At 51.4% G+C, this 248,458-nt stretch overlaps 6 protein-coding genes and 4 long non-coding RNA genes across 17 annotated transcripts; 5 read left to right on the top strand and 5 right to left on the bottom strand.

Moving 5' to 3' along the window:
- The first annotated feature begins 4,957 nt into the window (after positions 1-4,957).
- On the top strand, positions 4,958-21,331 carry CCR9 (C-C motif chemokine receptor 9). Of its 2 annotated transcripts, XM_027038523.2 has the most exons (4): positions 4,958-5,122; positions 10,001-10,261; positions 13,030-13,074; positions 18,811-21,331. In XM_027038523.2, exons 3-4 carry the CDS (start codon positions 13,054-13,056, stop codon positions 19,891-19,893), a joined length of 1,104 nt encoding a protein of 367 aa, XP_026894324.1. In that variant the 5' UTR covers positions 4,958-5,122; positions 10,001-10,261; positions 13,030-13,053; the 3' UTR covers positions 19,894-21,331. The 2 variants fall into 2 exon arrangements, with proteins under 2 accessions (XP_026894324.1, XP_014921017.1); XM_015065531.3 differs by lacking the exon at positions 10,001-10,261.
- An 8,059-nt stretch (positions 21,332-29,390) lies between these two features.
- On the bottom strand, positions 29,391-35,262 carry LOC128314911 (uncharacterized). The gene is made up of 2 exons (XR_008297167.1): positions 31,979-35,262; positions 29,391-31,508 (listed from the first exon to the last, which is right to left on the bottom strand). It is a non-coding gene; the product is annotated as an uncharacterized LOC128314911 (long non-coding RNA).
- A 739-nt stretch (positions 35,263-36,001) lies between these two features.
- On the bottom strand, positions 36,002-106,870 carry FYCO1 (FYVE and coiled-coil domain autophagy adaptor 1). 3 transcript variants are annotated; one of them, XM_027038524.2, is made up of 18 exons: positions 106,715-106,870; positions 95,611-95,748; positions 91,721-91,827; positions 89,854-89,979; positions 86,030-86,136; positions 83,954-84,097; positions 80,637-80,727; positions 77,245-79,467; positions 76,100-76,192; positions 75,357-75,475; positions 72,931-73,098; positions 69,914-70,063; positions 69,011-69,227; positions 64,868-65,010; positions 46,717-46,812; positions 43,730-43,940; positions 38,164-38,273; positions 36,002-36,251 (listed from the first exon to the last, which is right to left on the bottom strand). In XM_027038524.2, the coding sequence occupies exons 2-18, from the start codon at positions 95,663-95,665 to the stop codon at positions 36,176-36,178; spliced, it is 4,236 nt and encodes a 1,411-aa protein (XP_026894325.1). In that variant the 5' UTR covers positions 95,666-95,748; positions 106,715-106,870; the 3' UTR covers positions 36,002-36,175. The 3 variants fall into 3 exon arrangements, with proteins under 3 accessions (XP_026894325.1, XP_026894327.1, XP_053075511.1); XM_027038526.2 differs by lacking the exon at positions 106,715-106,870 and adding an exon at positions 96,311-96,465; XM_053219536.1 differs by lacking the exon at positions 83,954-84,097.
- CXCR6 (C-X-C motif chemokine receptor 6) lies at positions 54,326-60,546 on the top strand. The gene is made up of 2 exons (XM_027038527.2): positions 54,326-54,600; positions 57,649-60,546. The coding sequence occupies exon 2, from the start codon at positions 57,670-57,672 to the stop codon at positions 58,693-58,695; it is 1,026 nt and encodes a 341-aa protein (XP_026894328.1). The 5' UTR covers positions 54,326-54,600; positions 57,649-57,669; the 3' UTR covers positions 58,696-60,546.
- Positions 106,871-110,698: 3,828 nt separating the features above from the next.
- Positions 110,699-121,780, bottom strand: XCR1 (X-C motif chemokine receptor 1). The gene is made up of 2 exons (XM_015065683.3): positions 121,611-121,780; positions 110,699-115,256 (listed from the first exon to the last, which is right to left on the bottom strand). Exon 2 carries the CDS (start codon positions 115,237-115,239, stop codon positions 114,244-114,246), a length of 996 nt encoding a protein of 331 aa, XP_014921169.1. The 5' UTR covers positions 115,240-115,256; positions 121,611-121,780; the 3' UTR covers positions 110,699-114,243.
- Positions 121,781-144,935: 23,155 nt separating this feature from the next.
- LOC128314910 (uncharacterized) lies at positions 144,936-149,920 on the bottom strand. Its single transcript, XR_008297166.1, has 3 exons — positions 148,883-149,920; positions 148,492-148,608; positions 144,936-145,815 (listed from the first exon to the last, which is right to left on the bottom strand). It is a non-coding gene; the product is annotated as an uncharacterized LOC128314910 (long non-coding RNA).
- Positions 147,400-201,622, top strand: LOC106969046 (uncharacterized). Of its 3 annotated transcripts, XR_001429272.3 has the most exons (5): positions 196,970-197,262; positions 197,462-197,661; positions 198,456-198,577; positions 198,999-199,105; positions 199,807-201,622. It is a non-coding gene; the product is annotated as an uncharacterized LOC106969046 (long non-coding RNA). The 3 variants fall into 3 exon arrangements; XR_008297165.1 differs by lacking the exon at positions 196,970-197,262 and adding an exon at positions 147,400-149,543 and having other exon boundaries at positions 198,456-199,105; XR_001429271.3 differs by having other exon boundaries at positions 196,962-197,262; positions 198,456-199,105.
- Positions 192,596-197,340, bottom strand: LOC106969045 (C-C chemokine receptor type 1-like). 3 transcript variants are annotated; one of them, XM_053219534.1, is made up of 2 exons: positions 196,834-197,340; positions 192,596-193,762 (listed from the first exon to the last, which is right to left on the bottom strand). In XM_053219534.1, the coding sequence occupies exon 2, from the start codon at positions 193,714-193,716 to the stop codon at positions 192,634-192,636; it is 1,083 nt and encodes a 360-aa protein (XP_053075509.1). In that variant the 5' UTR covers positions 193,717-193,762; positions 196,834-197,340; the 3' UTR covers positions 192,596-192,633. The 3 variants fall into 3 exon arrangements, with proteins under 3 accessions (XP_053075509.1, XP_014921015.1, XP_026894330.1); XM_015065529.3 differs by having other exon boundaries at positions 196,952-197,337; XM_027038529.2 differs by lacking the exon at positions 196,834-197,340 and adding an exon at positions 196,404-196,806.
- An 11,669-nt stretch (positions 201,623-213,291) lies between the features above and the next one.
- On the top strand, positions 213,292-221,869 carry LOC128314909 (uncharacterized). The gene is made up of 3 exons (XR_008297164.1): positions 213,292-213,623; positions 214,820-217,479; positions 217,795-221,869. It is a non-coding gene; the product is annotated as an uncharacterized LOC128314909 (long non-coding RNA).
- Positions 221,870-221,943: 74 nt separating this feature from the next.
- Positions 221,944-232,566, top strand: LOC106969178 (C-C chemokine receptor type 3). The gene is made up of 2 exons (XM_015065680.3): positions 221,944-222,265; positions 231,096-232,566. The coding sequence occupies exons 1-2, from the start codon at positions 222,226-222,228 to the stop codon at positions 232,184-232,186; spliced, it is 1,131 nt and encodes a 376-aa protein (XP_014921166.1). The 5' UTR covers positions 221,944-222,225; the 3' UTR covers positions 232,187-232,566.
- The last annotated feature ends 15,892 nt before the right edge of the window (positions 232,567-248,458 follow it).

The raw sequence follows: 248,458 nt of genomic DNA, 5'->3' as shown, positions 1-248,458 counted from the left end.
AAAGCCCCCAAGTTTATAAAGCCTTTCAGTAATCCAGACCGTGTGGTATTGGTGGGAAGAATAAACGAATAGATCAACGGAACACAGTAGAGAGCCCGGTGATGAGACCCCTATAAATACAGTCAAATAGCAAATAATCATGGGTCGTCGGCAAAGTGTCAATAAAAACGACGCGGCATTACCACACGGCGACAGGAACGCTTGCTCGTGGCTGACGGGAATGCAAGATGGGTACAGCCGCTTTGGAAGACAGTTTGGGGGTTTCTTAAAAAGCCAAACGTGTTCTTAACGTCTCCTCCAGCCATTGAGCTTTTTGCTATTTACCCAGAGGAGCTGAAGATTGTGTCCACCCAGAACCCAGTGCATGGACGCTTACGACCGCTTTGCTCGTAACTGCCCAAACGTGGAAGGAACCACGATGTCCTTTGGTGTAGGTGAACGGGCAAACGAGCTGCGGTCCATCCAGATGGTGGAGTATTTTTCAGTGCTAAAGAGAAAGGAGCCGGGAAGCCTTGAAAAGACGGGTGGGGAACTTAAATATATTTTACTCAGCGAAAGAAGCCAATCTGCAAAGGCGACACGAGGGAGGCTTCCAACTGTAGGACACTGTGGAAAAGGCACATTAGGGAGACCACGAAAGGATCAGTGTTTGCTAGGGCTCGTGGGGAGGGAGGGATGAACAGGGGGAGCACAGAGGATTTTTAGGGCAGTGAGACTGTTCTGGACGATACCGTAAAGGCGCTTACGTATCATCACAGGGTTCATTTGTCCAAACCCATAGAGTGTGCAACACCAGGGGGACGCTAAAGTAAACTACAGATGTAGAATGATCATGATATGTCCATGTGGGTTCATTGACTGCAGTAAATGTACCCTCTGGGGCTCCTCTGTGGAAGAGGGGATACGTGGGGACTCTCTGTCCCTTCCGTTTGATTTTGCCGTGAACTTAAAAGTGCTGTAAAAAATAGTCTTTTTATAAAAAAGAAAAAGCGCCTCCAGCACATCTGGCCGTAGAAGTTGTCATCATTTATTGCACAGATCGGCCCTCCATGCATCTGGGGTGTGGGGAGGGAGGGAGGCGGTGAGGACTCTGAATTCACCCAGATGCCTCCCCGGAGGCGGAAGTCGGTGGAGGGACAGTGGTGGCAGGGCCGGGGGGGTTCTGGCTCCTGCAGTGGCCCAGCTAAGGGGAAGCTGTGATGCCTCTGGCCGGGGGTGCTCAGCCGACGGCCCACACACAAACCTGGTCTCGCCGTTTCTCCTGAGGTTTCCCACACAACAGCCTGTGATCTGTTAGAAGTGGAACTTGGGTCGCGACGTTGCCTACATGAATCCCTTCGGGGACTTTCCATCACCCCGGGCATCAGATCAAAACTACGGCCTCCTGGCCTCCAGTCCCCACAAGATCGGGCCCTTCCTGTTTCTCTGGCTGCAGACACTTCCTGCCACCTGTTCCCCCCGCTGGGAATGGCCAACCCAATCCCCACCTTCATGGGAATGCCCTGGGATTCGGGTCTTAAATGTCGCCTCCTTAGTGAGCCCTACCTCATCACCCCTCACCACTCCCGCATTTCTGCCATTTTACACCCCACGCCATGTGCGTCGCTGTCTGCTCAAACCCACGTTTCCGCTCACGTGCCCTCTCCATCAGAGGCATCTGCGTGTTTCCAGGGCCTCCCCATGACCTTGCTCCCCCACCCCTGCAACATCCCATCGTTCGCCAGCTCCTGTGGGTCACACGTCTCTCCCTCCCTCTCATTCCTTCTGCTGCTGCGTGGTGTGGACCCCACACCTTCTCCCCCCCACTCCCTCTCCCCCTTCCTTCATCTCTCTCTCTGTGTCTCTGTCTCCAAACATGAGCAATTTAAAGAATCTACAGGTGTCCTGCAAAACCAATGGTGTGAAAGCCTGTGCTGGATTTAAGGCTGCCGGGGCAGAAGGGACTCCCCTTCAAGCCCCTCTGTGCTCTAGGAGAGGAGAGTGGTCTGCCCTGGGCCGGCTGCCCCCGGCTTGTATCAGACTGAGCCATCCCAAGGTACAGATATTAGCTGCAGCGTCGACCTGTCTTGTCCTGGCCACTATGGTGGCCACTAGCCCCGTGGAGTTATTTGAATTTAAATTTAAACCCACGGCAATAAAGTAAATACAGTGCAATGCAACATATCAGTTTCTTAGGGACGCTGACTGCCGTTTAGACCCGCATCAGCCACCTGTGGCTGGCGGCTGCCTGCTGAAACGATAGAGATCTAGAACGTTCCCGCCACCGTGGAAAAGCTCGATCATTGGATGCCACTGTTCGACACCCCCAGCACTTCCGTGAGGTTTGTCTTTTCCATTAATGCAGTCAAAAGATGATTAGTAAGCCCCTAGATGCACCACGGGCAAGATGCCACGGGCCCCCGTCCTCACGGAGTTAGCAGACAAAGAGAGAAATGCCCTCCGTGAAAGGGAGTCGGCAACCTCAGAAGCACCCAGCTCTGAATTCTAGCTGCACGTGGCGAAACAGGGAGAGGGAACAGAAAAGTCAGGGATGCTCCCTGCAAGGAATACACCCACGCTGGGTGGCGGCCAAAAGAATCACGTTGGTCTTGGCTCCTTTGAGAAGTCGGCTCTCTCTTCTCCTTCTTCACGCCTCCCTGCCTTCCCAGCCTCCGGCCTCCTCTCGGCCGCACCTTGGTGCTGCCCGAGCCTCCCCGCCTCACCTGGACCACGAGGGTCCACACAGAGGAGGACGTCTCCCCACGACAGCACGTTTAGCCCTCTCTTCTTCCCTGAACCCCCTCCCCGACTTCCCTTCCTCTCGCCAGCCTCACCCCACCCATCTGCCTGGTGGCCGGCCGTGTCTACCTGGGATGCCCTTACCTGGCGAAGAGACAGCTTGAGTCGGGAGGACGTGGAAACACGGCATCTTCTTCGCCCCGGGGGGCTCTTGCGTCTATAGCAGTGTCTCAGCCTCCTGGGACTCCCCCAGGCCCCCGTCCCACCCTGGGGACAAGCAAGTGCCCTGCTCCGCCGGCCTGAAAGACAGCCAAAGATCAGCTCAGGGAGCATTTTCCCCTCTCCATTGCCCCTTCCTTTTCCATCAACAATTGCCAATGTAGAAGTGAGAGCGCCAGAGCCCTTGGCTGGTGTACCCTTTTAGACAGGACGTTCAACGAATATGGGCCAAGAGCAGGGAACTCACGGCTCCCTTGAGGCTGCTGAATCAACCATTGCTTTCGTTCTTACAGCTCATGGTCTGTAACTTTCGGATGTGCTGTTCATTGGCCTTTCCCATTTAGATAATCAGTCCAGATGCATCAAATGTGTCACTTTATTCTGCATGAATGGACGGTGATTGAGGGGCCACGCGTCCGGGGAGACCCACTCTGCCAGAGGGCACCGGTGGGTTCGCAGGACGACAAAAGTACCGCAAAGAGGGAATCGGTCTTCACTCGTGATTGTACCCCGCAACAAGAATGAGAGAGAGGCCTCTGTTGCAATAATGACAAGGAACGGACTGGGGTCTTTGCTCTGTTAAAGACAGTAGAAGTTACGGGCTGTGGCTTCTAGGCCATGATCATCCCCTAAACACCCTTCAACTACCAGGCACAGCACCTGACCCTGGGGCCCAGAAGGGGGTGTGATCGTGTTGTGACGGAGGGCCCTACCATAGCGGTGGGCCGGAAAACTTCACCTGTGAGCTTCATTAAGAATATAACTTCACAGGGGCGCCTGGGTGGAGCAGTCGGTTGAGCGTCCGACTTCAGCCAGGTCACGATCTCGAGGTCCGTGAGTTCGAGCCCCGCGTCAGGCTCTGGGCTGATGGCTCAGAGCCTGGAGCCCGTTTCCGATTCTGTGTCTCCCTCTGTCTCCGCCCCTCCCCCGTTCATGCTCTGTCTCTCTCTCTGTCCCAAAAATAAATAAAAAACGTTGAAAAAAAATTTAAAAAAAAGAATATAACTTCATGTATGCTTAGGCTTTTTTTTAATGCTTTTTTTAATGTTTTTATTTTATTTTTGAGCGAGAGAGACAAGGTGCAAGTGGGGGAGGGGCAGAGCGAGAGGGAGACACGGAATCCGAAGCAGGCTCCGGGCTCTGAGCCATCCGCACAGAGCCTGACGCGGGGCTCGAACTCACGGACCGTGAGATCATGACTTAAGCTGCAGTCGGACGCTCAACCGACCGAGCCACCCGGCTGCCCCTGTGTATGCTTAGCTTTTTAAAAAAAATGTCATCGAAACACCCAACCTTAATCAGATGAAACGTGTTGTCAGGGTCTACGTACCTGATGTATGGTAGTTACGTGAAAATAAAATCTTACCGTATCTGACCCCAGTTTTAAGGTGTTTGTGACCCTCCAGCATTCCCCGTGTTCCTGGGTGTGTATCACATCCATGATTTTCTAAAGGAGTGCCACCGTTCAATAGGATTTTTAGACATCTGTGATGCCTGCCATGGAAGCCACCAGCTACGGATGGCTATCCAGATCTTATAATGTGGTTGGTGCGACTACAGGACTAGTTTCATTTTAATTAGTTTGAACTGAAAAAGGCAGACGTGGCCAGTAGCTACCGCATCGGCTGGCCCAGCTCTGTGGGTTGAGGTCCACCTGTCAAGGCCAAAAGGGGGTTACGTGGTAGTAGATGGAGCTGGGGGTGACTGTCCCACATTGGCCTGTCCAGGCAACACCGCCCGAGGAAACCTTGCACACCCACACCGGTAGCCTGGCAAGGCTTGTTTTTCCACAGCCCCTCCTTTCCCCTTTTCCCTGGAGTGGCTGTGCTGTCTAGGAAAAGACCTTTTTGTAGACCATCAGTCTGCGTGTGCGTCTTCAGAGAAGATGGTTTCCCTTAGCCCAGCACGTCTTGGCTTTTCGCTTCTGGTTGCAAATCATCGATTCTGCTGATTGCTGAGGTTGCAGCTGGTGACTCCCTGCTCCCCACCCTCCCAGGCCACCCCACCAGTGACAACGCAGGTAGGGGTGGCCTGACTTCCTCTCTGGTGTTTTTACCGATATTGCCTGCACAACACTCGTAGAAGCCTTGCCCCTCATCCCAGGCAGAGAGCAGGCCAGCCCTTGCCCCCCGACGGAGCTGGTGGGACCCACCTTCTCCCGGAGCATCTCCCGCTGCCCTCCACAGTGAGTATCACCCTTCTCGGTGTCTCCTGTGCCCCCCACTCTTGTGTTTCTTCGATGGCTTCTAAAACCCAGGCTCTCACTCATTTGTTCAGTGGTCGTGAGCCCCAGGCACTTTGCTAGAGGCTTCCAGGAAGGCAAAGGCGAGTCCGGTAGTGGCCTGCCCAGGTTTCCAGGGATGAGTCAGAAGACTCCCTCCCGCCCACACGTGTGAAGTAAAGGTTCAAGGCAGTGAGTTCTGTGATTTGTGACTTACAGGAGGGAGAAGCAGGTGCTCGGGACAGGTGACAAGAAGGAGGTCAGGACTGGGAAAGCGAAGCCCCCAGGAGGTCCTCGGGTCTGAGAGGCAGCCCCGCGGGACGGATGTTTGGGGCAGCCTTCTCCGTAGCAGGGAAAAATCGGAAACAAGCAAACTCCGCTCTAAGCGGTGACGGGTTAAGTGAAGGGTGGCATCGCCAGACAACAGAACACCCCGCAGCCATCCAGTCCGATGACAGCCCTGCGGTCACTGGCGTGAAACGTGGACCAGAAAGAGGGGTAATGAGAACGCAAGATAGAAAATGGGTTGTGTGGTCCGATTCCCTTCCCACTAAGGGTGCATGTGTGGGAAAAAGTGCAAAGAAAGTGAACAGAGGCTGACCCAAGCAAGGGGTGTTTGAGCGGTGTTTGTTTTCTTCCCCGTATACATTTGCTTTGGGGTTTTTTTGGTTTTTCTGGTTTTTCTGGTACATTACGAAACGTGCAAAATCTCCTTTATAATCGGAAGAAATGCAGAGTTGCTTCGTTTTCAGTGACCCATCCGTGACTACGGCTGTGTCCTTCCAAACACCCCAATCCTCTCCAGTTCTCTGTTCGCTATTGCTCTGCGCCCGCCGTAGCTGCCGGGCCGGAAGGGCCACTGAGGAGCCCAGAGCTGGAAACGCGGGGCAACCACCAGCCCCCCAGGGCCCGTCTCCTCCTCCCCTGCTGAACAGGCCCAAGTCCATCTGCCGTTTCAGCCCCTGGAGCTCGATGCCTCTTTTCTCCATATCCGTCTATCTGCTCTGAAGGCTTCCTCCACACACCCCCCGCCCCCTCCCACCCCTCCCGGCCAAGTTCAAGGACTCCCCACTCACAGGCTGCTTGGTGCAGCGTCTACTGGGGGGGAGGGAGACGGGTGCCCGACCCAGGCTTGGCGAGCAGCCGGCCCAAGAGACAGCTCAGAGACCCCACTTTCGTACTGGGGTGGGGGGCGGGGTGGGGTGGCGGGCAGAGCTACCAACAAATAGATGATTCAATCTCAGTGTAGCGAGTCGGACAAACGTGGAAGTGAGACCTGAATTCCTGACTCCCGTCAGTATCTGTATCCAATTCACTGGCTACAGGGAGCAGGGACGGGAAAATGCTGCAGCCGCAGACGCTCCGCGATGGTTTGGTTTTATTTATTTATTCACTTACGGAGAGCGAGCCAGCAGGGGAGGGGCAGAGAGAGAGAGAGAGAGAGACAGAGGATCCAAAGCGGGCTCTGCGCTGACAGGCTGACAGCAGTGAGCCCGATGCGGGGCTCAAACTCACGAACTGTGAGATCATGACCCGAACCAGAGTCGGAGGCTCAACCCACGGAGCCAGCGAGGTGCCCCTCCGTGATGATCTTCGTGGTGATTATCTAAGGACGTCAGGGAGCAAAAACGCATGGCCGGGGGCAGTAATGGATGTCAGCCTAACTTTTCTCATAGGTCCTTTTTTTTTTTTTAAATGAATTAGCAGCCCTCCCTCCCCCCCCCCCACCCCCACCAAGGTTCCTGTACACGCTTCCTGTTTTCTGGCCTTCATGCCTTTGTTGATATGTTTCCCTGTCCTCGAGCAGGGTTCCCTCCCCTCATTGCATGTCTCCATGCTCTCCAGCCTTCAAGGGGTCAGCAAAAATGTCACCTCCTCAGGGAAGCCCTCCCGAGTTGCACTGGAGTCATGACTTCTGCCTCCTAATTCCCAAAGCGACTCGTAGCATTTAGCCTTGCTGGTATTTTGCAGCGATGAGGAGCTCATTACCCTTGAACGTGAGCTTCTAGACGACTTGGATCATGTCTCATACAGAGTTCAAGCCAAGCAGGTGTTTCAGGTGTCAAGACACATTGCAGGGGTGAGCCGGGCGGGGGGGATGAAGCATGTTCCCTCTCCTTCCCACAGAGCTCTCTGCATTCCGCAAAGAGCATTGCACTTGACCTTTGCCACGGGGCCCTGCAGGAGGCTGGGCTCTCACCTCCATTTTACAGCTGAGGAAACTAGGCATGTCACTTCTTGCCAAGGTCTCCCAGGCAGAAAGGGCTGGACCAAGGGACAGACGGGGGCTTTCAAACGGGGGTCCATCGTGCTCCCCCCACCTCAGCCCATTATGCTACAGCACAGGGGCAGGCTTCGCAGATCCCAGCAGTTGCAGAACCGTAATGGGGCCACCGGGAGCACCACCGGGGAGAGACTGGGGCCGCACTGAGCCAAACGCCAGAGAGCACTCCCAGCAGACCGGAGAGGGGCCTGCTTTCAGTATGCTTTGTTGTGTGTGGGTGTTTGCCTCCTTCTCAGGGCCGAAGAGAAAATGAAAGCGAGCTTGGAGACTTTGCAACTGGTGCAATGAAATCTTTGGAAAGTATTCTGATGGAGGAGAGAGGGGATCCGTGGAGAGCCATCAGCAGCGTCTTTCTTTTAAAAAAAATATTTTTTTAACATCCATTTATTCTTGAGAGAGAGAGAGAGAGAGTACAAGCCGGGGAGGGGCAGAGAGAGAGGGAGACACAGAATCTGAGGCAGGCTCCAGGCTCCGAGCTGTCAGCGCAGAGCCCGACGCGGGGTTTGAACCCACGAACTACGAGATCATGACCTGAGCTGAAGTCGGACGCTTGACCGACTGAGCCACCCAGGCGCCCCTATTAGCAGTGTCTCCGTGAGCCAGAAACACATTTATCATAGCAGAAAAAGAAACCTTCACGGAAAGCTGATGCAGGCTCTCAAAGTTGCAAACCGAAGCTGCCGAGAATTTGATTACTAGTCCTGACTGCCTTCCAGTCCCTTCACTGGGGCAGCTGTGGGTACCTCCTGGGGATGAGATTTGCAAACAGGTGTACGGAAGGGAAGGGAACTGGGGCTTCTTAAAAAAAAAAAAAAAAAAAAAGGTTGACAAGTTATTTTTATGATAGTTCTTAAAATAAAATTTCATGCACAAAGGAACATATTTAAATAGTTTACATAACCTAAAGGAAAAAAAACGAAAGTCTCACTTTCCACGGGTCATAATTGTTCAAGCTCCTTGCAGAAAATGTTTCGGTACTGATGAGCAGTGAAGTGTGTAACTTTTACATTTTTTTTTTCCTTAAAGACCGTGCAACACAGTCTTCTACCTTGCCTTTCTACCTAACACTCTTGGTGACCTCCTTATTATCAGCGTGAGGTCTATTTTATTCCATTTATGGGTGACTTCTGTAGGGTTTTTTTTTTTTAATGTTCACTTATTTAGTTTGAGAGAGAGTGAGTGAGTAGGGGAGAAGCAGAGAGAGAGGGAGAGAGAGAAAATCCCAAGGAGGCTCCGCACCGTCAGCACAGAGCTCGAGGTGGGGCTCGAACTCACGAGCCGAGAGATCATGACCTGAGCTGAGATCGAGAGTCCGACGTTTAACTGACCGAGCCCCCCAGGCGCCCCCGGGCTCCTTGTGTTTTATTGAAAGCTGTATCAGAATATTGCCAATTGTTGGGTATTTAGGTTGTTTCCGGTTTTTTTTGGTTCTGCAAAAAAATTGCCACATACATCTCCATATACGTATCTTTATTTAGGCTCTTTTGTGAAAACAGCACTAGAACATGTTCCCAGCAGATGAAGTGCTGAGTCAGGGCTGTTGTGCTTTGTAAATTTGACAGATGGAGCTTAATACTCCGAGAAGGTTGCACAGGGCAAGAGGGCAGGAGAGGTGCAAATGTCAACCATCCTGTCTCCAGCATTGGGGAAACCCAGGAGGGCTTCATTAAGGAGGTGACTTTTTTTTTTTTTTTTTTTTTGCTGGCCCTTGAAGGCTGGAGAGCACGGGGACACACAATGTATACTCCCCACAGCAATGTGGAGGTCTCTTCCCCAAACCCTTACCAATATCATCATCATCAGTCTTTATTTTCAACCTAAAACTAACTAGCTATAACGAACCATAACCAAAGCCACTCTTCCTTCTTTATGTGGCGTCTTTCCTTGGGAGCTTGTTTTCGTTGATGTTATCCGGCGAGTATTCAAGTCTTTATTTAAATTTCTTTTTTAACGTTTATTCATTTTTGAGAGACCGAGAGACAGAGTATGAGCCGGGGAGGGGCGGAGAAAGAGGGAGACACAGAATCTGAAGCAGGCTCCAGGCTCTGAGCTGTCAGCACAGAGCCCGGACGCAGGGCTCAAACCCATGAACAGTGAGATCATGACCTGAGCCGAAGTTGGGTGCTCAACCGACTGAGCCCCCCAGGCTCCCGAATATTCAAGTCTTTTTATGCAGCTACTAGAAATATATGTGGCTTTTTCTGGCTAATTAATGTCTCGAAAACCAATCTCTCTGTTCCCCAAGCTGTAATAAAATTAAACGAGCTGAGTGAGGAAGATCCAAAGTTAACTGGGTATTTCAAAAAGTGATTTATTGGTTCAGAGCACGATTCAGGGAGGAAAAAAAAGAGGATGGTAAAGTCAATGGGATCGTATGTAATTTGGGGAGTCGCCCTCTGAGAGGAGGTAAACACCCTTTCCTCATCAAACATCCACCCGCTAATTTCAGCAGCCATTGGCGAGTTTCTAATCCCAGGATTCCTTTATATATGTATTAGTTGGCACTGCGAGAAGAGGTTTTTCACCTCTTTGTTCGTGTTTTCATTTATTTTCATTAGTACGGACTCCTGGATCCTCACGTAGTTGGACGTGCTACGAGGATGGCCATCGTGATTTAATTTGGTGCCCAAGTTGCCTCTCATTTGGCTGGCGGGAGCCCCATTGAGTTGGCAGCTATGTCCTTTTGACGGGTCCTCATGGTCCTTGGAACACCTGCTTGCTTCCTGATGCAAAAAATCAGTTCTGGGTGCATCTTGCAATTGCCCTAGCTGTGGAATCAGACATTTCTCCAGAGTCCTGCTTCCTTTTGGTGGAAGAAGGTATTTAGAGACCAAGATCAGGGCACTAGGTGCTTGTCTGCTGAGTCATTGTTTTGGGGCCCTCGGGGGACAGTGCCAGGAAATGTGTGTGAAACACAAATACATGTGCGTATACACATAAATTATCTGTATCTATCATCTATCAATCTGTCAGTGTATTTATTTATCTCTAATCTATTATCTATCTACCTATTATCCATCTATCTATCTATCAATCTATCATCTATCTGTCATCTATCAATCTATCAATCAATCTATGTATCTGTCTATAATATGTCTATTATCTATTATCTATCTGTATATCTATCTCATCTATCATCTATCATCTATCTATCCATCTATCATCTATCAATCTATCAGTCTATCTATTTATCTATCTCTAATCTGTCTGTCTATTATCTATCTCTCCACCTATTATCTATCTATTTATCTATCATCTATGTATCTGTCATCTATAAATCTATCAATCTATCTGTCTACAATCTATTATCTATCTATTATCTATCTATCTATCTATCTATCTATCTATCTATCTCTTCTATCATCTATCTATCATCTATCTGTCTATTATCTATCTATCTATCTATCAATCATCTATGTGTCTATCATCTATCAATTTATCAGTCTATTTATCTATCTCTAATCTATTATCTATCTATCCACCTATTATCTATCTATCTATCTATCTATCTATCATCTATCTATGTATCTGCCATCTATCAATCTATCAATCAACCAATCTATGTATCTGTCTATAATATGTCTATTATCTATCTATCTATCTATCTCATCTATCATCTATCAATCATTTATCTATTATCTATCTATCTATCATCTATGTGTCTATCATCTATCTATCTATCTGTCTATCTCTCTAATCTAAGCTTGAAAACCCGAGTTCATCTTGAGCCCTCAGTTCCGTGAGAATGGCACAAGGCACTCCAAGGCATTTTCAAGAAGCAGCTGGCAAGAAGGTTTCAAGGAAGAAGTTCTGGCTGCCTTCCTCCTCACCTGCTAAAGGCCAGATAGGACTCTGAGGAGGGAAGTAAGCCAGAAAATTTCCTTTAGCTCTCACTCACTTTCTTTTCTTTACTTGAATCATTTTACTGAGGTCCAACTACAAAAGACTACATTTATAGTGCAGACTACAAGCTCTGACATACGTATACCCGTGAAACTTTCACGTAATGAGTATCATGAGTATATGTGTCACTCCCGAAGGCTTCCTTGTGAGCCTTTGTGCCCTCGCTCACCTCACACCCTCCCCCGCCTCTTCTCCCTCTCTCACCAGGAAATCACTGGTCTGTGTTCTCTCACGCTAGATTAGTTTGCATTTTCTAGAATTTTATGTAAGTGGAATCACGCTGTATGCGTGCTTTGGTCTGGCTTCTTTATGTAGCATAATTATTTTGAGATCCATTCGTATGACTGTGAGTATCAGTTGTTCATTCTGATTCCATTGTGTGGCTATGCCCATGGTCCATGTATCCCTTCCTGATAATGGATAGGGTATCCAGTATTTGGGTTATTTCCAGTAATTGCTATTGCAATAGAGCAGCTATGAACATTCCTGCATCAGTCTTTGTGTGGACAATGCTTGCCTTTTTCTTAGGGAAGGACATCGCAGGGGGATGGTTAGGTCATGTGCTGGGTGTATGTATAACTTTTTTTTTTAATGTTTATTTACTTATTTTTGAGACAGAGAGAGAACACAAGCAAGGGAGGGGCAGAGAGAGAGGGAGACACAGAATCCCAAGCGGGCTCCAAGCTCTGAGCTGTCAGCACAGAGCCTGACATGGGGCTTGAACTCACGAACTCTGACCTCATGACATGAGCTGAAGTCGGACGCTTAACCGACTGAGCCACCCAGGCGCCCTTATGTTTAACTTTTTAAGAAACTGACAAACGGTTTTCCAAAGTGGTTGTACCACCGTTAGGTGCTCAAAACCACCACACTCTCAGAAAAGGAGGATGAGTCATGATATTGTGTTGTAGAAAGGAAACCAACAGGTGAGGGTTGAATCTATGAAGGAGAATTGTTTTATTCTGAAAACTTGGGGTGTGGTGCTAGATGTGTTTCTTGGGAACTTTTCCTTGCTAAAAATATAAAAAGAAATGCCCGGCTCAGGCGGAGACACGTCCTCGAGTGAAGTAAGCTATTGTTCCCTTAGTCATACAGGGGTGGGTTTACAGAGATTCAAAACACATACGCACAACAGCCGAGATTTATGGAAGTCAGCTTGGAGGCCCTTCGCATTAGGGAACTACCTTTTTTTTTTTTTTTTTTTTTGCTAAACCAAATCTGGGACTTCCAGGAAATAGGGCCCCTTTTCCCATCCTGGGCTTACAAATGAAGCATGTAGGTAGGTGCTGGGGCCCAGAGAGGTCTCAAGCCAACCTCTGTCCTGTGATCTTCAGGAGCCCCCTGGTTGGTAAAATAAGGAGGGGGCATTTAGCAAAACAGATCCTGAGAAGTGGAGTCGAGAGCAAATGAACTCAGGTAAAAAGAACGCTGGGAAAACATGAAGTCCCCAAAAGGGCTCTTAGGGGAGATGTTTCTCTCGTTTCTATGTTGACAACCAAGATCATTTTGGAATCTAGAATATTTGGCTTGGTGTCAATGTAATATGGACTGTAACTCTCGCCTGGGATTTTTATATTTTTTGCACAAGGACAAACAGATATAACCTCCAGTCTCCATCGTTAGGCGTTTATTACTGTTCATTTATAAGACAGACCTCTTTTTGATTTTTGCCTTCTCTTCCTAGAAACAAGCTTGCATCTGATCCATCATGGTGCCCACAGAACTCACAGTGAGTATCGCCATGTTCCTCAGGCTCTTCGAAATGCACTGTCAGAAAGTGGTCCAGGTTCATTCTTCTGCATGACTCCGTCCAGTTTTCCCAGCACCACTTGCTGAAGAGACTGTCTTGATTCCATTGGATTTTCTTTCCTGCTTTGTCAGAGATGAGTTGGCCATACTTTTGTGGGTCCATGTCTGGGTTCCCTATTCTGTTCCATGGATCTGAGTGTCTGTTTTTGTGCCAATACCATACTGTCTTGATGATTACAACTTTGTAGCATAGCCGGAAGTCCGGGATTGTGATGCCTCCTGCTTTGGTTTTCTTTTTCAAGATTGCTTTGGCTCTTCGGGGTCTTTTCTGGTTCCACACAAATTGTAGGCTTATTTGTTCCAGCTCTGTGAAGAATGTTGGTGCTATTTTGATAGGGATTGCACTGAATGTGTAGATTGCTTTGGGTAGTATCGACATTTTAACAATATTTGTTCTTGTAATCAATGAGCATGGAATAGTTTCCCCCCACCCTTTTTTTTTTTGTGGAAATGTACTGTCATCTTGCCTGTTTTTTTTTGGGGGGGGGGCGGTGTGGGAAGGAACCTGCTGTGGAGGAGAGATTTCTCTGTGTGGGTTCCCAGGGGTAAGGTCTCTGCCGAGCAATGCCCCATATGGGCGGCCAACGCCAGCACAGAGGGCTTTACAAACATGAAAAACCGGAAGAGCCTCAGGGTTTGTGGTGAAGTGAGAGGAACACACTATTTTAGATCTCATTAACAGGTAAGAGTTTTTATGATTGGATGTGTCTGTTCGGAAACTAAGACAAAGGAGGATATGGGACAACCCTGAATTTGTGGGTTTTTTAAAATGTTTATTTATTTATTTTTGAGAGAGAGCATGAGTAGGGAAGGGGCAGAGAGAGAGAGAGAGAGAGGGAGAGGGAGAGAGAGAATCCCAGGCAGGCTCCTTGCTGTCGACACGGGGCTTGAACTCACAAACTGTGAGATCATGACCTGAGCCAAGATCAAGAGTCAGACGCTTAACCGACTGAGCCACCCGGGTGCCCTCATCATTTGTTTTGAATAAACCTGTGGTGAGCACATCAGTTCTGTCTCTTACACAACAGGACATAGGCTTTTCAAAAACCACATAAGAGCCTATATTTCTCTAAACGAGACAAAGAGGCTAACGAAAATACTGGGTAAAGCCATCATCCAGAGAGTCATTTGGGATTTTGTAGCCAAATGTAATCAAGGACAGAATCACATCAGATTGCTCCGTTTTTTGCCGTCCTCATAAACGCCTCACAGAAATATCTAACTGGTTTAATTTTGCTTTTCTCAAAGAGAAAGTCTGGGTTTTACAAGTCGGTGGTTGAAATCAAGCCTTCTTAGTGGGGCTAACAGACTGCCCTTCAAGGTACACTGGTCTATGAGTTCCAAGGTCCACGGAGCTTGGTGGTCGCAATTGTTGACCTTAGACAAGTCGGCGATGCCACGCTAATAATGTTTAGTATTGCATGTGTATTGTTGCATATACCTAACAATAAAAGAGACGATTAACTTGGATCTGCTGAAGTAAACGAGGTAAGTCTACTTTTCTGACCAGAATCAGACCCTTCGTTTCTCCTGTAGTTAGAATTTGCCTTTCATCCCAGATGCGGTGGAAACAGCTAGGTTGGAGCAGCCGAGTCGGGGCTGTGTCTCAGCCCGATTCGGTTTTGTCGTCTGGGATCTCGGAAGCTATCTAGACCCTGCAAGGCAGGCCCAGAGAGGAAGAAAAATACACCCCGATGATGACCTCTTATGGTCAAGAGGTGCCCAGCAGCACCTAAATGGGGAAAAGATGGGGCTCTTAATGGCTATTGGCAAACAGCCTATGACATCCCAGTGGCCACTGTTCCGAGGAAGGGCTGTGTGCCAGTCAGTACCCAGGACGCTGCCTTCCTTCGACTTCACAGTGAAGGCAGAGCCATGTTTGCGGATGAGGAAACTGAGGCTGGAAGGGTGGGGGAGGGGTCAGGGTCATGGCGAATTGGAGGAGGAGACCCGCAGAATGCTCTCAGTGCCCATAGCATCCCCAGGGTGCTCCCTGTAGACAACTGTCAAAGGCGCTGAGATCCAGGTCTTACCGTTTGGAAGTCTTACTTCCTCAAGTGTGGGGACAGGGCGCCCTAGAGACGGAGGCTGGCCATTCCCGCTCCTCCTGACTAGCTCACATCCCTCCCTCCCTCCCTCCCTCCCTCCCTCCATCTTCCCTCCCGCACCCCTTCCCCCATGCAGGTGCCCACTTTAGTGCTGAGAAGAAATAAGGGATGTGGCCTCGCAGGACACGGGCTTTGCCCTTGGCCCTGTTCTCTGCCTAGAGGTGCAGGCGACGGGCCTGGGGCTGATAGAAGCCTTCCAGCCTTCCGGAGATAACCTGAGTCAATGCAGGAAGCTCCTGAAAATCTGGAGGCCTTCTTCCTGCCCCAGAAGATGCTTAGCCCTTGATGCTTGGCCCTGCTTCTTCTTCTTCTTTTTATTTTTTAATTTTTTTTAACACTTATTTATTGTTGAGAGACAAAGTGCAAGCAGGGGAGGGGCAAGCGAGAGGGAGACCCAGAATCAGAAGCAGGCTCCAGGCTCTGAGCTGTGAGCACAGCCCCGATGTGGGGCTTGAACTCATGAACCGTGAGATCATGACCTGAGCCGAAGTTGGACGCTTAACTGACCGAGCCACCCAGGTGCCCCTCTTTTTGCTTCTTTAACCAAGCTTAGCCTGGGGTTTCTGTACGTTTCTACTGTGCAGAGCTGGCCTAAGGGGTCTTGTCTGGTGACTGTAATTGGGCTACAAGCTTGGCCGAGCTTCCCAATTAAAAAGGGGCCCTGATATGGTTCATGAGGGAAAAAGAGACCCTTCCCTATTCTTCAAGAGATACGAAAGCCTTTCTTCACATCTCCTTTGTATTTAAAGGCCTAACGTCTTGGGTAGGTCTTAGTGAGTAGGACACAGATGTCTATGAAGAAGCCCCTGGAGGCCCTGCTCTCAGGGGAGAGAGTGGACCCCACGAGGGCTCCTTAGACACCACCTTGATGTAGACTTTAGGAAGGGTGCCCGGGAGAATGTGGGAAGTTGTTCTAGGCATTGCCCAAACTAGAAGGTTCTGGCATGGGCTCCTGGATGGGAAATAGACTGGAAACATGCAGATTAGCCTGTCATTCCACCGATTCTCTCCTGGGATCTCTTCCTGCTGTGCAAGGCTCTGAGAGCAGCCTGCCTAGGTAGCTTCTCCAGCAAGAACAGTGTCTCTAGGACGGCTCAGAGAGCAGGCGAGCTGGAAGGAAGGAATTCATTATCTCAGAGTCCTCATGGAAGCCTGAGCCCTCATCTGAGAGAGGTCTTCCTGTCCTGGAAATGTGAGGATTACGTCACACACGCATGTCACGGTGTCGGCACTGGGTCTGGCATGCACTAGGCACCCCAGCTATGGCGAATAAAATACGTTGGTAAATAGTGCCGTTTACGTCTGCTGGGAAGTTTTCAAAGGATACCGTGTCTAACATCCAAAGGATATATACCCATCGCGCACGTCCAGAGCTAGAAGCGCGAGTCCCAGCATGGTGGGGGGACACGTTTGCCCAGGACTCCCCTAGCCTGGGAGGTGGATTCTTCCTCATAAAGGCAGCCAAAACTTTCATCTTGTACGGATGATGTAGGCCTACCTTGGTCTTCACAACAAATGTGGCCTTGACGACACGTATACAAATCTAGGTTTTTTGTGTGTGTGAGTCAAACCACTTTTAAAATACGCCTGCGGGGGGTGGGGGGGAGTCCCTAACTAAATATAGTTCTATGCTGGACCACCGGGCCCTCGACCCTCAGCCAACCGGAGAACACACGCCTTGGGCTTCAAGCAGGACACATTCTGGGGGTCAGCGCTGGGGAGTGGTGGTCATGCCCGCTTACTGGGCAGTGGAGAAGGCTGGGTCTCCTGGGGCACTGGAAATGCTGAGGTCCCCCCCTTCCCCCCGCCACCCCCTGGGGCTGTATCTGTGGATGGGGACGCTGTTTCCCTCCCGGATTTATAGCTTGGGGCTCAGGTGCATGTGACAGTCTCTTAAAAGTATTTGATCACCCCCAAAAAACGTAAAAAAGAAATAAAAGAAGGAAGGAAGGAAGGAAGGAAGGAAAAAGAGGAAAGGGAAGGGAAGGGAAGAAAAGAAAAAAAAAGAGAAAAGAAAAAAAGAAAAGAACCTCTACAAAAGCAGTTTCACGCTTACTCATTGTGTGGATTCACAGTTAACACATGCTCATCTGCACGAGCAGATGACTTTTCCCCAAAATGTCACCGTGCCAACCCATTAAAGCTACACTGATCCCCATCTTGGGGTCTCTGTGTTCTTCATATTCTTCCTTCCCACCCTAAAAGTTCTTTTTGCTCCAAGTCTACGCAAGCCCCACCTCTCAGGGGACAACCTCCCTGGGGGGCCACGACGATGCCAGGCTGCCAGGTTTGGCTTTGGGAGAAGTCTCCTGGCATCCTCACCAAAATATGTGTCTCCCAGGGAATCTGTCCTCCCAAGACACTGGGTTTCTGGGTAATGGCTGAAGCTGGAGGGAAATCTTTATTTTTTTTATTAAAAAAATTTTTTTAATGTTTATTTATTTTTGAGAGGGAGAGAGACAGAGTGTGAGCAGGGGAGGGGCAGAGAGAGAGGGAGACACAGAATCTGAAATGGGCTCCAGGCTCTGAGCTGTCAGCACAGAGCCCGACACGGGGCTCAAACTCACAAACCATGAGATCATGACCTGAGCTGAAGTCGGATGCTTAACCGACTGAGCCACCCAGGCGCCCCTTAGAATTCTTAACAAAGTTTGAATAAGGGATCCTGAAAGCTATGTAACCTGTCCCAGTGCTTGTGCATGTATGTGAAAGGGTATGAATGAGTGTGTGCATGTGAGTGTGTGTGTGTGTGTGTGTGTGTGTGTGTGTGTGTGTGTTGCTGTTTCAGGAGCAGAGGATACATAGTTTGCAGAAGGCTCAGAAGAATCTGGACCCAGAAAAGTTTAGGAGCCTCTGAGGACCTTTATGGAAGAATGGAATAGAGAGGAGAGGGGTGCCTGGGTGGCTCAGTCAGTTAAGCGTTCGACTTCAGCTCAGGTCATGATCTCACGGCTTGTGAGTTCGAGCCCCGCGTCGGGCTCTGTGCGGACAGCTCGGAGCCTGGAACCTGCTTTGGATTCTGTGTCTCCCTTTCTCTCTCTGCCCCTCCCCAGCTCGCACTCTGTCTCTCCCTCTCTGAAAAATACATAAACATTAAAAAAAATGTTTTAAAAACTTTAAAAAAATGGAATAGAGGGGAGAAATCAGAATCATTCAGAGTTCAATACAGGTTTGTGCCCATCATTGGTCCCAAGGGGGTCCTACCACATCCGATCACTTGTCATGTGTCCTGTAACTGTTCATGTGTGCCCTCCACCAGCAGGTGGGTTCCGCGAGAGCTGGAACCACATCTGACTTACCCACTACTGTGTTTTTGGCATGCACGCGGTACCTGACACGAAATAGGCATGCGAGAGATAGTCATGGACTGTCTAAATCTGTTGTGATGTGGGCAGATGCCCTCAGAAATTCCTGCTTGCCCTGCATGCATTTCTCTGCCTCGTCGCAGATTTTGGGGGCTGGGAGGGTCATGGGGTCCGGGCCCCTGCCGTTCTGAGATCCTCCGAAGGATCGTCCTTGACCTGATGGTGTCTGGTGTCTCCTTGCAGGGTCTTGTCTCTAACATGTCTGACGATTACAGCTACCATCCCACGTCTCCTCTGGATGACTACCTAAACCTCCCTGAACTTTACTGTAAGAAAAACAACGTCCGGCAATTTGCGAGCTACTTCCTCCCGCCCTTGTACTGGCTCGTGTTCATCGCAGGCGCCTTGGGCAACAGTCTGGTCGTCCTTGTCTACTGGTACTGCACGAGAGTGAAGACCATGACCGACATGTTCCTCCTGAATCTGGCAATTGCTGACCTCCTCTTTCTCGCCACGCTTCCTTTCTGGGCCATTGCTACTGCGGACCAGTGGAGATTCCACACCTTCCTGTGCAAAGTGGTCAACAGCATGTACAAGATGAACTTCTACAGCTGCGTGCTGCTGATCATGTGCATCAGCGTGGACAGGTACATTGCCATCGCTCAGGCCATGAAAGCGCAGACCTGGAGGCAGAAAAGGCTCGTGTACAGCAAAATGGTCTGCTTTGCTGTCTGGGTGCTGGCGGCCATGCTCTGCATCCCCGAAATCCTGTATAGTCAACTCAAGAAGGAATCTGGCATTACCATTTGCACCATGGTTTACCCTAGTGACGAGAGCACCAAAGTGAAGTCAGTGGTCTTAACCTTGAAGGTCGTCCTGGGCTTTTTCCTTCCTTTCGTGGTCATGGCCTGCTGCTACACCATCATCATCCACACTCTGTTACAAGCCAAGAAGTCATCCAAGCACAAGGCCCTGAAGGTGACCGTCACCGTCCTTACTGTCTTCTTCCTATCTCAGTTCCCCTACAACTGCATTCTGTTGGTGCAGACCATCGATGCCTACGCCATGTTCATTTCCAACTGTGCCATTTCCACCAATATTGACATCTGCTTCCAGGTCACTCAAACCATCGCCTTCTTCCACAGTTGCCTGAACCCCGTGCTCTATGTTTTTGTGGGCGAGAGATTCCGCCGGGATCTTATGAAGACCCTGAAGAACTTGGGTTGCATCAGCCAGGCGCAGTGGGTCTCGTTCATGAGGAGAGAAGGAAGCGTGAAGCTGTCGTCCGTGCTGCTGGAGACGACCTCGGGAGCGCTCTCCTACTGAGGGTTCTTGGCTCCGACGTGGATGGCCCTCTAGGAAGTAATGAGAAATACAAGTACAGCTTCTCCACTGATGGGACCAGAGGGAAACCAATGAAGAAAAAGAAAAAGGAAGTGGGGGGAGGGGGAGAAAAAGCCCAGAAAGGGATGAATTTGGACAATTACTTTAGTTAGAATTTCCAAGTCAGAGTTTTCCACATGGACTGGCCATCCCGTGAGACCATGGACTGGCTCTTGGCTGCAATGTGTACAATTTTCAGAGAAGGACCAACAGACAGCTCTTTAGACCACCCTGGCTTCGTCCCTCGTCTGAGCATTAATGCAACTGGAAAAGGTGTTCGATTTTCCCAGTATACTGTGGATGGCTGTGGCTTCGGTTCTGAAGCCACCCCTTCCAAAAGGAGACACGGACCCACTGGCCGCTGCCACCAGGAGTCCACAAAAGCACAAGGTTTCCTGAAAACTTCCATCTTGGGGGGGAATTTCTGCCGTGACTTTGGGGCCTGGTGCCCATGCCAGGTCTTCTAGATTCTTGATCAGAATCTTTACAAACAACCTCAGATTGTCTCCTCTGGTCTCCTTGATCTGTTCTGGGCCAGGGAGGGACCCTGAGCCTCTTTTGAACTACCTGCTTGACTAGCCAGCGAGCCCCTGGACTAGTAGCCATATCCGAACATCATCCCTATTCTCTCGGTGCTCCCGGGTCCATTTCTGGGTCCTTCCAGGGGGTTCTGTGACTCCACAGAGTCTGCACAAGGACTCCGCGTGTCCACTTGTGTCACGGGGGCGGTCAGCCTGTGCGGGGACTCTGAGAACCTGAGCGCCCTGGCTCTGTTGTGGGCTCAGTCTGCCAGGTAGCTTTTGTGATGGTCCACTTTTCCACTTCCCATAAAACGGGTTGGTTTTACGGACCCTCTTGTTTCTCAGGCGGCTGGAAGGAGACCTGCGTCCACGCCGCTCCTTTTCTTAATGGATAGTGCTCACATGTTCAAAAGCTTTCGATTTAGAGATTAGGCTGGAAAAAAGTAATAGAATTCACTTTTGCTTTGTTTCTTTTAACTATTTGGCTAGCACATTAGAAAACATTTTATAGGGGCCCCTGGGTGGCTCAGTCGGTTGAGCATCCGACTTCGGCTCAGGTCACGATCTCACAGTTTGTGGGTTCGAGCCCTTCATAGGGCTCTGTGCTGACAGCTCGGAGCTTGGAGCCTGCTTTGGATTCTGTGTCTCCCTCTCCTTCCTGTTTGTGCTCTCTCTCTGTCAAAAATAAGTAAAAATTAAAAAAAAAATTGTATATTAGAAAAGTGTTTTTTAATGATCATTACAAAAATATCCATACTTGTCACTTTCTTCACTGTCTCTGTATTTTAAATGTGTCCAACTGAAGATCCAAAAGCCATGTTAGAGGGTGAGGAATAAGGGTGGGATAAGGAAATAAACTCTCCAAAATACTTTAAAGCCATCTTGGCTGCCTGGTCTTCCTCTCTCCTCTGGTCAAACTTATTTCCCAGGCTTGTCCCAGTTAGCCCAGTGGGATTTCCAAGGGGGGGCTATTCGAGCAGCCCACGAATCACCCTGGCTTTGCTACTTGCTCTAGAGGAAGCATCTGATTTTCTAGGTGTGTTATGAATTACTGTGGTTTCAGTCCCAAGACCATGGCTTCCAAAGGTGGCACCGAAGCCTGGACTCTGCCACCTCATCTTCCCCCTCCCTGTCCATGTCTCAAGTGTGCGTCAGTGAGAAATGAAGGGAGCAGAACATGGGCAGTGACACAAAGACCTTGCTAACCTACCCTGTGTGCAGGAGGCTGGAGGTAAACAAGCATTGGTCTGGGACCAGCCCAACGACGTGGGCCCCAGTGCAAGAAACACCACTTACGGTAGGGGGGAGGGTGATGTCTCCAAGGGCACTGTATGGACAGAGCCGTCGCTCGGCTACCATTACCAGGAGACCCAGGCGGCTTTGAAGGAACCCAGGAGAATAAGCAACAAGTATGGGCCAAACCTAAATAACATTGCGCAGTTAGGTGGAAAGAACACGACCTAGTTTGGCTTTGCCATTCAGCGCGCTTCTGATACTGTGCTTCTGATATGTGTCATGGGGGCCCTGGTGGAGCTGAGGAAGTGGGGAGAGATGGAGGGAGAAAGGGGTGAGCCATGATGTGCTTGCTGGGTCTACACTGGCTCAGATTTACCTAAGAGACACTGTAATGGAGATTTAGTGAGAGTTGAGACATAATGTACATTTGGCCAATGCCCATGAGTTGGAAAAAAATGCCGGGGACTATACTTTTCCCCTCTCTGATTTTTAAGGAGGGGGATGTGGGACACCATGAGAATGTCAAACCCTGGGTCGCACTCGGACGCATGGTGGTCGTGCTTAGTCCCAAGGGTTTCCTTTAGGACATGACTGTCACTACTGCATCATCCCAGACCTAACAGCTCCAAAGGAGGATTAAAGACAGGCTGCGATTGAATCATATGGCAAAGACTGAAAGTATGTTTTGTGGCAAACTGTTTTCATTTTTAAATGATTGCATAAATAGGACCATTTTAAATTCAAACTAATCTAGGTGTTGGTAGCAGATTTAAGCCACTCAACATTTCGAGAGAATACGCGGTGTGAGTACCTTTTGAAATAAAGATAAAAGAGGGTTATCATATATGATTACGTTTGACTAGATAGAACTTTATAAAGGAGAACAACCAAGAAACTGAACGAAATGTGATGTGTTTTCATTGCCAAAAGAGAGATTGTCTTTTTTACCAAAATTTTTTTTTAGAAAACTAATTTTAAGTCCATACATCCCAACATGTACATCCAAGTGGGGTTGTTGTTTTGATGTAGTCGACTTGGATGACTGGAGATTTGGTGTCTTGGGCTGCCTTTCAGGCCTGCAAAATGCTAAGTCACTCAGCAAACATTTGTGTCTACACTAGGAGCCAGACCCTCTCTACTCACCCAACAGGGTTACAATATGCTTTCCCTCAAGATGCTTACACTCTACAATGTGGAAAAGCCAAGCGCCATGTGGCCTCCAACACGGAAGATAGTATGGAAGGCTCTATCAGGTGATATCCCTTCGCTGACAAACATGAGGTGTCCTTGTATGGCTTAAAGACTGGTGTGTAGATAGTTCCCAGGACAAGTTGCATATGGCGACCTCGTTAGGTTGCCCAAGAGCAAGGATGTTATGTCCTTAGGGTAGTAATGCAGTCCTGTTGTCTACGGGCAGCCTGAGAGGAGCCAGTGGTCAAGGGTGGGCGGGCTGAGCAGGACTGGACACAGTGCTTTCCCACGGCCTGGTGAGTGGCCTGGGTTGCTGCCTGTTGGCTTTTGCAAGACAGGTGTGCAGTTATAATGTCTTCCATTTGCCCATAGCAGTTGTTACAAATAGTCCTGCTCAAGGAAGCAACCAGCTCCAGTGGGCTCCTTCCCTGGATCTGGTCCTCCTTCTCTGGAGGCCATCACCACTGCAGTGTGGTGGTGATGGGTAGTGGCTCCACGATGGGCTTAAATACCCAGCAAAGGCTGTCACGAAGCATGAAACCTTTGGACATCATCGACTTTTGGCTCCAAGAAATGAAAAGCTGTCACACGTGTCCACACGGCCCTTTTGTGTTTATAATCTTTGAATGCTGTGCTTGGTTCTCTAATTCTGATTTGGCCTCATAAGTTGGAGCTTCCCATGGGGTCCAGGGCAAAGGAAGGGCAAAAGTATCCCCACCTCCCCTGGCTCGGTGCCTGAGGATTTCTGTCGCGCACTGGACTTGACCTCTCTCCATTGGAGCGTCTCCTCCTTCTCCTACACTCTGGTCAAGGGGCTCCAGCACACTCACCTTATTTATTTATTTATTTATTTATTTATTTATTTATTTATTTAGAGAGGTCATGAGCAACAGAGGGGCAGAGGGAGAGGGAGAGAATCCCAAGCAGACTCCAAGCCCAGCACGGAGTCTGATGCAGGGCTTGATCCCATGAACCATGAGAGATCATGACATGAGCTGAAATCAAGAGTCAGATGCTCAAGTGGCTGAGCCACCCAGGTGCCCCAACCTTATGCATGTTAGATGCTCAAGAGAAATCTCTCTTTATTCAAGTTGTTTATTGTGCACGATCAGTAAGCACCGTGGCTGTAGAGTGCGGTTGCCATCACAACCAAGAGGCAACGGTGCTTCTGCCATACCATCCTTTCTCCCCCATCCCGTCGGCCCCTCCCGTTGCAGTTGAGTGTGGTCTGAGCCTGCATCCTCCCGGACCGGGACTGTTTCTCTAATCAGGTCTATTTTATGGGTACAGGTGCCCCAAGAGCCAATGTCCCATTCCATGTCTTTCTTTGCTTTTATATCATTAAAACCTACAAAAGATATGCAAATGTATCTCTCCAACATTAGACTCTCGATGAGCTCTCTTCCACCCTTAACGTGCTTACTTGTTACACTCGATTGTGGTACCAGGGGCGAAGTAAGAAGTCCCTCTGGTTGGGTGGAGGTTCCCCATCAACTGAATTTCCCCTCAAGGGCTTGCAGCGAATGTGGTCCGCACATAATCGCCAGCTGGCAGCTCCTCCATGGTCCGCCTGTGCTCACTTGTGCTGCAGAGAGCAGCTCTGGCCAGAGCCGTGTCACCCCAGGCCACTGCAGCCAGTGCCTGAGAGGCGGGGGATAGAGGGCGTCAGGCTGCTGGGCGCTCTGATAGGCGCAGCTGCTCCAGAGCTCCCTGCCTGCCTGGCCTGCTGGCGGAGGATCGTCAGCCTCGCATCGCCGTTGAGCCTCCTTCTGCTCAATCCCGTCTCTTCCCACCTCCTTCCATGGGTGTTGATCCCTGATCAATATCTTGCACCTTGAACTCCAGCTCAGTGTCTGCTTCTAGAGAAGTCAGCCTGTAACAATCTTTCACCGGGGGCTACCCATCCTGAGAGCCCATCTAAGACCTGATGGGTGCAGAGCACGGGGTGTCCAAGAGCTACGGGCGGTGAGCACCTGTCACAGAACCCATCTCAGAAGGCTGGGGGCTCAGGCTGTGTCTGATCTTAATTGAGTTGTCAGAGATCTTGTGCACCGACGGTAGGTCAGGGTCTTGGTGTGCAGGACAGACACGGTCTTCCCCCAGCCCAGGACCTTTCAGCCACTGTCCCCTGCTCACTCTCTCCAGGCCTGGTAGGTACTGTGATTAACCTCATTTTACAGACGAAGGGACTGAGTCTCAGATGTGTTAGTACCTCGCCCAAGGTCACGCAGTTCACAACAGGGTATGCCAGGCTCTCAAGCCTTGGCTTCTGCCCCGTGTTGCCATCCCGCCTTGCCTGCCATGGTCAGACAAACCAGCCATTGCTTTGGAGCGTTGACCAACACTTGGCCAAATACCAGGCCGAGTTCCAGGGAGCACAAGGACAGATGGACAGATACCATCGCACGCAATCTCTAACTGATGCCGTGTGACCGCCGAGGCCCAGCTGACACCTCCCTCAAAACATGGTCCGGGGGCGAACCAGCAACAGACGATGTCATCAGCCTCACAGAATCGAAAAAGGTTCCCACCTGCTCCCTCTCTTCAGGCTCCACCCCAAACACATACAGCTGAGGGGTGTGTGTGTGTGTGTGTGTGTGTGTGAGCGTGCGCGTGCGTGTGTGTGCACATAGGTGCAAGAGCACTGTACCCAAGCCCGGGCAGACACCTGGAACACAGAGCACCTGGTGGTGGCTTGTCCTCCCTCCCCTGACCCCAGCTTTCCTGACTACTTCCTCCCAAATAGACCTGCCCATCTGCCCCCTGAATACCACTGAGCGGCCTCCATCAAGACCACATAGAACGGAGGAATCACCCAGCTGAGCCCTGCTCACACTCCTGATCCACAGAATCCTGGGATGTAATAAAATCGTTACCATTTTCTTAAGCCGTTGAGTTTTGGGGTAATTGATTTTGTAATATTTAAAAATTTTGTAAGTTTATTTATTTATTTTGAGAGAGACAGAGACAACATGAGTGAGGGAAGGGGGCAGAGAGGGAGGGAGAGAGAGAATCCCAAGCAGGCTCCTCGTGCGGGGCTCGAACTCACCAACCGTGAGATCATGACCTGAGCCGAAGCCAAGAGTTGGACGCTTAACCGACTGGGCCACCCAGGTGCCCCATGATTTCCTAATATTTCTTTGGCATAAAATTCTCTTTGGCTCACTCACAAGTCTGTGAAGAGAAGTGATTTTACAAATGGAGCTGAATGTGCTCCATTCAGCTGTGGTCTTGTTATGGCTGCCACAAAACTTAGTGATCTAAAGCAGCAATCACTTAATTGCGTTCCCCATTTTGTGGCTCACCAATTTAGAAACGACTGGGCATCTGGGGCGTGGCATCTGTCATGTGGTTGCAGTCAGACATTGGCTGGGGTTGCGGTCACCAGAAAGCTTGACCAAGAGCTCTCCATCTTTCCATCTGTATGTGGGCTGCACGTGGGGCGCCCACAGATGGCCTCTTCAGCATGGGGGTCATGGTACTTGGTTTCCACGGCCCTTGGTTTTCCCTGGGCAAGTGTCCAAGAGCACCAGGGGGAAGTTGCCTGTCTTTTTCTGACCTGGCTCTGGCTGTTCCCCACTGGTCAGAATGGTGCCAGGCCGGCCCAGAGTCCTGGGGAGCAGCCACAGGCCCCCACCTCTTATGGGAAGAGTGCCATATAACTTTGGGGTCATGTGTTAAAACCACCACAAACTACTCTGTAAGTTGTCTTTCAACGACCCCAGTCACTCAATCCCCCAACTGCCTAGCTGACCAGTGCCCAGGGACAAAAGAGCCTAGGAGAGGAAGAGGTATATGTAGGCAACTTTCTCAAGAACTGCTGTCATATTTTTGAGTGATTCTTTTGGGAACCACTACGCAAGGACCTTTGTTTTGCAAGTGATCTCTACACCCATTGTGGGGCTCGAACCCACAACCCCAAGATCAAGAGGTGCACACTCCACTGACTGAGCCAGCCAGGTACCCCAGCAAGGCCCTTTTCCGATCTTATGTGGTCTCCACAGCATCCTTCTGAAGCAGCTCCTGTCAGGTCTCCCATTCAACAGGTGGAGAAACTGAGGCACAGAGTGACTCAGTCACTTGCCTCAAGCCATAGCCAGTAGGTAGTGGCACCAGGAATCCAGGCATGTTTTTCTGATACTAGAATCTGACCTCTGAGATGCTCTGTTGCACTTTCTCCTCCATTGGAGTTCAAGTACATTTAAATTTTTGTTAACATTTATTTATTCTTGAGAGAGAGAGAGAGAGAGAGAGAGAGAGAGAGAGAGGGAGGGAGAGAGAGAGCGATCAGCAGAGGAGCAGAGAGAGAGGGAGACACAGAATCCGAAGCAGGCTCCAGGCTCCGAGCTGTCAGCACAGAGCCCGGTGCGGGTCTCAAACTCGTGAACTGTGAGATCATGACCTGAGCCAAAGTCAGATGCTTAACCGACGGAGCCATCCAGGTGCCCTGGAGTTCAAGCACATTTAGTTCCGGTGGTCCATTCACACCGTGGAATCCAGGCATGGCTCTGTTCCCGCACAGGCCCTGAGTCAGGAGGGTGGGGTGGCCTTAGACGGGCTGGTCCCTGGGCAGGGGAGCAGGAATCCTGCCCAGGCTTCGGCTTCCTCCCAGGCTCTCCTTTCCTGGCTTCATGTGGTCACGCTTGCTGTTGAGTAGGTGACCCTTTGGGTGAACGTAGAGATGTTAACTTCATTATGACTCGAGCTTGTAGGAACTGGGCATTTGGTTGTTAACTGGGAAATTGAGTGTCGTCATGAGCTGATGTGAATTTGTCCTTTTTGGAAATTAGTTTTCAGGGGCGCCTGGGTGGCCCAGTCGGTTAAGTGTCTGACTCTCGACGTCGGCCCAGGTCATGACTTCAGGTTTGCGAGCATGAGCCCCGAATTGGGCTCTGCATGGACAGAGTGGAGCCTGCTTGGGATTCCCTCTCTCCTTTTCTCTCTGTCCCTCCCCTGCTCTCTCTCTCTCAAAATAAATAAACTCAAAAAAAAAAAAAGAAATTTGTTTAAAAAATTTTAAAGTTAGACTGGTGTGTAACAAAAATAAGTCTGTGGTATAGAAGGGTATAACGAGAAAAGCAAAATTGTGCCTCCCTCCAGCACTACCTCCAAAGCCTGGACAGACCCTTCCCGCCCCCCCCCCCCCCCAGCCCCATTTCCAGGGGAAGCCGCTGTGGAGCGTCTAGCGCCCTCATCCAGAAACACGTGTCTTCTGCGGTGTGGGTGTGCGCTCCTTCCAGCCACCCCCTCTGACGCGGTCTTCCTTGCTTTGCTGTCACAGACGATGAGTCCTTGGAGAGTCTCGTGTGTGCCCTCATGTACCTGGACGGGCGTGTCTGGAAAAGATGGCAAGCGTTTTCCCGAAGGAGGAGAGACTAGGGTGAAAGGGAAAGTGCGAGAACGGGAGATGGTGACTCGGGTGGTCTCCACCCCTGTTGGCCCTGTGCCCTTTACAGAGCCACCTGGCAGTGCTCCCGTCCAGAACGGTCTCTCTTCCCACACCTCAAACCCGGGCTGACCTTGACACTGGCTCTGGGTCAACAGAATACGGCCAGAGTGATGTTGTGCCAAGTTCTGGGAGAGCATACGAGGCTGTGCTTGCCTTCGCTGTCCTGGAAACCTCCCCAGCACTCCGCTGAACGAGCCTGGCTGTCCTGCTGGGGGTGGGGGACGCCGAGGAGCAGGGCTGTCACCTGGCCAAGGCCATCGTAGACAGGCCAGCCCCGCCTTTGACCAAGCAGCTGACCGCAGGCGTGGGGGTGAGCCCAGCCGCCACCAGCTGACAGCCAGCCTACCGGCAGACGCGAGATCGCTCAGGTGACATGTGGCCGGCCAGGGCGGGCGCCTTAGTGACCAGCATGCGTCAATTCATGAGAACGCCCACGTCCACCTGCGGGTCTGGGGGCTAAATACATGCTTAGGGTTTAAGCCGCTGGTTTTGAGGTTGCTTGTTTTGCAATGTTATCGTGACCATAAATAACCGATACGGCCCTTCCCGTGGAGGACGATACACAGTTTGAAGGTCAAGGGCTGCCATAGCAAATCCTGGTTAATGAAGGAGTTTGTTTGTTTTGTTTTGTTTTGTTTTAAATCACTGGAATGTCTACATTCCGGTAAAATGAAAACAGTTTAGAGAAAACCATCCCACAGCCACGGCGGCATGGTGCAGTAGTACAAACAAGCCCATAAATGGTTCAGACTTAACAGCTCCCCTGGGTCTTGGGCCGACTTATGGCAAGAGCCTGTTAGATTGATTATATTTGCTACTACTGTATTAGTGAACCTGCGAAGCAGGGAGCTGATCTGATCTTCTGCATAAAGACCTGCCGGAAGCCAAAGTTCCTTAACCTTTTTTTTTTTTTTTTTTTTTTTTTGTCTCATGCTCTCCTCTGGCAATCCTATAAAGCCTTCTGCCCTCTTCTTAGAATGTTTTAAAATGAATAAAATAAAATACATAGGATTCCAAAAAAAAAAACCTCTGTTGAAATACAATCCTCTAAAAATCAGAACAAATCTACGAACCAGTAACATCTGTGCCTTTTTTTTTTTTCATTATTAATGCATTAAGTAAAATCGACCAGCGGGTGTGATGACAACCTTTGTTGTAGAGCGGAGATGAGATTTTGAGAGTCTGTTAAATATGAAAACATCTGTCATTTCCATTGGCGACGAAATCACAGCCCTTGCTGACATGTGCTAGTGTGACACGTTGTTTACATTCACGGTGGGGGGAAGATCTACATTTTAGTGCAGAGTCAGGGGAAAGAGGCCATTTTCCCCCTATCCAAGTTCCCGGACCGTCTGAGTTCTGTGTATGGACCGGGTGAGGAGCCCATGTTTGACCCGACCTCCCCCGTCACGTATCCATCGGCACTGAACTCCCGTTTCTTCCTGGAACTCTGAAATTTTGGACATGGATGGAGCCACTTTGGATTTGGGGCAGGGGATGTTTCCCCATTGAGGAACGATCTGTCAGTGAGCAACATGTCCTTGAAGGCAAACACGAGCCGTGGAAGAAATGGCGGCTGTGAAAACTTTTGCCCGTAGAATAGTTTCCTCCCCGGTGGTTTGTTTGGAAGTAGCTTCCTCTCCAAGAAGGAAGTCGCTGCCCCTGTGTCCCGGCGCTTGGGCCAACGGGCTGAGGTTGGAGAAGTCCCCATTCCAAGGTTCAGGGGTCACTGGCGAAGTGAAATTCGAGGACAGATCCATGAGTTCGTTTCACCCCTTTCCTCAAGCTCTGACCGCAGTGGTGACACGGCAGTGACCCTCAAGGACCTCGGGGTGGCCCAGCGGGTCACCTGCGCTGATCCACTAGCAGGCTTCTGGGTGGCTCAGCCTGATGAACCAGAGTTGGCATGGCCGTGAGCGTGTGGTCCTCGTTCTGAGAAGACTCGACGGTTCCACGGGGGTCCTTGCTGGTGGAGAAGGGCGGTGCCTGCCAAGACCTCTGGTCCCACACACGGACCCCGTCCCTTGTGCAAAGGCCTGGCGGCGGGGGGAGGACTCTGGCTGCCGTCCCTCCTCAGGGCCTTTCTGTGAGAGCATAGGAAGCCCTGAAGCCAAGCCCAGAGACACAGGAACAAACCCGACTACCTTTCCCGTGTCTCCAGCCACTGCCTTCCGTGTCTTTTTGGCAAACCGTCCAGGTCTTCCTTCTATTTAAATGTTGCCTCTGCTGGATGTGGTGGTTGGCCTTGGCCACACGGACACTGCCATTTCCTCCGATGAGAAAGGTGAGTTCTGCTAACCCAGACTCCGGCCCGGCCCTCCCCGAGGCCTCTGGGAGGCCCCTCCCATGTACCTCTCTTTCCTCACCACCTCCCCCCGTCTCCCCTCCCCTCACCCCTTCCTTCCTCCTGGGAAGAAGACAGTACCCGTTCCACCGACCTGACCGACGGGTATCCAGGCCCTTGCGGGAAACTTCCTTCTCTCCTCGTGGCTCAGCCGGAGGCTTCCTCCGCGGCAGAAAGCGAGGGAGGCCCTCCTGACTTGAAATTGCCTTCCCTTTGGTGATTCTAGGGAGCCACAGGCCCGCAAGCCCCACCTGGTCTGGGTCCGAGGCCTTCCTTTTGGTAAGGACGCTCACGTGCGCCGGGTTTGCTGATGCCTGACTTTGTTCTTTTTTTTTTTTTCTTTTTTAGCAAAGAAGACAGTTCATTCCAGGCTTCAGATGGGGCTGCCGCGTCTGAGACAACCGCAGTCCATACATGCCCGAAGGTGTGAGGAAACCACACCAGGGCCCCGTCCTCCCGCAGAGCGCCGGGGGGGAGGGGGGGAGGGCAGGGGGGCTGGGGAGGGACGGGGGTACAGGTATCAAACCCCAGAGGCCGGCGATCACACTTGCGCTCCGGTTCACCCTCCTCCAGAAACCACCTTGTGGGGAACACAGAAGGCTGACCTTTCTGTCAACCCTAACCCACTTTGAACGGCTTTCATGATAGCTGTGCTCTCCGCCTGGCTTCTGATGGCTTCGGCTCAACTTCTCTCTCTCAAACAAACAAAAAAAAAGTCCATTTTCTCATCTGGGGTGACAGGTTTCGCCGATCTGTGTGGGTGGCAAACTCCTCTCGCCAGATTTTTCCCACGCATCTTCAAACCGAAAGGGCAGACCTGCCGAGAGTTTCCTTTTGAGTCCCCCGGGGAACCTGGGCGCCACAGGGCAACAGGACCAGAAGGGACAAGGCAGCAGCAGGTGCCACGGAGCCTGTGGGACCTGAGCTAGGCCGAGGTCCCTGGAATGGAATGTGGGCCTTGGAGAATCTGGGGCAGACTCCGGTCATCTTGGGCTGCTCCGTGGTTTAGGCGCAATGGGGATTTTGATATGGAGGCTCCCGGATCCCAGCCTCAGGGGCAGGGACACAGCTACGTGTGTCTCAGCTGGTTGTCAGCCCCCAGGCCCATGTGGTCACCAAGTCTCTGGAGGGATTGGTACCCAAGAACTCCCGCTGCATTGTTTTGGGCATTTGGATAAACCAATCTTCCATTCCTTCAACCTGCTCACGGGACAGTAAGAGGCTTGACTTGAGGGCATTGCTAACACAAGAGGGGGTGGGGGGGGCAGGATAGGGAGACCAGCTCACCTCCATTCTCCCCACACCCCCTCCTGGAGGCTTGTCCTTTGCCCTTCTGTGCCATGGGGGCTACAGGGGCTCCTGTCCCTGGCCAAGTTGGCCAATGGGATTGGCGATGGCTTCAGAGCTGACCAAGCATGGGGATCGGCTGGTGGCCTCATTGACTCGGTAACTGCTGAGCGCTTCTGTGTCTGGCATGGTGCTCGACGCTGTGGGGCTGAGAGAAAGGAAGGAGATGAAGGAAACACGGTGCCTGCCCTCAAGGGAGAACATGGTTACGGTTACAGAAAATAGAACTTATTCCTGTGTAACTGATCAGAGAAGAGGCCACATGAGAATCTGGGTGCCAGGGGAGGGTTGGAGGAGGAAAGGAGAGGGAGGGAAGGGGGGCTGTGATCCTCAGATGCGGGGTGTGGGGTGAGTGTGCTCCATCTGACCAGTTCAGGGGTGATGGGGTCCCGCCCCTTCTGGGTCTGTGTCAGGTCTCTGCTGATTCAGCAGGAGTAGGCGTTAAGTTACGGTGGGAATGTGACTCCTTCCTCCGCCAGCTGCCTTGGCCCTGTGGTTTTGCCCAGCTTTGTACCACAGGCCAACTGAGCATGGTTTTAGGGCATCCGTGACCATCCCCCCCTTCCCCCACACCGTCCTGGTAGGTCACCATTGTGTTCTCTGCTCATCTGGCGGAGAGCAGCCGGGTTGGAAGGGTGCCTTGACTCCAGCAGGCCCGAACGCCAACCTCACGGTAGGCGGGGGTGGGAGTACCCAGATGCCAGGCCACACGGCAAACCTCTCGGAGCATCTGGTGGCTCGAGCCCTTCTAAAAAGCCGGGGTACAAGCCGATGCTCTATGTCCCAGCAGGGTGACTCCACACCCCCGGTCCGGTCTGGGTAACTTCATCACTCGCCTCAGGTCCCGGTGCAAAGAAAGACGACGCTACTCCCTGTGTCATAGTGTTTGCTTTATTTAAATCCTGAGGTTAAAAAGAAAACAGTTCCAAACAGTGCCGCAGATGCTATAAAGAAGTATGTTTGGGGTACAAAAGTTTCTCACCTCCCCCCTCCTGCCATGCAGGTGGGGTGTTGGCAATTTGATGTGCTTCTGGGTAGTTCTTTGGCAGGTAAGAACGCGATGGGTCCCCAGACCCACTATCCCGTAAGGCCTCGAGAATGGAGGGTTAGTCAATTAAAGTGCAATTCTGATTTGGAAGCTGCCCAGCCAAGGCCTGGGCGTCGCTGTGTAGCCCCCAGAGGCAGGGGCATCTCTGGATAACACTCATCCTAAGGTTCTAAGGAAGCCTGTGTATCAGCGATGTCTCCCGAAATTTAAAGATAGACCTTAGGCGAGGGGATAACTGGAAGCTTTCAGGAAAACCATTCCCTTTCTTCTTCAGGTGCAGCGTGTGGCTTCTTCCTACTTTTCAAGCCTGGTGGGGTGTTTCAGTTCCAGATTCCTTCTTGGGAATTTCTTTGCCTGCTTGTGATCCAGGTGACCGGGAGTCCAGCGGGATCCAGCCACAAGGGCTCTGCAGAGGCCACGCTTTATCCCGACACCCTTCCTTGCTATGGGTGGGCGTGCCTTAGAGGCTGTGGCCTTGGGGAAGGTTGGTGGGGAAGTGGCTTCTGAGCCAGAGGTGGACCAGGCAGCCGGCAGGAGTACTACAGGGTGAGTGACTGTTATTCAGAGAGCCGGCCATCCGGGGGCTTCTGGGTTCTTGTTGCGTTTCGTTTTGTTTTGCATAGTGATCTGGGGTCCCAAGGAGGTCTCCTCCTGATGATTTCTAGTGTCATTCAGTCTCCTGGCTGGGGCTACCACCTTCAATGGTTGTTTTGCATTGTCATCTGCGGTTTTGGAAAACTCCCCCCACCCCCAAACCTCAGAAAAGTCGAGAACCTGTTTAAAATGAGAATAAAGCTATTCGTACAAGCCACACTGAAACAGGCCAACGTGTTCTGTCTAGTTGCGTAACGCACAGCAAACTCGAGCTCACGCTGCAAAGTAACGAGGGAGAAGAGTCTGTCCGGCACAAACAATAAATAGGATATGGAGCCAGGACGTGACCGCCGGGGGATCGGGCAACCCTCTGAACAACTGCGGTCAGGGTCAGCGTTCCGGAGCGGGGGCACTGCACGCCACCAGGGGCCCCTGTACTCCTGGAGCAGTGGCTCTGGGCTAGCTTCACAAGAGCCGGGCGCGCTAAGCGTGTTGTTGGGCCCCTGCCAGGCTGACTGACAGAGGTTCACGAGGGGGCTTGGGTGGAATGTTCCAGGCCTTTCTCAGGAAACACAGGAGCTATTAGCTGCACAGGATGGTGGGGGCACCATCAGATGGCCAGTCAGCATGGCATCCTGGGAAAGCACTCAGAACAAGACTCCGGACCGCTCTGGCTTCTCTTTTGTGGGTTTTGTTATTACGGGCAGCCACTAATTCTGATTACCCTTTCCAGGGGAGAGGGTGGGCTCAAAGGCGGCATGGTTTACTCTGGAACCATCCTCAGACCGTGTGGCACACCGGGGAGGGCAAGCGTGGGGCTCGGGAGAGTCTCTGGGAGCCCGGCCGCATCTTGCCTTGGCGCTGAGCACGGTCAAGGCCTGGGCCACTGGGAGATGCTAGAGACCCCGGTGGCTTTCTGCCGTGGGCGGCCGCTCCAAGGAAAGAGCACGAGAGGCTCGGCTTTTCTCTGGGTTGATGTCTCCGGAAGGTTCTGTTCACCAACCCCCTTGCCCTGCCCAACCTGACTGCAAGCAGCCACGTCCCCAGTTAAGCGACAGCTCCAAGTCTATCATGGAGGTTACTTCCCCCACCCCTGCCCCACGAGTCCTCTCTGCTGGCTGGTAGCTGAGGGGTCTGTGCTGGACGTGGCCTGGGGTCCCTGACCTGTCCGAAGGGGGCCGCTCAGATGCCCTGCTCACCTGTGGAAGTGTCTGAGCCCCGACTTCGGGCTCTGGCCTCTGTGAACCAGGCACAAAGAGGCCATCGAAGGTGAGCTCTGTACGGCGGGAGAAGAGGAGGGCCGTGGACAGCGGGAAGGCTATGTCCTTCCAGGAAAAGGACACAGGATTCCTCGGCCCCAAGGGGAGATGGCTCCTGGGGGTCAAGTGTAGGCTGAGCCACGGGAAGTGGGCAAACGGGGTGCTGGGGAGCAGGCGGGTGGCAAGTGGGGGCCGAGGAGTGAAGTCAAAGCAGATTCGTGAGTGATGCCTGTTACGCTTGGGTTACCAAAGACTTGTGTTAAGAAGGCCCCGAGATTTGAAAGTGGTTCTTACCCTGATTATGATCGTTACTAAACACGTCTGAAGGTGGGGCAGAAGCTCTTATTTATACAAAGAGCCCATCCAGCTGAAACCGTGCGTCCTAAGGGCCAAGGCGCGATGCTGCCTGTCGGTCAGGCTGTCAGGGTTAGCCGACTTCGGGGCTTCAGCCGCCCGTGCAGAGACAGCGCCGCAGTGCGCGTCCTCAGGGGGGTGGCTGAGGGGCTTGCCTGAGTGAAGGGCTTTGCACGAGGACAGCACTTTGCAGACAGAAGAGCCAGGAAGAAAGTGGAGCTCGAGGCCCCTCCAAAACTGTTGAGTTTGAAGCAGCCCCAAATTTACTGGGGCAGGAAGGGACAGAGGCATGACGGGAAGAGGCTGGAGGGAGTCGCCGGAGGGGCCCCCCAGGCGCCCTGACTCTCAGGATGGCCCCGTGGCCTCCTTTTCCTGGGAGGACCAAGGGCCTCACGGCCTGAGGACTCAACAGGGTCTGGCCAGGACATCCCGGCTCATGGTCGCCCAGGATGCGTGGCCCCTGCTGGGCAGAGTGGGGCCTTTCTCTCCCCGGGCACAAGTTGGGATCATGGCCTCTGGCCTGTGCAACTCTCCACGGGGGCGGCCTGGAGCCAGCTGTGGCTCCGGGAGAGGCCGATGGTCTCCTGAGGGTTTAAACCTTTGGCAGAGTGAGTGTCCCTTTGGGTGTGAGGATAGTCGGGTCCCTAATCTCAGGAAACGGTGCTTGAGCCCTTAAAAGCCATGGAGGCTGAGAGTGACGGTGCGAAGTTCTGAGTACAAGGTGCTCCAGACAGAGCAGCTCTGAGGGGTGGCCCGTCAGCTTTGGAGCCGCTGCCTTTTTTTTTTTTTTTTTTTTTTTTTTTAAGTGCTTTATGTGACAGGTGAGCAAGAGTAGTGTTTCCTGTGGATAAAGTGAAACTACTAGAATCCAGATGCTTGAGGCTACGGGAAATCACTTCCATCGTAGATCACAGGCCTGTCAACCGTCAAGTGATAAAACACTTTCTTGGAGACAAACCTGAGGAAACAGAAGTGGGAAAGGAGGGTGTCACTCAGACGCAGAAGCCCGAGGGCGGCGGCTGCCGCTGGGGCCTCCGAGGGGGGCTGCGGTGACCTGGCTGGGTGGGGAGGGGCCCGGCGGGGAGGCCTGGGCCCCTCACCCCGTTTGTCCGGCAGAGTTCTCCCCGGGCAAAGGGTCCGGGGGGGTCCTGGGACGTCAGCACCGACTGCCCTGGGGCGTGGGTGCAGAAAAGCCGCAGGGTTGCTGCTCTGCAGCCGTTGGGGATGGCGGGGGGCTGCACGGGGAGGGGGTGGGTGGAGAGAGCAGACACTGAGGTCACTGGGGGAGCATGGGTTTCAGCCCCCCCGGCCACCTGAGCGTGTTCTGCCGTCCACGGTTCAGAACTCTCTGCAAGGCCGTAAGGCCAGGGTTTGTCACAGCAGCACGGCCACCTCTAGCAGTAACTAGGAGCCTGCCTGGGGCGCAGGACTGTGTTCCGCCCTCAGTGCGCCTCTCCTCCGCCGCGCCCACAACCCGCAGGGAATCCTCATGAGGTGGCATCTGTGCTCACGGCCACCGCACAGGATACGGGGCTCAGCTAAGGCCCACAGAGGGAAGGGCAGGGCCCGCACCTGGCAGACCCGCACCCACTCGCCTGACCGCTGCCCCATCCCGCTGCCCTGCAGGGGGCTGGGGCTCACGGTCACTCGGAGCTTCGGAGGCCGTTCTCTGGAAATGCTGGGCCTGTGCCCGTGAGTCCTGCTAATTCAAGGTGTGTGTGTGTTCATGGGGCAGGGGAGGGGCAGGAGAGGGGAAGGAGGGGGAAGTTCATGTTCTTAGCCCCTCGTGTGTGGACGCCCTTGGCCACAAGCCCTGGAGTCCAGGGCCTGAAGGTGGTGAGGGGTGGTACAGCTCTCTTCTAGAATATGCTATCTAGTCATTCTGCTAAAAGCCAAGTGGGCTGGGAAGGGTGCCCCGTGGGGGGGATGTGGCCACTAGCTCAGGGCCCCACTCACAGAGGATGTGGCTGGTGCCGGTCAGGCAGGTCTCCTAAAAAAGGTGGCCCCGACAAGGGCTTATGCCGAAGCCAGAAGACACAAACCTTAACCACCCCCGTCTCCTGTCTCCAGGATGTGGGGCCCTGGCGCATGGCACACACCCAACCAATGTGCTCTTGTCCTCCACTTCCTTCCTCGGCTGCCCCTCCAGCTCGTGTCCCTACATTCCCAACGTCCTGCCCTCCAGCCCTTCACTGCTGACCCATATCTGGTGCTTTGATGTAGTGCTTCCCAGAGAAGGCACACGCTGCTCCCATTGCCATGCTGAGAAGGCCCAGGGGCTCCTCCTCAAAGCTCTAGTCCTGCCATTCATTTCCCTCTTGCTTGTCCGTCCGTCCGTCCATCCATCCATCCATCCATCCATCCAACCATCCACTGTTTCTACTGAGCCCCTTCTCTGGGCTGGGCAGTGGGAGCTTGGACACTCGCGAGAAGCAGGAGGGCATACGGTTGAGTCCAGAGCCTGGAGGCAGGCCCTCTGGGTTCCCACCTGGCTCCACCACCGCCAGCTGTGTGACCTTGAGTGTCACTCTGTTACGCATCTGGTCCTTAGTCCCCTAGCAGCACCGTGAGGAGAACGGTGGTCGCTCCGACATGGGGGTGTTGTCGGGAGTAAGTGAGTCAATAAGGGTGGAGGGCCGAGAACCACCTGACATGAGCTAAGACTCTGTTAGTACTAGCCCGTGTTTTATAAAATCTATAACAGACCCTAAACCACCACCGTATAGGGGTCTAAGATAAAAAACAAAACAAAACAAACTATTAATAATAAGTTACCGATAATTAAATAGTCTCTTTTAAATGTCCACCTCTGTTCTTGGGGCCAGGAGGCAGGTGAGTTGTTCTGGATGTTAATGAGCGAGGATCCCTACCTGGAAAAGGTGTTGTCGAAGATGAGCATGTAGATGCCTGGTGTGCGGACCTTGAGCTGGCCTTGGATGTTCTCCTTGTGGGAGCTGCATCGGGTCGTGGGGATGAGGACCTGGGAGGAAGAGCAGATCAGAAAAATTGTCAGGGAAGCCGAGAGGGCCTAAAGGTCTTCTGGGCAGAGCCTTTATTTTGGGGAGGGAACTAGGCCCAGGGAGGCTAGGCGCCCTGTCTGAGGTCGCAGTGGAGCAAGGCTGGGGCTGTGGTCAGCCCCAGGAGTGGGGAGGGGTCTTCCACACGCCCTGCATTTGTTGATAACCTGTGTTAGGGAAGAGGCTGTGAGCATGAGTTTCACCCGGCATCGTGAACTAGTCAGCGCCCCAAAGGAGTGCCCCAGCCTCTCTGACCATGGCCAGTGCCAGAATGTTCCACATGTGGAGGACCACTCATTTTATGGATTCAGGAAGCTGGGACTCATTCGGGGTGAAGTCCATAAGTCTGGCTGGCTCCGATTGGACCGAGGGCTGACCTGGGGTCAGGTGAGCCCCACAATTGCCCCAGGTCTCCACTTGGAGAGAAGGGAGCAACAGCCAGATGGGACAAATGGAAAACAGAGAGGACGATGACAGACTCAAACATTACCTGATCAATAAGCCCACTAAATGTAAATAGTCTAAACATCCCAATTAAAAGGCAAAGATTATCAGGTTGACCCAACCCCATCATGCCTATAAGAAAAGACGATTTAAAGGTAAAGATACAAATAGGTTGAAAATCAAGGGATGTGAAAAGATGTACTGGGGTGGCATGAGTCAAAAGAAGGGTGAATTGACTGCCTTGATATCAGACGAAATACATTTTATATCAAGGGATGTGGCCAGGGATAATTTCCTAATGATAAAGATGTTAGTGCATCAAGAGGACGGGCCAGTCCTGACACTGATGCCCCTAATGACTGAGCTTCAAAACCCACGAAGCAAAAAGTGGTAGAATTGCAAGGCAAAATAGGTGAATTCACAATTATGGTTGTATATTTCAATCATGGATGGAATAAAAGACAGGAGCTCAGTAGGGAAAGGAAGACTGAAAGAACAGCATCAACTAACTCAATCCAACCGCCGCTTATGGGACACTCCACCTGACCATGGCAGAACAAACCGTCTTTTTCGAGTGCGCTTGGGATAATACACAGTAGGCCATCTTCTAGGCCATTAAAAAAAAAAAAAAAAGCAACACTCATATTTAAAAGGAGTCAAGTTATACAAAGTTGGTTTTCTGCCTGCAATGGACTTAAATTAGAAGTGAACAGATCTCTGGGGCACCTGTGTGGCTCCGTTGGTTAAGCGGCCGACTTCAGCTCAGGTCATGATTTCGCAGTTCATGAGTTTGAGCCCCGCGTCGGGCTCCGTGCTGACAGCTCGGAGTCTGGACCCTGCTTCGGATTCTGTGTCTCCCTCTCTCTGCCCCTCCCCTGCTCATGCTCTATCTCTCTGTCTCCCAAAACTAAACGTTAAAAAAGAAATTAAAAAAAAAAAAGTGAATAGATCTCTAGAAAATACCAAAATATTGGGGCACCTGGGTGGCTCAGTCGGTTAAACCCCCGACTTCAGCTCAGGTCATGATTTCACAGCTCGTGCGTTCAAGCCCCGCATCGGGCTTTGTGCTGACAGCTCAGAGCCTGGAGCCTGTTTCAGATGCTGTGTCTCCACCTGTCTCTGCCCCTTCCCTGCTCATGCTCTCTCTCTGTCTCTCTTTCTCTCAGAAATAAACATTAAACAATTAAAAAAAAAAAAAAGAAAATACCAAAATATTTATAAACTAATTATCACACTTTTAAATAACCCGTGGGCTGAAGAGAAATAAAAAAATCAAGTGGGAGATCCCAAAAGCATGGGAGAGAATTGTGCACGGCACGTTCCGGATGCCACAGTACCTTTGCTCTGGCTGGGAGCTGCTGGTGGAGAGGCAGTAGGTAGAGCCCAAGACAGGCCTGGGTGGGATCAACATGAATGAGGACCTACTGTGTGTAGGCTCTGGGGCGGCCACTTCTGCACATGGCCTCCTCAAGTTCCATTAACGGTCTCTCGCATTCTTATTTCCATCGGGCACTGAGAATTCTGAGAGGTTGAGAGGTTGGGTCTGCTTCTGTGGCCCGTAACCTACCAATTCTGAGCCTGGACATTCCAGCAAGCACAGGCAGAAAGGAGCCGCTGGACAGGAAGGCTTGCTGTTGACACAGGGGCCACTGGGCGCCCCACACCTCAACCTCAGCATTTACGGCCTTGATTGCAAAGCAACCACCGAGAGCTCGTTGGGCGTTAGAAGTTTCTATTCTGTAGACTTTTCACGCGTCTTGATTCCTGTTTTCCCACCGGGGACAAAATCTATGAGATTTTCTCTGGCCAAGGCTCATGCAGCTGTAGTGATAGGAAGATGATGGGGGGGGGGGGGGGGCGCGGGGAGCGGTCTCTGGAATAAACCCGAGGCAGGTCTCCGCTGTGCGAGCTCTGGGGGTGCCTCCCACCAGCGCCAGTGCCTGGGTGGCCGTGCCCTGATTTACACCATGTGTCTGCGAGACAGCACGAGTTGGTTTCATTTATATTTGGACGGGTTCCTGTGGCCTGGGGCTCCCGTGCAAAGTGAGGGTTCTATGCTACATGGAAGAAGTGAGTCACAAGAGGCCACAAGAGGCCACGGTGGTGGTTGCTGGGGGGCGGAGGTTTGGGAGTGACTGGCCATGATGTTTCTTTTGGGGATGATTAGAGTGGCAATGGTTACATAAGCTGTAATACACTGTATTTTAATGGGTCGATTATTTGGTATATGAACTGTATCTCAGTAAAGCTGTCTAAAAAATACAATGTCAAGCGTCCTTGCTGCCGGTGCTGGTCCCTCCCCTGAATCTCTGTGGCCCCAGACAGGCTGTGGAGTTTCTCTGGCCAAACATGGGTCCCCGCCCAGAGAGAGGGCAGGGCCTGAGTCCCGTTTCCTGTTCTGTCCCCAGGCTTTAAGACAGCGGTCGGCACACAGGTAGCCTCAAGTCCTTGATTTACTGTTTCTCTGGTCAAGGGTCTTCCCAAATTCACAGCCTTTGATCTCAGTGCTGAGGAACGACCTTGTCCCCGTGGAAACACTCTGGAGAGGAGGGGGCCCGGGGATGGGGCAGTGTCTGCTGCGGGCTGCCAGAGATGGGCCTGGCCTTGTGCTGTATGGCTCCCTCCACCAGGGCACGTCTCCTGGTGTGGCCCAAGGCCTCCTCCCCTGATCGCTGCGCCCCAGGTGCCCGCCCGTCCCCACCATGACACTCTACCTGGAATCATGGTTGTCTGTTCACTAGGGTCTCTCTCCTGAAGGGCAGATCTCACGTTGTCCCTTCTCTCTCTCTAGCTCTGATAGGTGTGACAGAGCCCGGGGTTCAGCAGAAACTCAGGAAGTGGCTGTGAGCAGACCCCGAGTCCCTCATGTCTGCACCTCCATAATCACACTTCTGGGTGCTGCAATTTGCTCTGGACCCCGGGGTTTCCTGTAAGGCGCAGGTTGGTCAGGGGATCCTAGGGGGAGTCCCTTAGACGGCCGCTGAGGACGTGCACCTGGAAACAGGTTCCCAGGCTGATGTCTGTTCAGGGGACCTCGGGGAGAAATAACAGCAGCCCCACGGCAGGCTGGGGATGCTGGGCTCCTGAAGGCAGACAGCGCCCGAAAGCCCTTCTGGCTTGCCCCGTGTACGGGCTCCTTCTGCCCCCTGGCGTCCACTCTGAGAAACACACGGGTAGTCCTGACCCCTGGAGGTCACCTGGACGCCAGAGATGAGGAAGCTTCCTCCGGGTCCCCAAGCCCGCAAGAACCACACAGATCTCCCAGGGCCGTGAGGGTTTGGCGGGTGAGCGACTGAACAAGGGGAGAGGCCCACAGCTCGGCCACGCGTGGACAGGTGGAACAGCAAAGGCCTGGACACCCGATTGAGTCCCTTCCCCTGTCCCTGCCACAAACAGCCACCGGTGTCTGATGCGGGACGACGTGGTGCTGGTCCCTGGTAGGTCTTGGGGCTGTGGGGGCGAACGGCCCGGCTACCGGAGGCAAGTTCCTGCTGAGCGTGGCGCTGGCCCTGGCAAGCCACTCTGCCTCTTAGTGACCTCATCTGCCAACGTGAGCCCTGCACGCCAGCTGCAGGGCGGAGTCCGTGCCCGCTCCCGGACCGCAAGCCCCAGGACCGCCCGGGGGCAGCCTCGGAACCCCAGGGAGTAAGGGCTCCGAGCTCGGAACACGGCACGGCCAGGGGCCCCCCGAAGGGAAAGGGGGGGCAGAGCGTGAATGAGAGGCTCCACAGAACAAGGCCAACTCAAGGAGGCTGGAATTAAGTCGTAGGAGTGAATTTGGAGAGGGCGGGAATGACAGAGTCGTCTCTGCAACGAGCCGGTACCAACAGGGCAGGGGACACGACAGCGAGCCAGACAGGCATGGGGCGCACGGGCCAGCCTGCTCTCCTTCAGCTCGGGCCCGCACCCCGCCTCTCGCCGAGGGCCCCCCACAGCCAGCGCCCCACAGGCGGGGGGTGGAGGGGGACTCAGGGATTTTGTCACACAGACGTCACAGGAGGCTCCTTTCAGGCGATTTCAAACTGCTCTCCCCCACCCTTCTTCTCGCCATTGCTGGCACCTGGAAGTTTCCGCACGGTATAGCCACTAAGGGCCGCTCTGAGCTCTAGGCCAGCCTGGCCGTCCTCACCGGGTCCTCCCACCCACAGTGTGTCAAACGGGACAGGAATTTCCGCCCAAACCAGCTCCTCTCCCCTCTGCCGAGTCAGTCAGCCACCCACGGAGTCCTGTTCAACCTCCTGTCCCGGGCTCTGGATCCCACCCATCCTTTCTATTCTGGCTCCCAAGCCCCTGGAGCTAGGCTCACCAGACGCACCTGGGGATGCCTGTGTGTCCACACTCTGCTACCCGCTGCCTGGATTCTGACCGAGTGATGTGGCGGTGGCCCGAGGACTGGTGTTTCTAACGTGCAGACAACACTGAGACCCGTGGTCCAGGCCATCATCAGCATGCCACGCTGAGAATGTCTTAGGACTTCATGAGCTTGCATCTGCCACCGAGATTTCAAGCCCCACCCACCACCCAAGGGACACAATGGCCAGGTGTCTCTGGCAAGGTCTCTGGGGCCCATGCCCCCTAACCTCCTCCACGGTGCCCTCCTCTTGCTCTGCACAGCCGGGCTAAAAAAGGATCCTTAAACCGGGTCACATGTCTGTATTCTTCGCAATTTCACCCACTGACCTGTCCCAAGGTCAGACCGGAGATGTCTGACACAGGAGCAACCTTCAGATGCCTGAGGACAGTGCTCTGGAGCCTCCAAGGTCTTTCCTTTCCCAAGCCGGCCAAGAACAGGAGCGTTGCCTGCCCCGCGGGACGCAGCCCGGAGGGCCCGCCCATCTGCTTTCTCTCCACGTTCCTCTCACGGCCGAGGCCCAAACACTCCAGGGGAGGCCTGCCCAGCAGAAGGCTGGACGGCCACGGCCCCGCACCAGGGAAGGTCTGCCCAAGCACCCCGCTGGCGGAGGGCCGGCCTTACCTTACACTGGTCCAGCGGTGTGTCCTCGGCCTCCTGGAAGACCACGCTGAAGGAGATGCTCTTGGGGTCGGAGGAGAAGACCCAGCTGATGGTGAGGCCCGCCTCAGCCACGGTGATGGGGATGACGCTGTAGGTACTGGACCTCACGAACAGCTCCCTGTTGCTCTCCCCGAAGTTGGCGATCTCTTCCACCGTCAGCGGTAACTTTATCCTAAAACCCAAGGGCGGAGAGGGCCCGGATCAAATGGGCAAAGTGCCTGAGTCCCCTGGCCAGCTCGTCTGCGGCTCAGAGGTGGCCGGAAGCCCTGGAGGCTCTTGGGAGGACAAGGCCTGGGTACCCTTGACCAACACGCTTAACTGTGCGAGAAACCTGGATGCGCAGTGTGGGTCGAGGCACCGGGGACGCGTGTAAAGCACGCAGGTGACAGTCCCGGCTGCGTGGGGCTGGCATGTCCCTGCAAGCCTGTCAGAGAGAACGGCCTGAGGAGATCCACGCGCCACGAACGGGAAGCGGGTGCGGAGGCCTCGGCTTTCTGCAGCTTTCCCGGAGCTGTCCTGCTGCCCAGCACAGGTCCCCTCTCCAACTCCCTGCCGCCCTTCATGTCATTAGCACCAGCAGGAAGCACGCACGTCATTAGAAACTTCCCGCCCTCTGGAAATCTGGGGCCTGCTGTAAGACTGCGAGGGGGCACCCCGATTTTCTTAAAGGCAGCCGTCCCAGATTCTTTATACGGCAGGGGCGGTGGGGCAGGGTGATGGCCTCGGGGACGCAGGCTTCTCGGGGACCGTGTCCCCAGTCCTAACGCTCGCCAGCTGGACAACAGCCGCTTCCGTAAGTTTAAGGGTTTAGTGACAGTGAGCTCCTCTGTTCCCGGGGTCCTGTGCGGGGCCCAGAGTGTGGAGCCAGAGGGACCCGGGTTCCGGTACCTGCTTTGCTTCCCTTCCCTCCTCCTGAGCCTCGGTTTCCTTATCTGCAAGCGAGGACAACCAGGCCTGCCCGCTGACGGGTGTGAGGCATACATCAGAGGATGAACTTGGCGGAGGGGGACTGCTCCCTGAGGCTGCCTGTTTTCCGACTCGGTGGCGCCCCCTCCTGGACTGTGCAAGTCGGGAGCCTGCATGTGAGCACGAGATGCGAGGACAGGGCCTCCAGTGCTGAGCCGCCACCTCAGGGGCGGCGTGGCCTCGGGCGAGTCGCATCCCCTCGACTGTGAAGTGAGAAGGTGGCGGCCACTACGTGCGGGGCCCTCTGCTCGCAGGCTTCATGTGCTATCACCATGGCCACGTGAGGAAGCAGGGTGCTCCCCCTTGCACATGAGGAAGCCAAGAATCACACAGATGAAGAAACTTGGTCCAGGCCCACACAGGTCTGATAGGAAGCCATTACCTGCTCACTCCACCAAACTGCCTTCCGTGGCGAAAATACATTACTGTCCCCTTCGAGATGCGGCGGTGGAAACTGAAGCTCAGAGAGGTTAGGTAACTCGCCCAAGACTGCACAGCAAGTAAGTCACGGGGCTGAGAGTTCTATCTGCCTTCAGAGGTGTGGAGACGGATGGAAATACCACCCCCCCCCCCCAAGCTATGCTAAAGAGAAGAGGAATCAAGGATTAAAAAACCCAGAATGTGGGGCACCTGGGTGGCTTAGTCGGTTAAGCGTCTGACTCTTGGTTGAGCCTCAGGTCATGGTCTCGTGATTCCATGAGTTCGAGCCCATGACAGGCACTGTGCTGACCGTGTGGAGCCTGCTTGGGATCCTGTCTCCCTTTCTCTCTGCCCCTCCCCCACTTGCACTGTCTCTCTCAAAAATAAATAAACACCCTACTTTGTTTCTGTTCCACGGCCAGCACCACCCTGTGACACAGTATGTAATTTACTTACATATTTCTGTTTAATGTCTGTCAACCCCTGCTGAAATATAAGCTCAACGGGGGTCTCTGTTTTGCTCAGTGATGTACTCCAAGGACCTAGAACATACCTGGCACCTAGTAGGTGCTGAATAAATACGTGTGAGTGAGTGCATGAGTATGGGACTCAATGCAGTGACTTATGCAGCCGTTGGACGCGACACAGAAGAATAGGATACATGAAAACACTCACACAGTGTGGGGTTTTACAAGACTATAAAATGAGATGTAGGATATCCGTTTGTGTTGAAAAATGAGGTACCTATGTATTTAAAAAAACCGGAAGGCTATCCCCCGAAGTGGTTTCCTTGTCTCTATTTTCCTATTTTTCTACAATGAAAACGTATTGCTTTTACAGTGAGAAAACAAAAAAGTTATTTTCAAAAAAGAAGAACACAGGGCCATGGGTGTGAGAACGGGATGACGCTAAGGGGACACGGGGGAACTTCCGACGGGGAGGGAATCGCTCTCCGTCTTCACTGTGGTCACACGGGGCTGAATCACTGTTCTTTTCTGGACCTACGTTCCCTCTTCGGCAGAACCGGGTCACGGAGCCGGGTGGGATCGGAGGCCCCTGAGATCACAGAAGCCACTGGCCGCGCCCGGCATGGAGCCTGGTGGGATGATTGACTACAGCGTATTAATTGTCAAAGTCTAAGCACTGTACACATAAAGAGGGAAGTTTACTGTCCATAGATTGTACCTTAAGAAAAAAGCACAGACTGGAGCGCCTGGGTGGCTCAGTCGGTCAAGCTTCCAACTTTGGCTCAGGTCGTGATCTCACAGTTCCTGAGTTTAAGCCCCACATCGGGCCCTGTGCTGACAGCTCGGAGCCTGGAGCCTGCTTTGGATTCTGTGTCTCCCTCTCCCTCTTCCCCTCCCCTGCTCACTCTCTCAAAAACAAACATTACAAAAAGTTAAAAACATAAATAAATAAAAGCACAGACTGAAAGCCATCATGGGTGCCGAGTCAGCCTGCGGGGTGCCCCCGGCTCTGGCACTGGAGGCCGGGGCTCCCCCTGTGGTGCTCCTGCCCCCCATGCCCCCTGGGAAGCCCCTGCTCGGGGCTCAGTCACTCACATCAATTCTCCAGACTTCAGCAAGCAGACCTCAGCATCCTGCCCCAACGGCATGTCTTCGGCGTCCTCAGGGGTTAGCGAGTTTGACACGGCGTCCCTGAAACGTCACACACGAGAACAGAGCCATTTTAGCCATCGGCACCTGGGGATCCCACAGCCTTGGAGTCACGTGGCCAAGCTCAGAATGCCTGGGATCCTTCAGTCACAGAGGCCACGACAGGGGCTGCGGCAGGCTCTCCAGGTAGGGGCGAGGGGCTGGGGCCACGCGGGCAGGATGGGGAGAAGACCACGAGGCCTCAGTGGTTTCCCTGCTGGGGTTCTGGTGGGCATAGGGAGGGGCCGCCCGCAACACAAAGGACCACCGTCAGACCCCGCGCCAGCCAGCGGAGCAGTGGGCAGCACCGTGGGTCCCGCCTGGGGACCCATGACAGCCAAGCCTGCTCTGGCCCATCTCGGGGGCAACAAGGACACCCAGGGAACGGTGCGGGCCAGGAGGGAGCCGAGGGGCACGGCCATGGGCAGAGAGTGGACCTAAGCCACGTCCACATCGCCTCCTTCCCTCACAGCCCACTATCGGCTGCACTGAGAGCCGGCGGAGGGTGCCAGCTGCCAATGAAGACACACCGTGCTTTCCGCACAGTGCCCTGTGGGACGCCGGGGCCAGGGGCGGAGGGCAGAGAATCCCCGCATATTTACACAGTAAGTTCGAGGTTCTAGGAACCCTGCAGCAAAGTCATCTCCTGGATTTAAAGCTAGTGTTCCTGCATTTATTTGATCGTGGGACATTTGATTTTTTTTTTTTTTTAAGTTTTTTATGTGTATTTATTTTGCGAGAGAGTGACCAAGCACGGGGGAGGGGCAGAGAGCGAGAAACCCATGCAGGCTCTCCCCTGCCAGCACAGAGCCTGACTCGGGGCTCAAACTAACGAACTGTGAGATATGACCGAAACCAAGAGTCAGATGTTTAACCGACTGAGCTACCCAGGTGCCCTGATGGTGGGACATTTTAAGCCCTTCCTGAACCCCCTGCTCTGGGAGTGCAGACTGCAGACCTCCTCCTCACTGACGGGGCCACGGAGGCACAGGCAGCTCCCGAGACGCGGGCCCGAGCCCCACGCCCCAACTCTAGCTCCCTGCTCACCCTGCCAGGCCCCAGTGTCCGCTCAGCCAATGGCCAAGTGGGGCGTCAGACCCAACCAGCTTGAGTGCGCGGTTCTGCTTAGAGAGAACTTAGGTCCAGAAAAGAAGAGCCATTTGCCCCATGGGCAGGTGTCAATAAGGAAGATCTCCCACCCAGCACAGCTTCGTCCCCAAATGTCACAATAACCCCCTTCTCAACTGCCCGGAGGGCTCTCCCCAGAGGTCTTTGGGGTGAGGTCAGTGCGCCCCAAACCGCCCCCCTCCCACCACCAACAGGTACCCTTGGGTTCTCACCAGCCTGGCCCCGGGGGACACTCACTCGACCTCTGAGGCCCTGAAGGAACTTGAGTGAACTCAGTCCTGCCCCATCCCACCCCACCCCACCCCGCCTACTGCTGAAGTGCCTGGAGAGGTCAGCCCCGGTCCGTGGTGGGGTGGGCACTGCACAGGACACTGACTCGGGCACGGGCCGCGTCCCGCAAACGCTCTCCGTCTGAGGCAGACTTGCAGGCACACACACACACACACACACACACACACACACACAGCTGGAAGCATCCTGCTGGAAGAAGAGGGGGGGTCTCAGGATACACAGTGGCACGTGCAAGGTCAGTGGCTGGCAGCAAGCGTCCGGACCACGTGCTCAGACAGCCCTCCATCCACCAGCTTCACACCCACCTGGGCACCGAGTTCGTGGCTCCACCCGGAGCGCAGCCGTGATTTGTGCTGGAAAACCGGTGTGCCCGGCCGACGGCGCAGTCTGGGTGGCACGGCGGGCGGCCCTCAGCCATGCCTGGGGATCCTCAGCTGAGCTCAGGACCTGACCTGATACCGTCCCTGGGACACCAGGAATTCAAGAGAGCATAGCAGCTGAGGCCCAGAGCTTTTGCCTGGAGGCGGCAGCCATCACCTCTGCCTGCAGGGGATTCTCCGCCCGCCGCTGCTGACATTTCACTGCCAGACGAGTCCCACGGCCAAGCCCACGACCACGACCATGGGGGCGGGATATTCATCCTTCCACAGGGAGAGGCACCGACACGGACAGGTCGGGATGCAAGATGTGCCCGTGGGGAGCGGCTGCAGATGGTCTACCTGAAGGTCCCCCTGAGCAGCCAGGGGCTCTCCGCGTGGGGGCAGAAAGGGGTGGTTTAGAGCAGACGACACCCAGCAGGTCTCCGCGAAGCCTGTCCCGGCTGTCACTCGCCTATGGGGCCGCGGCGTCGGCACACGTGGTGGTGCACCTGCACGGACGGCGCGGTGTGCACAGTGTGGGGGATGCGACAGGGCAGGGGGATCCCCGGGGGCAGATACACAGGCAGGTGCAGCCTGCTCCCACCCGCGAGCCCTCCTTCCCACTCCTCCCTGCACCCCGTCTACCACGGCCCTGGTCACCCCGGGCCTTCCTTCTCTTCTCTGGGTCCTCTCTCTCCCTAGGCTGAGGGCCCTTTGGAAGTAAGCCCGGCGCACACGGGGCGGCCGCTGCCGTCTGCGGGAACCACGCGGTGCGCTCGCTGCCCGCTAAGCGACAGACGTAGGGGTGCAAACTGCTCGCGTGGAAGTTCAGAAGAGGGCAGAGAAATGCTGACAAAGGGAAGAACCGAGGACAGGTCCCGGAGGGCTGGAGACCGGGTCACGCATGGTGTGGCAGATGCTGGGTTCGCAGGGCGCCCACTGCTGACTTACAAGGCCCCTCTGTCCGGGGGAGAGCCGGTGCTGCCCAGGGAGAGGCCTCTGGCCTCCCGGGAAGCCTCCGGCACGAGACGGAGCTTCAAGACGTCACGCCCACTCGCCACCGGGCTCAGCAGCCCGGCATTTAGCTCTGTCGGCTGCCGGAGGGTGAGACGGCTGTCAGGCACCGCCTGTGGGCACCGCGAGTGGGTGGTGGCAGGGCCAGCACGGGGAGCTGCCTAGAGAACCAGGCACCTACTAGCACCCAGCTGCCCGGCCGGGGCTGTCCGCACACAGTCCCCGTCGGCCGGCCGTAAGCGGCACAGCCCGTCTTCAGACACTCTGCCCTGCAGGGGCGGAGCGTGGCGAGCCCTGAGCAAGTGGGCACTCCAGAGGTAGGAGAGGCCGTGTGGCTCCGGGTGGGGTCGTCACTCCGAGGTGGTTCCAGCCTTGGCTTTATGGCTGTGACTCTGGTGCCCTTCCCTCCTCCGAGGTCTGGTGTCCCTTCTCCACGCGGGCGAAGGGGGCGGAACCCGATGGGCTCCAGGCGGCGCTGGCTTGAGGAGGCAAGGTGTTTCAAAGGACCCTCCACGGCCTTCTCCACTCTTGCCAGGGAAGGCACGGCGAGAACATGCCTGCTGCTACTGAGGGCAAGCCTGGTCCCTCGCTGTCCCAGTCTGACCTCCTCCCTGCCCGCCTCCTTCCGTTGCTCTAGCAGCCACTGGCTTGCAGATCCAGAATCACAGAAGGTCAGTCAGTGCAAGAGGGTGTTCAAGGGACTGACTATACAACCCCCACTTGACGCCCACGGACACGGGGCTCCTGAGGAGCAGAAAGGGCCCGAGGCCGCTCAGGCCATTTGCTTTCATCCTCGTCCAAAGTGCAGACACCGTGCGAGAGAAACAAGTAAGCAGGGATGGAATAAACTCCGACGTTGTAGTTGGTTCTCTTGGTTTTCCAGCATCGAGGGTAAAAGATGTCCTAACCTGTCATTCCTCTTCCTCCAGCTCCCCATCTCCGACCACGACAAGCCCTGATGACCCGTGGGTACATGCTTCCCAGGGTAGGTCCCCAGCCCCTGCCGGCCCAGGCTGAGACCCTGCGTGAGGGAGCTGAGCAAGGCAGGCATGGGCGGGTGATGCCCTCTCGAGGGTAACGATTAGGGGCATAGAGGTTTCTTCTCAAGGGCTTTTCAAACTGTGGCTCGAGACCCGTTTAGTGGGTCATGAATCAATTTAGTAAGTTATGACCAACGTTGGAAGAACGTGAACGGAAAGTACCAATATGGGGCGCCTGGGTGGCTCAGTCGGTTAAGCGTCTGACTTCAGCTCAGGTCGTGATCTCACGGTTCGTGGGTTCGAGCCCCGCCTCGGGCTCTGTGCTGACAGCTTGGAGCCTGGAACCTGCTTCGGATTCTGTGTCTCCCTCTCTCTCTGCCCCTCCCCCACTCGTGCCCGCTGTCTCTCTCTCTTCCTCAAAAATAAACATTAAAAAATTTAAAAAAAGTACCAATGCAACAGTATACCGCACGTTGTAAGGGTTAGTACTGTTTCACGAGGCTCTTGCTTTGCCTTTCTGTGCATGCACGCAACCCCTTGGGTGGTCCTGTAAAACGTGTCTCTCACTGTGGGATGCGGTAGAAAAGCGACTTTTCTAGATTAGGATTAAAACAAAATTTAAAATTAAATCGGAGGATTACAAACAAGCTTGAGAATGCCGGGGAACAAAAGCAAGGCCACTAGGGGGCACCCTAACTCCTCCCAGAACAATTTCCTTCTGTTGCCACTGCGGTGTTTTTCTCAGAGGAGACAAGTTCACTGCCCACAGGCCCTTCCTCCTCTCCTTGCTCTGGCCACAGGAGCCCACTGCTAGCTATGGTGACCGCTGACGACGTGTCACCCTCTCCCGCTGAGTTTCCATCCAGAGCCTGTGGTCGGGAGAGCTGAACTTGGCTCGAGGCACGCACACCTGTTTGTCAACTTGTTCCACCCTCTGGGGCTGGTCACCTTGGCGTCCCTTGGGGGTCCTGCCCCGCCAGTCTATGCTCAATAAATGTCCAGACTGTGTGCCCTGGGTAAGCTGGTTTTCTGTCCCAAACGTCCCCACCAGAGGACATGACCAAGGTTCTACTTTAGAACCAAGTTAAGAATAAAGGGGACCAGCGGACGGTGAGGAAATCCCTGGCAATGCAGTTCAGGGGTCCATGCCTGCTTGGGTGAGGGGTCACAGGTGAGGTCCCCCCGGCTTGGTTCTCTACAATAGTTTCTGCTCACAAATCAAAATGCCTGCCTTTTCATTTAATTACTGTATAATTTCAATCCTGCAAGCTGCCTGGGGAAGCAGGTCCTCTGGCTGTTGGGACTAAGGAAGGCAAGGGTGCCTGAAAAGCCCCCCGTGGCCTAAGTCTCTTGCTGACATCCTTCCTAGCCTCGCTAAGCAGCCCTTTTCACTGTGCCCGATTACCCAGGGTCCACAGTCCCCAGGCCAGCTTCTATCTGTGGTCAGGAGACGGCTCTCTGCTTACGACGTGCTGCCCAATTCAGCCGCCACCAGCCTCAAGGGGCCATTTGAACTCCCACTCATCAAAAATTTTAAAACGCCAACAATTTGGCTCCTTGGTTGCAGTGGCCACACTTCAGGTGCCCCACGGCCACTGTGCGGGGGCAGCGCGGACGCAGGACACGTCCGTCCTCGCAGACAATGCTCGTGAACAGCACCGGCTTGCAGCACAGGGCTGAGCTGCGCAGGGAACCGCAGTGTGGGACCCGGGGGCATTTCCACATTTTACTATTCAAAGTAAATTCCCAGTAGTTTTCCTTTTAGTCAGTGGCTTCCTTTTTTACCCAAGTACCAAGCGATGAAGAACACTTGGTATTTTGATTTCTAATTACTTAGTAACCGCGGTCCGACCGCGACACCCAAAGCCGCATGCCTAACCTCAGAACCAAGAGCCAGGCATCACCGGGCACGCCGCTCCCAGCTCACTGCTCGGGCTATTTCTCTGAGGCTTTCGGTCCTAACTCATCCTCCACGGCCCCCGTCATCCGCCAGTGCTTTGCAGCTAGACTTCTGCCAGCAGCAGTGACCGCCTCACTCCGGGGTCCTGGGATGGACACTCACCCCGGGCTCTGGGTTGGAAACGTCAGGTGCCCGGGAAAAGCGAGCAGGTCGGCGCTGACTTCCAGGACAGATCCGCAGCAGGCGCGGCCGCTGCTTTCCGTCTGTCCTTCCCCCAGTTCTGCTTAGAAAACGTTTCAGTATTCCAGGGGGAAGTCTAGGACCTCTGCCTGGGTGTCTGCCCGTAAGAATGCTTAGAGCTTGGTTTCAGAGAAAAGGAAGGCCTTCAAAACAAAGAGCACTCCAAATCGGCAGACAAGAAGTTCCAAGCGGGCGCTTTGTAAAGTGGTTGAAATAAGGTTCTGTGCCACTCCCCCCCAACGCCCCGACTCCGACACTGTGAGCGGCTCCCTCCTCCAGCTCAGTTGCACGTCTTTCGCTGGAGAGCTTTCCCCTCGTGAAGGGTGACGACGTGCCCTCTCAAATACCTGCCCCCCCAGCAAGCGTGCGCACGGTGGTGGGGAGCACCGGGGTGAGCCCCGTCTCTTCCCACGGGGTGCAGACGCTTGCACGTCCGAGACAGCAGGGCATGGCCGCGTTGAGGGTGCTTGACAAGGCTCAGGCTGTTCTCTGTTCTGTGGACTGGTCCCAAACGACACAGCTGGCCTGTCCCCGGGGAAAAAATCTCCTCTCTCCGAGCTCCGAAGGTTCCAAGATGAAAGGCTGGCTCACTCTGAAGGGATGTCTGTCGTAAAAGTCCTCTTTCAGAGGAGGGGTGCTTTGGCCCCGCTCGCCTGCGGTGTTTGGTTCAGCTCGTTCACCGTCCACCGGCCCGTGTCCCCCCACCGTCCGCCCAGGGGCAAACTACCCGCATAGCCTCCCGGCTCCTGCCCTCAGGGGAACATCTCGTTCGTGTGTACCAGTGTGGCGGGAGCGTTTGAACTAGTTCGTTCAAAAGGCCTTGAACATCCACTGGCGGTCTCCCAAGCTTCTGCTGGGACCCCCCCCCCCCCCCCGCCGGATAGCTTCACGCTCACACGGACCCTCGTGACCTGGCGGCTCCGGGGGACAGGAGTGTCACGGGCAAGCGAGCTCCTCTCTCGACCCACCTGCTTACTCATCTGTGAAGGACGAGGGCTGGACGGCTAGGTGAGACGCACCCAGCGCGGAGCCTGGCTCCTAGTGGAGCTGAGTGCTAGTCCCTAGGTCCTAGGCTGTGCCCGGCCCCTGCTCACAGTGCCTGACACCCTGCCCTTAGGAAGAGCCACAGGAGCCCGTGTGACCAGCAGACGTGCACCGGCCACGGTGGGGACCGGGCTGAACGCGGTGCGGGGTCAGGGGAGGGAGGCCTGGTGGCTCAGCGCGAGTCTGCCGCTGGGAAAGCAGAAATGGAGTCCACACCTCCAGAGACCTGGGTTTGTATCCGGGAAGCGCCAGTTTTTAGCTGTGTACACGCAGGGCTGTTATTCTGGCTGGGGTCCTCAGTGTTTCCATCTATAAAATGGGGACAGCACTGACTTCGCAGGGCTGCCGTTTTTTTGAGTGGGGGTCAGTGGCTATCAAGCATATCCAGAACCCAGGCCACAGCATGCACTTTGCAGTGGTCCAGACCCAAACGGTTCCAACGGGACAGGACTAGCGAGTGAAGTAATCTTACGGTACAAATGCCACCATCGTCAGTGGGCTGCCTGGGCCAGACCTACTTACTGCTCCCCTTCGGTTTACAAACAGAAACCCTCCCAGGTCCTGACAGATGACTGCGTCCACAGCCAGGCGGCAGGGAGGGTAGCGCATCGGAGCCGCCGCCCCCTATCTCTGATCTCCCAAATTACGCGCGTGCAGGCAGGTCATGTGGATTCTGATGTACGAGGCAGGGGTAGGGCCGGGTCTCTTATGATCACCAACCAAGGGCTCTCAGAAGATACTTAACGGAAACACGGACCACATCACAGACAGGTAGAGGCAGACCTTGTGCTGTGAACGCTCATCTCTGCAACACGTCGACAACGCCTCTCCACTGGTGAGTCATCTGTCTTCTTTAGAGTTAAAAGGCAGGTGCTAACCCCGGCTTGCTGGGGTCCTCTGATCCCTGCCCGCGGTGCAGTACCGTGTAAATGCCCGGGCTTTAGAGCCCGACCGCTCTCGGTCTGAATTCTGCCTTTGCCCCACGACTAGAGAATTGTGGAAATGACTTAGCGTGGTTCGGGGCGCACAGTCCGTGCTCGTAAGCTGACGGCCCTGGGGGTACCCTCCCCGGGAGACCGGGACAGGCTGGCCACTGTCCACATCTGTTCACGGAATAATCTCTCCGTCTCCAATTTTCGTTTCGTCTTCATTATAATTGACAACACTGGCTGCTCTCTCGGGCGGCTGTCTAGTTTCTTTTCTCAAGGTAAGTCAATATACCACTGCAGAGACTTCAGAAAAGGAGAGACTTAGGGGGAAGGGAAAGAAGTCAGCCCCGACTCCACAGCCAGACGCAAGCTGCTGATCAATTCTGGGCTTTTTTTTTTTTTTTTAATGTTTTAGAACACAGAGTCAAAACTGGGGTGCCTGGCTGGTTCAGTCGTGGAGCGTGCGACTCTCCATCTCGGGGTTGTGAGTTCAAGCCCCACGTTGGATGTGGAGCCTACTTAAGATATATGCACATCTGAGGAAAAGGTCTGTGGCTTTTAGGAGAGCCTCAAAGGGGTTTATGATCAAAGGAAGTTCAGAATCATGACCAATTTTACATCCTTTTGGACATCCATTCGTTGGAATACTTAACAGCCAATGCTAATTGTGCAGACTTACTCTGTTGTGAGAAATTTAAGCGTACTGCTTTCTCCCGACTCACTAAAAGCACTTCCTAAACCTAAACATAGTTTGAGCTATATTCTATTTTCTGTCTGAACGGTAACTTGCTAATTTGTTTATTATCAGACATTTACACTGCTTCCAAAGCTGAATACTGTATTACTTCAAAAAAAAAAAAAAAAGTTGCATAGATCAACACAGGGCTTTGGCTACTCAAGACAAAGAAATGAATGATCTTAACCTTTCTGGAAGGGAAACTCATTCTCAGCTACTCAATCTGCACAGAGCTGGGCGGTTTCCAGTCCGTCGGCACAGCACCCAAGTTTGCCAATTATCACAAGCGAGTTTGCACGGGCCCTTTGAGGGAACGTGTAATGCCAGCGCCAGGAGGATTTTCTTGTAAAAAGGCAAGAGGGAGGCAGGCAATAATGGAGATGTGATGTTACTCTTAAGGAGAGCAGAGCCGCCTGTGCACGTGCTAAGAGCTGAAAAAGATGTTTCTGTCCCCGCGTGAAGCAGGAACACACACACATCATCTGACCTACTTAACCCAGGAGTCCGAACGGCTGGCGGGGTAGCGTTATTACGGCTGGCCTGTCACCCTTACTGATCTCACATCTTGTGGTTGAGGGGCAGGGGCTTTTCACGGAGGTGTCTTACCCCAAGGCGAGCTTCCTCCTTGCAGAGAAAGGGCACTCTGTTCCCAGGAGGACCGGCAGGGCTGATACCGTCTCCAGTCAGGACAAGGAGTCCTCAAGTCAATCAGAAAGGAAGACGTGATCTCTCCTTGTACACGCCCTTGTCCGGCTGGCTGACATTCTGCCTTTGCTACACCAAATGCCTGCCTGTGCTCGAAACGCCTTCTCGAGGTGCTAGCGAGGTATGGCCCTGGGTCACCGGAAATGAGCCGCTGCGTGCCAGCTCTCTGCAGGTCAGTGACCTGGCTCCCCAGGGCCGGTGCTGCCGTAGCCGCCTCTGCTCTCATGCCCGAGCACATCACCCTCGCGTCCTGTTCCTGCTCCTCGGCAGGGTCACAGGGCAGAGGGAAGTGACGGCCCTGAAAGGCCGGGAGCCCCGGGCAAGAAAGGCGGCTGTGGTGGCTGCTGCCTGCCTCACTGCAAGGCTGGCCCCCCGCTGGCGGGCCTTCCATTTGTTCAAGGAGACCCCTTGGGCATAAACTGCTAGTCTCGAAAGCTAAAGTGATGTTCCCTTCTGGGGAGATGCTCCGTTTAAGAGGGTCCTGGGGATCAAGAAGTCTTCGGGAAACCAGGCTCCGGTGGAGGAGGGTCGTGTGACGGGCGGTGAGGGGCCGGCTGGGCTGGGGCTGGGCTGGGAGGGCAGCTGCCCGCTTCCCCGGCCGTGACCAGCTCAGCCACAGTGCTGGGCAGCCTGGGCTTCCCACGCCTGTCTCCCCACCTCCTAAATCTAGGCAGCTAAGGGCAAGGAAAGACAGAACGGACCGTCTACCCTGGTGGGAGAGGGTCAGCCCGCGAGCCCCTGTTGGTCTGCAGAAGTCTCCTCAATGGTGGAGCCCCCGGGGAGGGGGTCTACTTGGCTTAGCTTCCGCAGTTAGCAGCTCAGGGCTCTCATTCAACAGAAAATGAGGCCCAGGATGGGCGGACGAAGGCAGGCCTGACCATGAGAGAGCAGTTCTTGGGGCGCCTGGGTGGCTCAGTCGGTTAAGCTTCCGACTTCGGCTCCGGTCACGATCTCGCGGTTTGTGAGTTCAAGCCCCGCGTCGGGCTCTGTGCTGACATCTCGGAGCCCGCAGCCTGCTTCAGATTCTGTGTCTCCCCCTCTCTCTCTGCCCCTCACCAGCTGGCGTGCGTGCACGCACGCTCTCTCTCTCTCTCTCTCTCTCTCTCAAAAATAAATATTAAATGAAAATAGGTAAAAAAAAAAAAAAAAAGAAAGCAGTTCTGCACTTCGAGGAGGGCAATGCCCACACTCCACCACATGGTGACCTTTGCCTTCAAGGCCAGCTGGCACAGGATTTTATGGACTGTGCATGCGGGTCAGGTATGTGTTGTCTGTGAGGCGGGTGACAGCCTTAGAATCTTAGGGCCCATTCAGGGTCCCTCATCCCGCCCAGGCAATCGCCCCTCAGCTCTGGCTGTCTCCAGGGTACTGGAATGTGCTGCCTCTGACCAGAACTCAGGTGGGTGGGTTCAGGAGATGGCTACGCGCCCCCTAAAAGTGGGGCAACAGGACTGTGGGAGGACAGGAGGTGTCCCCCTCGGCCCTGACTGGAGTTCCTGTGTCTGCCTCCCAGGTGTTCATCAGAACGCACGCCATGGCTGAGTACGACTACGTGGACCCCGGCTTCTTCAACACCTCCAGCGACGGCAGCTGGGGGCACGAACGCTTCTTGGAGTTCCGCAAGGTCTTTCTGCCCTGCATGTACCTGGGGGTGTTCATCTGTGGCCTGGCGGGGAACGCGCTGGTGCTGGTCATCTACGTCTTCTACCAGAAGCTGAAGAGCCTGACGGACGTGTTCCTGGTGAACCTGCCCTTGGCCGACCTGGTGTTCGTCTGCACCCTGCCCTTCTGGGCCTACGCGAGCATCCACGAGTGGGTCTTCGGTGACGTCCTGTGCAAGACCCTGCTGGGCATCTACACCTTGAACTTCTACACATCCATGCTCATCCTCGCCTGCGTCACCATTGACCGCTTCGTCGCGGTGGCTCGGGCCACCAAGGCCTACAACCAGCAGGCGAGGCGGATGGCCTGGGGCAAGGCCATCTGTCTGTTCATCTGGGGGGCCTCCCTGCTGCTTTCGCTGCCGCAGATAATCTACGGCCACGTCCTCTATCTCGACAAGCTCGTCTGTGGTTATCACGACGAGGAGATTTCCACTGTGGTTCTCGCCACCCAGATGACACTGGGGTTCTTCCTGCCCCTGGTCGCCATGATTGTCTGCTACTCGGTCATAATCAAGACTCTGCTTCGCGCCCGAGGCTTCAAGAAGCACAAGTCTCTGAAGGTCATCTTCCTGGTGGTGGCTGCGTTCCTGCTGACCCAGACGCCCTTCAACCTCGTGAAGCTAATCCGCAGCACGAACTGGGAGCACTACACCATGACCAGCTTCCACTATGCCATCATCGTGACGGAGGCCATCGCCTACCTGCGGGCCTGCCTTAACCCCGTGCTCTATGCCTTTGTTGGCTTGAAGTTTCGGAGGAACTTCTGGAAACTCGTGAAAGACCTTGGCTGCCTCCCTTACCTGGGGGTCTCAGGTCAATGGAAGTCTTCCGACGATGCCTCCAAGACCTGTTCTGCCTCTCATCACGTGGAGGCCACCAGCATGTTCCAGCTGTAGGCCTCGGCCGGGCTTGGAGAGCCGCTCAGGAGCTTATAGGAACATGGCTGTGCACTCTGGACGCCACGAGGAAGGCTTTGTTTAGGACTCACGCGTTCTCACGGAGAAGGCATGCAGCAGCCGGTGTGGGAGCCTGCTTCTCGGGCATGAACGCAATCTGCTCTCTTCTCAAACCCTCAGGCCTAAAGCTCAGGGTTGGGGGAAGGGCTCTAAAACCCGGAAGCGCTTTCCTTCCTCCATCCCCAAGAATGCTGGCTCCGAGGGAACGAAGTGCGACCCTTAAGACCTTAGGCCCTCCTCCGTGGGGGCTGGGACCGGATGCTGAAGGGCGAGCATGGCCACAAAGCTGCTGAGGGCAGGTGACACTCCAGGCTCTCCGGTACAGAAGGTTCTTCTGGCCCCTGGGAAGCGGGGAGACGAGAGCAGCCATGAAGACGAGGGCTCGTCCATCTGGCTCAGACCTCAATCGCCAGGTACCTGACAGAAATGAGATCAGGTTCTGCCTCACCTTCGGGTTTCGCCTTTGTATAGAGAGATGATTATGTTCTCTTCGATTAATCTCGGAAGGAGGAACACCAGGGGACACGAACGGGCCCAAACGAATTACTCAGCCGAGGGTCCCAGCGGTCCACAGGATGCTAGGAAAACGTGCAGAGCAGAGTTCACGACCATCATGGATCTAAGCAGCAGTTCTGAGTCGGATTCTTGGGTGCGTTTGCTCATTGAAAAACTAAGCTGTCCAACGCCCGACATGCTTGCGCGCAGATAAATCATGTATCAGTGTGCGTAGGATACAAACACACGCATATCAAGTGGCACATGTCTTTCGTGGCTGCGAAATAAAACCCTTTTAAAGTCTCCAAGCTATGTTTATCCCCAGGCACATTTTACTTTACCGTATGCTTGGCACATACCGGAGGTGATTACTTGTGGGCTCAGAGCATTGGGAAAGCAGTTAAAATTGTGAACTTTGAGGGCGCGGCCCGATCAAGGAAATGGAACACATCAGTGATAACGCTTTCACCGTGGCTTTCAACCTCCTGCCCAAAATGTGAGGTACGCTTGTGTCACCTCCGTAACATGGTCACACGATGAAGCAGTTCTAAATGGCAGACGCTTGTGTGTGGTTTTTAGATTAGATCCTTGTAGCCATCGGCTCTATCGGCTTAAAGTTGCCTTTCTGGCTCGTGCTTCGCAAAACCACTCACCAAACCGGAGAGGACCAATCACCTACGGTGAGAGAGCGAGCGAGCGAGCGAGCGAGCGAGCGCACAGGCAGGGCGGTGGGTCCGACCCGGCTGAGCGGTGCGGCTACGGGGCTGTCGTGGAGCCCTAGCTCCGGTGCTCACTGGTGAGCATGACCAGCTGGCAATCTCTTAACCTCTTTTGTTTTGGCGAGACACGGGCCATAACAGCCCCCGCCTCTGGGGGCTGGGGCTGGGGGGGTACTTGGGACAGTGCATACAGAACCGTTAGCACGGGGGGCACTCGGGGGTGGGAGGGCCCCAAAGATGGCAGTGACAGCTCAAGACCTAGTGACACACGGAGGCCGCAGGTCTGTCCCGTGCGGGTTGGCAGGGTGCGGGAAGGGCGCCTGGCGTGTCACACGCACCCTGGTCCAGCTGCGCACAGGCCGGGCCTCGCAGGCCCACGTGACCCCCGTACCGTCTCACACTCGTGCCTAAATGCACCCTGGAGGGCGGCAGCCTCACGGGACACAGGCCCTGTGGACTGAGCGCTTCCTCGCACGGCAAACTCTGCCCTTTCTATGGTGACAAGCCTGACTTTTATCTTCTTTAAATTGGCTTCAAATACAAAAAAAAAAAAAAGCAACAGGAAAAAAAATAAAAAGTACAAACTGGCTTCAAAGTGGGCGTTTCACATGCCCCCCCCCCCTCCTTTGTGCGTTCATCTCAAGGGTTAGCATTTCTGATGGAGGGGCCCCCGGCCCCTCACTTCCCCAGAACGAGAGACGGAGGCCCTGCCTGGAAAGGAGGACGTGAAGAAGCCGTAACCGGGGGCCCCGCAGCCGTGTGGCGTGACGGGCAGAGCAGGGCTCTGGCCCTGTGCGTCCCGGGATGAGGTGCTCGGCCTCCTAGGGCCCAGTTCACCATCCGCACCACCGGCTGAGGGCGGCCCTCCGTCCAGGAGTGCCCGTGAGGCCCGGACGGCGCACCATGGGAGCCAAGCTGGGGGCTGCCTGGCCAAGGCAACGGGGCCGCTGGGCTCTCCCCAACCAGGTGCCTGCCGGGCTGAGGCAAACCAGACCAGGCACCGTCGGGCCGCGCCCCGCCCGCCCCGCCCCAGGCCTGGGTTATACGCCCTCTCTCCAGGCTCCCCACAAAAAGGCTGCGTGCGACCTTCTAAGGCTTAGGAAAACCCAGGAATGGCACAGCAGCAGAATCTTCCTTTACCTTCTGTGTGTTCTCACTCACTGGCCCTATACTCCTCTGGACTCTCATCTGCTACGCCTGAGAGTCGGGACTCTTCCCAGCCCTCCCCTGGGTACAGGGCAGTGCTGGCAACATAGGCCGGCACAGCCCGCGTCGGGAGCGGAGGCCTTTGACGACGTGACTTCGTTCCGTCCACACAACAGCCCCACGGGGCGCAAGTTCCCGGCCTCGGTCCTGCTCTGCTCCTCCCGACTGTGCTCACACACGCAGCAGCACGCGACGGGGCGCAGGTGGGAGCGGGGCTGTAGAAGGGTGGGCACAGGCTGCCTCGAGCGCAGCCTCGGGGTCCACGGGCAAGCTACTGCCTCGCCATGGCCCCGACACTTCGGGGCCGTTAGCGGTCCTGCGTGGCCGCACGGACGGGTGGTGAACATGGGGTGACCCCGATTCCAGGGGCCGCCCGGGAGCCAGAAGCCCAGGTGATCTCAGTGAGCATTCCGGACGGAGGGATTGGTGCTGCGGGAAAGAACGGCTGAAGCCTCCCCTGCTGGCAGGGTCCAGGAGTGGAGGGAGTGGTCGCTCTGACCTCCTCCCCCAAGGGGCCCCCCAGGCGGTGCCTCTTTCATGCGCCCGGTCCTCCACGGTCCCTGGGGACTCCCAACACCGAGCCACACGAGGCCTGGCGCGCTCGTCCCCATGCTTCAGGTGAGGAAACTAGTTCAGAGAGATTAAGACCCGCCAAAGCTCACCCGGCACAGCCAGGGCTAGGACTCCAGTGAACAGCCTCTTTCTCTGCCCCCAAGTGTTGGCCAACACAGGTTTCCTGCAGCGGATGCGCTCAAGGTACCCGCCAGCTCCGTCCTCCTCACGAAGGGGGAGAACGCTGGGCTAACCCGAGCACAAGGTGGCTTTTTGCCTTCACGGTCACTCGTATTCTGTTCCTCGTTTTGTGTCTGAGATACAGGCGTCCCATCTCCCGGCCAGTGATCAACCGACCCCAGCCCCCCAGCAAAGCACTCTGACTGGGAAGTACCAGTTAGTTACAAAGCGATTACTGGCAAAGGTGCCCCGAGGGTCAGGGACCGTCTCGACGACTTTAGCTCAGCGTCACTGGGAGAGGTTTTCCTTGGAGAAATACTGGGGTACCAGGCGCAAGCAGGAGACGGGCCCGGCTCAGCGCCTGGCATCACAACGCACGCGGGACATCACAGAAATGAGGCGCCTCCACGGGAGGCCTCCCAGGCGCCAGGCACCAGGCTCGGCGCTTTACACACACCCTTCTCATCGAATCTTCCTGCCGGTCCCAGAGGGGGACGGTCCCCACCTCTCCTAGGGGAGGGCACTGACTTCGGGAGGCTGCGGTACCCCAGTCCACGGAACCTGGAGGTGGCAGCTTACGCTCCGACCAGGTGTCAGATTCTGGAGATCAAGCTCTTCACGGCCGTATGGCCCATTCGTCTTGTGACCAGAAGGGGAGGCCAGGCCGGGGTGGAAGCAGAGCGGAGACCGAGAGACCCAAGGCCCAGCCCTGCGACGGGCTGATGAGAGCTTTCTCTCCATCTCCGCCTGCCCCCTCGATGCCGAGCACAGAAGGACACCTGGTCCCTGGAGAAGGCCGAGCGGGAGCTCGGCTGAGTGTGGGGAGCGGGTGCGGATAGGCCCGTCTGGAGGGCTCTGAAGAACGCCATCTTTTCTCCCCAGGGAAGGGGCTGTGCTTCTGTTTCTCATCGGTGGGGGCCAGTGGGAGGCTGCTCAGGGGTGTGGGGACCTCTGCCTGTCCCCTCACTGCCAGGAAGGGCGAGGCAGACAACTTCATTGCCCGCAGAATGTGTACACGTTGCAGGGCGGGAGGCAGAGCACAGGCTTCTGATGTGTACATGGGGAAGTGGGGCCCTGAGAAGAGAAATGAACTCTTTGGAATGAACCTCAAGCCTGTGGACAGAGGGAGGGGTTCTGGGCTCAAAGCCTAGTGCTGACACTTACAACCCCGTGCCCTGGAGTGGCTTATCTGGCCTCCCGAGGCTTCAGCAGCTTTACCTGTAAAATGAGGACCGTAATCCCTAAGCCTCAAAGGGCTGGGCAGGGACCGAGCGAGGCCACACACAGAGGCGGCCGGCGCAGGAAGGTGCCCGGCAGAGTGGCTTTCGACAACATGGCTTCCAAGCAGCCTTCTTTCCTCTGTGGATTTGGACACACCCGGTGTTCAATCCCTTCCGGATCACTTCTTACTTTGGACTTGCTGATTTCTTTCTCGAAGTTTCCCATCAGGGAGGCTTACGCAAATCCAGGCTTACCGCCCGCACTTTTTCAGGGTCCTGGCGTTTCTGATCGGTCTTAGGAAGAAAAAGAATGTACGACAAAGCTACCAGAGACACTTGGGTCTTCTCTGATGCACAGAGATGGCGTGTGAGGGTGCAGGCCCTTAGCTGAGTAGCAGAGGCCGCAGGGACCGCAGGCTCCCGACTGCCAGGCCCAGATCCACCCTAGGGGCCGCGGGCCAGCGCACTGGTGGTTTCCTTTCCCTGGGACACTTCCTGATTTCCCGGGACCGAAACACAGGTATTTGTCAGCGGTCAGAGCGCCTTCTGTTTCTGTTCTTACTGGCAAAGGGGAAGGTGAGGGGCGAGGGAAAGAGGGAGCTGCAGGGGGTCACTCTCTCCTGCAGGCGACAGCCAAAGGCCGTCCTCCCAGGTCTGGAGGCCCCAGTCCTGCTCACCTCACCACCTACCCACCTGGCGGGGAGTACAGTTGCCAGGTGATGGCGGCTCCGTGGCTCAGTGCCCTTGGGAGAACACTGCAGGCTGTGGGGTCAGGGGCACTTCAGGAGGCGGGGGTTCCAGGAAGGGAAAGGCAAGGCCCAAAGCCGCGGAGGCAGCACTGCACAGGGGCTGATGGGCTGGGTGATCCTGTGGGCTCTCTCCACGAGGCTACAACACGAGCGTTTGGTCACCCTCTAGTCAGAGAACAGGGGAGTGCGGAGGGATACACGTAAGCCTAAAATTTCTGGCACTGAGTGCTCCGTGAGGATTCAATACATCTCCTGCACGGCAGAAATCCTGGCTGATTAATCCTAGCCCTCCTCTGAGTCCTGGGCAGGAAGAGAGGGGCAGAGATGTGAATGTGGGTATTGGCCAGGTGCGTCACGAAACTCCCTAACTGGAGGGAAAGTGGGTCGAGAAATGCCTGGACCCGGTGGGGGGGGGGGGGGGGCATATAAATTCTTTCTTGGCTTTGGAGCAGTCTGTGCTTTGCTGCAGAAACCGCATTTAAGCCCGATACCAGGGGGTGAGAGACGCCGAGCAGGGCTGCCGTGGGGGGTGGGGGGGCCTGACCTTTTCCTGTGGGTCCCCTTGGCATAAACTCTTGACACTGAAACACGGTGGCACTTCGTGAGGTTACGTCATATTATTTAAAAATTAGCCTTTGCAAAACTCTCCTCGCAAACCTGGTTCGAAAACAGCTGGCCTGAAAAAATGAGAAGACTGGTGGAGAGTAAGTACCAACGGACTAGCAGGACACAGAGAGACACGAGGGGTGCACGTGCACGGCGGGGCAGCCGGGTGAAGAGGCAGTGGGTGGGTGGCCGTCTGCAAGCCCAGGACCCTGACCTGGAACTTCCAGTCTCCAGAACTGTCCCGAGCACTGTTCTGAGGCGCCTTCCCTTAAGCAAAGACAGCCAATCCTGCTTCCAAAGTCTCACTTTCCTGGTCCTTTAATCAGGGGGCACAAGGGCCCGACACCCAGTGAGCACACAGGGAGTAAAGGTGAGGTCTACTCACTGTTCGGGCATGTTAGGGTCGAGGGAGTCAGTTTCGGTGGGTGTCTCAGGCGAGGAGCCCGACTCCTGAATCTGGCACAGCTCCTCATCGGTGATGATGTCAAACGCGGCATCGTCCGGCGGCCTGCAGTCCGCGTCTACACCGGGGCCACAGAGGCGGGTGGGGAGAGAAGAGACACACGCAGTTACGCACAGGATGGGGAGGGGACGCCGGGAGGTGAGGGGCTGTAACTGTGCGGGATGGGCCACCGGGACATGCTCTAAGTGCCCGCTCAACCCACAGCTACTCTGTCTAGATGGGAGAGAAATGGCTGCTGAGACATTCCAGAAAGTGGTTGGGGCCTACAGGGAAGCTGAACACATGAATTAAGAGATTTCTCTGAAGCTCCTCAGTCAGGTCTTAAAGAGATTCAAGCCCTTACATATTCTCTGAGGCCTCTTGTTCAGAAACAAACAAACAAAAAACCTGTCAAAACCTCATCAGGAAAGAACCTAACAGAAAAGTAAACACACTTCTTTGCTGCTGAGTCCTTGCTCCCGAAGACACAGACACGACTTATTTATGCCTCCTTTGAAACCAAGATTCTGTCTGGATCCTGTGTTTCCATCTCCATCCACTGGGGGATGGGAAAGACCCTCCCTCTGCCCGAGGTGGCAGTGACCGCTGTGCTTCTGACTGGGGGGCTTGTGTCTGACTTTGCAGGCCACTCGGTAGGAGGGACGCCGTATGGACATTCCTGTGCCGGCCACCATACCCACACGCACGCTCCTGCATACAGCATGGCAAATGTGACAGCAGGCCTGAGGCGAAAGAAAGGCGGACAGAAGGGAAGACAGGAAAAAGGGAAAGACAGAAAGAAATGCAGACAGACAAGGAGACAGGAGATGTCAGAAATCAAAACAAGTGACCTGGGGACTCTGGCACAGTGCCACCCTCTGTCATCACTGGAACACCTGCCTGTGAGGCAGGGCAGGGGAGATTCCTGGACTGTTTGGCAAGAACAGTTCACGAGCGCTCCAAGTTTCCAGCCGGCTCCACCGCGGGGCTAGTGGGACAGGCCGTGCTCTAGGAAGAGCAGGACGTGGGGCTTGAGACACGGGCTGAAGGAGGAGACCAGAGACTGGTTTCCTTCCATAGACCCAGTCACACTTCTGAATCTGCCTTCTGAGGCTGGTAGAGGGAAGGAAGGAGGATGACAAGGGAAGGGACAATGAGCACCGGGTGCCCCAAACGAGGGAGATTCGCTGAGAGAAATCAAAGAAGACTTAAACACGTGGAGAGCTATGCATGCTCACTTATTGGAAGACTCAATTCTGTTGACATGTCAGTTCTCTTCGACGTGATCTAGAAAGCACATCTCAGTCAAAATTTCAGCAGGATTTCTTGTAGAAGCTGACAAACTAAATTCTAAAATTTACACGGGTGCAGGAAACCATCAAAATCCCACAGGACAAAACGGACAGCAACGTCTTTGACCTCAGCCTCAGCAACTTCTTACTAGACATGTCTCCAGGGGCAAGGAAAACAAAAGCAAAAAATGAACTATTGAGACCTCATCAAGATAAAAAGCTTCTCTACAGTGAGGGAAACAATCAACAAAACGAGGCAACCGATGGAATGAATGGGAGAAGGTATCTGCAAGCGACATATCTCCTAAAGGGGGAGTATCCAAAACCTATAAAGAACTGGTCAAACTCAACACCCAAAAAGCAAATAATCCAGCGAAGAAACGGGCAGAAGGCATGAAGAAACACTTTGCCAGAGAAGACATCCAGATAGCTTAACAGACACATGAAAACATGCTCAACATCACTCACCATCAGGAAAATACAAATCAAAATCACAATGAGACAGATGCCACCTCACACCTGTCAGAATGGCTAAAATCAACTCAGGAAACGACAGCTGTTGGTGAGGATGCGGAGAAAGGGGAAGCCTCTTGCACTGTTGGTGGGAATGCAAGCTGGTGCAGCCGCTCTGCAGAACAGGATGGAGGTTCCTCAAGAAACTGAAAACAGAACTACCCTATGACTCGGCAATTACACTACTGGGCATTTATCCAAAGGTTATAGGAGTGCCGACTTGAAGGAGCACATCTACCCCAATGTTTATAGCAGTGCCACCAACAACGGCCACATTACGGGAAGAGCCCAAGTGTCCATCGACTGATGAATGGATAGGGAAGATGCGTGTGTGTGTACGTGTGTGTATACACACATACAACGGGGTATCACTCGGCGATCGAAAAGAATGAAATCTTGCCATCTGCAACAACACGGAGGAACTCGAGTGCGTTACGCTAAGCCAAGTAAGTCAGTCAGTGAAAGACAAGTATCATACGATTTCACTCATCCGTGGAATTTAAGAAACAAAACAGATGAACTTAGGAAAAATAAAAACACAGAGGGAGGCAGACCATAAGAGACTCTTATATACAGAGAAAGACTGAGGGTTGCTGGAGGGGAGGTGGGGGGGCGGGATGTGGTGGGCATTAAGGAGGGCACCTGTTGGGATGAGCACTGGGTATTATATGTAGGTGATGAATCACTAAATTCTACTCCTGAAACCAATGCTAACCTATACGTCTAGCCAGCTAACTGGAGTTTAAGTTAAAAAGAAATAAAATAAAATTTACATGGATATGCAAAACACCTAGAATAGCCAACACTCTGATAAAGAACAAAACTAGAGGGGACCCGCTCTACCTGATTTGAAGACTCATTAGAACACCATGGTGATCTCAACAGTGCGGTATTGGTGAAAGAGAAGGCACATGGATACATGGGATGGGTCAGAAAGTCTGGATACAGACCCACATACATAAGAGCAATTGGTTTTAGAAAATGGTGCAAAGGCAGTTCTATGAGAACGGACTTGTTAACCAATGGCGGTGGAAACACTGGACAGCCATATGCAAAAAAATGAATCTCTACATGTGGCTTGTAGCATACACCAAAATCAATTCAGAATGGATCACAGACCTAAAACCGTGAAATTTCTAGGAAAAACAAACAAACCAGGAGATCTTTGTGTCCTTAGGGTAAGCAAAGATAGATATGATCCCAAAAGATAAGAAAAAAATTGATCCATAAGGCAAAAAAAAATTGATGGATTGGACTTCATGAGAATTCCAACCTTCTATGTTTTGGAAAACGTTTCTGCTCTTTGAAAGGTGAAAAGACGGGTTTCTGGTTGGGAAAAAGGAATCTGTGAAACAGATCTATTAAATAAGTTCTACCCAGAATCTATACAGGACTCCCAAAACTTGATAAAAAAGAATGAAGAACGCGTTTGAGGAAGATACTGTTTGAGGAAGGCTGTGTTCACAGTGCATCCTGCCAACTCGACTCGGTTCTTCGTACCCAATATACAGAACGGGGCCTGCCAACCTCCTTGATGGTCCAGTTAAACAAGAGGGGAACTCACGGGATCTCGGAAGGCTGGCTGACCTGCGCCCAGGCAGAGGCCAAGGAGGAGCCCAGAGGGACCAGCCGCGGGAGACGGTGCTGCCTGAGCCGGGCCCAGCCTCGCTCCTGCCCCTGCCCGTGTCAGGCCTGCCTCGCTGCTAGTCTGTATCCCCAGGGCAGTGCCGAGAGGGCAGCCTGGCCCGCCCGGCGGGGCTGTGCTGGGAGGAGGGCCAGCGGGAACCGGATCCCACTTCCTCTCCCCGAGCGCAGTGAGAGGGCGCAGGAGAATGTGTCCTCCTCGGCCTGCCGTGGCGCGAGCCACAGGGAGAAGGTGAAGGATGTGGTCGTTTCCACGCAGCTCCGGGCCCGTGGCTGCTCCAGTGGGAGGGCGGGGTTCTTGGGGCTGAGGCTCCGGAGGCAGTATTTTCCACGGTGTGGGGGACGTCCCACTGGTAGCACACTGAGTTACGAAGTACACGGACCTCGCGATAAATAACGCTGAATCGTATCAGGAGAAAGTTATTCACCTTTCAATTCTCTTTCTATCCTAACTACATAAAAACGGAAAGTCTCAAATTGGCACAATACATTTTTGGCGCCCCTTTAACGCCCGGGTCCGGAAAACACTGAATTAAGCTGACCGGCCACAGGGGCGGGGGGGGGGGGGGGGGGGGGGCGGGGGGAGGGGTGGCACCTAAGCACACGGGGCGGGGAGGGCAGGGGCGGGAGCCTGACCTTGGCCTCCGGCGGCCTGGGGCCCGGCGCGGCCTGGGGCCGGCGACAGCGCAGGGCTGGGCTCTCCCTGGCTGGTGCCCGAGCTGGCGCTGTCGGGGGAGCCGGGGCCGTCACTGAACTTGCGGAAGCAGGCCCTGCAGCAACGCTCCTTCTTGCCGCCGTGCTTGGTCAGGACGTAGTTGTTGCAGCAGTAGTAACAGAAGATGCGGCCACAGATCCTGGGGTGAAACAAGCACGGGCCGTGAGGACGCCGCACCGCGGGCCTCGCGGTCTGCCCGGCACCAGAACCGGGCTCTGGAGGCCACACGGCTCCTCGGGCGGGGCTCCGCCCCCACTCAGGAACGTGGCCTCGCGGTCAGTTTGGTGAGATGCCGACTGAAGCCATCCTGACAAGCCCACTGGGAGGCGACGTTTTATTTCCCCAGGTGCCGGGAGGCAGGGGACAGGGTACGTGGCTGAGCCCACCTTCTGGGACACACTGACGTGGGGGTTCAGAGGCTCTGAGGGGCCACAGACCCACCCGGGGCCGTGCGATGACTTTCTATCTGCCTTGGCCCCCACTGAGATTTATAGGAATAAATCTGCCTACCCTTCCTCGGGCCCTAGGAGGGTCTTTGCCGTCTGTGTTCTCCCAGCAGAGCCTCAGCCCCTGCTCTCCCTGGGCTCCAGGAACTCCGCTTTCCCTCTGGTCCCCGCAGCCTGAGGGAGGCCGACGGCTGCTGCTCTCTGGCTGCTCCACAGCCGGGTGGGTCCCCTTGACTCTGCCCGCACCCCTGCACCCGACCTCCGCCCCCTTCAGGGATCCCTGCGCGGCCCGCCAGGACCCGCGCCCGGCTCCCCGAAGACCGGATGGCCACGTGCTCCTCCCAGACACACAGCGGCGCCTGCGCCCCGCCCCGCTGACCTGCAGTGGTGCCTCCGCACCATCCAGCTGAACTCCCGCTTGCAGTCGTGACAGTGGCTGGCCTCCGCGTCCCCGAGCCACCTCTCCTCAGCGCTGAGCTTCTGCTGGAACTCCAGGGCGTCTGACTTTTGCCAGAGAGCATCCTTGTCCCTGGGACAGAGCCACATCAGGATCAGAGAGGAATCCATGACAACAGCAGGGTGATCCCGGAATCACGTCCGAAGACTGAGTGCAAATTTCCCAAGACGTGGAAGGAAGATTCACTCCACTTGGAAACACTCGTCTGTCCCCTGCATCGGTCCCAGACTCAGCTGACGGCACGTGTGTGCGGGCCGAGGGGACCGTGATGCACGTACGGGGTGCCGGCGGCCTCAAAGAGCTGCCAGCACCCGCACGGGTCACACACTGCTCAGGGATCTAAACGACGCTGTACACGGTCACCTGGAGTTTAAGGTGTAACAGGCTGTCATAATTATAGGACACAAGGCGTGCTCCGAGCCCAAGGACCTCGAATGTACTGCCCACACGAATCGTACATGTATTCAGAAACCCTTATGTGTTTATGGTCTCCTCAAGTAACAAGTAATCGTTGGAGAAGATGAAAGGCGTCCTCGCCGGAAAGCCTGATGGGATGTTACTTTCCCTTACTCCTCAGGGAGGCGCTATGCGCTCCGGGAAGCAAGACTGGAAGCACAGGGAAGCTTTCCAGAAAGGTCTGGCAGGTGTCAGAACATGCCTGACACACAGGGCAGATGCGCACAGAGGTTTCCGTATTGCTGCTATTACAGTTTCTGACCTGGGAAGGTTTCGTTCTTTCCTAGATGGAACCCCGGCCACCATCCCAAGGTCAAGGCAGCCCCGACAGCACCTCAGTCCCAAAGAGTAACACTCGAGCCACTGAGGTCCAGTGACAAACTGATGCCACCACCAGAAATGGACTCCAAGGCCACAGACTCTCCCCTTAAATACAAAAGCCAGGGCATGCAACTGACAGGCTCTTCAGGTGCCTGCTGTGGTCAGGAAGCAGGAAGACTCATGCCCTGGACCGGCATCACCCTCCCCGCGGGTCCACAGCCCATCCCTTCTGTCCCCAGGAGGCCAGGGACCCACTCCCTGAAATGCGGGAACGCAGTCAGGACTCGGGCTTCTCCATCACACGCCTCACGCACATGACTGAGCTCACAGGTCTTGAGTGCCCTGAGTCCCAAATCTGCAAATCGATGATACATGGGCAGAGGTTTTACACTTCCAGATCAGGCGGGATTTAGTGTCCCCATTTTGCAACCCCAAATGAATTGGCAGATTTAGGCAGTGCTTTTAGGCTGCGAACATCGCAAAGAACGGGCTGATCAGATCTTACGTGGGCTCCTGAAGGAAAGACCCAAACTATAAACCAATTCTATGAGGCGTTCTTGAGAACATTTTGAATCTGGGTCTGAGCCAGCCTCTAGTAGAGCAGTGGTCCTCCACTCTGGCTCACTGCTCCCTGGGCCCCGCTCCCAGAAATTCCAGTTTGCTTGGACTGGGCAGGGTCTGGTATCACTTTAACAGCTCCCCTAGTGACTGTAATGTGCACGTAGGGTGGAGAATCACGGCTCTGGTTTCGGCTGACAATTCACAAGAAATAACAGAGATTGGGAGAACATGTTATGTGGTGCCATGGAGACACAACCGGCAAAATCCAGGCTGTGGGAAACTCTACCGGACGAAAGACCTAGCTTCCTCAAAAGCAAATTGCGAAGAAAAAAAAAAGTTAGAGACACAGTGGCCAAATCACAGACTAAGTAAGAGAGATCTAACATCTCGCCATGCAACGTATGGATCCAGATTCTCATTAGAAAACAACGTAAGGAAAGAAAATAGGAAAAACACGAAACTGACTAGATGCTTAATAATATCGGGAACCACGGTTAATTTTTAAGCACGGCGATGACACTGTGGTGGCACAAAATGGAGAGTCCTTGTCTTAAGAGAAGCACGTACTGAAACATTTGGAGATGAAATAATATATCTGGAACCTGCATCAAAATAATCTGGGGAGGTGAGGGACACGGTGGGTCTCTGGATGAAACAAGACTGGCCACGAGGTGAAGGACGCTGAAGCGGGGGGCAGGTACTTGGGGTGCACTGTGCTGGCCTGTTGTTGTACATCTACAAATTTCCATATGAGAAAGTTAAGAGTTTAGGGGCGCCTGGGTGTCCCAGTTGGTTGAGCGTCTTCTGACTCTTGGTTTCGGCTCAGGTCATGATCTCGTGGTTCGTGAGATCAGGCCCCAAGTCGGGCTCTGCGCTCATAGCGTGGAGCCTGCTTGAGACTCTCTCTCCCTCTCTCTGCCCCTCCCCAGCTCGTGCGGTCTCTCCCTTTCTGTCTCTCAACATAAGTAAATAAACTTAAAAAAACAGAAAAATATAAACAAGAAAAAAAACGGTTTTGAACCACTCTCGCCAACTTGAACAGTCAGACCAGTTTCACGTGAAAGTCCGGGCTTGCACCTTTTCTTCAGAGGGGAGGCGATGTGGCAAGCCGGGCCCGATGCCTGTGCGGCACCAAGCAGCAGGAGCAGAGCACGTGTGTCCTCCGGGGCCCACACTTGCGATGCCACCTGCAGGTGTAGGAGTTTGGGAGGCCCGGCACTGGGGAAAGGTGGGACGGAGGAGAAGGGGAAAAGGGCTCGTGAAAGAGGGGCAAGGGGATGGACAGATTCCTCAGGATACGAGACGGCACTTGCCGTCACTCTTGTGGCTACGCACACAGAGATTTGAAAAATGATTCCCCGGCAGTGTGACAACACAGACTCAGCTGAGCCCTGGTGGGAACGGTGAAATCCGCTCGTACGAGGCTGCCGAGGGCCCAAGCAGCCCCTGTCCGTGTGGGAGGCCTTAACAACACAGCACAGACGGACACGGGCCCCCTTCCCGCGAACAGACCTTTCAAGAACAGCTACCTTTCTTTACAGAGAAACCCAGCTCGGGGCGGGGGAGGGAGGGGCAGACAGCTGCTCGCCCCACACTCTCACCTGAGCAGCTCGATCAGCCTCTCCTCCAGGTACTGCTTGGTTCTATTCAGGTCATCCAGGTCCGCGAGCATCTTCTGGTCATTCTTCTCCCGGTTCGTCACCTCCTGGCAGAGTCTGTTGTAATACTCCTGGATTTTTGTCGTGGCCTTTTCGAGTTCCTTCTGGGTCCTGGTGGAGGGGTGGGGAGTTTACTGAGTGGCCCCTACTTCCGGCTTCCCCCAGGCCTCTGGGCTAACCCAGCCCTCTAACGAGGGCTCCCGCCATCCTCCAAGCCTTTCCCCCTCACGGTGGGGGCGCCCCTTGGTACCACCCGCTCGCAGGTTACGTACCCCCCTGGCCTTCAAAACGCCCCTCGCACACCCAGACTCTTCACACACGAGCCCCCGCAGCCAATACAATGGACATTCGGGGAGGGCAGGTGACCTCAGGCTGCTGGGAGCATCTCAGATGAGTTAACTCCACCCATTTGGTTTTCAGGCCGCGCTGAGGTTATGAGAGAAGCCCCATGGGTATGGTTCATGGGCTGGGGCTGGGGGGGGTTGCAAGAGGAAAACAGAGTCGGGACAGAAAGAACACAGGAGTAGCTCCCTGGAGGTGACCACGCGGACGAGGACCCGTCTCCCAGGTGTCTTTGGGGCTCTGTGCACAGGGCGGGTGCTGGGCACACAGTGGGCACTCGACGGGCAATGCCAGGTGCTGACCCGATGGCCCGGAGGCCTCAGGAGCTCTGTCCCCTCGTCTCCGTGGTGCCAAATCACGGTCCTCCTGGCCCTGCCCGCCCCACCTGCGGCTCACCTGGCCCCGAGGGCAGTGGTTTCCCGGGATGTGCTACAACCTCCCAGGCCCGGCAAGGCGTTCACAGAAGCTCCACGAGACAGAGGGCTCTGCAGAGACTAATTAATCTCTATCTAATCCAGTCTTCCCACTCCCAGTATAAAGCTGTCGGGAAGTGGTTTACTAGACACTGTCCACCAAAATGACCCCGTGGGTGTGCACATGTGTGCGCACACACACGTGCGCACACACACGTGTGCACACACAGACACCCACCCACCCGATGAGTAAAGTAAAATCCAATCCTGGGCAGGCGGATTATGCGACATCAAGCAGCTAAAACAACTACTCTGAGATCTTACAAACAAGCATTGTTACAGCATTTTTTTTTTTTTAAATGCCACCAACTTAGGAGGTTCTTGCTACTTTTACCGCCACGTGAACACGACTGGGCAGCAGGAGCCCTACGGGGTCTGAACTCTGGAGGAGTCAGATGGGAAGAGATGTACATCCGGGTTACTGAACACCCAGCGCGCTCTAGATCTCACGCTGGGCCTGGGCCCACCTCAGAAGCCGGGCGGTGGGAGGCGATGAGGGACAGGCAGAGAATGGAAAGCCTCGGGACAATGCGGGGTGCCAGTCTTCGCTGGGGGCAGCCAGGTAACTGGGTCCCAGCATCCCCGGCAGGACTGGCTTGGCCTCATCACCAAATGATGCCCAACCCCAGCTCCCTTCCCCCCCCCACCCCCCCATCGCCTGAAAGTGAGGAGGCTCGCGGCGGCCTCGGGGCTGCACCAGTAGGGCCACCCTCCAAGGTTAGAAGAGTCACGATGGAGGGTGGCAGCACCATGGACAGACACAGACGCAGCAGCAAGAGTCTGCAGGAAGACAAGCCCACCTGGTGCCGGGCACACTCACTCACCCTCGGCAGGTGCCCGGAAGGCTTCCCCAACCCCCAACCCGCAGACTGTCATTTCACAAAAGAAACGAGGAAGAGCTTGAGTCACAGCTCGTAGTGGGGAAGCACGCACGCGCGCGCACACACACACACACTCACACGCCAGTACCCTAACACGAGACCAGACGCAGAGCTATCTGTCCGAGTACTTTGGTGGGCAGTTGTCAGGGAAACAGACTCGAGCCAAACGGTCTGGCCTGCGCTCCTGTTGCCATCACCTACGTGCTGTCGGACGCTGGGAAAGTGACTGAGCTCCTCTGAGCCTCACTTTCCTCGTCTATAAAATGGGATAAGACATCACTCCGTCCTCAAAGGACTGTTGGGAGGATATAGGGGACAAAGAAATGCAAAGTGTTTAAGCGGTGCCTGCCCCGTTTGGGGCGTTAAGTGTTTGCCGTCAGCGTTACGTTACCATATCCCAACTTTTACTTTGTGTCAGTTCTTCCAAAGCACCTGCCGGAGCTCAGAAAAAGGCACGAGGAGAAAGGCTCGGCCACCGCCTGCAGGGTGTGCGAGGCCAGCCGCCGGCCCTCCGGGGTACGCTTCCGGCAAAGCCCCTTCCAAGCCTGTGGCTTTTCTTGGAAAAGGTCTTCTTTCACCCGATGCGAGCGGCCGCACTTCTACGTGACTGCACCAAAGCCCTCCTTCCCCGAAGCCCCCACTGCTGGCCGTGCGGGCGGACTGTGTAACTAACCTGTCCAAGCTCTCGCGCAGGACAGCCCCCTCCTCGTCCTTCTTCCGCAGGGCGGCCTGGCACTCTGCGAGACGCTTGCCGGTGCAGTTCAGCTTCTCTCCCAGCTCTGCCCGGGTGGCCTGGCACAGGACATCGGGGAGAAGACGCTTAGCCGACAAGAGCCCTCGAGGCAGGCCGGGAAGGGACCTGGCTCTCCGCCCCATCTGGTTGGGTCTCTTTTAACTGGAGGGGGTTTTAAGTTCAAGAGGCTAAGAACCTTTGGTCTGCGCTGGCGGGGCGTGACACACTCCTGTTTGTAATTCTAGCCCCCGAGTATTAATTGCAAGGCGTTGGGGTGCTTGGGGGGGGGGGGGGCGCAGGAATCCGAATCTCGGAGGGGTGGCTGGGGGCAGGGCTCCCTCTGGGTTCAGAACCACCGGCTCAAGAGACGCCTGCAGAGACGGCTGAGGAGCACAGTCTGTTTCCTTTCCATAGGGCTGGCTGGAAACCACAGCTGGCGGCCCCAGCCAGGGGTCCAGGAGGTAGAAGGCTGCGGTGCACACCCAGGATGCCTACAGGGCCGAATGGACGGGAGCTCCGGCTCGGGAACCGGGAGCCTTGCGGGCGGCCCTCCTAATGGGTCCAGTGGAAAGCATGCCGGGCCCTGCTCCCTGACAGGCGCACACACTGGGGTGGGAACGACCGGGCAGAGGTGGGCACCCCAGGCTCCCGGGCCGCTGGTCAGCACACTCCCCGGGGCCTACCTTCAGCCTCTCCGCAGCCTCCTCGGCGGCCTGCAGCTGCCGGCCTCGCTCCTCAAGCTGGGCCCTGAGGCTCCCGCAGTCTTCACTGGCAGCCTGGAGATGATGGGAGAGGGGTCGTCAAAGTGGGGTCCTGACATACGGAGAACCCCCTCCCCAGCCCCATTCCCCCAAATGGGTAAAAACAAGCTACCCCTCTCTTCTGCACCAAACTCAGTAAGCTTTGGGCTTCACTGGTGACAACACCCTTTCAAGCTTACTAAGAAACTGAGTTTGGTCCTCAAACTTAGGGTTTAATTTCTGCAAGGAAAAAAGTGCCCCATGAGCCACACGGAGGAGCACAGGATGGGTGACACAGCGCGGGAGGCACATCTGTGTCTGGGAGTGAGCACAGACCTCGGTGCAAACGAGCAAGTTTGGAAGCCCAAACCCCACGGCCATCCTGCTCGTGTCCTGGGTCGTAGCCACTCTTAACCCTTTTTCTCTGTGCAGTCCCGAAGGCACATGGGAGCCCGCTGTCTATCCCAAGGGCTTTGTGACAAACTAACTGAGCCAGTTTCTTACCACGGCGCCTGTCATCAGGATGGCACGTGAAGGGCCAGAAAACCCAGGGACAGGGCTCGCAGGGGGGAAGTGCTGGTGCCTGCAGTAGGTTCTAGAGGCTAGGGCAAGGGTCTCAAACTCACAGGCCCAGAGGGGCTGGGCAAGTACCTAAACGAGTGTAAGGAAAACACCAAAGGGTGCGTGTGTCCTTGAAAGGGGGCAGCCACCACCCAGCTCCTGGTGACTGCTGCCAGGTGGCAAGGAGGGTACAGTCTCTGAGATCTTCTGAGATTTCAAAGGAAGCCCCCAGACTGAATTTGTAAACATCTAGCTCTTTAAATGCTGGCTACTAATTTTAAAAAGCCACTCCGTACGAGCCAAACCTGTCTGCAACCACCTTGGGTTTAGACTTCTGGGCTAGGGCGTTGCTCTGGACACGGGCCCTAAAGCGTCCATGGGGGGGGGGAAGGGTGCTGCGACCCAGCCATGTCTGCCGGCTGCCCGGTACATTCTTAGGCCGTCGCGTGCCACATGGCTGCAGACGCGTCCTATCCTCTCCTGGGCCCGTCGGGCCCCGCCGCAGTGGGGGTCGAGGCCGGGACTACCTTCAGTCTGCTCTGGTGGTCCATGATCTCGGTGCTCAGCTGGAACTTGAGAGCGCTGAGCTCCTCGTGTGCGGCCTCCTGGAGGCTCTGCGCCCGCTGCTCGGCCTGGGCCAGCTGGGCCTGCAGCCCAGCCACTCGGTGCTCCAGGCCCTCCCGCTCCCTTGAGGCCGCCTCTCTGGCATCACGGAGCTCCTGGACGGCGCGGGCCAGGGCCTCCTCCGCCTGCTGTGTCTCCACGAGCTGAGTGCAGCGGTGGCCGTGGGGCTCGGCTGTGTCTGCGCTGGCCCCGGGCAGCTGCTCCCGCGGCTCGGCCTGTCCCAGCGGGGCTTCCCGGGAGCCGTGTCCTGCCTGGGACTGCTCCTCCTCGGCCCTGTCCTCCCGCAGCGCCCCTTCATGCCCCGAGCCCTGCGGCGGCTCCCGACCGCGGGCCTTCTTGAGGGCCTCGTTCTGCTCCTGCAGCTGCTGCACGAGGGCCCTGTGCTCCCTCAGAGCGGCCTCGGCCACGCTCAGCTGACTCTGGGCCTTCTCCCGGTCACCCAGGGCTGCCTGGAGCTCGGCCTGAAGGTCTGGCACCCCCGCCTCCCCCTGCCGGGCCTCTGGCTCTGCCTGACTCGGGGCCAGCTGGGCCCCCGGCTCCCGGGGGGCGGTGCCTTCGGGGGGGCCGAGCCCCTGCTGGCCTTTCTCTGCACGGAGGGTCTCGATCAGCTGGGTCTGCCGCTGGCACTGGCTCTCAAGAGCCTTGAGCTCCCTTTCCTGGGCCTCTGCCCGCTGCCGGCACTGCCCCACTGCCTCCTGCAGCTGCTGGCACTCGGCCTCCTTGCTCCGCAGGGCGGCCTCCTTCTCCGCCGCGTGGGCCCTCATGGTCTCCTTGGCCTTCCTCACGGCCAGGAGGCTCGCCTCCATCTGGTCTCCCATGTGCCGGATGCTGGCCTGCTCAGACTCCAGGGAGGCCAGGGAGCTCCGGATGGCCGCCTCCCGCTGCTGCAGCGCCTGGTAGTCGGCCTGCAGGGCCTGCAGCTTGCCCTCGAGGAGCTGGTTGCGTTCCAGTGCTTTCTGCAGCTCCTTCTTCAGCTCCCCGTCGGCCTGCTCGAGCCTCTCCTCCCGTCCACTCCCTGGCGTCTCGGGGCCACCTGTCTGGCCCTCCTGGGGGCTGCGCTGCCCCTCCTCCGGCCCCCGGGAGGCCTGCCGTGGGGTGGCGCCCGGGGGCCCCGGCTGCCCGGCCAGCCGCTCCAGCGCCCCCACCTTCTGGCTCAGGTGGTCTCTGTCCCAGGCGAGCTGCTGCCTCTGCTCCTCCAGGTCACCCACGTGCTGGCTCAGCTGCGCCAGCTGGGCCTCCAGGACCCGCAGCTGCCGCGCCAGCGCCCCGGCCTCCTGCTCCAGCAGCTCCTTCTCCTGTCGCCGCTGCCGCTCCTCCTGCCTCACCTCTGCCAGCTCCTCCTCCAGGGAGCTCAGGTGGGCGAGGGCCTCGTGTAGCTGTCGCCGCAGCCGGGTGGCCTCCTGCCCCTTCCCGGCCAGCTCCTCCAGCCGGTGCTCCAGGCCGGCCCGGGCCTCCTCCTTCAGCCGTAGCTCCTCGGCCAGCTGCCCCAGCTGGGCGCTCTGCTGCCTGCTGAGCTCCTGGACCTTGGCATGCTCTCTCTCCAGGGCCCGAAGCTTCTCCCCCAGCTCCTGGGTCTCCGGGGCCGGGTCCCCGGGGAGGGGCTTCCGCCGCCCCGGCGTGTCCGGCACCGGAGCAGGCACCGAATCTGCCTCCTGCTCTGCTGACCGCGGGCTCTTCCTGTCCGGCGAGCCCCACGCGGCCTCGAGCTCCCGGGCCAGGGGCTGCAGCACGGACTCCAGCCGCCACAGGGCCGAGTGGGAATCCTCCTCCTTCTCCGCCGCCCCCCGCTCCAGGGCCCGCAGGCACTCCTGAAGCTCCTTCACGGCGCTCTGTGCGGCCTGGGTGACCTCCCACTGCTTCTGGAGCTCGGCCACCAGGCGAGTGAGGCGGGCGTTGTCCTCAGCCGCGGCGCGGCCCCTCTCCCTCTCCGTCTGCAGCTGCTCCTCCTGCAGGCTGACGGTCGCCCTCAGCTCCTGGTTCTCTGTGTCCAGCTGGTGCACCTGCTCCTGCAGCTGCTTCTCCCGCACCTCCAGCTGGTCCAGCTCCAGGCGCATCTCGTCGAAGCCCTCCAGTGCCTCGTTGTGTAAGGGGCTGCTCAGGTCAAAGCTGGAGGCCGTCTCCTGAGTCTGGGGAGGAGAAAGAGGACACAAGTGGCTTCGGCACGGAAGCTACGCGGCTCCTGGGAAAAGCGCTCGAGTTTAATGAGAACAAAAACCAAAATACAGCAATCACGGGATGTAAGGCTGGTCTATCGAGCTAGCCAAAGGGCTGGAAGCACGAGCTGCAGGAGGTCAGGGCGCATCCTAAAGGCACAACCCACACACGTGAGCTCCACCTGGGGCCTCGGAACCCACGTGTCCCATCCAGCCTCCTGTAGCTTTGGGAGCGTAATGGACACTGGTGCTTAGATTCGTTAAGTTACATTCAAATTATTGTCCACCACTGCTCCAGACCTACAACTCCTGTTGTGATTCAACCACAAAACAGAGTTAAAGCTCCATTTATTCGCCAGTCTTAATGCTTTTCCTATTTTCACATCTTGTTTTTAACTGCACTGCTCTTTCCTATAGAACTACATGCAGCTATGATACATTCACTTTCTAACACAGTTAACAAAATTAACCCTGCCCACGAACACCGACTGAGCACTCACTGGTCTATGTCAAGCCCGGAAGCACTGTGCGTGCACTCCGTCACTCAGTCTGTGACATCACCTCGTGAGCTACGATGACTTTCATGCCCCCATTTTCTAGATGAGACAGCTGAGGTTTCAAGAGGGTGAGTGGTCTGCCCAGGGTCACACAACTCATGGGGGACAGTCAGCTGCTTTTAACCCAAGTGCCAAACTGCTTCGGGGCACCTTGGGTGGCTCAGTCGGTTAAGCGTCCGACTTCGGCTCAGGTTATCATGTCATGGTTCGTGGGTTCAAGCCCTACGTCGGGCTCTGTGCTGACAGCTCGGAGCCTGGAGCCTGCTTCGGATTCTGTCTCCCTCTCTCTCTGCCCCTCCCCAGCTCATGCTCTTCCAAAAATAAATAAATATTAAAAAAAAAAAAAGAAGATACCTTAAAAGCTTCTAACAAAATCTAACCTCTAAAAGGCCTAAATTCTCTTGGGTTATAAAAACCTGGACTGTAGGAAGCAGAGGGTATAACTGAGGGTTTACGTTGCTCTGGCTGGAACAAAAGGTGTCTGAGAACAGCCCCCCCCCCCCCCCCCACCGCCCCATTGTAAGCAGCAAGGACATACGCTGGCTGACACGGTAGGGAGGAAGTCCCCAGCCTTTCTGGCATTACCTGCAGGTAGTTGCTCACCAAGCTGCTCATGCTGGAGCTTCGGCTGGGGGGTCTCCACAGGTAGGCAGAGGAGCCAGCGGCCAGCGTCCTCCTGTGGGGCCACAGAGCAGACAGACCTGGGTCAGAGCAGGAAATACACACGCGCGTACGTGCACCCGGGGGCCTTGGTTATGACAAGGCACCCAGTGGTGGGAGGGGGCAGTGCCCTCCCAGATAGAGCGTAACAAGGCAAAACCCATCAGCTTCTGCCAAAGGGCAGATTTACGTGGGTCTACAGCAGATGCACTCCACTGCTGAGTTTCAACGTAAGGCCTCTCCACCCGCTGCCCAGAAAGAACGAAATGAACATATTACTTCCCAATTTTTGCTCTAAATTTTCCTTATATCTTTGTTCCTGTCATAGTCTGCTCGTGAGGGAAAAGTGGCAATCAATCTGAGAAATAAAGGTGACATGGTGCTTGGAGGCAGCCCTGCAGTGGTCATAAAAGTACAACTAGCCTAAGTCTGTATCCCTAGGGAAGCAGATAAACTGGTTTAGTTGCGGGGCGCCCAGGTGGTGCAGTCGGTTAAGCGTCCAACTCTTGATCTCGGCTCAGGTCATGATCTCACGGCTGGTGGGTTTAATCCCCGCGTCGGGCTCTGTGCTGACAGTGCAGAGCCTGCTTGGGATTCTCCCCCTCCTCTCTCTCTGCCCCTTCCCCGCTCGTGCACACACTCTCCCTCTCAGAATAAACTTTAAAAATAAATAAATAGACTGGTTTACTTGCACAAGAGAATACTCTATACCATGGCTCAAAGATCTCTTTTTTAGTGAAGGACCAGATAGAACGCACTTCACACTTGCAAGCCTTATGGTCTCCGTCACAACAACTCGACTCTGCCACTGTTGCAGGAGAGCAGCTGTGGACAACATGGAAATGAGTGCGGGAAGCCGTGTGGGCTGCGGCCTGTTGACCCCACTCTACAGCTATAGAACTCCATGTGTCTAAAACCATGCGAAATGAAAAAAAGCAGGTTGCAAAAGGATGGCTGTCTCACGGTTCAGTGTGTGCAAAATTTAAAAATAAATACAAAACAAAACCATACATATATAAGATATCTATGGATACACACACAGTGAAACACAAGAACACTTGGGAATGACCTGCATCAACTACAGGGCTGTGATTACTTCTAGGCAGGAATTGAAGAGAAAAGCATGACGGTGGCTGGGGCTTTATTTGGAGCTGGAAGATTTTATTTCCTACAAAGATGGTATCAGACATGACAACAACCAACAAAAAAAATACCCCCAAAAAACAAAAACAACCCCAAACCCCCCAAATCCCAGCTTGATGGGGCTCCCACTGGGCAAATACGGAATAATTTAAGTTTCAAAATGAAAGATTACAGTGACAGACTATAACCCACTGAATAAAATAACCCACGAGTCAACACTGCTATCAATCAATCAATACATGAATGAGGAAGAAGGAAAAGATCTTTCTTACAATAGGGTGCTAGCTACTAATGTAGAAGGAGGAATGGAGTCAGAAAAATCACTCTGACAATCATGACGGACTCAGGCAAGAATTACCAACGGATGCTGAAACTAACAGGTGGCAGATTTAGAAACAAAAAATGGGGTAACAACCTCATCGTAAAATATCTTCCCCTAAGAAACACACCGATTACTTGGGGCGCCTGGGTGGCTCAGTCGGTTAAGCATCCGACTTCGGCTCAGGTCATGATCTCACAGTTCGAGATTTTGAGCCCCCTGTCAGGCTCTGTCCTGACAGCTCAGAGCCTGGAGCCTGCTTGGGATTCTGTGTCTCCCTCTCTCTCTCCGCCCCTTCCCCCACTCACGCTCTGTCTCTCTCAAAAATAAATAAACATTAAAAAAAATAAAAAGAAACACACTGATTACAAAGGGAGATACAGTAACTTTAGGGAGATCTTGGAAACACCAGATGACTTAATAGTCACGTTAACCACCCTGGTAATGAAACAAATCAACATCGTGTGTCTCCAGACGATATGCTGAGGAGGACACAACATCTGGGGTACTCCCTCTGGAAATACTTACCCTGAACCTCACAATGAGGAATAGCCAAGGCAAACACAAACGAAGGAACATTTTACAAAATAATTGGCTTGTGCTTTTCCAAAATGTCTACACTATCAAAGACAAAGACAGGGAAACTGTTCCAAGTTCAAAGAGATCAGAGAGACCTGGCATGAATTGCAGCATGTGTTTCTGGGCTGGCTTTTGGTTTATAAAAAACATTATTGGGATAATTCCTAAAATCTGGCCTATAAATCAGTAGCATTGTATCAATATTCATTTCCCAATCTTAATAACTACCCTGAGGTTATACATAAGAGGGTGCCCTTGACTTTAAGAAATACACCATGAGGTACCTAGGAATAGAGAGAGGGGAATCGACTCTGTAACTTACTCTCAAATGGCCTAGGAAATACACCAACATGTACCGATAAAGAGAAAGAATGATAGAAACAGTTGTAGTAAAACACTGGTAATTAGGGAAATCGAGGTAACAGCCAGATGAACGCTCTGTGGCATTTCGGGGGCAACTCTGCTGGTAATTATGAATTGATTTCAAAATTAAAAAGTTTTAAAAAGGACATGTGCAGCAAATACGGCAAACAGTTAGCTATTTGATCTCGGAGGTTGGCCCATGGGCATTGTCATGTCCAGTACTTTTCTCTACACAGAAAATACTCCTAATGTAAAATATAAAAATTTACATTAAAAGAAAATCTGTATCAACAGAAAGCAAAACAAAGAACGCTGGAGTGGAGGTGAGCTCGAGTCTGGCACCTCAGCCCTGCTGGGTGACTTTGGGCAGGTCCCCGTCATCTGAGCCTGTCCCCTCCCATCTCCCTCCTGGAGTGGCACGGAGTGCCACACTGGTAAGAAGTGAAAATCCTGCAGCTTTTCCAGCAACCCGTGCATGGGTGAGCTGTACCTCCCTCTCCTGCGGCCCGCAACTCTGCAAGGACACAACCAGGAAAAAACCTACCGGCTCCCCGCAGGCCGCCCCCGAAGAAACCTCAGGTTTTGCATATGTGTCTCCACTGACTCATTTGACACCTGGCTGATGGGGAGAGTTTCAGGTTGGAGCCTTCTGATGTTATCATCGTTAATCACAGACACGACAACGTCTGTTCGATCAGGAGGGCCTAAGAGAGCTGCCAAACCTTTATTTATGTAATTTACCGAGCGACCCAACTGCTGGCAGGACACTGGGGGCAATCTTGAGAACTTCAAGCATCTCTTTTCCCTGTCTTTTCAACCAAGCGATTCGTCCAAGTACCTGGCAAACGTCGGCCAGGCAGCGTCCAAATCGTAGCCCCTGGATGCCAGGTCAAACTGAACCTCAGTCAGCTCGTAGAGCTGGCCCACGATGTCAGAGCTCAGCTTCGGCTTCAGAAAGGGGCTCCGTGCATAATACCAGTCGCTGCAGGGAAGCACAGATAGGGACTGATCGCAAGAGCAATAAAGGGTAAGGAAAGACTGAACCTGATACGGCTCTGCCTTAACAAATTCTAACTCCGGTGACTAATGAGTTAAATTCAGACAGACAGACAGACACACACACACCAACTTGATTTTCTTTCGAATGAGCTTGCTCTTCAAGGAAATTGCTGGAATGAACTAGACGCATATTCACTTACTGTTTACATCCTATCTATTTTCCCAAAAAGGATATGAGAAAACTTAAATCTCAATTATTTGTCCGGAAAGGGACAGCTGTTGGGGAAAGAACTCTTCTTTTTTGAAATGTAACCTCATCTTCTATTCCTTCTAGAGAAATCAACAACAGAATGGTGAGCTCACGGCTAAATTCTGTCCAGACGCCAATGTTAAAGCCAAGAAACAAAATATCCTCACTTGGAGGTGCTGGTTGTTTCGCTTCACGTGGAGCAAGAAGAATTTAAAAAAGGCCACACTGTGGGGCGCCTGGGTGGCTCAGTCGGTTAAGCATCTGACTTCGGCTCGGGTCATGATCTCACAGCTCGTGAGTTCGAGCCCCACCTTGGGCTCTGTGCTGACAGCTCGGAGCCTGGAGAGCCTGCTTCAGATTCTGTGTCTCCCTCTCCCTCTGCCCCTCCCCCTGCTCACACTTTGTCTGTCTGCCTGTCTGTCTCTTTCTCAATAATAAGTAAACATTAAAAAAAAAAAATTTTTATTTTTTTTTTTTTTAATTTAAAAAGGCCACACTGAGGGCCGCCTGGGTGGCTTAGCGGGCTAAGCGGTCGAGTCTTGATCTTGGCTCGGGTCATGATCTTGAGGTTTGTGCGCAGGCTGTGTGCTGACGGTGCGGAGCCTGCTTGGGATTCTGTCTTTCCTTCTCTCCGCCTCTCCCCTGCTTGTGCTCTCAATCTATCCCTCTCAAAAATAAACACACGCTAAAAAATTTAAAGTAAATAAATAAAAAGGCCACGCTGATGAGTGCAAAGACGCCTGTGAAATGGGACACATTGGAAGCCAAGCTGCTTGTGACAGTTCTCACCAAACACCTGGAACAAAATAATCTTCAAACCAAACGTGAGAAGATTCTTAACGCACCTGAATTCACAAAGCCCGTCACATGCATGGGACATACATCTTTATGCAAATCAATCTTAAAGACGACAAATGAAACACAGTATTTTCCCCCAATCTTTTTTTTTTTAATCCACAAGTGATTTCTTTGATTGAGTGGAAGAACCCTCCCTAGGGAGGGGGGAGGGGGGGGGCTGGAAAAGGCTGCTGGGAAATCGGCAGGTTCTGCTGATAGGTGCCGGACCTGTAGCTCCTCTTTCCACACGCCGGTGACACGCTCAGTCCCCTCCCTCCCTCCCCCGCGGCCCAGGCTTCAGCACCAGCGCCACAAAGACCGACCCCCTGGACAACCCGGGCTCTCGACCTGGCCACCTACTTCAACGTCCAGAGAGCCTAGACACAGCCAGCAGGTGTCGACTCGGGGTCTCGGGCGAGGCCCCGGGCCCGGTGGGGTTAAAAATCCCATAGCTGATTCTGCCGAGAGGCCAAGGCTGCGGCCCGGTGGTTCAGGGTGGCCAGCGGGGCTGGTCCATTCATCAGGGTCAGGCCCCAGGACACGCCAGCCGTGGGGGCAAACGCCCCGGCCTTATGAGCTCAGAGATCCGCACCCGAGCTCCTGCGTCAGGACTCAGCATCTGTGGGGCCCGGAGAAAGGCCCTCGGCCTCTCGGGGCTTCAGGTCCTCACCTGGGACTAGGCGGTGCTGCTGTCGGGCAGGTGGGAGAGGACCGCGTGGGTGGGAGGGCCGGGGGGCCACCCCGGCAGGCGCGTCTGCCATGGGCTCACTGTCCCGAACGAGGGGACCTCATCTCGCGGCGTGAAGCCCAGCGCAGCCGTGCGTTTACCTGGTCACTTTGGTGTTCATGAAGCACTGCTGTAAGGTATCTGCCAACCGCTGGTGCACCAGGGAGTAGCGAACGAACGCCCTTCCTCTTCCCAGAGATGTCCGGAGCTGGAAACGAGGAGAGCACGTGGCCATGAGGAGCCGGGAGCCTGACCTCCAGTCGCCCGGAGGGCGAGGCCTGAAGCAGCCAGGCCCCTTGGCGTCCTTCAGGGGAGAAGGACCCGCAGACTCCGGGGAACACGGCAAGGAAGACGCGCTCACGGGAGGCTCTGGGACATCGCTTTCAGGACGCACGTGTCATTCTCCCGCCCCGGCTCCACCCGGAGCTCTGGGTTTGGCGTCAGATGGGACACCGTGGGAGCTCACTGGGGACACTTATGAGAAAATGTGGCAGGTAGAGGAGGGGCCCCTCACACCAAGATGAAGCGAGCTCGAGGAAGGGGCCATCTCGGTTTGCCTCATGTCCGGCTTAGTTTTGAGGTGCAGGGGAAGAGGCCAGGAGGCTGGCTGGAGCCCCCGTGGGAGGGGAAGAGAGAGGAGGGGAAAGGCAGGGGTGCGTAGGGGGGACTTATAAGAAGTTCAGATGGATGTGTGATGGCCCACTCGGTGTTCTCACGAAACCATCAGTAAAATCGGGACGTGTCGACGCCGTCCCGGTCGGATTTAAGATAGGCCAGCTCTGCACTTGGTCAGAAGGTACCCAGGGGGTAAGAGAGAGCTGGGCTCTCTCGAGGCAGCCCGGTCACACTGGGGTAACAAAGAAAAGCATCGCGTGTGGCTCCGTTTCAGGAAGTCTGAAATGGACAGCACGGGAGGGTCCAGCTGCGGGCCCGCCTTGGAAACCTCACCCCACGGTGCCCGAACGTGGCTTCTCGAGAGGTTTCCGGAAGCTTATTGGGAGGGAGGTGGGTGTGCCGGCCAGAGACTCTGCTGTGAGGCGGGCAAAGCAGGGCTCTGCCAGTTGTGGGCACAGGCGGCCGGTTTGTGTAACGGGATTCATTCCCGATGTTTCGCCCCCAGCAGCTCCACGTGAGCGGGAAGGAATTCAGGGCCCCCTCAAGCTGCCATGTGTACCCTGCCCTGTCAGGCTCGGGGGTCTGAGCGGGGTAAGTAGAGACCCCATACCCTCCTCACCCCGTGAGAGGTGAGAAATGTTTAGCCTGGCGGCGGGGGACAGGGGCAGCCCCGTTCCAACCAAAAGATGGTCCTGACACCCCACGCCATCAGGACGCCAATCGTGGCACGGGCTTGAGACAGGAAATCTGTGGTACAGCCTCAAGTACGGCCTTTTCGAATCGATGAGGTAAACATTCCAGTACGCAGCACCCCTGCAGCTCAGAGCTGGGGGTTTTTGGATTGCTGACTCAAGAAAACGATACCACAATATGAAGTAGCCTTAAAAAAATAAAAAGGTGTGAAGCGTCAAGAACAGGAGAGGCTGTGAGCCTCTTATTTTAAGAGAGAGACAGAGGGAGAGAGAGAGAACGCTAGTGGGGGAGGAGCAGAGAGAGAGGGAAGACACAGAATCCGAAGCAGGCTCCAGGCTCCGAGCTGTCAGCACAGAGCCCGATGGGGGCCTCGAACCCACGAACCGTGAGATCATGACCTGAGCCGAACGAAGTCGGACGCTTCACCGACTGAGCCACCCAGGCGCCCCCCAAATTGATTATATATGTTACATATATGTGGAGTGATTTATTTAAAGAGGTATCTTGCAACATCCTTTGTACTCTGAGTGAAAACAGTGCACAGCTTTTTTATTTTTTAGCGTTCTGAGGTCATGGGTTCATTTTCCTTACCTAACTCCTTAAATGCTTAGCACCTAGTCCAAACTTCGCTGCACTGTATCGAGAAGCTCTACCACAGCTGGAGAGGGCAGGAAGTCCGCAAGGGACTCCAGAGCAGATTCGGTTTCCCGCCAGGCCACTGTGCTGACAGCCCAATGGCGCGCTGCACCCCGGAAGGGAGCCTGTCCGTCTCAGGGAAAGACGTGTAGGCCAGGTTGAGCTTATTCGGAACCCCTGGAAGTGGCTGATTACAGCCTTGGAAGAGTTTAGCCTAAAGGGCTGATTCCCACCCCGAGGGGGCCTGAGGTGGGCCCAGCTATGCTCCTTACCCATTAACTTTTACCTTCTGGCTTGTCGGCTTTGGGCAACACTCCATCGGTACGGTTAACCCGAGCACCCGGCAGCCCTGTGGCCTGGTGCCATTCCCGGGAATCCCCACCAAGGGTGCCTGCGGGGAGCCTGGTCTACACAGCCTCCAGGAAACCGACAATGTCCGTGCAAGCAGGGAACGCTTTTTTGCTTGAGAAGTCAGCTTCCCTGGCCTTGGATCATCTAAAGGTCTGTGTGCTATGCAAGAGGCAGATTTCAGCATTTTGTAACCCTGGGCCGTGAGGACTAAGCTAAACTTATTTGCAGACTTCAGCTGTCTGAAGCCGTAAAGTCAAAGGCCTCCGGTGCTCTGAGGAGTGGAAGACCGGACAGCGACACCGAGAACTTCTTCCAGACTTTCGGAGAGAAGGCAATGAGACCCTCTCTGGGTGGGTGATGCATTAAAATGCTCAAGACCGTGGCGCTGGATGGACGTTATGGAAATCCAAGGAACAGACGCCTGACAGCCAAGGTCTTTCCTACTTTTCTCAGATGTCAGAGGGTGGAAAACGCTCGACCCTCAGTGTCAACGTATCTAACGCTGTCATTCTCTGTAAGAAGAAACCCCTCGGGCTCCAGCTGGCAGGCGGCGGGAAGGGATCTCAGAGCACCCTCTGAGGGCTACCTCAGAGCCCCTGGGAGGGCCATCAGGGGGCACAGCTGCCGGCTTTACCGGGACTTGAACTGTACTAAGGAGGCACTGAAAAGGAAGCGGAAAGGTAGAAACCCTTTAGGCCTCCCGCCCCACATCTAGGGGTTTAGTTGCTCCTGAATCTGCAAAATTCTTCACTCCCAGAGGGACTAGGCTGAAGACAGAGAGAGAGGGAGAGACAGGGGAGAGAGGGGGATGGAGAGAGAGAGGGGGGAAGAGAGAGTGAGGAATAGAGAAAGGGAGGAGAGAGGGAGGGGGAAGAGAGGGGGAAAGAAAGAGAGGGGAGAGAAAGAGAGAGGGGCAGGGAGGGAGGAAGGGGAGGGAGGGGGGAAGAGAGAAGAGGGGGAGAGAGAGAAGAGGGGGAGAGAGAGAAGAGAAAGGGATGGAGGCAGAGAGAGAAGACAGAGAGGAGGAGGGAGAGAAGGGCAAGAGGGAGGGAGGGAGAGGGGGGGAGAGGGAGGGAGAGAGAGAAGAGAGAGAGAGGGAGAATGTGCTGTTCCAGAGTTCTCTAACACAGCAAAGCCCTGGCTTTCTGCTCTCCAGGGGTTCAGAACAGAACGCAGGAAGCTACTTAGCATAACCAGCATTTTAAGAAACGTCTCCTGAGGTCTCACATCACTCTCCTCATTACAAAAACAAGTTTCCTGGGCAAATTATAGGGAAAGCACCTAGTAAACTCTAAGAATTTTATCTAAGGAACTAATGTTTTTTAAAAGGCGGAGGCGTCCCGTGCTGCGTGCAACCCCTCCTCCCTCATGGTCCCGTGAACAGCCTCCAAGCAGGCAGACCACTTGCGGTCTAGGGAACAGGGTCAGGACTGAGCCACCCCCGGGCTTGGTAAGCGCTCGCTTGGGTGGCTTCCCGGAGCCCACACTGGGCACCAATTTCCTTACTTCTTTACCAGCCGTCCACCCCCCACCCCCACATCCTCACGGGGCCGTCTGCTGCGGGGGTCCAGGTGAGAGATGCTTCAGGCAGGGGGAGAGAGAGATGTGGGATCCTCAGCCACGCGCTTACCTCCGGAATCGACTTGACGAATCGGATCCCGTCATTGGCTCCTTTCACCTTGGCCAGGCAGGCACAGAAGTAATCCCAGTAGTCCTTCCTGTTGCCCAGAAGGGTGGCCTTCTCCTTCTGATCGAACTGCGTAGAGGAAGGGACAGAGAGAGGAGGGCCACGCCCGCTGCTGTTCATCCCACCATTTAAACAATAAAGAACAGCAAAACCTTCTTAGTTACCCGGTGCTGGGCAAGGCCCTTCATTGGCAAAGGAGGGTGTTTTAATCCCCAATTTACAGATGAGGAAACAGAGGCTAGGAGAGGTTAGGTGGCCGGCTCAAGTTCACACAACTGGTGAGATTTAGGAATAACAACCCCCCCCCCCAAAAAAGGTAACCCCTCTGTGCACCTTGTGGGGAGGAAGACCACCGAAGGGGGCTTAGTAACACAGGATGAAGAAATACAAGTGGAAAGTCTTCAGGGCAACACATGAGGGTCAACTTGGTCTCAACGCAGGGAAATGGGTTGGTGACATCTCATCCCAGTTACTCAAGTTCCAACACTGTTTTAATATGCGTGCAGTTAAGTTCAAATTAATGCTGGCTCTGAGTCATTTCAAATCCAAAACTAAAACCTAACTGAAAACAAAGAAGGTCCGTAAATCATTTCCCAACATGACCCAGAACCAGTTGAAAAGGCACGCGAAAGGTAAAACCTTCTAGCACGCTGGGGCCTCTCTCCCCAGGCCCCAGCAGGCTCTCATCCCTTACACAGGTTCTGGTGGGATGTGACATTGCAAACTTAGGGTGTTCGGAATGATAAAGGTGCTTCTTTCTATAACAGCATTTTGTAGTAGTTTTTCTGGTTATGGAAGTAAGACCGATCAATCGTTAGAAAATCTGGATAAAACTAAAAAAAAAGAAAAAGAAAAACTATAATGCCCAATGCCCTGTCCCTCGGAGAACTTCTGTTAACATTTTGGTCCACTTCCTTCCTGCCTCCTGTGATTGCCTGTGGTTTTCCACATCTGCAGAGTTCTCTAGATCTGTGTGGTTGTGTGTTTTTTTTTTCTTTTAATGTTTTATTTTTGAGAGAGAGAGACAGAGCATGGGGTGGGGGAGGGGCAGAGAGAGGGGGAGACACAGAATCTGAAGCAGCCTCCAGGCTCCAAGCTGTCAGCACAGAGCCTGACGCGGGGCTTGAACTCACAAATTCTGACATCTTAACCTGGGCCAAAGCTGGACGCTTAACCAACTGAGCCACCCAGGCGCCCCTGTAGATCTGCGTTTCTTGAACCAAGCAGACAGAAGCATCACACTGTGAGCGAGTTCAAACAAAACTTCCCGGGTTGACCTCAGAGACCCCGATTCAGCAGGTCAGGGCGGGAACTGAGAATACATTTCTAACCTGCCCCCAGGTGATGCAGCTGCTGCTGGTCTGTGGGCCACACTTTGAGCAACAAGGATCTAAAACGGGGGCTTCTGGATCATCTTCAGTGTGGAGAACGTGTGACTGGGTGTGCATGCAATGCACGTCTGCCTGGGGACAGATTCCACAGCTTTTAACTAGACTCTCAAAGGGGTCTGTGACTGCCCTAAAGTGAAGATCCCTGCTATCCAGTGACCTCATGACCTGCCTCAAGATGACCTAAATCTCTGAAGAATGTTCTTGATTCCTACAATCATCCTAAGGGGCAACATTCTGACTTTTCAGAGGCTTGCACTTGGGAGGCTCAAGCTCTCGCCGGGGACTGCACAAACTTTCAGTCTAACCAGCAGGGCTTGATGGCTCCACAGAGCTGTCTGACCCACATCCTGAAGGCTGATGAGTCATGCAAGAGAGAAACAGAACAGAGCAGAAATCAACATGGTACGGGAGTCACTTACTTGAAGGAGATACTCGAGTTTATAAGAAAACTTGTGTAAGCTGGTGCTGTCATCCGTGATGGGCTCCCCTGCTTCCTTAAATTCTTTGCTTAGCTCTGTCACGGCATCTTTAAGACAACAAACAGGAACGCGTAACTGACCTCAGAGGGAGAAACAGAATTACCCCCAGGACGCGTGAGAAGCAAGTGGCCGATGATGGCAGAGCCCCTTGGAAACAAAAAGCGATATGAAACGCTCGATGGATGTAATGCCGGGCCTGAAGGCGTCCAGGTGGCCTGAGAGCCCCCAGGTAGGTATTCTAGAACAGCTCCCTGATGGGGCACACTTCTCGGCCATCCCTGTAGGCCTCTACCATGTAGGCCCGTAATATGCATGCAACACACGTTTGCTATGTGCACGGGTCACTCAGTAGGCCCCTGCCGGTGACTTCCAGAAAGCTTTGCCCTTCATTCCGGCCACGTTCCTTGTTGTTCTTCCCCATAACCCTACTGCTCAGTACAGGGTAAGTCCCGGCTTCAAGAAGCCCCAGAATGTGCAAATAAGAGAACAATCCCAAGAACGACAATGACACCTGCTTCTGGGAGCTGAGGGCCCCTCAGGGGCCAGGCCTTTGCACGGCCTTCTCACTGAATATGGCACTGAGGGGCAGGGTTGTTTTGTTTTGACAAATCTAACACGCGACTGGTCTTAAAATGATCCCAATTTCCAAACTGTTAAAATGTGAAAAAACAAAAACAAAAACAAAAAAATTTAAGAATGATGAAGGCTGATGGGGCGCCTGGGTGGTTCCATCGGTGAAGTGTCTGACTCTTGATTTCGGCTCCGGTCATGATCTCACGCTCCGTGAGATTGAGCCTCACGTCGGGCTCTATGCTGACAGCATGGAGCCTGCTCAGGATTCCCTTTCTCTCTCACTCTCTGTCCCTCCCCACTCCTGTTCTTTCCCTTTCTCTCTCTCTCTCTCTCTCTCTGTCAAAATAAACATTTAAAAAAAAAAAAAAACAACAAAGACCGATGAAGGCTGATATCATCATCCCTGTTGGCAGATAAGGAGCCCCTGGGGAAGTCAGAGCACTCGCCAAAGACGAAGGGCGGTGAACAGCAGAGCTGGAATGAGAACCCTGGTCTTCTCAAGGGCTTTCTGACTCCGGGGCTCGCCTCTCCACTTCTGAGAGAACTGACCTCCCTGTGCACAAAGAAAGGAAAACCACCTTGACTCTCATTTACGGCCTCTGCTGTGGGACAGAGAGACTGTGAGAAGCTGTGTTTGGTGTAGACACTGGGCAAAGTGCCCCCAGCTGGATGGCTGGGGCCCGCTGGACAAAACGACCTTCCCCTGCGACCTTCCTTCTTCGTAAGGAACAGGAGCTCCCAGGCACCACAGCTGGAAAGCAGGCCGGCCCGGCACTGAAGCTGAGCCCGAGCCGCTAAAATGCAATTGCTACCAACCCCTCAGGCAGAGGTCAGCAAAGGGCAAAGACAGGCTCTTGGGACTAATTCTCACAATTGACTGCCGTCCAGTCGCACCCTCTAGAAGTATTGGCCGCGGCTGGCTTTGAGAGCTGGGGGAGGGCCGGGGACCAGGGAAGGCACAAGCCTTTCCCCCCTCCACCACTCAGCCTGGGTTAACGCTCACAACCTGATCTGGGAACTCCCGAAATTTTGAAAGAAGGAGGCTTGGGTATGAAATACGAAGTCTGCCGCTCTAATCTCTGATAATCCAAATGCATTACTTAGGGATAATCTTAGTTTTATGTGAATGATACATCTATGTCTGCCAACAATCTTGAGAAGCGGGTGTTACCGTCGAGCTGACCTTGCGCACGAAGAAAGCAACGGGACCTCGGAAAGGTGACGGGACTCATCCCACATTTTCCAGGGTTAAAAGGCAGAGCCAGGAGCTGACCCCAAAGCCCTCGTCAGTGCTGTCCCCAGGAGGACGAGTGGGCTGCCCTGTGCAGGCACGAAGGCTGTGCACTGCCCAAGGACCCCTCGCCTGGGGACGTTCCACTCCCATGCTAGATGCTGAAGATCTGTTGTGTGCCGATGAAGACAGTTACCAACAGATGCAAGGGAAGGGTCTTGAGAAAGTGGTGTTTCCAAGTGCTCAGCGGGCGGGTCAGATGGCCTTGGGATGCCAGAGATGACCAGGACAGTCGGGACAAGGGTGGGGAAGGGTACGTGAACAAGTGCCAATGTCTGGCCCCCTCCCTGGACCAGAGGCTCTAGCAGGGGTCCTCTCTTCCCTCCCAATAAAGACCCCTGGGTCCCAAAGTCATGCTGGAGAACCAAAGACTGACACGCAGAAAAGGTGGCCTCCTTTGTGGAGAAACTTCTCAAGGCCAGGGGTGAACTCAGATTTGCAGGGCCTGCCATTTCGCTTTCTCTGCGTGTGTGTGTGTGTGTGTATGTGTGTGTGTTTAGGCTGAAGGAGAAAAACCATCTACCGTTTTAGCTGGAAGTAGGCTGGTGTGGTTAAGAGTGTAGACTCTGACACCTGGTGTGTATGCAAACCCAGGCTCTGCCCAACTGGATGTGTGACCTTAGGCAAGTCACTTAACCTCTCTGTGCCCCTCTCTGCATCTGTAGAATGGGGATAATGGTTCCTACCTCGCAGACCAAATGTGAGGACATACCGGGCTACTAACATAAGGCCTGGCACGTGTGGAACGCCATGTGATTCTCGGCTTATTCGAGGCCCGAAGTGCTACACCAATGGGAGGCAAGCCTGACCGACTTTTCTCTCACTGACCTTTGACCAGCAGGGTGAGAAGCGTGCTGCGGCCGCCACTAGCCCAGCGGCCCTGGGTGTGGCAGACCGCGGCTGCTCATCACTGTGCTCGCAGGTAACAACCTGACTCAGGACGGCGTCGCCGTAATCTCTGCGACATGTTAGAAGCGGTCAGCTTCAGACCGTCTGTAGCAACCGCGTGGGAGCTCCGAAGACCCGTACGGACCAGCCCCGGTGAGCTCAGGCAGGCGGGAAGCTTGCCCGACTCCTGACCCTCGGCACGTCACCTAAAAGGGTGAGCTCGGTCCCTAGACTCTGCAGCCGGGAGAGAAAGCGGTCGGCTCCTCCCCCGAGCCTGCCTCACTCCGCGTGCACCGTCCCCGGCCCTTCTCCAGGGACACGGGAGCTGCGAGTCTCATCCCTGCGCTGAGCTCAGGGGCGTCCAGGAGGCGGCGGGCCCAGAACTGCAGTGCGTCACAGGAGACAGGCTGTCCGCCCGCCAGGACCGGGTAGGACGACAAAACAAGAGAGACGGGTGTCTGGCCATCCTGCTGAGGCAGGGAGAACGCGGCCTCCCCAAATGGGCCAACTCCATCGCGGCCCGGAGGCCTGAGATGCCGCCAGACGGAACAGGGGGCTTGTAGCACTCACGCCCACACGAACTGAGAGCAGACCCAGGCCCAGGAAAGGGTATTGGCTTGGGGCGCCTGGGTGGCTCGGTCGGTTGAGCGACCAACACCGGCTCAGGTCACAATCTCACGGTTTGTGGGTTCGAGCCCCGCGTCGGGCTCTGTGCTGACAGCGCGGAGCCTGGAGCTGGCTTCCGATTCTGTGTCTCCTTTTCGCTCCGCCCCTCCCCCGCTCATGCTCTGTCTCTGTCTCAGAAATAAACAAACGTTAAAAAAAAAAAAATTTTTTTTAAAAAAAAAAAGAAGAAGAAAGAGAATGGTATTGGATTCTGTTGACAAACTGGCCCTGAGAGGAGGCCCGGGCCAGCCGCCCCCGCCTGACACAGGGCGGACACCCAAGCCCCAAACACCTCCACGCGACGTGTCCCAAGGGCTCCAGTTACTCCCCGTGTGACGAGGAAGAGAGGGCGGCAGGAGCATAGCCCAGCTCCCCCACAGCCAAGCCTGGCGTGTCCCCTCCCCAATGGCACCTTGCAAATCGCGGATGATTCTCTGCAGCTGGCTCTCTGCGATGGGGGAGGCCATGGCCACTGGCTGCAGGCCGCCTCTCTCGGCTGTGCGCCTCCCGCCTGGGTCCGCTCAGCAGAGGTCAGACTCCATGGTGACACCTGGAGAGAGAGAGGGAGGCCGTGGAGGGCTCAGTGACAGATACAACATGAAGACAGGATGAGAGGGGCATGCCCCGGGGCCCAAAGTCGCCCCATCTGGGTGTCTTCCCTCAGCGGAAAGGGCTTGACCTTTCTGTGTGGGCCTTGCCCGGTGGGCATTCCCTGGCTGGCTTCTGACACACTTCTTTTCAGACACAATGACCTGGGTTGGGGCTTAAAAGGCGATAGGTTCAACCAAACAGCATGACTCACTGAGCGTCTCTCCTCTTCTCCCCTCTTAGGTGTGACTGCCTCACCCTCCTTCGACCTTGAGAAATGCCTCCCAGGGGCTCCCGTCACTCTGGGGAGGCCAGACCCAGCCCAACCCACATTCAGACGGCCTGCTAAGCTGACGGTGCCGGCCACCACCAGACCCCTGTCTCCCCCACGCCCGGCCCCCTGTCCTCCCCAGGCTGGCTTCCTCTGACCAACAGTTAGTAACATCTGGCCGGTGGCGGTAGAGGCGTAGAGGTGAGAGGCTGAGGACCCCTGGGGCTTCGGGACCAAAGAAAGCCAGGCTTGCCTTGTGGGGGAAGCAGCTCGCTCGTGGAGGCTCAGCAGCTCCAGCTGCCCAGAACCCAGCTCGGCCTGGCTGTGTAGACGCCGCCTGGCCTGCATCGGGGGCCCGGGCAACCCTCGGTCCAGTCAAGGGACACGGCTCTATTTTAAGCTTGGTTACAGTCCTCTTGCAGCTGGTGAGTCCTGAGTTACCAGCCCTGCTCGGGCAGCTGCTAAAGTGATTTAAGGACACGGTAGTGGCTGAAGACCAGCAGAGGTGAGGACACACGAGTGGCACTGGAGACAAGTGTGGGTATGCACGGGGATGCTCCAGTGTCCCTTCTACAGAAGGAACGTCAGAAATGGACGTCTCTAGGGGCACCTGAGTGGCTCAGTCAGTTAAGCATACGACTTCGGCTCAGGTCATGATCTCGAGGTTTGTGAGTTTGAGTCCTGCGTTGGATTCTGTGCTGACGGCTCAGAGCCTGGAGCCTGCTTCAGATTCCGTGTCTCCCTCTCTCTCTGCTCCTCCCCAGCTTGCTCACACATGCACACGCCCACTCTCTCTCTCTCTCTCTCTCAAAAATAAATAAACATTAAAAAACAATTTAAAAAAAAAGAATTGAGCATCTCCAATTCGTAGACATCCAACACCAGGTTGCGTCATGCTTGTTGGCAAAAGCAGGTGGTGAGACTAGAGGAAGCCAGAGCAGCCACCACTGAGTGAGGGCCTACTGTGTGCTATGCGCTGGGTCCTGATAGGGGCTTTACACGCGTGATCATTTTCATCCCACGACCGCCTTAGTGGGGTAGAGAACACCAGTTGGAGAAGCCACATAAAACTCGCCTAAGGCCGTGGGCCAATAAGGAGCGAATCGTGGTCTGGGCCCTGGTCAGTCTGATTCAAACCCTGTGGATCTATAGCTCAGCATCGTCCCTACTACAAATGGCCAACCCCTTCTGCTGTCTTCTAGGAAGCACCCTGAACTCCAGCGTCTCCCAAATAATGAGCCGCCACCCTGAGTGTTTCTCACACGTGCTGGCCCTCCCTTTCCCACAGCCCTATTCCCCTTCCCGCTCCAAGAGTCCAGGCAATATGACTCTGGAATAGAAACAGTCCCAGGTTTCAAGTTCCTCCAAATATTTACATAAGCATTCCAGCATGAGCCTGAAGCAAGAAGGGCCTGTCACAGGGCGGATATGCCTTGGCCTATTTTTAACTAACAAGCTGGCACAGCTGGGACTCAGTGCAAACAAGGCCCAAAGAGGGCTTCTCTGGCCTCGGAGGAATGAGACAGGCACACACCAAAACCATACTCCCAGCGATTCCTGACATGGAGCCCAAGAGAGGCAGGGGGCCCACAGAGAGCCCTCCAAAGCCCCTTAAGAGGTATTAGATACCCCCTGCCCGCCACAGACACTAAACCGAGGGTGGGAGTGGGTTTCAAGAAGGCAGCCTGCCCATCCCTAGGCGGCTCTCCGGGGCACCTGCTGAGCACAGAGCCTGAGCAGGGGCCAGCCAGGGCCCTGCGGAGAGCCAGAACCCAGGCTCAGCCGGGCTTCTGCAGGGGGTCCGATGCCTCGGTGGGCACGCTGCCCCTCCCGGAGAGGTAGAGAGAGTCCAGGGTCCGCACTGTCAATGCACAGCTGCCCCGACACCATGCTGTGTCAAGTTCCTTCCATGCGCAGGCTGGGGACACGGATGCACGCGAGGCACGGTCTAGCCCTGGAGAAGCTCGGCTGTGCACCAAGCAGACAGACAGAAAAATATCCCGCTATCTGGACACGGCAGAAGAGCTCCATGCAGAGATAGGAATAAAAAGCGACGGGTACTCAGCGATGAAAGGGTTGGGCCATGGACACGTACAACAGATGCTTCCTGCTGAGCGAAAACAGCCAGACGGAAAAGGCTACGTCCTTCATGATTCCATTTGCATGATATTCTCGCAAAGGCAAAACGTGGGGGAGAGGTCACAGTGGTGGCTGCCAGGGCCTGGGCGGGAGGGGGTGGCGGTGAAGGGGGGACATGACTACAAGAGTCGGCAGAAATTGGGGGGGGGGGGGCGGCAGCTCTGTTCCGTGTCTTGCCCGTGGTGGTGGTTACATGACCGTATCTGACAAACATACATTTGTCAAAACTCACAGACTGCAGATTGTATCTCAACAAAAAAGGCCGCACTGTGACGAATTTAGGAAGATGCCGTGGGGCCTCAGGAAGGGAAAATTAATTCCACTTGGGGGAGGGAGAGGGTGAGAGGCGGGGGCAACCGAGGTGTGCCAGGCCTGAAAAATGAGGATGAGGTCTTTTGAAGAGACCCAAGGAGGAAAGGGCACCGGGATGGGGGGGGGAAGGGGGACAGCGAGCATGGAGGCTGCTTCTCTCCCGAAATTCCTCTCATTTGGCTGTTGTCAATGGACAGCCTTGTCGTTCCTGGGAGAAAGACGCTCAGAGGAAAATGACAGACACCCAAGTCTTCAAAGGCCCTGGGCCTGTGTGCACGCTTCAAACCAGGCGGAGACCCAACTCGTGGAAGAGGGCAGATTCTGAGTTAGGCTCCATAATTTGCTAGAACAGCCCTCAAGATTTGGAAAAACATTAAGATGACTGGTTTATCTTAAAAGATACAATCTGGGAACAACCAGGCGGAAGAGACAAGAGGCGCAGAGTTGGGGGGGGGGGGTGGGCTGGTTCGAGGTTTGCGAAGCTTCTACGCCCTCAGGGCTCCCCACCCAGCAGCACCTTGCAGGACAGGCTCCGGCCGGGTGGATACCCGGACCCTGGGAACCAGCCGTCTCTGAGGCCTGCCGTCATGAGCCTGGACAGACAGAAACATGCTCCTTCGAGACGTGCGGGGACTCTGGGGAGACGGCCCTGTGTCCGCACGGCCGGGCGAGGCCGCCTCCGCATGACCCTCGGAGCGCGCTCAGCTGATGCCAAGCTCCCGGGTCACGGGGTGAGCTGTGCCCAGCTGCTGATTACACAAGCAGCTTTTCCGGAAAGCCTGAGTCACCACCCAGGTAATGTGCCCCAAGAGAACCGGCTGCTGGACCTGCAGGTCGCGGTGGGCTTCCCCACCGCGGATAGGGGTCCCGCCTCACAGGGGTTTCTTTTGTTTTTCTTAACATTTATTTATTTTTGAGACAGAGAGAGACACCGTATCAGCGGGGCAGGGGCAGAGAGAGAGGGACACACAGAATCCGAAGCAGACTCCAGGCTCTGAGCTGTCAGCACAGAGCCCGACGCGGGGCTCGAACCCACGGACCATGCGATCACCACCTGAGCTGAAGTCAGACGTTCAACCGACTGAGCCCCCCAGGTGCCCCCACCTCACAGGGTTTCAGGCAGTTAATGAGAGCTTCCTTGGAAGATCATGGTTCCTATAGGAATGCTCTTTTCCTGAACTTTGGGGTGACGGCTCTTAGCAGTCTGCCCTCCCTCTTCCCTGGTCTGAGGTCATTATTAACCACCGGAAGACACAGAGTGCGGCACTCTCTCCACACCACGGTCATGTGGCTTTTTTTCCACACCAATAACCAGTTCTGACACCGACTGGGGGTTCTCCAGTTCGGTTCAGTTCTGATACTAATGACCTGGAGTCAGTGCAGACCCCACAGGTCAAGGGCTCTGTCCACAAGACGGCCCTGGCTGTCAGACGCTGGTCCCAAGTCCCAGGCTGCTACCCGTACTTCTGACCAACCGGCTCTAAATTAGGGATTCCCACGATCCCCTCTCCTTAGGTTCCATAATTTGCTAGAACAGCTCTCAAGATTTGGAAAAACATTAAGATGACTGGTTTATCTTAAAAGATACAATCTGGGAACAGCCAGGTGGAAGAGACGAGAGAGGCGCAGAGTTGGGGTGGGGGGGGCTGGTTTGAGGTTTGCAAAGCTTCTATGCACTCAGGGCTCCCCACCCAGCAGCACCTTGCAGGACCCCCTCACTTCGGGGTTTAATGGAGGCCTCATTCCGCAGACTTGGGTGATTAACTCCTTCAGCCCACTCCCCTGAGGTCTGGGGTAGGGCTGAAAGTTCCAACCCTGTAATCACATGGTTGCCTCTTCAGGCAACCAGCCCCCACCCTGAAGCCATCCCAGGGGCTGAGGAGGGTCACCCTATTAGCATAAACTCAGGCGTGGCTGAAAAGAGGCACACATAACAAAAGACACTCCCATCACTCAGGAAATTCCTAGGGTTCCAGAAGCTGTGTGCCTGGAACCTGGGACAACCACTGACTATCTGTTTCTTGTGGTATCACAGAGATGGCCTGAAGCAGCAGGATCCTGACAGGCCATCAGCCAGCTGCTCTCCTAACTCAGGAGACACGGAGAGCTTCAGTCTGCACTGCCTGGGCCTTGGCCTTGGCCGCTTCAGCACCAGGGGAACGACTCCAGGACTCCCACACCTCGCGAGGGCCCCAAAGAACGTATCCCATGCCTCCATGAACCCAGGGCCCTTGCTGCATGGCTTGTAAAAACCTCCCTCGCTTGTCTCTGGCAAGCTCTTTCAAATGCCAGAGAAATTCATTTTATAAAATTTGGGGGAACATTGAAATCTCGTGCCAACAGCTCAAAATTATGTTTACGCTTATCCAGCATGTCTGCAAGCATCCAATATTCTGGTAAAGTGGAAAAGGGACTAAATGCACCCGGGACTATTGCCTGAGTTCCTAGTCATGGCTTAGGTATTATATCAGAGGTAAAACTCTTCCCCGACCTCCAAACTCCTCCTATGTCTGCCCAGATGCCGTAACAATAGAGACAGAAGTCTAGTCCCAGATTAAGAAAGAAAGGCACCAAACGGCTCACGTAAACTTATTTACGCTATGGTGCAAATGACTAATACTCTTAACGTTGCCCAGAAACTGGCTCTGGCAGGAGCAATTACAGCAAACTGACTAGTCACATTAGGAAAGAAGGATCCGAGGGGGAGCAGGCTTGGGGCGTGGAAGACAACCCTGCCTGGTCTTCAGAACGTTCTGTGCTTGCTCCTCACCCGCTAGCTGAGAAGGGACCCAGATAGGGGCCCCCACTCCCAGACGAGGTGGAGCATGTCAGTTGTGAATTCCACCCTGACCAGGAAAGCACGTTGGCAAGGACGGTTCAGATGGGCCGAAAGCAGAAAGCCTTTCTGGAAAAGTCCATTGCCTCGGTCTGGTTGAGCACAGCCACTAGCATCTATGTAGTTGCCACCCCTGGAAAGGAGGGCACTTGGCTGGTACCTGGGGCTCCGAAGGCCCGGCGGTCCTGCTGGCTCCACACAAAAGGGTCGGGGAGCAGGCTGCCCTCAGCAGAGCTTCGAGAGGGTGCCCTCACAGCACTAATGAACAAAGCCTCACGAGGCGGCCCAACCCCTCAGACCTAATTAAAGTGTTGACCAACTGCAGGCCTGGGTCACCTTCCCCAAACACTCCTTCTCGCTTGCACTCTTCTTTCTTAAAGGGAAGGGGGACTTGAGAGTTGCCCATCGCTGTCTGAACTTTCTCTTGGCCCTCGCGCTCCCACCAACGACAGCCATCCTGGGTTTCTTGGTCATGCCTCCGGGACACACACAAAACTGGCCCCCCCCCCCCCCCCCCCGTTCCCATCTACTGGCCCAGGAAGGCAGGACGGAGAGACCCGTGGGTGTGAGGTGTTGCCTCTGGGCCTGGGGAAACCGAACCATCTCTTTCAGGAAGGTGGAAGGCAGGCCGCTCTGGCAGGAGCCGCACCCCCATACCTGGGGCGGCAGGGCGGAGGCCTTGTCACCGGAGAGCCCAGAGGAAATGCCCGGGAGGTGGTGACGGCACGTGGGAAGCTCTGGGCAGCCTCTGGAACAGCTGCACGAACATGAGACACCATCTGGGGCATCTGTGTATTCCTGCCCCCGAACAGCACTAACCCCACGCACATGGAGAACGTCACAGAGCTCCAAGATCCTATGCTCAGGGCGGGGACAATCCTGACCAGAGTGTCAAGGGGGCGAGTACAGCCAATGACGAATCACGAACGGAATCTCTGCCAGAACATGCTGTGCCAAAAAACACAGCCTTGAAGAAGCCAACTGTAACCCGTACGTGTTAACAAACCGCCTGCCGGGCGGTTTGTTGGGCACCACTGGTAAGAGGCGGGCCTGACCCAGGAGCGGGGGCCGCAGCCGTGAACAAGGCCAGTGGGCACTGGCCTTCCAGGAACCCCCGTCCAGAGAAGCAAAGCTCCTCCTAAGCTTATAGACCAAAAAGAGGTCACTGGAGGCCTGAGAAGTTCTTCGATGAACAGAACACGTGAGACCCCGGGTTCTACGCTGCTCGGGATCCTAAGCCACCACTGCCTTTCTTCCACGTTTGTGGCCATTCGCCCGTACGGTCATTTCTCGTTTAATCTGTTTTCTCCATGAGTCCGTAAGCTCCACTGCTACTCACCATCTCCCCAGCACAGAGTGCAGTCCTGACCCCTAGAGAGCCCTCAATACCTTACTTGGGGAATGAATGAACCAGTTAGACAAAACCGGACCCGTAGTCTCTTACTCCGCAGATCTAACTAAACTTTAGGTGTAGAAAGGCACCAACATGTAAATGATGAGAATTATCCTTCCATGGTGGGAAAACGTGGGCAAATTTTCAAAACATTCGATTTCTCTGATTTCTCAAGTTTCCTTTACTGGACATAAATTACTTGTGTAATTTGTAATTATAGACATTATACCGCCATTACTGTGGAAATATTACAGCATTACTATCCCAAGAAGAAAGGGAATAACGTAATTTAGGGACTGGCTGGATAAAGCGTGCCCCACAGCTCCGGCCTGAGGCAGCCTTATCCAGAAGCCTCCTTCACTCTATCTGGTCAAGGATAGCCACGGCCGTTACAGCCACCTCCCCGACTCACCCAGCCCACGCAAGGCCCTCTCTCTGCATCCCTGGGACTTTGATCTGGAACCGTCAACCAGAACACTCCCAGGGTAGAGGGGAAGTATGGATGGGTCTGAGCACAGCCGTGTTTGGATGACAAGTGGAACATCCGGGTGCACACGGGCTCGGGGGTGGGGCTATGCTGGCAGACAGGAAGGGCAAGGAAGACTCAGGATGGCTCTGAGGCTGGGGCTTGGCGCTGGGCAAGAAAACCGTCTTCTCTTTTACCAATTGTAATGGAGGCTTGCCAATTTGGACCCTATTCAGATTCTGGAATCGGGCTTAGTCAATGTGAGATTTCCATTCCCTAACGTGCAACGGATTATGCGATAAAGATCATTCCCCAGTTGGTGATACTGTGCTATGTTTAGCTCACCAAACTCTTTTCAGGCAATTTTAGCAAATCTGTCTGTCCTGGGGAAGGTATTTGACCTTTTCTTACCTTGTGTGTGGCGTTTGTGGTTTTTTACTTTTTCCTGGTTTTTTGTTTGTTTGTTTCGGCTTTTTTTCCCCCGTGTGCAGTGTGGGAAGGTTACCCTTTACCTTCCTCAAGGAGGACGTAGGGGAGGAGAAGAGCAGACGTTCCCAGTGGCTAACTTTGGTTGAGGCTTCCAAGTGCCCCCTCCCTGCTCTTGACCAAGGCTGCAGACGGCCCTGGAAGAAGCCCAAGGGGCTGCAGGTTCAGCTTGAGGAAACTCCTTCTGGCTCCTTGTGAAACCACCACGTCTGGTTCAGCTGTCCAGCCCACCCCGGTCCTCCTACAGGGATTCTCCTCCTGGCCTATCCCCCTGCAGACCAACAGCTTGCTTGGGTTGCTTTTTCAGCTCAGGTTTTTCTTCTGGATCCCACAGGCTCAGTTTTCTGCCCCAGGTCAAGGATGCAGTACCCCAGGCTCCTGAGGTGGTTAGCCAGACCTGCCCGTGGGGCCCAGAACAGCCGCAGGGTGACGTACTATAACCAGACCACAGATCCCCTCAGAACCACACTGATGTACGTGTCCTCATCCCTGGAAACAGGATCTGGCCAAACAAGAAACAGGCGTTCGGTGTCTTTCAAATGCCACAAAGGCCTTTGTGAATGTGGAAGACCATCGGTGGTCACGAAAACCATCAGGCTGACCGGCTGCAACATGTGGAAAAGGGGGAAATGCCCCCCTGCCCCATGGAGCTCCGCTCAACCACCCTCATCTCATAAAAGCCATGAGCCCACGTGCTCTGAGGCTGAAGCTCTTATTACAGGGACATTACGGTGCCAAACAATATGTCTACAAGCACCAAGAGGATAATATAGACCCAAGGAAACATTTCAGTACCCACACTACTGATCCATTTAGTTGCTCAGAGGCCCTTCTACCAATCAAGAGCTTTAAAAACAAAAACAAGCAAAAATCCCCAAGCTGACAATGAGATCACAAATAGAGAGTCTTGCTTATCTCTGGAGCAACACAATGACTTTGAGGCCCAGGTGAGCAGATGCTAACCAGCTGGACCCCCCTCATCTCTGCTCACGGGAGGCCTCTGGCTGGTCACAAGGCACCAGTTTTTGACCCTCACATGCTGTGTGTCCTGAGGCTGCTCCAGGGAATGTGGCCCCAGACACTGAGCTCCTATCAGTGATTTTCACCATGAGACCACAGCTAGACAACACGTTTCCTCTGCCTCGTGTTTAAGGACATTCCAGTCTGGAGTCACCCAAGTTGTCCTTGGAATCACCCGAAAACACAGGTTACCCATCAGCCAAACCTCTCCCCTGCAGAGAAGGGAGGGACTGCCATTTCTTGAGTGCCTACTATGCGTTCTGGAGGCAGCAGCCCACAGCCTCGGTGACCAGCACAGGTCAAAGTCACCAGATGTTCTGATCTTGTCTCTTTTGGGTAGTTTCTCTCATCGCAAACATCTGGGGGGGGGGGGCGGGAAGTGTCTTCCTGCCCCCAAAGGACTAGTGTGGTTTAAAGTGTGGCTCTTGATCTCCTGCTTTTGCCCCAAAACCAGCCACACGGAGCAAAGACCATCCAAGGAACAGCCAGAGGACTGACATTAAAACAACTACAAAACTAACTGAAGTAAACTATTAGTTGTAGATTCTAACAGGCGAGCCAATGTTCACTATACAATCCTTTCAATGATTATGCTTCACTATTTTCCTAATAAAATACCAAAAACAACTTAAAAACAAAAGGAAGCACAACCCAGAGATGAACACTTGTAAGAGAAGCAGAAAACCTGTTTCCTAAAGCAAAGAGGCTTCTCAGATCCCTTTAATCAAAGAAGGCCGAGTCCCATCACTGAGACAATTAACTTTGGCTTCCAGGGTGATAAGAACAATGGCCCACAACTGGTACAGGGAATTCAGTAATTTATGAATAGCAGCTGTCACAGAAGGGAAAGTCCAGTGGAGCCCACTTGATATGGGCACACTTTGGAAGGTGGGAGCCACTGAAAGCAGAAAACCTCAGCGAGACCGCTCTTTATTAGCACCAACACGCAAGGGAAGCCGCATTAGGCAGATGGCAGGGGAGTAAAGCTTGCTACAGAGACCACAAGGCTTGCAGGGGCAGGAGGGCAGTGAGCTGATTACAGCCTGATCCTCTGCCCTCAAAGAGCCCCTGACCCATTTCTCTGTGGGAAAGGAAACTGCCGTGGTAAAGACAAGCAGAGGGGCAGAGGCTGTGGCCAACACAAGCAGCTTCAGTAAATGCTCTTTTTTTTTTTCTGGAGGGGGCAGCCAGTGGGAGTTGTGAAGAGTGACAAGGGGCATCAGAAGATACATGTGCACAGAACAGGGAGACGTGTGGTTAATGTGTCAACCACACACACACACACACACACACACACACATGCTTTCCTTACACAAAAATAAAATCCAGGCCTCCCCCTAGAACATCCCCCAGCCGAGGTTCCGAATAGCATGGACTCTTTAGCGCAAGTCCCAAGCAGCCACACCACAGACAATCCCAAATCCACAGGTGTTTCAGGAAAGATCACGGGGTGGGGGGCGGGAGGGGGGACTATTTTGAGCCCCTGCACCTGAACATAAGGTAAAGAGAACGGGCCGTGGCCCGAAGATGGCCCGGGATGAACAAACTGTCCCCTTACGGGAGGGAGGGAGAAACAAGGTCTGGGCTATCTCCGCCCGGCTGAGCCCGGAACTTCGCTTCTTATAGTCAGTGGCCTCTCGGACAATCCTGGCAGAAACTCCACGACCTGTCCTCCTGTGCCTAAATGATCCAAGGGCTGTTCTGAGACTCCTATATGGTGGGCTCCTTTTCGGGGTCCTGGAACCGGTGTTTGGGGATCTGTCTTTCCAACTGACCACCAGAGGAAGCCAGGGTTCCAGGGTCAGTTTCAGCAGCGGACCGAGAGGTGCCTCCCCGGCCCTCTGGCCAAGGGCAAGGGCTCGGACCGGGTCTGGGGGAGACCCGGGATGGGCGGGGACGGTGAGGGCAACAGGTGACAAGCCGCGTCGGGAGGGAAGTTCTCCGCTCCGAGGCCGACAGCGGCCCAGGCGCCCCCGAGGCCCGGCCGGCCCCCCGCGGCACTTACGCGCTCGTGGGTCCACTGTTTGGCAGAAGCGAAACTTTCTGGGGCCCAGCGGAAGAGTGCGGTAGCGCGGCGCAGCCCGCCATGATACGCAGAGCCGCCGCAGGCGGGCGCGGACTACAACTCCCGGCACGCTCCGCAGGCCAACGCCTACAAGTCCCGTCGGACCCCACGGCAGAGGGGCGTGGACTAGGACTCCCGGCTCGCGGCGCGCGCTGAGCTTTGCGTCTCCTGGCGCCGCTGTGCCACCCGCACTGGGCTAAGCCTCTCAGTCCCCGCAGGCTCGGTGTGTCCCCGAGTCATCGGTGTGGCACCTTGAAAGCAGCGCCGTCACCGTGTGGCTTTTGAGAACTTGCAGTGTGGCTAGTTTGAGCTGAACAGTACACGGGCTGTAAGTGCAAAATACGCCTGACTTCCAGAGACTTCGTATGAAAACAATACCGTGAAGTAGCTTCTTACTACTTTTATACTGATTGCATGTTGAAAAGATAATACTTTTGGTAGGTTGGGCGGGCTAAATGAAAAAGCATGTGTCGCTGGGCTTCCCGGATCCCCCTCACTTCTAAACCCAGGGACCTATTTGAACTCAGTGCTCAAAAACTATGTGTTAATGAATGAACTACCACTCCTGACTTCTGCCCCACTCTCGGCCCGATTTCTATTTGTAAGTTCTATTCTCTGTTTCTAAGTTGCAAGGCATTCTGAGGCTGGACTCAGGAGAGTGCATTCATTCATGATGTCTACTATGGATCCAAGGCAGGAGAGCAACCGCACCCGGGGTACTTCAGCCTGTGATGGAAGCCTGGGCTCTGCCATTCCTTAGTTCTGGCTGCAGCATCCTTTCCTCTGCCCTAGCTCCCACCGTTTAATCGAGAAACACCGTTTTACCTCGCAGGACTTAGCTACTGGTGTCCAGCCAAGCGCCACGGCCCCAGCCATTGGCTGGGTGGGATAATACGGGAAAGGAAATAGATTTCCTACTTCAGGTTGGGGTATGGCATGTCATCAGCCATCTTTTATAAATTAACGAGGGACAGACAAATCAGTGATGAGATGGATGGAACAGTCAATCCGTGGGGGGGTGTGGGGAAGTGATTTCCATTCTTCCTGTTAAAAACTATGAAAGGAAGAGGGAACAGGGGGACGATGGCAAAGGGAAAATCGTTGTGCCAACCGCAGTCTGAATGGTTTTGTGACATACTGAGGGTGGGAGAGATTTTAATGTCGTATTTTAGTGCCACTTTCTCAGGACTGTGAGCTCACATCCTCAGGACTGTGACCCCACGTGACTGGGGCTGTGACCCCGCATGTTGAGAGCTATGGCCCCAGTGAATGGGTCATGACCCCATGTGCCAGAAGCCTTGCCCCCATGTCCCTGGGGTCATGACCTTACAGGCTTGCAGCCATGCCCCTACTTGATCAGGACTGTGAGCTCACGTCCTCAGGGCTGTGACACCTTGTGCTCAGGTGCATCACCCTGTGTCCTCTGAGCTGTGGCCCACTGCGCTCCTTGGAGCTATGACCTCTTGCCTCAGGCAGCGATCCCACGTGTTCGGGGCTATGAATGTTAGAGTGGACCTCTCTGAGCTCTGATGCCCTCCTTGGTCTAAGTGGGAAACAGAAATGTCACAGGGTGGCTGTGAGATGTGCACATATATGGGCCTGGCACAGAGCAGATCTCAGTACAAAGTCAGTTTCCAGTCTCCTGTGGGTGTCTTCAGTCAGGAGTCGTGTTCTGTGTGGTCAGGGTAGACACTAACAGCCCATGAGGGGCTCTGAGATGCACTAGGATTCCCTTCACACCCCACTGAAATGGCGCCTCGTGTTGGTCTGCTCATGCTGCCGTAACAAAGTCCCACCAGCTAGGTGGCTTAAACAGGTCTCCAGGCTAGAAGTCTACAATCAGGGTGTCTGCTGTGTTGGCTCCTTCTGTGGCTGTGAGGGAACACCCATCCCATGCCTTTCTCTTAACTTCTGGTGGTTGCTGGCAATCTCTGGTGTTCTTGACCTGTGATAGCGTAAGTCCAGCCTTCACCTGGCATTCTCCCTTGGTCTGGGTCTCTGTCCAAATTTCCCGTTTTTATAGGGACACCGGTCATATTGGATTACAGGCCTGCCCTCACCCCTGTGACCTCATTTTAACTAATTACATATGCAGTGACCCTCTTTCCAGACAAGGTCACATTCAGAGGTACCGGGAATTAGGACATGAACACAAGAGTTTCTTGGGGAGTAGGAGGAGGACACAGTTCAACCGATAACGTGCACGAAGCTACAGATTTGTATCCCCTGAAGAATGTCATGGAAATGCAACTCATGAAATTATAGACTCATAGACTTCATTTCTTAATCACGGGGAGGGATCTTAGAGTTTAAACCTCTCCAGTTGAGTTGAATAGATAAGGAGAGGAAGTGGCTTGCTAAGGATCCAGTCAGAACGGGGGATGTGATTTCCTATTGAGGCCAATATTTGTGGGTTTCCTCTAACTTTTAAATAAACAAGATGCTTTGAGGGGCCCCTGGGTGGCTCAGTTGGTTAAGCGTCCGACTTCGGCTCAGGTCATGATCTCATGACTTGTGGGTTCGAGCCCCACGTCGGGCTCTGTGCTGACAGCTCGGAGCCTGGAGCTCGCTTCGGATTCTACGTCTCCCTCTCCTCTCTGCCCCTCCCCTGCTCACACTGTGTCTATGTGTCAAAAATAAATAAACGTTGAAAAAAATTAAATAAACAAGATGCTTTGAAAAAGTAGTAATGTTCAGTGTTGTTGTTGTTTTAACTCACATTATCCTTATTTTTGGAAAAAAACCAGAGGCAGATTGTTGAACCAATTGTAACCAAAGTGGGGGGACAGATACAAGTGGGTACTTCCTTCCCCAAACTCCCATAGTTCATTGCAAGGTGCCTTGGAATAATAGTTTTAATGACACGTTTAAGGTGACGTGTTTAAGGCGTGCATTCCCAGTTGTGTGGACAATCGAGTCATATACTTTTCTCTGAGTCAAGGTTAAGTCATCTGGAAAAAGGACCACCAATTCCTTGGGACTAGAGTAATCCTATAGAAATCTTTCTCCAAATAAGAATGACCAGAGGCTGACCAACTTGAGAGTGGTGCTAATCCTTCTTTGCAATCTTACGCCCCCTAACATGGGCTTCCCTTTGCCTTCACACAGAGCAGGCCTGTACACACGTGGCCAGGAACATCTTGCAGGTCCACATGCCCCCTCTTATCCCCGGGCCCACCTCTAATCCTTGTAACCACCCAGTTCTCCATGCCCATCCATTGCCCATATCTTCTCTCTAACCATGAGTGATGCTCACCTCTGATTTTCTGAAATGGTCAAAGTCAAGGAACCAGGCTTCCATTGTCCTCCTTTGGGCCCTCTGGCCACACTTTCTCTTGTCGAGGAGCTGGGAGTGTGTGTGTAGCAGGGCGGGGGGGGGGGGGGGGGGTGCGGGGGCAGTTACAACCACCCACACCTAAAATCTGGGCTGGCCCCAAAGTGGAGAGCATAGTTCAGGATAATCCTTCTTCCCCTTCCCAAACTTCCCCCAAATCTGCAAAGTATCTCCCACCAAGTTTTCAGGATGCCCCAAATTCCCAGGAGGAAGCATAGCATTCCTTCTGATTAGAGGGCTGATCTCTGAAAAGTCCTTGTTCCAACACAGTGGGTCATGAAATAGGGGGGGAAAAAAAACCTTGGACTTGAAGACAGCCCAGGGGAGAGACAGGGACAGAAAACTCGAGAGCCACAGAGCACTCGAGACACATTGGCCTCCTGGATAATTTTGCCTAAGGCCTAAATGGAGCAAGTTTCCCACCATCCTGACCCACACAAGGCTTGTTCCACACTCTATGCCCCATCCTCTTCCTGTATCCCTCCCTTCACCCTGAATCCTAACCCAGATCCCCCACAAGCAGAGGACTTTTAGGAATCTTATATAAAGACCTAGGTAGAAATGAGGGGAACACAGCCAGGGATGAGTCCATACACGCTACTCTTTTATTTGTGCATATGATACAATGATGCTTTCTGTCTTTATGAGATGATTACAGTCGTAATTCCTATTTGGGGCTGAATCACTGGCAAAGCAAGTACTTTTACACACATGATCTCATGTGTATCTTCATTGTGTGAATAGAGTCTGTCTTTGTGTTTTTGGCATTTATACAGTTTTACAGATGAGGACGCGGAGAGTCTCGGAGGCCCATGGTCACAGTGATTCAGTAAAGGACCTTAGATTTGGGGTTTGGGTCCAAGGCTCACATCCCAAGGGCCTTCTCAGACAATCTACTTTGGGATCTGTTCTCCTGGTTTTTCCAGACTCATGGGCCTCTTTGTCCCATCACAGGGAGGCTTTACAAATGAAAGCTGTCAGGAGTTCAGCAAACCAGGCGATGTGTGGGCTGATGGGCCATAGGGAAGAGTCATGGGACGCCATTGGGCAGTGCCTGGTGTTGACCAGAAGGTATAATGTAAGCAAGTGTGGAAAGAGAAAACAGAAGTAGGAAAAAGCCAGAAAGATGCTCTCCTATTCACTTACTCAACCAACCACAAACATTGCCGGGCGTTGAGGGAGGTTCTATCTAGATCGGCCACACGTGGCTTCTGCCCTTGAGGAACTTCCATTCTGGCTGGGGTCATCTGAGGTCTGGGGCTGCCCTGGGCTTGGAGTTCCTATTCAGAGACCAGCAAGGCTCCTCCCTTCCGGGTTTTGTCCAAGAGAGTGAGGTGGTGGCAATGCTGTGAAGACATCTTCCCTAGGAACTACCGTGGATTTTTTGTGTTCCCGGAGCAGCAGAAGGTCCGCAGCCCTGTGTCCAGGGCAACTTTTATTGACTCTCGTGGGACAGGCCCACAAGAGTGCAGCTGTGGTTCAGTGGGCGGAGGGAGGGGACAGCAAGAGGTTGTGGCCAACAGAGTGTGCGGTCAAGGTGGCCACTAGTGTGCAGTGCTCTGGCTGATTTTTTCCAGCAGTGTTGCCCATAGGCTCCTTTTCTGATAGGGCGTCTTCCCATCACGTCTCTGTTTCTCTGCGCCTCTTGCCTCGGTTTCCCAAGGAACTAAATTAAGAGAAGACGCTCTACTCTCTACCCTTGGAGATGACGAAACATCATGAGAAATGTAAGGACATGGACACGACTGCGTTTAGTGAAGTGCTCTCAGGGGTATGGCTGAATGTGTCGGAGGAAATGCTTAGATGAACATCTTTGGAGGTGAAGGGATGGGATGGGTGAGGAGCAAACGAGGCGAGCGTCTGTAGTGACGACCCCCCTCCCAACCTGCCTTCCAGGAAGAGTGGCGTTAAGACCGCACTGCGTTGGTTTGGGGGGTTGCGAGCTGGAATCGTCTCCCCTTCTCCTCCCAGGGCTCAGCCTGCCCTCTGAATAAAAGTCAAACAAAACTTTAATAATACTAGTTTGAAGGGGGTGCTGAACGACTACCCCGATCAGAAGCCCGAAGGCTTAACTCTGAGCCACGACTACCTCATTACCTCTTTCCTTTTGCTGTTTCTTCTGTCCGTGGTGAGTGATGTCCCCACCTATTGGCTGGCAAGTCCATGAGAGCTTTATCCCTTCATGAGGGTCCGAGACTCAATGCGTTTGGTAACTGTGCAGAGGCGGGCTGCTGGTGAGACGGTCTGGCCCCTGCCTGACCGGACGGCTGTGCCGGCTGGTTTTGGAGGGGTTGGCTCTGCTCAGTCCTCGGTGACTGCCGGGTGAGACCGTCTGCAGGGCCAACGTGAGCACATCCTAAAATAAGCATAGTCAGAGTGCAATCTGGATGCTGAAAACCTGCAGCTAGATGGGAGACGTGTTGCATATCATAGCTCCAGCTTCTTTCACATGAGGTGGCCCCTGCATATTCGGCCCATGATTCTTTGGGGGAAGGAACGAATGGAGTAAGTGCCACCTTCTGCATGAAGCATTCACTTGGAGGATATAAAGATGATGAGATACCACTGCCTCCCTCCGAATGCCAAGAGCCCAGCTCCAAAGGTCCAGATAAGTAAACACCCACCTTGGCCAAGGCACCCAGGGTGAAGGTTCCTGCAACACCTCCTGCTCTCAGGATGGATATTGAGCTGACCCTTCAGATTCATCACTGTCACCAGGAATGTTCTCCACCTGCCTGGTGGGTGGCACCCGCCTTCCCTGGCCACGCCCGTTCCAAACCTGAGTCATCTTTGAGTCTTTCGCTTCCCCTCCCTCCACCCCCACGGCCCAGTCCTGCTGACTCTGCCCTTCCCCCATTCCCTCAGAGTTGTTCTTGCCCACGGTGGCTGCGTGTCCGTGGTTCCACCCCCAGATGACCTCGCTTCCTCAGCATCCTTCTGTGGTGCATCTCTTTCCCCACCCAGTGTGCTCTGAATGGACCCCGGGGTGCTTCAAGACCCCCAGCGGCTCCTCATCTCTTGCAGACAGAGCCCCAACACCTCAGGAAGTCTTTCCGGGCCCCTGCAAGTTGGCACCAAGGAACTTTCCCAAACTTCCTGCGGGCAGGAACCTGGTCTTCCGACCTGCTAGGCATGGGCCCTGGTGTTCCATCACTGTGTATGAGTGGGAGCAAAGAATGACAGGTGTCACTATTCTTCCAATGTATGTATTTTGGGGGGCACGCCTGGGGGGCACGTGCCTCTTGCCCCAGGAGGCTAGTTTACAGATATTAACCTTTCTTCCCTAGTCTACACTCTCAGAGCACCACGCTTATTCGTCTCTGTGGCAATGGCTGTCACGTGACCTTGCTTTTTGGTTAGTAGCACACATGCCTGCCTCCTACACTGTCCCATAGCTTCACATCCCCAGGACGTACATGAAAGCCACCTTCTAACCTTTCCATACAACAAACCTGGTCCCGATCTGTAAACCTGATTTAGTTCTGGAGCGGGGCCTTTGGAAAAGCTCCCCAGGTGATTCTGATGTGCACCCCAGTTAGGTACATTCGGCTGTAACTCCTTGAATTCCAGAGTCTTCCACAGTCCCCAGAGTGGGACTTTGCACACGGGAAGCACGGAATATATGCTTGTTGAATAAAGTAGCTACTAATAACAGCCCTCGGCTGGAGCTTAGAGAGCATGTGAAGCCTTCTCCTCTTCACCTCCGGCTACAGGTTCCATGACGTATTTGCACTTGGGTGGCCAGGCTTGGAGGCGTTTTACTTGGCTGGGGAAGACTGAAGGTCCAATTTTAAGAATTAGGCCAGTAGCACCTGCTGGAAAGGACTGAGTCTCGGACCCTCATGAAGTCTCGGAAGATCCTCCTTTCTGGGACTCCTTCCAAGTCTCAGAGCCTTCTGAACGAAGCGATGTCTAAGCCAATGAATTAATAAAGGCAAGAGTGATGAAGTCAGAATTCAAGGCTTGTTTTTGTGGATGGCAGTATAACATTTCCAGCTGGGAGCCACTTTCTGCAGAAGGGGCGACAAGTGGGACCTGCTGGTGGAAAGGTACTGCTTTGGCCCCCAGCCCCATGGCCTTGGCATTCCCCACGGTGCCCTCCACAGTGCTCCTTCCTGCACCACCGAACTCCCTTTCAAAAGAAGGAGGCGCCCTCATAGTTGAAGGTGCCCAGGGTGTGAGGGGGGATGCTGGACGCCTGCTGCCGACAGAGCCAGAAGTGCCGGAGCAGACTTTTGAGATGCCTGCGGAACTTGACCCCGACAAAGACGTAGAGCACCGGGTTGAAGCAGCAGTGGGAGAAGGCGACGTTGCGGCAGATGAGCAAGGCGTAATCCAGCTGCTGGATGAACTCGCAGCTCTGGATGACCCTGAGTTTCAGCAGTGTCTGTAGAAACAGGATCAGGTTGTAGGGAGCCCAGCTGAGGAAGTACACCACCACGATGGTGAAGATGAGCCGGACCGTCCGGTGGTGCCGTTTGGACCGCGAGCGGAACAGGGTCCTGAGAATCTCCACGTAGCAGAACAGGATGATCCCGACGGAGAGCAGGAAGATGATGTTGTGCTGGTAGACCGAGGCTATGAACCATCTGACTTCCGAATAGTTGCAGCCCGAAGGAAACACCTTGTGGAAGATGGCATCGATGATTGAGGACAGGATGCTGGTCGCCCACACGGCCGCGGTCACCAGCACGCGGCACTGGAGGGTGTGGACGCGCATGGACGAGAGGGGCCTCACCACCGACATGTAGCGGTGGACGGTCATGATGGTCAAGAAGAAGATGCTGCTGTAGAGGCTGATGGAGAAGATCATGTTGAGGAGCTTGCAGAGGAAGTCCCCCAGCACCCAGCCCCAGTGGTACCCCAGGATCCACACCGGCAGCAAGAAGGAGAAGGCCATGTCTGAGAGGCACAGGTTGAGGATAAAGACGTTGGTGAGGGACTCCAGGCTCTCGAACTTCACCAGGACCCACAACACCAGGCTGTTGCCCACCAGGCTGAGGAGAAACACCAGGAAGTACAGGATTGTGGTGCTGAGGGTGGCAAAGGCGAAGTTCTTGCTCTCACACAGAAAGCTCTGATCGTCATAGTCAAAAGGAGTGGTGGACTCTGGGATGCCTGAGGGCTCCATCTAGACATGGAGAGCATCTGAAATGAAAGAGATGAGGAGTTTCAAGCCACATGGTTAGGCTAGGATCGATAGGACCCACGTTATAAAAAAGTGTGGTCCAGGGGCGCCTGGGTGCCTCAGTCAGTTGAGCATCTGACTTCAGCTCAGGTCATGATCTCACGGTCCATGAGTTCGAGCCCCGCGTCGGGCTCTGAGCTGACAGCTCAGAGCCTGGAGCCTGCTTCGGATTCTGTGTCTCCCTCTCTCTCTGCTCCTCCCCCCCCCCATGCTCTGTCTCTCTCTCTCTCTCTCTCAAAAATAAATAAAACATAAAAAAGAAAAAGTGTGGTCCATGGTCCAGCCGCCCATCATGAACTATTTGTAATGAGACTAAGAACTTTTGCCGAAACATGAAGCCACTAAGCAAACTGTATAGTTTGGTGGGCATTTTTTTTTCAGCCAGGCTCTCTTGATGGGGGAAGTGGTGCATTCATTCACGTTCATTTACTCTGTCACAAGCCCACTTTCTCTTGAAGCCTGGCATTGGAGTAGCACTAAGCTAGACCAGTCTCCCAGTAGGTGTGTATGAGAAACAGCAGCGGAACCAGATTCAAAGAACTGAGGTCAAATTTGGGCCCCATTACTGTATTTCTGGGCAAGCTATCTAACCTTCCTGACCCTAAGGTCCTCATCTATAAAACAGGGCTAAGGATCCCCACATTGTTCCTTCGTCTATTTACCAAGTGTCTAAGTGAGCATTGACTCTGCCTGCCTGCCTTCCTCACTCTGTCTCTCCCCCTATCCCTCCCTCCCTCCCTCCCTCCCTCCCTCCCTCCCTCCCTCTCTCTCTTTCTTCTTTCTTTCTTTCTTTCTTTCTTTCTTTCTTTCTTTCTTTCTTCCCCTCCTCTCCTTCCTTCCATAAATCCTGACGGCAGGATTGTTTCAGGAAGCTTTCTGTCTCTTGGAACAGGTCCAAAAAGAAAGGAGCAAACATCTCCCATGTGAACTCAGGTAGGAAATAATCTCAAGACTCCGATGAACACTGAGACTCTGGGAGACCAAATCGTCACTAACACAGATGTTCTATGGAAGAAAGTATATGCAGAGTGACCTCTGAGGACCAAAGGAGCCATGAGGCAAAAAAAAAAAAAAAAAAAAAAAAAAAAGGCTGACTGGTCCAATTTGCCAAGAATGGTTTAGTAAAGGATCTTATGGACAGAAGTCTGTCTTGGATGGCTGCGAGTCGAGTAGATCTCTGCACCCCGCCTCCCATAAGACCTGCTCTTATAGCCCTAGAGGCTGGGGAGTACATCCTGGGAGACTCTCAGGAGGAAATGTTTGAGAGTAGCTGTGTGTCATAGTCTTGTCTCCAGAGCAGGTCAAGGCCGCTATGCCCCAAGTGTATACTTACGAGTTCTTTATCATGCCCGTGGTTGGACAAAAAAGAAAGAATGGTGGTGGTGGTGGTGTGTGTGTGTGTGTGGGGGGGGGGGTTGGGAGGGACTGTGCTCAAGAAGGCTCCAGGTCACAGAGTGGTCACCATGGTGGATTTGTCCAAGATGGCGTCAGGCTGGTTGACGCGCAGGATTAACTGTCAGGGCAGAAAGCCGCCTCACGCGGGAGTCTGGTTTACAGAACTTCCTACAGAGGCAAGCAAGCGGAAGCAACCTAAGTATCCGGTCGGAGGGAAGTCGCTAAGAAACCCGCACAGAGTCACATTGATTCAATCCTAGGCGCTAGTGAGGTTTTGGAAACGGGGAGACTAGAAGGCTGAGGAGAGGACAGGGAACGTGACGGAAGAGCCAGAACTCTCGTTGAAAGAGGTGAGTGAAGCTTTGGGGAGGAAGACAGGAGACTGGGCGAAGCGGCTGCCTGCACCACGTAGGGGGCCCCTCGTCACCTACTAGGTGCCAGGCACCGCGCTGGCACAGGCTACTCGTCTGCTCCCTCCGTGCCGTGACTGTCTGCAAGGCCGTCAGAGACACTGAGGCTCCAACTGGTGAAATGGCCTTCCCAGTGTTAATAGAGCCAGGGAGCAGGGAGGAGGGCCAAGCGGGGAGCCAGACCTAGGCTCTCCTGCCTTGTATTTGGAGAAGGAGAATTGGAAAGGTAGCCCGAGTGTCTCACTTACCTAGTTAGGGGCGGGAGGAATAACAAAGGGGGTCTCCAACGTGTCCTATTTTTAATACTGTTTTCTTACGGATTTTAAGAGCACTCCTTAGTCTTGTCAACCCGTTGGGCCTTTTCTTTTTCGCCTTTGCTTTAAAGTTTATTTATTTAGGGGGGCCTGGGTGACTCAGTGGGTTGATTGTCTGACGCCAGCTCAGGTCACGATCTCGTGGGTTGTGAGTTTGAGCCCCACGTCAGTCTCCGTGCTGACAGCTCAGAGCCCGCTTCGGATCCTGTGTCCCCCCTTCTCTCTGCCCCTTCCCAGCTTTGCGCTCTCTGACAAATAAATAAACACTAAAAGTAGAAAAATAAAGGTTATTTATTTTGAGAGAGAGAGAGAGAGAGAGAGAGAGAGACGGAGAGAGAGAATCCCAAGCAGGCTTCACCCTGTCAGTGCAGAGCCCGATGCAGGGCTCACTCTCACAAATGGTGAGATCATGACCTGGACCGAAATCGAGAGTTGGAAGCATAACCCACAGAGCCACCCAGGCGCCCCAACCCGCTGTGCTTTTTAGCTTTTCATTCTGTCCGGGTCTTTTCATTTTTTTGACATTTAGAAAGTAGGCGCTTACATCTGATTCAATACAACAGTACTTGATGGCCTGTGACGTAGGGCAGGCCCTGTGACAGATCCTGGATTGTTGGGTGAAAACATGACTAATAAATAGTCTCTGTCTGCAAGAGGCTTGTAGTTCAGAATGACATTAGAAATCGTACAAAAGTCTGGGACCTCCTGTCGTGTGACTAGTTGGACGTGCAGGTAGTTTGGGACAGGAGCCTTGTACGCACCCCTTACGTCGTATAGGTGATCCCCAAGTCTGCTGCTTGGCTCTTGTCTTCCCCTGACCCAGACCCTGTGGAGGCCGACCCATCTTCTTAACATCAGCGCCCCAGCTGCGTGGTTGGAAATTTCTCAAAATGAAATGGCTTCTCCTGACAAAGGAGGTAGGTACCTTGTCCCTCTTTTAATTTAGTAAAAAACAAGTGGCTTTACACACTCTCGGTGTTGTCACATCTCTTGTGACCACCGAAGAAAGCACCGGAGAGATGGGGTGGCTTCCTGCGCTGATGAATCACCGAAGCAGAATAGTCACACGTCTCTCCTTGTAGTGGAGTTCACATTTTCTGCTCAACTCTCCAGAATAAAAGAAGTCCTCGGGCTGGTCTGGGATGACAGGAAGCCAGTGACCAAAGTACTCAATGTCGATATCTCCCGCCTCACCTAGTCTTTTCCTGATCTGTGGTCCTGTGTAGTGCAGCTTGAGTGGGTTGGTAAGAGAACTTTCCAGTTCCTGTTCTGCCAGGTTACCAAGTACTGCATTATTTACTATGGTGAAGATAACACTAAGTGGGTTTCACTTCTCAGTAAAGGCTGAGTAAGCTCCGGTGAACTATGTACAAACCCTGGAACAAAAATGAAAACCGAACCCAGGAAACCTTCCTGTGGGCACTGCTGAGCTACCAAAACGTGGTAAACATTGGAAGGGACTGGGCATCTGAGAAAGGAGAATGGCTGAATGGTGGGAGTCCTACTTTTATGGCTTTGGCCTCGGGGCAGGACCCGGTCATGAGGGGCAGCTGAAATTCCAGTAGCAAAGTCACCATTTTTTGGTCTTGAAAAACCAGAGGGCCGAGTTTAGGACAACCACAGCCACAGGAGGTGAGGGGACATCACAGAGAGGCTGTCCTCACTCTCTAGCTGACCTCTGAACCAGGAATGTCCCCTGGGAAAACCGGAGGCACCGAACTGAAATGGACTCACTGCCCACGTCAGGGGAGGCCGAGTTTAGAATGTGAGCCGGCCATGTTGATTATGTGCGGAAACCAACAACATATAAAACAATCAAAACTTTTCAGAAGAATGAAACAGAATCCGGTCTGCACAGCATAACGTCCACGATGATGAGGCTACAATACCACCTGTGCAGCATAGGGAAAAAAAGCAGAACGTGGCCCCTCTTCAAAAATGTGGCGCCTCGGTGGCTCAGTCGGTTAAGCATCTGACTTCAGCTCAGGTCATGATCTCACGGTTCGTGGGTTTAAGCCCCACATCAGGCTCGCTGCTGTCAGCGTAAAGCCCGCTTCGGATCCTCTGTCCCCCTCTCTGTGTCCCTCCCCTGCTTGCGCTCTCCCCAAAAGAAAATTAATGTATAAAAAAAAGATAAGAAACTGACCCTGAGATGCCCCAGATATTAGAATCTACAGATATGCATGGGAATGCAACTCTTTTCACTGTGCCCCAGAGACTACAGTGAAATATATCCTTAATGAATGGACAGGGAAATCCCAGCAGAGAAGGAGAAAAAAAAATCTATGAAAGAACCAAAAGGAAGTAGAAACCAATAACCATAAGATATCTGGAAGAGCCAAAATAATTTGGAAGGAAAACAACATACTTCTTTTTTTTTTAATTGTTTTAATGTTTTTATTTATTTTTGAGATAAGGAGACGGGGCAGGGGGAGGGAAGAGAGAGAGAGAGGGAGACACAGGATCCGAAGCAGGCTCCAGGCTTTGAGCTGTCAGCACAGAGGCTGACGTGCAGCTCAAACTCATGAACCGTGAGATCATGACCTGAGCTGAAGTCAGATGCTTAAAGGACGGAGCCACCCAGGTGCCCCCTAAAGCAATATGCTTCTAAAGAGTCTGAGTCAAAGAAGAATTCACAGGCAAACTGTGAAATATTTGGAACTGAATACTAAGAATAAATGGCACATGTTAAAACTCATGGCACACAACTGAAGCATACTTAGAGACAAATTTATACCTTTCAATGCTTAGGGTAGAAAGAAAAGAGGCCTAAAATTAAGGATCTGAAATCAATGATTCAGAAGCTGGGCAGAAAAAAAAAAGGGCAAATTAAAACCCAAAGAAAGTAGAAGAAAGGAAATACAGATAAAAGAAGAAATAAAGAAATAGAGAATAAGAAGAGAGAAAATGTGCAAAACCAAAAGTGGTTGCTTGAAAATTTTTTTTTGAAATATAATAAAATTCTAGCTACATTGAGAGCAGAAAGAAAGAGGACACAAATTCTGAATAGCAGATTTGAAAGAATGGTTATTGCTGTAGATTATTGCTCTACAGATAGATCTTACCAACTTTGAATGACTAACAAAGAAAAAAAAAACAAAAAGAATAAATGACAAAGAACTATTATGATCAATTTTATGCCAGATTCAACAACTTACATAAAATTGACACATTTCTTTAAAAATTCAACCTACCAAAGCTGGCATGAAGTGATATGGCAAATCCGAAAAGTCCTACCTTTGTGAGACAAATTTAATTAACTATTAAAAAAAAACCTTCCCACAAAGAAAACTCCAGAACTACATGATTTTTTTCTCATACGTTCTGTCAAACATTTAAGGAAGAGGTAACACCAATCTTAGACAAACGATCTGAGATACAGGATGGAATATTGCTCAGATCGTTTCATGAGGCCACCGTCACCCTGATACCAAAACCAGACAAAACCAGCACAATAAAGAAAACTAAAGACCCATATCCCTCATGAACGCAGACACAAAAATCCTTATCCAAGTATTAGCACATCAAATCGGCAACATAATTTAAAAGGAGGATACGTCGTGATCAAGCGGTGTTTACCCCAGAAATATGAGAATGGCTTAATGTCTGAAGAATCAAGCAATTTAAATCCTTTTTGCATTAACAGAATAAAGACAAAGGCCACATGACACTGTTTGATCAATGCAGAAAAGTATTTGACAAAGCTCAATACCCACTCATGATGCCAACTCTCACCAAATCAGAAATTAGAGGGGTATTGGACGTCTGTAAAAGCGATTCCACTCTTCTGTTGGTTATTCATTCATTTACTCAAAAGCTTCTGGGCTGGGCTTGGGAGAATGGCACCAAGTAACTCTCCGAGTTCCTTTCTAGGAGCCCAGTTCCCTTTTGCCTGTCACTGCTCTCCCTCCCTGTCTCTGCTTGCCCACCTCAGCTCCAAGAGAGCAAATGTAGCTTTTCCTGTCCGCCATATAACTTGGATCGAGAGAAACCCAGATTTAAATTATCCAACCACTAAGAATAACAATGCCTGACCTTAGCGATGCAGATTTGGGGGAATCCCCATGAGGGCTTGGCACTCTCCATATTTACCAGCTCTCCAGTTGGTTCCGATGCCTACAGGGAGTTGAAGAACCCGTGGTACAAGCTATTAACATTAGAGGAAAACACAAGTTACACACATAAAGGAACTCACCTATATCTACACCTCCTGTGTGTCTTGAGGCAGAAATGATGCTTCCCTGTTGCACGTTGTGCTCCAAGAAACTGAAACAGCCAGAAGCTAGAGGAAGGTCGGAGAAAACTGTAGTACGCTGTGTCAGAGGGAGACAGGGAGACTTGACTAATCCCTCCTCTCCCACCTCCTGGCTTCCCGCTTGACCCACCCCCAACCTCCCTATCCCCACCCAAGACCTCACGTCACAACCTGGCCCCATCACTGGTCACCCAGCATGTCTCCAAAGGCAGGTGGGGTCGACAATGCAGGAGTCACCCGAGCCCCCGGATCCCACTGAGAATACAGTCAGGCAGTTTTGGAGTGGGAAGGGATCCTAAAGGGTACGTTTTTAAAAAGCTGCATTTGTATGTTAGCCGAAATTACATTTTATTAATGTACCAGTTACGTATGATGGCGACGATGATGATTTTCAGTCGAGGTGAAATTCACGTAACATAAAATTTGCCATTTTAAATGGCAGGATTCGGTCGTTTCTGGCATATTTCACAATATTTATGAGCCATCATTGCTCTCCAATTCGGGGACATTTTCAGTGCCCTCAAAAGAAATCTCACACTTGTTAGCGGTCAGTCCGGTTCCCCATGTCCCTCCATCCCCTGGCGAACCACTGATCTACTTTCTGTCTTTATGGTTTTGCCTCTTCTGGACGTTTTGTCTAAGTGGAATCATACAATATGTGACCTTTGGTGACTGACCTCTTCCACTTAGTATAATGTTTTGAAGGTTCATCCACATCGTGGCATGTATCACTACTTCATTCAATTTTATGGTTGAATACTATCCCCTTGTGTGGATAAACCACATTTCCTTGGCCCATCCATCAGTTGGAGGACATTTGGGTTGTTTCCACTGTTTGGCTATGATGAACAATGTTGCTCTGAACAGTCACGTACAGGTTTTTTGCGTGGACATATATTTTCAGCTCTCTCGGGTTTCTACCCAAGAGCGGAATTGCTGGGTTGTAGGGTGACTCCTATGTTTAACTTTTTGAGGACCTGCCAGCCTGTTTTCCACAGAGCTGCACCATTTTACTGTCCCACCAGTAAGGCGTGAGGGTACCAGTTTCTCCGTATCTTCACCGACACTGGCGAGTTTTCTATTTTTTAATTATAGGGTATGACATGGCAGCTCACTATGATTTTGATTTATGTTTCCGAAATGGATAACAAGGTTAAGTATCTTTTCATGAGCTTATTGGTCAGGTGGGTGTCTCGTCGAGAAGTATCCATTCAGAACTTTTGCCTTTTTGGGGGCGCCTGGGTGGCTCAGTCAGTTGAGCATTCGACTTCCGCTCAGGTCATGATCTCGCAGTTCGTGGCTTCAAGCCCTGTGTCTGGCTGTGTGCTGACTGCTCGGAGCCCACAGCCTGCTGTGGATTCTCTGTCTGTGTCTCTCTCTGCCCCTCCCCTGCTTGTGTGTGCACTCTCTTTCTTTCTCTCTCTATCTCTCTCAAAAATAAATAAATAAACATTAAAAAACAGGACCTTTGCCTTAAAAAAATATTTATTTATTTTGAAAGAGAAAGCGTGGACATGCGTGAGTGGGGAAGGGCAGAGAGAGAGAGAGAGAGAGGGAGAGAGAGAATCCTAAGCAGGCTCCATGCTGGCAGCACAGAGCCTGACTCCGGGCTCGATCCCATGAACTGTCAGATCATGACCTGAGCCGAAACCAAGAATCGGACGCTTAACCAACTGAGCCCCCCAGGTGCCCTTGAACCTTTGTATTTTAAAAGGATAATACATCATGACCAAGTGGTGTTTATGCCAGAAATATGAGAATGGTTTTAAAATTTGGGTTATTTGGCTTTTAATTATTAAGTTGCAAGCATTATTTAAATATTCTGGATACCAGAGTCTTATCAGATATATGATTTGCAAATAACTTTTCCCATTCTGTGAATACTTTTTAAATGTGTTGATAGTGTCCTTTGACACATGAAAGTTTTTAATTTTGATGAAACCAAATTTACGTATACATTTTTTATTCTCGTGATCAATTATATTAGGTTAATACTGGCTTCACAGAATGAGTTAAGAATATCCCTTCTGCTTCTACCTTCTGAATGAGATTGTAGAGAATTGATACAATTTCTTCTCTAAAGGTTTGGTAGAATTCATTCATGGACCCATCTGGGCCTGGGGATTTCTGTTTTGGAAAGTTATTAATTATGGATTCGGTTTCTTATTAGATATAAACCTGCTCACGTTGTCTGTTTCTTCTTGTGTGAGGTTTGACAGATTGTGTGTTTGAAGGAATTGGTCCGTAGGTTATCAAATTTGTGGGCCTAGTATTGTTCCGAATATTCCCCTAGTTTTCTTTTCATGTTGATGGGGTTTGTAGTGATGTCTCATCTTTCATTTCTGGTATTAGTAATTTGAATCCTCTATCTTTTTCTTAGTCTGATTAGAAGCTTATTGATTTTATCAAATGTTTAAAGAAACAGCTTTAGTTTTGTTGAGTTTCTCTCCAAAAATGGGATCACATTTATCCTTTTTCCTTTAAACAAAATGCCATGAACATCTTTCCAAGCCTATTTTACTCCTTTTAGCTGCTGCACTGTGGTGTCATACTTTACGTATTTCCCTGTCCAAAGAAACAGGAGAGGTGTCCAAATGGACACCCAATTTGCTTCCAAATTTTCAAATGACCACAATGATACAGGGAACATCAATGTGTGTGTGTGTGTGTGTGTGCGTGTGTGTGTATGTGTGATTGTTCTTTGCCAAGGTAGGTAACGATTGAGAGGGCTCAGAAGTGTTCAACAAGTGTTTATTCCTTAAATATGAAGACACAATTTGAAACTCAGGTTTTCGCATTTCCTCATGTTTGATTTCGGTGTGAAAAAGAACCCGTGGTCATGCCTTAAACACAAAGTCCTGAAACACTGGTCGAGCTGGACAAAGGTGGAACTGAGTTCCAGCCTCATGCAGATTCGACATGCAGAAGGGGAAGTCCAGTCTTAAGTACAGCACCGTGCAGATGGGGGCCTGGTAACCACAGTTCGGGTCCGGACCCGCGCGTGGGGAAGTGGGATTCAGGGCAGAGACTAGCCAGCACCAGAGGCATCAACATCGAGTGGGACAGGAATTAACTGCTGTAATAGGCACTGCTGATTCTAGATCTCCTGGGTCTCACAGCCTCATTGGACCGTATGGCTCTGTCTGAGCCCATCCACATGAGACCAGCCACGAGCAGGTGTATATCAAGGGTCTTGCAGCTTCGGGAGTCCTTGGAAAGATACACATTGGCTTCACTGGGTGGCCCGTTCCCAGGGGACATCTTCAGTCATGGAAGTGAGGAGTCCCAGAGACCAAGGATCTCACGGAGGGGTTACAAGGGAAGAACACCACAGTCTGTGGATGACCACACAAGACACCGCTGCAGGCACCTCATCATTAACTGACGTAGGCTTCGGGGACGGGATGGACAAGCACCAAGGTTCTGTCAGTGGGGAGCGTGTGCTAGGGCCATCATAATCGGGACTTCGAGGTTAACATGCTTTTATTTGAAACTTAGGCTGGAGAGCTTGGGGTCTCTCTAGTTGTGCCAGAGTCTAGGGCAGAGTTAGATCTACAGGAGGAAATTAAATCATCTTAGCTTCAACGGTTACAGGAAAGCATGACTCCATGGGGGTCACAGGGAGTCACTGTACAATAGGTCCTCAAATATTATTTTTATTATATTATTATTATTGAATGGGTAATGGAGTCACAGGAGTCCATGTAGATCATAGATCAAAATCAAAGATACACATTGAAAGAAGAAAACAGGAATTCACAATTCCGTATCAATAAGTAAATCGGTGAGCGGGTAGGGCTCTGCTTGAGGGGAAAAGCCAGCAGGTAAATGTGGAGGCGGATCTGGGGTTGGAAAATCGCTGTGCAACCATCACAGAGAAGGCTGGTTCAGACAAGAACGTCCAACGGGTGCTAACTCTCGGGGTGGGGATTTTTGATGAGGGGCAGTATATTTGCATGGTTCTTTTTTTTAAAATAATGTTATTTTTTTAATGTTTATTTATTTAATTTTGAGAGAGAGAGAGAGAGAGAGAGAGAGTGCAGAACCAGATATGGGGCTTGAACTCATGAACCGCGAGATCACGACCTGAACCGAAATCAAGGGTCAGATGCTCAACCGACTGAGCCACCCAGGCACCCTCATTTGCATAGTTCTAAAGTGTCTCCACACAGACTACTTATTAGTTATAAAGGAAACGATAGCAATTATACAGCAGAGAAATCAGACAGCCTTGACCAAATGATCACGTTTAACATCCCCAATAAGGGGCGGGTGGATGTCACGTGCCTCCAGATACGATATCCTGAGGAGGACACAATATCGGTGTCCCGAGGAGGGCACAGCAGAGGTGCCCAGATGTTAAGTCACTCACCCACAGCCAAAGAGCAAGAAAACAGTAGCTGAGTGGGCTTTATCCCAGCTTGTGTGGCTCCAAGGTCTCAGGTTGCAGGGTGGGGTGGGGGGTGGCTTGGTATAAGGTGGGCCACACCGCTGTCCAAGGTCGGGCTTGGGGCCGTGATGCAGTACCTGGTTCCGCAGGCTGGGGTGGACGGTCCCCCTCTACTCACCCTCCAGCCACTGTCAGAAATGCTGCCGCAGGCACAGCCCTCGTTATATGTGCCAGACCAGCATTGTGAGCTTTCAACACCAATTTTTCTTTTCCTACGAAATCCTTTTTTTTTTTAAATTTTTTAACGTTTATTTATTTTTGAGAGAAAGAGACAGAACATGAGCAGGGGAAGGGCAGAGAGAGGGAGACACAGAATCTGAAGGAGGCTCCAGGCTCCGAGCTGTCAGCACGGAGCCCGACGCGGGGCTCGAACTCGCAAGCAGAGAGATCACGACCTGAGCTGAAGTCGGACACCCAACTGACTGAGCCACCCAGGTGCCCCACTAACGTCGACTCTTAATCAAATACTTATACAGGTAAAGTTTTGGGTGTTCATGTATTTGACATCTTAGGACATTTTAGCCAAACTAAGGTGTATAATGAGAAAGGGGACAAAGAAAAGGATGAACTCGGGGTTTCCAGTTGCTAGCTCAAGTTCTGCGTAAATAAGCTGAAAACTTCTATTATCTGCCCTTAAAGAAACCCTATTTCTTATAGCCACAGGGCTAAGATTTCTGAACACTAAACCAATTCTCCACCTGCCAGTGGCTGAATTACAATGTAAATCAAGTCCACAGTATCACAAGGTGTCTTCTGTTAAAGGAGGGCATTGGTTGGGAAGGAATGGGATTCTGAAAACTGGAATAGGGATATACAGGAAGATCTCAAGGAAGCTGAAGGTATAGAACCCTAAATTCTCCTGCGTCTTCTTTGGTTGTTCTTTGACATGCAGGTACCACCTACAAATGGTGGCATCCTTCTCTGGGGCATTCCTGAGTGACAGGGATGAAGCGAAATCCTCTCGGTGAGCAGCATTTTGAGCATTGCACCTGTTCATTTTGCTTGGAAGGAGAAATGGGTACCCAGACACCCAGTCCTGCTATTTATAGATAGCCCCTGATTTCAGGGCCATGGACCTCATCCTGTACACAGCAAATTTGCTAGTTGATTTCAGAAAGAAAATCTTCCTTCCCTGACTTCCGGATTCAGGGAAGAGAAGTAAGGATTCTCACTGTCACTTCTATGGAACATGAATTTACAGGTTACATTTCCTATTTCTACCAAAAAGAAGAAAGGTTGCTTGGCCATTTTTCACTTCCACTTGGCTGAGGCCTGAATACCCATGGCCAAAGCCAACCCCCCCTCCCCGCCCAAGGTTTTTTTTTTCCTTTGATCCAACTTTTAATATCGAGGTATGTGTAAGATATATTGTACATTTACTAACATATGTGTTTATAATAGCAGACGTGCATGCATTTATAATAATAGAGTCATATTGCCACCTGACATGATACAACTGTCTATGCTAACCCTTTCCCCACGCAGGTTGCAAAGTCTTTGGGTGATATTCACTCTTTTCCTTGATACACTTGAAAATGCGATGTACGGTTAATTATCGTTAATACATCTTGGGTTGAAAGAGAATAAGAGAAGGAAGAAAACACAAATACTTGCTCAATACGTGTGTATACAAACATATTCATAACAAAATAGGGAAGAAATACTCATAATAATGATAGTTCTCACTTCTGTATCTTGTCAGCTGGTCATAGCTGGTTATTTACAACTACCTTCTTCCACTCCCTGTTTCATATTCCCTTTGCCCTCAGTGAGCACCTCACGGGGTCACGGGTCTTTGCCTGGGGGGTGACCCACACCTTCATACCTGGAACCTGGACCATTAGCGTTCCTGCTTGAATTGGGTTGTTGTGGTTTCCCGCTGACTTGAATCGCAGGACGTGGTGATACGTGGCAAGAGACAGCCTAAGGGATCTCCTGTACTCCAGACACAGTCGTTCCTTCTTCTCATGTGTAGTAGCCGATCGGTTTCCTCTTGGTGGCCAGGACCAATCACCCAGCCAGCACAGTGACTCCCTTCTTTGCCTGTTGAGTCAGAGGCAAGAGGATCCCAAAGCGGCCAGGTGGTCGCCTCAACTTCCGGGCCAGTGGGATCGCTGTTCTGTCCTCTGGTGGAAGTGTGTGCAGCATGGCCTCAGGGCTCTCCCACCCCTGCTCCCTCCCCCTTTAGCCTTTCAGGAGTTCCCCCCCCCCCGCCCCCGAATAAACCTCTTGGACGTCTAATCCTTACTTGGTGTCTGCTTTTGAAATTCCAAGAGAGCAGGAGCTCACGGGCCATGTATTTACGCCTCAGAATTTGACAAACGCTACAAATCAGGGCTCTTTCCTCTGGAGGGCAGGTTGTTCAAATTTACCAGCACACCGCTGCATGGAAGGTTATCCCTGTCTTGGGACTGCTCCCGAGAGAGAGTCCCCCCGGTTGCTATCCTAGCTGGTATAGGGCAAGCGTTCAGGATGCCGGTAAGAGACAGATGGCCCTCTCGACAGGGTGAGCGAGGACAATTCAAGGAAAGGACTTTCCCCAAAGGTGTGGGCAGGGTGTAAGGAGTCAAACAGCAGGGGTGAAGTATTCCTGATCTAGCAATAGGGGGCAGCGGCCGCCGATCGATCACAGGAGGGAAGGCACAGGAGGAAGTGTCACTGAAGGCCCTGGAGAGACCCGGAGCCCTAGGAGAGGGCTGGCTGCTTGACACGGGATGTGGCCTGCGGCTGCGGAAGTAGTCATTTCCACCCCTTGCCCAGCAGGGAGGGAGCCGGAGGAATAAATACACCGGCCTCTTTCTCCTCCCATCCCATACCACCAAACTCCTGCTGGAGCCTTCCGCTGGTGCCAGCAAGGAGGCAAGAGGGGCTGTTCCAACTGAGCTCAACGATCAAGCCTTTTCTGCTGAGGACCAGACATGGGAGTGAAGCTGCCTCAGAGTGGCCCATCTACCAGCCCAACAGCACCAAAGGGGTCTCTGCTGAGGCCACGTGAAAAAGAAACCCTGCTCACGGGGCGCCCGCGTCTCAGTCGGCGAAGCGTCCGACTCTCGATTTTGGCCCAGGTCGTGATCTCGCGGTTCGTGAGTTTGAGCCCCGCATCGGGCTCTGTGCTGACAGCGTGGAGCCTGCTGGGGATTCTCTCTCTCCCCTGCCCCTCTCGAAATAAATAAATAAACATCAAAAAAAAAATTTAATTCGAGAAAGAAAAGAAACCCTGCTCAGGCTCTTGAGCCACAAAATTATGAGCTATAATTAAAGGGCTCTTACTTGGGGCCTCTCTCTATGGGGGGCTTTATCGCACAGCAACGGTCAGAGGACACGGTATCGGTTAGGGGGAAGTCCCCAGCCTGATCTTCCATGTCACCTCTCCCATCCCACACTCTTGGGTTCCCCTCAAAGACTGTCACCACCAGGAGTCCTGCAAACTCTCCAGAAACTTGCCTTTGATGTGGCTCGCTGAGAGGTACCTTTTCTAGTTAGCTTCCATTGGCAACACTGCCTGGAAATCCCCCAAATGCAGCCCCGCCTGCTCTCTGGCAAAGCTCCAACGGCCGCGTTGTCCCGGGCCACCTGCCGCATCATCATGCAGCCCCTTCCAAGTTTGGGGGACGGTGAAGTCACCGGCTCCCGGGTAGAGGCTCTTTTCCTCTGAAGCCTGCTGTGCCCATCCGACCACACATGAACCTGGTTAGACAGTTTCACACTGAGAGTCGGGGAAACACAGGTAGCCGGCTGGGGCCGCCCCTGGTTCTGCTGTCGCCTCGCTCCCCGGTCACACCTGTCCCAGGCAGAGCGAAGCCTTGCTGGAGTCCCCGGGGATTTGTCCGGGCAGCGCTCGGGAGGGCGGCCACAGGCTGCCTCGAGGGGACTGGAGCCCGGTGGATGTGCTGCGACAGCATGAATAGTTCCGGATGGAGCCTCTGAAGCTTTCTGGAAGTACCGAGGACTCAACAGACATTCAAGAAGCTGGAGGGCTCTTGGCCTCTCCAGGGCCTCTGGAAGGGGCCGCGTGGGGGCGTCCCTGGTGGTGCTCGCGGCATTTGCCAGCTCATTCTGAGCAGGACGTCTACCCTCTTCTCACCCCCTCATGGCTCTTCAAACACACGTGGGTGGGTGGGTGGGTGGGGGTGACAGCATGCCTGGCAGAGGTCACAAGAGTTTGGAGAAGGGGGAGCCCAGGCAGCGTTTGTGATGCAGCGAGAAGGGCACGGCAGGTTCCAGACCTCGTAGCGTCTTGGCCGCTCCCTGATGGTCCCAGGGCTCGGCCATCCTTTCTGAGCGGGAGATCCGTGTGGAAACTGCACTACGTAGGGCTCACGATGAATGCAACCCCCGAGGCCCTCCTCGGTCCTACAGAAACAAGCTCTTCGGGGGGAGTCTGGCCTCTGCACTTGTAGCAGGTGGCTAGGTGGGCCAGAAGAAGGCAGGTGTGGGGATGCATATCATGGGCTCTGGGGTCCGCCTGGAGGGCTCAAACTCAGACCGCAGGACACAGGGGCCGCGTAATTTCGGTGCCTCAGTTTCCCTATGCACACCACAGGTAATCACAGCATCAGCCTCACTGACTTGTCACGGGGATTAAATCAAGGAAATGAGTGAGGCCCTCAGAACAATGCCAGGCGAGTGCCCTGTAGCTGCCAGCTCCGGGGTACCTGGATGGGCGAAGTGAAACACAAGGCAGGAAGCTGTACCTTCAGAACACGGTCAGATCTGGGTACACGTTTGAATGGAGGACAAGAGCAAAAAAAAAAAACACTCAGCCGCACCACGGGCAGAATTACGCTGTGAGCCTTCATTTTCGCAGCCAGCCCCGGCTGGCATTACTCCAGGTGCTGGGTGTTCAAAAAGGAACAAACCGTTCCCTGCCCTCGAGAGGCCGGAAAAGGACCTTCGGAGGCGGTGTGCTCAGTGTGATGTGAGGGACAGACTCTAGACACAGCAGCCTTGGAGAGGCGAGGAAGGCTTCCTAGAGGAGGTGATGTCAAAGGGAGATCTGGGGGATGAGGGGAGGTTGTCCAGGGAAAAGGGGGCTGGATGCCGGGTGTAGGGACGCTTATGCAGTAGTGCATATTCCAGACCATCCCGTGATTAGGAGGGGGGGGGTTGTGCATAAGAGGAGGTGCTGTTGGGGTTTGTGGCTTGAAAGACGAGCAAGTTCTGCTGGTCGGGTTGAGTTGGCTCGCTCAGCTTCTTCAGTTCTGGCTAGCTCATCTCACACACTGTGCATCCTGACCACAAAAGTCACCTTGTCTCTCTCCTCTCTCTCTTTCTTTCTTGCCTTTGCTCAAACAAACTGAGGGTTACCAGAAGGGAGATGAATGGAGGGGATGGGGATTAAGGAGGGTACTTGTGATGAGCCCCGGGCTGTGTATGGAAGTGTCTAATCACTATACTCTGCACCTGAAACTAATATTACACTGTTATGTTAACTACCTGGAACCTAAATAAAAACTTTTTAATTTTTTTTTTTAATTTTGTTTAATGTTTATTTATTTTTGACAGAGAGAGACAGAGCATGAGCGGGGGAGGGGCAGAGAGAGAGGGAGACGCAGAATCCGAAGCAGGTTCCGGGCTCTGAGCTGTCAGCGCAGAGCCCGATGCGGGGCTCGAACTCACAGACTGTGAGATCATGACCTGAGCCAAAGTCGGATGCTCAACCGACTGAGCCACCCAGGCGCCCCAAAAACTTTTTTTTTTAATTTTTTTTAACGCTTTTTTTAATTTATTTTTGAGACAGAGAGAGACAGAGCATGAACGGGGGAGGGGCAGAGAGAGAGGGAGACACAGAATCGGAAGCAGGCTCCAGGCTCTGAGCCATCAGCCCAGAGCCCGACGCGGGGCTCGAACTCACGGACCGTGAGATCGTGACCTGAGCCGAAGTCGGACGCTTAACCGACTGAGCCACCCAGGCGCCCCAAAAACTTTTTTAAAAAAGTCACCTTGTGTGTCATCGAATAACACACCAGCACACTGTTTTGGTGCTCAGAGAATGAAAAGTCACAAAGGTCCAAATCCCTGCCTTGAGGAAATGTGTGACCCCCTTCAAATGGAAGAGTGTTAAATAATTTGGGGTCCTCATTTCAAAACCACCACATGGAGACTCAGGGAGGATGTCCAGGAGGTAATGACGCAGGCTAAGTCTGGAAAGGTGAGTAGGAGCGAGCAGAGAGAGAAGAGGAGGGAGAATGTGGCATCTGGGGACCACAAATGTAGAAATCAGGAGACAGGAAGCCCTGGGACTGGTGCAAAGGACTCTAATTACAGCCCAAGAGGAGAAAGTGTGTCTTGGCAGGAGCCGTGGGAGATGAGGCAGGAAAGGGAGGCGAAGCTAAGGAAATTCATCCTTAATGGAGAAGTGAAAGGTTTTAAGCAGAGAAGATGCTCTTGGCTGCGAGTGACAACTAAAGTGGCTTAAGTAACGGCAGGCTGTTAATTTCCCAGGGGAAGGTGATGCTAGGGTGGGTGCAGTAACTCAGCAATGTCGTCAAGAACTAGGGCTCTTTCTGTCTCACGTACCAGCCTCAGCACCTCTGTAGAACCATTCCTCATGATCGCAAAATGGCTGCTGTGGCACCAGGCATCATGGCTTGGTACAGCGTCCGGAGCAGGGGAGAAGGAGGCATACGTGTGAACAAGTCACTCTCATTCGGAGAAATTTTGCAATGTCCGGGAGGGCATTTGGGGTTATCACAACTGGGAGGAAGCCGTTGATATCTAGCAGATAGAGGCCAGGGACGCTGCCCAACAGAATAGACTCCCAGGAAAGAAAATTATCCAAGTGGCAACAGCACCAAGGTTGAGACACCCTGGTCTAAGCTGGCTGGGTGCCTTTGGCTTATAAGGGGAGGTGAAGTTGCCTCCCCTCCCTGTGCGTTTGAAGTGTAGAGCCCAAAGATCTTCTTTCGTGGCTCGGTTGCTGAGGAACCCTAGACACTGCCAGATCTGTCAACGTGTTATCAAGCTACAACCATAGGGGGTTCCAGATAGATTGAAATGTAAGAAGTAACAGCAGAAAAAACAGGAAACAGAAATAGTTATCAGACGGATGGGTAAAGACTTACTTATATGTTTATATATGTGTTGCATATCATCATAAACACAGTGTATCTATGAGCCTCAGCACATAGCGTTGGAGAAGGGCATTATTATCTGTCGCGGGTGATGAATTGCTTTGCAGGACACAGCTTTCTTTCACTCTGATACATTGTTAGTTCCTGGAATTTCTGTTCCAGAGTTGTATCAAATGTAGTGTCTTTGTTTCCTTTTCAAAGCGGAATGACTGACCCACCACCATAGAGGCAGTGATGGTGGGCAGTGGAGGAGGGGGGAGGATTTTGAAGGCAGGTGTTACCAATGTACCAGAAATGCACCTTGTCTACCGTCAACCCAGACCCTGAAATGTTTCTGATACTTCCGCTGGGGGTTTCTGGTTTGACCTAGTTCTGACTTGATACCTTTTTCCTAAACACCTTCCTTTTCCTGTTTCTTGTTTACTGTGGCGGCTGCCCCTTAGCCTTGTTTTGGAAAATGAGCCCTGCTGATTCTGTGTGGGTGTCAGTGGATCACGGGCATGTGTGTGTATCCATGTGTGCAGGGGTCGGGGGCTGGGGAGGGTTCACCTCTATTTCCGTGTCAAGGCAAGTTAGCGGACAAAGCTCTGGGCTCCTTCGATAACAAAGACGAACTTGGCTTCCAGCACATCCTTACTGTGAAATCAACAGCTGCGAAGAATATAATAAAATAGAATATGTAAAAATAGTAAAGCAACTTCCTGCTCCTGAAAATCTTCACCGAGGAAGTTATTACAAAAGAAACAGCAGACTTTAAAATAACCCAAAGATCAAAGAAGTCTCAAGGGGAATAATAATAATAAAAAAAGCACACAGAATGGAATAAAAATGAGTCAGAAAGGGAGCACGGAGAGGGAAATTCATTGCCAATTGCTTACATCAGAAAAGAGAAACTCGCTCACAGAAATAATCTAAGCCCCAAGCTTAAGAGCCCGGAACAAGAAAAGCAAAAATAAACTCAAAGTAAGTAGAAGGAAGAAAAATAAAGAGCAGAATAATAAAATTGAAAACATAAATGGGGCGCCTGGGTGGCGCAGTCGGTTAAGCATCCGACTTCAGCCAGGTCACGATCTCGCGGTCCGTGAGTTCGAGCCCCGCATCAGGCTCTGGGCTGATGGCTCGGAGCCTGGAGCCTGTTTCTGATTCTGTGTCTCCCTCTCTCTCTGCCCCTCCCCCGTTCATGCTCTGTCTCTCTCTGTCCCAAAAATAAATAAAAAACGTTGAAAAAAAAATTTTAAATTGAAAACATAAAGACAACAGAAAAATGAAACAAGAGTTTGTTCTTTGAGAAGATGGGATAAACGTAATACATCTCTAGAAAGACTGACAGAAAAAACGAGAGAGAGAGAAAAGCACAAATTGCTAATATCAGGAATGAAACAGACATGTCACTACAGACCTTGCAGACATCACAGGAGAGTAGTCAAATCCTACAGACAACTCTACAACTTGGATGAAGCAAACTGATTACACAGGCTACCACAGCTTCCCCCAAATGAAATAAATTAACTCAATGGCCTTGTGACTTTTAAGGAAATTGAAGTCATAATTTAATCTAAAAAATTTTTTATGTTTATTTTTGAGAGAGAGAGAGAGAGCGCACCAGTAGGGGAGGGACGGAGAGAGAAAGACACAGAATCAGAAGCAGGCCCAGGCTCTGAACTGTCAGCACAGAGCCTGAGGTGGGGCTCGAACTCAGGAACCGCGTGAATGACCTGAGCCGAAGTCAGACGCTTAACCGACGGAGCCACCCAGGTGCCCCTGAAGTCATAATTTTAAAACTCCTGAGAGGGGAGCCTGGGTGGCTCCGTCGGTTGAGCGTCCGACTTCGGCTCAGGTCATGATCTCGTGGTTCGTGGGTTCAAGCCCCGCATTGGGCTCTCTGCTGTCAGCACAGAGCCCACTTCGGATCCTCTGCCCCTCCCCAACTTGCACTCTCTCAAAAATAAATAAAACGTTAAAAACAATTTACAAAAACTCCTGAAAAAAAAATCTCCAGGTCCAAATAATTTGGATGGGGAATTCTTCCAAATGTGCAAAGAAGAGTAAATGCTAATTTTACATAATCCCTTCAGGAAAATAGAGGAGAACATTTCTCAACTCACGTTGTGAGGTCAGTATTACCCTAGACCCAAACGAGACAAAAAATAGTACAGAAGATACATAGCAACTAATACAGTAAAAGCATTTGACAAAATTCAACACCCATTCATGATCAAACACTCAAGAACCGGGGATGGGGGAACTTTCTTAACTTGATAAAGAACATGTGTAACAATGACCAGCAGCTAACATCACACGAGTAGGTGAAAGACTGAATGTTTCCTGGTAAGACTGGGAACAAGACAAAAACACATGCTTTTAACACTCTTATTCAGTATAGTAAGGCAAGAAAAGGAAATAAAAGGCACACAGAATGGGAAGCAAGAAATAAAACTGTACCTGTTTGCAGGTGGCATAATAATCTGCATAGAAAATACCAAGAATATCCAAAAACAAAACAAGACTGTAACAATTCCTAAGCCAGTAAAAGAGTTTAGCAAAGTTGAATATAAGATCAACACATATGGGAATGCAAGCTGGTGCAGCCACTCTGGAAAACAGTATGGAGGTTCCTCAAAAAACTAAAAATAGAACTACCCTATGACCCAGCAATGGCACGACTAGGCATTTATCCACGGGATACAGGTGTGCAGTTTCGAAGGGACACATGCACCCCCATGTTTACGGCAGCACTATCAACAATACCCAAAGTATGGAAAGAGCCCAAATGTCCATCGATGGATGAATGGATAAAGAAGATATGGTGTGTATACACACACACACACACACACACACACACACAATGGAGTATTACTCGGCAATCAAAAAGAATGAAATCTTGCCATTTGCAACTACGTGGATGGAACTGGAGGGTATTATGCTAAGTGAAATTAGTCAGAGAAAGACAAATATCATATGACTTCACTCATATGAGGACTTTAAGACACAAAACAGATGAACATAAGGGAAGGGAAACAAAAATAATACGAAAACAGGGAGGGGACAAAACAGAAGAGACTCATAAATATGGAGAACAAACTGAGGGTTCCTGGAGGGGTTGTGGGAGGGGAGATGGGCTAAATGGGGAAGGGGCGCTAAGGAGTCTACTCCCGAAATCATTGTTGCACTGGATGCTAACTTGGATGTAAATTTTAAAAAATAAAAAATAAAATTAAAAAAAAGATTAACATATAAAAAGCAATTGTATTTCTTTATGCTAACCATAAACACATGGAAAGCAAAATTAAAGTACAGTACCATTTACAATCTCTCAGAAAAGAAATATTTGTGCATACACCACCAAAAGGTGTCTAGAACATGGATGCTGAAAATTACAAAATGTTGACGCAATCGAAAGGAGATCTAAATAAATGGAGCGACGTCCCATGTTCACGGGGTGGAAGATCCATCACAGTAAAAGTGTCATTTCTCTCCAAAACGATACGTAGTTACAATGCAATTCTGTCAAAATCTCTTAAGATTTTTTTTTGTAGGCATGCACAGGCTTATTCTAAAAGCAATGTGGAAAGTAAAGGAAGTAAATGGCTAACGCAGGAAGGCAAGGCAAAGAATAGGAAGAAAAGAAGGAAGGAAGGAGAACCTCGATCTGAATGTTGGACTTTTCACACCACTTAACTCAAAATGCATCACGGACATACTCGCATATGTAAAATTAGAAAAACATAAGAGATGATTTGGGGGACCTACAGCTTGGTGAAGGGCTCTCAGACATAACACCAAAGTGTCACAAGCCTAAGACAGATAGATCAGACTCCAGCAAAATGAAACACGTTTGCTCTGCAAGTGACCCTGTAAGACCAGCCACGGACTGGGGGAGAATACTTGAGAACCACGTAGGAGACAAAGGATTCTGCATATACACATTCGGGATATACAGAGGATCCTTGACCTTCAGTAGTAAAACAAACAAACAAAGAAACAATTCAGTTAAAAGTTGGCAAAGGACTTGAAGGGACATTTCACCGAAGAGGATAGACAAACGGCGGACAAGTGCACGAAAAGACATTTCACATCGCCAGCCGTGAGGGAAGTATGAATGGTGATGAAATACCACCACATACCTATACGAGAGAAAATCAAGCACAGTAACACCACCAGATCCCGGCGAGGATGTGGAGAAACTAGATGTCCCCCTGCGTCGCTGCCGGAAAAGCAAAAAGACACAGCCCTCCTGGCAAAGAGCTCGGCAGCGTCTGGCCACCCTGAACACACACTGGTAAGGACTCTTGGGCGTTGATCCCAGAGAAACGAGAATTCACCTTCTCACAAAAACCTACACGTGAATATTTGCAGAAGGTTAATGCTCGAGAGCCCCGAACTAGAGACAACCAAAAAGTCTCTCAATGGGTGAATGGCTCGATGGCATGTCGTGGGCTACTGCTACCCAGTGATAAAATAAAAAGGAGCATGCTTTTGGGGTGTGCAACTCCTCGGATACATCTCGGGGGGGGGGGGTTATGATGAGTAGAACAAAAACAAAAACAAAAACAAAAACAAAAGCCCTGCGATCTCAAAAGGTCACAGGCCGTGCCATTCAATTCACATAGCGTTCTTGAAATGACAAAATCCTGGAGACGGAAAACAGATGGGTCGTTGCCAGGGGATAGGGGGTTGGCGCGGTCAGGGAAGAGTCTCGGCGGGAGTGGTGGTTACCGGGATCTGCACACTCGATAAGACGGAACAGATCCACACATTGTATCAATGTCCCGTTCCCGGTGATATCGCGCCGCAGCCAAGGACGTGACCCTCGGCAGGAAAGGAGTGATGGGTAGGCGCTCTCTCTCTATGCCATTTTCACCGCTTCCTGTGAATCTTCAGTGACTTCCAACCTAAACGAACAAACAAGCTTTGGTCCTCCTACTGCTCGGCTTTAAAAGCTTCAACGGCTGTTGACTGCCCATGGCCATGGGTTTACAACTGCAGAGTACTGGTGTGTCCCTTATGTTGTACCAGACACAATCTCCAGGCGCTTGGCCCAGAAATCCTGATGCGGGAAGGTGGTGGGAGGGGGCAGGGATCCCCAAGTCCAATGAGCTCAGCAGGTAACCAGGCCGCACGAGGGGTCTTTCAGCTCACACGCTGAGAAACTCAGACTCTGGCTCTGTTCCTGGGCTCTAAGTGGACCATGAATATCCTGCCGCACAACAAAAACCTCTGATCGCCAGTCCCAGAACCAGGGTGAGGCAAGGGAGACGCTGGGGGGGGGGGGCGTGTTTAAGGAGGCGCTCACTCTCAGGTCCAGGCGGGTGCTGAGCTGGCTCCTTCCTGGCGCTGGGGGGAGTGTCGTTCAGTTTTGCACCTTGGACGCCTCCGCCCGGTCCCGGTCCTGCTCTCCCCACAAGGCCTTGGACAAAAAAGGTTTGCAGCAGCTTTATTTGCTATAGCCCCAAACTGGAAACAACCGAAGGTCCATCAACCAGTGAACGGACCGCCAGATTGTGGTATAGTCATCCGACGGGAGAGAAGTGAGCGATGGAAAGGAACAGGCTACTATTACGTGCAACAGCGCAGAAGGCTCTCACACACAGCATGCTGAGTAACACCCACAAGTTGATTCAGAACTGAATGGAACTTGGGAAACTCGGGGAAGGATAAATCTAATCTGCAGTGGTAGAAACTCTGGGAAAGATGAATCTAAACCACACTGACAGCAAATCGCTGGCTGCCTGGGGTGGGTGATTTGTCTAGGAAGGTGGGTGATTGCAAGGGCACTTTTGGGGGTGTCAGGAATGTTTTCTATCTTGACTGGTGGTGGTCACACTGGTGTAGACTTGGGGGAATGCCCGTTTCACGGGGGTACTTTTCATCGAATGTGAATTACCCATCTCCGTGAAGCTGATTAAAGAAACAAAGAGTCAGATTGAGCTTCCGACTCTCGATTTCAGCTCAGGTCATGATCCCTGAGCCAGGGGTTCGAGCCCCATGTCTGGCTCCCTGCCGAGCGTGGAGCCTGCTTAAGATTCCCTCTCTCTCCCTCCCCCCTCTCCCCTGCTTACATGTATACTCTCTCTCTCTCAACATATAAAATTAAATTAAAATAAAATAAAGTAAAACAAAATAAAACCAAATAAATAAATTTTTAAATAAAAGAAACAAAACAGAAAAACAAAGAGAACCCCCAGCTGTCCCACAAAAGTCTGAACCCCGGGCTTGGCAGGGAAACTTCTCTTGTTGATGGGCTCCAGGTACCACCCAATCTAGTAGGAAGAGCCTTGGTGAGGGGTCAGAACCCCTGGATCCTGATGCCGGTTCTCATAGGAACTGCCTAGATGACCCACGGGTCGGTCATGATGACCTCTGAGTCCCCGTTTCCTCCTGGGCCATGTCTACTTCGTGGTACAGACCTGGCCGAGCCCTGGTCATCGCTCAGGAATTTCTACTGGTTCTTGGATGGAGACTTCCCTCTGTGCAGCCCTTTGAATTCAGGTCCCAAACGGCTCTGGGAATATGGGACTTGCACAGCAATCAGGTATATGCAGATGTAAGCTACGGACATCGTTTTTTTTTTTTTTACCCAAGTGAAAATCAGAAACTCATAGTATCAAAGGCTGATGAGAAGGGAGAAAGCGAGGACCCTCAGGGCAGGGCTGGTGGGAGTGTGAACGGGTGTAACGCTCGCTCGGAGGACCATCTGGGTGGAATTGAGCCTGCAGATATCCTCTGACCCCCAAGCTTCACTCCGGGGGGTGGGGGGAGGGTCCTTATCCAGAGACACTCCGCACAGGCCTCAGCAGGGAGTTGGGGAGACGCTCACTGCAGCGTCGTGTTTGATGGCAAAGAAATAAAATGAAATAAAATAAAATAGTCTGTCACTAGGGGACGCACATATACAGTGTCGATACGTGCACACATAGTGACACAAAGCAGCAGCCAGAAATGGGTCTCCGCGGCTGCAGCTCAAAAACATGATGTCGAGTAGAAAGAAGTATTCTGGACCGTGTTTGTGGCACAGTGTCATTCAGGTCAACTAAACGCATGCACACTGGGGTTCTGTGCGTCCAGGCAGACTGCAAAAATGCTCCAGGCACGATTTTGAGGACGGTTCGGGTCCAGAACCAAAATCGCGTCTTCAGAGCCCGTGGTTTTTGATCTGGGCTACACTGAATCCGCAGGGGAGTCTGAAGATGCTGACGTCTCACAGCCAGAGATTTCCGGTTAATTGGCCTGGAGCGCGGATCTGGACCACCAGGATTTTTCTTTTTTTTTTTTTTTGTCGCATCCCTCCCTCCCTCCCAAGTGTGGCCAAGATCGAGGTGGCCCAGGGGCTTAGATTTGGTAAGCAAAACGACTGCTCAGGAGAGTCCTGTAATTTAGGCAAGACTGGGAGGCACAGCTATAACATGGAAAAGATACTCCCCTTGCAGAATTGATGGGCTAGACGTGATGTTGGTCATTGGTGGCCATTCAGTGGCTCAACAAACGGTAGGCATTATTTTGAAAAAAAAAAAAAAAATTAGATTATTGAAATCATCAACATCAAAGTTGAAAGGTAGAATTGTGAATCCTGGTAAGTTCAGCTACTTCCCTGGGAAGGAGGGAAGCTTCTTACAAAAAAAAAAAAATTTTTTTTAATGTTTATTTATTTATATATAGAGAGAGAGCGAAAGAAGCCAAGCAAGCAGGGGAGGAGCAGAGAGAAGGAGAGACAGAATCTCAAGAAGGCTCCACGCCGTGAGCGCAGAGCCCGATGCATGCGGGACTTGAACTCACCAACCGCGAGATCGTGACCTGAGCCGAGAGGAAGAGTCGGACGCTTGACTAACTGAGCCATCCAGGCGCCCTGAGGGAAGCTTCTATATTGGTAAAACAGGGGGCTGGACCTCCCCGGTGCCAAGTGTCCCCAACTGGGTCAGGAAGCTGGCTTTCTTGGAAGTCACAAGTTGAAGATGTTAGAGAACTTACTGTGGGCCACTGCCCTCTATTGAAATAACACTGTCACTTCTGAATAGAGGATACTCAGACTTGCCACATAATTCCCCTTGAACTTCAACTCACTGAGGAAGGGGCTGACCCCTGTGTGAGCACTCACAGAAAATACTGCCCCTTAAAGGAATTCCTATAATCATAGCAGCTAATACATGACCCCTCCTTACGTCTGTTCTGAGCATTCGGCATATGTTAATCCTCACGTCAAACACAACTCATCACACTGCACACTATTATCATCTACGTTGTATAGACGGGGGAACTGAGGCACAGAGAGACGGGGTAACCTGCTGAAAGTCACACACCCTCCGGGAGCCAGTAAAGCTGGTTCCGGAGTCTATTCCTAACCAGCTCTGCTCTCCTGCCTCTCGAATGAATGACTCTGATTCCTTTGATCTTCTCATGACAATTGTTCAGCAGCTGTATTGTTGTCCCAGTATTTTTTCCCCCACTCAAAACACCCTCGGGTCTGTGCTCCACCCCCTGCTATGCCCCGCTCCTTCACAGCAAAATTCCTTGAGGGAAGAGCCCACATCCACTCTCCCCAGTGTTGGGGTTGCCATTCGTTCTCACGCCCAAATTCCTCAGGAGTCCCGCGTCGCCCTGCTTCTCTAATTTGCGTGTGCTCTCCCCAAATGGCCACCCATTCCCTTGGATCATAATCCTATACAAGGCCAGCCTCAAACCGAGGTAATGCACGTGACAGTTCACAATGCAAAGGCATTTTCAGAGCAACTGAGACCTTGGCTAGCTGTCACGAACATCTCATGGCGCGGGAAAGGCCAGATGAATTCACGACCTCTGTTGTCACGCTCCTTCCCCTACCTTCACGCCCTTGGCTGGATGAAGCCCCAAACACACATGGCTTCTCGGGGGTTTTCCCCACACACTCCCCTGTTTTGTCCACCAGGAGGCAGTCTTCTCCCTTTACAGGCCCCCCTGCCTCCCTCTTCACCAGCCAAGTACACAACCGTGGCTATTGAGCACAGGGTATGTGGATATGAGTGAACTGAGATGTGCTTAAGTGCACATTGCACACTAGACGCTGAAGATTTAGTACAAGAAAGAGAACGTAAAATATCCTATTAGCAAATGTAATAAACTGACCACATGAAATAATCTCTTAGATATATTGAGTGAAAATTAACACCACCCACTGAGTTTTAGATTTTTAAAAACGTGGCTGCTAAAACATTTTAAATGGCATATGTGACTCACTTTACACTTTGACTGGACAGTCTTGGCTTAAAGGCTCCCTCCCAATGGCAGACTCTAGGTGGGTCTGCAAAACCCTAGGGCTGTAAGGAGCCCAGTTTGAAAACCATTCGCTTGACTTTACTCTTGAGGAAACTGAGGCCCAGATTGACTAACAACTTTTCCAAGATTCTCCAAGTGATGGGATCTGGGGTTTAGATTCGAACCCAGGCATCCTGACTCTATGATTTTTTCCTCTCCGTTGTGGATGTCCTCGAATGTCGCATGGGGAATCAGGCACAGGGCCCTCTGCCAGGTCGCTGAGGTCCTTTATCGTGATATGTCACCGCCTCAGGTTCTCTCCCTAGCTCTCTTCTGCGGGATGCCAAGGGGCTGCCCTCCGGTTCGGGCATTTTTCTGCTTCCCGCTGGGAACCGCAGTCCGTGCTCTATGGCTCTACCCGGCAGCTCCCTCCACATTGTTGACAGCCTGACTGGGGACCAGGAACACGAGCCAGGACTGCTTAGCCCTCCCCATCTTTTTATCTTGCCTACCCTCTTGACTTGCCCGATCTTACTCCTACCCAGGGGCCACAGTAGCTCTTGCTGGAATAAGTCCGATCCAGCTGGAAGGATGAGAAAACAGCCACGTAGGTTGGCTACCTGCTGACCCATGACCACCACGCTGGTCACTACGGGAGGCTCATGGAGCCCACAGCCCAGCCTGCGGACGGGTGACCAGCGATCACACGGCCAGTGATTCACATGGGAACCAAAAGCACCCCTTGCTGGGGTGACTTCTCTAAAGTGGACACATGAATCAGCAGCAGGGACACTGGGAGGCAAGGCTGACCCTGAGTCGTAGTCCGGGACCTTCCGCGCTCAGCCCCAGCACCGCAAACCTTCTTCACCACAGCCCAGCAGAATCACAGCATCGCAGGTCATGGTAGTCTCATTTGTGGTAGGGGCTGGCGTCCAGAACGCATGTGTGAAGTGTGTGTGTGCGTGTGTGTGTGTGCGTGTGTGTGTGTGTGTCCGCCTGGGTGAGAAGATGTCCCCGTCGCTGAATTGTTTCTCATCACGGGGGCCCTGCGCGAGGGGGAACAGTGGGTCCCAGCCAGTCTCCCTCACCTGGATTCCCAGTCGAGTTGCCTTGCGGGTCTAGGCTCCGAGCCCAGCCGGGCCCGCTCAGTCAGCTTGCTGTGTCATGCCTACAACCTCATCTCTCCCTTCTCTGGGGCCAAAGTGGGGAATAGCTGAATCATGAGGCCGGTCACAGATCAGCAGGTCACACGGTGAGGGCTCTCTTCCCTGTTCCGCCGCAGCTCTAGCTGTGCATCTCTGGGCTAGTCACTGTCCATCTCTGAGGCTCTGTGTCTCAGAGGATGTTTCTATTCATTATCTATCACTTAAAAAAAAAAAAAAAACCTCCTTCAAAACGTAGTGTCTTAAGCACTGATCATCTCACGTTGTTTCTGAGGCTCAGGAATTTGGGAGCAACTCGGCTGGGGAGTCTGGGCTCCCGACCTTTCATGGCAGGTGGGCCAGATATCCACTGGGGCTCTCGTCATCTGAAGGCTTGACTGGGCCTGGGGGACCTGCTTTCCAGACGGCTCTTTCACGCGGCTGCTGGCAGGAGCCCTTGGTTTCTTGCCACTTGAGTTTTGAGTGGGAGAGCTGGCTCTGCCCAGAGTGAGCAAATCGGAGACAGAAGGACAGAAGCCACACTATCTTGGATGCTCTAGCCTCTGAAGTCAAGCCCTGTCACCTCTGCACTATCCTATTTGTTACCCAAGGCAACCCTGTTCGAGGATGTGAACGTCAGAAGGTGCGGACCCCCCCGGGGGTCACCTTGAAGGCCGGCTGCTACAATAGCGGTGGTTGTATCTGCCCTGCCCATCTCGCGGGGCCATCGTCGTGAGGTTTTGTTTGCACACCCGCTGCAAGGAAAACCAATAACCAGAGGATGTATCTGCTAAGAGTCAAGGCAGCGGCTGCTAAAAACAGCTGTAAAAGGGGGCGGGACCGAGGCCATCAGAGGAAGCTCCACGAGGAGCACGAGGGGGACCCGGCTGGGAAACTGGGTAGCTCAGAGGACTCCAGCCCCCCTTGTTGTCCCGTATGAGGGCGCAACATGGAGACAATCGGGACTGAGTGGCAATGTACCCAATGCATATGGGCGCTCACCACAGGGAGGCTTTGCTCATCCATTAGTGTTCTCTCCACGGAAAACAGGTGGGTCACAGTCTCAGGAAGTCCAGGAGGGAGGCTGATTTGTGCCTTAGCCCTTAGCTGTGACATTCAGCTGAGTTAGTACGCTTTTCACCAACTATAGCGGGCCGCATAAATGTGAAGGTCCGTTGTCATTCCCTCCGGGCAAGACCCTGCCAGATCGTTCCTCAAAGCATCTCTCCACCCAATTTCTTAAACAGCCACAACGAGAAATTAGATGTCTTCAGGGTTTTGCAACGATCGGAAACCACTGCTCAAAGTTGACCCTACATCTTTCCCGGCTCATCGACGCCCACTTTTCCGCGTGGATATTCTGGTTACTCCTGCTGTATGATAAATTGCTTCAAAACACAGGGGTGTAGAACAGCAACCATTTTATTTTGCTCATGGTTTGGGGGGGGGGCGGTTAGGAATTCCGAAAGGCTCAGCTGGACTCTTCACCTGTGGGATCTCTCATGCGGCTCACGGTATGATGTCACCTGAGGCCTCAGTCATCTGAAGGTCTCCTGGGGCTGGATGGCCGAGATGGCACATGCACAGAGCCGGCAGGTGAGGCTGGCCGCAGGCTGGAAGTTCAGCCGGGTGGTCCGCATGAATGCCTATACAGAGCCCCTCCAGCATGGCGGGCTCAGCCCAGTGGGGTTTCTTCTACGGTGCTAGATTCTTCAGCAGCTAGTGTTCTGAGAGAACTGGAATCTGCATAGCCTTTTGGGAAGGCCGTCAGGGTAGTTTCTCTCACGGTTCAGTAGTTACACGCTCCCATGGTCCCCTGGGATAGCAAGCGAGTTATCAGGTCAGCACAGACTTAAGGGGATGAGAATCAGACTCCACTTCCCGATGGCAGAGTGGCCATGGGCCTGCGGGATGGGACGAGTCGCTGTGGCCATCTTTAGAAAGCGTAACCTTCCACAAAGGATGACAATCGTTTCCCAAACTCGGAGGCTTTGTAGAGAGTAATCCACGAACAACCCATTTCATGGAGTCCAAGACTATTTAGAGCTGAGGAGAGTCTTAAAGATTCTCTAGTTTAATCACTTTATCTTCAGATGAAAAACATTGGGGACCGAAGAGCTGAAGTGGCTCGCCCCGGATCCAGCAGCTGAGCAGAGGGGCAACAGCCCTGGGAATCCCAGTCTCCTATCTACCTGCGCCCCATCCTGCCCTTGGCAAACTCTGGTTGTGGCTGGTATCGTTCCTCGTCCTTCTTCCTAAGGGGAGGAGGGTTTTGCTCAGGGAATCTATCCTGCCCACAAGGCTTATGAGCCTCAAAGGGAGCTCACCCTGTGGTGTTGTGCCGTTCACACCCAAGGTAGCCATTTTGCTACCAGCCCGCAAACGAAGCCACCATCCCGAGAAAGGCAGAGTCTAGAAGCAGAGTCTAGAAAGTCACTGGAAAGGTCAGCCGCAAGCCTGCTGTATTAATCTTTCCATTTTGTGAGTCAACAATCTCCTTATTGTTAAAGCCACTTACAGTTCGGTTCCTGGTTACTTGCAGCTGAACGCATCCGAGGTAAAACCCTTCTGTTGGGGGGGGGGGGGGGATTAGTCCCGACCTTAGAAGGGGCAGGTAAGGAGATGTAGCTCAACACTCTGGGCTTAAGCTTCAGTTATGGCCAGCGTATGTGGCCCTGAACTTGGTTCAGACGGTCTCCAATAACTAGGGTTTTTCTCTCACTCTCTGAACCCAGTCTCTATCTGGAAGTGACTCAGTCCCTCCAGAACCCACTCTTGAGCCTCTGTCATTTTCAGTTCCTGCTCAGGGCTGGAGTCCTCGGGTCTTCCAAAATGTCACCCCAGTGGCTACGGTGCTACAACCCACAGTTGCCCTCCTACCTGTCACCCATCTGCCTGGATTTTGGAGGATCACCACTGTTGGGACCTCTGTGCTGAATGCTGAGTTCTGCCCCCAATGGTACATGACTGACTGGACCCCAGTATCGGATGCTCACCCGGTTTAGGACTGTTGCCCCGTGCAGATTCTAGACACCCAGCCCTACCCTCCTGGACTGGACTTCCTCCCTGCACCTGCAGCAGATAAAGCCTGTCCCTCTCACAATTCCCTTTGTGCCTTCATGAGGCAGTCTCCTCGTAGATCTTCCTGGTAGATGCTTTTGAGGGGGAAATGCTTCTTTGGGGCCCGACAACATCTCGTATTTGCGCCTGCAAATCTTTCACAGTGCACGAGGCTCATGTTTTATCATACTGTCTTTTTCCCTTCTGCTTGGGGAGTCAGGTCACATGGGGGAATTTGGAAAGCAAAACAAGAAAATCCATTTATATCAGGTCTCACTAAGATATGTTTTGTTTGAGGTCTCTGTTTACATCCTTTGTGGCCCCAGATGATCCCCTTGCACTTGAAAGTCTTGCCTGCTTGCTAAAAAGAAGTCTATTTTCAGGGCAGAACTCATTCTGAGACTTGCTTTTATGGTAACCTCGGAGCAAGGTTACAGGGGAGTAGGGGACTTTCAACTCCTTTAAATAATGACCGCTGTTGGTATTAACCAAAGGAACCGCATGGTTACCCACGACTTAACTGGCTTAGGTCAGTTCTAACACTGGAAGTAGGAGATACACATGCATTTATGAGCAGTGGGGAACTTGCTAAGGATTTCTGCCAGGTGGAGGAGGGACCGGGGACACCACCTCACATGTATGTGTCCAGCAAGTCCCTGGAAATCTTCCTCTGGGCTACCGTGGCAGGTCCCCTCCTCTTCCCTGCCCTTTTGCCCACAGCACCCAGCCCCACTCTGCCTTCTTCCTCTTTCACGTTCTGGAAAAACTCCCTCCCTCTGCAGAAAAATTGAGCTGCCAGTTTGAGTACTGAACTGCTCGAGGCAATTTTCACGCCAGCTTCGTAGTCTTTGCAATGACCTTGAGAGTGCTGATCGGTGAAAACAGAGGGTGATGATTCAGTGTTCTTGATAAAGACGAAGGCGTCATGAGTTCTAATCTCTCTGAATTTCCTGGTAGTGGTTCCGGGGTGTCAGCTATGGATGGAAGGCTGGCAGGCTTGGTTTCCAGGCTCTGAGGCCGCCTCCTTTCTGCAGGTGACACAGGTGGCACCACCCCCGTGTCCCCTTCTGCCAGGTCTCTCAGGAGGCTGCAGTCTGGACTCTGAGGCTTGAATCCGTGGAGCCTCTTATGAGCTCTGATTCCAGCTGGGCTCCAGTTCCGGCTGCAAGGTCTTTGCCTCATCCCTTGGGACTTCTCTCTCCCTCATGAAGCTTGTTCATCCCCCAGTCTCAGTGTGAATGGGCCCTGCCTTTCACCCAACACCCTTTCCCATGTCTTTGGGGGTTGGATGCCTGTCCCAGCCTCCAGCCCAGCTGGGACCCTGAGACTTGATGGATGCCAGATATTTCTGATGAAAACTGAAGGGCCCCTGAGCTCGCAAGGGCACCTCCCACCTCCCGTTTTTTTGTTGTTTATTTTATTTTTTTTGAAAGAGAGAGAGACAGAGACAGAGACAGAGAGAGGGAGGGAGGAGATCCCAAGCAGGCTCCCCGCTGTCGTGGGGCATGGAGCCCCACGCAGGGCTCAAACTCACGAACCGTGAGATCATGACCTGAGCCAAAATCAAGAGCCGGACCTTAAGCCAACTGAACCACCCAGGTGCACCCCCGCCTCCCAGTTTGGTCACGTACAACCACGGCGTTCCTTTGGTTAATATGAGCAGCTGCCATTCGTCACAAGAGTAACTCCCGTTCTCGCCCAGCTACATGTTGGGTGACTCCCGCTACATGTCTCTGACCGAGTTCCTCCCCCATACACTGCCTATCGAGTGGGCACCCATCAGTCCCACTGTCTCCTGCGGGCTTGATGACGTCTAAACTCTCCGTTCCTCAGGGCGCTCCACCAACATGGCGCACCCTAGAAGGTCTCACCTGAAGCCAATGTGACAGTACTCTCGCAGCGGGATTGGAGACCCAGCTGGTGAGACTCGGGTTGGCCCCCATCCTCCGGAATCAGCAGCTGGACACGCAGGCGGTGGGTGGTCAACACTCCTAAGTGGGAGGGAGGAAAGACTCAGTAGATTCTAACACCCCGCCCACGTGTCCGTGGGGTTTCTCGGTGCTTCACCAACGAGGACCCATCCCTCCATTCATGACGCCAGCTAACACCACCTCTGGTATCCATCAGAGAGACAGCGGAAGCACTGTGGGAGCCCCTCTGGACTATGGCCTTCTGATTAAACTCTAATTACCACCCCCTGGAGTTACCCTCCTGGGGGCACCTGGCCTCCCTGAGAGTGTAGATGAAGCGCTACAGACTCACATTCAGATCGCTCTTTTGGCGCTGAAGCATTTTAAAGTAAATTGCAGCGAAACCACAGCACCGGGGCATCCCGCCTCTGTCCTAATAGTAACAAACAGCGTTTCCGGTTTACAAAATGCCATCGCACAGCTTTCAACCCCTTGCAAAGTAAGTGCCCTGAATTATCTCCAGCCCCGCCACCAAGGAGTCTCCTGCCAGCGAGGGCCCCGCACAGCCCCACGGCATCCGCTTCCGCTTCCGGGTCGCTTTGCAACAGGCATGCGTCGCGCGAGGTGCCTACATACGACGGCGCTCTGGAGGCTTCCTCCCCACGCCAGCTTTCCTGGCGGCCATGTGACCGCCTGAGCATGTGATCTGCCCAGGCCAATCATAGTGGCCTCGTCCTTTGGGCCAAAGCGGCTGGCCAGGAAAGTGCACGTGGCCTGGCAAAGCCAAGCAGGAGGCCTCCTGGTTCTCTCAGCCCAGAGCTGGGAGGGGACGCTGGGATTCTGGCGCACTTCTCCTTGCTCCGGTGACCTTGGCCTTGCGGGGACAGCTCCATCGCGAGCATGAATCCAACGGTCGGGGCGAATCAGAGGCCTGGGTCACGACAGCCTGAACGTGTCCTCCCCACCAAATTCACATGTTGAAGTCCTGATCCCCAAGGGGACGGTATTAGGAGGTAAGGAGGTTTGGATGACGTCCTGAGGGTGGGGCCCCCCAGGATGGGATGAGTGCCCTTCGGGGGCCTGCCCTTCTCTGCGCCCACGAGCGCTCAGGCAGAGCAGAGCCCATGGGAGGGTGGGCGAGGAGGCGGCCGCCTGCAAGCCCGGAGGCGGACCCTCCTCGAGAGTGAGTGTGCAGGTGCCTTGGCCTTGGGCTTGCCCACCTGTAGGGCACAAATGCCCGCTGTCCAGACCGCCCCGTCTGTGGGGTTTTGTGCATGGAGAGAGGAAGTCCTCACGACCGTTGAATCTCTAAATCCAGTCCTCCCTGGGTCCAGCTGTACCTCTGTGCGCGTGCGGTTTGGCTGTGCAGCCCACAGATTCCCTTTTTCGCTCACGCTGGTTTGAGCTGAAGTTTCTAATGAATTTTTCCTCCATCAGCAGCCAGTAACTGCTTGACAGCTGCTTTCACTCCTCCCGGGAGCCCCGTGCTGCTGGCCTTCCGGCGCTTGTTGCTACGGACCAGTCCCCCACCCTGTCCTCCTGAGGCGGCTCCGCATGTCCCCATCCTAACCTGAGGGCCACCTGGGCCCAAACAGAGACCCCAGCACTGCAGCGCGGTTGGCTCGAGGCCGGCACGTCCGGTAGACGTCCGTTCTTGGGGTTAGTAAGGGGTGCTCGCCTCTGGGCTTGCCCGCGGCTAATTCACGCACACTGTAGATCCGGGAAGTCCCGATTAGGGATTTTGCTTTCGTGTTTTCAAAAGTTATGCGGCCAGGCAAAGTATCACACTGTCATCCTCTTCAGGCACCATTTCTGCCTCCTGGGAACGATGTCCTCCTCCAGGACCTGAGGCTCATCCTGTCCCCTCAGCGCCGGCCTACTCTCCTTTCCTATGTGTCCCCAGGCCCCAGCGTGTGCACCGTGGCTCAGTCAACTGTGATCTCCAAGGGAGGCCTCATACTGTGGACGCTCGGCGAGGCCCATGTGTCCGGTGCTCCGTGCCCATGTGAACACCCCGGCCTCACGTCACGGGTGACTCACCCCGAGCTGTGGGCTTGGCGGGCAGGGCCCTCTCGATCTCTGGCTGCACTTTCCACGTGGAGGAAGCCAGATAGCATCACGTGTTGGTGGTTTGTTTCCATCTCTCTGATCGAGAGCCTAAAAGCAAGAGATTCTGCTGTATTTTCCCTTTTATCGATCAGGGCCAGGGGTCCCAGGACAGCGGGTGAAGGGTGTAGACTTTAGTTTGCTCATCTGTAGACTGGAGCCATTAGTCAAACATTGCTTTGCACCTCACCTCCAACGGGACTGAGTACCCTGGACGTGCAGAGGAGAGACTCCTGAGAGCCTCAGGGCCCTTGAGAGAAGGGGGTTTCCTGAGAGGACGGTGATGTCTCGCGTGACAGGCACTTTGGGGCCCACGTGGGCTCTTGACTTCTCTCGTGGCCTCACGGCTGCGATCTTTCCATATGTCGCCCTCCCTCTCCTCTCACTCCCGGGAAGCAAATCATCTGTGGTCCCTCCAGCCCCGCGTTCCAGAGGGAGCTGGTCTGACCGGCAGAACCTGGAGACGTCCCCTACTCTTCATTATCTCTCGGGGGACACAATCCTGGGTTTTTCGCCCGACACCTCCCTGCCTAGACTAGGGCCAACATGTCCCAGCCTTCCTTGCACCTGCGGGTGGCCACGTGACCGCGTTCGGGCCAGTGATTCATACAAGTGCAAGTTCTCCGTGTGGCTTCCAGGCTGTGCTTCTAAAAGGAAGAGGCGCGTCATCCGGGTCCTTTGCCCTTTCCCACCTGGCAGAAGGTGGGAACGCTGTGAGCCCCCCAGCACAGTGCAGGTGGGGACGGGGCCACAGCGGGCAGAGCGACAAGATAGAAAGAGCCTGGGCCCCTGACACCTTTGTGGACTAGAGCCACGACGCCAGCTTAGACCTGCATTTATTTCAGCCGTGTCGTTGGGATTTGGTTTCAGCAGCTGAGCCACGGTTACATTTAGAAAAGCGGTATCGCCTTCAAGCCGGAGTTCCCAGATGGCCAGCGGGATGGGACACCATCAGGTTGGACATCCCAAAACGCCGGCCCAGTGGCGCTGGCAGCTGGGGACGTCAGCAACAGGAGTTGGTGGCATCGTTAATAAGAGGCCACGCGTGTGCCTCTTTCTGTCCTGTGACTCCACGTCGGATCCCCTGGTGAGAGGCTCTGATTGGCATAGCACATGCTCTCACCTTGGTTTGGTCGGTTCCCCTTGCATCAGGTCGCGTCATGAGCCACTAAGCAGTTTATGGTGGGGTGTCCACTCCCGGTCCCCTCGGTGGGCACCCCTGTCTAAGCATCACCCCAGAACTGCTTTCCCTAGGTGGGTGGGTGGGGCTATAGGCCACGTAATTTCAGTTAGAGGGGACATTGGGCGTGAAGAAAAATACCCAAAGCATCAAGGAATTGTCAGCGGCCACATCTGGTGATTCTGGCAGGCTTAAGCACCGGGCAGGTTCTCTTCAGAGCAAGAGAAGGGACCCAGGAACGGGTGAGGCCAGGTGCCAGGGGCATGAGCCAGGGGTGAAGCTGGGGCTGGAGCATGCACTGCAGTGAGCAGCGAGAGAGGATGAAATATTGTAGCTAAAACATCGCAGCGAGGAAATCTGTTCCCGGCACCTGAGGAGGCTGTCAGGGCCCCGGGAGGAGGCCCACTTTTTGGGGAACAAGATAGATCTCATGCCTCAGAAGCATGACTATAGTCAGATTCCAGACCATAGACCAGATTCCAGATTCCAGCACTGTATAAGAATCCAATCGACTCTGCCCGATTCTTCCTCCTTCTTTCCCTGCCGTCAGAACTTTTTAAAATTTATTCTTGCCATGGCTCACCAGCCACCCAGACGATGCACAGTGGAGCCCGACCTCTTCCTCCTCAGAATAACCGCTGGAAAAAAGAGGCTATCAAGGTCATGCTTCTCTGCATTGGGGTTTCACAATGGTGATGAGTAGCTGGAGAGATGGAACCGACATTCTAAATGCCCACCAGCCACCCATTGTCTCTTTTCTTAGGAAAAGAAACCCAATTTTAGCCTCTCTGCAGCTCGGGGGTGGCCAAGCAGCAACGGCCTGCAAGAAAAATATTTTGGAGAAGCTGGCTTGGCTGGAAGAACCACTCTTTTTCTCTCTCCTGCTTCTCCCCGTTGCTGGCTTGGAGCACAGATCCTTCATCGCCAGCAGCCATCTTGGATCACAAGGCGATCTTATGGATAGAAGCCACCCCTGAAGAGGGAGGAACAGAGAGGTCAGAGTCAGACTCTCTGATGCCGCTATGGGTCCCACATAGCTGGGGAATCAACCTCCAGGTTTTTGGTACCTAAGGGAGGAATGAACTTCTGCCCTGTGGAAGCCCTCACTACTCAGTGTGCTTTGTGGACCAGCAGCGTGGGCATCCTTCAGGAGCTTGCTAGGAACACCGAACCTCAGGGCCCGCCCCGGACCTTTCGAATTAGAATCTGCCTCTTAACGATGTCCACAGATGTCATGTTGTGCACACGGTGGTTTGGGAAGCACTGGTTGAAGCCACTATTATTATTGTTTATCCTGTTGTTTGTAGCTGAATCTCGTCCTTGCGGATAGAGAAGATGATTCTGGTGCAGGGTCACCAAGAAAATGAGGCTTCTGGGAAGCTCACCAGTGTGTTCTCCCACATCTCCCTTCCCTGCTTCCGGGAAGAGCATGCATGACTTTCTATAAAACCCCCATTTCCCCACATCGTACCATGAGGGGTTTGAGGAGCCCTGACCAGCATTGTCCTGGGGCTCAAATTCTTGAAAAGCAAGGTTCTCATCAGCTGCAATTACCTGCACCCCAACCTCCTCTGTCTCCAGACCCAAGGGTTTCAGAGGACAGATGATGGCATTAGCTCAGAGGAGGTAGGTGAAGGGGCCCACAGTCATTCTGAAACCTTAAGGCATCGCAAAATAGATCATCTTTCCCGGAAGCCTCGGCCTACTGTTTCTAAACACAGGCGTTTCTAGGCTGTGTTTCTGGGGCTGCTGTCACACTCAGCCCCTCTGTGACTCAGGCTTGATTGCCGAGGAGGACCACACCCTCTGGTACGGAGCTCTGAAGGGTCCCTCCCTGCTCATCCATATCTGCCCAGATGGATGGGTGGGGGGGGGGGGGGGTGGAAAGGGAGCTCCTGAGGATGACGTTCCGGAAAATGGTTCTTGACACGCTCCCAACTGGATGCAGCCGTTCAAATGAGTCACTTGAAAACATCCAACTGGAGTGGGGGCAGCTGGAAGTAATGGTTAAAAGCACGAGTCTCTGATTCAAGGAGATCTGGTTTGAAGCCCCGGTTGCGCCCTTTACTACTGTCTGACCTTGGACAGGTCTCTGATTTCCCTAAGCCTTCTCTCCAGTCCTGCCAACCCGGGCCTGGGTGTCCTCATCTGTATACGGAGTGATAACCAGTAAAACACAACAGCGTCTTCTTTGGAGGGGCTTCTGTGGGTTCAGGTGCTTGACCGTGTGCGTCATTAAATCCTCAGTCCTTGACATGGGCAGGTGTGCGAGCTCACCTTGTTCACCTGTGCCTGTCAAATGGTAATGCCCCCATGCACCACCCAGAGATTTTGGTAGAAGGCAGCTTGATTTGGCGGTCTGGTGTGGGGCCTAAGCTTCCCAGTGGTGCTGGCAACCCCACCACGTAAGGCACATATGGCGGGATTGGGGACTCTCTACTGGCAACTTGTGGATACTCTTTAGTCTTGGCTCCTCAGATGTTCAAAGACACTATGATTCCAAAAAGCAAAGGGCGATCACTTGTTACATGACCCTGTCACAAGATTTCTGTTCTGGGGTGCATAACCTACTAAAGGTAGAACTTCATCTGGGATAAAGTGTCTGCATCCTGGCCAGACAGGTAGAGGCGACAGCGGGATTTGGTTCCCTCCGGGTTTCTTGTGGTGCGTGATTTCCTCATGTTTCAGAGACCTCTCAGTTTGATGTGGCAATTTTGCTGTGGTTATGCCTTTCAACACACTTCCTGCTCTTCTCGCAAAACAAAGGCTGCTTTACCCCTCGCTTGGAGGCCAAAGCCCAGATGATTACAGGTTTCCTCAAGAGCTTGAGCAGGGCCTGGGTTGCGGGGGGGGGGGGGGGGGGGGGGCACATCCGTGGTCCTCAGTGTGTGAAGCCTTTGGCTTTTTTCTATTTGAACAGCAGAGTTGAGATTCGCACGGACTTTACTTTCTATTGGAGTGAAGGATCGCAATACTGCTAGAGGAGCCTGAGCTTAGCAGCACCTCACAGCTGCAGATTTCAAGTGGAAATCTCGCTCAGCCCCTCAACGACGACGGAAAGTAGAACCCAGTCCTTTCTGTAGTCGAGGTTGTCTGGGTCACATAATTTCAGTGGCTATCCTCAGAGTTGCTAGGAATTCAGAGACTCATAAGCTATGGGAGCCGAGCAGGACCTGAGGACTTCTAAAGCCAACTTCTCTACGTTTCGGAGGTGGAAACCGAAGTCCATAGGGGTTAAGCGACTTCCACGAGATCACACAGCTGGCCTGGCCTTCGTGGTCATTTAGAATCACCCCGCAAATATTTCAGGTGGATTTCTTCCCTTAGTCAACTCCATTTCCTCCATTTTTTTTTAATAAAAAAAAAAAATAATGTGTTAACCATTTCTTTATGAGTTTTTCCATTATGGAAATAACAACAACTATGTTACAACCTAATTGGAAAACAGAAGTAAATAAATCACCCGCACAATCTCTTTTTGACCCGACGCCTATCTATTACTTTCAAATCCTTTGGTATTTTTCTTATTTTGCTTTTTAATTATTAACATATAGGTGCCTGGAAATAAAAATGCCAACAGCCTAGAAAGCCATAAATAGTAAGCCTTTCCCACTCCTTTGCTCGCTTTCCTCCTGATTGGTACCTTCTTTCGATTGTTTCTGTTTTTCTCAGGTATTGACCTTGACTGATACTGCTAGATAACATACTCCGTCTAGGTCTTTGTTTAGCAGTTTTAGGCACTATCTACAGACTTTCAGCTGTGACAGGTGAGTGACTTATTCACTTATCACTCCCTTCTCCCACCTCCAAATCATCGGAGGGGGGTGTATTTTCATATCTTCTGATGGTTAACCTTATGATTTTATATATCCCTCCGTCTCTGTTTGCTGACACGCTAACTGTAGGTAGTACTTCTCGGTTCCCCACCATGTAAGACAGGAAACTAATACCCCTTCCTTCCTTCCACTTCTCTCTTTTCTGCTGCCCACCTTCTCTCAACTATACCACTTCTTTCCCCTTGTCAAATTTATAGCACGGGCATTCTCTCTGGTGAATTTATCTTCCGTGCGTTGTCACTAATTGAATTCTGATCATGCAAAGCCAGGGAACAAACCGTATATAAGGTACAAAGATGCTGTAACTATTATTCTCTAAGAATTGGGTGTTAGGTTGAGATCTATACAATGGATTGGTCAAGGTCCAATTGGATGACCGATGTCAAGGTCAAGTGGGTCTTCTTTTCCTAGACTCCATCAGCTACACAAAATCATTTTTTATTTGGTTGCTTTTGTATTTGGGCCACGATATATGTGTACATATTTTATTATAATATATATATAATATACTATGTATAAGTGTGTTTATATATTATAAATGAAAAATATATACTATGTATATTTCCACAACTTACTGTTTTCTGATTTTTGGTTGATTGACAACAGAAACATATTCCTTCTTCATAATATCACAAATACCTTCCACTTCTTTAATTATATCATTTATTCTGTGCTCCAAAATATGTCGACTTTTGGCTAAGCCAACTGCACATCTGAACTGAAGTGTGAGTTTCTTTTCATTGTATTTCTAGGCTGGTTTAATTTCCTTTTTTTTTTTTTTTTTTTTTTTTTTTTTAGTTCTCTTGTCTTCCTCTTTCTCAGGTAGCACATCATCAATTTTATTTCCACAAAGAACTTATGGGAGTTCATTCTCTGAATTCTTGCATGTCTAATAAGCCTTTACTTCTCCTCCACTCTGGATGGATAGTTTGGCAAGATATCAAATTCTAGGTACAAAATTATTTCTTTGGACTTTGAAGGCAATTCCTGCACTGTCTTCCAACATTGAGTGGTGCTGATGAGAATAATGCCAACCTTGGTCTTTCTCTTTCATTGGTTGTCCGGATCTTCTTTAGTATCAGTGCTCTGAAATTCCATGAGGTTGTTTCCGTGGATCACGGTCTGTTCGCTGTGCTGAGTCCCTGGGGTCTTTTGAGCTACAATACAACTTTGCCTTCTTTCCACTCTGGGAGATTTTCTTCAATTATTTCCTTAATAATTTCCACCTCTCCATTTTTACTTTTCTCCTTCTCTGAAGTCCCTATTGCATAAATTTTGGCTCACCTCATTGGACACTTCTTGTCTCTTTTTCTCAAATTATCCGCCTTTTGTCATTTTACAGTCTAATCTGCACGGTCTTCTGGACTTTTTGGTGTCATCTTTCTTTCTTTGAGTTTTTTTAAATTGTATGTCGTATATTTATTATAATAATTAATAAACTATTGTATCTAATTAAAATTATTTAAATTTATTTAAAAGGCTTAAAACAAATTATAATACGTTATTTAACAAAACATAAAAATTATTTATTATAATTTAAAAGTACATTTCAAAAGGGATTTAAAACAGGCTTTTTGTTTCCAAGGGCTCCTTTTAAATAAACTGTTTTGGGGGCATCTGGGTGGCTCAGTTGGTTGAGCGTCTGACTTCGGCTCGGGTCATGATCTCACAGTTTGTGGGTTCGAGCCCCGCATCGAGTTCTGTGCTGACAGTTCAGAGCCTGGAGCCTGCTTCAGATTCTGTGTTTCCCTGTCTCTGCCCCTCCCCTGCTTGCTGTCTCTCTCTCTCTCCCTCTCTCTCTCAAAAATAAATAAGCATTAAAAAAAATTTTTTTTTTTAAATACATAGACTTTTTGTGTTGTGGGTGCATCATCTTGACTCTGCATGAGGATAATTAGAATTTGGGGTTTGTTTTTACTTAGTTCTTCTTCCTCTAGGTTTATTTATTCTGTTTACTCATCTTGGTCTTTTATTTTCCTGTGTGAATGGTGATTTGGGGCAGCCCATTACTATTTATGTATACCAGGCTGGGTGGTGTAATTTGGGTAACTGGGGAGCGTTTCCTCTTCTCTGAGTGAAAAGGTTGATTGTAAGTTCTCCAGCTGTGGAAGGGGTATTCACCTTCAGGCTTCAGAGTAAGCTGGAGAATGGGAAGAAGCTTGCAGCCTCCAGCCCTCCCCACCCTTCTCCAGGATCCATTCCCACCACGCCTCCTCCCAGCCCCCACCATGCTGTAAGCCCTAGCCCTTCAGGCCAGCTTTTGTTTATTTTTAAAAAATTGTTTTTCCAGCCTCACCTTTGGCACAATCGCTACATGCTGGTCAGAATTTGTAGGTTTCATTTTGTAAATATATAATGTCGATATTATATTAGTTGATACTGATTAATTCATCCTTGCTCCTGGTGGTGGTTTTGAAACATGCTTGTAATTCGTTGACACTCCTCACAGTAAGGAGTAGAGTCTGTGACCTCTCCTCTTGAACCTGGACAAGCTCTTATGGCCGCTTCAGTGAATAGAATGTGGCAGAAATGGTGCTGTGCGACTTTGAAGCCAGATCAGAAAAGGTCATGCAGCTTCTACCAGTGTTTCTTTGGGACACTGACTCCAGGGCTCCAGCTGCCACATAAGAGGTCTAGCTATGCTGAAGCCTATTTGGGGACATACCACACAGAGAGACCAACAGATAGGTAGATATTCAGGCAGGAAGGTAGGTAGGTGGGTAGATAGTTAGACCCAGAAATGGATAGATAGATCCATGGGTGGCTGGATAGATCCATCCGTGGCTTGATGAATAGATTGAATACCTGGCTATTTCAGTCTTCCTAGGCTCCCGACATCTGAGTGAAGAACCCTTCAGGATGACCTTGGTCCAGCCTCTGTCTTTCTGCAACCACATGACAGACAAAGCAAGACCCACCTTGCTTAGCCCAGTCAACTCCAGTTTGGTTTTGCTTAAAGCACCATTTGGGGTGGTTTGTTACACATGAGCCATAGCTAATCAGAACACGCCTTATTAACATATTTAATCATAGTTTATATTTATAGAAAAATACCACAATGGTGTCCTGTAATCTGGGATCCCCTTGTCTATGCTTCTGGTTTGAGCTCCCTGTCCATTTTCCAGGAAAAACTATTCCTTTGGTACAGTAACTCCCAGAGTAGGGATTGTTTCTGACCCAGAAACCAATGGGTCTCACCAATGGCAATTGTTATTTCCATTATTAAGAGACCATCCTAAACAAATTAAGGCCTTCAAATGCTTTCCCTTCACACCCTCTCCCACCCCATACCTGCTCCCTTACTCCCCTGCTTGAGAAAGAATCATGAGGTTTCAGAACCTGAAAGAAATCCAAGGGATCATCGGAGCCAACCTACTTATTTTACAGATGAAGAAACTGAGGCTATGACCGCCCCCCCCCCCCGCCTTCCTCCCATTGCACGCTTGATAAGTAGGTGACACGGAACTAGAACTCAGGTCTCCAGGCGACCACTTCAACCAGCATCAACCATTGATGCTACTCCTGCCCTGGACTGGGTCATCTTTCCAACCCAGAGCAAAGGCTTGACTCTCTAGGCTGCCCTACCGTGTCCTGTCATAATCAAGAGAAAGCTGGTGTGTGTCCTGCCCATACACCGGTTTTTCACCACTCTAGGTCAAATCGAGACCCCATTCCGGCTAGTACACGTGTGTGAGCAGCTATCACACACAAAGAGAACCAAACAGAATAAAGCCCAAATAAAAAGGGCTTCTTTTCACTAAGAGTCAGAAACGAGATTGTCTGGGCTTCCCGATGTTAATTATACGAGGGGTGGGAATTGAAACTGATCTGAAATTCTCCCTCTCCTACAAACCTACCAAACCCCAAAGTTTTTCAATTTCGTTTTATGAACACGCAGAAGTACTCTTGCAGCTCTCAAGCCAATGAAGGAGCACACACACCACGATGTGTGCTGCTTTGCAAGGAGCTGTCAAAAGCAAAGCTGGAAAACCCTTGTCCTCATCAAGCGGCTTTCCCCAGAAATGGTGTGGATGGAAGTGGGGGGGTGGGCCGAGCAGGAGGCTGCGGACTGGAAGCTGAGTGCACAGATTCTGAAAAGGATTACTGAAATCCCTGGTTGCGAGGCAGCAGATGGGGAAGGGCAGGTTCTAGAGCAGAAACCCTTCCTTCCAGCATAGCAAGGATAAAAATAAACTCCCAGCAAATGCGCAGAATCAGCCATCGCCTACACTCTTCTTCCCTCACTGATAACACTAACATGTTATCATGTGTTATTTTCCATCACCCAAATCATGCGTGACGTACGATTTCGTAACCTTTTTTTTCACTGACTATCCCATCATAAAAATCGTCCCATGTCATCAGAACTTATCCGTAAACATCATTTTTCGAGAACTATGTACTATTGGCTGACTATACCATGATTTACTTATGTCCTTCTTGCTGGATGTTTTCCCCAGTTTTTCAATATTATAAATAACTCAGCAATAAACCACTTTGTCTTCTACCTGTGGTTTTCCAGAGATATACCTCTCTCTTAGCCTTCCCTTGTAGATTTTGATAGAGAAGACTCTCATGTTGTTACGAAAGTAGAGGTTAATAAGCTGGTAAAATGCACATTTTTTTAAATTGTAATTTGTATTGTGGAGGAGATTGTAAGCAACGCTTGTTTTCTTCTTTGAACTTGCTGTGAGGAATATCCCTATTTTACAGATCAGGAAGCTGAGGCTCGAAGAACTTAAATGATTTGCTCGAGGTCACTGAGCCACGATTTCAATTCAGGCAATTACACCCCAGAGCCCACACTTTTTTTTTTAAATGTGTATTTATTTTGAGGGAGAGTGAGAGAGAGAGAGAGAGAGTGCATGCACACCCAAATGGAGGAGGGTCAAAGGAAGAGAGAGAGAGAGAGAGAATCCCGAGCACGCTCCATGTTCAGCAAGGAGCCTGACCTGGGACTCAGTCCCGCTACTGTGAGATTGTGACCTGAGCAGAAATGAAGTCGGATTCTTTTTTTTTTTTTTTTTTTTTTCTCAACGTTTTTATTTATTTTGGGGACAGAGAGAGACAGAGCATGAACGGGGGAGGGGCAGAGAGAGAGGGAGACACAGAATCGGAAAGAGGCTCCAGGCTCTGAGCCATCAGCCCAGAGCCCGACGCGGGGCTCGAACTCACGGACCGCGAGAACGTGACCTGGCTGAAGTCAGACGCTTAACCGACTGCGCCACCCATGCGCCCCTATGAAGTCGGACTCTTAACCAGCTCAGCCACCCAGGTGCCCCCAGAGCGCTTTTACTTGCTTTGCTCAAATAAACTGTGGTCCATAAGCGACAAGATGATACTGTAGAAGAATGCGTGGTAAGATTAAGAGGCCAAAAACAGCTTACAAAGCAACACCTTCAGTCTGGTTCTTATTTTTTTTTTTCGTTGTAGGATACATAAAATTCACAGGACGAAGAATGGGAAAATATCCATCCAGATGGGGGGGGATTATTTGTGATTTTAATTTTCTTTGTGCTTTTCCAGATGTTCTACAATGACCATCTCTTGAAGTCAGAAAACTTAAGGGTATCAGAGTCTTTTATTCATTCGGTGGATAGGAGGGTGCTGTGGGTGAAGGCAAACGCGGGCTCTGGGCTGGGGGGGATGGGGAGATGGGGGGAAAGCAGGAAGACTGCAGGGAGGAGGGGCTGTTTGAATCAGGCCTTGCCATGGTCTGAAATTAACACGGAAGAAAACGAGGACATCATGATGGTTTTCTGCTGCTTCTGAACACATCCCCTTTCTTCTGGAGTCCTAGCACCATATTCTCCCCCTTGGAATCTTTGCGTGTCTGTGTGGCCAAATCTGCATTATTTCTCTTGGGGAAGGGGCTTCCAGGATGCAATAGAGTGATTTCCACAATTACCTGGCAGGGGAGCGGGGGGGGGGGGGGGAGCTACCCTGGTCCTTGAGAGAGAATGTTTCCTCCTGCTCAGGTCACAGTGGTCTCCGTGACACCCGTGGTTCGAGGTAGTGGGTTGGGCTACGGGGGACAACACCTGTGGTTTGCAGAAGCCGCTCTAGAAACGTCTGCCATTTTCTGTTCCTGGAAATGACTGCACTCCACGCAGAGGTGGGATGGCTTAAATGTCAGAAAGCACCCCCCGCCCCCGGGACTCAGCCCACAGAAAGAGACTCCCCCCACCAGGGGCCCATGGACTGGTCCTTCTGAGGCTGGCCCTGCGAGGAGAGTCGGTTTCACACCTGGCCAAGCACGTCCGGTGCACAAAGTTCCCACGAGAGCATCTCAGTGACTCCGGACCCCACAGAGGACTTTAGGCATCGTTTGCAGAGATAACACCGACTGTATCTGGCAAGTCCCTCGAACAAAACGTCACCTCTAACCAAGCCAGAGGCATGTGTCTCTCCGGCAGGAAAGCAGTTCCCACCTCCCAGGTCCTGGAAAAATTCCCCTCGTGTCAGCTGTAGGCCATCACATGCTTCCCAGTCATGTCCTCCTGGAAATGTGTAAGGAAGCCGGCTTTGGAATGTCCCAGAACTTGGGGAAGGAGGCCCAGGCCCCACCCATGTCTTAGCGCCCTACCCTCCCCCATGTAAGGTAAATTTAAAGCTGAACTTGTCTAGTGGCCGGAAAGGGGAAGAGAGGCTTCTCTTTTGTAGAGCATTCCCAGGAGAAACCCAGTGCTTGTGAATTCGTCCTCTGTCCCTTTGACACGTTGGAATTCGTGTATACAACACGCGTAGGAATAGGTAGGAATCCAAGTGTGAATTATTTGTACACTTCTCGCCAGCTTTAAAGCCCGGGCGTGTTCTGTAACAGCTTAACGGTCCTCATTATCTCTTTGAAATGCAAACATCAACGTCTGCGGGTCCCACCGTGCCTGTCACCACGCTCCAGGCTGTGACAGCCGGCTTGTCCTAGAGGCAAAGGCAAACTCACCGGCACAACCAGCTCCCGGAGCCGGTGGGCGAACTCGGGTAACCGCGTGGAGAACGCAGACGGCGCGGCCAGGCCCTCCTGTGGGACGACGGGCTACCCTTAGTCTTGGGCACGTGTTCACAATGGATTGTGGCTGTTCGGTGGCACAAAAAATGGCACACTGTCTTTCCGGCTGTGTCATCTCCACGGAGCCTCCCGTGTGGGCGCGCTGCAATCGGCTTCCACGCTTGTTCAATAATAAAACTGTTTTCTTCCTCTTCTCACCGTTGTGGAGCAAACTGGGACGGAAGGATGTTCCTTGCCCCCAACACCCACGGCCACCAGCTTCTTCACTGGGTGTGGAGGCCGTCCTTGGCCTGGTACTCACAGTGCCCATCTGAGGACGGTTGTCCGGCACGCCAGTCTCCCCGCCTGCCTTCTCTGCCCACTCCCCTGCCCCCCACTGGGTCAGCCTTGGGTCCCCGCTTCCCGGCCCTCAGTGACCAGACCATGTGGCCCGTGCCTAGACAGGGCTGGGAGCGGCTCTCTGTGTACGGGTGAGGGACCAGGCCTTCTTTTGTTTTGCGGGCCTTCCCCACGGGGCTTCGAGGTCCCTCGGGTCTGGGCCGGCTGTCCTGGAGCCCCGGTGCTGCGGGGGATCCATGCAAACAGGGCCCTGATGTATACAAACGAGGAACCATCCTGCCCGCCCCCTTCCCCCACCCAAGGAGAGCTGGGCTTGCAGGTAGCGAGGGGGGGGAGATATGTGTCACACCCCACTTTGGCGGGAAGGGGCCGTGCACGGCTGGGTAAAAGAGACCACATCCCTCTCAGCTGTCACCTTTGTTGAGCTGTCAGAGTCACAGGTGACTCATGACCCCAAGGGCCCTTTACGTAGGTCTCAGAGCCCAGACCTGGCTCGCTCCAGGATGCCGGCTGCTGCTGTGGGTAATTACAAAGGGAGGATGGAGGAAACAGGCATCTGGAAGATTCTGTGCCCCCTCCTCTTAGTCTGTTTTGTTTTTTTTTTTTCCCTTTCTCTTTTTTCTCCTGTGGGGATAGGAACCAGGTCTGCTTTTCTTAGCTGGAAGCTTGGCTTCTAGTCGTTTGGACACACCCAGCAGCTCCTTGCTGCCCGCAGAGGTGGGTTGGCATCCTTGAGAAGCCCCCTCCCCCTCTCCTTGCGCCGTTGACGGGCACACGCCGCGAGGATGAGTCATTGCGTGGTCTGACCCCAAAATGTTCATACTTGGCCTCAGAGTGGCCACAGGGGGCTGGCGCTGGGGGCAAATCCCGAGTCATACCAAAGGGTGAGGGCAGACTTCTGAACGCTGGTTCTGGAAAAAATATTGTGGCTCCCTCTGTTCCTGGACTCCGCTCCTTTCTCTTCTCTCTCTCCCGGGGACACAAAAGATCAACCCCCTCAATTATCCTGCTTCTCTAAGAAGAGAACCTCCTCCCAGGATTCCGGTGATTGGTTCAATACTCGTTCTGAAATGAGAAGAATTAAGGTAAAGACACACAATTTCAAATAGGCAATACCTTATTCGGCATAGTAGGTGTGCCCTAGAATGATAATTTCCATGGAAGGAATTCTTTTTCAAATGTGCAAAGTGGACTTCACTATTCAACTCAGTCTTATAATACGCTGTTTGAGGAGAAAGCGTCCAGGCATAATGAGAATGTGTATCCAATCATCTCCTCAATTTGAAGTTCAGATTTTTTACATAGATGATTTCTTCAATGCCTTAAAAAAAATGTGGTCTGGTACAGCATCCTGAAATCTTTGTTTTAACTTTAAGATGATAAAAGGAATACATAGTCAAGATATCATTTTTTATTCAAGGGTTTTAAATTTATTTTATTTTTTTAATTTTTTAAATGTATGTTTATTTTCGAAAGAGAGACAGACAGAGAGCAAGCAAGGGGTGGGGCAGAGAGAGGGAGACACAGAATCCGAAGCAGGCTCCAGGCTCTGAGGCATCAGCACAGAGCCGGATGTGGGGCTCGAACTCACGAACCGTGAGATCATGACCTGAGCTGAAGTTGGCCACTGAAATGACTGAGCCACCCAGGTGCCCCAATTTTATTTTATTTTTAAGTTTATTTTATTTATTTTGAGAGAGAGAGAGAGAGAGAGCAGGGCAGGGGCAGAGAGAGGATCCCAAGCAGGCTCTGAGCTGCCTACTAAGGGCTCGGTCCTATGAACCATGAGATCACCACCTGAGCCAAAATAGAGTCAGACGCTTAACTGACAGAGCCACACAGGCGCCCCAGGAGTTTTAAATGTTAATGTTTTCGACTGTATCAACCTTTCCCTTTATGGTGTGTGTATTTTATTTTCTCCTTAAATGCATAAACGGCTGCAATATCTTTGCCGTAGGTGTTCATGCCTCTGCAACGTGTCTTTGTAGCACCTCGTCCTGTTAGGAGGTGCTGTTCTATCTCTATCCTTCTGGAGTCTCTGTACTTGCTTCGGCCAAGGGAAGACGGCAGAAGTGATGCTGTGGCTATTCTGAGCTCAGAGGACTTCGGGAGCTCTGCCTGCTGCCGTGTAAATGAACCCACGCTAGCCTACTGGATGATGAAGGATGTGGCCCCGTCACCCCAGTGGCCCCAGCCCACAGCCGGCTCAGCTAACCTGGCAGCTGGCCATGGTTGCCTGAGCGAGCCCAGCAAAGACCGTAAGAACTGCCCAGCTCAGCCTAGCCTAAACTGCTGACCTGTAGAATCACCAACAATGAAAAATTAGCCGTTACTTTGAGAGAATCCCAGCCCTAAATGTTGGGCTGGTTTGTTAGGCAGCAATATGTAAATAGTACAGGTCTTATTAGAGAGCCCTCGCTATCTTGAAGTCCTAAAGCATCTATCTTTCTGTGTTCTCAAGGTTTCTCTATTTTGTTTTCCATATTTATGTGCCATAATCGATCTGCAATTAAGTGTTTCTTGTGGGAGGTAGAGACCTAAGGCATTTCTGCTCATTCAATTTTTTTTCTGTATTTTTTCATATTTGAAATATTTCATAATGAATGCTGTAGTCATTTTTATTTGTTTATTTTTTAAAATAATTTTTTTTCAACGTTTATTTATTTTTGGGACAGAGAGAGACAGAGCATGAACGGGGGAGGGGCAGAGAGAGAGGGAGACACAGAATCGGAAACAGGCTCCAGGCTCTGAGCCATCAGCCCAGAGCCCGACGCGGGGCTCGAACTCACGGGCCGCGAGATCGTGACCTGGCTGAAGTCGGATGCTTAACCGACTGCGCCACCCAGGCGCCCCTAAAATAATTTTTAATGTTTATTTTTTGAGGGAGAGGGAGAGAGAGAGAGAGAGCGAGAGCAGGGGAGGGGCAGAGAGGGAGACACAGAATCCGAAGCAGGCTCCAGGCTCTGAGCTGTCAGCAGAGCCTGATGTGGGGCTTGAACCCTCAAACCATGAGATCATGACCTGAGCCAAAGTCAGATGATTAACCGACTGAGCCACCCAGGCGCCCGTTGTAAATCTTTTTTAGCAACTATATATTTCCTTTCACACTTGATCTTAGCCAAAAGGCCGAGAAGCAATACATATTTTCTTTTTAAAAATGACTGTAGGGGTGCCTGGGTGGCTCAGGTCATGATCTCCTGTCCTATGAGTTCAAGCCCCGCATCGGGCTTTGTGCCGACAGCTCAGAGCCTGGAACCTGCTTCGGATTCTGTGTCTCCCTCTGTCTCTGCCCCTCCCCCGCTCGTGCTCTGTCTCTCTCTCTCTCTCTCTCTCTCTCTCAAAAATACATAAACATTAAACAAAATTTTAAAAAAGACTTTAAAAAGATTTACAACAAAAATAAAAACAAGATTTCACAACTCAGCTGTAGCCACTTACGACATTGTGAAGGGGGAGGGGTACAGTTTGTATCAAACAGTTTTCCATTTTTCTCACTTAGCATCGCATTTATTTCCCTGTAGCCAAATTATCCAAGATAATCTCGAAGGATCGCATGTAGTTTGTCACAGGGCTATACCATATTTACTTCACCAGGCACGCGCGTGAGGCATGGGCCACCTCCCATTTTTCAATACGAATGCTAGTACAACACTGGATATTCTTGCTTTTTTTTTAAGAGGTTTTTTTTTTTTAAGTTTATTTATTTTGAGAGAGAGAGAGAGAGAGAGCACACATGTGCATGTGTGCGAGTCAGGGAGGAGCAGAGAGAGAGAGAGAGAGAGAGAGTGCGTGCATACGCACAAGTGGGGGAGAGGCAGAGAGCGAGGGAGAGAGACTGCATCCCAAGCAGACTCCTCACTGTCAATGCAGAGCCCATGACGGGACTTGATCCCACGGTCTGAGACCATGACCTGAGCCGAAATCAAGAGCCAGACGCTCAACCGAGCGAGCCCCCCCCACCCCCACCCGGGGCGCCCTCCGTGCTGAATATTCTTGTACAAATATTTCTGACCTGCTCTTCAGGATCATGTCTAGAAATGAAGTTCTGGGGACAAAAGGGATGAGAAAGACAAATATCATATGACTTCACTCATTTGAAGACTTTAAGAGACCAAACAGATGAACATAAGGGAAAGGGAAGCAAAAATAATATAAAAACAGGGAGGGGGACAAAACAGAAGAGACTCATAAAAATGGAGAACAAACTGAGAGTTACTGGAGGGGTTGTGGGAGGGGGGATGGCTAAATGGGGAAGGGGCACTAAGGAATCTACTCCCAAAATCATTGTTGCACTAGATGCTAACTAATCTGGATGTAAATTTAAAAAAAAAAAAAAATTTAAATGAAAAAAGAAAACAATTTTCAGATCCAAAGTGCAGTTCGAGAAAGACACTGTCTACAGAGAGAGCGCGGGTCCCCACCCCCTCCACCAGCTCTGCAGGAGGAGAGCCATCCAACCCCACGCTTCATCCGAATGTTCTCGCTGAAGTAAATGAAGAATCCAATCTCGGATGATTCACCGAGTCAGAACAAGGTCGCATGCTGGTGAGAACAGAAAACTGGGAAGAAGCACCTAATCTATTAACTCAGTACCTTCAGTTCCTCCTCTTAAATTTATTCGACAAAAAATGTCATCGCACCAGTACCCAGAGGCCTCTCCTGCCTTGGGCCACACCCTGCTCCCCGAAGCCTGAACCAGGAGCCAGGGACACAGGATGGGTTCCGACTGGGCCGTTGCTCAGAGCCAAAGAGGAGCACGCGGGGGCTTCTGCCTCTCTGCTCGGGCAGAGGCCAGAGGGCCCAGGCGGTCACTCATTCAAACATCTCTGTGTCTGGTCTTAGCCATCGCTGCACCAGAGCCTGGGCACCCAAGAGTGACCAGCCTAGAGAGAAAATTCCCGGTCGTAGAGATAAGCTCTCTAAGGCCCAGCTGCAGAAACCAAGAAAGCAGGGGAAGGAGGCCCCATGTAGCCTGGGGGGTCAGGGACAGCCTTCCAGAAGAGTGCGTGTCCAGACGGATCTTTGAATAAGTAGGGCTTGGCCAGGCTGAGAGAGGAACAGGTGTTCGAGGTGACTACAGGGAGGAAGGTGGAGAGTGTGGCAGAAGGGGTGGGTCATGAGAAGCTTCCTAGGGCTGGCCCTATAGCCTTTACGAGGTCCTACCATCTGGCCCCACCACCTTTCTGAGCCCATCCCTCCTCCACACCCTCCACCCCACCACCCCGCCCTGCTCCAGCCCCATTAGAGTCTTTGCTGTTCTGCAAGCGCGCTTCAGTCCTAACCTCTGCATTTGCCTCTCTCTCTGCCCGGAATGCTCTTCCCTCAGATAGATACAGGCTTTCTTCCTCACTTCCCTCAGGCCTCTGCTCCAAATGTCATCGTCTAAGCAGAGACACTTCCTCTGATAAGCTATCAAGTAGCATGCCACTCTGGCCACCTACCCTGCTTTATTTTTCTTCTGTTTCTTCTCTGTCTCCCACGCCAGCATCGAGTAGAACGGGAGCCCCGTGAAGATACGGACTTTGCTTTTTCCTCGTTCAGCCAAGTAAAAGCTACTGAATAGTCTAGCCCCTGGGCCTAGAACACTGTCTGATGCATAGCAGGTGTATCAGAAACATTCAGAGGGCAGAAGGGTGAATTTTGTCAAAGATGGTGTGGAGCCACCAAAGAGATTTTCATTTGGAGAGAAACAGTCAGATTTGCAGTATAGACGTCTCTCTCTGGCTTGCTGCTTCTTTTCTCTTCCTGCACCTTTTGGGTGCAGCAAGTACTGAGAAGTTTCAGTCCCATTTTGCAACGAGGAAGTTGCCAGTGAAGTGTAGAGTGGAGGCGCAGGGGAGGGGAGAAGAGTGAGTGGGGTGGGACGTGGAGGCAGAATGTGGGCAACTCTTTCCGGAACATCGAATGTGAAGAAGAAGGCCAAGTTTGGGCCACAACTTAGGGGGAAAAGGAAGGTGATTAAAAAAACAGTGAGGTCTACCCAATTCCAAAGCTATTATTCTTTTTCAAAGGTTAAAAAGCCTTATTTCAAGATAATTATAGATTCCCAGGTTGTGAATAGTAAGTACCGAGAAGTCCCAAAGACCCTTCACTCGGTTTCTCCAATGGTGACGTAGTCCATACACGTAGTATAATAGAAATAACAAGGATCCGATTCTGGGGCAACGCCACGGTCATTTTTTGGATTATGTAACGTTTTTATGTCATTTTCATTGTATGTGTGGATACATGCGATCACCGTCACAGTCAAGATACAGAATTGTTCCATCCCCACAAACTACAAAAAGGCTACTCCTTGATAATCACACTGAGCCCCCTCCTTTCCCCTTAACCTAACCCCTGGCAACCACGAATTCGTTTTCTGTCTCTACAAGTTTTTCATTTCAAAAATGTTATACAAATACAATCATAGAACATACCATGTTCTGACCTTAGTTCCCCTTCAGCATAGCGCCCTTGAGATCCATATCCAAGCTGTTGTGGATACACACAGAGGTCCATTCCTAGTAACTGGTAAGTAGCACCCCATGGGGCGGATGTACCACAGTTTAACCAGTTCACCCATTAAGCCCGCCATTTTGGTTGTTTTCCACCTTGGGGCTACTACCAATAAAACCGCTGTTAACAATCGCGTACAGGTTTTTGTGTGGACCTAAGTTCTTATATCTCTGGGATAAATGCCAAGTATTTCCATTGCTTTATCATATGGTAGTTGCATGTTTAGTTTTCAAAGAAATGAACACACTCTTTTCCAGGGTGGCTGCAACATTTCCTTTCTCACCGGCAGCATGTGAGTGATCCAGCCTCTCTGAATCCGGGCTTGCAGGAGGTATGGGGATATTTCCTCGTGGTCTTAATTTGTGTTTCCTTAATGGCTAGTGAGGTTGGATGTCTTCTCATGTGCTTGTTTGCTATCTGTATATCTTCTTCAGTGAACTGTTTCCTCCTGTCTTTGCCCATTTTCTAACTGGATTTTTTCAATGGTGAGTTTCGAGAGAACTTTATATATTGGAGATATGAGTTTTATCAGATATGTGGTTTGCAAATTTTCTCCCAGTCTGTAGCTTGATTTTTCATCCTCATAAGAGAGTTTTTTACAGTGTCAAAGTTTCCCCCCCCTCCCCCCCGCTTGGATGAAGCCCAGCCTTTCAATATTTCATTTTATGGATTATGCTTTGGTGTCATGTCTGGGAACTCTTCACAAGTCATAGGTTTGAAAGATTTTCTTTCATGTTATTTTCTAAAAGTGTCATAGTTTTATGTTTTACATTAAATCTAAGATCCATTTTGAGTTACTTTTTAAATAAATGCGAGGTTAGGTTGGGGTTATTTATTTCTTTATTTCTGCCTGTAGATGTACAATTACTCAACCACAGTTTGTTGAAAAGACAATCCTTCTAATGATTTCTTTGACATCTTTGTCAAAATCAGTTTGCTGTATCTGGGTGGGTTCTTTCTGGGTTCTCTATTCTCTTATGTTATCCTATGTGTCTCTCCTTCTGCCAGAACCACACAATCTTGAGTATTATACTTGTATAATAAGTCCTGAAATAGGGTAGAGTGATTCCTCCCATTTTGTTATTCTTTTTCAAAAATGTTTTAGCTGTTCTGACTCCTTTGCCTTCCATAGAAATTGTAGAACAATCTTGTCTATCTCTATAGAAATCTCTCCAGGATTTTGAAAGGAACTTTGAATGTTAAACTTATATATCAACTTGGGGAGAATTGACACCTTTACTATGTGGAGTCTTCCAATCCATGAACATGGTAAGTCTCTCCATTTATTCAGATCTTTGATTTCTTTCCTCGATATTTTGTAGTGTTCAGTATACTCATCCTATACAGGCTTTGTTAGATTTACACCTAAGTATTTGCTGGGTTGTTGTTGGTGTTGTTATTGTTTTTGAGTGCTTATAAATTGTATTTAATATTGGTGTTCATTGCCCATTGCTAATATGCACAAATAGAACTTAATTATGTATATTTGTCTTGTATTCTGTGACACTGCTGAAGTCACTTATTAGCTCTAGAGGTTTTTTTTGTTTCTTTTGGTAGATTCCTTGGGTATATTCTGCATAGACAATCATGTCATCTGCAAATAGAGATAATTTTATTTCTGTCATATGTGCATTTTATTTCCTTTGCTTAGCTTAGTGCACAGGTAGAATTTCCTGTATATGTCAGCTAAAAGTGGTGAGAGTGGACATTTTTGCCTTTTTCTGAAACTTAGAGGGAAAAAGCAGTCAGTCTCTCATCATTAAGTATAATGTTAAGTGTAGGCTTTTTGTGAATGCTCTTAATCAAGTTGAGGAAGGTTCTCTATTTTCCTGTTTTTCCTGGGAATTTTTATCATGAATGAATGTTGAACTTTATCAAATGTTGAATTTTTTTTATTATCACTGGTTAAATAGGTGGCCAAGCATTTTTTTAGTGACCCATGATCCCATGTTCCAAGTATTCAAACTTTTTTTATCTTTTTGACAACTTTTGAATTTTGCCTTCCCAAATCAAATCATGTTTTTTGGTGTTTTTTTTTTTTTAATGTTTGTTTATTTTTGAGAGAGAGTGCACATGTGTGAGGGAGAGGCAGAGAGAGAGGGAGAGAGAATCCCAAGCAGCTCCGTGCTGTCAGCACAGAGTCCCAGGCGACATGGGGCTCGATCCTGTGAGACCATGACCTGAGCTGAAATCAAGAGTCAGATGCTTAACCAACTGAGCCACCCAGACACCGCCCCAAATCAAATCCTAAATGAAATCTTGATTCAAATCGACCTTGAGATTTCTTAGAGGGTCCCTGGAAAATCAAAAAGAATTTGTTCTTTCACTTTTGTAAAAAGAGAGATATTAAAAATAATTTGGCTTCTTTGAGTGCATGGGAAGCACTGTCAAATAAGAAGAAATCTTCCATCTTCAATAGGTTATATTTGTATGGATAAAATATTATTAATATAAATATTTTATAAATTGTATGAACTTCCTAGAAATCTGTCAATGTCCTCCTAGTTCATCGATACATCCAGGGGCTGCTTTGCCTGATATTAGACAACAGTTACAAGCTCCTGCTGAATTCATCCTCTGAGGTGTTGTTTTCGTTTTGTTTTTTTTTTTAATTTTGGTTATTGTATTTTTCAGCTCTAAAATTTCCAGATGGCTCTTATCTCTTCCACTTCTTTGCTGAGACTTTCTATTTTTCTTCTTTTCCGGGGTGCTCATAGTTGCTTGCTGAAGCATTTTTATGATAGCTGCTTGAAGTTCTTGTCGAATAATTGTAAAATCTCTTGGTGTGGCATCCATTGAGTCTCTCTTTAAAACTTCCGTTTCAGATCTTCCTGATCCTTGGTAAGATGAGTGATTTTTTTTAGTCAAAACCTAGAAATTTTGATAACCATAAATGCTTGCATGAAAATAGATGAAAGTTCTCAGATCAACAATCTAACTTTATACCTTACGGAACTAGGGGGAAAAAAGAGCAAACTAAACCTAAAGCTAGCAGAAGGAAGGAAATAATAAAGATTAAGGTAGAGATAAATTTTTTAAAAAGAGAATAGAAAAACAATAGAAAATATCAACAAGACCAGCATTTAGTTCTTCAGAAAAAAAAAAGATCCACAAACTTGACAAATCCACATTGACAAGAAAAAAGAGACACAGCTCCAATAACTAAAATCAGAAATGAAAGTGGGGACATTATTACTGATTTTACAGAAATAAAAGGATTATAAGAAAGCACAATAAACAACCGCATGCCAAAAAATTGGGTAACCTAAGGTGAAATGGATACATTCCTAAAGACACACAAACTAATCATGAACAAATAGAAAATCTGAATAGACCTGTAACTAGGAAGGAGAGTGAACCAGCCATCAAAACCTTCTCAACAAAGAAAAGCCCTGGACTAGATGGCTTAAACTGGTTAATTCTGCCAAACATTTAAAGAAGAAGTGAAACCAATCCCTCTCGAACTGTTCCAAAAAAATCGAAGAGGAAAGAAGCGTTCCCCACTCATATCGATGAGCCCAGCATCATCCCAATACCAAAGCGAGAATAGACAAGAATATTACAGACCAATATATCTGTGCATCTATGCTGTGAAAATCTTCAGCAACACGCTAGCAAACTGAATTCAGCGGCGTATTAAAAAAAATCGTATGTCATGACCGAGTGGGATTTATTCCTGGAATGCATTGACGGTTCAGAGTGCAAAACTCAACATAATACATCACATTAACAGAATGAAGGGAAAAACCCCACACGATCATCTCAAGGGGCGCAGAGCGAGCATTTCACAAAATCCACACCTTTTCTTTCTAGAAATACCCAAGGGACTAGACATAGAAGTACCTCAACATAACGAAGTCCACGTATGAAAAATTCACAGCTAATATCAAACTCAATGGTGAAAAAAATACAAGTTTTTTGTTTTTGTTTTTGTTTTTTTTTTTTATTAAAGACCAGGAATATGACAAGGATACTTGCTTTTGTCTCTTCAGTTTAACATTGTCTTGGAAGGCCGGGCCGGAGCAAATGGGCAAGACAAAGAAAGAAAGAAAAGTCGTCCTTGGGGCCCCTGGGTGGCTCAGTCGGTTAGGCGTCCGACTTCGGCTCAGGTCATGATCTCGCGGTCTGTGAGTTTGAGCCCCGCGTCGGGCTCTGTGCTGACATCTTGGAGCCTGGAACCTGTTTCGGATTCTGTGTCTCCCTCTCTCTGACCCTCCCCCGTTCATGTTCTGTCTCTCTCTGTCTCAAGAATAAATAAACGTTAAAAAAAAAATTAAAAAAAAAGAAAAGTCGTCCAAATTGGAGAATAATTAAAATTATCTCTGTTCACAGATGACGTGATCTCTAGAGATCCCCCCCCACACACACACGCAAAAACTGTAAGAACTAATAACTGAATTCAGCAAAGTTGCAGGTCACAGAACTGACACCCCCAAATTAGTTGTACTTCTCCACCCTCACCATGAATAACCTGAAAAGCAAATTAAGAACCCGACTGCATTAACAATAGTAGCAAGGAGCATAAAATACTCAGGGATTAACTAAGGAAGCAAAAGACACTTGCTCACAACGGCCGAAAAATGGAAAAAACCCAAATGTCCGCGGATGGATGAATAGATCAACACACTGGGGTATATACAGACTATGGAGTATCATTCAGCCTAAAAGAACAAGAAGGAAAATCGTGACACAGCCTACAGCAGAGATGAACTTTGAAAACATTGCGCCGAGTGACATCAGTCAGACCCCAAAAAACGAATACTCTATGATTCCACTTATGTGAGGTGCCTCGAATAGTCATTTCCATAGAAACAGAAAGTATAGAACGGTGGTTGCCAGGGGGTGGTGATGGAGACTTTTAATGCCTTACTCATTAGCGTTTAGCAGGTACAGAGTTTAGTTCAGGAAGATGGACAAGTGCTGGGGACGGACGGTGGTGATGATTGTACAGCCACAAGAAAGTACGTAATGCCACCGAACTAAACACATGAAAATGGTTAAGTAGTTTCTAAAACCTAAAAACTTGGAGCGTTGTGTTACGAGACCTTGGGACTTAAACCTTCTGTGTGAGCGGACTTTGGCAGGGGAAGGGAGGGCATCGCCCGGGTTCCACCAAGGTAGTGCAGAAGCTCGGTTCCCCATGAGGCGTGCGTTGATCCCGGAAGGGATGAGGCTTCTCATCCCGGGGCAGAGGCGGGAGTCCCAGCTCCCTACGAGGTCTCCATCGATACCCCTGGCCCAGAGGAGTCGAAGTGCCTCCTTCTTGCCTCCCGTGTGGCCTCCTCTGACCACATGGGGGATGGGGCAGGAGCCTCCTTACCCCGAGACAATGGTGAAAGTCCTGACTCTCCAGAAGAACCCCCCCACCTTTGTCAGGGTGGTGGGGAGGGGGAGGGCCACCTGGTTCCTGTCGATGGGGTCGAAGTCCAGGCTCCCCATACGGTCTCCACTACTGACGTCTAAGGGAGTTGGGATTGGGGAGGGGGCGGATCTCATTACAGTCCAGTGGGGATGAGAGTCCCTGCTCCCCGCTCGGCTTCCACTGACACCACCCCTGCAGGGGAGTTCGGGAGAGCAGACTTTGGCCAAGTCTTTTTTTCCCCCTTTGCCTGTTGGAGTCTCCTGGTTGCCAGCTTCTTCAGCTTCAATTTTGGGGTACATGAGTGAAAAAGAGACTCTGAAACACAGGGAACAAACTGAGGGCTGCTGGAGGGGAGGCGGGTGGGGGGATGGGTTAAGTGGGTGATGGGCATTAGGGATGAGCCCTGGGTGGCATCTGTAAGAAATGAATCACCGGGTTCTACTCCTGAAGACAAAACTACACTGTATGTTAACTAACTTGAACTTAAATTTAAAAAAAAAAAAAAAAAAAAAGGAAACCCCAGGGACTCACTACCATGTCATTCCTGTAGTCCTGGGACCCCGGGTCAGTCTGCCCTCTTGTCTTTCAACTTTCAGAGTCTTCTGTCTGTCTGGGACACGACGCCCTGGGCTGTCAGTTGTACTTCGAGAAGAGAGTAGGAAAAAGTATATTGACTCCGTCTTTATAGACGCGAGAGTCTCTTTGGGGGTTTGCCTTTTGTCAGGAGAAGCTTGAGCCTTGTCTGTGTGCTAGAAGGAGAGGTTGAAGGCGTAGGAGGGTGGGGGTCTGCTGCTGGAGCCAGTGGGGGGTCAGGGGGGAGGGGCTGGTGGGATCTGTGGGCCCCGGGAAGGGAGAATGGGCAGTGGGTGCGGAGACATGGGAACGAGACGGAATGCCAAACCTGGCCCTGGTGACTCTGTCTCCTCTAGGAAGGCGGATGCTGGTGGCAGAGGGTTAAGCAAGAGGCGGGGCAGGGCGAGGGGCCGAGGGAGGAGGGGCAGAGGCTTGGAACAGCAGGGAGTAGTTTCAAGGAGACCTCTGCTTGGTCACAGGTAGAAGGCTGGCCCGCCACAGTGATCAGTCACAACGGGTGATGCTGGCATTACCAAAGGCGGGCCGTGTGCCCAGCCCTGGTCCTCCTGGAGGCTCTGCAGAGAGGACAGGGTTCGGGGGCTTCCCAGTTCGCAGTGAGGAAACCAAGCCTCACGGGCATGAAGCAACAAGCATTTCATGGCCTTGAAGTCGTGGAACTAGGACCTGACCGCATGGTTTCTAATGATCGGGCCGTCTTGGGTGCCAAGGGCCCAGCTCTTAGAGACCGTGAATCTGTGGCGTCCTCACAGCTGGGTGAATACCTCTCTAGGAGGGCTGGGCGTAAAAACAGAAAGCGAACTGCTGGATGGAATCCAGGCTGGGCCTCTTCCAGGCAGATGGGTCAGAAGGGCAGTGTGCAGAGGGTATCGGCGAGACATGGACTGGGGCGGTGACCGTGTGTCCTGGGTCAAGAATTAAGTCGAGGCAGCCAGGGGGTGATAAGAATCAGGAAAGATGGCGGGTCCCAGAGGCCAGAGGGGGGGCGGGAACGAGGTGGGAGCATACGAGTACCGGGGTGACAGATCAGGAACTGTAGGACGTTGTGGTTAGAGGAGGAGAAGGTAAGTTAAAGATTTCTTGGTAAGGCAGATCCCAGAGGTGACGAGGTCTAAGAGCGGGGGGGGGGGGGGGCAGGGGGGGAGGGGGGGGCAAAGGATTTGAGGTCAAGAAGTTCAAGAGTGGAGGGTGAGAAGTCGCTTGCCCGGGATGACACAGCTGTTCACTGGGAGAGGTGGGCATGGTTCGAGGGGATAGAGAACATTCGGTGACTCTTGTTCAAGCACTGTGAGGCAGGCTTTATTCGAGGGGAGGCTACCCAGATACATGGGATGGAATTCTGCAGTGAGGGAGAAAGATGTCTCAAGTCCGAACAGCACGGGCAAGTGGGCGTGGAGGGGCAGGGGTGTGTGGGTGGGAAGCCACAAACAGGAAACATGGAGGTGAAGGGGGGGGATCTCCCTGGGGCAGTTCAGGGTGATCAGATGCCTCCTGGGGAGGGATGGGGCAGGGGGGCTCTATGAGATACGGAGGGTGGAGGTCTTTACTAAAATGACTTTGCAGTTCTTGCTAAAACTGGATCTTAGAGGGAAGGGGGCTGATGGGCCTAGGAGAAGGTTCAAGAGTCTGACAAAAAATTGGGTCAAGCGGAGGGGGAGAGAGAGAGAGAGAGAGAGAGGGAGAGTCTTTGTCCGATGTAAACCCCACTGAGAATCCAGAAGAAAGCCATCAGACGAAGGGTGAAGAGGGGCAGGGGTGGAAAGTGGTGGGAAAGATGGGGGCCAGGAGGGAGGCAGAGCAGATGGAGATTCTCGAAAGAGGGGCATTTTTTAAATTTTTTAACGTTCATTTATTTTTGAGGGAGAGACAGGCCGAGCATGAGTGGGAGCAGAGAGAGAGGGAGACAGAGAATCCGAAGCAGGTGCCAGGCTCTGAGCCGTCAGCGCAGAGCCGGCCGCGGGGCTCGAACCCACGAGCCGCGAGATCATGACCCGAGCCGAGGCCGGACGCTCAACCGACTGAGCCCCCAAAGAGAGGCGTGTCTGTAGGCCGCGCCGGGGGTGAAATCTGGGCGATGCTGGCACCGGACCTCACACCTGCCTCGTTCGCTCCCAGCACCTCTGTGGGCGTGGGGCCTGGAACCCACAGCCCCGGGTGCGAGGCGGGCGTGCAGCACATCCAGCTGCACGGTAGCCGAACGGAGTAATCGCTGCTGGGAGGCGATGCTCAGGTCACCCGAGGGACGTTCCCCGGCGGGCACCGCGGGGCAGCGGCCACAGGAGCAGCGGAAGGGCCCTCGCCAGCCCCCTGGGTCGTGTCCGCCCCTTCGCCTGAGTGCCGAGGGGAGTTAACATTTAGAAAATGTGAGAAAACAGACGACAAAAGCAAGAAAAAAAGGAAAAAAAAGCCTAGTGACCAGCTCTATAAAGTGCATGACGAGAGTGGCACATGCAAAAAAATAAATACATAAAATAAAATGAATACATACATACATACATACATACATAAACAAACAGGTTCATAAAAGAGGATTAGGTTCTCTTTCCTTTTCAGGAAGTTTCCTTCATCATGACCAGCTCATTGCTTTTACAACCCAATGCGGTTGAAGTAAACAAAAAAAAAAAAAAAAAGAAAAAAGGGAACAAGCATGGTGTTGGCAGAATCACATGTTTCTGTCTGGAAAGAAGTCGCAGCAAAATGCAGAAGCCTTGGGTCTGTGTCTTTTCTCCCAGCCCCAAGGTGAGTCTGCCGGGCTACGAGGCAGATGCTAAGTGGTGACTCGTGTTTAGCTGCATCGGTTTTGAAGGCAAGATTTTTAAGGAAGGGCTCCTTCTGCTTTTCTTTTCCTCTGCGTTAAAAAAAAATTTTTTTTAAGTTTATTTTGAGAGACAAAGAGAGAGAGCATGAGCAGGGGAGGGGCAGAGAGAGAGAGAGGGAGAGAGAGAGAGAATCCCAAGGAGGCTCTGTGCTGTCAGCGCAGAGCCCAGCGCGGGGCTTGAACCCATGTGCGGCGAGATCGTGAAACCAAGACTGTGAGGCCTAACTGACTGAGCCACCCGGCGCCCCTCTTTGGGCTTTAAATTGTAAACGTAGCACATTTCACACAAAGAGACGCATCCTTCCTGCTGGGCTGAAAATTCCGGTTGGAGGGTGTGGATTCGGATGTTTTTGTGTTTGCCAAGTATTAAACAGTTAAACAGTGTTCCTGGAGGCAGCGAGGGAGGGGGAGACAGGTGCCCCTTCGAGACTCACAGGCTCGGGTCCAGCATGCCCAGCCTGCAACCTGGGCTCAGGGGACATCGCGAAGCCTGGAACAGCAGGAGTCCCCACGAGCCACAGCCGCCAGGCTTGGTGGGCTTCTCGGGGCCACCTGACGACAGTTCTGAGTTTCCCCCCACTCTGCGCCACACGTGTTTCAAACCTCACTCTAGAATTCTCCCAGCTGTCCCCCTGCCCTCCTCAGCAGGTGGCCCCAAGAAAATGTCACCAAGGCAATTTCGCCAAGAAAACAGAAGCCATCAGGACGAAACAGTCTTCACTCTTGCTAGAAACCCTTGCATTTCGCCTACACCTTCACCCATCCCAGCCTTGTCCTCACGGGACACACGGTGAAGGTGAGTCCGGCCCCGCCCTGTCCCCTCCGCAGACACCGCCCCATCGGCTTCCACCTCTCCCTCTCCCGTTTGATGAAGTCTTTCCCTGGATCCCTCCAGCCACTGCTCTGTTTCGCCCCCTCCTCTTCACAGCCAAACTTCAAGCCACCTGTCCCCAACCTACTCCAATCTGATGCCTGTGTTCCCTGTTCCGCGGACGCTCACAGCCCCCACACTCCCTTGGCAAGCCCCCCCACCCCCGCCCCACCCCAGCTACTCAGCCGGCCAGACACCCTGTCCGGCACTCGTTTCCTGGAATGCTCCATCTTCTCACCTAGAAAATGACCCTCCTAGTGTTCTTCGTTCCTTGCAGGCTTCTCCCTGCCTGTTTCTGGGAGGTTGTTTGCTTTGGCTTCTCCCCTGTTCTCATTTGTCACACTTCCTGAGGCAGGGTCCAGCTGGGGGCCAGGGAGAAACCGCACACGGGTGAAGCAGGCTGGGTGGGGGTGATAGGGAGCGGTGGGGACTGGGGCACCCAGGGAGCGAGAGAGCTTCAGAAAGGTGGCGACCACAACTCAGCAGGAGCAGGCGACTGCCAAGGGCAGGAGCAGGTGACTGCCAAGGGCAGGGGCGGCAAACGTTTTTCTAAAGGGCCAGCGGCCACGAGTACTGTAGGCCTTGTGGGCCACATGTCACCTCTGTCACTTACTCTTCTTTGTTTCAAGAACCCTGTAAGAATGTAAAAAAGTTCTTAGCTCTAGGAGTCATACAAACACAAGCCAAGGGTCAGATCTCATGTGCAGATTGCAGTTTGCTGACCCCTGGGAAAGAGTGAATGCCAAGTCCAGAGCGGCTAGATGTTCTGGCCAGAAATCCAGATTCTGTTTGAGATTTCTTGGTTCCTAAAGGCTGACGTTTAGAAGATCTTCCGGGAGCACCTGTCTCCAGGTACCCCCTGGGCATCTTGTAGTCACTGGAAACGTGTCCACCCAGAACGCAAGTCGTCATCACGCCCCTCCCCCCGCCCAAGCTGAGTTCACACACTCAGCAAATGGTAACACCCTCCACTAGAGGCAGACAGCTGGGAGTCCTTGCCCTTCACCCCCACATCGTCAGCACAGTGCGGCCCATCCTTCTTCCTGAATTCCTATCCACCTGGCTCTGTCCTCCGTGCCCCCTCCCTGTGTCGGACCACCATCCTGTCACCCCTTGAGAACCTCCTCCCAATGAATAGTCCCCATCTCCTGTCTTACCCTCTCCTAATCCTTGCCATGGCCAAGATGATCTTTCTCAAACGCAAATCGCAAATCCGGTCAAGGTACTCCCAAGCTTAAGACCCGTTTGCTGTTGGGTAAGATCCTAACCTTCAGTTGATCTCCAAGGCTTCTGGTGGTCAGGTCCCTGCTGGACCCCGTCCAGCCCTGTACCTCTAAGTGGTCACTCCTCCTTTCTCACCAACAACCCTGCACCGCTGCCCTAGCCTTAGGCAACCCCTCGTCTTATTTTCTATCCCTACAGATTGGCCTGTTCCAGGCATTGAGCATGGAGGGAATCCCAGGGTTGGTGGTTTGTTTGTGACTGGCTGCTTTCACCTAGCACATTTCAAGGTCTCGTGTACCAGTAATCCCTTTTTCCTCTATAATTTTTAAAATGTTTATTTTTGAAAGAGGGTGGGGGAGGGGCAGAGAGAGTGAGAGGGACACAGAGGATCCAACGTGGGCTCTGTGCCGACAGCAGAGAGCCGACGCGGGGCTCGAACTCAACAAACCGTGAGATCGTGACCTGAGCCGAAGTCCAGCACTTAACCCACTGAGCCACCCAGGCACTCCCGGTGCTTCATTTTTTTTTCATTGCTGAATAATACGGCTTTGTACGGACATAACCACATGTACATTTTGTTTATCGGCTCATCACCCACAGTGGTAATTTTACCTGCTGTGTCCTCGTGTTCTGATACATGATATTCTTGGGAAAGGAGTCTGTGTGGTTTTTCAGGTCCTGTAGAGTGAGGGCGAGGAGAAGCTTCTGCAACTCTAAGGTCTTTTGCAGAGAGATCAACTCAGGGAGGAGAGGAGGCAGAGGCATGAAAGTTGATGTGGGTAAATCCAACTCAGTCAAGGGAGGAAGGGGAGGCTAGGACCACCAGCTCAGACCCTTTGGCCCAGCCGTCCCTGGACCGCACAGACAGGATGCTTTCTTCTCAGAACGGAAGACAGCAAGGGGAGCCTGGGTGGCTCAGTTTGCTGAGCGACCGACTTGGGCTCGGGTCATGATCTCAAGGTTGGTGAGTTTGAGCCCCGAGTTGGGCTCTGTGCTGACAGCTCGGAGCCTGGAGCCTGCTTCGGATTCTGTGTCTCCCTCTCTCTCTGCCCGCCCCCTGCTTGTGCTCTGTCTCTCTCTCTCTTGCTCTCTCAATAATAAATAAATGTTAAAAAAAATTAAAGAAAGGAAGACAGCAGGATAGAGGGAGAAACAAAGGACTCTACGCTTTTTGGCTGAAGGCTGCTGTCGATAGCAGTGCTGAGCCAACACCACCAACATCTGAATATTCTGGTTGCCGCGGGTTCCTTGTATAATATTTTGGATATTAACCCCTCAGTGGTTACATGACTTGCGAATATTTTCTCCCATTCAGCAGGATGCCTTTTCATTCTGCTGACTGTTTCCTTTGCTGTGCCGAACTCGCTGAGTTTGATGTAGTTCCTTCCTTGTTGATTTTTGCCTCCTTGCTCGTGCTCACACGAACTCGCTGAGTTTGATGTAGTTCCTTCCTTGTTGATTTTTGCCTCCTTGCTCGTGCTCACACCTCCTCCGAAACATCGTTGCCAACACTAACGACAGGGCGCTGTTCCCTCTGTTTTCTTCTAGCAGTTTCACAGTGTCAGGTCTCATGTTTAAGTCTATACTCCATTTCAAGTTGGCTTTTGTGAGTGGTGTCAGGCAGGGGTCCGGTTTCCCTCTTTTGCGTGGGAATATCCAGTGTCCCCAGCTCTGCTTACTGAAGTGCTGAGTACAGGCTACTCTTAGCTCCTTTGTCAAATGTGAGTTGATGGCGTGTGTGTGGGCTTATCTCTGGCTCCTGTTCTGTTGGTCTGTGCGTCTGTTTTTGTGCCGTTCCTGTACCGTTCTGATCACTGGCTCTGTAATGAAGTTTGAAATCGGGAATTGTGATGCTTCCAGCTTTATTCTGCTTTCTCGGGATTGCATTGGCTAGTCAGGGATTTTTACGGTTCCACACAAATTACAAAGAAACTTTTGTTTTTCTGTTTCTGTGAACAGTGCCATTGGGATTTGGATAGGGGTTGGTTTGACCAATCTGCAGATGACTTTGGGTGGAATGAACGTTTTTGACAATGTTAAAGTCTTCTGATCCGCGAACACAGGGTCCCTTTCCATTTATTTGTGTCTTCAATTTCTTGCTATTTTCAAAGTACAGATCTTTCACCTCCTTGGTTAAATTTATTCCGAGGTATTTCATTCTTTTTTGATGCCGTTGTATAAATGGGATTGTTTTCTTGACCTAGCCCAAAGTCTGAAGACTTCCTTCTGTGTTTTCTTCTACAAGTTTATTGTTTTAGCTCGTACATCTAAGTCTATGTTTCATTTTTTTTAAGTCCCACTTTATTATTTTTTAATATAATTTATTGTCAAATTGGCTTCCATACAACACCCAGTGCTCATCCCAACAGGTGCCCTCCTCAATGCCCATCACCGACTTTCCCCTCTCCCCCACCCCCAACCCCATCAACCCTCAGTTTGTTCTCTGTATTTAAGAGTCTTATGGTTTGCCTCCCTCCCTCTCTGTTTGTAACTATTTTTTTTAAGTCTGTGATTCATTTGAATTAATCTTTTCTTGGTGTGAGATGAGGGTCTAAGTTCATTTTTTTTTTTTTTTTTTTTGCAGGCACATACTGTTTAATGATGAAACATTTTTTCCTACATTAATGTTGATGTCAGCTTAATATTCCATTTCACAAACGTACTATCAACACCGGGATCCTGGTTAAGTGTTTACAACTGTCCTTCAGAACAAGCCCCGATTTGTAGCGTTCGCCAATTTCCCTGGTGCAAATATTCCGGACCACCTCCAATTTCAAGGTACCGATGTTACATAAGTCATCATGGAATTGGGAGATCACACAGTTGGTTTTTGGAGACTGTTACAAGCTGGCTGTAGCGTCTTACTGGTCATTTTGTTGTTGTTGTTGTTGTTGTTGTTTGTTTGCCCCTCTGTTTGTCCTCAGTGTACAAAAGGTGTTTCCTCAAAGCAGGAAGAAGCTATTTTATCCACTGCTTTAAATGAATGCTGGCTCTCCAGGGCCTTTCTAGTTCTCCCTCCTCATGAGCAGGGCTGTGGACAACATCCTTGCAGCCTTTCCGTGGTCACATTTAGTGATGCCCATCGTTACTTACTTTCGGGACAGCGCAGCCTTGCTTCCTGGAGACGATGCAGCAAATCGAGTTTTGACAAAACAGGAGAAGTACATAGCTGCTTGAACTCTGCAGTTTTACAAAGACACGCATTCAAAATTCAAATTACGGGGGTGACTTCTCCTTTTTAGTCTTCCTCTTGGGAACCAAATATTGAGTTAAACAAATGCCGCAGGGCAAAATAGCTGTGTGGACAACCCCCGGGGGTGAGGTCAAGTGTGAACGTTACAATGTGTCAGCTTCCTGAAGGTATCTGGGCGTCAGAGTACTGGGAGGAAATCGCTGGAGTGTGACACCGTTTCAGACAAAATGCACCAAAGCTTTCTTCGGAGGCAAACTTGAAAGAAGGGCTAATAAAATGAGGGGTTCGCCCTGGGAGGGGACGCCTTCCATAGTTGTTAAACATTGTTTGCCAAGTGCTTAGCTGCAGTGGGCATTTTCATTAATGGAATTCAAGTCTCTCCACCCTCTCATCAAGCCAAAGAAGTATCTCGTTTCCATTAGTGTTTCTTTTATTACTATTGTGATTAGTACGTTAATGGCTATTGTGTCTCTTCTGTACCTGTCTACACTTCCGTTCATTTGGTAAAACAGTTGGGCGCGCGGAACAGCTGTGTGATAGGAAAATCCTGATGGTTTTCCTGTCGATTTCTAAGATTGCCTTATGTATTACAAGCATTGACTTTTGGCCACTTTGTCTTAATTTGTAGTTTTAGTGGGTTTGTGTTGTTGTTGTTTGGCATAACATCTTTGTGTTGCCCACTTTGTAATGGGCGTTGATATACAACGCAGGCACATTTCCCCTTAGTAGAATTCTTTTCTTTTTTGAAATTTGCTTAGAATGTCTCACCTGGTTTCTCCAAGTGAGTTTTAGATTTGTTGAATTAAGGGCCGAGACAAAATGCTCTGGAGGTTGAACAAAAGCTGCAAAGTAATTTGGTGCTGGCCTTCCAAGTCTGTGCTCAAAATCAACTCATTGGGCGTATTTCCCCCCATTGAACTGACCACCTTATGTGGCTCCTGCCCCATCCTGGCACATGGAAGGCTCCAGTGCCGATGGGCGTGGCAAGTGTTTCTCCCAGTGGTCTACATGCCCCAGGTCTCTGGCTCAAGGAGCTTGTCCTGAATGAAGGGATGGATGAATGGGTGAGTGGGTAGTGCCATTTGGGATGAATAAACACATAAACGGATAAATGAAATTTACTAGCAACCCTACTTTCCCCCTTTCAGTGCCTTGTCCCAAGGACTGTTTCCCCTTGCTTTCCTACAAGGCCAGGTAGCAAAAGAGACTTACAGGGTTTCTATAATTTAGTTGTGTCTGAAACTTATGTTGATGGCTTCAGAACATCTCACAGCTCCAGGCTTCCAGGGTCCCTGTGCTTTAAGTGATCCCAAAGCCTGGCCCAAGGCAAGCAAGCCCACCCGCCCATGGCAGCGGGACGATGGAGATGCTCCAGGGGGGTGGGGGCAGGGTAACAGGTGTGAGGCTAAATCTGGAGGGAAACTCTAGTTAAGCAAGTGTTCCCTACCATGGGGCATGGCAGGGGGATGGAGGTAACCTGAATAACCCTCTCCTGCTTCCAGGAGGCACAGTGCCCAGGGGTGGAGACAGAATGAGAGCCCTACCAGCTCTCCTTAGACATGACCCTTGTACCTTTCCTGCCATCCAGGTATCAGTCTTTACACCGTCCTTGAACTCCTGCCACGGAAAGAAGGAATGGGACATGAAGGACCAGAATAAATATCGGACAACTTCAGAGCAGGAGAACCCTACCGCGTCCACATTCTTGCACAACACAGAGATTCGATTGCACCGAACTACGTCTGAACAGAGTGACAGCCACGGACTTCAAAATCACTTTTCTTTCTTTAAAATTTTACCCAGCAAACGTCATGGTAGAAGGTGCTCGTGATGGCACTGAGTTCAGAGTGCCTGACTGAGAGGAGGAATGAGTGTGACAGGGAAGGAAACGTAGAAGGCAGCCAATATCAGGGTGTCTATTCACGCCTGCCGATACAGAGTCCACTGCATGTGGAAAAATCAAAATCCATTCCGTCTGGTCGGCGTTTCTCAAGCTTTAGTTATAAGAATCACCTTTTTAATAATAATCCCATCTGACAACAGCAGAATACATAATCCTCTTAAGGATACATGAAACTGGGGCGCCTGGGTGGCGCAGTCGGTTAAGCGTCCGACTTCAGCCAGGTCACGATCTCGCGGTCCGGGAGTTCGAGCCCCGCGTCGGGCTCTGGGCTGATGGCTCAGAGCCTGGAGCCTGTTTCCGATTCTGTGTCTCCCTCTCTCTCTGCCCCTCCCCCGTTCATGCTCTGTCTCTCTCTGTCCCAAAAATAAATAAAAAATGTTGAAAAAAAAATTTAAAAAAAGGATACATGAAACATTCCCCAGGACAGACCATATGTTAGGCCACAAAACAACTCTTAGCAAATGCGACAAGACTGAAATCATACCAAGTATCTTCTCAGACCACAATGGCATGAAACTAGAAGTCAGCAACAAGAAGAAAGCTACACAAATCACAAACGTAGGGAAATTAAACAACACTCTTCTGAACATTTGATGAACCAAAGAAGAAATGAAAGGGGGAGATACAAAAGTTCCCCGGGACAAACAAAAATGAAAACAACATACCAGAACTTATTGGATATTACACATAAAAGGATGAAACTGAACCCGTATCTTATACCGCTCACAAAAATTAACTCAAAATGGATTAAAGACTTCCATATTAGACCTGAAACATGAAACTCCTAGAGGAAAACACTGGAATAGAGCTCCTTGACATGGGTCTTGATAATGATTTTTTTTTTTTGAGTGTGATACCTTACGCATAGGCAACAAAATAAAAAATAATCAAGTGAGTCCACATCAAACTAAAAAGATTCTGCACAGCAGAAGAAACTATCAACAAAGTGAAAAGACAAGCTTTGGAATGGAAAAAAATATTTGCCAACCATATGTCCGATAAGGGGTCAATATCCCAAATAGGTAAATAACTCGTGGAACTCAATCACAAACAAAACAAAACAAAACAAAAAAACAAGCTGAAACAAACAAACAAAAACAACAAACAACAAGTAACCCAAATAAAAAATGGGCAAAGTACCTGAATAGGTATTTCTCCAAAGAAGATGGACGCAAGGCCAACAGGTATATGAAAAGATGCTCACTTGTCAACACTTGTCATCAGGGAGATGCAAATTCAAGTCACGATGAGGTATCACCTCACACCTGTTTTAAAGACCATCCTCGAAAAGACAAAGAGGTAACAAATGCCGGTGTGGATGTGGACAAAGAGAACACTTGTGCACTGTTGAGATTGTAAATGGGAAGAGCCATTATAGAAAACAGTATGGGGTTTCCTCAAAGAACTAAAAATAGAACTATCCCCTGATCCAGCAATTCCGCTCCTCAGAATATGTCCAAAGGAAATGAGAGCACTCACTTGAAAAGATATTTGCACCTCCATGTTCAGAGCAGCATTATTTATAATAGCCACAGCATGGAAACCACGTTAAGTGTCCATCGGTGGATGAATGGATAAAGAATATATATATACACAATGGGATATTACTCAGCCATTAAAAACAAGGAAATCCTACCATGTGTGCCAACCTGGACTGACCTTGAAGGCATTATGCCAAGTGAAATAAGTCAGAGAAAGACAAATACTCTGTGATCTCATCTGTATGTGGGATCTAAAAACACAACAGCAACAACAAACTCACAGAAAATGAGACAAGATCTGTAGTCACCAGAGGCAGAGGGTGGAGGAGAGAGAATTGGAGGAAAGGGATCAGAAGGTACAAACTTGCAAAGGACTAGTAAGTCCTAGGGACGTGATGTGTGACCTGATGACCACAGACAACGCTGCCGTGTGATATATAGGAAAGGTGTTAAGAGAGGAGTTCTCAGCACGAGGAGAAAAACTTTTTCCTCTTTTCTTCTTCTTCTTTTTTTTAATTGTAAATGAGGAGGCAGATGTTAGCTGAACCTATGGTGGTAATCATCTCCCAATATACGTAAATCAAAGCAGCATGCTATGTGCCTTAAACATGTAGAGTGATTATATGTTGACTGGGGGAAATCCTTAGACTAGGACTTCTGCTTTTGGTCACTCCATTTTTTTAATGTTTATTTATTTATTTAGAGAGGAGGGGAGGGGCTGAGAGAGGGGGAGGGCAAGAATCCCAGGCAGGCTCCACACTGTCAGCACAGAGCCCCGATGCAGGGCTCAAGCCCACAGACCGTGAGATCATGACCTGAGCTGAGATCAAGAGTCAGATGCTTAGCCGACTGAGCCACCCAGGCGCCTCTTTTGGTCATTCCATTTTGTTTTCACTCATCTGTTGATGGAGACTTGTGATGTTTCTATGCCTCGGCTATTGGGGAAAGTGCTGCAGTGACCATGGGAATACAGACATCTCTTTGAGATAATGATTTTATTTCCTTTGGATATGTACCCTGAAGTGGGATTGCTGGATCAAATGGAAGCTCTATCTTTAGTTTCTTGAGGAACCTCCTTTTTTTTTTTTAAATAAAAGACTCATTTATTATTTCTGAGAGAGAGAGAGTGCGCGTGCACGCACACACAAGCGGGGGAGGGGCAGAGAGAGAGGGAGACACGGGATCTGAAGCAGGCTCCAGGCTCCGAGCCGTCAGCCCAGAGCCCGACGTGGGGCTCGAACTCACCAACTGCCAGATCATGACCTGAGCCGAAGTCGGACGCTCAACCCACTGAGCTGACATTCCCACCACCGGAGTACAGGGTTCCCTATCCCCCATGTTATCGCCAGAATTTGTTCTCTTGTCTTTTTGATAATAGACATTCTAACAGGTGTGAGGTGACACTTCACTGTGGTTTCAGTTGCCATTTCCCCGATGAGGAGTGATGTTGAGCACCTTGTCATATGCCTGTTGGCTATTTGTGTATCTTCTTTGGAAAAATGTCTATGCAGGTCTTTCGCTTCTTTTTAAACTGGATTATTTGTTATTTTGTCTGTTGAGTTGTACGAGTTCCTCGTATGTGTTGGATGTGAACCCCTTATGGATAGGTGGCTTACAAATATTTTCTCCTATCCCACAGAGTGCCTTTTTCCTTTGTCGATGGTTGCTTGGACTGTGCAGAATCTGACACCTTATGGGCCAAAAAAGTAAGAAAGGGCTCAAAGACTGATGGGAAGAGAAGCAAAAGACATCGGATCGAGCTTGACGGGCTCCCACTGGATAGATCTAGGACGATTTGTATAGCAAAACAAGAAAGGTAATATCAGATTGTATCCCACTGAACAAAAAAGGAATCCGTGAGGTCATGATGATATAAATAAAGAAATGAATAAATACGTGAGTGGAGGAGAAAAGGTGCCTTTTCTATATAGTGAAATGCCAACTAATAATAGACATTTATTGATAAATAAGTACCATATACTTCACAGTGGAGAAACCTGGTGGAAGCTTTCTCAATCAAGTGGTGAAGTTCAACATCCTCGGTGAGGGGGCAGGGGGGCACCACGTGACTTCCGATATGATGCCCCGAGCACACGTTATCTCACGTCTCACTTCTGGGAGATTCCTGCTCCAGTGGCATAACCCGAATGGAATCATCAGGAAACATCAGGAAACCCACAACAAGGAACCATCTGCCGGGTGACTGTAGCGTTCAAAATGCCGTGGTCAGTAAAGACAAGAAAGGTCTGACGAACGGGTAGAAAGCCATCACCGCTAAGTAAACAGTGATTCTAGACCCTGGGACTCTGAAGGACAATATTTGCAAAGCGGGCGGAATCGGAAAGAGGGTCACAGCTGCCATGATGATATTGTGTGAGTCAGGTGAGCTTCCTGTTTTGGTGTTGTGGGAGAGCATCCTTGTCACTGGTAAAATCATTCTGAGGGACGAAACCTGCCCTCAAATGGTCCTGAAAAATAGTACGTTTATATACATCGATCCGCCTGTCTATCTGTTGAGAGAGAGAGAGAGAGAGAGGGAGGGAGAGAGAGAATGACGAATTAAAACAAACGTAGAATGACGAATTAAAACAAACGTAAAATGCCGACAGCTGGGGAATCTGGATGAGGAATGTGGGATGGGAGTTCTTTGTGCTATTCTGGCCACCTTTCCGAAGGATGAAATGATAGAAACAGCAATAACATGGAGGCAGGGCTTGACTGGCACGCACAGGAGCAAGGGCGGGGGGTGGGGCAGGAAGAGAAGGGACAGGAAGGGCTAGAGGTGCCGTGAGTAACTGAGGAGGGGCACCATCAGGGGGTGTTAGATTTCTTATCTGAGACTTGGAGAAAGATCACCCAAGAAACGGACTCCTAACCAGAGAGAACAAACTGATAGTGACCGGAGGGCAGGTGGCGGTGGGGGGAGGGGATGGGTGAAATAGGTGATGGGGATGAAGGAGGGCACTTGTCGTGATGAGTAACACGTGATGTATGGCAGTGCCGAATGACGCCATCGTACTCCAGAGTCTAATATTACACTGTATGTCAACTAACTGGAATTAACGTAAAAACTTAAAAAAAATTTTTTTTAATGTTTAGTTTTGAGAGACAGAGAGAGAGAGAGAGTGAGCAGGGGAGGGGCAGAGAGAGAGGGAGACACAGAATCCGAAGCAGGCTCCAGGTTCTGAGCTGTCAGCCCAGAGCCCGACGCGGGACTCAAACCCATAAACCGCGAGATCATGAGCCAAAGTCGGACGCTTAACCAACTGAGCCACCCAGGCGCCCCTAAAATAAAAACTTAAAGGAAAAAAGAGATCAACCTGCTTTCCTTGCTTTGTTTCATTTAATCCTCCAAACAGCCCTGTGGGGGTAGACACTAGGCTTATCCTCACTTTATACAGAAATGGGGGGTTTCAGAGATTCATCCATTCAACCAGCATTTACTGAGTGCTTGCTATGGTCCAATTTTACCGCGGCTACACGAAAAAATGTTAAGCGTGATTGCGCGCGTGTGTGTACATTTAGGAAACAATCCAGGAAGGAGATGCACTTCAACATTAATATGCTAAGAGAGGCTGTCTGTAGGCAGTGGGTCCAAGTGCTTCCGTTTTCTTCTTTGGCCTTTCTAGATGTTTCCAGTTTTCTGCAATGCACATCACTGCCTTGGTGACACGTCAAAAAAACAAGTCTTATTTCTTTTTTTTATTTTTTTAATTTTTTTTAACATTTATTTATTTTTGAGACAGAGAGAGACACAGCATGAACGGGGGAGGGGCAGAGAGAGAGGGAGACACAGAATCGGAAGCAGGCTCCAGGCTCTGAGCCATCAGCCCAGAGCCCGACGTGGGGCTCGAACTCGCGGACCGCGAGATCGTGACCTGAGCTGAAGTCGGACGCTTAACCGACTGAGCCACCCAGGCGCCCCAAAACAAGTCTTATTTCAAAGATGGAACTGGAGGATGTTGGAATGACAACATTCCTCACTGTGATATTTTTGCGATCAAGTACGGTTTTCGATGCAGTCTCATTTTACCAAAGTGGCAGACAAATGTTTCTTAATTCCGTTCCGCCTCCTTCTCTCCACACTGCAGAGAGGAACCGGCAGGTGTACAAGTGGAAAGCTGACTCCTCCCTTGACTCTCAAAGCCTGGAATTCGCCATATTTTCTGTGTGGAAACGTAAGCCCAGGGCAGGGGGGGGGACCTCCTCCTCCCCAGACAAACATTTTCCAAACTTCCATGATACCAGTCGCTTTGCATAAAGGAAGCGTGTGCACAGAGTAGGTCCCTGATTGAAGGGACAACACTAGGGTCCAAAAAAAGAGTGGCCAGCCCGATGGCGTCACTGTGTCACCAGGTGGGACACCCATTTACTCAGGGTACTGTCTTTTATTTTTATTTTCTAATGTTTATTTTTGAGAGAGCGCGCAAGCAAGGGAGGGGCAGAGAGAGAGGGAGACGGAGAATCCAAGCAGGCTCTGGGCTGTCAGCGCAAAGCCCGATGTGGAGCTTGAACCCACGAACTGTGAGATCATGACCTGAGCTGACGTCGGCTGCTTAGCTGACTGAGCCACCCAGGCGCTCCCCACTGCCATCCCCCCCCCCCACCTTAGGATGTTTTCTGACTGGTGGATGCCTTCCTCCCCTTTGCTGCCCAAGCACCACGGGCCCCAGGGCACCCCTGTGCCTGTGTGCCTCCCAGAGCTCAGAGAACTCGCTTTGAAAAAAGCACGTCCTCAGTCACCACTGCCGGATTGAACGGATTCCCGCAAGCAAATCTGGGGAAACGCGTGGAGTACATTGGGTGCATCCCTGCTGTGGGGTTCAGTGCAGCCATCAGAAACAATGCTTTAAACTGATCTATTCACCTGGGAAACAACAACAACGACGGGAAAACAGCTGAAGTCCACCTTTGTCACCATCGTAAATACATACGGGGGGGGAAAAAAGCAAACTAAGAGAAAATACATCGAAGAATGCACAGTAATTGTCTTTGGGTGGTGAGATCACGGGTGCTTTTGGTGTTTCCTTTTTCCCTTTGTGTTTTTAAGCTGTTTAAAAATTTTTTTTTTATTTAGTATTTTTGAGAGACAGAGCCTGAGCAGGGGAGGGGCAGAGATCGCAGTTCTACTGCCCACAGCAGTTTCCCAATCCTATTTCCCCGCCAGGGCTCTGGCTGTCCCACCCTGAGTTCTCTGTTCCTCAGGGTTTCCAAGCACCTAAGCCCTGCAGCGGTCAGGAGGGGAGGGGAGGGGAGGGGAAGGTGGGGAGGGGCTGCTGGCTGCTGATTGGCTCCCCACTCGGAGCGAAGTCAGCAGCGGAAATCACTGCTTCCAAGTTCACTGGTGGTGGGAGCAGGGGCAGGGGCTGCCTGGGGTCAAGGGGCTCTGTTTACAAATGCTAATGCTCACGAATCTGAAATCCTGTCTGGGCCCAAGGCCTTCACAGGTAAACTCGGTCCCGGTCTTCTGGAATGTCCCATTTGGCTCATTCGTCTCCTTCCCACCAGGGAGAAGCTCTTGGAGAAGGTTCAAGGCCCGGAGGGAACTCAGCCCGCACCGCCTTTGAACTCGCTCACCCCCACGTGGCTGCACATTCCGTGGTGGTCACGTGTCCGGATCTGGCCACGAGACCCAACCTGCCTCCGCTCGGTCACCCCGGCTGGGTCCCGCATCGGCCCCCAGGGTCCCGAGTCAGAAACCTGCAGAGAGTTCTTGCTCCGCCGTGGAGGGCGACATTGAGCTGGTCCTCTCCAGCCTCTCCGCGGAGAGGAAGGGGAGCCATTTGGCCAGGCGCGTGGCCAGGACCCCGTGGAACAGCTGGCGCAGGTACCTGCGGAACCTCTCTCCCACGAAGGCATAGATGACGGGGTTGACGCAGCAGTGCGTGTAGGCGATCACCTCCGTCACCTGCATGGCCACGTCCAGCTGTTTGCTCTGCCGACACTCGTCGGTGAAAAGGGTGTCTTGGAAAGCAGAGACCAGCATGGCCAGGTTGTAAGGGGTCCAGAAGAGAAAGAAGACGATCATGATGACGAAAATCAGGCGGACGGCTTTGGCCTTCTTCTCGTTGGGTCGCCTGAGCAGAATCCTTACGATCTCGGTGTAGCAGACGATCATGACCAACAGAGGCAACACCAGCCCCAACGTGTTCAGCTTCAGAGCCTGGAACCGTTTCCAGGCTTTTAGGTTTTCGTGAGGGAAGTGGAGGCTGCAGGTGATATGGGAGAACTCCCGCTGGGTCTTGGAAAAGTAGAAGCCCGGGACGGAGGCCGAGACGGCCAGGCTCCAGGCCACGGCGCTGCTGAGGACGCCGAAGAGGACGGTGCGAACCCGCAGGGCGAACACGGCGTGCACGATGGCCAGGTACCTGTCCACCGTCAGCAGGATGATGAAAAAGATCTCGCTGTACAAGCCTATGTAATAAAGCCCCGAGAGCAGCTTGCAGGTGCCGTCGCTGAAAATCCAGTCATCCTTCAGCTTGTAGTCAATCCAGAAGGGCAGCGTGAAGAGGAAAAGCAGGTCAGAGATGGCCAGGTTGAGGAGGTAGATGCTGGTCATACTCTTGAGCCTCTTGTACTGCATCAGGACCAAGAGCACCAGGATGTTGCCCACCAGGCCGACGACGAACACCAGCGAGTACAAGGGGGGCAGCAGCTGGGCCCCGAAGGCCCTCTCCTCCCCCTTCTGGCACGGGGTTATGCCCTCATAGTCATATTCTGTCGTCACGTCAAAGTTCTCTGTCGGGACTGTGATTTCCGTGCTGGCCTCTGTCATCCTGGAGCGAGTCTCTGTGTTCTTTGCCGTCAGAGGGCGGCGGGCCCTGGACAACAAAGACGAGGCAGGGATGATTAGAAGCCTTCAACCACCTGACAGCTGTTTTACTGAGTGCCTACTGTGTACCAGACCCCGGGACACAGCACGGAGTAAGGGGGACCCGGGTCGACTCTGCCCTGGTGGAACCTGGAGCCTAACGGGGTCGGGGCGGGGGGTGGGGGGGGGTAGGCAGTAAATAAATGAGCGCACGAGTGGTTCATTCCATCGCTTTGACAGTAAGTGTCGTGCAGGAAGAGTCTGGCGGCTGGAGACAGAGCACAGACGGAGGGAGGTCTCGCCCCACTGCTCCTAACCGGTGCTTCCCGCGGTCTTGGCATTGGACTCAGTGCTAGGCAACCCCTCGCCCCCAAGCAGGTGCCGCTATTGTCCCCCTGTCTGGAGGTGATGATGCGGACGTTCAAAGTGGGAAGGACACGTATTTATGAGAACGAACGGTGGAGTTCAAACTCGGGCGTGAGTGGCTCTCACGCCCATTCCTGAAATCACTGGGGCTCCTGCCTCCAATCTCAGAGCAATGATTTTGCGCCTTGGGGTCCCCAGAAGGATGCTGAGAGTCCAAAACTTACAGAGGGATTTTCATGGCTCCGGGGGCCTAAAAGGTTCTTAGTCAGGGGTGACATAGCGCCCCGGGGGCACATGAAAATGTGTGGCCTTTTTTTTTTTTCCGGGGGGGGGGGGGTGGTGCCCCGGAGACAAGGGATGCTGCTGTCTGGCCATTCGTTAGGCAGGACAAAGGATGTCCTGCCACGCAAAAATTATCCTACCCACAGCGCTGCCATAGTGAAATTCTAGAAGGCCAGCTCCATCCCTTAGTGGATGAGGACGCTGAGGACGCAGAGTGGGTCAGCCTGGCTCATGTCATACAGCCCAGATGTGGCACAGGTGGGTCTACAGGCAACTGTGAGAGCCGTGGGAAGATTCAGAGGAAAGTACAGTCTGGCTCTTAGATATTTGCACCCAGGGTTGTCTTGAAACAAACAAAAACACAGAACAGCGACTGGATCGCTTGCCTTCGTGGGACTTCCCCCAGTTCCTGATGGTCAGCAGGCTCTTTCAGTCTGTTCTAATCCCTTCCTGAAGACACTTCCCCAAAGGGATCATGGACGGGCTTTGGCGTAACCTACCGGCTGTGTGACTTGGGATAAGTTAATCTACCTCTCTGAGCCTTAGGTTCTCCTCTGTACTGTGGGAAAGTAGCACCTACCTTGCAGGGCTGCTGTAAGGTAATGCATGCATGAGAAAAGCGACACCTCGGTATTTTTCGGGCCCTCGGTAAATATTGGGGTTCCTCCTTCCCTGCACCGGCCCCTCTCTGAGGCCAGACCCAGGCTGGCCTCAGTCAAGTAGCCGGTGCCCACATCACCACTCCCATCCTGAATCTGGAGTCTCTAGTCTTCTAAATTGCTTAGCGAATGTTTCCAGCTTACAAAATTCACATTTCTGCAGCGGCCGTTGGAAAATAAGGCACACGGGACAGGGCAGGGGGCTGCCCGGCATCCTGGCTGGGGAGCTGTCATTTCCCGTCAAATCTGTCCCTGTGGCTCACTCGTCCGGCTCTGGACTTGCCTATACCCGACCGGCTCTCCTTCTGGAGGGACCCAGGCTGGCAGTCACTAACCAGGCTGTGTGGGCAATTTCTGACTTCTGCTGCCACTGCCAGTACGGGCAGGTGGGCTTGGCAGACAGCACTTTTGGGTAGGCCGGCAGATTTACGGCGGAAGCGACCAGAAGCTTGGCAGCACAACGAGCCGCTGCTGCAAGCCTGAGCCCATGAGCCCGGGGGTCCTGGGGAATTGGGGCGAAGATGAGGGCAAACCGAGTCAGCATTGCCCCCGGGCCATTTGAACAGAGACCCGCCTTCACCACCACCCCCTCCAACTTCGTTGGCTATTTTCCCAACTTGCCAGGCGCCGGCCAACAATCCGCAAGCAAGTCCGGGAGAGGGATGGGGTGGGGGTGGGGAGGAAGGGGCCTTGCAGGGAGACAGTAGGCCCGTGGTGCAACTGAGGCCGGCAAGACCTCAGCCCCGAGGTGATCAGCAGGATCCTCTAGCCTGGGGGCTGGTGAGGGCTTTGAGTAGAGAAAGGGCAGTCTGTGGGGCTAAGACGCCCAAGCCTGGTAGCATGCTGGGGCTGGCTTACGCTGGTGCGTAAAAACCGATCGTGCCCACCTCTCCCCAGCTCGGCATTCAGGGGTTTGGTAGCTTTGAAATCAACCACAGTGGGGATATCGATGCCACAGAAATCCACAAACACTAGAAATCAGGGCTCTTTTTTTCCCATGAGGGCCAGTGGCTAAACCTTTACCGGCCCTTCACCGCCCACAGGCTGAATAGTCTAGAGCTGTCCCCCCAGTCGGAGTGGGGACTCAAGCGTCAGTGAGTAGTAGACCGCCTGGCTGACAAGCTATGCAAACTTCTGAGAGCTTCTAACTCAGAAAATCGGGGCACTCCAGATTCTTCTATGAAGGAACAGTTGAAATAGATACCTCCAAGTAGCCCCCACCCCACCCCTCCCATGCCCCCCCCCCCGCTTCGGAAGACAGTCTGACCTGCCTCTTTGTTAGTAGAATGGAATGGATGCATCCCAAGAGGACATCTCCCTGTCTCCGGGAGGGTAAAATCCTACCTCCTCCAGAGACAAATCAGCAGTCCTGACTGTGAGGCTCCTTGGTTCTAGTCTTCTCAAGAAATTGGTCACTAGCACCTGCAGTGTTTTTTGTAATTAATATTTCCCTTTTGCTACAACTTCTTCATATACCATGTTTGGGTTTTGTTTACATAGGGAAATTTGGCAAGTGATTTCCTCCTGAATAGTTTTTCCGCAGAGAGCCTCTTGTTTCTTAACAGACTTTAGAAAGGCTGATTTTCTCAATCGGTTACCAACAACCAATCATTCAAGAAAAGCTTTCCTTTTTTAGCAAGAAAACCCCTGTTTTACATCTGAGCCCACAGTCTCATAAATTCACCCCTTGTCAGTATTGCTATATAATTAATTGCCTTGTAGATGCATCTAGGGGCTAATGAGACATTCGCTTGGCCCTCGAAGAATTCCTCACCTTTCAGGAATGTCCTACGGTGTGAGGACGACAGTCCTGGCTGCATATATGTCTTCTAACAAGATTGCCCTCAGTGGTAACTGGCAAGACAGAAAAAAAAAAAACAAGTACCACTTACTCTGGTCTCAGGGGTTTTGTCCACGAAGTCTTTGTTTCTGGAGCTTTTCGAATTTTGATGAACTCAAGGCTCAACGTCCTGATTGAACAGGAAGTCCTCAGCTTCCTGTGTGATGATTTAGGACTCCAGGGTTCACAGTCTTTCAGAATGACGAGAAGGGGACAGAGTTCTTCCTTTTGTATGGTCGGGTGTCCATGAGTGGCCGAGACACGCGCTAGTGGCCGGTTCCTCAAGGCTGGGCTCACTCTAAGGATTTTCTCTGCTCACTCGGCTGTGCTTCTCCCTAGGGAGCTCTGCCTTAAGGGGGTTGGGTAGGGTAGGGTTGGGTGGAGTTGAGTGGGGAGAGGTAGTATGAGCTGTTCCCAGAATTTGTGAAGCAATCAAAGGCTGAGATAGTGTGTGTGTGTGTGTGTGTGTGTGTGTGTGTGTGTGTGTGTATTGAGGGGTGGTGAGGGAGGGCAGGGCATAGAGGGTTTGTGGTCAGTGACTAGCCTTTTTTTTTTTTTTTAGAGTTTGCAAATGGAAGGATTTAAACCCCAACGCTGGATCCTGGTTCTCCAAATGAACCGGCTGATAGCGCAAGAGACGTGACAGGTCCTCTTTGGCGCCCCCTGTGTCCTGCATCTCTGTTTGCTGTCCCTTTCTGCTCCCGGTCTCCACCCCTGCAGACCCCACTGAACAGTTTCATCTCAAGGAACCTCCAGCCCGAAGTGAGTACAGGTCTGTAGGCTGAGTTTCAGCCATTTCTTTCTGATCGCAGGTTCCTGTTTAATGCGATGGTCCAACCGAGGCTGCGGCCAAATCCCAGCTCTCCCCTGACACAAGGGCGGGTAACCACGCCTTGACAAGTCTTGGCTCCCACTCCATTGCATGAGATCGCCAAGCACTCTTGCTTGCCGCAGGATGCACAAGGTCAGCTTGGAGGTGAAAAGTGTCACAGAGCACCTGGCCTAAGGAGGAGTGATGAAGGATGCTTCCCACGACTCTCCCCACAGCCGCCAGCACCTGCTCTGCCACTGTGCTGGGTTCCCCCCTGCCCGCCACTCTGGGCTCCACTCCTTTTCTGTAAAATGGGACTCTAGTGGCCTTCACAGGATTGCTGCAAAGCACCATTTCAGAAATGAATGCGACTGTGATTTGCAAATGTCACTTGTCCCTTCAAGGCTCTGTTTCTTCATCCGTAGAATGAAGACTTTAGACAAGGTGCCCCGTGTGCCCTTCAAAGGAACACTCCAGGAGTCTTCTGGGGTCGGGCCTCCCCTCTCTGGCAGCCCGTCCACAGACAGATGGGGGAAGAGGGAGGCAAAAGGCAACTAAGCTGACAAAGAGGTGACTTTGGGTGTATTATTTATGCGTTCGATTGTCTCTTTCCTCTTCCGTAAAACGAGGCTAATTATTCCCACTTTATAGAAGGTTAAATGAATACATGCATATGAATGAATGATTTGGTGCTGAGCTTGGCAAGCATTACCAACGCCTGCCTTAATTTGGGTTTCCCTTTTAGGTGCAAACCCTGGAACGGAACGCAGATGCAAGTAGTGTATTTGCAGCGGATCCCAGGAGACACTGCAGGGGAGGGGAAAGGGGGCCAGGAAAGGGAGCATTATAGAGACTCTCCTGCAGAAGGTAAGTGGCACCCAGGCCCCCTGGGGGACCCAGGGAGCCCCTCAGAGTCACCCGAACTGTGGGGCCAGAGGGTTGAGGAAACCGGGCACGTATCCATCACATCTCTGCCTGCCCGCCACTGGCTGAGGGCCACTCCTCTCTGGCTTTTGTCGCTGGATATCATCCCCAGGAGATTCTTCTCCACCAGCGCACAGGGCTGGGCATTTAGGCAGTGGCTGTGGCCCTAGATGTAGTGGGAACAGACAGGAGTGTCAGGAAGGTGCACACCACGGTCTTTTAACCTTGACTTTGCCTCCGCCTCTTGTTTCCTTAATGGGGCGCCCCCTGCAGCATCAACCCCCGATCTGGCCTGCTGACCCTCCTCCTTCATGTCCCATGCTGCCTTTCTGGGTCTCATCCACGACATCTGATGCTGACGCAGCCGTTCCCACTTCTCCTTTCCTCAACATCCCAAAATCTTATGTTCTGTTTGACCGGGACGCGGTAAGGCCAGGCTCCTTGCCTTCGTGGAGCCTGCGCGTCATTGAGGTACACCTTTCAGGTTCAAGTGCTACAACTGTAGGTGAATTTCCGGGGGAGGGGAGGGGTTGGCAGGGCTCTCTCTGCCACCCAGTCCCGGGCCACGCTGTCTGCCGACTTGGCAAAAGAGATTGCTTCCGACCCCGGGACCCTCTGGGGACACCAAAGACAGATTGGCGGGCGTCTCACAGATGGACACGAGTGCCTTTGGGGGACACTGGTGGCCCCTAGGCAGTAGCCTACCCTTGCCCCCTCCACACCACTGCCTTTTATCCCCACCTCGTCTAATCTCCTTCCCTAGCCTCTCTCTCCACCACCCCTTCTTCCCCAGGCAGTATTTTCTCCTCCTTAATCTCCACCTCTGCTCTCACGCCTGGTAGCTCCCAGGCTGTCTTGCTCCACAACGTGCTGCCAACCCAGCCTGGCAAACCAGAGGAAGTAGGTCCAGTAATCTGTCCCCTGCATTCTGCCCAGCTGCCCTCTTGTGCTGGGTCATGTCCCGTCGTGAATGAGGATGTTGGGCACGACCATGACCCAGGACAGACGAGAAGCCACCCTGCCTGGATCACCCAAGAGGCCACCTCCTCCCTGCAGCCCTTCCCACTCCACTCTCTGCAGCCAGAAATCATCCGGGAGAAGCAGGTGCGGGGGCTCTGAGGGACTTATGGGTTTTTTTTTTTGTTTGTTTTGCTTTGTTTTGTGTTTTGCAGGGGTGGGGCTCGGGCGTGAGCAAAAGCTGCCGAGCGTCTTAAGGCCTGGCCTCAGAAGTCACCTCGTGTCACCTCTGCTGCGTTGTGAGGGTCGAAGCACGTCACTGAGCCCAGCCACAGCCAAGGAGTCGGGAGATAGGACACGTTGGTTTAGTTGTAGTGGTGCAGTCACGCTGTGGAAGGCCGTGTGCCCCAGGATGGGGGGGGGGGGGCCTTGAAACTGTATTTTACCCTCCACCGAAGTACAGGTCTCCTCCAGTCTCTGGCCAAGGGCTTCCTTGAACCCTCTTCCCCATGGCCATGTCTTCCGTGCTCCTTGGCCACTCGCGCCCATGACCCTAACTCCCGGATCTCGCCGTCAGGGCATCCGTGGCCCCTCTTACCTTGGCTCCCGCACCCCAGCCTCTGACCCCACTCCCACCTCTCCTCCCTCCTGTCATTCGGCACCAACAGGTCCTTGACCCCAGTGGGGCTGTGGGTATGTCAATTTTCTACGGACCGTCAGCCTCTTTATACTGCCCACCAGCCTGACCCCACGGGCCATTGCTCCGGTCTCCGTCCCCCACCCCCTTACCTCCACCCTCAGCTCTCAGGCTCTTTTCTGACCTCGTGGTGTCCACCCAGCAAAAGCCGGCCTCGGGCACAGCCAGCCCCACGCCCGCACCCACGAAGTTGAATGCGGCTGGAGGGAACCCCGCAGGCGTCCTGCGAGAACTGAGTTGTAACCCACCGTCGGAAGGCGGGGAGGAATGAAGAGGCGATAACAACCCTTCAGACCTCAGATCTGAGCCGTGGACGGATCTTAGGCGTGCGGACCTCTCCCCTCCTCCTTCTAGTCCGAGAGCCGAATCCGGGCACTGGCTCGCGCTGGCTCTTCCCTCCCACCGCATTCACCACACGTCCACGAAGTGCCCCCGATCTCGGTCGCGCACCGGGCAGTTACGGGCTCAGAGGAGCTAGGCAGGGCCCGGAACCAGCGCGAACTCCAGGGGTGGTCTGGGGGCTGGCCGCACCCGCATCACGTGGGAGCTTGCTGAGAAGAAAGGTTCTCAGGGCCTCACCCCGGACCTGCAGAATCAGAATCCCCGGGGGCGGGTGTCGGACCCAGAAGCTGTGTTTGGGGCAAGCCCTCTGGTGCCTCTTATTTATGCTGGAGTTTGAGGATCCTGTCTAGACACTTGCCGATTAGTGTGTGACACCAAGACCTGGGCGCTCGTCCAAAACGGCAGGCCCTGGGTCCTCACCGCGGGCCCCCTGAAAGAGAAACTGCATTTTCACCAGGCCCCCCAGGGATCTGTCACGGCCCAGGGGCTGGAGGTGGCCGAAGGACGCGTCCCAGGGCGTAGACGCTCAGGAAGCCTTGGGTGCCTGGTTGTCGCACAGAAGGAGCACCCTCGCCGGGCTGCCCAGATAGGTTCCACTTCCCGGGCCCACGCTGAGGCTCAGCGGGGACGCCCTGGGGCCTGACCTCGCATCTGGTCCCTACGCTGTATTAGCGAGCCTGAGGGAGAGTCGCGCCTACCCGCTGCCGGTGGGGGTAGAAATCCGGTCCCCCTCCCCGGAGGGCTCTTTGGCCATGTCTGCCGCGCCCCAGGCTGGACGGACGGAGCAAAGGCCGTGTGCCCTGGATGCCTCCAGCAGGAAGGCCCTGGTGGGGAAGGTACAATGTCTCTGGAAGGAAGCAGGATGAACGGCTAATATTCCTGGTCCCTGGGGAGGGAAGCAGGTGCGCCTGGGGGAGACACCAAGCCCGAGTTTTCACTGTCTGTTACTTTGTACCACTTGGCTTTTGTACCAAGTACAACTGTCATCCGCCTGGTGGTTTTCTTTCCTTTTTCTTTCAATATATGAAATTTATTGTCAAATTGGTTCCCATACAACACCCAGCGCTCATCCCAAAAGGTGCCCTCCTCAATACCCATCCCCCACCCTCCCGTCCCTCCCACCCCCCATCAACCCTCAGTTTGTTCTCGGTCGCCTGGCGGTTTTCAAAATGGGGTCCAAGGGGTCTCCCACACCCATGCCAGGGGTCCCTGACGTCTTCCCTTTTCCAGCTACGTCCCTGTGTGCGGCTGGTTTTCCTTCGCAGACTTCAGCCAAAACGATCACAACAGACGGGCGGTGGGTGGGACAGAAGCAGCTTTGGGGGTCCGGCCACTTTTTTGCACTGACATTGTTTGCATCCGGGGAAAACAAATTTATTTTCCCGAAAGTGTTATTTATGTTATGATGTAACCGTTTCATTCCTGTTATTTTAAGGGAATCGCTGAATTTGTGTTCAGGGCTCAGTGTTAGTTCCTGCTACGGTACGTATCTTTTTTATTAAAATTTTTTTAATGTTTATTTTTGAGAGAGAGAGAGAGAGAGAGAGAGAGCGTGCGCGTGTGAGCGCTAGTGGGGGAAGGGCAGAGAGAGGGGGAGACACAGAATCTGAAGCAGGCTCCAGCCTCGGAGCTGTCAGCACAGCGCCCGACGTGGGGCTCGAACTCACGGACCGCGAGATCATGACCCGAGCTGAAGTCGGACGCCTAACCGACTGAGCCCAGGCGCCCCTTCTGCCACAGTAAATATTAATAATCCACATAAACAAAGGCTCGTTGGTGTGTGCAATGGTACTGTAGACATACACATTCCTGAGACTGAATCTTGAGAACTGTTGGTTCGGGGCAGACTGATACAGCTACATTCTTGCAAACACCCGGTTCCACCGAATAGTAGCTGGTGACCCAGGGCAAGCTCACTATTTTCCTGAGCCTCACTTTTCCCCTCTGTGAGCCTTAAGGAAGGGATGCGCCTAAGACCTTTAGTACGTAGTGTTACTCAGTGTTATTATGGCTCCCTAACCCCTACGGCAGACTCAGGAGACCCAACTACACCGTCAGTGATATTAAGTCGGTAGCCGGAACTTGGCCACGGGAAAAGCCTTCCCCCACGCCGGGGGATCAGCAAATGCCACGCGTTGATGCCTTTTTCATTCTTTCCTCCCGGAGGGCTGATACGGATCCTTTGCCAGCTCACACTGCCGGGCGACCGCAGGCCGTGAATGCACAGGGCCTCAGTGTTAAATCTGTGTGGCCAAAGGGACCTAATGGGAAAGTTTGCCTCTCAGTGTATACAAACCTCGGGTCTGGGCAGAAACTAGCTTTTATTTGAGTGCCTGCCCTTTGCACAACTAGCTGGGGGCCCAGCTGCCTGATTTCAGGGGGATCCCCTCACGCCGGAGGGGCGCCCGCGCACAAGTCCGCGGCTGCTCAGCCCAGTTCTCTCCACTGAGCGAGGCCCAGGCCTTGCCCGCTGCCCTGGGTGGGGGCGGGTGGGGCTCAGGTTCAGGGCACCCAAACACGGGCTCTAGCCAGGGGTCTGCACCTTCGGGTTCGTGCCTTCGGTCCAGGCGTCTCGGACCCACTTCGTCCTTCCCTTTTTCTGGACTTTCTGGGCTCCCCGCTGTCTTCCTTTTCTTTCTGTGGATTTTCACCGGGGAGTGAGGAGGAGGCGGGGGGGGGGGGGGTGGGTATTTAGTTCTGTTTACTGGCCTTCGTTTTTGGTGTTTGCCCCCACCCCCCAAGCACCAGCTGGCCGCGTGCCTGTCACTGAAGATCCTGTTCAAAGTTTTCATCTGATAATCTTGTGCTCTTTTAGCTCCTACAGACCGGGCTGGAGAGGAAGGTCTAGGAACAGAAATTTCTTCCAACTCCCTTTGTCCTGCACCAGCATTTCCTTCCCTAAAGTGCCCCCAGGGAGCCCCCCTCCCCCTGCTCCAGGGCCCCCCCTCTCCCCCAGGGAGCCCCCCTCCCCCTGCTCCAGGGCCCCCTTCCCCCCAGGGAGCCCCCCTCCCCCTGCTCCGGGACCTCCCCGCCAACGCCGCTTCACTGCTGTCCACACAGTGCTACTTTCTCATCTTGAGTTCCCATTTTGAGCCTCCTGTCCTCTTTCTGATGCTTCCAATCATGCGTGTTTCGTGACGTCTCTGTAAAGAGGACCCAGAGTCCCTTCAAAGGCCTTTCCAAAGATGGCTGTTGGGGGGGGCCTCCCCAGGTCGGGCGAACCTGAGGCCAGTTGGGCCTCCCTGCCCCGGGCTTGCATTTTCAGTGGCCTTAGTTACACAGAGCACCGGGGAGGGACTGTCCCTGGGAGAAGAGACCAAGACCCCCCCATCCTTCCTCCTGGCGCTCAAGGAGGGAGGTCTGGCAGTATGGCCCACAGGGGTCTAAACCAATTACCACTGGGGGACAGAGACAGAGCCGGTGGACCGCCCCTCCCAGGGCCTGCTCCCAAGAGTAGAGAGGACAATGGCTGTGGCTTGAAGGCCGTGACCTCCCGCGCTCACCACGACCCGGTCCTTTAGAGGGCACTCTTGGACCGTGGCAGAGGCGTCATCCAGGGCCTGATGTCGAAGGTCGTCCTGCTGTCTGGGCGGTAGAATTCCCGTTTCAGGACAGCGAGGCCAGAGGACGCAGGACCACGGGCCAGGCCACCAGCCGCCACTAGGGATCCCATCAACAAGCGGTCCGCCCCCTGCCCGCAGCCCCAGGGTGTGGCCTCGAGCATTCGTGGGTGGGCAAGGTGGGGGGAGGCACGGAGGCTTCCCGGGGACACACGGGCTTCAAGAGCAGTTGGGTGCGTGAGGGATCCCGCTTTCCAGGCTGGGGACGTTACAGGGAGAGGGGCTGACAGCCTGGCTGTGCCACTCTCTTGTGTCGTTCGCTCCTCTCCCGCTGCCGCCTTACTGTCCAGGGCACCAGCCAGGTGGCCTTAGGCTTCCCATCGAAGGTACCACCAGGCCAGCAGAGAGGTCGGAGGAAAGCCTGCAGGGTGCCCTTCTCCCGGGCCCTGCCTCGGAGAGCTGGCTCCCCAGGGCCCTGGCTTTACCCTCTGGCACCGTCCCCTCCTCCCCTCGTTGTCCGTGCGTCTCCCAGCAAAGAATAATTCCCCCGGCCTGTCACGCTTGGGTCCCAATTAGGGCTCCCTCGGACGCCCACCGTGCGACGTGCAGTCTCGGGCAATTTTCTCCGCCACTTGCCTCGAGCTTCAGTTTCCCCACCTGTAAAACCGGGATAATAACCTTTCTTTCTCTGGCTTGTGGCAAGAATTAAATGCGATTCCCCACGTGCCTGGCAGCCGGCAGGTGTCCAGCCGATGGGAACCAAGTGGCAGTCTATTTCTTTCGCCCAAGCCTCCATCAAAGTGGCAAATGTGTGGCAAAGGTGCCTCCTGCGTGCAAAAAACAAAAAAGCCATCCAAGGACCCCCACCCCCCCACCTCCGCGCTGAAAAGGGAAGGAGAGACTATCTCAAGGAGGTGCCCTCTTTATGTACTGACCACCACACGCTGTTCTGGGATATCATGGAACCTGTGTTACCTCTCTTCTCTCCAACTTGACTGGAAGCTTCTCCGCAGCTGGACCCGGGCCTCACCGTCTCGTGCACGGTTTCCACAGCACCCTGCACAGAGCTACACGAACGCAAGGTGCTGGGGGTCCACACCTGTGCACTGAGGTGTGCGTGTGACCCCAGGTGAGGGTGACGTGTGACATCTTTTGTTCAGAGCGACATTGTCAGGCACCTGCCTGAATAAACTCATTTTCTCTTTCCATCCTGCCTTAGTGCCGGGAGTGTGAAATCTTCCTGCTCCTGAGAAAGAGGTGAGGGAAGAAGGGACCCGTGGCTGGTCCAGCATCTGGCCGGGCAGGGGCTGGCATGAGGCCGAGATCCTGGCGGTGGTATTGGGGGATGGCTGGTCTCTCCAGTGGGGTCCAGAAGCTACAGCCTGGGCATTGTTGCAACTGAATCGGTGTTAGGTGTGACCGGGGATTCTAGGAGCTGAGTAGAAAAGGGCAGGAATGCCCGTAGCCAGAAACAGGTCAAGATACCTCTCTCGGATGAAGGGCTTATATACAGAATAGATTAAACCTCCCCCCACCCCGCCCCAGGAAGTCAATATGGAAACGACAACCTAATTTTCTTTTAGATAGGCAAAAGACTTCATAAAAGAGGATATCCAATGAACCAACACGTACGTGAAAAAGTACTCAATATCACTAATCATTTGAGAAATGCAAATGGAAACCACAGGTTGAGATAGGTAGAGATTGCAGCACATACCCACCGGGATGGCTGAGTGAGGAAGGAAGGAAGGAAGGAAGGAAGGGAGGAAAGAAGGAAGGAAGGAAGGGGGAAGGGAGGGAGGAAGGAAGAAAAAAGGGAAAGAAAGAGAAAAGAGAAAGAAAGCAAGAAAGAAAACAAGAAAGACAGCAAGAAAGCAAGCAAGAAAGGAGGAAGGAAGGGAGAGAGGGAGGAAGCAAAGGAAGGAAGGAAGGAAGGAAGGAAGGAAGGAAGGAAGGAAGGAGGGAGGAAGAAAGAAAGATTCCTAACAATAGTCAATACCAAGTGTTGGCGAAAACGTGGATCAACCAGAACTCTCACGCACCGCTGGAAAGTATAAATTGGTACAACCGCTTAAAAGACCGTTAAGCAAAATGTAAAGTGAAACATACGCCTTCTCTTTGACCCGGAAATGCTACTGCAAGCTCTACACTCAAGACAGAGAAGTACGGGTGGACCCAAAAGACATGCACAAGAGTGGTGCTAGTAACTGTATTCAGAATAGTCCCAGACTGGAAATCCCAAATTCCTATCAACAATAACATGGGAATTGCGGGATATCCATATGATGAAATACTACACAACAGCATAAAAGGATAATCAGCTGCTACTATATAGTACATTAGTCCATTTCTATTGAGTTCAGGAACAGTCAAAACTAATGCATGGAAATAGAAACAAAACAGCAGTTACCCCGTGGGTACGGGCTGGGAAGTACCCGGTCAGGGAATGTTCTCGCTTCTGGCAATGTCCTGACTAGCGGTTACACGGTGTATACATACGCGAAAACTTAAGATGAGTGTACTTCAGGCTGCATTTCAATTTAAAAATCTTAATTTTTTTTTTAAGATAAATCGCCCAGGGCACCTGGGTGGCGCAGTCGGTTAAGCGTCCGACTTCAGCCAGGTCACGATCTCGCGGTCCGTGAGTTCGAGCCCCGCGTCAGGCTCTGGGCTGATGGCTCGGAGCCTGGAGCCTGCTTCCGATTCTGTGTCTCCCTCTCCCTCTGCCCCTCCCCCATTCATGCTCTGTCTCTCTCTGTCCCAAAAATAAATAAACGTTGAAAAAAAAAATGGGAAAAAAAAAGATAAATCGCCCAGATATGTGACTGCTGAGTTGTACTGTAAGGACATGGTTTAGTTTTGGAAGAAACAGCCGTACTCTTTTCCAGAGGAGCTGTATTATTTTCTCTCCACAACAGCAATGTGCGAGGGATCCCGTTTCTCCCCATCCTCACCAGCATTTGGTTTTGTCGCTGTGTTTTGTATTTCGGGCATTCTGATAGGTGTCGTGGTAGTTTCTATTTACATTTTCTAATGACTAATGATATTGAAGATGTGTTCATGCGCTTGGCTGCCATTAGTATGTCTCCTTCGGGGAGATGTCCGTGTATGTCTTTGCCCATTTTCTTTCTTTCTTTTTTTAATTAAAAAAAAAGAATCTTTATTTTTGAGACAGAAAGAGAGACAGAGCATGAGCAAGGGAGGGGCAGGGAGAGAGAGGGAGACACAGAATCAGAAGCAGGCTCTGGGCTCCGAGCTGTCAGCACAGAGCCCGACGCGGGGCTCAAACTCATGGACCGCGAGATCATGACCTGAGCCAATGTTGGACGCTTAACAAACTGAACCACCCAGATGCCCCATGTCTTTGCCTGTTTTCTAACTGGATTTTTTGCTCTTGAGTTTGAAGAGTGCTGTCCATTTTAGATACAAATGTTTTGCTGGAGATGTTGCTTACAAATATTTGATGAGTCTGTAGCTTGTGTTTTCGTCAGCTGAGTAGAGGATTTCGAAGAGGAAAGGTTTCTGTTTCGAGGAAGGTTAACTTAGCAATTTTTCTTTTTATGGATGGCGCTTTTGGCCTCAAGTCTAGGAACACGTGGCCTTGACGCAGAGACCAAAGATCTCTGCTTTGTCATCTTCTGGGGTCTTGTATTTGACATTTTATAATTAAGGCTGTGATCGATTTTGAGTTAATTTTTGCGTGAGATGTGAGGTTGAGGCTGACGGCTGTTAGTTTCTTCCCGCCTGTGGCTATCTAATAGCTTCAGCACCGTTCGTTGAAAAGGCTGTCACGGCCTCTTCGTCAAAAGGCAGGTGGGCGTCTTTGAGAATCCAGTTCTACATTTTCTGTTTTGTCCCATTGATCTGTCTATCCCTCTGCCAAAACCACACTGCCTGGATTACCGTAGATGATGTCGTGAAATCAGATGAAGTGATTCCTCTGCCTTTATTCCTCATTTTCAAAATTGTTTTAGCAGGGGCTCCTGGGTGGCTCAGTCAGTTAAGCGGCTGACTTTGGCTCGGGTCATGATCTTACGGTTCATGAGTTCAAGCCCGTGTCGGGCTCTGTGCTGACAGCTCAGAACCTGGAGCCTGCTTTGGGTTCCGTGTCTCCCTCTCTCTCTCCCTGCTCCTCCCCTGCTCCTTCTCTGTCTCTCTCTCGAAATTAAATAAACATTAAAAAAAATGTTTTAGCAATTCAAAGTCCTATGACTTTCCATATAAATGTAAGAATAATCAGCTTGTCTAGGTCTTTTTGTACAAAAAGACCTTTGATGGGATTTTAATCTAAATTGTTTTAAACCTGTTGATCATTTGGGGGATAAACTGATATCTTTCCTATGTTGAGTCTTGCAACCCATGTACGTAGGCTGTCTCTCTACGTTTATTTAGGGCTTTGACTTCCTTCACCAGCATTTTGCAAGTCCTAGCATCAAGTCCTACAAATGTGTTGGTAAAGTGGTACAGAAGTATAATCTAAACGCTTTTTGGAGCAATTGTAAATGGTATTGTGTTTTTAGTTTTGGGTTCATTAATACATAAAAATGTGATTGCTTTTTGTTTGTTGGGTTTTCTCCCCCCTGCAACCTAGCTAAACTCAGTTATTGGTTCTGAATTTTTTAGTAGATTCTTTGGGATTTTCTCTGCAGGTGACCATATCTTCCTCAAATAGGCACTAAATTTTACTTCCTCTGTTCCAATTTGTATGCCTTTTATTTCTTTTTCTTCCTTGTCACTGGTTAAGCTCTGTGGTAAGAGTGGTAAGGAAGAAATAATGGACATCTTGCCTCGTTCCTGATTGTAGAGCAAAGCCCTGACTTTCATCAGTGTGATGGGGTGAGTGGCTCTCTGTAGTTGTTGCTTATCACTTTGAGGAAGTTTACATTCATAGTTCACTGAAAATGTTTATTATGAATGGGTGAACGGTTTTGTCAAATGCTTTCTCTGTCACTATTTGACAAATGGCTCCATTTCTTGTAAGATTTTGCACTTAGCATCATATGTTCCTAGTATTCTTTTGCTATCCTTTTTTTTACTGAAGGGTCTGTAGTGATGTCCCCTGTTTCAATCCTGACATTAATTGGTGTTCTCTCTCTCTCTCTCTCTCTCTCTCTCATGTCTTGCTAGAGGTTTACCACTTTTGATGATTTTTTGGAAAAACCAGCTGTTCATTTCATTGATTTTATGTGTTGCTTTTGTTTTCATTTTGTTGATTTGTTTTTTCCTTCTTTCTGCTTATTTAGGGTTATTTTGCCTTTTTTCTAGTTTCTTGAGAAAGAAATTTAGATTACTTATGTGAGACCGTTCCTTTCTAACTAAGCATTTAGTGCTGCATGTTGTCCTATTAGACCTGCCTTAGTTACACCCCCACCGACCTTGACTCATTATGTTTTTGTTTTCATATAGTTCTATGTATTTTCTATTTCCTTGGAGACTTCCTCTTTGACCCATGGATGATTTAGAAGCGTGTTTTTAAATTTTCAAGTGTTTGCAAACATTCCTGTCATCTCTCTATGATTTTTAGTTGATTCCATTTTGGTCTGAGAACATATTCTGTGTCATTCCAATTTTTTAAAAATATTTTTGAAGCCCTGGATGTGCTTTATCTTGGTGAGAGTTCCATGAGAACTCGAAAATATTTACTAGTTGTGAAGGGATTGAAATCCTGTATTAATTCCCTTCCTGGTGAAAGATACTTGGAGAAGCCTTTTTCATGACCAAACCCTGAGTGATACAGGACGGTTCCATCCCACACCGCACTGTCTGTTCCCAAACTCTTTCTCATCGGCTGCCGCATTGCTGAGTGTCTTCCCTTTTGGCCCCTCACGACCTTGTCAGTCCCCCTGGTGCCTACCTTATCTTTGTTCCCAGACCTCACATCACTCCCCGTGACAATCAATTCTTTTCTTACCTACGGAAAATTTCCCTCTCTCAAATTAAAAAATGTGTGCCCTCCTCCTCACCCCCATCGTCTCATTAAGAACCTTCTTTGTGATCCATCCTCCTTAGAATGCAGAGGGGACTATGAGTAGCAAATAACTCTCTCCACTTCCTGGGGCTGAGCTGACCCCACCCTCAGATCGATGGTGCACGTGTCTTCTTCAGCATCTGTTCTGAGATCTAAGTTGTGGGAAGTGTATTCTAGAGTCTATAATCCTTCTAGACTCCTTGGACAACAACAGCAGAATCTTGGTATTCTTGATGCCCTGGGTTATTCTGAAACCTGCTGCTGATATTCCATGGCTCTCTCATGGGAGTAGGGAACATGCTGTTGTTGATTTGTTCTTCCTGATACTAACCTCAGACACGAAGGAGTCAAGAAGGATCAGGATACAAATCTATTCTCTGCCACCGGATGGCCGCACAACCGTGGTGTGTCATGTAATCTCACACTGCTTTAATCCTTACCTGTAACTTGGACACCTGCAAAATCGTGAGAATCACCTGATACACCATGATGAACGCTGGGCATGAGACTGTTCAAAAGATGATAGTCATTCTGATCGTGTGCTGTTTCGTTGTTATATTGTTGCTATGACATCGCATGTCGGTATCCCTTGCTTCTCCCTCTTCCTAGCTTTCCTCTTCCATTCAGAGAGCTGCTTGCATACCTGAGAGCATGAGTAATTCCTGGGCACACTGACAGCGGTCTGTTGAGCCTCTCTTGCATTTACGTGTGGTTGGATCAGTGAGTTCTAGCCCATGGAACTGGCCGAACGTGATGTGAGCAATCTCTAGGCCTGCTCACAAAACCCTTTCATGCCCTTTGCCCCACCTCTTGGGCGATACGACTTTATATATTTTGATCATGGTGCCGACTTTAGTGATATCAGACTCAACGATATGCAGGGTGCCTTGCTCCCTAAATTAAGGATGGGAGGCAGACGGCCACTAATTAGTGATCCTGATTAGCTATGCATGATCCAGAAATGCATGTTTAAGTTCATCATGCATTTTGAAATTTGTTTGTTGGTAGATAGCATTTTCTTTAAAAAAAATTTTTTTTTTAAGTTTATTTATTTATTTTGAGAGAGTGCAAATGCGAGCAGGGGAGGGGCAGAGAGAGAGAGAGAGAGAGAGAATCAGAAGCAGGCTCATGCACTGTCAGTGCCGAGCCCGATGTGGGGCTCAGACCCATGAACCGTGAGATCGTGACTTGAGCCAAAATCAAGAGTCCGCCACTAAATTGACCGAGCCACCCAGGCACCCTGGTAGAAAATGCTAGCATCTTCTTAACTGATGTAAAAGTTGGTACCATGAAGTGGTGCCATACAAAAACCATAGTTTCGGCTTAATGTTTAGGCCGTGGGCAAAGAGACTGATCTGAACTGTGAAGACGTGGTTTCTGGCGTTGGGGGCAGCGGGAGGGGTGGCCAGCGAAGGGGCACAAAGAATCTCTTTGGGGTGATGGAAACGTTTATACCGTGACTGCGGCCGTTGCTTCCCGGATCCGTACGAGTGTTGAAATCCATCAAATTGTAGACATTAAACAGATGCAATTTATCGTCCAGAACGTGTATCTTAACAAGCTGATGCGAAAAAGCAGATGTCATCTTTGGTAAACTCCCCGTCTAATATGGGGTTCCCAGACCCGGTGGGGGGAGGATTCATTGAGCACTCTCAGGAGAAACCAGCAAGCAAGGGGATGAGTCAGCAGGACAGGGAGGGAGGAATCCAGCAGGACTGTGAACTCAGGCGAAGTCCCCCCTCTGCCCTGACTCGCTCCTTGTTATAAGGAGGCATCATGTGCACATTTTCTTCAGGTTATTGTTTTAAGAAATGCAAGGGTGCCTGGGGGGGCTCAGTCGGTTGAACGTCCTACTTTGGCTCAGGTCACGATCTCGCGGTTCGTGAGTTCGAGCCCCGCGTCGGGCTCTGTGCTGACAGCTCAGAGCCTGGAGCCTGTTTCAGATTCTGTGTCTCCCTCTCTCTCTGCCCCTCCCCCGTTCATGCTCTGTCCCTCTCTGTCTCAAAAATAAATAAAACATTAAAAAAAAAAAAAAAAAAGAAATGTAGCATCAAAGCACAGGTGTCCTGATCTAAAAGTCGGCTGCTGGGGTTTGGGTATGGGCTGCTGGAGAGGGACGAGGGGGCCCCCAGCCCAGCCGTGAGTCACATCCAGACCTGTAGGGAGGTGGCCGCACAGTGGGGCTAGAATCAGGCAGAAGGGGGATCCCGGCCCAGCCCCACCGTGTTCTGGTGATGTGATCTTGGACTCATTGCTTAACCAACTTGCCTCAGTTCCTCCTCCGAGAGATGGTAAAACACAAGTGCACTTACCTCGCAGACTCCCCGAGAGAGGTTTACTCCGCACGAAACACGGAAAGCCTTTAGCAGAGGCCCTGCTGTGATAAAAGTGCTCAGGAAAAGCTGTTTTGATTATTAAACAGTCATTTCTCTGCCCCTCGTCTCCTCCTGCAACTTCCACACCGCGGAGGCAGCCCCCACCCCCTGTCACTCCTGCAACTGTCCGAGTCCTTTCTGTCCCCTCGTACTGGGGGCTGACGGCTCTTTGATCTTTTCCACAGTGGAGACTTAGGCACATTTTGTGATTCGTTCAGGATTCGTGCCGTGCAACACAGACAGAGGCTTGACACGTTTAAAAAGTATCCAGACTGGGGCGCCTGGGCGGCTCAGTGGGTTAAGCCTCCTGCTCTTGATTTCGGCTCAGGTCATGATGTCGTGGTTTGTGAGTTCAAGCCCCGCGTCGAGTTCTGCGCTGACAGTGAGGAGCCTGCTCGGGATTCTCTCTCTCTCTCTGCCCCTCTTGCTTTCTCTCTCTCTCTCTCTCTCAAAATAAATAAATAACTTAAAAACAATAGACAAAAACGTATCCCGATTAATCTTCCTCTGTGACAATGAACCCTCAGGCCTGTCCACCCCAACGTCACACTTCTGGGTGTCCTTCCAGCCACTGGGGGTCGTAGAAGCCTCCCAAACGCCATGCTCCTGAGTCGTGCACAAAGCAGAAGTGAAATTTTCTCTCAGGAGAGAAACATTTCTGGCTGCTATTTGGGCGAAGGAGAAATGAGCTTAAAGATCTGTTATCTGCCGTCCCTTCTATTTCCTGTCTCTCTTGTCTATTTTTGTTAATGTCTATTTGTTTTTGAGAGAGACAGAGTGCGAGCAGGGGAGGGGCAGTGCGAGAGGGAGACACAGAATCCGAAGCAGGCTCCGGGCTCCGGGCTGTCAGCACAGAGCCCGACCCGGGGCTCGAACCCACAAACAGCGAGATCACGACCTGCGCTGAAGTCGACGCTTAACCGACTGAGCCAGCCAGGCGCCCCATTGTTTCTGTAGGCCTTTGGGCTTCACAGGAGGGCAGTGTGCAGTGGACAGAGGGAACCCAGAAACACCCTGGACCCCCAGCGAGCCAGAAGCAGGCCGTGCCGGCTGCAGAAGCCCTCCCACGACCCGCCCTGGGAAAATGTGGGTGAGTGGAAGCGTGTGGTCCGAGCTCAGTCTCTGCGCCCCGGCTGGGCCCCAAGACCCGGGGCCCAGGAGCTGGTGACCAGAAGATGGGTGACCCTCAAGGAAGCTCAGACGCTCTACTGCTCTGCAATCACTTCCTTTCACACATGCAAGGCTGAGGTTGACCTGAGCTCTCCTGCAAGAACCTTCTGGCCACCCCCCCCACCTCCCCGCCCCGGAGCTTCTGAAGTTTCTATGTTTGTTTCTCCTGCCGATGCCCCTATATTCCCAAGCTGCCTTCTGTTCGGTTTGATTTGTGGCTGTTCCTCTGAAATGTTTCTGCATTCGTGTATGTGACCTTGAGAATCTGGAAGATCACAGGGTATTGGTGTTTGGGGTCAGGTTTTCCTGTGAGCTTAGCGCCTCGAGGAGCAGGGAAGAAGCACCCCAAATCTCCTGGCCCTCCCAAAGCTGAACAAGCCGCTCGGGACCTCGGGGAAACCTCTTTGGGCTCTGCCTGTACATTTGGCCCCAAGGGCGTCCTCATCATCAGCTGAAGCTCGGCAGGCACGGGTCCCTCAGCTGGTGGGATAGTGCAGGAGAAAAGAGGAACTCAGTGGATAGTCTACACTCGGGGGTGGAGAGCAGCCCTGCCCTTCACCCTCTCTGTGGCTTTTGCCAAGTCCCTCACGGACTCTCCATTTTGTCGTCTGCGATGTGAGCATCCCTGCTGACCTCGCGGGCTGTGCGATAGATAGATGATAGAATGGGCCAGAAAGCAGTTTGCAACTGCAGTCATCAGACTGGCATCTCCCAGAGTTCTAAGGAATCCTAGTCTTAAAGAATGTTAACAGGTGCTATTTGAAAGAACACATTTCTTTTTTCTATATTAAAGATAGGATTGGGAGGGGCGCCCGGGTGGTTCAGTCGGTTAAGCGTTTGACTTCGGCTCAGGTCATGAACTCATAGTTCGTGAGTTCGAGCTCCACGTAGGGCTCTGGGCAGACAGCTCAGAGCCTGGAGCCCGCTGCAGATTCTGTCTTCCTCTCTCTCTGCCCCTCCCCGGCTTATGCTCTGTCTCTCTCTCTCTCTCAAAAATAGATAAACATTAAAAAAAACTAAAAAAAAAGGAAGAAGAATCATAGGTGGTTGTGTTTACCCTCACATAAATCAGCCCCCATCGTAAGCTTCCCTAAAGCTTAATCTCTCAATTGGTAGGAAGACGTTGCCCTGACCAGAGCACCCAGGAAGGGCTCCCATGGTTCATTGCTTGCACGTGGAGAACACTCTGGGGTCCCTCCCGGGAAGATCCAAGCCTCTGCTGAATTCCACATTCCCCGTCGACGTACCCCGAGGTGATTCCGGAACCGTCACCTTTTTAGGCCTCTCCGTGTTGACTTCCCTCTATCGCCATCGCCAACAGCTGGCGTGTTCCACAAGGTAAAGAAATTCTTCGGTTGCTGAAATCACTCCGGGAGAATTCTAAGTCCCCAGCAAGGGGGTGGAGACTGTGCTCAGGGGCGGGTGGCCACTTATCAGACAGAAGTCCCAGCCCCGTCCCTGCCGGCCACCCTCCTTCCCATGAAGGACACTCAGTGTCCACACCAGGCTTCCACCCTCCCCGCTGCTGGAGGTGCGGTGACTTTTGAACTTGGGGAGTTTGGAAAGGATAGCGGGGAAGGCTTCGCTCAGCCCTGTCCTCTTCGCCAGGAAAGGGAGCTGCCCGCAGCCCTTGGGGTTGCCTTTGCCTCCGTAGATAAAGCATCCAGTTCTGCGGTTTAGTGAACAGGGTCATGTGTGGCCCCTTAATTTCTTAACATCCTCAGAACCAGAGAAGATAAGGGGACAGGTGGGGAGGGCAAGGGTGCTTTTTTCTCTTCCGATGATGCTGAGCACCAGAAAACTGAGGTCGGCCAGAAATGCCACGGAAGTTTAGAGGAGGGGCGGGCAGTTCCAAGCACCTGCTACGTTCAGACACCGTCATCATGGTGGGGCCCTGGTTGGGCCTTTCCCACAAGCAGGCGGGTTTCATGGGCCACCTCACCTGACGCTCCCATAGATGGAGGTGTTCTTACCTCCGTTTGCAGATGAGGAAGCCAAGCACCGTTCCAGCTGCCTGGACCCAGGAGTCCAGTCTTTCTAAGCAGAAAAGGATGTCCTCACGGGGGAGCTGGGCCTTCACTGCGGATGGGGTGCAGACCAGCAGAGAGGGGAGAGGGTGAGACTGCCCGAGGCGTGTCTGGACCAGTGAGTCCCCCGTGAGGCTTGAATGGGAGACTTGGGGCAGAAAGAGGGTCCCCAGAAACGCAGCAGGAAGCCTTGGAGTTAGGCAAGGCCTCTGGCACTTTCTAACCCAGCCTCTCACCTGTGGAGAGAGTTTTCCTTATTCTCTGGTCCCTGTGGCTGTGGTCCCTGGCCCCCGGGAGCTGCCCTCGCAGGGCTGAATATGAAGGCCACTCAGGCCATGCGTCCCCAGCTCCATCAGGGGGCTCCCAGGATGGTCCCCCTTGTGGGACACGTTGCAGAGACTTCTTGTTCTCTGGGGCAGAAATCTGCCTCGTGGCAGCCTCTCCTCACCCGGGGATGCCCCACAGAGCCCAAGGGAAAGGCCGACTCTATTATAATATAGCACAACTTCCTATCTCTTTCTTCCTACCAGACGTTTCCGGTTTCTCTAACTCTTCTCTGGCAAGGCTTCTGCTGACCCCCCTGACACTGAAGCCTGGCTACCAAGCTGGCTCAAACTTGAGCCTCCGGGATGTCCATGAGCCCTCCCGACAGACTCCTTCCTTTTCCCCCCCATCTTTTCTTTGCCATTGGCAGTGTGTGTCACAGTCCCGCGTACATAAGAGATGTTTGATAGACGCTTGGCAAACTGCTTTGACGTCGTCCACGTGGCCAGTTTGTCAAAGGTCACGCCTCTAAGGTCAGAGCTCTTCCCACAAATGTTGGGTGATGCCTGCGCGGTGCCCAGTGTCGCGACAGGCGCCCGGACCCATCGGCACATAGAGCCCGCACACGTGTCACGGTGGTAGCCTAGCCACAGCTCATGTTTGCTTAGCCCTGTATATCCTACAGAGTCTTTCTTCCGTATTTATCTTAGTCGATTCCATGGCAACCTGATGATTTACAGGTGAGAAGGCTGAGGTCCAGCACGATCTGCTGATGAAGGTTATAGAGCTATTCGGTCACACGGAAAGGCACTTCTCGGGTCTTCTGGGGACACCTAACCCTGCGCTCCACCTCGACTCATCAAGGTCTCCTCTAGAGCTCTGGGGAATAACTAGGTTATCCCGCGGTCCTCATCTTGCCTTCGCGGGAAAGTTCTGATTTAATTTAAAAACTCCCTTTGGTATTGAAGTATAATTGACATACAATGTTATATCCATTGCAGGTGCACAGCCTAGTGATTCGAACTACCTTCCCTACCTTATTTCATGCTCACCACGATAAACGTAGTTACCGTCTGCCACTCGATTTTACTTTTTGCCCTGCCCCCTACCCCGGGTCAAAGCAATGTTTATTCAAGAATTATCTGCCCCCCTCCAAAAAGAGAAAAAGAGAGAGAGAGAGAGAGAGAGAGAGAGAGGACAATGCCAAGAGAATGCAGAACCCCGAAACGGCTGCTGAACATCAGCAGTGTTCATCTCAAAGATTACTCAACTGAGGGTTTAGTATGTAATTCCAGCAGCAGAAAAGAAGAACTGTACTGAACTTGATAACTTTCTGAAAACTTGCAGAGCAGCGAGCCTGTTTAAAAGGGGAAGCCGTCTTGTGTCCTACCTTCCCAATGCCTCTGATCAGGCGGCTTCTCCATTTCGTGCGTGGCAAGACCTAAGCTGTCCCCGGGTGCAGAAAGGACTTTGCTAAAGTCACAGGTACCATTTGCCTTCTTTCTCTTCTCTTCCGGGCAAGAACTTACTACATTGTGATAGAAGTTGCTCGCTTAAAAGTGATTTCCGGGTAGACCGCCAGGTTTCCAGGAACAAGGAGATGGAGAGAGGGGTCCAGGCAGGGCAAGCAGTGCCTCTCCAGAGTGCTCTTGGATTGCGGAGGCAGAGGAGAGGGTGATTTAGTAGGTGGTATGGGGCCAAAGTAGGAGAGTTTGTTGTGACACATGTCCATTTTCTTCTTGCTTTCTCCCACTTTCCTTCTTTCCCCCACCCATGCTGTGATACCCTTGCCTCTCCCAGTCATCCACACTTGGCCTTTTGTACCTCATCAGTCAGCATGCCCACGGCTGGGCCCATCGTATGTTCTCTGTGCCTTCATAAATTCTCAACTACTGAGGACATGACCGCTCCAAGTTAGCCATTTCGCGTGTATCGATGTTGACTTCGTAAGAAACAGTCCGTGAAAATAGAACTTGCATATACGTGTGTACATACATCTACATAGTGCAGTTGTATATATACATGTGTATTTTAAGTGTTCATTGAAAATCCACCCTAAGTCAGGCTATGATGATGAATCAGTGAATCAAATGATTTGGTCTTCGTGTCTGGATCTACAAGGTTGACTGTTTTTCCTAGACCTGTCCTAGAGGATAGGGGTAGAAATCCCTCCTAATCTTTTGGGAAACCTTGGATTGATGCGGGTGGAAGTTAACAGTTGTTTGACTGGTGTTTAGAGGGAGGGTGATGGGAGTATGGGGACTTTGGTACACGGAAGTGATAGGGGTATTTGTAGCTCTTTTCAGACGGTGGTGATGATTACATTGAACCAGGTAGGCTGAGTTATTTCTCTTGGGGCAAGAATCGTATGACTCAACAAGAAAAAAGCAGATGTACCCAGCATAAAATGGGTAAAGGGCACCGCCAGATAATTCACAGAAAAGGAAATATGGATGATTACCAATTACAGTTTTAAAAAATGCTCAGTAATTAAACAAATATTAGTTACACAATAATGACGTCTCTTTTGCCCATATACATGGCCAATTTTTTTTTCTTTTCTGTCTTCTTGGTGTTGATGGATGCTTGCTGAGATTAGAGCCATCACCTACTACTGCCCAGAATATATACATCGCTGAACACTTTCTGGAAGCAATTTGACAAAACGCATCAAGAGACTTAGAAAACAGGTAGAAATTGTGCTTTGGGAAACCTACTCTAGGGAAATAATTTTAAAAAATACAAAGATGTTTATTACAGTATTATTTATGAAAGTGTAAATCTGAAACAACTTAATCGCACACCAATAAGACAATGATTAAATAGCCATGAATATCTATACAATATGTTGGTGTCTTTTCAAGTTATATTTCCTTTATTTAAAAAAATTTTTAATGTTTATTTTTGAGAGAGAGAGAGAGAGCACAAGCAGGTGAGGGACAGAGAGAGAGAGGGAAGCAGAGGATCTGAAGCAGGCTCCATACTGATGGCAGAAAGCCCGATGTGGGGCTCAAACTTACGAACCATGAGACCATGATCTGAGCTGAAGTCGGACGCTTAACCGACTGAGCCACCCAGGGGCCCCTACAAATTATATTTTCAAATAATTACTAGCCACATGGAACAGGGTGCAAGATATAACATTTAAAATATCAGAATACAGAGGGTCACCTGCGTGGCTCAGTCGGTTGAGCGGTTGACGTTGGCTCAGGTCACAATCTCGTGGTTCATGAGTTCAAGCCCTGCGACAGGCTCCGTGTGGACAGCTCACGAGCCCGGAGCCTGCCTCACATTTCATGTCTCCCCCTCTCTCTACCCCTCCCCCACTCACTCTCTGTCTCTCCCGGTCTCTCAAAATTGAAGAAATGTTAAAAAAATATATCAGAACACAGAAACGATATAAAAGTGTGATATGGTACCTAGAACGGAGATCTGGGGCAGAGGTTCTTTCTCCGTTTTATGTGGTTTTACCCCAACCATGCTATTTTGACTACACAGTCTTGCCTTCCCTATGAAAACATATTCCTCACAATCATCTCTTTCAACTAAATGACAGATCAACCTGCAATACAATTAAAATTCAACCACACTTGAAACACCCCATGTTGAAATATAAAGAGTCAATCTAATCTTTGGGCAAGAAAGTTGGTAAGAATATCCAAAATCACTGGGGCGCCCGGGTGGCTCGGTCGATCAAGCGTCCGACTTTGGCTCGGGTCATGATCTCATAGTCTGTGAGTTCGAGCCCCGCATCCGGTTCTGTGCTGATGGCTCGGAGCCTGGAGCCTGCTTCGGATTCTGTCTCCTTCTCTCTCTGCCCCTCCCGTGCTTGTGCTCTCTCTCAAAAATCAATAAATGTAAAAAAAAAAAAAATTAAATAAAAAAGAATATCCCAAATCACTTGGCAGGTGGATAAAACCAAGTCACTTAAAATGAACTGACCACACTCCAGCACAGAGTGTAGCCTTTGCTCTAGTAACTAATGATAATGATCAGCAGATGTGGAAGTCCTTGTGCTGCCCTAAAATACAGTGCTGAGAGGTTCTTGTGTGTTTCCGGGGAGGGAGCTTCCTGGCTCGCCAAGCAGCCCGTTCTGTTCCCACACAACCTGGTAGTTCCCACATGTCCTTCCCCAGGTGGGCCTGACTGTAGTCTCCTCCAATGCCATCAAGTTTCTGCACTCTGGGAGTCTACTCCCTCTTCTGCAGGAAAAGCTATCACATCAGTCCATCTCAAAGGGACCTAAAACATTGCCTAATCCAAACCTTTCGTAAAAAAGATTAGAGGGACGCCTGGGAGGTTCAGTCCGTTGAGCTTCTCACTCTTGGTTTTGCTCAGGTCATGATCTCATGCATTGTGCGTTCAAGCCGACCTTGGGCTCTGTGCTGACAGTGTGGAACCTGCTTGGGATTCTCTCTCTCTCTCTCTCTCTCTCAAACTCTCTCAAAACAAATAAACTTAAAAAGAATCTTAAAAAAAAAAAAAAGATTAGAAAACTTGGGTCCAGACCAAAGACAAATACTGGCAAAAACAAAAACAAAAACAACAAACAAAGAAACAAAAACTAAAATTAATCTGAGGATTTGAAGCCTCTTATTTTTCATACAAAACATTCTGAGTTCTGTCAGCCACGGCTGATGTTTCTGGACCTTTCTCACCCTAGCCTGTCCTGTACTCCAGATTGACATTAACCCTCTTAACATGGGGTACCTGGGACAGAACATCATATTTCAAATGTGTAGTCTGAACAGTGAGAAGCAGGGCGAAAATTATTCGATTCAGTCCGGAAGTGTTCAGTAAGCAGCTGTCACTTGTCAGGAGTCCTATGGGCACAGTGACCAGTCGCTAGTTCTGCACTGTCCACTCTGGTAATGACTTGCACATGCGGTGACTTCAATTTAAATTCACTACATTTAAATAAAATGAAAAGGTCAGCCACATTTCGAGCGCTCAACAGCCATTTGGCGAGGGGTGCCTCGTTGGACAGCACAGACCCAGAACATGTCCATCATTGCAGAAGAGTTCTGTTGGGTAGCACCACACCAGATAATTCTTTTGACTATTCCAGGTTCTCTGTAAAAAAAAAAAAACAAAAACAAAAACAAAAAAAAAGTGAAAGGTTGGGAGGCCTGGCTTCACTGCATAGTGGGAAGCAATCCAAGTAGCTAGTTGGAGAGGTAATTGGATGAATAAATGAAGGGGCAGCTGGGTAGAGACGTCGGTGGAGAATCAGGTACGTGGATTTCCTTTCTTCTGGGTGATCTATTAATACAGATTAAAATTGAGTTCGCTCTCAGGGTCGCTGTGTCACAGCGTTGACATTCTTTATTTTGCTTCTTGCCTAAGCTCGAGGAGCTTGGAGGGTATGTAACTGAGGGACAGAAAACAGGTTCATAAAATTCAGGAGAGATTTCATGTCCCCTAAGAGTAGGGGAGCCGTAAGAATCAGGGTGGCCCAGGAGCGTCTGCGTGGCTCAGTCAGTTAAGTGTCTGACTCTTGATCTCGGCTCAGGTCTTGATCTCAGGGTTCTCGAGTTCAAGCCCCGCGTTGGGCTCCGCACTGAATGCGAAGCCTACTTAAAAAAAAGAAAAGAAAAAGGAATCACTGTGGCCTGGGTCCTACCTCCAGAAATTCTGGTTTAACTATTCAGGGGTACAGCCTGGCATTGGGATTGCAAAATCTCCCCAGCGTTTGCCAAGAGCAGCCAGGGCTGAGAACAATTGCCGTAAGCAACTTCTTCTCTCCGTGGAAATCCCCTCCCGTAATGTCCCTATCAGGCAGCCACCCACCCTCTGCTTAGGCGTCTCTAGTTACAGTCTGCTCAGCACCTCACATGTCATTTGGGATGATCCCCCTCAAGCTCTTTGTTTCTTTTTTTAAAAATTTTTTGGATGTTTATTTTTTTGAAAGAGAGAGACAGAGTGTGAGCAGGGGAGGGGCAGAGAAAGAGAGGGAGACACAGAACCCGAAGCAGGCTCCAGGCTCTGAGCCGTCAGCACAGAGCCGACTCGGGGCTTGAACACATGGCCTGTGAGATCATGACGTGAGCCGAAGTTGGACGCTTAACCAACTGAGCCACCCGGGCGCCCCTCAAGCTCTTTCTTATGTGGTGTTTGACTTTGCCTCTTGGAACGACCTCCTGTGGTTGGCGGTGAATCACATTTAGGTTCTTATCTACACACCAGTACCTCGCTCTCTTTCCTACCCAAAGTGTCTTTTCTCCTAGGTGGATGGATGATACCTCTGGCTCCTTCAACTCATCCTTACCAGGTAGGGTTTCTTCTCTACTGCATTCCAGTTTGGGCAATGTTCACATTCAGTGTCTTGCCTGGGACCTAGCCCAGGGCTCTGGATGTAGTCTCAGACCACTTTAAAGTCCCATCACATGCTAACCTGTCATTCTAGCTGACCATAAGGTTAGCATGTGATGGGCTTTGAAAACAAAGCCAAACCCAAAACTTCCTGCCTAAGATCAGCAACAGGCAGCATCGTCTGAAACAGCAAAGCGTATCTGTTGATAGGAGACTGGCTAAATAAACCGGTTTATCCACACAGTGGATTCTCTGCAGCAGGAACAAAGAGAACCTTCCACTGCTAAGTGAAAAAAGCAAGGTGTGTGATGATGAATGTAGTGTTCTGCTTTTATGCAGCCAACAGGGTAAGATTAGAAAATATCTACCTGCTTACGCTTGTGTATGGAAGCCCTGGCGAGGAAGAGCAGTTACCCACACGGTTGAGCGGGGGTGTTGGGGGCAATTTTCTGCGTGCCCTCAGAGCCGAGGCCCGGCAGTGTTTGTTGTAGATTACCTTTTCAAGGATGTTTTGTAGAAACGGCCTCGGAAGACAGAACATCTCTCTCCAGGGCAGACAAAGAGTTTTGTCTGCTATCTGGTGGAATTCAAATAATGTTTCCCTCCTGGGCAAAGACTGGGCAGGCTTGTTGTCAGCCCCGTATGAACGATTGGAGGTTCCTGGACTCAGATTCCTCGGCTGTGAGGCAAATCTGCTGTACGTGGCCCCCGTGCGACTTGGGGGCAGGGAGAACCATGAACTTCAAGTTCACGTGTCTGCTGTGCCACGAGCAATACATCCTGTGTCCTTTATCTAATGGGCACGTGCCTTCTGCTGGTATCCGCGAGGAAGTGGCAGGCTTACTTGTTAGCCTACAGGTAGGATAAGATCTTAGACCCTTCACAGTTCTTGACGGGGAAGAGACACATGGGGATGTGCTGTAGGATGAGACTTTTTATTGTGTATGTTCTCATAGCATTAGGTTTTGAACCATATGATTGTGTCTATTACCTACTCAGTCATAAATATCATGACATTTGAAATAAAAATGTTACTCTTGTAAAAAAAAAACACAACTTTTGTCATGTAAATTTAGATTAAGTTAGTGGAAGTTTTCTGCAGATTATGGGAAGTGATGATTTCTTGGCATCCCCAAGGTGGGCAGAATTAAGTGCCCAGTAGAACTCTCCTGATTCCTGGTTCCATAATTTGCCAGGAATTAATCTATTATCTATCTATCTATCTATCTATCAATCATCTGTCTCTGTCTCTATCCCCTACCTGTCATCTTTGTGAGAGATAATCTGACCTCTGATACCTCTCTGTCGGTAAGGAAATGGATTAATATAATCCGGCGTCCCCATCAGGTTATTTAATTTGGTTGAGGTCCAAACTTATTCCTAGAAATTCAAAGTCCTCATTTAGTATAACTGAAGATGTTAACGAAGGCTGAAATGTCTGGTTGAAACCATTGGATACCAATCATTGTAAGTTTTCTAGAACCTTGGGTCATGGACCACAGACCGGATATTTGTGGAAAGAGAAGCATTTCTGTTCAGATGGAAGAAATGTTTGCTCTTCTGAAGTCATATTTTACTACCTTGGACAAGATCTTAGACATTTTGGAAGGGCCAAAGAACTTGAAAAACAAAGGTCAACGGGTGGAGGGGAGGAGAGTTCATATACAGTTCTAGGCGTATAATAATATACACGCTGGGTCAGTGTTCTAGATGCTCTCGAGTGTTAGTTCAGATAATCCTCACCTCACTCCTCAGTGCACAGAATACATTCTTTGCTTGGCTTCTGGGACACCAGCTCTCCTGGTTTGGCTCCTACCTCACTGTCCACTCCTTCTGAGTCTCTCGTGCTGCGTCCTTGAGACAGAGAGAGACAGGGCATGAACGGGGGAGGGGCAGAGAGAGAGGGAGACACAGAATCGGAAGCAGGTTCCAGGCTCCGAGCCGTCAGCCCAGAGCCCGACGCGGGGCTCGAACTCACGGACCGCGAGATCGTGACCTGAGCTGAAGTCGGACGCTTAACCGACTGAGCCACCCAGGCGCCCCCAAAATGGATTTTTTTTAAAAAATGTGTATTTATTTATTTTGAGACAGAGGAGCGTTGAGGGGGCATGCGTGGGGGGGAGGGGCAGAGGGAGAGGGAGAGAGAAGAGAATCCCCAGCGGGCTCCATGCTGCCCGTGCAGAGCCCTAGGCAGGCTCGATCTCACCTGAGCCAAAATCAAAAGCCAGATGTTTAACCAACTGAGCCACCCAGGCGCCCCTACAAAATGGGTCTTAAATTAGCCGTATCGTTTTTCACCCAGCCGACAAGAACTCGTTCGCCTTTACTTCTAAAAGCATTCAGGGGGTGCCTGGAGGGGCTCAATTCGGTTGAGCATCTCACTTGGGCTCAGGTCATGATCTCACAGCTTGCGAGTTCGAGCCCCGGTCGGGCTCTGTGCTGTCAGCACGGAGCCTGCTTCGGATCTTATGTCCGCACCCCCCCCCCGCCCCCGTCTGCCCCTTCCCTGCTTGTACTCTCTCTCTCTCAAAAATAAATAAATCTTAAAAGCAAAAAAAGCATTCAGACAAGTCCGAGAAACATTGCAAACGATTAGCTCAGGGTATATCTCTGGCTTTGGCTGCCATAGACTGTAGTTCTAATATTGTGGAGAGTCATGACTTCCACATACAGTAGGACACCCACAGTGAGGAGGTGATGCCCAGAAAAAGGAGTCCACCATCACGCCAAAGGTCCCTGTCCTGTGGGCAGATGCTGACGGGCAGGTGAGGCTATAGAGAGCCCAGGTTTCTTTGAGTCAAGAACACTGCGGATCAAGTCCCAACTTAGCCGTTTGCTCTCTGTGTGATCATAAGTTAGGGAATTTCTCTGAGAGGGAGACACGGAATCCGAAGCAGGCTCCGGGCTCTGAGCTGTCCGCGCAGAGCCCGACGCGGGGCTCGAACCCACAGAACCGTGAGATCGTGACCTGAGCTGAAGTCAGACGCTTAACCGACTGAGCCACCCAGGCGCCCCGAAATGTTCATTTTCTAATCCCTTCAAGACCACATGTATTCAGAAAGTCTCCTGTTTTTATCTTTTTCCGGCTTAGGTCCAATGGTTTAGTGGAATGCATGCAAATGGAATCAGGAATATTGAAGAATATGTGACAAAGGTGATGTTCGAAGCCTGAGGGGGAGAGGGTGGTTATTCACCCATTTACAGAGAAGGAAATAGATGGCACTTCGTGCCACATATCAAACTAAATTCACAGTGGGTTAGAGATGCGTAGGTATGAAATGTTGAACCACAAAGATACTAAGATATATACAAACATTCATGACATCTGGGATGTGGATGTCCTCACTGAATGGAACCCCAATGCGATAATAGCGTGGGTTTTAGAGCAAAAGGGCACAGGATCAAGTCCCAGTTCTGCTGTGCACAGAATAGCCTCAGGCAACTGACCAAGCTTTGCCAAGCCTCTGTTTGCTCATCTATAAAGTGGGGATGGGAAAACCTACCTTGCAAAGTTGTGAGATCAAGCAAACTACGTGAAATGTTTGGCCTAAGGAAGGTTCAATTACCATTGACTTTTTTTTTTAATGTTTATTTTTGAGAGAGAGAGAGAGTGGAGGAGGGGCAGAGAGAGAAAGAGAGAGAGGGAGAGAAGGAAAAAGGATCCCAAGCAGGCTCCTGGCTGACAGCAGAGAGCCTGATGCAGGGCTCCAACTCACGAGCCGGGAGATCATGACCTGATCTGAAATCAAGAGTCGGCAGCTCAACCGTCTGAGCCACCCGGGTGCCCCCTAAAGAGAAATTTCTAAGAAAAATCTCCCTTCCCCCAGTCTGGTGGTTGTATGTTAACTCCACCCAAGCTCAAAGAGGAAAACCAAACATTAAGATCTTTAAAACAAAATTCAAATGCTCTCTACCTCATGTGACTTCCATGTCAAGTTTCTTAGATCTCAGGGTGTGGTTTCAGGTGCTGATGAGTACGCGCTTCAGCTTATAATTTGCCCACGTTTTCAACCCACTTACCTTGAGAAAGCGTGTTTGCCAAATCTTCCAGCTGTCCTTGCTAGAAGGAGGCATCTGCCGTTAGTGACAGTTTAATTGGTAAGGGAATTTAGACAACTTCCACATCTTACAACTTTAAAAATTACCTGGGACGCCTGGGTGGCTCAGTCGGTTAAGCATCCGACTTCGGTTCAGGTCACCATCTTAAGGTGAGTTCGAGCCCTGTGTCGGGCTCTGCGCTGACAGCTCAGAACCCGGAGCCTGCTTCAGATTCTGTGTCTCCCTCTCTCTCTGCCCCTCCACTGTTCATGCTCTGTCTCTCTCTCAAAAATAAATGAGCATTTAAAAAGTTTTTAAAAATTACCGTCCCCCCCCCCCCCGCCTTCTACAACTATTTTCATTATTTGCTCATTGCTTTTTATATGCATACAGTTTCACGATGTCGCGGTCTTACTACACGCACTTTATATTCTCTTCATTTCCCACGACCACTTGTTGGTGATTCCACCTGGTTTTAGTGAACTAGTTTTAGTGACTGTAGAATAATCTGTTGCATCAGTGGACTACGAGTTGTTCAAAATCTCCTTCATGTGTCAAACCTTTCAACAGTTTCCATTTCTCTTGTTTCTTTCTGTTACGAAACGAGGCCACAAGGAACATCTGTACCTTGTGATTTGATTCGGCGGATTTCTTCCCCTTGGGGTAAATTCCTCAGAGTAGAACCGCTGGCTCAAAGCCACGTGTACCTTGTTGATTCTTGTTGTTTATAACATTTCAAAAACTTATTGAACCAAGTTACATTACATCAGCAATGTCTTATTGTTCTCGGCTTGCCCCAACCTCACCAGCATTGATGGAGTGACATCACTTACTTTTTTTTTTTTTTTAATGTTTATCTATTTTTGAGAGAGAGTGCAAGCGAGGGAGGGGCAGAGAGAAAGGGGAACTGAGGTTCCAAAGCACGGAGCTGACAGCAGAGAGCCTGATGTGGGGCTCGAACTCACAAACGGCGAGATCATGACTCGGGCTGAAGTCGGAGGCTCAACTGACTGAGCCGCCCGGGCGCCCCTACTTTTTTTTTTTTTTTGACATTCCAAACTTCAATATATTTTCTAAAGAAGAGTCTCTAATTCTAGATGACGGGGGGAGGGGGAGGGCTCCTCTCCTTCTGACTCCAGGAATTGCGAGAGGAAGAGTCCAAGGTCACCGAAGAAAGCAGTTGTGCTCGGGGGTTCCTGTCTCCCCCATCCAGCCTTTGACCAGAGTTAGAGGGTGTGAAGGGCTGTTTGATGAATTGGGGAGGGGGCCCTCGCAGACCCTCCTCTCTGCAAGTCGCTTTCTTATTCACATGGGTGGCCGGCGCAGTTACGCTGGTGGTCAGGGGGAAAAATCATTTCATCTGTACCCTCGAGTGTCCCTGGGTTTGTCCATGGCACGGACACGGAGTCAAGGAGCAGTGTGTCTGCTCAGTGCCTGTCAGTTCAGGAGAAGGTGCCAGAAGCCTGATGACGTGGCAGCCACAGAGGGCCCCCCACGCCAGCCAGGGCTGCAGAGGTCACTATGCCCAGGGATGATTGAGAATGGATGGATCGTGAGGCCATGAGCCACGCAACAGCAGGTGCCAGCAGAAAGTTCAGGGTCGGGACCAGGTGGCCCTTCCTCAGCAGACACCAGCCACATGACTAGGACTGACAGAAGACCAGGGCGCCTTCTTCCCACTCCCCCCATGCAGGCCCCTCCCCCACATCTCCACTGCCATCTTCGAAAGGCCCAATGAGAGGAGATGAGAAGCCAAAATTAATAAGCTGGCAACGTAAACAGGATGAGAAAAACTAAAGCCGTCCTTCAAATGAATGGGTCAGGCTAAGTTTAAACCACTCTGGACTGCAATTTGTGAATCCTCCTTCCTGCTGCCCAGTGGAAAGCTGGTAAGATCCAAATCGTTTTTGGAGACTGAAGAAACTTCATTTGCGTTGCGTAGCTGAGGTGCCCTGTGAGCAGTTTTAGAGAACCAGCTAAGGTAGTGGGAATGCAGTTTTTGGTAAAACTCGCACCCGTGCATGCATATCTGCATCAAGAAATGCTCGTAGTGGTGAAATCTGGGGTGGTTTTTACTTTTGTGTTTTTGCTTTCCTTTACTGTTGCTTCCTGTTGGCTGTTACTGTACCATCCTTCCAAAGATGCAAAAAGACCTTTTTTAAAAAATGTTTATTCATTTATTTATTTTGAGAGACGGAGCGCAAGCAGGGGAGGGGCAGAGGGAAAGGGAGAGAGAGAGAATCTTAAGTAGGATCCACACCCAACGTTGAGCCGGACATGGGGCTCGATCCCACGACCCTGAGATCATGACCTGAGCTGAAATCAAGAGTCGGATGCTCAACCAACTGAGCCACCCGGGTGCCCCCAAAAATACATTTTTGAAAGCCTAAATCAAACCTCTTGACAGTTTCAGACCTAAATATTCATTTTGCTCTGGACAATGGAGACAGATGAAAACCATTTCAGTTTTCGTATCTCTGACCCCATGTAATTAGTCGTCAGAGGACTTGGCTTCTGACTCCAGAGAACCTGCATTCCTCCCTGTGCCTTGCACCCCAGAACCCCCAAAAGATTCTACAGTCTGATCGTGGTCATGTTGAAAGTGACACACAAATTAAAGTTATGATCATCGAGTTGGACAAAACCCCAGTGAATTTTTTTTTTTTTTATTTGACTTGTTTTTAGATCAGCCTCGGAGAAAAGGAAAAATAATAGAAATATTAAGTAGAGGCTTCAATACTTTTGCTCTTGGGAGCAAGTGACTCTGTTTATTTTTTGCTTTCGGCATTAAGGTTTACAGGCGTGCTCTCTGTGATTATAGATGCGTGATGGACAAAATAATGGGTATTTTTTTTCCCTCAGAGGCTGTGGATTGTGCCATTAGGGGTAAGAATGCTGGAAAGATCATACAATCAGCTGTTTTTCAGTGCTGTTTTCCACCTAAAAGCCTGAGTGTGTTACTTATCAGTGTGCTGCCCTGGGACAGAGCCATGAAAATAGATTAAGTTCCATCTAAGAGACCCTATTTCTTCCTACGTTGATATGAAACATCTTCTCATTGCCTTCCTTTTGGTTCTGCTTCTACGAATTTTACAGCTTTTTTGATCTTACTTGATCCTGAACATAACTTCAAGTGGTATCATGATTCTTACATGCGGGATGAGCAAATGAGGCTCGAAGTTCAGCTCTCGCCCCCAAGTCCTACAGCTGGTGGCAGGAACGGCCAGGGATGCCTCCTGCCCGTGTCCAATCTCGCTTTGACTACCCAGGACCTTGACAGGTGCTGACCTTTGGGGTCTCATGATTTTATTAAGAAACAAAGACAGTACCTCGCCATTGGCTCTAATTATTGCACTCCTGAGATTTACCTTGAGAAATGCTACTGACCTATGGTCACATCCTTATACTTGTCCCTTCCTCAGAGAAAGGAGAAAGTCAGTAGGACTTCTTCCAAGGAGACACGGCAGAGATGAACAGGAACTCCTTCCTCATCTGTCTTTCCTTCTTCTCCAGTGAAGCCTGTGATCTTAAAAGCAGGCACTGGCTTTAGGGATCCTTGTTTAAAAAACATCAAATCTGCTAAGAAATTCCGTTAGCCTAACCCTCCTACTCGGCAGGGACTTTATGAAGCAGGGACTCTAGGGGGTCTGCTGTTGGCATATGACTGGATTATCTCAGCATTATGAGAAGCAGGAAAAGGGAAGCAGCCTTTGTTTATTGCTTATAACTGTAATGGCTATAATAGTTGGTAACAACTAGAATGGTGAGGTCTTTCAAAGTTAAACAGTTTTTTTTATGTGTATTTATTTTATTTTATTTTTTATTAGAAAAACTTTTTTGACACTTATATATTATTGAGAGACAGAGCATGAGCAGGGGAGGGGCAGAGAGAGGGGACACAGAACCCGAAGCAGGCTCCAGGCTCTGAGCTGTCAGCACAGAGCCCGACGCGGGGCTCGAACTCACGGACCGCGAGATCGTGACCTAAGTCAGAGTCGGACGCCCAGCCAACTGAGTCACCCAGGTGCCCCAAAAGTTAAACTTAGTGATTTTTTGTTTTTGAATCTAGTGAGGAGAAACCTGGACAATGAAACTGAAAATCTAGCCTGAACTTTTATATTTACTTGTTAGAGGATTTGGGGTAAATTACTAAACTGCTTCAAGGTTGAGAGTTTCCCCATCAGCTCTGATGAACGGCGCATTGTTAAGGCGCCACAGAGAGGGGTAGTTCTTTGGACTGATAACAATCACTATGATTGCAACCATTTGGTTTTGAAACAGGCGAGATGATTTCAAAAGTCGTATATAAACTGTAAAACATAAAATTCAAAATGCCTGAAAAGATATGGCGACAATAATCAGTGTAATATTATTATTATTACTCTCCAGCCTGCTTTTTCCTGTTTTGTGTTTCTTCAAACGCTTGCAGAAATGAACGCCTTCTTTCTTCACCCCATCCACCACCTTTCTGTTTCTTTTCCCTTGGTGAATCGCGCTGACTTTCAAAACTTCACATCTTTCATGCCTGGTGCCTCCCCGCACAGTATCCCGGATATACTTCTAAACATGCGCTGAAGATCATTTAAGTATCTAGGTTGTATCTAGGTTGTTTAATCATATGTGGTTTTGTGGGTAAATGGATAAATCAATGGGCGAGGCTCGCCAAGGGTGACCGTACCTAATTGTGGGGTTGTTTTTTGTTTTTGTTTTTGTTTGTCATCGTCGTCGTCGTCGTTGTCTTTCTATCATAGGGACAATGGAGGCTTTGATGGCCGGAACTGAGACGGTGACAGCGGATGCGTCTGTCAGGACCACACTGTTTGACTATGAGTTCTCGCTGCCATGTGAAAAAATCAACGTCAAGGAGCTGGGGTCCCGCCTCTTGCCCCCACTGTATTCCCTGGTGTTCGTGGTTGGTCTGCTGGGCAATGCGATGGTGGTGGTGATCCTCACAAAATACAGGAGGCTCCGGATCATGACCAACATCTTCCTGCTCAATTTGGCCATTTCTGACTTGCTCTTCCTGTTCACTCTGCTGTTTTGGATTCACTACAGCAGGTGGAACGAGTGGGTGTTCGGCCACTTCATGTGTAAGCTCCTCTCCGGGCTTTATTACATGGGCTTGTACAGCGAGATTTTCTTCATCATCCTGCTGACCATAGACCGGTACCTGGCCATCGTCCACGCCGTGTTCGCCCTGCGGACCCGGACCGTCACTTTTGGTATCATCATGAGCGTCCTCACCTGGGGCCTGGCAGGGATAGCAGCCCTCCCTGAATTTATCTTCCATCAGTCCCAAAATGATGCTGAACAGTACATCTGTTTGCCTCTTTATCCAGGAGGCCAAGAGGATAACTGGAAGCGTTTCCATGCTCTGAGCATGAACATCCTCAGTCTGGCCCTGCCTCTGCTCATCATGGCCGTCTGCTACGCGGGAATTATTAGGACACTGCTGAGATGCCCCAATAAAACCAAGTACAAGGCCATCCGGCTCATTTTTGTCATCATGGTGGTCTTTTTCATGTTCTGGACCCCCTACAACCTGGTCCTCCTTCTCTCTGCTTTCCAAACGATCTTCTTTGAGGTCAGTTGTGAGCAGAGCAAATGGCTCGATGTGGCCATGCAGGTGACAGAGGTGATCGCCTACACGCACTGCTGCGTTAACCCCGTCATCTACGCCTTCGTCGGGGAGAGGTTCCGGGAGCACCTCAGCCACTTCTTCCGCAGGCACGTCGCCACCAACCTGGGCAAATACATCCCGTTCCTTCCCAGCGAGAAATCAGACCGAGCCAGCTCTGGCTCCCCATCAACGGGGGAACAGGAGCTCTCGTTTGTCTTTTAGGCCAGATGCGAAAAATTACCTAAAGCGGAGGCGCCGGGCAGATGAAGGAAACACATTAAGTCCATCGCGTTGACTTTAACGCCAGCCCTTTGAACTTCTAGCTCGATGCCGAAACTTGTAAAGACATTAAAGTGTATACACAATGGGGTCAGCAGACCCGTGTGCCCGGGGCGTTAACGGGGGTCACTAGTTAGTCAGTTCACTTGCCGTCCACATAGAAGTTTGCTCGGTTCTCGGAAGAGTTACATCCAGTGTAATGTACCCAAGTGTTAGCTAGTCACTATATGCAGCTATGAGCAGGTAAATCATTTTACAGTTTAAACCTTAACTTTAGCTAGCTGTTGCATAAATGAAACGTATTTCACAAAATACAATAAATCAGTCGCAATACTTTTAATGTGCCTAGCTCTCTCCTTGCTTGATGAAAAGGCTTTTCCTTCTTTTTTTAGCTTATGTGTATGTACTCTCCAGCAGCATAATGGCACGTCACCTTTGTTCCGAGTATTCTTTTTTTTTTTTGAAGTTTATTTATTTATTTTAAGAGAGAGAGAGAAACTCCGACGCAGGCTCCTCACTGGCAGCACAACGCGGGGCTCAAACTCACGAACCATGAGATCATGGCTTGAGCCAAAACCAAGAGTCAGAAACGTAACCGACTGAGTCACCCAGATAGCCTTCTTCCCTCTTTTTATTTTTTTTTAAGATTTTATTTTTAAGTAATCTCCACACCTAACACGGGATTTGCACTCACAACCCTGAGATCCAGTCGCGCATTCTACCGACTGAGCCAGCCAGGCGCCCCTCCACTCCTGCCCTGAGTATTCTTAATAGTGAATGGATTTCCTGTTTACACCGAATGACCAAATTTCCCATGAGCGACTCAACAGAAGAATTGTGATTTGATATGTTCAGTGTAGAGAATAAAGGCCCTGCTGGTAGAAACTTCTCAGAGCCCTGCAATGTGCAGACACTGTCCTCTTAAACACCAAGCTCACCGTTCGTCCAACAACTGTGCTAATGTGGACAGGATGCGCTGTGATGTGGACAGGATGCGCTAACATTGCTTTCGGTTAAGTGAAGGATGAAAAAAGTATGTGAGACAAACAATCCCTGACCTGTGAACTCTTCCATCTGGTAGGGGGTGTGAGACAGAGACAGATGACTCCAGAACGAAGAGGAACACACTCAGGGCTCTGCCTGGGCCAGGGAGGGAGAGACCATTTCTAGCTGGAATCTGAGGCAGAAAGACTTCACGGAGGAAGTGGCTTTTGAGCAGGTCTTTGAAAAAAGGACAGGATTTGGAAAGGGAGGGGATATGGGGGAGACAGCCGAAGCCAACAGAATGCCCAATACAAAGGTGAGGGGGGAGGGCACAAACTCACGTGGACTGTAGGGCGGGGTGGGAAGGTTGCAATGGGCCATGGATTTCAGGCAAAGCATCTTGGGCTTTTCTGGGAAGACAAAGGGGAGAAGAACGATCCTCGTGGTGCATTAGGAAGATAAATCCAGTGATACAGGATGGAGTAAAGACCCCAGAATCATGCAAGGATGTGGGTTAGAAGACAAGGGTACGTGTGAGGCAAAGCAAGATAAATGGCTAATAAGAGAGGGGCCAGAAGAACCCAGAGAGGAATTGGCCAAGAGGCACCATGACAGAGGAATCAAAGCACCAGGAGCAATAGAAGACTGATTGAAAAGAAGAAAGCAAAGACCAAACAGAATGTACCATATGTCAAAAAGGAAAGAGAAAGAAAGGAGAAAGAAAGAAAGAAAGAAAGAAAGAAAGAAAGAAAGGGAGAAAGAAAGAAAGGAGAGACACATGCGGATTATTTGCTGGGCTCGGGTGGGCTGCCCGTCTCTTAAAGGATGGGAAAGGAAGCAGGGGTAGCCTTGGGTGTCTTTGGGAAGAAATGGGAGTGCAGAACACAAGCGTGACTTTCCTCCGAAACCGCTTGTGCCTTTTGGCTTGTGGACTGTGGAACCACATTACCAATGAAAGATAGACACAAACCTTTAGAATTATATATTTAAAAGAAGAAGAAGAAGAAGAAGAAGAAGAAGAAGAAGAAGAAGAAGAAGAAGAAAAGCTAGGCTGCTCTTCAGATGTGGTATCCATTCCACCAGCCACGAGGGCATTGGGAACTTTGAAGTACCTTTGATCTCTTTTGTGGTTCAGCCAGAATGTACTATAAAGAGCAATTATGTGAAGACTTAACTACACATCACAGGGTTTCCTCTCGCATTGGGAAGTGACATCTGGCCTTAGGTAAGCACAGGTGCGGAATATAGGTGTTGGTTCATATCCCCAGACCCCTGAGAGCTTTTAGGAGCCCTGTGACCTACACGGGACCGCACATAACCAAATCATGGGCCCAGCATGCTCCATTTGGCCCCCCAGCCCCAACACTGTCCAACAGAACTAACTACGGCGATAGAAATGTTCTCAACCTGCGTTGCCCAATAGGGCCACCAGTCTTTGAAATACTGAATTTTTAATTTGTTAAGGTTTATTTACTTTTGAGAGACAGAGAGAGACAGAGAGGGAAGAGGAGGACAGAGAGAGAGGGGTACAGAGGACCCGAAGCAGGCTCCATGCCGACAGCAGAGAGACTGACGTGGGGCTCGAACCCACAAACCATGAGATCGTGACCTGAGCCGAAGTTGGATGCTTAATCAACTGAGACAACCAGGAATCCCTGAATTTTTCACCCCTGCCACCTTGTCTCTTTGTATCTATTCCACCTACACATCAAGCTTCCGGGAGCCAGCTAACACTCATCTTCAACACTGTGTGACAGATCAGGGAAAATACCAGGGGCTGTAAAGACGAATAAGACCCACTTCTAGGAAACTCACTCACTGTTCAGTGGAAGACACCCATCTGAATCCAATGGTGATAATGGAACATGGTGGGTATTTCTCCTGTAACAGAAAGCGGAAGGGTGACGTGAGGCCAGGTGCGCACGGAAAGTCACCTTCTGCTTCGGTGGGGTTCCCCCAAGAGCAGTTCCTGAGCGATGACTTGAGAGCAAAGAGTTTATTTGGAAAGTGCTGGGAACTCCGGTGGGGAGCGGGGAAGGAAGACAGGAATGGGAGGGTGCTAGCAGAGGGTTCATTTTGAAGTACCTTCTGCTGGGGGGGGACGGTGACTGGAGCACCAAACCACTGGAAGACCCGTGGCCACAGCGTAACTCCTACTCAGCTATCCCGCTGGAGGGGGGAGTCGGGGTATTTATATTCTGCCCTGTCAGTCACTGGCTGATGGCTGCTCCCAGGGGATGTTAATTCCCCAGCACTTCCGGCCTGACTGGCTCTGGCAGATGCTTTTTTCCAGCTGGGGGGAGAGCTCCCAGGCAACACGATGTAGATGCTGGATGTTGGAAGCCAGCCGGGCACACTCAGTTAAGGCTTCAGGGATAACGCATCGGCCACATATTTGAACATGTTTGTGAACAACTTTCTGGTGAAGCCAAGGGTGGACGTGAGAGTGGTGTCCACGCAGGTGGGTCAATGTGTCAGAAGGCACAAAGGCACAAAAGGGCACTACAGAGAGCCCGCTGTGGCAAGCCTAGGAGTTGCCCAGACAATGGCAGGTGGCCTTGAACAGGCCTCAGCTTTGACTCCCTGCTCCTCCTTCTCTCCGTTGAGCATCACAGTCTGCTAGGTTTTTTTTTTTTAAGTTTATTTGTGTATTTTGAGACAGAGAGAAAGCAGGATCAGGGGAAGGGCAGAGAGAGAAAGAATCCCAGGCAGCCTCCTCAATTTCAGCATCGTGCCTGATGCGGGGCTTGAACTCACAAACCTTGAGTTCGACCTGAGTCGAAACCAAGAGTGGGATGCTTAACCAACTGAACCACCCAGGTGCCCCACACTCTGCTAGTTTAAAAAAGATGATCCTTGGGGTGCCTGGGTGGCTCAGTCGGTTAAGCATCTGACTTCAGCCCAGGTCATGATCTCACGGTTCACGGGTTTGAGCCCTGCATTGAGCTCTGTGCTGACAGCACGGAGCCCGGACCCTGCTTCGGATTCTGTGTCTCCCTCTCTCTCTGCCCCTCCCCAGTTCGTGCTATGTCTCTCTATCTCTCAAAAATAAATTAAAAAATTTAAAAAAAATAATAAAGATGATCCTTTCCCAGCTTGAGTTTCTGAGGGTTTCTTCAAATCCCAGAATGAAAATTCTAAAGTCTGGTTCTTAACAAACCCGGTTCCTGTCCTCCATAGTCGTGGGCTTTCAACAACTTCATTCGGGTTTTCTTCCACTTCTGCCCAGTTTAAATCCCCGGTATAGTTACAGTCATCTTTCTCCATCCACTGATCTCTTCTAGGGATCTGTGAATTAGGACCCACGAGCCGAAAACGGCCCATGGCCCACTCTACAAATAAAGTTTCACTGGAACGCAGCTGAGCTCTTTTGCTTATGAACAATAAGCACAGACCATGAGTCTGTGGTCAATCCCATAGATTCTGTATTCCAAAGTAGACTATAAGCAGAACTTCCACAGGAACTTGAAAAACAGGTTTTCTGACTCTGGAGACTGCCTCATCTATATTGGGGACATGAGTGCATTGATGAAAATAAGGAGTTGCCCTGGTTAAAGAGGCGTTGTGCGCAGGCTCTGATCGGCCAAGGGGGAGCTAGTCCGCTGGCCACTGTCCTATGCCATCAGAAGAAGAGCTTCCTCCTGCGGTCTAGACTTTTGGCCCTGAGCGAAGCCTCTCCATTTTCAGACGGGGCGAGATTTTTCCTGGCTTAGTTTGAGGTCCTGGAAAATTGACCCCAACAGGCGGAAGCTCATGCCTGACCTGCGGACACCTTCGGTCACAGTTGCAACGTGAAACGTGGACGCTAGAGGGCACTCGCCCACACCAGGGCCCAGGGGTCCCTCAGGCAGCCAGCCCACGTGGTAGCTGGGAGGTGAGGTTTTGAGGTCGCAGCAAGACACTCAAGCTTGCCTGTATCTGGTGTGGTCCAGCTGTGTTGCAAAACTTGAGGGGATGCCATTTTTATCCCCAGGGATCGTGCGACGCCGTGCCCAAGAAGGCTCAATGGAAGGCGGGAAACACAGGTTGGATTTATTATCATCTGGGCCAATTCCTAGTTCGGGGATGTGGGATTTTGGTAAACTAGTTATAGCTCAAGGCCTATGAAATTCCACGACCTCCTCCTAAACCAAAATTCAAATCTTATTCCAGAGGCCCATGCCCAAGCCCAAAGCAATGGTGGGGGGCGGGGGGGGGTGTTGAAAACACACGTGAATAAAGGAGAACAGAGGAAAACAAGATCGTGGGGCCGGGCCCTTGTGAGGCACACCCTGATTCAACATACAGCTGCTTGGGGTGGGGAGGTGGGCGTCGGGGGGCGGGTGGTGGAAACAGACAGACTCCTTAGTGCCTGCAGGGGACCTTTTAATATACAGACGCCCCGGCTGCCAGTGTGTGTGACCCCATCCGGACTCGGAAGCCTGGCAATCGGAACGAGAACTCCTCTGACCCAGAGCAAGTGCGAATGAGCCCATCCTGTGTTGCGCAATCGGGAGGCTGTTCATCTGTCAAACCCCAGCGGGTCACACTTGCTGATGACTTACACTTACAACTGCCCTGGTCTTTATGAGGGTTGGCGGGGGGGAGGGGCAGTGAAGGGAAAGGTAAAACCAAACCTTGGTCGCTGGCCACAAGGTGACACTTGATCTAATCAAAGAGTGTATATCTAGGACACCTTGGCCAAGGCGCTCGGATCCACTCCCTGCCCTTCTCCACCCTGCCCTGCCCCTGAACAGCTGCCCTGCACGGGTGCCACCAGGATTCTCTCTTGCTCTCGGGATGGAGGTCGTGGGGAGCTCCTGGAGGAGGTTGGAAGAAAGGGGGAGAGTAGGATCAGTGTGGATTCCCCCAGCCCTTCCTGAGGCAGCACCGAGGGCCGGGAGCACCCCGACTGCGGTGGGCCTCTCCACTCTGCTTCACCCACCCCTCACCCCTTCAGGGCCGCTAACAAACCCAGCTGCTACTCATCAGGGGGCTGCTGTGCCCCTTCATCCTGCTCTCACCTTGGTTGGCCCCTTTATTAAACTCGCCTCAAAGTGCCCAATTTGAGCGTGTCAGTTATTTCCCATAGGGACCCCGAGTGACACAAGGAGACAATATATAGCACAGGAAAAGAAGCTGGCAAAAAAAAGACAAAAATGGGATGTTACATAAGCATTCTGGGAAGATTTCCTGGAGAAGGAGGCAGGAGGCCGGGTCTTTTTTTTTTTTTTTAATTTTTTTTTTTAACATTTATTTATTTTTGAGACAGAGGGAGACAGAGCATGAACGGGGGGAGGGCCAGAGAGAGAGGGAGACACAGAATCTGAAGCAGGCTCCAGGCTCTGAGCTGTCAGCACAGAGCCTGATGCGGGGCTCGAACTCATGGACCGTGAGATCGTGACCTGAGCGAAGTCGGACGCTCAACCGACTGAGCCACCCAGGCGCCCCGGAGGCCGGGTCTTAAAGGCAGGAAGTTATACCTCTGAGGAGAGCTGTGGAAAGGGGCTATGCAGAGCAGCCTTGGGATGGGGGAGAATGTTCGGGGAGCAGAGACTAGCAGCAGGTGTGGAATGGAGAAATTGGGAAGATTAGAAGTGAAGGGTCTGGAAGCAAGGACACTTTGAGACCTGAATGAAGAACCTTAAAGCCACAGGTTTGAACGTGCCCTGTCGGCAATGGGGAGTGACACTGCTCCAGACACAATGCGGGGTGGGGCGTGGAGCTGCCTGGCTCGTGATGATTCCCACCAGTGACCATCACCAGGCCCCTCCCAGGTCCCCTTGACTTGTTTGATCCAAGGGCGACTGACCTTAGCCTGACAAGAGCTAGGCCCCTTGGAATTTGAAAACTCAAATGAAGACACACAGAGATGGGTATAAGGTGTCGACCCTGTAATGGCCGTGGCCTAGAGAGAGGCTGCATGACCTCCTGAGCTCGGGTGGCCCTTCCTTCTTCCATTCCAGGCGCTGTCCAGACCACGCCCACGCAGCCATTCTTAGCTGAAGCTGGGGTTGTTTATAAACCAAGATTAACTGACGTGGAAGTGAGAGCAGGTTGCAGGCATCAGACTTCCACGGGGGTGAGGCTCAGACCTCACGTTCCCGAGTGGGAAGGTGGTAGCCCAGGTGACCCGTGATGAAACAATTCGTCGTCCACTGGTGACAGCAGAGCCTGGCCAGCAGTGGATGGTGGGTGGCAGGAAGATGCCGTTATTCACCAGTCTACAGAGGGGGAGGCCTGGCAGAACCAGAGGGTGGGACGGATGCCTCTGAAGGTGCCAAGCAACTTAAATCAAGGCGGGGGAGGAGGGTGGAAGAACCCAAATACTGAACTTTTCTTTTTTTTTTTTTTAAATGTTTATTTATTTTTGAGACAGAGAGAGACAGAGCATGACCGGGGGAGGGGCAGAGGGAGAGGGAGACACAGAATCGGAAGCAGGGTCCAGGCTCTGAGCCATCAGCCCAGAGCCCGACGCGGGGCTTGAACTCACGGACCGCGAGATCGTGACCTGAGCCGAAGTTGGCCGCCCAACCGACTGAGCCACCCAGGCGCCCCTGAAATTTTCATCTTCAAGTCAGAGTAAAACTTAAAGCCTTTCTGTGACTATGTTGGGGAAAAAAAAAAACCTCTTTATTACTTAACAGCTGCCAAGTTAAGGCTGTTGGAAACCAATCAGAGCCTAAATCGGCAGGCGTCTTAATTATAACGTGAGTTGAATGCACACACTGGCCAAAAAGCACATGTGAATATTAGAACATGAACCGGGACAGACTGAGAACGTGCAGGAACGGGGACATCTGGTAGGATGTAGAGGACCCGGGAACGCCCCATCTTCCATCACCTTCTGGCACGCTGCCTCCTGCGCCTCTCTCCCCTCAGGAAGCCACTTTTCCTGAACATGAGAGAGCTAACCATTCGCCTCATGGCCCCCTCCTCACGGTTGTGCACCTAGTAAGTAGGAGTTGAATTTCACATGGGCCAGAAGATAAAATGCAGAGTCAGAGTAGGGGGGAAAATTCCAGAAGAAATGACAGAAATTGTTCCATTTAATTGTGCAGTTATCAAAGATCTGGGTTTGGGTTTTGGGAGTGATAAAAGTAGGCAGGACAGCGTTTTGGCTTGGGCTAAATTTCCGGATACGCGTGCTCGTCAGCAATATTGAACTCAGTGGCAAAGGTTCGAAGAGTTTGCTGATTGGACTAAGACAGATGTGGACCAAATGCTGGTCTACGCTCGGTGAATGTGAAAGGTCAGGGATCCATTGGAATAATCTGGAAGGAGGCTGGAACATTATATTACCTCTGCCATGTGGGTTCTGGCCAATCTACTTCACTCTTTCCCTCTAGAGCAAGGAATACAAGATAAGAGAAGGAATGCACCTGGAATGGTAGGGGGAGGGGTTATAATTGAAATATGACTTTTGACCTTGATGAGGGAGAGGGCACACTAAGTATGCCTTGTTACCTGCCAGAAACAATGGGTGTGGCCAGTAGAAAAGCCTCTTGAAGAAGGATGATAATCAGAACTCAAGGGGTGATCTGACACCCAGAGACCTTTGTGTTCATTCATTATGGGAACTCCAGAAATTGACTCATGTCTTACATAAGAAATTTTCAGGTCTGGTAAAAAACAAAACAAAACAACAACAACAACAACAAAACCAACCAGACCAATCTTGAGTTGCTTTAGGAGACAATATGGCCTCTCTCCAAATTCTCAGAAGTGAGTCATTTCATAAAACCAGGGCCTCTTGAAGCCACACATCTTTGAGGAAGAACTTTACAATATTGTCACACAGCCCCAGGCTTTCCAAATGAGCCTTGTGCCAAATACCGAGAACGTCAGCACCCTTCCTCAGCCCCAGCTTCAAACACTCTGCAGTCAGGCAATAGTCCCCCAGGCAGGAGATCGGAGGATTCTTCTCTGCAGAAACAGATGACCCCAGAGAAAAACACACACAACAACAATGGGGATGGAACTAGATTATCTTATGCTAAGCAAAATAAGTCAAAGACAAATATCACACGATTTCACTCATATGTGGAATTTAGGAAACACAGCAGATGAACATAGGGGCAGGGAAGCAAAAAAATAAAATAAAATAAAAACAGAGAAGGAGGCAAACCATAAGAGATTCTTAACTACAGAAAACAAACTGAGGGTTGCTAGAGGGGAGCTGGGGGGGATGGGCTAAATGGATGATGGGTACTAAGGAGGGCACTTGTTGGGATGAGCACTGGGTTATATGTAGGTGATGAATCACTAAATTCTACTCCTGAAATCATTATTACACTATATGTTAACTAACTTGGATTTAGAAAGAAAGAAAGAAAGAAAGAAAGAAGAAAGAAAGGGAGAGAGAGAGGGAGGGAGGGAGGGAGGGAGGAAGGAAGGAAGGAAGGAAGGAAGGAAGGAAGGAAGGAAGGAAAAAACACCTACAGGTACTGATGTTCCTGGGTCCCCCAGCATAAAGACCAGCACCCTATCACCTATGGCAAAGACCGCCATGGGGACAAGCCCCGCCCACTCAGTGCTTCCAATCAGCTGTGGTGTGTCCTATTAAATATAAATGGAATGCCAAGGATTGCCAGACATTTGAGGACAACTATCTATGTGGAAGGTCGTGACTGGAATAACATCTGGGAGAAAAGGAACTCAGAAAAGAGAAAGATGAGGGCATAAAAAAACTAAACACAAAAACAACAACCACATATACATTCTCAGACAAACAAAAGAAGTGTGTGGATCTCTGAAGCAAAGAGAAAAGGGGGAGAGAGAGAGAGCGAGAGAGAGCAATAAATAGGTAGGCACATAGGTAGAAATTGGAAAACATTCTTGGAAATTAAAAATATGATACCAGAAACTGTATAAGAAAAGTTAACAGAAGGTTTGAAAGACGAAGCTGAGTAGAAAAACGAACTGTCAACAGACAATAGTAATCATCAACACCAGGACCTGGCTTTAGAAACCACACTGTGGCTTAGCCACTGTGCAATGGGAGAGAGAAGAGAAAAATCAGAGTCTGGTCGGAGGAAAGAAGGGGAGTGGCATGTAGGACGGTGTCCAAAATTTGACCAAAGGACTTTGGAACAGACTAGGGGGGAAATGTATTATCATGTAACAGCAGCGGCAGTGATCCAGGAGTTTCCAGAACGGAAGTACATCACTCTCTCGCATGAAGGGGTACAGGGGTTCAGCTCAGTAATTGGACACAGACTCTCTCCAAAGCACACTCTTATGAACTTCTAGAACAGCAGGGATGGACAAGAAGAAAATAATGGTCAACAAAAAGGAACCAAAATGGACCAGACCCTCAACAACACTGACTGATGGAAGACACAACCTGGAAATGTACTTGAAGTCAACGTGTGGACCAAGTATGCAGGGACAGTATGGATACTTTTAGACGTGTGAGGACTTTGACATTTGCCTCCAACTTACCCCTTCTCAAGAAGAGACGGCATTCACACTTCCACAAAATGAGGGAGTAAGCAAGAAAGAGGGGTTCCTAGGATCCTGGAAATGGGGTTCAACACAGAAGAGCAGCCAAGGGAACTTGAGGACCCCCGCACCTCCCCCCCAGAGCGGTCAGCCCAGACCCGTCTTGAGAAAGAACATAGAGTTCATGAGGTTTGAGCCTTTTGAAAAATTTTTGCTAGGCAATAATTGACGGGTCAAATTAGAATATTTTGGGGGAATTGGTGATAGGTATTAAAAAAAACCCTAAGCGGAGGCACCTGGGTGGCTCATTTGGCTAAGCGTCCGACTTCGGCTCAGGTCATGATCTCGCGGTTCGTGAGTTCAAGCCCCGCTTCGGGTTCTGTGCTGACAGCTCAGAGCCTGGAGCCCGTTTCAGATTCTGTGTCTCCCTCTCTCTCTCTGACCCTCCCCTGTTCATGCGTTGTCTCTCTGTCTCAAAAATAAATAAATGTTAAAAAAAAAAAAAAAAACCCTAAGCGGATGGGGCAAGGCGTGGGGAAGAATCCTCTCTCAGTGCCAGGAACATAGCACGTTGACTCCACAGTGGATGATGTTACCGTAGTCATAATAACATGAATACTAAGTGTCGACTCAACCAGAAACTGGAAAATAACCCCACTGAGAAGATGCGGGGGGGGGGGGGGGGCGGGAAGGAAGTGTGAGGGAGCAAAACCCTCCACTACAAGAACAGGAAATCCATCAAAAATGTCTAAAATCGATACACCACGGTATAACAAGTAGAAGCACCAGGAGAAATGGCCAGGAGGAATGGCGGCGGTCGCCTTGGAAGGGTGTGCAGGGGTCAGGAGAGGGATTTCTCAACCACGGCTGCCTTAACTTTCACGAAGCGTTTCTTGAAACGCTCTGCTGTTCTCAGATGAGGAAAGAAAGGCAAAAAGAGAATAAAAATAGAAGGGTGAGTGTAAACCACAGCAGAATTTCTGATTGGACGCTCTAAGGCCATGACCGTTGAAAGAGATGAACACAAACTTGACCATGAGCTTCTTAGCAAGTCCAAACACAGAGCACACAGTGCCCGACATGGCCACTCAAATATTATTGGATTATCAGAATACTATGAAACCAGAGGCTGACCAACTACACATTTTAGGGAAATGCTGAACGGTCCAATGTTTGGGAGGACTCAATACCTGGCCACGTCTAAGGCCCGAAAGGATGATCACAGCCCTAGAAAAAAACTTTTCTGGGATTTAAGAACAAACTGAAATGTGTGATTAAAACTGCAGTTGTATTCTTCAGAGTGAGTGTTCTAAATCTTAACGTTTGACATCACGGTGCAGAGATGATCGATCACTCCTCCGCACCGTCAGCCTTCGGTGGCTCCTGTGGTCACTAACGTGGCACATGTAAGACAATACAGACTTAAGCCTCCCAACCGAGGTTGGTGGAGGAACAAGGTTTTCTGTTTGCCAGTTTGGGGGAGGGCTTGTGGATGGGCTATCGTCACCGAATTACTAAGCTTTCCCTTCTTTATCTCCCGTGGTCATCAACCGAGGTTTGTCTCTTCCTCAACTCCTGGAATTAAAGATACCATCGCTGGTGATAATGCAATTTCATCGTGCAGTTTGAAGAGAAGGCCTTCAGAACAGTCTTCTCAGAAGCTGACTATCTGAAAACCCCCGAAGAGTCAAGTCCAATCTTCTGAGCTTTTTCTGCTGGGGGCTCCAGTCTGTCTCATGACAGGTGCAGCCTGGTGGCACCTGGTCGGGGCTGGGGCCATGCCTCTTACCCCTATCCCAGGACGCCTCCATCACGCAAGGCACCCGAATATGTCCCAGCTGGAAGTGCATAGGACTCAAGGTCCAGCAGGGCAGAGCTTTGACCAATGGGAGAGAGGAGCTGGTGGAGAAACGTGTCTGCCTCTATTTCCCAATCCTGAGAAGCATCTCAGCTTCTACCTGAGCGGCAGTAGTCACAGCACACCCTTGTACGACTCGCTCCTTCCCTGCTTTCCCACCCCACCTCTCGCCTCTACGACCCGAGGTCACATACCATGCTGAAGTTCCGGCACAAAAGCCTGGACCTGGGCTCCGCCTTCCGGAGAACCCGAGCGAAGTCACAGGACTACGAGCCTCGCCTTCCCTCTCATCTTTACATTTCTAACATTTTCCCATGCACTCGGGGCTCCGTACGAGCACTTGAGAAAACTTTGTGCTTAACACTTGAGTCTAATAAAATGCCATGAAGCGACGTGACCGGCATTCAACATTTTGTATCTCAGAGTCCATTGTATCTGGACACACACACGCAGCTCCAGAGGCAAAGGGATAGCAGGACCTTACAAGCAAATCGAGTCCGAAATACTTGTGCTTTCAAGATGACTTCTTTGGTGGCTTCCAGTAAATCAACTATTTTTCCACAAACAGCTGTTGGTTGTTAGCAAGTTCTACTACGCCAGTATCATTATCTGTAAAGTGTATAATTACACTTTCTTCTGATCAGTCAGCCTTCCTAACACATCATGGAGGCTATGGCATTTGTTTCAGTGCTTGGAATAAACACGTACCAAAGTGGCTCCACCGTGTTGGAGATGCCCATACAGTTTACCCTCAGCTGAACACGGAATAATCCGAGCGGCCGTCTACCTTCCTGCTTCTGGCCATCAGTTCTGCCGCATGATGCTGTGCTGTAGGCACTTTCTGAAAGGTGTGAGCAGAACTTTGCATGTCTGTGATCCCTAAATCACTCAGAGCCCTGCCACATGTTTTCTGTTTTCAATGACAGTTACACAACCTTGGCACCAAGAAAGGTCTTCCACTAAATACATATTTTTTCCCCTTAAGATTTGCTTTTTGTGATCTGTATACAAAACCCAGAAATCTCTTGACAGGCAAGTGAGGTAAAAGCATAATAGAGTTCAGTGTTATCCCACTGAATCTCCATGATCTCCATCCTTTCTTGTCTGCCTTTTAAAGTTATTTGTATGCTTATAAACATCTCTCTGCCCAACGCCGACACAGTGTATTTTGCATATCGTCCAGATAACACACACTCTCTCTTATTACTGGTTTTAACTTCCTTTTATTTGTTCTATCTGTTTAACCATTTGAAACATCTTACTTTTCACACCTTAACTTGACAGCTGGTATCATCTTTAGTTTTTGCCACATTTCCCTCTTGCCATAGTCAACGTACATTTATAATTTTTTTTTAATGCTTATTTATTTTTGAGAGAGAGAGAGACAGAGCATGAACAGAGGAGGGGCAGAGAAAAAGGGGGACAGAATCCAAAGCAGTCTCCACACTGTCAGCATGGAGCCCGACTCGGGGCTCAAACTCACCAAACCATGAGATCAAGAGTCGGACGCCTAACTGACTGGGCCACCCAGGTGCCCCTGTCTTTCTTACTATTAAAAAAAATTTTTTTAAAACATTTATTCGTTTTTGAGAGACAGAGCACAAGCAGAGGTGGGGCAGAGAGAGAAAGAGAGGGAGACACAGAATCCGAAGCAGGCTCCAGGCTCTGAGCCGTCAGCACAGAGCCCGCCGCAGGGCTCGAACTCACAAGCTGTGAGATCATGACCTGAGCCGAAGTCAGACGCTCAGCTGACTGAGCCACCCAGGCGCCCCAGTCGACGTTCATTTATATTTCAACTGGTTGATAGGACTTCAACACAAGAAGCAGGTAAGGAGTTTTTTCACTCTCAGTGACCCTGAAATGCTTCCCTACATTGGAAGTGAATATCCGACTATTTACAATGAATTTGTGCATCTGTCGCATGCATTTCTCCAAGGGGGCCTGGCATGATCCCATGACCGCTGAGCAGCCATAAATTCACAAATCCCCAAATGACACTGGCATTTCGACTTTTGCCCTTCTAGTGCCTAAGGTCAAAGCTCGAGCCAAAATTAAATTCTTTTAACCATGCTCTTTACCCATCCCATATTACCTCAACCACATTTTTGAATGGCACTGAATTCTCGAATACACTGTATCCATACTGGGTACGTGCCAAAATCTCTGTGTGCTGTTTTGTTTCTTGTGACTCATAAGGGGTTAAAATAGAAAAAAGGAGAACAACACCTGTGTGGTTATTTCAAGAACTATAGATGTATCGGGAAGCCTTTTTTTTTTTTTAATGTTTATTTGTTTTTTAGAAAGAGAGAGACAGAGCGCAAACGGGGAAGGGGCAGAGAGAGAAGGAGACACAGAATCGGAAGCAGGCTCCAGGCTCTGAGCTGTTAGCACAGAGCCCAATGCGGGGCTCAAACTCACAAACCGTGAGATCATGACCCAAGCCCAAGTCGGATGCTTAGAAAACTTGAGCCACCCGGGCACCCCAGTCTTAAAAGAAGCCTAGAGGTGCATTGGTAGAATGCTTTTCTTTTTCCTACTGTGCCTGAAAAATCAGATTTTTTTTTAACTTCTATAAACATTCAGCTAAGGTAAGCAGCTGAGACCCTATCTCGAAGACTGAGAAGATCTAGCTTCTGAAGCAGAGCCAGACCGTACGGGTCCAGGAACCACAAGGTGGTGACAGGTGGAGAGAAGTGGGAGATAGTGACACAGCTCATGTTTTTACCTAATGATCCACTCATAAATATGACTTCCTGTCCCCATACCTCCAGGGTGTTAGTGCTCAAGTGACCCAAAAAAGGTCCCCTCATTGGAAACTGAGAATGCCACCTGACCTCGTTGTCATTTCCTTGTACAATTAGAGAAATGCCCCTCTCTGCCAAAGACATTCTGGAAGATTACATATGTGAAATCTGGAGGAACATTTTATGCATCTTGTATTATTATACCCCCAAATGTCCTATACAGACAGGTCTATGGATGTCTCAGATGGCTGAGAAATGACAGATTGGGCCACTCCAAAGGACTCCATGCACGGAGGTGGTGGTCAAAGGAAAGGGGAACATGAAACAGTCGTGGAGGAGGGTCTTAAACACCAGTTGCAAAAATAAGTCTTGTTTCTGCCTATCCTTCTGTTCCTCTTGACTTCTCACAGTATTGTGTATCAGATATGTTGGTCGTGGTTAAATTGAATCTTTATTTATTTTTGAGAGAGAGAGAGACAAAGACAGAGCGTGAGCAGGGGAGGAGCAGACAGAGAGGGAGACACAGAATCCAAAGCAGGCTCCAGGCTCCGAGCTGTCGGCACAGAGCCCCGATGTGGGGCTCGAACCCATGAACTGCAAGATCATGACCTGAGCCGAAGTCGGACGCTTAACCGACTGAGCCACCCAGGCGCCCCGGTCATGGTTAAATTTAACATTTGGTTCCCGGGCTGCAGATTATCGACAGGCTCACAGTGAAAGTCCGGTAGAAATGGACATTTCCGGGAGAGCGGGACAGTGAACTCAAGAACGTGTTTCCAGGTGCAGTCGTGGGCTGCTCCCCACCCCCATGAGGGGCTGAGTGCTTTTGCAGTTGACTGACTATATCCAGGGTCACCTTTGGATAATCAGGAAGAAAGGTCAGGTGTGTGTTTGCATGTGGCCAACGGGTGCACCCTTAGAAACTTCCAGAAAGGTGTCAGCGAGCTCACAGAAATTCCCGCAGTGACCATGGCTGTGCCACCCACTCTGCTCCCTGGCAGGGGTGCTGACTCATGCTGCATGATCACGTTTGGAAAATGTCAAACAAAATAATTTTGAACATGTGAATGAAACCATTCCGGGGCCAATGGTGGGTAGAACTGAGCTATCTCAAGGCCCCAGAGGGCATGTCCATGAACCCCTGCTGCCGAGGCCCCCAGAGTTTTCACTGTCAGGCCGCCCAGCTCATGCCTCCACTCCGTAAAC

This window comes from Acinonyx jubatus, chromosome A2 (genome assembly GCF_027475565.1).
Source record: "Acinonyx jubatus isolate Ajub_Pintada_27869175 chromosome A2, VMU_Ajub_asm_v1.0, whole genome shotgun sequence".
In the NCBI taxonomy this organism is placed as follows: Eukaryota; Metazoa; Chordata; class Mammalia; order Carnivora; family Felidae; genus Acinonyx; species Acinonyx jubatus.
The sequence above is the reverse complement of the archived record's forward strand: the minus strand, read 5'-3'. Positions and strand labels throughout refer to the sequence as shown.

Excerpts from the sequence above, each read along its gene's own strand:
- CXCR6 (XM_027038527.2), top strand. The coding sequence starts at position 57,670 with ATGGCTGAGTACGACTACGTGGACCCCGGCTTCTTCAACACCTCCAGC.
- LOC106969178 (XM_015065680.3), top strand. The coding sequence starts at position 222,226 with ATGGATGATACCTCTGGCTCCTTCAACTCATCCTTACCAG. Across the intron at positions 222,266-231,095 it reads CTTCAACTCATCCTTACCAG|GGACAATGGAGGCTTTGATG; the intron begins GTAGGGTTTCTT and ends TTTCTATCATAG.
- LOC106969045 (XM_053219534.1), bottom strand. The coding sequence starts at position 193,716 with ATGACAGAGGCCAGCACGGAAATCACAGTCCCGACAGAGAACTTTGAC.
- FYCO1 (XM_027038524.2), bottom strand. The coding sequence starts at position 95,665 with ATGGCCTCCCCCATCGCAGAGAGCCAGCTGCAGAGAATCATCCGCGAT. Across the intron at positions 76,193-77,244 it reads ACCACCAGAGCAGACTGAAG|GCTGCCAGTGAAGACTGCGG; the intron begins GTAGTCCCGGCC and ends CATCATCTCCAG. Across the intron at positions 65,011-69,010 it reads CCCAGGCCGCCGGAGGCCAA|GGTGTAGACGCGGACTGCAG; the intron begins GGTCAGGCTCCC and ends CTCTGTGGCCCC.
- CCR9 (XM_015065531.3), top strand. The coding sequence starts at position 13,054 with ATGGTGCCCACAGAACTCACA. Across the intron at positions 13,075-18,810 it reads TGGTGCCCACAGAACTCACA|GGTCTTGTCTCTAACATGTC; the intron begins GTGAGTATCGCC and ends GTCTCCTTGCAG.
- XCR1 (XM_015065683.3), bottom strand. The coding sequence starts at position 115,239 with ATGGAGCCCTCAGGCATCCCAGAGTCCACCACTCCTTTTGACTATGAC.